General features: G+C 38.5%; 3 protein-coding genes across 11 annotated transcripts in view; all 3 read left to right on the forward strand.

Moving 5' to 3' along the window:
- Positions 1–19127, forward strand: part of snf (U1 small nuclear ribonucleoprotein A snf) — a 19492-nt gene extending 365 nt beyond the window's left edge. The window contains exons 2-6 of the mRNA XM_083134334.1: positions 3619–3695; positions 4761–4933; positions 12118–12349; positions 13965–14073; positions 17396–19127. Of these exons, the coding sequence (XP_082990460.1) occupies positions 3629–3695; positions 4761–4933; positions 12118–12349; positions 13965–14073; positions 17396–17555 (741 nt within the window). The 5' untranslated portion in view covers positions 3619–3628 and the 3' untranslated portion in view covers positions 17556–19127. The remainder of the gene's footprint in view (positions 1–3618; positions 3696–4760; positions 4934–12117; positions 12350–13964; positions 14074–17395) is intronic.
- Positions 19128–32796: 13669 nt separating this feature from the next.
- On the forward strand, positions 32797–191417 carry Vinc (vinculin). 9 transcript variants are annotated; one of them, XM_083134335.1, is made up of 24 exons: positions 32797–33050; positions 88557–88664; positions 92037–92182; positions 93369–93564; positions 100448–100592; positions 104466–104665; positions 105521–105709; positions 108258–108476; positions 116801–116937; positions 118184–118314; positions 120778–120929; positions 123377–123554; positions 128170–128367; positions 138116–138207; positions 142712–142802; positions 146446–146565; positions 152364–152432; positions 155859–155984; positions 160361–160450; positions 166891–167015; positions 174498–174737; positions 177109–177199; positions 177664–177687; positions 187914–191417. In XM_083134335.1, exons 1-24 carry the CDS (start codon positions 32994–32996, stop codon positions 188081–188083), a joined length of 3294 nt encoding a protein of 1097 aa, XP_082990461.1. In that variant the 5' UTR covers positions 32797–32993; the 3' UTR covers positions 188084–191417. The 9 variants fall into 9 exon arrangements, with proteins under 9 accessions (XP_082990461.1, XP_082990463.1, XP_082990462.1 ...); XM_083134337.1 differs by lacking the exon at positions 146446–146565 and adding an exon at positions 147907–147966; XM_083134336.1 differs by lacking the exon at positions 177664–177687.
- Positions 191418–200377: 8960 nt separating this feature from the next.
- On the forward strand, positions 200378–214041 carry LOC145996996 (small ribosomal subunit protein eS28-like). Its single transcript, XM_083133606.1, has 3 exons — positions 200378–200517; positions 207710–207757; positions 213842–214041. Exons 1-3 carry the CDS (start codon positions 200491–200493, stop codon positions 213962–213964), a joined length of 198 nt encoding a protein of 65 aa, XP_082989732.1. The 5' UTR covers positions 200378–200490; the 3' UTR covers positions 213965–214041.
- Positions 214042–216798: the final 2757 nt, after the last annotated feature.

Genomic DNA, 216798 nt, shown 5'->3' on the forward strand with positions numbered 1-216798 from the left:
TTATGAAGATTTTGTTGTTCATGAACGTTTTAAGTTGATTTTAGCTCTAGGAAATGTGTTCTTGTGAAGTAAAGTACGTCTGTTACCTTAGCGTGTTACTTCACCGTGTAGCAGAACAGCCCGAAGGCTTTGTGCAAGTGAATATAGCACCCAAAACGACTTTACACAAGAGCAGCTATAATTTTACGTACTTAGCTTAGGATTGGTACTGATAGTTATTTTCGACGTGTTCTTTCGCTACTTTAGTGTACATTCAAACAGTTTTTACTAACAAAAAGAGGTGAGAAAGATACTCTAAAATTGCAGGTTTTAACTTTCGTGGGCTATTATTTGGCATCAATTATCTCCGTTATTTGTGCTTTCGTAAAGCTGGAACGACTTACATTACGTAAAACATTGAAATCTGTCGATTAAAAGAAAAGGTACCAGTTTCATAGATCGGGGACACATTAAAATCTGATATTTTGTGTTTCGCATGGTTCGTACTTACCAATTGTGTATTGCCAAACATAGTTCAAGGTGCCATTATGCTTTTTACACGAAAAGAAACACTTTTTCAACTAAAATAACACATTTTTCTAAGTACTACCGAATGCTCGTAACTGTGCGATATTGCTTACTTTGCGAATGATATCGCGGTAATTATGCGATATCGCCCGAACACCTTTCACTCGTTTATTTCTTTAATTTTAGCATTGATACTTACCTATTCTGCATTGCGGTAGATTATTTAAGGTGAAGTTATGCCTTTTTCCATACAATAGTGTCAACGTTTCATATTACGAGTCATTATTTGTTTTCCTTGTTCCGCTTGGGTAACAGACAACATGGTGTACACTCGTCATTGATCATCGCTCGTCGTGCTTGAGTTTTGTCGATTTGGAGTGGGTATGCAGTGTTTCAACCTTCTTCACCGAAAAATACCTACTTTCGTTTTCATTATGTCATCACAAACCATTGATGGATAGCCCCAAAAAACCATTCACGGTAGCCCAAAAAAAACATTCACGATATTCCCAAAAAACATTGACGGATAGCCCCATGAACCATTGACGGATAGCCTCAAAAACCATTCACGATAGCCCCACAGACAATTTCCGGCAAGGTTAGGTAAGCTTAGTAAAAAAAAAATTCTCGTAAGAGAAAGGCACGTTTGGAAACACTGGGTAGACCGCGTGACTTACGACGCTCGCGCCTTCTGCAGGTACATAATGGAAACAACGGGATAATGTTGTCAGAAAATGCATGTTCCTTAAATAAGAAGTGATTTTTTCTTGTTCTGCAGCATTCTATGGTGAAGTTTTCAGTTTCCACGAAAGAAAATACCTCGAAGAACTTCGACAATGCTACAGAAACTGATTTCAGTAAGTAGTTTCTCCTGTAAATTTGAATAAATCCGTTCGGGCGATATCGCATATTTACCGATATCCCTTATTTTGTTTTCAAATATCAGTGTTTCCAACCTTCTTCAGTGAAAAATACCTACTATTGAGTTCGTCATGTGTGCAAATTGTACATTATGCACGGGTAGCTGACGGATATCCCCATGAACCATTCAGTTTGGTTAGGTTAGGCAAGCATAGTTAAAAAAAGGGTGGGTTGGAAACACTGACATGATTTCCCGGTCAAATAGATACCACTATGAAAGAAAATACCTCGACTAACGTTGGAAAACTTAGAGATACTCATTTCCGTAAGTAGTTTCTTCTGTAAAAATGAAGAAATGTGTCTCCGATGTATGAAATTGTTACCAAAGAAAATTCGACGTAATTCTCGAGGGTGTACAGTGGGTAAAGGGTCCCCATGTGACATTCAGTATGTCTACAAAAGAAGGTGTAGATGCTTTTTTTTTGCAATAATAATGATAATAATATAGGGATGTAATATGATAATAATTTAATTAATCTTGCACCAATTGTGGCTACGGCGGCTCAGTCGGTAATGCATCTGAGTACCATGATAAAGGTCCCGGGTTTGATCCCCGGCCAGTTCGAATCCAGGAACTTTTCTAACGTTGGAAGCGGCCCCGGTGCCCACCCAGCGTCAAATGACATGGGTACCTGGGGGAAACACTGGGGGGGGGGGGGGGTAGGGCCACTCTGGGGCGTGATGCTGATCACCCCCACTCACGACCAGATCAAGAAAGTGTGGGGTGTTACCCCCTATACGCCTTCATGGCATGGTGCTAAGCACAGGGGAGCTCTTTACTTTTACCACAAACAATTGGATGAATAATCTCGGAAACATGCGGTGCAATTTATTCTGTTCTGAGTATTTTAAAGTGTGTTCACTACTTTCGCATTCAGGTATTTTTCTAGGCCTGTTATAGTCATATTACAAATAGGCGCTCTTCACGTGCAAACTAGTGTCTTGCGATATTACTAGTACTAGGTTTGAATCCCGTATGAGGTATGGATATTTGCGTGGTGTAGCAGAGTATAATGATCTTCATGACACCATACATCAATTTTCGCAATCTGAAATTCTGGGTTCAAATATCATGAAGTGCATGCTGATTATTTATCGCTCATCCATTTCATCAAATCAACATAATTTCCCCTCTAGGTTCCGGCACTAGCGTAACTTGGAACCAAACTTTGGAAATGAGGGCAGAACATGAACATTAGGTTCCAGAAGGTTTTTAAAAAAAATTCTTCTACCATTGTACATTTTAATATGTGTTTGTGTATGCACCTTGTCCTGTCAAGTTATGCCTATGGGATCCAGCATCCCACCGCAGCACCATCTCGTAATATATGTGAAAATAGCAGGGGGTGTCTTGTAAATATCATCATCTCTAGCGCCTGATTTTTTTGAGTCAATGACTTTTTATTTTCCTTCTGGAAGTTGTTCGGAAGGAATTATTTTCTTCACCATAAATTCCCTCATTGCACTCAGGTCCACTACACGACACATGTCAATACATTGTTAATAGCACTGACTATGCATACCTTCCATAACAAGGTATGCCACACCAAAGACGAAAAATTCCTCCCAAACCCACGATTTATTTTCAACCACCTCAACCAAACAGTGATGTAAGATTTGCGCACGTCCGACTTGCCCAGACTGGTGCAAAACTTCCAAATGTTTGGAATGCCAGAATTTTGTGGAGAATGAAAGAATCTTGCAACCTGATCCATTCTCACATCTGGCTGGGACAGCAATAAACCATTCTCATGCCTGGCGTGAGGGTCAGCGACCTTGAGAAGGAGAGAGAAGTACACATGCTTCCTTGCATATACTTTATTCTCTAAATAACATGAAACGAACTGAAAAATTAAGCCTATGTTTTACTGAACAGGGATAAAATAGGCAAAAATCCGGGTCCTAGTAATCATTGTGAGGATTAAGTATGTGTGTGGACATGAACTGAAATTTAACGAAGAGTATGTGTGTTTGATGTGAAATGATTAGTTTGGAATTAAACCATGATAACTTGGGGAAATCTATGATGACTTGTAGTTAGATTCTAATTTTATTTTTAGTTAAATTGAAGCCTTGTGTGTTTATATGCATAGCTAATATGCATCTAAAGTTGTGCATATGGTGACTTAACTTTTTAATACTGTGGTGTATATGGCATCGTACAATACTGATTGTCTGCTTATCTTTCAGGTTTCTTAAGATGCTTGATATTCGACCTAACCACACTATATACATAAACAACTTAAATGAGAAGATTAAAAAGGATGGTAAGTAAATTGTCATAAAAGTAAATACAGGTAACTAGTAGAAATTTCTTGTAACACTTCTTACGAGAGGAGGATACTTTGCTTTTGTAACTTGTATTGGATCAGTGGCTCCCATCAAGCTCGAACTTTTCACTTGGCTGTATCAGTTATAGTTTAAATACAATGTAGTGGAAGAGAGGGGTGGGGTTACGTTGTGCATTGTTAAAATGTTCGCAAGTGGTTACCGTATGCTCTTCCAAGTCTTCCAATACCTTTCATGAGTAAAAAATTTGTATGACAAGCTCATTTCCTGATGCTTATGTTATTGTAAATATAAAGACTACCATATTGAAGCTGATTGATTTCACTTGAGTGTAAATGTGTTAATAAAGATTTAAGTTCAATATTACAGAATTAGAGTGTACGCAACAAATGCATATTACCATAAAAATTGCAACTCAAAAAGTGCTCTATTTACAGCCATGAGCTTGTATGCAACATTAATGACTGTGATCCCTCGCTACCCTACCCCTCCTAAAATACTATGCTTTCAAGTTCCCAGCACCACATTTTATTAGTTATTTCAGTGTGTGCAAGGGCATGTAAAGAATGAATACCACTAAATTGCATTGAAAATTTTGTAACATTTTAATATGTAAAACCTACCTCAACATAGGGAATTACATGTCGTAATTTTGCTTTCAAAAAGTATTATGGTTATCCTTTCACTAGGCCTACTAGTATATTATGAAATCCTAATGCAGTTGGGACAACCCTGATGGTGTAATGCTAATGTTGTGACCTTTTATTCAGGCAGTCCTAGGTTTGATGTCTGGTGGAGTCACACAGTGGTTTGGATCCTACTTTAAGCTGTAGATCCAGTCCCGATTAGCCTATCTGTACAGAACCTTTACTTAAACTTTGATAACGTAATTGTATTTTGACTACTAAAACATTTACTAATAAGTAATTACCAAAAGTGTTACTCAATACATGAAGTAATGCTGGACTAAACTAGTGACCGAAGCTTATTGTTTGAAATTTGTGTATTTACCATGATATATGTCCTTTTCACTTTTGTTTCAGAACTGAAGAAATCTCTCTATGCTATATTTTCCCAATTTGGCCAGATCCTGGACATTGTGGCATTGATGACGCTGAAGATGAGAGGCCAGGCCTTTGTTATTTTCAAAGAGATAAACAGCGCTACCAATGCTCTACGGTCTATGCAGGGGTTCCCATTCTACGACAAGCCAATGGTGAGTTTGACAACTTTTTTTTGCTACGGAATAACATAATTGCATTTTTTATTTATGCCACTTCTATGCTGACATACTTTCCACACATTTCATACAACCACGATACAAGCAATCATTATTTATTAAGGCTTGGCTGGACCTTTGACCAATGCCAGGGCAGCTTTTTTAGAATTTTCGTTTCCTTTGGAAAAACTGCTATGATATTCTAAAATCTGAAAAATTACAGCTTAGAATTCCTTCTAGAACAGGGGTTCCCAAACTTTTTCCTTTCACCGCACTCCTAGTGTTTCAAGATTTTCCTACGGCGCCGAAGTGAGAATGTAGGCATATCTAACACTTGCAATGCTCAGTGTGGTTAGGTTGCTTGCCTTAAGTTAGAAAAAAACACATATTTCAAATTCAGAAAAATTTTATGTGTAAAACGTACTAAATAAGCACATGTTTGGAACAATCATATCATTTCAGTGAAAATATTGGAACATTTCGCGGTGCCCACTGTTCTAGAACATTCACACATTCACGTAAATCTTCGTGTGGTTTGCTTTCGCTGTTGTCTAGATATTATCATAATATACAGGGTGTCTCATAAGTAATAGCGCAAACTGACACAGGTGAAAGTTCATGATAATAGAAGCAAAAAAGCCTCAGTAAACATGGGTCCGCAAAACAAGCCATTTTTGAGATAATTATAAATGTGTAGTTACAAACTGCCACTTACCTCATTGCTTGTAAATGTCATCCTAGTTGGTAAAATGCTAATAATGTGAGCGAATGTGTGGTTAGAAACCGTCACTGATTGCATTTTGTAAACACCGAGTGCTTTACTCCTTGCACATTCCGAGGTTTGCTCTTTCTTTACAAATCAGAGTATTTCCGAGAGGTGGCGTTGTAATCAAACAGGATGGATACAATCAGTACAGATAATTGTACATGCTTGTGACCAATTCCGAAATGAACCGGTTGTGTTCGAAAGCATTTTACCAACTAGGACGACGTTTACAATCACTGAAGTCAGTGGCAGCTTGTAATCACACATTCGCGATTATCTCGAAAACGGCTTGTTTACTGAGTTTTTTCTTCTATTATCGTGTACTTTCTCCTGTGTCAGTTTGTGCTATTACTTTTGAGACACCCTGTATATTATTATGTGCCTTCATGAAACCACTAATATGTTGTTATTGCGCCAATATGGAGTACATGTTGAGAAATGTTTTGAAATGTGTAAAATATGAGCCAAACCTAATACTTGTACAAATATGATAAATAGAAACTGAATATTTCGAATCTACATGCCGTGATGTGCAAAGGTAATAAAAAATATAACAGATTTAAACTTCATACATATGTATTTACATATAAATCCATTCTGCTCATTACATTATTGGTAGCAACTGGAACGAAGGTAATATTGCATCACTACACTGTTTACTCTCATCTGGTGGGGTTCTGGTTTCTATCATTTGGTGGGCCTCCCTGATGGCGTAGCGGTAACGTCGTCACCTTGTAATCAAGGGGTCCTGGGTTTGATACCCAGTGGAGGCACATGCCACATAGGTTTGGATCACACTTTAAACTGTAGGTCCATTCCTGATTAGCCTTTCTGTGCATAAAGTGGACTTAAAACAACAAATCAATTCTATTATTTTTTAACACTGGAGTGCTGGGCTGTGCCATCTGTTGTGTTGTTCTGCCCAGTGCATTGTGATTTTTAGCTTTTGCTGTCTGGGATCTTTTGAAGCCATTGGGTGCCAGGTGGAATGCACTTGTCTGGTATCTAAGTTTAGTTCTGCCTTCTGTCAGAGGATGACGTAAATTTTTTTAGGGCTGAAGCAGTACTGATGCCAATGTGTCTGGGCAGGTCGCTACAAGCGGGATCAGTATCAGAAAGTATCAGTTCGATTATATTCACTGATACTAGCCGATACTGTTGGTTGTTCATGAGGTCTGCAAAAATGCTGAATGACACTTTTGAGGAGTCCACTTATCCTGGAAGTGATGCAGAATTCAAAGTTTTCATTCATTTTGTACCAATATTATGTGGAAAAAAAAATGTATTTTGTGATTACATAACAGATATTTTTTATGTTCTGATGTAATTTTTTAAAGCAAAACTGAGATGAATTGATGCTTATAATTAGAGTGGAATTGAATACACACCCACTAACATTAATCAATATTTTGAACAATTTATAATTGTGACAATTTTCGAGCATCAATATCAGTATGAGTACGAGTTCAAAGTGGTATCAGTTCAGTCCTAGCACTGTGGTGGCAGAGATGGTATGGTACCTGAAAAGATGAGTAACAGACTAGAAAATGTGGTAACGTTGTTGATGTGCTAACCAGTGATCAGAACGCTACATTTTAAAAGTAGCTTCGCTACAGCTACTCTTCCAAGATGTAGCTTCAGTACAGCTACAACTACATTTACCAAAAAGTAGCTCACTACACTACTCCTGTTCGCTATTTTTGCTCTACTTCTCCATAAAAAACTTAAACCAACCATATGGATATTCAAAAGAAGCCACTAGTATACCACGTTTGGTAGAACCTGTCCCTCTTCCCGCGCTAGGGAGCGCTCAACAGTTTCCGTGCTGGGGAAAGTCAAAGCCAGGCAGCCAATTAAAATACGCAACGTCGCAACAGCGTCTACGTAAGCGCCTCTCTTCTGGCTTTCATTCGCTCCTCGCTGCCCAGCAGACGATTTTTTCCTCGTTTCTCATCGGCACCGAAACTGTTGAGCGCTCCCTAGCGCGGGAAGAGGGACAGGTTCTACCAAACGCGGTATAGACTGGGACAATTTTCGAGAAGTCTGACTGTAGGAAGCATTTTTGAGGAAAAGCGGGCAAACAACATTTTCTGAATGTATTTGATGTGCTGATTACAAATATTTTGTTTGCCACTCTCGATTTTGGTGTTATATGCTTCAAATCGCTAAAAAAAAAAAAAAAATGGCTGCCATACAAAATTGGTTCCTATTAACTTTTGAAGGAGCAGAGACAAAATAGTGATCTTGGTGTCAAACATTATGTCTTTGGGTATGCTGAATCCAAATATTATGTTTTCTAATCTGAAATTTTAAGCTATTTGCTCCAAATCGCTTAAAAACAAAATGGCGGCCATACGGAATGAGTTCCTAATAACTTTTGAGGGAGCAGAAACAAAATAATGATCTTTGTGTCAAACATTATGTTTTTGGGTATGCTGAATCCAAATATTATGTTTTCTAATCTGAAATTTTAAGCTATTTGCTCCAAATCGCTTAAAAACAAAATGGCGGCCATATGAAATGAATTCCTAATAACTTTTGAGGGAGCAGAAACAAAATAATGATCTTGGTGTCAAACATTATGTTTTTGGGTATGCTGAATCCAAATGTTATGTTTTCTAATCTGAAATTTTAAGTTATGTGCTCCAAATCGCTCAAAAACAAAATGGCGGTCATACGAAATGAGTTCCTATTAACTTTTGAAGGAGCATAAACAAAATCGTTATCTTTGTGTCAAACATTATGTTTTTGGGTATGCTGAATCCAAATATTATGTTTTCTAATCTGAAATTTTAAGCTGTTTGTTCCAAATCGCTAAAAAACAAAATGGCGGCTACGTGCATCCATGCAGTGTTTCGTATCCATACTTTTGAACTAGGAATAAAACAGTGTAACAGTAGGTTTTTAATACAGAAAAAAAGTAAAGAACATTGGTAAAGTAAAGATGCAAAATAATAATATTATTCAAAGCATAAGACCATATTGAAATATTAACAGTACCGGTGTAGGATAAATCCGCACGTTATCCTTATGCAACCTTATTTTGTCTACAAAAGTAGTATAAGATTTTTCTAGTCACAGATATTCATGCACTCCTTAGTGCCAGTATCTGCACATTTGCAAGCTGCAGTACATACAAGCTGGCCTTTCCTCCAGGAACGTTTAGCGGATATACAACCACCCAAACATCCACAGGTGACAATGTCGTAACAGTGTTGTGGAATTGGTGGCAGTGATTGAAGTTTTGGAACGAGCTGTCCTTCAACCATTTTCCATCCCAAGATAGTAGGTGCTGGTAACACAGGTTTTGGCATGACCGACTGCCTCCACACCATGGCTTGATAGTGGGCCTGTTGTACATGTAACCGTAGAGCATCGGTAGGTGAGGGGGGGGGGAGTGCTTGTGGTGTTTTTCCTTTGCTGAACAGCTTTACTCTGGCTCCATCACAGCTGCTTGCCTCTGGTACACCATACAACTTGCATATGAACTTCTCTGCCTTGTGTGCTGTTTCTTGTTTCAATTCGTCAACACCAAGATTTAGTATATCATTATTATTAGTGTTAAATATTTTCCATGCTGTCTTCTTACTGATCCCAGCAATGTAGGATACTGTGTCGCATCCTGTTATGGCGTGGAATGGGATGAGAGTTTCGAAGACAGGATCCGTAAATGAAAGCTTCTGCCTGACTTCATGTACTGGAATGTATTTTCTTTTCCTTTTTTTATGTTCCTGCTCGCAACCACAATTTCGTACATCTAATCTTGTGAAATAACGTTACCAATTGCACTAATACATCTGCATCACGTGCTGAGACAACAATGTTATCAGCTCCAGAATGAAGACAGTGAAGTAAAATGCGCGTGTTCGCCTCTTTGTGTTTGGCTGCAATACTTCAATAGACAAATCACGATTGTTTGTTCGTACGTCATCTACTTGTGAAATCCACCGGAAACCACAAATATTTTGTCTTCAGGAGCATTGTTGATCAAATGATTAGAGAGAAAACAGGCCAAATCTTTTTTATTCTCTGAGTTATCAAGAAAGTCGGTGAATTTGTTGGGGATTGGCACGGATCCATTTTCTATTACTCTCCTTACTAAATGAGCATGTTTCAAGCGCTTATCCCGTGTTCCAGCCTTGATTGAAGTTGCGATATACCGATCAAAGGTGACATCAATCCTCTTAAAGCTTCTTCCCATAGAAACATCAAGGTTAAGAAATGCATCTGCCAGTTGACCAAAGTTTAAAACTCCTGCAGGCTTTCCAAGTGCAACAACTAATGCTTGACCATCTATTATAAGGCTTGACGCAGGCGGAATTGATATATCAGGTGCACAAATTACATCCTTGGTCATCACATCAGCTAGAATGGCTTTGTTTCCTGTTCTCAGACTTCCGTTTGTGTTGGCAAGGGAGATTGGAATTGGCATTAGTTCATGACACAAAATGCGATTTAGATCCACATTACGACCTGCCTCATAGGCAGTTACGAGGTGCTGGAGAATATTCCTGTCAGTTTTCAAAATGGTTTCTTTGCCACTTACTACCAATTTAACTTCATAGAGGGACTTAAAGGTCTTTGCATTTGATTTATGTAGAGGATCACTTGACTTGTGTGTGACTTTTACCAGGGGCCATCATCCTTTCCTTCACGAAGGTGTCTAGCTTTACCTGGCCCAGTGTTTCAGCTTTGAGGAGAGTATGTTGAATATCTGAAGTAGGAAGTAGCTAAATCCTTTGTTTGTGGAAATGTTCTAGAGGAACTGATAAGAAACATCTTAAGATGATGGCTCACATGTGCAGGTCTTTTCAAATTTATAAGTGGATCCATGGTTCTATGTTTCTATCATTCTGAAATAAAGTAAGAAAAGAAAAATATATATATTATAGGTTTAGTCATTTTTGTGGTTCTTTTGTTTAAAAAAGAGGAAAGAAACTACAACGATTTTCAAAAATGTCAGATTAGAAAACGTAATATTCGGATTCAGCATACCTAAAAACATAATGTTTGACACCAAGATCACTATTTTCTTTCTGCTCCTTCAAAAGTTATTTGGAGCTCATTTTGTATGGCAGTCATTTTGTTTTTTAGCGATTTGAAGCACATAACATCAAAATCGAGAGTGGCAAACAAAATATTCGTAATCAGCACATCAATTACCTTCAGAAAATGTTGTTTGTTTGCTTTTACTCAAAAATGCTTCCTACACTTTTTTCAGTCACGTTTCTGAGAATTTGCACCAGGCTATAGTCTGATAGTTGTACTTGCTGGAAAATAGATTCTGTTATTTATTATCATGATTCCTGTCACTCGATAATTTTGATAGCAGTGTTACTTTAGGTACTTATTCTTCTATAGTGTTTGAGAATAACGTACCTATGCAAGTGGTATATCAATTCAAATTTCATATTTGAGTATTGTAATTAGGGTGTTACCCAAATTAATGATTACAACTGCACACAAATAAAATTCGGTAGGATTATTTATCTTATATAATTTTTTTTTTTTCTTGAGAATAAATATTTAATTTTTAATAGACTGATATTAAATCAGTATTTTGAACGAAAGATATATCTTACTGACTCTTTCAAGGTTGGTAATTCTCGTGAACGTGATGCATAAGGCTAGCACTATTGATTTGTCACCCTAGTGGATAATACATTGCTCGTTTTTGCACTGCAAGTAGTGTCCTACACAGTAATTAATGATATTTTGCTGTCTTACACCATGGATATCCACAGGATTTGTTCCGGGGTTTCCGCAAAGGAGGCATGTTTCTTTCCAAAATAGCGATGCGATACAGCTAAAAAAAAACATAGTTGTTAGCCGGAATATATTCATATATGTCAGTTAGTTCTCTGAATATTAGAATTTTTCAGATACTAATGAAATATATAAATTACACTGATATTTATAATCTATATTATCCATTTTCCATGCAATAGACTTTGTTTTTATGAACCTCCTGGCCTCCCTGATGCCATAGTGGTAACATCGTCTCCTTGTAATCAAGGGTTCCCGGGTTTGATACCCTGTGGAGGCACAAGTGGTTCGGATCCCACTTTAAACTCTAGTTCCAGTCCCGATTAGCTTTACTGTGCATAAAGTGGACTTAAAACACAAACTCAATCAATCAATTTATGAACCCCCTGGAAAAGTAAACTTTATTGTCGATTTTTTTCCTTTTTGGTGCTGTTGCAACATTGAAAATTTACCTAAGAAAGATGTAAATAAATGTAGCACCGCTACAGCCACTGGTGCTAACCATTGGTATCACACAATGAAAAGACCAATTAGCAGGCCTTGTCCTCCAAAATTCCCTTTCACCACAGAGTGTAGTGCCTAGTGATTATGAGTGGGACTTCTTGTTCTCTGCGATTTTTTTCTAAATATGCTTTATGCTTCCTTTCAGAGGATTCAGTATGCGAAGACAGACTCCGACGTGATAGCGAAGATGAAGGGCACATTTCAGGAGCGGCCGAAGAAGCCGAAGCGAGGGGTGGAGGATGTGGCTGTGGAGTCGAAGAAGTCCAAGAGGAAAGCAGCCAAGGAGCAGGCGAGGCAGCAGCAGCAGGTGGTGCCTGCGCCTGTGCAGCCGGGACCAATTCCTTCATTTGGTGGGCAACCTATGGTAGTGCCTCCAGGTAAGTCCAAGATAGATATGTAGTGTGTGTGTTCGATAAACTTTTATCATAAGCGAAGAAAAAGGGGAGAACCCCTGAAGATGCCCAACCTCCACCTGCATACATTCAAGGGTAGGTGCTTAGTGCCCTGTTGCCTTTTAAAATAAACCAGGGCATCAGATCCGCAGATTTTCGGTTCACCAATTTTTCCTTTCCTCCTTCTTTATTGATACTTATAACAGTTGGGCTGAAAAGTTCGTAGGCTAACATAGTAAAAAATATTTTTTTGACAAAATTCGATTTTATTATTCAATATAGTTGCCTTTGAGGGCGATACAACGATTATAGCAGTCATACAATTTTTCGATGCCATTTTTATAGTACGATTTCTTTTTAGCCTCAAAATAGGCCTCAGTTTCGGCGATTACCTCTTCATCAGTGCTAAATTTCTTTCCAGCGAGCATTCTTTTAAGGTCTGCAAACAGGAAAAAGTCACTGGGGGCCAGATCTGGAGAATATGGCGGATGGGGAAGCAATTCGTAGTCTAATTCATATAATTTTGCCATCGTTTTCATTGATTTGTGACACGGTGCATTGTCTTGATGAAACAGCACTTTTTTCTTCTTCAAATGGGGCCGTTTTTTCGTGATTTCATCCTTTAAACGCTCCAACAACGCTATGTAATAATCTCAGCTATGTCGATCAACTTCACTTTACGATCATTTAAAATTATTTTGTGGACTTTTTTTATGTTTTTGTCGGTAACAGCCTCTTTGGGGCGTCCACTGCGTGCATCGTCTTCGATGCTCATTTCGCCTCGTTTAAATTTAGCAAACCACTTCTCAATGGTTGATTTTCCTGGTGCAGAGTCCGAATAATGTTTATCAAGCCAAGCCTTGGCTTCAACAGTATTTTTTTTTCGCCAAAAAGCAATGCTTTATTAACACACGAAATTCTTTTTTATCCATTTTTTCACAATAACAAAAGCTGCTTCACTCACAATGCTATATCTCACAAACTAATTATCCGGCAGCTGTGAGATTTATACACGTATCTTTTGAAGGTTAGTACTAAGTAAAAATCACATGGATTTAATTCTAGTAACGCCATCTATGAGTTAGCCTACGAACTTTTCAGCCCAACTGTTACATGTTTGAGGCAATAACCCACATCTGGTTAACGTTTCATGGATATTGTGGACCTAGATTGTTTCGGAGTACCAGTACTAATCTGCAAAATGCAGTTTCAGGGTGTGCTACACAGAAGGGAGGTTGACATTTGGGTGCTTTTGGAAAGGGTTACCCCATCATACCTCGATGTGTTTTGTGAATGTCCCTTCTCCCACTCAATCTCATCATCATTTATTCCCATCGTTGCCCTGACGGTCTGTCATATTGCGATTAGTCAAAAATGACAGAAATGCAACATTAAATAAACTTAATCCATCAATTAGTTATCAGTACCAATAACCGATATTCTGCTGATTGAATATAGAATTGTAGATGTTCACTTTGATTTTACATGAAATATTTAACTTGGTTTGCATAATGACAACCAATTAGGCTATCCGTTCATAAACTAGACTCAAAACAAATGTTTTGCGAAATGATAATCTTATTTCTGTTTTTCTTTGCAGTTGGGGGAGGATCATCTACAGTACCTGAGCAGCCACCAAACCAAATCCTGTTCCTCACAAATCTCCCAGAAGAAACAAACGAAATGATGCTCTCCATGTTGTTTAACCAGTGAGTACTCACTTCCTTTCTGGTCCTGAAGCATTTTGCATTTCACTTCACTAAGTCACTAGTTTTTTTTTAGAGGTTGACATTTTTGGTAAATAAAAAAGCAAAATTTCAGTACAAAAACAGTCAATTTTGGGTTCAAAAGTGGTAAATAAAATAAAATTTTACTGTTATAGCGGTGAAATAATGGATCAAAAGCAGCATATAAAATGACATTTTGGTTTTAAAATTGTGAACATAATCCATATTTTTGATTTAATAACTGCACTTATTACAAAATGAACATAACCCTTCTAATAGCACATTTATGTAGTTACCAGAGTATTAAGTTTATTCCTTTATAAAGGGGCCCATTTTTGCTTCTCAAAATTTATAGCAGAATTAATAAATAATGACGTGAATAACACACAGTAACCGTATTGGGCGACTTTAATGCTCAGATAGGAAAGGACAAGAATCAACAAGGGGTTTCAGGGCGGCATACTCTCCATGCAGAAAACAATGAGAATGGGAACCTTCTTTGCCAGTTTGCTGTTAGGAACAACATGATCATAACAAGTACTTGTTTCGAACATAAAAGAATTCACTTAGGAACATGGAAGGCACCTAACGGAACAATAAGCCAGATTGATCATATACTGGTTAATGCACGTCATGCCTCATCAGTTATTGATGTGAGAAGCTGCAGAGGGCCCAATTGTGATAGCGACCACTACCTGGTAAAATTAGTAATGAGGGAAAACTTGATAGCGGTGCAAAGAAACGAGATGGCCAAGAGAAAGAAGTGGAATATGAAAAAAATGAAAGACTAAGAAGTTATTAGTGAATATGTAAGTAAGGTACAGAGTAAACTGAAGGAGAAAGAGAATAACAGACTTCGAGTGGTTGAGGAAGAATGGGAAATAATAGAAGGAGTGATAAAGGAGGCAGCACAAGAAACTTTTGGAGAAGAGAAAACTAAAAGGAATGAGTGGTTTGATGAAGAGTGCATACAGGTTATAGATGAGAAGAATAAAGCTAGAGAGAGAATGCTACAGAGGGAAACTCGAAGTAATACTGAGAGGTATAAAGAACTAAGAAGGAAAGCACATAGGGTATGCAAGGAAAAGAAGAAAATGATGTATAAAAAGAAGATGCAAGAAATAGAAGAACTAAATCAGCAAAGTGAAATAAGAAAATTCTCTAGAGCTATAAATGGAATGAGAATAGGATTTGAGCCAAGAATAGAAGTATGTAAGGATAAGAATGGGGAAGTAATTGTAGAAGAGAATCAGATACTCAATAGATGGGCAGAGCACTTTAAAGAGATTTTGAGTAAAGTGGAAGACCAAGAAGAAGAAGAGCAGTATAATAGGAATATACAAAATAGGGATGGTCATGAGGTACAAGTACCTAGTATTGAAGAAGTTGAATTTGTAATGAAGAAAATTAGTAATAATAGAGTTCCAGGCGAGGATGAGGTGATAATTGAACTTATCAAACTTGGTGGTAACGCATTGTTGGCAGCAATACATAGATTGATTGTAATGATATGGGAAAATGAAACAATGCCACATAAATGGAAATCTGGAATAATATGCCCAATTTATAAGAAAGGTGATAAATTGATATGCAGAAATTACAGAGGCATCACACTTCTTAGTGTGGTCTATAAGATCTTGTCAGGATTGATCAGTGAGAGAATAAAATGTTACACAGAAGATATACTGGGAGAGTACCAATGTGGATTTCGCCCTGGCAGAAGCACTACTGATCAGATTTTTATAATTAGGCAGATGATGGAAAAGTTTTATGAACATGATGTGGATTTGCATTTTTTATTTGTTGACTTCAGGCAGGCTTTTGACAGTGTTAATCGAAATGAACTGTTTAAGGTACTTGAAGAGTATAATATTCCCCTCAAAATAATAAGACTAAAGAATGACTATGAGTGGTACTAAGGCACGAGTGAAAGTTTGTAGTAAACTGAGTGAAGAGTTTAAATTCAATACAGGAGTGAAACAAGGGGATGGCCTTTCGGCAGTATTATTTAATCTAGCATTGCACAAAGTAATGAATGTAGTTGATCAAAAGGGAACCATATTTGGAAAATCCAGTCAAATATGTGCATATGCAGATGATGTTACAATCATTTCTAGAACAATAAGAACACTTAAGCAAATCTATGAGCAAATGGAAAGAGAAGCAATAAAAATAGGGCTCAATGTAAATGAAAAAAAGACAAAGTATATGAGAATGTCTAACTCTGAGATCAGAAGAGCACCTCAAGATCTGACAATTGGAGATGATAAGTTTGAGGGAGTTCCTTGTTTTAAATATCTGGGGACAATGGTATATAGTGATAATGATATGAGTAAAGTAATAAAGGAAAGAATACAGGCAGGCAATCGTGCATATTTTGCAAATATGCAGTTGTTTAGAAATAGACTGATCGCAAGAAATACAAAGCTTAAAATTTATAAGACACTGGTACGACCAGTTGTCACTTATGGATCAGATAATTGGACTTTGAAACTGTCAGATGAAAATGCCCTCAGAATATTTGAGAGAAGAATATTAAGAAAGATATATGGACCTGTGAAAGAAGATGACGACTGGAGAATACGATATAATGCAGAGCTAGATGATTTAATAAAAGGCCAAGATATAGTGAGATTTGTCAAAGCCCAGAGAATAAAGTGGTTGGGGCATGTGGAGAGAATGATGGACGATAGGATGCCAAGAAGAATGTTGAAAGAAAAGCTTCACCACGCAAGAAGAAAGGGCAGACCACGACTTCGATGGATAGATGACGTCGCTGCAAACTTGCGGACAATGAAAATTAAAGGATGGAGGAGAAGAATTGATGATAGATTGGAATGGAGGCTGATTGTGGAGGAGGCCAAGGCCCACCAAGGGCTGTAGAGCCAGAAAGAGAGAGAGAGAATAACACACAGGATAATTCACACTTCAGAAAGTGCTGCGTCTGTAAATAAACTCTGAATTTCGTGTTTGAGTCTATTTCGCATCATTTCGTGACAAAGCAGGGTAGGAAAATGCACCTCACACCTTTCAGAAACATTCAAAATGAACATTAGAATGTGTTATTTCACATTTAGCTTTTTCGTCAAAAAACGAAATATGCATTTCCCTACTTATCTTATCATTGCAATTAGCACACATGTAAAATAAGAAAATCACTTGTTCTCACCATACTATAGTGATATCCTCATAATTTTCATGGTCTGCTGTAAAGTCTGTAATATACAGCAGGATGCAGTTGAAGTAGAAAAGAAAGAGGTGAGAATGCATGATGTATCTAACATATACTACTTCTACTTTCTAGGTTTCCTGGCTTCAAAGAGGTGCGGCTTGTTCCAAATCGCCACGACATTGCCTTTGTTGAGTTCGACAATGAAATGCAGTCTGCAGCTGCAAAAGATGCTCTCCAGGGCTTCAAGATAACGCCTTCGCATGCCATGAAGATCTCATTTGCTAAGAAGTAGGCTTTTATGACAGGCATCTAAGTACAATGAAGATAATCCTATCTGTGCATTGGTCAGTTCTGCAAGTGGCAGTGATGAGTTTTAGTGGGAGAATGTGTATATATCACATCTTTTCATTATTTGTCATCCCAGCAGCCAATTCCCTGTACACAGTTTCCATCCTACTTGTGTTAAATCATTTTGTGATTGCATATCATGTCCACTTCAAGCAACACACAGTAATGGTCTAATTTTCATAAAACGCAATGCAATTCTGTGTATTGCTTGTTAAAGTAAGTATAAGGATTATAAAAACTAAGTTTAAAGAAAAATGATTGAGTATTTCTTCATTTTCATTACTATGGCTATTTGTAGAGGTTCTGATTGTAAGTACTGTGGAACCTTAATTACTTGTTTTTCAAGGTGCTTATTAGGAATGGACTGATATGAAATTTTGGCTGATACCAATCCGATATAAACCTCTTTAATAAATTCATGTTATCAGATAACGGGAATACAAAAGATACTACATTTTTAGTCATTTACTAAAAATTATGTGGGATTGGAGATTATATGTTTATATACATAAAAATTATAACAAATAGTCACTAAATTATGACATATTTATATGTAGATATATTGGGTCGGTAATATTATGGTAATTTTACCGATAAACTGATACATCGATATGCCTACAGTATATCAGTTGATATCAATGGAGGGCTGATAAATCTGTCCCATTCTTACTGCTTGTAATGCGGGAAAATGTAAAGTTGAGGTTCCATGGTATTACAATTCAATCTCATTATTTTAGTCTTACTTTAAGACATTTCTTATTTTCTTTAATTGACTAGTGTTCTAATGTTAATCACTATTTTTGTTTGCTCGCTGCAGCTCAATTTTATTATGGATTTTATCAGTGCTCTACCATGTCTCAAACCTTAAAGACACACAGGCTTTTAAAGCATTAGCCACTATTGAAGTAATATCCTGCCATACCACTTTTATATTGCTTTAGCCCTCATGTTATCAGATTGGACAATCAGCTGCAATAGAAATAACAATAATAAAGATACAGATATAATAGAATTTTAATTTTGTGAACTCTTCGTTATGAGAACTTTATTGTTTTTGAGGAAAACTGATAAGGGACCAAATTTTGAATTTTTCCCACTATTCTAATTTAATTCCAACTCATGTTACTTACGAGTCAATGTGTCCTGTACAACAAACATCACACACAGATGGAATTGATTATGATAGATAAGGTTATTTTTCTGCCGACATATTTCCCCCACTCTAATAAGGTATTACACTTACATTACAAGCCAAGTGTTGTTTTGTCAATTCGAATTCTGAAGAGTAATACTAGGAGAAAAGAAAAACTTGAACACTGAGGACATTATTTAAGTATTTCTCAAAAGATATAAAGATGTCATTAGTATTTGTATTCTGCAGAGGAAATAAAAGTTATTTTCTATAAAATAGTCTGTTTTAAGGCTGAAATTTATTTCTTATTGCGTGTGCTTAACTTACAATTACAATTTTGTATGTATTCTCTTATGTAAATAACTAAGTAAATAAATTCTACAGTTCAATCAGGTTATTGTGTACTTCTTACTGTGAAGAAAGAAAACTCAAATGTAGAGTAACACATTTTTATGACTGGCAGTAAACATTATTTTTTTGAAACAATTGATGCATAAGTGTTGTGGTGTTCTTGCACAGAATTTTTTTCTTACGCCATATGCTGGATAGAAATGTTCTTAACTGTCAGGAATAGAATAAAGTACATGCTGCGGTAATACAGTTGTGGGATGTCAGACTGCCACCTGTGAGACCCTGGATGCATGATCTCCAGCGGGAATTTTCCTGACATTGTCCCAGCATAGATCAAGTCTGGGGCCAAACCTCTAATCAGTGGAGACCTGATGTGGAGAGCCCCATTTTGGACAAGATCGATAATATGTGGCCACTGGTGCACAAGAGATAGATGTATCTTTTACCAGGCAGTAAATTACCAATGACTACCATATGTTTCACTTGTTTCTGAATGAAAATGGAAGCAAGTGAAATCGAGCATAAATAGATTGGGACTGTATAACTCTTCTCGTTTCTTGTCTGATAAGTAGGGAGACAAATTTATGGTAAATAAAAACTGAGGAGAGCGGTAAATAAAATGTTATATCAGCGGTATATACCAGCGGTGGAAAAAAAAAATTGGCACACACCTTTTAATCATGAGAGGAAACAACATACAAAAGAGCTATAAATTAATAAACTACTTCATTTTTATATACTGTACACATAAACAAGTACTTAGCTGTCCAACCAAAGAGAAAACATTAACATAGAATCACTTCATTTCTAAATTGCATATCTCAAGTGATTTATTCATTGTATGTATTTAAAGGATATCCTTGCTGTCCAACAAATAAAATAATCACTACTGCATATACACAAACACATGTTGAAAATCACATGATAAACAAAATTCATTCATGACTGAACACAAATGACATCATTGTCTCCCTTGATGTGCGGGAACAGACTACGTAATCTTATCGCTGCTACAGCTAGCACGTTCAATGAAACTGGAAGTTGAGTAGACATTCGGGGGAAGAAAGGAATGCAGCTTGACAGGGAGCGAAGTTTTCGAACTGAGATTATGTGCATGGGAAATCCCAATTTGCAGCATCTTTCTGATGTGATCGAAGATAAAACGTTCTTCAGCTGCAAGTGGTAGGAAACTTTAGGCAAACATTTCATTACAAATCGACAGTTTGCGCGCCCAACCTCAATTGCCGGTGTTTGCATGTTTTCTACTTAATTTGATGATATTTCACGGTTATTTCGCAAAAAGCGTTCAATTCGTGGAAAAGCACACATTTTACATTACTTTGTGAATAAAACTCATGCATATTTCATCATTGGTGGTGTAGTTTACATGCAGAATGTTCAAAATTGCATCTTTTTTGTCACATTTCGCTCATCGCGAAAATTCAATGTCCCTACTGATAAGAATATAGTGCAATAGTTCTTGTTATTCTCTGAATGTTAGTAACAGTGTTTCTACATTAGCATGCAATGTTAATTGGACATTATCCATTTTCTAGTGCTTTACCTGTACTTATTCTAACACTATGTTTCGAAAGATCACCTCTTCAGGTGAACAAATTAATTTTTGCAAACAGCAGAAGCAACCTTCATAGCAATCAATGCCTAAAAGAAAAATTTATCCTAGTGTAGATTTCAAGCAAGAATGGTCCCGTCTTCCCAGAAAATAGAAATGGTACCATCAAGTACTGTAGAACCGCTGAAAATAAGCGAACTACAGGCTTCCCTCTCCCCCTTTTTCACCCCTGATGTTTACCCTGGAGCTGGTAGGGCAAGAACCTTCCCACATCTGGTGATACAGTGTTGCTAATTTTACTGTCTTAAAGAATTCGATGAGTGTTGGTGGTGTGTAGATGTGTTTTTGAGTTAGTGAAAAATGTTGAAAGTTGTGCACAGCAGCAAGCGAAATTTGCTGCTACGAATCTTAGAGAAGTGTGAGGAAGAGAAAAGATACGGCTGGAAGTATCCTCACGATGCACTCCTAAAGAGAGCAGTATATCTTACAGGAAGGTCGGAGACGTTGCTTAAAAAACTGAAAAGGAGGTAAAAAGTTTTACAGACACCTGACAGAAATTGTCAACTCTTGGTAAATGGAGACGTGGACAGACAAAGATGGTTATTGACGATATGGATAAGTGCATATTACGAAGGACAATCCATGAACTGTATGTAGTGAGAAGAGAAGTTTCTACAATACTGAAACTTTTACCTATTGCTAAGGAAGAAATTAATTATCAGGGGGTTTAATATTTGGTATTTGACCTGCATATTTGTTTACAAACGTTGCCCACTTCTAGATTTGGTAACACAAGGGGTATCATTTGTTTCTGCCATCCCTTCCCTTGCACGAGCTTTCCTCCCCCCATGACCTAAATAGGTTGGTGGTTCTGTACTTTGGAATACGAGGGCCACTATTCATATTTTGAGCCTTGTCAACACTGATTGAAGTTATGCGCGATTTGACGTTTGCACGGAATCGTCTGGCATTATTAACCATAACGTACTTCAAATGTTTTGTCAATAGCTTGATTTGTGTTGTTTATGTGGCCTTGAAGATTGCGCGACAACAATAAAATGGAATTAACTCGTGAACATTTTCGTGCGATGATTTTTTACGATTTTCGACGAGGATTATCAAGACAAGAGTGCATCGATCAACTTACTTCCACATTTGGCGATGAAGCCCCATCCTTTGCCACTGTGAAACGCTGGTATAACGAATTTAATCGTGGCCGCCATTCGCTCACCGACGAGATTCGCGAAGGTCGTCCAAAATCAGTTGTTGTTCAAGAAAACATTGATGCTGTGCAAAACCTAATACGAGGGTCACTATTTATATTTTGAGCTTAACAATGAAAAAACAGGAATTTGGCATTGAAAACTGCTTTATTGTTTTTCGAAGTATTCTCCTTTATGGTCAATACACTTTTGCATTCGTTCGAACCATTTGTGAAAGCAGTTTTTCCAATCTTCTTGAGACACCTCCATAATATGGTTTTTGAACGCATCAACGGCGTCTTCCGCCGACGAAAATCGTTGTCAACGCTATTTATTCTTGACATTCGGGAACAAGAAGAAGTCATTGGGTGCCAAATCAGGACTGTACGGCGGATGACCCATCAATTCGATTTTTTGACTGTTCATAAAGTCGGTTGTTAGACGAGATGTGTGACAGCTGGCATTGTCTTGATGAAGAATGATCCGACGGCGTTTGTTTGTTTTCCGTATTTGACCGAAGACCTCTGGCAAACAAATTGTTGTGTACCATTCAGAGTTGACCGTTCTACGTTCCTCTAAAGGCACAGTTTCCACATGACCAGTTTTCCCGAAAAAACAGGCGACCATTTGTTTCGATGTGCTTCGAGCACGAACAACTTTTGTTGGATTGGGTTCATCTTGAAACACCAATACAGTCGACTGCTGTTTGCGTTCCGGCTCATATGCATATATCCATCATTCGTCACCTGTTACAATCTTATATACGTCTTTTGAAGCACCACGATTGCATTTATTGAGCATTTGTTTGCACCAATTGACGCGAGCGTCTTTTTGAGTTTTTGTCAATTTGTATGGGATCCAACGAGAACATACCTTTCTCACAGCTAAATGATCATGTAATATTTTATATATGCTGGTGGAACTAATGCCTATGGTGCCTCAATCTCACAGTATGTCACATGACGATCTTGCAGTATTAGGTTTTGCACAGCATCAATGTTTTCTTGAACAACAACTGATTTTGGATGACCTTCGCGAATCTCGTCGGTGAGCGAATGGCGGCCACGATTAAATTCGTTATACCAGCATTTCACAGTGGCAAAGGATGGGGCTTCATCGCCAAATGTGGAAGTAAGTTGATCGATGCACTCTTGTCTTGATAATCCTCGTCGAAAATCGTAAAAAATCATCGCACGAAAATGTTCACGAGTTAATTCCATTTTATTGTTGTCGCGCAATCTCCAAGGCAACATAAACAACACAAATCAAGCTATTGACAAAACATTTGAAGTACGTTATGGTTAATAATGCCAGACGATTCCGTGCAAACGTCAAATCGTGCCTAACTTCAATCAGTGTTGCCAAGGCTCAAAATATAAATAGTGGCCCTCGTACTGCAAGATCGTCATGTGACATACTGTGAGATTGTTCCACCAGCATATATAAAATATTACATGATCATTTAGCTGTGAGAATGGTATGTTCTCGTTGGATCCCATACAATTTGACAAAAACTCAAAAAGACGCTCGCGTCAATTGGTGCAAACAAATGCTCAATAAATACAATCGTGGTGCTTCAAAAGATGTATATAAGATTGTAACAGGTGACGAATGATGGATATATGCATATGAGCCGGAACGTAAACAGCAGTCGACTGTATTGGTGTTTCAAGATGAACCCAATCCAACAAAAGTTGTTCTCGCTCGAAGCACATCGAAACAAATGGTCGCCTGTTTTTTCGGGAAAACTGGTCATGTGGAAACTGTGCCTTTAGAGGAACGTAGAATGGTCAACTCTGAATGGTACACAACAATTTGTTTGCCAGAGGTCTTTGGTCAAATACGGAAAACAAACAAACGCCGTCGGATCATTCTTCATCAAGACAATGCCAGCTATCACACATCTCGTCTAACAACCGACTTTATGAACAGTCAAAAAATCGAATTGATGGGTCATCTGCCGTACAGTCCTGATTTGGCACCCAATGACTTCTTCTTGTTCCGGAATGTCAAGAATAAATAGCGTGGACAACGATTTTCGTCGGCGGAAGACGCCGTTGATGCGTTCAAAAACCATATTATGGAGGTGTCTCAAGAAGATTGGAAAAACTGCTTTGACAAATGGTTCGAACTAATGCAAAAATGTATTGACCATAAAGGAGAATACTTCGAAAAACAATAAAGCAGTTTTCAATGCCAAATTCCTGTTTTTTCATTGTTAGGCTCAAAATATAAATAGTGACCCTCGTAGATGGTTGGTGCATCAGATATTTAGTAGGTCTGTCGTAGGTTCTGTCTTCACCACTGACACAAATAAATTTGTTCACGGGAACAAAACGTAGTGTTAAACCTTCCCGGAACAAATCCTGGATTCATATCTGGTTCAAAAGTGAATAATAACGTTCATTATAGCATCTGAGGGCATGCTGAGTTTTGTATGGGATTCATCATCATCATCGTTCGCCGTTTCCTGCCTCTGGCTGGGTCGGCATTGAAGTCAAGCTTCGCCATTTTCTTCTTGTCTTTCACCACTCCGCTCCTTCCACAGTGTTTCAATCTTGTCCTCTTCTCCTAACATTCTCCACTGCTCATTCCACCAACATCTTGGTCTCCCCTTTGACCTAACTTCCACTCCTTGTGCATTGTAATCTCTTACTGGCAGTCTTTCTGCATCCATCCTCTTCATTTGTCCAAAACATTTCATCTGTGCCTGATCTATTCTGTCCTGAAACTTCATCACCCCCACTGTCTGTCGGATCTCCTCATTTCTTATTCTATAACTTCAAGTCGTCCCCAATATACTCCTTAAAAATTTCATCTCCACTGCCTGCATCTTTCTTTTGTTTCTTTCTGTCATTGTCGCCCAAGTCTCTGTTCCAATTATTGGCACATAGTATGTGTTATACAGGGAGTCCATCAAGTCCTGCAGGAAACTAAAACACTATAAACTTGAAAACTATTAAGTTTATTAACAAAAACCTCCAATTGTGCACCATTCACTTACAAACACTGTTGCAGTCTTTTTGCGAAACCGAGAATTGCGTGCTGACGGTGCTCGTCTGGGATATTCAGAATCACATCACTTATTTTGTCCTTCAGGTCGTCCAGATTATCTGGTTTCTGTGAATACACCTCGGTATTTACATGTCCCCACAGCCAGTAATCGCAAGGTGACAAGTCTGGTGATCTTGCAGGCCAAGGTGTGGGTTGTCTTCGGCCAATCCATCTCATGTCACAGTCTTCGACTATTAGTTCGTGTACAAATTTTAACTTGTAGGGTCGAGCCTTCATCATCTTGCGTACGATCTTGTGTAACGATTTCGGTATTCCCAGTTCCAAGGATCTTCGTTTATGCCATTTCATTCATTCCTGCACTGTCTGAATCACATCCTCACTCGTTCCTAGCCTTCCACTGTGTGGCAAATCTGACACACTTCCTTTCCTGGATAAACGCCCGTGATTACCATCATTGAGCAGTGTGGCCAGAACATAACTGTAAACTTCCCTTCTTCTCACCAAGAAAATTTTTTATTCTTAAACATAACAGTTAAGAAGTTATGGAGTTTTAGTTTCCTGCAGGACTTGATGGACTCCCTGTATATTACCTTCTTACATTTCATAGGTTCATCCCTGTTCCATTTTAATCTTCGAACATTTTGATAGAGTCTACCATCCATTTGTCCTCTTCTGTTTACCTCCTCATCTATTCTTCCACTTCTGTCAATTATGCTTCCTAGATATTTGAAACTCTCCACTACCCTCAACTCTTCCGTGTCTATCTTTATTCTTTGTACATTTGTGGCTCTGTTTCTTGTTGTTATTATTACTTTGCTCTTTTCTGCACTGAATTTCATTCCTGCTCTTCTGATTTCCTCATTACAACTATCAAGCTGTATCTGTACTACTTCTTCCCTGTTTCCCCATATGACGAAGTCATCAGCGAACAATCTCCTATCTTCTTTCCCACCTCTTTTGCATCTATTGTAATTATTTAGAGCAGTGGGGAGGGAAAGAGCACTTCCCTGTTTTAGTCCATTACTTAACACTGAACCACACTGTTCTTCCCACTGGTGTCTTCACACAGCTCTGGTTGGCTTTGTATGTGCTCTGCACTCTACAAACTATCTCTTCCTTGACTCCTTTTTCTCTTAGAGCCTTCCAAATCTTTGTTGTGTCCATGCTATCGTATAATCAAATCATTTCCATACTCATAATACCTTTCCTGTAATTGCCTTATGGTGAATATCATATCTACTGTTGATGTACCTCTTCCAAATCCATATTATTTCTCTCTCATGTTCAGCTCTGTTATTTCCCTTATTTTTTTCTCTAATATTTTCTCATACATCTTTGCTGAGTGGCACATTAGTGTTATTCCTCTGTAGTTTTTACATTCCTTTCTGTCCCACTTCTTGAGTATGGGAACTATTAGTCCCTTCTCTCTCTTGCCACACTGTTTTCATCACTCTCTACAGCCACTGCACACCAATCTCTCCTGTTCCTAGTATCATTTCCACTGGCACTTCATCTATTTCAGGTGCTCTACCTCTCTTCATTCTCTTCAGTGTTTCCTCCACTTGTTTCCATGCGAGATTCATTTTTTCCTTCCTGTTTCCTATTTCCTTCACTTCTTCGTGTTCATTTCCTTTTTTTCACGTTCAGCAATTTCTTGAAATGATTTCTTCATCCTCTTCTTTAACATTTCCCCTTTCATCCCTTAGCTTACAGCTGTCTCCTCTTTCTCTCACTAATCCATACAATACTTCCTTGTTCCCATCTACATCTTCTTCTAGCCCTTTGGCCCATTCTTCCATCCAATTTCTTCTTTCCTCCTTTACTACTGTTCTTGCATCTTTCTTCTTTTCCATGAACTCTTTTTGTCCATTTTGTGATTTAACTTTAAACCATTTTCTAAATGCATCATTTTTGTTTTTCACTGCCTCTCTAGTTCTTTCATTCAACCATGGTGTTTCTTTCTTTTTTCTTTTCTTGCTTGTCCTTCCACATACCTTTTCGGCTGCCTCGACTAATTCTGTTTTAAATCTTATCCATTCTGTTTCTACTCCTTTGGGTTCATCTCTTGGCACTTTAGTATGCAATATTTCTTGATATTTTTCTTTTATCATCTATCCTTCAATTTCCACACTCTTATCCTTCTGTCGTTCCTCCCTTCTACAATGGTATTATACGAGGGCTATTTTTTTTCAAGGTCCGATCGGTCGTGAAATAAAAACCACAGTGAAATCAAAAATGTTTTTATTTGCAACATTTAGCTACACCTTCCAGCTACTTCTCTACATAGTCGCCCCCCAGATTTAGACATTTGTCGTAGCGTGGTACCAACTTTCCAATACCCTCGTCATAGAAGGCAACCGCCTGTGCTTTCAGCCAATTCTCTACGCTGGTCTGCAGCTCGTTGTCTGTGCCAAAATGCTGTCCTCCTAGCCAGTGTTTCATGCACGTAAAGAGATGAAAATCTGAGGGAGCCAAGTCCAGGCTGTAAGGTGGGTGATCAAACACCTCCCATCAAAAATGCTGCAGGAGTGTCTGTGTTGCAGCTGCAGTGTGTGGCCGAGCATTGTCATGAAGAAGGACAATGCCTGATGACAACATTCCTCTTCGCTTGTTCTGAATTGCCCTTCGTAGACGTTGAAGCGTCATGCTGTATGAGGCTGCAGTGATGGTCGTGCCACGTTCCATGAATTCCACCATCAACACTCCTTTTCTGTCCCAGAACACAGTAGCCATACACTTTCTGATGGGAGAAATCGAATGACTGCACGCACTTCACACTTGGCATGCGACTAATGTTCTAGGCATGTTTCCGTGCGACGTGACGCGATCAGCGGGCATACTGGAGACACTGCGCAACACATCCGTGCACAGCTTCATCGGATTTTCAATGTGGTTTTTATTTCGCGACCAATCGGACCTTGATAAAAAAAATAGCCCTCGTAAATGTCTAATTGTAGAAGCAGCTTTAGCATGTATTTAAATGCACTAGACAATGGATAATGTCCAACTATTATTTCTTGTATCTGCAGAAAGAATTTGGTAACTGGCTTTGTAGCTTGTGCACTGCAAAAGGGAAGGTTGCTAGGTAGCTCTCTAGCATTGAACATACTCTTCACTATGATAAAAGGAGAAAGACTGCACTGTAGATTCTGGAATCTCGATGAAGTGCACATGCTGCAATCTAAAAAATTGTTACACGGGAGCATGCAATGCCTGATGCATAGGCAATCTTTCTTTTTTTAGAGCATGTTGTAGATATTCTTACATCCACACTAGAATTTGTCATGGTAAGAAACTATCATTAGCAACACCGAGAATTTTCTTTTCTGTTGTTCCAGTAAGGTATTCTAACATATCAATTTTGTTTCACATTCTCTTCCATGCTAATGGCAGTTTCCCATGATTTTAATCATGTTGTGAACTTGCAGCTACATGTTCTTTTCTTTGCATTGCATATATATCTAGTGGATAAAAGGAAGGAGGACCACAAGGGCCGAATAAGTAAGCAAGACACTGGAAAAATTCAAATTTTCGCAACTGTGAGCCATATCGCCAGTGGTAGAAAAATATTGTGGAAACGAGTTTTCGTTCTGCAGCAATATGATACAACCCTGGGGGTACATACTCGACTATACTATTTATACCATGGCTACAGAAAATATCTTAATCTCAGGGGATAGGTTCTTTATTCGAGAATCCCAAATAGGAAAGAGTTTTATAGCCAAGAGGATATAGTTAAATGCAGATCTATATTCTGAAAACTTTACACAATGCAAAGAAAATATATATATCAAAGCTTTTATGTACAATTATATACACTGGTCAAAACAATTAGGGGAGCAAGCAAGAAATCCCAAAACCAAAGTTGGAAAGTCAAAAGTAGCAATGTATTTTGATGAAGTGAGTGTGTCCTCAACCAGTACAATTCATCTATGATGAATCATCAGCATGACGAGCTCTCTAGTGACACCATAAGGCACGTGGCAGAATTTGTGATATGACGAGCAATCACGAGGTCACTTGGGAACACGGGTTGTTTGGTGCTGGCAGACCGTAAGTGCAGGTGGGATTCAGTTGAGTAGTGTTGAATAGGAATGATGGCAGAACAACACGATTTAGGGGAATCTAGCGCATGGAGAGCCATTGGGAGGATGGAAGCAGGGCAAACACAACATGAGGTGGCTGCAGCCCTTGGTGTGTCACGCAGTGTCATTTCCAGGTTGTGGACACGATTTCAACAGACAGGTACAGTACGAAGGAGGCCTGGGCAAGGTCGCCCACGGTCAACAACAGTTAGGGAAGACCGCTACTTAGCATTGTCGGCTCGCAGGAATAGGCAGCAAACTGCAACTGACTTGCAACGTGGCCTTGTTTTGGCAACAGGACGAAGAGTCTCGGGCCAAACTGTACGAAATCGCCTGCGGGCAAGGGGTCTTTATGCAAGAAGACCAATGGTGTGTGTCCCTCTGAATGCTCAACACCGTAGGGTCCGCAGACAGTGGGCTGTGGAACATCGTGAGTGGGGACATGGAGAGTGGAGTTCAGTTCTCTTCTCGGATGAGTCGCGTTTCAGTCTCCAGTCAGATAATCGACGCATTCTCATCTGGAGGGAACGTGGGACTCGCAATTATCCTGCACATGTGCGCGAAGTGTCTCAGTATGGTGGCGGTGGCTTAATGTTATGGGCAGGGATCAGTGTTGGTCAACGTACTCCGGAACGGTACTTTGACAGCCTTACGGTACCAGGATAAGATCCTCAGGCCTCATGTTGTCCCAATGGCTGCAGATATCGGTGATCGTTTCATTTTTATGGACGATAATGCCTGACCTCACCGAGCACGTCTGGTTGACGCCATGCTACGGGATGAGGGTATCAAACGAATGGTATGGTCAGCGTCCTCCCCAGACTTGAATTCCATTGTACATGTGTGGGACACACTCGGAAGACACATTTTCAGCTCGGCCAGCGCCGCCTACAACTCTGCAACAGTTGGAAATGGCCCTTCTGGAGGAATGGGTGAATATCCCGCAGGCTGTCATTGATAACCTTATTGGTTCCATGCAAAACAGATGTGCAGCTGTCATAGCAGTTCATGGCGACCACATGCCTTATTAGAGGTATGGACCTGTTGCGTATCTGTCCATTACCTGTACATTCATTCCCACCAATCATAAACTTGCATTTCTCTCGTCTCAATCTGTTCTTAAGATTTGTAATATCCTTTTAGCAGACGAATTACGTGGCAGGAGCAAATTTGAAGCTTATTCTTACTGCTGACACGTGCGTGGCAGCAGACTCGGCCTTTATTTTTGGAAAAAGGCTTCTTCTATTCTTCCCTCTATTCATTTATTAATGGAAAGCTTCTTCTAATTGGCTAATGAAAAGTTTCTTCTACTTTATACAATTGGATTACTGGAAACTTCTTCCAATCAGACTATGTACAAATCCCTTAATAGCAATGTCAATTTAAGCCTTCTTTCCTAATGCGGAAAGATCTTTCTTATCTTTGCTCCTTGGATCATCATTGTTACTTGGTTTGCAGTTCTCATAAATGTGTCGCAACGATGATGATTCTTCTATTGGCACCAGCTTAAATTAATTATTTCTCCTTCCTTGGTATATCGTGCTTCAGACCTAACGGGTCATGACTTATGACGGGAGGTTGTATTGTCTCTCCTCCTCCTTGTTTCCTTCTTTCAAGTATAAATTCTCGTACTCTTCTTCCTGCCCTCTTTCCCCTTTTCTTGGTCATATCGGCTTAAACAAGATATACAAAACAAATGTTTAGAGGTGTCTAACTATGGAAAGATAGCGCCACCTCGTAGGCAAATCGAGATAATAGAAGGAAAACCACAGATCGCTAACTGGAAGCGTTAGCTGTAGCCTAGTGTCGCTAACATGAAGCGCAACCAAGAATGTGCTTTGGTGCAATTAATTTATCACAGCACAACCATAGACAGAAACAAATGAAAAAAAATCTGACAACCTACTCCTTGCCAGTGGTAAGAAAAAATATTCCGATCCAAAGATCGCAAAAGGACACTTTCTTGTAATCGTTTCTTCGATTATAAACTTTCCTTAAATTCTCACATATGAACATATACTTTACATTAGTAATTTACCATTTACAATATGTCTCTTGTTCTATTTATGTTCTACAATATGCAACTTGTACCGAATTTAAATTGTGTGAGGAAAAAAAGGTTCCGGTCCTGTTGCAGAACCCATTAGAATTTATAGTTTTCTGGACCTTTAGCAACTCTGCCTGAATAATGCTTAAATATATGATGTGACAAAAATCAAAAGAGTGTTGTGCCCTACCCAGCATTGGTATCTAGACTATTGGTTTATGGAGAATTGTGTTAAATGCTTCAATCTCTATCGAAACAAAAATGATAAGCTGGAATGGATAAAATTTTAATTTTGTAACTTCATGTTACTCATCTTGCAATACAATATGGTTATAGCTCTTTTCAGTTCTTACGGCGGGCGCTCTAGAAGCTGGCAGGGGAAGTGGGGAGCGGGGAAGCAACCAATCCAGCACGATAAGAAACGTAGCGGCCAGTAGAACGAGTTTCACGTAGTACTTTTTCCGGCCGCGTCGTGTCTCTTGGCGCCACTGCTGTTGTCTGGTTGGTCTGTTGCTTAATCCCCGCTCCCCACTTTTCCTGCCAGCTTCTAGAGCGCCAGCCGTAAGAACTGAAAAGAGCTATAGTAGGATATCACAGATAAAGGTGAAAACAATCACATAATGAAGGAACCTGCAAATTGCTATTGTCTTACAAACTACAAGCAAAAAGTGCTACGCCTTGTTTATTTTTACCATATGTAATGTTTTAATTTGTCAGTTTTACAGTATGTTCGATTTATTTGTTTGCTTTAATATTATTAGTGTTGTTATTAAAGTTGTAATTTTGGCTAAATTGATTACACGCAATATTGGAAGCGGAAGTCATATCAGGCATGTCAAAAAAATAGAACTGTTTAATCTTTTACTGAATCCGTTGCCAGGACAACAGTGTGTTAAGACTGAAAGTATAGTTGGATTTTGTGTGAGGTGATGAAAATTTTTTGAAAGACACTGTTATAAAAGTCAACAGCAGCTCATTGTTTTGTATTTATGTAAGTAAGTATAGTGGAATTAGAATGCAGTGAACGTTTAAAGTGAAATGGCTTTAATGTACAAGGACAAGATGATAGTTATTTTTTCTAACTGCACACCCTGAGAATGCTCAGTGTAGCAATAACGTACAGGAGAGTCGCATAACTCTGCCGCAGAGGAAGATTGGGTAACTACCATGACATAAAACTTGCGTAAATATTTATATATTTGCCTGATTTATGAATTTTCATTCTCAGGCGGATGATAGTGCACCCCCAGAAAAAAAAGGCTCCTATTCTCTGTGTAAATTACACAGATTTGTATCTCTTGTCTGGAAGACCACCATATCCCTTTCCCCCTGCAGACGTCCACGCATTTATTTATCTAATTTCCCCTTTTTATCTGGGGGAGCACCGCCACTGTCTATAACACTTCCAAGTTTCAAAATGCCCTCGAAAATCTTGGATAGGTGCTTGGTTCAACTTCAACAATTTTCATTGGTTCATCTGAGGGCACGCCCACCCCAATCTGTATTTGATTGTAAACGTCGAATTCAAGAAACAGCTGTAACACATGTTTAGAGTTATCAAGACACGTATTATAATAATAGGTTTAGAGTATGATTATTATAATCGTTACTGGTATGTAATAAATGAAATAATGCGTAATAAAAATATTGTTAAAGGACAGTAAATTTCGTCTGCTTGAATATGTAATTGCGTCATGCTTCTACTTTGTTTTATGCGATTTGTCCTGTAGCCGAGAGATGGCTCTGGCGGACTTGTGTTTACCGTCAGTCAGTCAGTTTACGTTCCGACGAAGTAAGCTGCGGTGCGGCTAGTGTCTTGGGTTATTTTAGCACTTTAAGTTCGTTTGGTGTTCGTGTAACTTGTTTCGTTCATATAATTTAGAGTTCCTGTAAGTCGTACCAATTCAGAAGTTTTAAAATTGTGTCGCAAGAGGTTCATCTCTTGTGTGCTCGAAGCCGTCTAAGAAACGAACGAAGATGCCTGTGTTCCATACGAAGACTATAGAGAGTATTTTGGAACCTGTCGCACAGCAGGTTAGTGATATGATAGTATTAATACACGGGACACTTCCATTTTTGTCCAATGTCAGAAAAGAATCATTTACGTACTTGAAATTACGACATTTTGAGTTTACAAATTTGAAACATGACGTTGTAGTTGTTAAGGAATATAATTTTTGTTTCTGGACTTCATATCAAGACATTTGTTATAGCGGTTGTAGTAACTTAACAATTAACAATTACCTATGATATTACAAACAGATAGCAAGAAACTTGCAACAAAAAGTTTGAAATTTTTCATATATACGGAGGGGGAGAAAAATGTTGGTCGCTACTGCTAAGGTTATTATTTTCTTCACGTAAAAACGAATATCTGCGCGATGAGAACACGAATGCCTTATTTTTTCTATTTTTGACTTATGCAACAGCTTCATGTTTTTACGTGACCTAGAAATTACAGTATATACGTTATATATGCAAGAATTAATCAATTATTTGTAATTTAGTGGTTGGATTCTGCGACAGAAGACGAAGTGGCGGAATTTCATTAATTGTATTGATTCCGATAACTGCTGGAAGAAAATATGCTGTTAGTAATTTCTGCTATATCACAGCTATTGATAGTTCAGATGCTTCAAGCATCAGTAGCATATATTCTTTCAAATTCGTTGAAGTGTTCATGATTTGAATAGGCCTGTGCTGTACACAGGGATTCTGCTGTCAACATCAAAGCCAATGTTACATTCATTCCAACATGCTTGGCTCTAACAGAATAAGCCATAACAAAATAACAGCACTAGGGTATTTACCCCTTGTAATCTTCAAAAATCTATTTTTCCCTCCTAGCAAACCATTCACTGACATTTATTGGACTGCAATTGGCATTGATGTAAAAAGCAGCAGTCTAAGCTCTGTTTGTGTAATATGCTTGTTTGGTTTCTTGAGGATATTAAGTGGCTCAGGGTTGGTGCTCTTCATTTTCCTATTCGTACTCACTTTTGTCTACAATGTAATGTTTTGCATGGAAGAAGAAACTTCAGTCAGCAGTGTCTTATGTGTGCAGTCAGTGCTCGAAGTGAGGAGAGGATGGTATTCACCAGCTAGGAAATTTTACCCAACTCAAGCCCCCCCCCCCCCAATCCCAGCTAACTCCAAGAGGATGTCCAAACATCCCACTATCTAAGAATTCCCACTTCAAATGCTGTGATAGGGTTACTTACATGACCTAATTTAGCTTAGCTCTGTGGTAAATGTGATTCAAATTTAGTTGGCCTTGTATTTCATTTTGGTAGATTTCCCTGTTATTAGTTCAGCACAAGATCCAACACAGGAAGACACACACACATATGTATATTCAAATATAGCACTCGGTGTTCTCCCTTGCATAATTTCCCCCTTTAACGCACACTATGTGTGGGTCCACAGCCAGCAAGAATTCATTCTACATTTACACTGCAGGAAAGTGCTTGTGCTTGTTATACAGGGTTGTCCCAGGTGGGCCCGGCTCAGTTTTCCCATTGCAGGGAAAAATTCTGAAGAGTATGCCTAGCAGATCTTATAATATTTGTAGACAGTGATAAAAAAGGTACCCTTAACCATCTGTATCCCTCAAGAAAGTGAGTGAAATATTTTGCATGGTTCATGATAATTATGCTGTTTATGAACGTTTTCCATTGTTTTTAGCTCAGAGATGTGTTAGTGTGAAGTTAATTAAGTCTGTTACCTAGCATGAAGCAGAACAGCCCCAAGGCTTTGCGCAAGAGAATATAGCAAGCACCCTATATGACATTCCACAAGAGCTTCTATAATTTTACTTTGTTAGGTTTGGTGCTGATACCAAGCTTTGACATGTTCTTTCACTATTTGAGTGTGCATACAACCGGTTTTTACTGATAAAAAGCAGCGAAAGTACTCCGATATGGTTTTTACTTATGCAGGGCGTACTTTGGGATCAAATACGTATCTGCTGTTTGTGTTTTCCGCAAGCTGGAACCAATTTTATATTACGTATAACATTGATATGTGTTGATTTCAACCTAATTCTCGAGGGGGTACGGTGCATCAAGAGCCCCATGGAAAATACAAAAAAATACATCAAATGTGAAGGTTTTTTTGTGAACCAATGTCAGAGGTGCCACATGAAGTTAAAATTATTTCCTGTGGAGGTAGGGCACCACACATTATCATCCTTGATCACATGGCAGGTTTGTGATCAGCACCAGTGTTGATGTCTGCAAATACATGTCTTCTAGATTTGAGTCCTAGCTAGGCAAATGATGGGCATTGGTGCTCATAGTGGTGATTAACCTCATGAGATAAAAAAGGGATGCAAGGGAGATTTCACACTGTAGTTACAAGTGACATGTAAGGATTGCACAAATCAAATGGAGGCTTGTGCAGTATGTCATGCTGCTTCGGGGTGATTCATTACTGTTGATTGGTTCGTTCCACAGTTACATGTGTCACATCTGTGTGATGTCTCCTTTAACTAAAGAAGTAAAATCTCCCATGTAGAAATGATTATTTGCCTGAGTAAGTTTGAAGTTCTCTTCATACTTTGAGATACTGTGCAATGTACCTCCATCAGTGATCGAAACTGGAACTGCTGCAGTAGTGCAAACCACTAGTCTGTTTGGTGAAAAAGAAGAGAGTGCCAATATGTGCTTTAAAGCAGGGCTGGCATGCTTAAAACGAAAGTTTTTAAAACATTTTTGCAATTGAATAGTACTTAGATATACAGTTTTGTTCCGCACTATATTGTTCTTAATGTCAATGTATTTTGTTACATTCAAAATAAAATATGATATTTCGGAAAACAGACTAGCTACCATGTGGATAGAGTGGGGCCTGGCAACCGTGGATCGGTTGAACCTTCTCGGACAGTCTGCATGCGAGATTTACAAATAACGTATAGGTATTTTAAGAAGATATTCAATTGTTTATAATTAGAAACACTGTCCTTCAGTGTATGATCAAGAGATTCCTTACCAACCATTCTTCTTGGAAAACAAGTCTTCTGGGGCTCCCTGATGACATAGTGGTAACGTCGTAATCAAGGGGTCCTGGGTCCGATACCTGGTGGAGGCACATAGTGGTTGGGATCCCACTTTAAACCTGTAGGCCCAGTCCAGATTAGCCTTTCTGTGCATGGAGTGAACATAAAAGCAAACAATTCAAATTCAATAAGTCTTATTGACATTATGTTTTAAACATTTTTTTTTATTTTTAAATTCCTACCCTGCCTGACAGAATTAAGATACTTTGAGTATCTTGCGATTACTCACCGCCAATCAGTGGCGTGCCCAGAATTTTCGAAGTGGATAGGGTTATGTATACTTTTTTTTAGTAGCCAGCCTTCATTTTGCCATCTTTTCCTGCTTTTCACGTTTTTTTATAAATAAATACTAGACGAAGGTGGGGGGGGGGAGTTATAACTCCCACCAGTCCCCCTTGGGCACTCCACTGGCGACAATGTGCTTTTACTTATATATAAAATTAAGAGGGGCTTTACAGATCAAAAATGCCAGCATCTGCGCCATGCCTCGCCGTCTACAGTCACGCGCTATATCGACCCCGAGCTAAACTGAACGCACTGTGCGCGTATATCGTTTCGGCCAGAGCAGTGTGTGCTATGTAGGAAGAAGAGTTGCAGTGGCGCAGGTGGGAGTGTGCGTGGTCTCCTGTGATCGTGACAGAGGAGATTCATGAATAGACCCACTGACTGACCATACCTTGCTTCCGTAACGGCGAATGTAGTGATTACTTGTAAGGAAGTGATCGTGACGTAATCCGGCGTATGAGGCTTATCAGCTGCTTTCTTCGTAAGTCCGCGACAGTTATAACGATGGAATGAAAGTAACTAACTATTCATTACATCTGCCTGGGAAAGATAAAGGGAGCTTTTTTGCATTTCTTACATTAGCTGCCGTGAGGGGGAGGGGAGATATTGTCAGCCGCAGCCACTTTTCAATGTCAAGAACATTGTTTGAAGTGCACTTAATCTTTCTGTAACAGTTCTTAGAGAGGATAACTGTTCTGTTATCATGCCTGTATCTCGAGATAAGTAAAGCCCACAAATTTCCTGTATGTCATTTACAATCACGTTCTTCTGGGAACTTTCAAGTTTTTTTCCTCTGCGGAATATACTGTGGTATAACCCGTAAAGCAGTGGTGCAACCACGATTTTTTGTTGGGGGGGGGGACAATTACCAGGATAAACGTGCCAATAATAATAACGTTACTGTTATTATTGGTAGTAGTAGTATAAAAGAAGTTATTATCCTCGTAAATGACACAAAGAGTGGTAGAAGTCGGTGCTAGAGCATTTGTGTTTAATCAAACGATTTGAAATAACATATTTACCAAAACATTAAATTTCACATTAAAAACGAAAAACAAGCACACATACTGTATTTTTGAAAGACTGAAAATGCTTGATAAATGCATTCCGAATATAATTCTTCTTTTTACATAGGGTCTATAACATGTATAACTTTCATGCACGATATATGTTGAACACATATGCAACATGGTGCGACGTAAGAAAATGCATAAGCAGCATGCTAACACTAAATTGTGTACGTATTCAAATTTTCTTTAATACATATACATTACACAATCAATTCATTCACCTCATAATAATCCAACAGAAAAAAAATACATAAATTGTCATAAAATGTCCCACCCCCTTTGTGGCTGCGCCATTGCCGTAAATTGCCGATGTATTTATTTAAAGGCGGATTTAGGGGATAGGCGCATAGGGCACATCCTTCCCCTGAGTATGTCATTAGGAAATACGTATATACTGTATATATTATGCAGATTATTATACTAAGTTGAAAAAGCTAGGAACTGTCAAAACACTCTCTCCCTATACACTTTCTGTTTTGTAGTCTTCCTTAATTGCGATGCACTGACGCAGTGGACGCCAAAGCGGCACAAACAGGAAATGTTTGTCATAGTTGCAGTGGGTGGGTAAAGCTCCGGATTAATTGTTTTATGGTTCGACCAAGACATCTCCAAACTTTACAAATGGTAGTAAAATGTCGAAAACAGATGGACCAAAGAAACTGCTGTTTGTCTCTTTTCTTGCGGCGGGGTACCCAGATAATCAGGAAATGTCGTGCCGATCTCAATGGCGGAAGGCCCGTAGCCAGAATTGATCTCCAGGGGGGGGGGGCTTTGTAAATAAAGTCCATTTTTCAAAAGGTTAGCAATGTTAAATGAGGGTAAATTATGTGTGTGGGGGAGGGTGGTCATTAAGTTACATAAAGTTTAGAAATATCACACAAATGCTACATTTTTCTATATCTTTTAAAATATCACTTGAAGTGTTAATTGGCTGCTACTGAAATCATCCCTTACTACACACTTCATACTACGTTTGATGCTACAGATATTTATATTACACAAGAAAAAATGGACAATATTCAATCATAGTGCCTACCACTCCCCGGCCGAAACAATAAAACTCCCCTTCGTTCCCAAAACTTGGGACTTGTTAACCTTTGACGCAGATACGGAGCATAATGACATCAAAGTCACAGATTTCTGTATAAATGGGGGGTCGCAACAGGGGCAAGGAAGGTACAGATAAAGAAGCTCCTTTGTGAAGAAACTTTCTGACGTCTAGAGAAGAGAATCTCCTAAATTCTTGCCGCTACTTACACTTCTTATAAATAAGATGAACGAATGTAATAGCTGCTGTTCATGTTCCCTTAATTTATCCTTCACCAAAGTTGTGAGCAAAATAATATCTGCAGTGTACATTTTCACTTTTCACTGCAAACAAATTACACAAAATAGTTTTACCTAATGTCAAGGGGGCTGACCTCACCGCGCTACGACGCCATGGGTCCCGGGTTTGAATCTCAGCCTGGGCATGGGTGTTCTTTGTGAGTGTCCCTTCATGAATTGCATCACATCGTCACTCATCCTCATCTTTGCAGTCAGCCAAAAGTGGCAGAAAGGCGAAGTAAAACAACGTAAATCAATCAATCAAGGAAATTTCGCCTGCCAGTTATTTCAAATTTTCACACATAGGTGTAACTTGGCCGGTGCTTCTTTGTTTACGTGTTAGGGGGATTTTTAAGAAACCTTGTGGTACCTGAACTTTAGCCCCTCCCCCAAATTTAGGCACAAAACATGCTGTTTGCACACACCATAGGGGTTAGTTTCATGGCTTCTACTTGGGTATCCCTACGTCCCTCCAATGTAATTAACTTGGTTTTGCTTATATTTTTAGGCTGAGTTAAAGCAGTATGCCTATGTAACGTACGGACTTCACATCGCTTCTTGGTAGTTTTTGCGCACATTTTCATAGAAACCTCTCCAGCTCGCTTTTTATTCTACCGTCTGAACGATTGTTGACCGAGTGTGAATATCATCAGAGCGAATTCCGTGGTTAACTTCTGTAAAAACGAGAGAGTAGATTCGCGAAGTGTGCGCGATTTCGTTTTCGTACCGTGACTGAAACTTCGAGTGTGGAAACTGTCCGCATGTCACTGTGGGAACAATGTGTTGCGACTGACTGATTGACGATCAAGACACTTATTTTCCCTTGTGTACTTCGTAGTGAAAATGACCATAACTGCCGACGGACGTAATAAAAAAGGAACTCATTCATTCGCCAACGGTGACGTGAACATCTTTGCAAAGAGCGCAGATTCGATTCCCAGGTACACGGTGGAGGCCCTTGTGATCTCATTTTAGACTGTAGGTCCAGTCCCGATTAGACTTTCTGTGCATAAAGTGAACTTAAAAACAAATTCTACATCTTCTTGAGGTATACAGCCACTGACACGGACTTGAAAATATATGTAGATCAGCAATCGGTCTGTGCTAAAATGCAGCAAACTTGCCCAACCCTACATGCAGAAAGTACTGGTCAAAGAACAAATACAAATCAATGTTTTCATTTGACTCTCCCTCATAGCCCCTCCCCCCACAAAGTCCTAAACTGACAAGCAGAGGGGGGGATTCTGCATCCCCCTTCAAATACCACTCTTTGATGAAAGAACAAAGAATTCTGTGGCCGTAGAGACGCCGATATCCAGCACGGCATCAGAGGTCGCATTCCGTTGTGTTCGAGAAGAGAGTTATGGCACCGTAAAAAGCGAACGGCCGTCGGTAAACACCGGCCGTTCCCAATTCCCCGGCGTTGCCCAATTGAGGCCGCTTCCCCAGCTGTTGGCCTCCAATATTCGCTTTCAGGGCAGTTGTTAGCCCTCACGATAACTTTGAAGTCTGTGGGTTCTGATAGTTCATTTGATATAGAAATTCACACGTGCAGACTCAAACTCGGTGGTCAAGCGCGTCAAGTTGACTTTCGATCTCGACACCGAAGTTCCTGGGTTCGAATCAGGCAACGGTGTTCTTTGTAAGTGCCATTTCATCCAATCATCACTCATATTCATTGCCGCGGTAACCAAAGGTGGCAAATCTTTTATAGTACCTCTTCTGTTGGGTGCCAGGTTCGAATTCCGACTTGGGTATGAATGTTCTTTGCGAATGCTGCAACAGTTCTTTAATTCAAATACATTTTGGAATTATTTTTTACTATTTTCTGTTATGCATATTTCGAAGTGAATAAAAAATTTGTTATAAAACTTTATTCAATGTTCATTTTCTTTTCTCTTGTTATTCGTTCCACACCCCACCTCAAAAATATCCTCAACATCCCCCTACATTTTTTTACAAACATCCAATTTATCGTTATTTCGGCAGTAAATATACGTTTACACCTCTCTAGATGCGAACTTACACCCCCTTCTGAATAAATGCCTACGCTAGAATTACATTCCTTACACGCTGTTATCCCTAAAGTAACTTTTTCTTTTAATCACTAATAGTGGATCTAAACAAGAAAAATTATTAATTTAAGTGTAAAAATATTCTCGATAAGGCACGGAGCTATTATGAGTGAAATATTAACAACATGCTACCAATTATTTTCCAATTTTACCTAATACAGGGGTTCCCAAAGTCTTTCGTTTCACGGCGTCCTTAGTGTTTGAAGACATTTCCGCGGCGCCCAAGTCAGAATGTAGGCCTATCTAACATTTGCAACGTTCAGTTAGTGTGATTAGGTTGCTTGCCTGAAGTTAAAAAATAAACACACATTTCAAATTCAGAAACATTTTGTGTGTAAAATGTACTATATAAGCTTGGAAAAATTATATCATTTCACTGAAAATATTGGAACATTTCGCGGCGCCCCTGTAAACCAGCCGCGGCGCACACTTTGGGATTCACTGACGTAATATTTCGAATATTTTTATTGCCTACACATCTGTAACCTAATGATGATGTCATCAATTGGGCTTACTTGAATGTGAAATATTGGTCCACAAAGATGGAACTTCGAAAAAAAATTGTAACTATAAGTTTGTTCGCGTCATATAGGCAGTTGTGTTTCCACGTGGAGAAAGAAAGGAGTTGAGAAACAGTGGAATTCTTTGAGACGGGAAATGACGTGTAAATTTTTAAAACTGACTACCCAGCAGCAGGGAAATCTTTTCCAGAAGCTGACGCAGCGAAGTTGAGGAGAGAGAAAAGTCGGGGAGCTGACGTCACGACAGCGGCTGTCTGAAACACTTAACTAATGAAATACTGCATGGTTGTTGCCGTCTCTTCTGAGAGTCTCGTAGGGATTACAGACGAGAGGAAAGTTTCAGAGCGAATTTTTCCAAAACTTTTTCACGATGCTAAGCAGGACGAGATAATGAGATGTGACACACTCTGCCACTCTGTGGGGAAATTATTCCAGTCCAGCTTGTTACGGAGATGTGCCGTTGTTATTGACATGGGGGAATTTCTCCCTCGAGCTTGTGTAAACTTATGGAACTATATTTGGTTATGTTTATCTCATCATAGAACAAACAATTTCAGCGGTTTATCGATAAGAGATTTGTGTACCGAACCATTGTTCGAAATTTTAATTTGAGCGTTTCCTACCCCCCGAAACAATCTGTTTCTTCATCAAAGTGGCCACGCTGCTCCCCAGACCTCTTCCTCCCTCAGAGCTGTCAACAGCTTCAGGGAAGGAGTACCCTGACCAAGTGCAGGGATCTTTTGATATGAGATTCACTTGAAATCTCCTTCATTACTAAAGGGCCAGGTTCACCCTTCAGCTGTTCTGTCATCTAATCCTAATGGGTACATACATAGTGACATTCACACATTAAAGAACACCTCCTAGAAAAAAAAAAGACACAAAGTGAAGCGAGAACAAAACCACACGAGAAACTTACACAAATTGATACACATACGAATAAACACGATTTACCTTGGTGTCATTTACTTTCAATATAAATTAAGATGGTAATAAGAAGCGTTAAACATGTATTAGTTGTTTGAGTTTGTTTTTAAGTCCAACTTATGCACAGAAAGGCTAATCGGGACTGGAACTACAGTTTAATATTGGATCTGAACCACTGTATTTATCCATGGAGTATCGAAACAGGATCCCTTGATTTCAAAGCGACGAAGTTATAACTACGCATCCCGGAGGCCCCAAAACATGTATTAATTATACACGAGTAAGGATAAGATATAATCAAGCTTTGGCGAAATGTTGGGCTGGGGATAAAAACGCGAAGTAAGATTAGTTGTTATTATCAGGTTAGTTCAGGTGTGAGGATATGATGTGAGGTGTTGTTTTTGATAATTATAATGAAAGGAAAGAATATCGTCGTTAGCCTACGGTGCTTATCCTAGAATCACGTATTGGTAGGATATCGCAGCAGTTTTTAAGGGCATTGTGTTATATAACTGTGAAGCTATCAACATGCTACTTTCGCAAAAGCAGTGTTTATTTTCCTTGTATTGTATAACGTGACTGCTCGTTTTTACATCTTGAGGTTGAAGTTTCACTTTCAGCTTGGATTGGGTTTTGAAATGAAGAAAAGCGGCTCTCATATTATTTTGGGCTGGTGAGCCTGTTCAAAATACGGGAGGGAATTCATATTCTCTATGCATCGGTGAGTTGAGAGGTTTCTTCCATTGGGAGGTGAGGGAAGCCGAACCGTTCCTCAACCCCCCTGAAAAATGGCATTGTTAATTTGAAGTTACAAAAAATCAGAAAACTTGTTAGTTTTATTGTTAATAACACAAAGTTCGGTTAGTTAGTATTCGGGTAACCAAAGCACAAGCTGCGTTAGATCGGGAAAAAAATGAGTGTAGGATACATACAGGTTATATTTTTATATTCCATCATTTAATCCAAGCAATAAATAATTCAAAAGTTAGAGTTTTATGTGAGAGGTCAAAAACAACATATAGATTTATATGACTAAGATTTCCCCACGACTTGTAAAGCTTTTTTTTTAACGAGGCATGTGAAAACCAGTAACAGAGTAGAATAATTATGAGTTTCAGTACACTAACTGTGTGAAATTCATAAAAGAAATAAATGAAAAACAGATATTCACTCATCTGCTCTCTCTCTCTCGCTCTCTGGAAAGAAAGGAGAAAAGAAAGAAAGAATGGTGAATCTAGTAGAAAAATATACCCACGCAGTATTAATAATAATAGTAATGAATTTGGAATAAAATTGCTTTTCACTGGTTTATAATAGTTAATATTTTATTCTATGACTGAAGGGTAAGATACGAAATCTTCCTCTGCCCCCCCCCACTGAGGAAAAAGTCTATTGGTGCCCTTGATAATCGCAAATAGTGGTGGATCAATTATAACAAAAAGGAATGACTATATAAATAAAAAGTTATTCGTTATTTTCCTGTAGCCCAAACGAAATGTCTGATTAACATTCAAATATATCTCTCTCTCTCTCTGTATCTCATCTGGGTTGAGGGGAAAACAGAGCTTCCGAATATCTTGGCTGTGCCGCACTACTCAAGTTCTGTCATTGCCTGACCCCCTCCCCCAAAATTTCTGGTGACACCCATAACTTTTCATATTTTCTTATATCTTCAGTTTTTCCTATTGCTTCCGTTGATTGTTTGAAATTGCTTGGGTGAACGCTTCTTTCAAATTCGTACATTGCTCGCGAGTTTCTTTGTCTTTTTTTCCCCATTCGCGAGAGGCGCTGATGAGAAATGGCGTGATTCTTCCCCTGCTAATTGCTCAGCAGAAGGATGGCGTGACGGAGAGACGTGATGGGCGAAGAGACCGCACTGCGGGACAGCCAGGATATTCAGAAGCTCTTTCTCACTCATCCTAGATGGGATACAAATATCTTTATTGGAATATGTGTATTATTAATTAGATGTTTTGTTTGGGCGACTGGAAGATAACAAATAACTTTTTATTTTTATTTATACAGTTATTAATTGTTATATTTCATCCACTATATGCGATCATATGATTAAGTTACCTTCGTTATACCCTGGACTGCATTTTTCCGCACTAAGGTAGCTCTGGCGCCTTGACTCGCAACCAGTATAATCCTCTGCGGGGCTTGTCATTCCCATCGTCGCGATTAGCGAAAAAATTGAAGATATGCGACGTTAGATGAAATGAAGAATCGCTCAGTGTTTTTAATGCCCATTTAGAGCTGCGCGCGTTCACTTTTTGCATTGGGTCTAAACTTTGTAGCGAAGTTATCACATCGCTGTTGAGTTTGGCAACACACAACTTCATGCATTCTAGCGAGAGGATTTCATGATCTCAGTGCCCCCCTTTTTTTTTGCAGGTGGCTGTACATAATCTAGTGGTTCAGTTTCCAATTCCAACTAATATACAATTGCAGCACTCAGTTAAGGATTTTAGATAAGGGATTTTCCTCCGTATACAAAGAAGGGTGGAAATTAATACCTCTCACACATAATCTAGTTGTATGCATGCACCCAACAATTTTTAATGGATGATATTCAGTGAACAACTACTCCCACATTTCCGGCAAGCATACATCAGATCCTGCGTTGAAAACATGCCGGGTAAGCATTGTGTGTTGCCGAACTGATTCAAGGTATGATCATTGCTTTCTCGAAGCCATACAGAAACCGTGAAATGTTTGTAAAATGGTTGAATGGAAATTTTCTCGGTGTAAGAAGGCTTCTCATACGCTTTAATTAACACCCGCGAATCTGTTTGCCTGATTTTTTCCCCCCAGAGTACACTGCGTGGTGACCTCAAGTTTAATATAACCCATTAATTCATTCATTGGTATCACAATTTTAACCTTCTCCACTTCTTAAATAAATTTCAAGACGTTTATACTCAGTAACCAATAGAACTAATACTAATAAGTAGAGGCATGCACATTTCGTTTTTAACGAAAACACGAAATTTTAAATAACATGCTGTAATGTTCATGAGGTGTTTTGTCACGAAATGATGCGAAATGAACTTCTAAATGTGAAGTAGACTCCTAAACACGATTTTTTTTGTTTCTTTTCCGACTTGACACTTGAGGTTTGAATTATCCTGTGAGTTATGCAATTCACGGAAAATTGATTAATCTTGCTGTAAATATTTGAGAAGCAAAAATGGACCCCTTGATACAGGAATAAACTTAATACTCTGGTAACTACATATGTGCTATTAGAAGGGATATGTTTATTTTGTGTAATAAATACATTTTTAAAATCAAATTTAGTATTATATTCACAATCTTAAAACAAAATGTCATTTTATATACCGCTTTTGTTCCGATTTTTCACTGCTATAACACGGAAATTTAATTTTGTTTACCGCTTTTGAACCCGAAATTGACACATCAACTTATAGCATTTTTTTCCCAACTGCTTATACATATCAAAACCCGAAAAATGTCAAAATATCAAGAATATTTCTTTTAAGGTTACAATATACAGGGTAGGCGTTAACGATGTTTTCCTAAAAATACGTCATATCATTGAAGTATTTATGCTTCTTCCCTATAATTCTGATGGAGGAGGGAGGATCAAACTAGTTTATATTGAAATATTGTGAACATGTATCCGAGAGGAAACGCCGCCCATCCTTAGCAGAGGGAACGTCTTCAGTCTCACGTGCGAAGAGATTTCCCGAAGGGCGGTGTCTCCTTTGGCAGGGAACAAGATCACGTGACCGGGCTATAAATAGTCCTGGAACAGCTAAGTTACTTCGGAGGTGGATTTCTTGTGTGGGTATTGTTTCCACGGGAGAGGAAAGAGACTTTTTCCCCTTCCGAGGTTGATTCACGTCTGCGCCCTCCCCTTGGCGTGTGCTTCCCCTCCTCCCGACTGTAGTGCCCTGAGAAAACAAGATTAATCTCCCTCCTTTCCAAATTTTCACCATGCTAATTACAAAAGTTGCAAAAAGAACGCAACGTCCATTTCCCGTACAGGCATCTGATCCATATTTGAGCAAGATTCTTTCAAAGACTTAGGTGGGCATATTGGTGGATATGTCATAGATCTAAGATCGTATTTTGAATAAAAGAAACTTTCCATACTATTCAGGTATCTCACATACAGGGCGATTCATATAAAACTAACACATTTGTTTTTAGTTTTATTTAAGCAAGAATACATCGTAGTTCTCTGTGTTAGTTTAATATGAAGCGAGACATCTGGGAGATTTATATCGTAGTTGTGTAGGATTTGGTAGCTTTCGTCGCCATATTGTTGTGAAGATGTAGTACAAGCCACGAATTTTCATGGTGTATGTTTTTCATGGTTTGTTAAGCAATTGAAGCATAGAGCTGCTTCAAGCTATTTACAACAGGACGGCGCTGTTGAATGCCATTTGTCAAATGAGTCCTTGCTTTCTTGAGGACCGGATAACTTTCTGGAGCTCTTGGCCATCGGGATTACCTGATTTGACACCTCAAAACTTCTTTAAAAAACGTACGCTACACCACCTCTGACATTGCACGAATTGAAGGAGAACAATCCAATCATCGGTATTTGACAACAGCATAGAACAACGTCCAGGAGAGGGGGGATAGGACATTTTCAGCATGTAATGTTAAGGTTTTTAATCTCCCACATCTATGCTACATTTTAGATGTATAATAACTTGTTGCTAGCTGTATTCTTGTTCACATGCAGTGATAATCAAATGTGTCAGTTTTATATGAATCGCCCTATATAATGAAAGTACCAAGAAGTAAAAGGATGTGTAGAAATATGTATACAATATATCCGCATTCGTAAATATATCTACCTAGTCAGTGGCGAAGGAACATGTTTGATATTGGGAGAGGGGATACAATCCGAATTTGTAATCCCCCTCCAATTTAGAAACGGTTCCTTCGTCTCTGGCTGTTTACTGTTGTTGCCTTGAGAGCCGCGGTGGTCTAGTCTGACTGCCACGCGGGAAACCCAGGTTCGATTCCCGGGCTGGGTGATCTAAGGTCGGAATTTTTCTGGTCTTGTCCCCACATAAATCAGCTCTGGGCTCCCCACCCTCAAATCAATGGGTACCGGGGGAGGCAACCAGAGCGTGATGCTGATCACATCACCTCCAAAATGGCCGAGATCGAGAATGTGTGGGGACCTACCCCCCACACCCCCTGAATGTGCCTACATCGTACGGTGCTATATGCACGGGGAACTTTACCTTTACAGTGCAAAATAAAATCAGTGGTTTCAAAGTACATACAAAAATTTAACCATCGCGGGCTGTTTTCGTATGGTTGTATTGCGAACAGCAAAGATTGCAATAGGGAAAGTGTTCATCTCTATTTTCATCCTCGTTTAATTCTACATCCTGTGTTGTTTTAAGGAATAGAATTCTGTTGATGCGAAGTAGTTGTTCTCTGCTTATTGACGTTTCATTGCAACTCATGATCATCACATTGTGGACAACGGAATGAATGAAAACGATGGACAATTCGACTACCATTACTTTTGTCGTTGAGTGTACATTTAGAATTCTTGAGCTCAGTGCAAGGAGAAGGAAGCGTGGCCTGCAGTGCAACGCACTAGGAAGCTGAATCGCTGGAAATCTCTGAGTGAGTGTAAACTGCCTCGAATGGTAGCTTTGCGGGAAGACAAATTGCAGTCGGAGGAACAGTTGAGTCGATCCTCTCCAGCTGCAAACACCGGTGTTTGTTTTCAATTTGAGCCGTGACGTCACCGCATACCCGGCTTGTTAGCCCAGAGGCGGAAATAGGAACTGCAACGCTTTGGACATTGTGTGTGCAGAGAGAAGTAGCACTTGCAGTGGGATTTGTTACATCACCCCCTTCAGTCCATCGAAGGGCGCGTAGTCTCCCTTGGTAATTCCTCCATTCATTGTGGAACTTGACTACCAGTGGCAGTCATTGTATATTAGAAAAATAATTCTACTGCTAATATGATCTTGTAACAAGAGGTTACTATCACTAGAGCTAGGAATTTTAGGTGCAAAAATTTGCCAATAAAGGTGCAAAAAAGGTGCCAATTTTTGTACCAAAAAGGTGCTAAAATAGGTGCTAATTTTCAGGTGTAGAATTTATTGTGAGCAGTCCATACATATATGATTCAACTTGTCTGGATAAACACATAGAGTATTCTCTGGTTTTAAATTTTAATATAACTAAGCAAAGAAAATTCTCCGATACATTAGAAAGCGACATGAAAACATGCTTCTTCTTACTTGCTTAGAATTAGTCATCTAGAAAACTGTTAAAATAGATTACATTCAAAATTTCTGTTCTTCTGAGTGAGGCTACATCTGCGGTCACTAAGCAGATACTTGTAAGTTGAAAAAGAACGTTCAACGTCAACAGACACAAGAGGTGCGTATTTTGTTTTCAACCAGTAATCCACATCCTTGTTGGTTGCGACTTCTTGAACATCAGGGTTTTTGGCTAAACTTTGTTCTAACTTCTCTTTCCCGACCCCTTGCAGCTCTCGTTGCACATCCATCAAAACAGCCCACTGTGCTTCCATTTCAGGACACTGTTCCTCCAGTTTTGTGATTGCAGTAGTAAGGAAAGAGAAGCCATGTAATATATATAGTTCATCTTGCAATTCCTGTTTAAGTGCAAGTTTTTTCGCTTTTTCTACAGCTGAGGAATCACTAGGCAAAGCATCTAAAAATTTCGATATTGTATAGAAATGATTGCAAATAAACACTACAGCTTTTAACCATGTACCCCACCTAGTGAGGATGGGAGAGGGTGGTGGTGGAAGTTTCGTAATTTCTACGTACTTCTGTATTCTAGAAGGAGCCTTTTTGAGTATTTTCTTAATGCTAGAAACAAATTCATTCACATATGTATATTCATCTTTAGAGCTTCACAAACTCGATGCAAAGCATGAACAAAGCAGGTCACATGTTTTAAGTTAGGATACATCTTCTTCAGATTAGAAAATGCAGCTAATATGTAAGATGCTTGGTCTGTAAGAACTAACCACACTCTATCATATTTTACTCCGTCAGGCCACAATACAAAACATGCATCATTGAAACTTTGCATTACACTTGCATTATCTGTTTTGCCGAGAAAATACGTTTTTAAAAGCATGGGTTTTACTTGATGTCCATTGAGAGGTGCTACTAAAATGTTCAAAACGTACCTGTTTTGCCTATCTGTGGTTTCATCTAGTATGAAATAGACTGGATGGTCAGCTACTACTTGCCTGATCTGCGAGATTTTAGCTTCATAAAGAGGTTGAAGGTAAGATGTCCTTAAGGTGTTCCCATCTGGAACTGACTTCCCAGTATATTTTTGCAAATATGATTTCATGACAGGATTGTTAAGTTTCGAAAGAGGTATTCCACACGCTAAAAATGTCCTTGCTGTCCAACTGAAAAATTCATTTGTATTTCTGGAACTCGAAGATGCAAGCGCCTCACCAATAAATTGCTGTCGCTTCCCACCTTTACCATCTCGTAGTTCTTTATTCCTGACGTGCTTCCCACTTTGTATATGCTGCACAACCCGAGTGCGTTGGTGTTTGTCATCAAGAGCAATAGAAATATCACACACATCACACCTCAGTCAGAACAGATCCATCACTCTGAATGCCGTCACCGCTAAACTGTTTAACAATGTCCTGCAGTTTCCCAACATTTACTTTATGTTTTGGCATGGTGAACAAGCAAATCCGATGCATCGATCAGTCGATCACAGACTGCAGCAGTTACCTTGCTCGCTGAGACTGGAGAAGGAAACGAAAACAAAACAGCTTTCCTACAACAATTCGTAAACAATACAGCATAGGACAAAAAGAGCAAAACAACGCGTCATTGTTGGCAGTGTTTAAAGTCCGCGCGCTTACTATTACATTAACGTCCAAGAACTGAAGAAAGCCGATTCATTGTTGTGCGGTACACAAGAATAGCGTTCCAAGAAGCCGTGCCTCAAATGTGGGTGGGGTTAAACAGCGCGCGAGTTGTATTAAAAAAATGATAAAGATGCAAAAAGGGCGAAAAGATGCAAAAGGTTCTGAGATTGTGAAAAAGGTGCAACCGAAACACCATGGATAAAGTTCAATACGTGCTTATTTTGGGGAAGTCACTTTTTTACCCATTTTCACACCAAAAAATTTAAGGTGCAGCACCTGAAATTCCTAGCTCTAACTATCACACTATATTGTTGTTGTTCTGGTTTCATTTAAATAGAAAAATAAAATTCTGTACCAAGGTGTCATTCGGAAGACTTATTTGTGCTGAAATACCGAACGAGCCGGCCTTTTTCGGACACATTTTTGAATTTTTAATTATTTCATACCACTTTTAATGATATAAATATTTACAGTATGTCATTCAAGAAAAATGCACAATATTCATTCATAGTGCCTACACCCTCGGCCGAAGCAATAAAACTCCCCTTCGTTCCCAAAACTTGGGAGCTTTTGACCTTTGACGCAGATGTGGAAGGAATGTGGATGATGACGTCACATATTTCTATCTAAAGGGGAGGCCGCAACAGGTGCAGCAAAGAAGCTCCCTTATGAAATAACTGTCTAAAGTCTAAATAATCTTCTAAATGCTTGCAGCTACTTTGACTTCGGCTCATGAACGATAATATCTGCTGTCTACATTTTCACTCTTCACTGCAAACAAATTGTACAAAATAGTTTTACCTAGTGTCAAGGAAACTGACTGCAGTGCCATGGGGGTTCACTGGTTTAAGAGACCATTGCTTTCTTTTCAGTCATCTGATGATTCTTGTTTAATTTTTATTAATAAACTAGCTGATAACCGGCGTTGCCCGGGTATTTATTTATCCCAAATGAATTCTAACTATAGTGTAAAATGTAACTAATTTTAAATGTGATCGTGAATGTCACCAATTAGCTTAGCGACTTCGAAAACTATAGCTTAGCGACTTCGAAAACTATGGATTCGACACTAATCTAGGTCATTTGTGGCATTTTATTTTTCACCCCCTCTCACCCCCATGCTGATAGGTGATGAACTTGGAGTTGAACCGCATTGGGATTGTCACGAAAACTATGGAAGGTTGAAACGTTACGTTTAGTTTATGTTTTATAATAAAATAAATTTCCGCCTTGGTCAGCATATTGAGTTTTTCATCTCATGGAAACAAGGCTTAATGGTGTTATAATATGGATTCCATTCGCAACACAGCCTGAGTGTTAGGCAACCCGAGAAAGACTTTCGTTGTGCGGATTGCATAGAGTCACGGATGTCTGTCTGTGCAGAATTTAATATCGGTGGTTCTCGATTATTTTTACATGTCACCACTTCCCACCCCACCCCTAGGGGTGCCTTGTTCCCACAGTATTTATTTCCAGGTTGCAAGTAATACGTGTACCAAGTTTGGTTGAAATCACTCCAGGCGTTGGAGAGTTATTGCTGAACAAACATACACACATGCATACATACGCACATCCATTTATACAGTGCGTTCATTTCGATCTTCAGCCGAGAGATCGGAAGAAGCGTGGCGGGCGGCGCTGACGGAGATGCCGACATTTGCGGCCTGTAATGTCCGCTTATTTTTATGGACATATGCATACATTTATATAAATATTGCAAAACGAGCACTAATTTGTGTTATAATTCATCATCTGTAATTCATCCAAGTTCTGCCCTTATATACACAAAAAAATGCTCTTTAAAAACTATGTTAAGAGCCACAGATAATAAAACATTTTAATCATAGTTTTGACCAGTAAAGCCCTGCTTAAGTTTATATCCTTGAAAGAGTTTTGTGTCGATGGGGATCGTTTGGTGGTTTCGAATGTGCAAAACTGTATCAAGATTACGCTGCAGACGAAACCGTTAAAAGTCGATGGTTTTCGTGAGCTTCCTTAAAATCCGAAATCTTCGAGCTCGAGTTTTTTGTCCCTTCGCGACTAGATGGAGACAGAGCTGTAAATATCGTGGCGAGCAGATGTAAACCAAGAGCGTGTTAATTTCGTACTGTGCGCAAGAGTGTTATTCTTGGTTACTTAACGTTACTTGCTTGTGTTATTGCAGTGTGTATGTGTGTTGTGTCAGTGAGACGATTGGAATGCCAGCCGCAAGGTTCACGTTAGAACAAAGAATTTTTTATGCATGACACTTACGTGAAAACAGACTCGTGTCGAGACGTGTGTAGACAATTTGTACAGAAATTGCCAGGCGTTTCACCTCCACATAGAGATACGGTTAGACATCTTGTCCTTAAATTACGAGAAACTGGATCGTTAAATTTTAAAACACCTAAGCAAAAACGACGGATTCTAACCGAAGCAAAACTCGATGAAATTGGTGCAGCCTTAGAACGTTCTCCAAACAAACCTCTACGCCGTGTTTCACATGAGATGGGCGTGTCAAAATCATCAGCACATACAGCCACTAAGCTACTAAAATTAAAACCGTACTCTTATAACACAGGTTAGTGATCGTTTTGCAATATTTATATAAATGTCTGCATATGTCCATAAAAATAAGCGGGCATTACAGGCCGCAAATGTCGGCATCTCCGTCAGCGCCGCCCGCCACGCTTCTCCCGATTTCTCGGCTGAAGATCGAAATGAACGCACGGTATATATATATATTGTTGTAAGCCCGTTTTACCTGGGCTCTGAGAGGTCACAGGGAAGTTTCATTTAAACATTTAGGTAGAGCTTAATAATGTTTGATGGCTGAACCTGCTCCGTAGGAGGGTAGAGATATGGAAAGTCGGTGTAAAAGGTTATTCACGCTTGTTCATACCTGGTAGATGTGTGTGTTGTCTTGTCCTAATGCTTCTCGCAGACCGAATCGTGACAGTTCCAAGGTTCTATCCAGCGATCCTCAGTTCACCAAGCCAAGCGATCCCTTGCGCCTTGTTGCATGCTTAGGCAGCGGTAACTCCGTGTTCCATCGTCGTAGTTAGCAGTGTAACGTGTTGTAGAGTAATCGGACTAGTTATCCATGTAGCGTCGATGAGTGTCAGAATCAAAAGAGCGCTAGCTCCGGGTAGGAGCTTGCTTTTATCATTATAGGCGTCGAAAGGTTGTTAAACCTTTCGAACGCGGTAGATCCTGTTTAGATCCACGCGTTTGCCTTTCCAGTTCCTGGTTTTTACGGAAGTTACAAGTTAGCGCATTCTTGGGATCACTCGCTGGTCGGACAAGTTCAGGAAATAAACAAGTGTGAATATTAACATGACGAGGTTTTCTCGGTCTAATGGTCTCCATATCTCTACATTCCCCTTGTTGAAATAATCGAACCACTCTGTGATGGTCGACTACCTCGGCCGGAGTAGGTTATATTTAAAAATTAGGATTTATTAACAAATCATACTTGTAGAAAACCAATACAGTAAGTCAATCACTAGAAGAATCACATCACCGTAGAAAAAAAAAAATTGAAATCACCAGAATAGTCATATCATATCGTGGCACCAAACACCGTTGAGAAAAAAAATAGAAAAACACGTAGAATAATAAAAAAATTAAATTGTAGGTCATAGCCTCGTATAAACTCAAAAAGTACGAGCACAACAACTAAGTCTTGAGGCATGGATAAAATAATTGCTTAAGCGTAACACTGAACTAGTTTTGATTGAGTGATGACAGCACAATAATAAAAAAAAAACACATGTCAGCACAGTGTGAGGAAACGCCGGTAACCGCAAGCGGTTGTATTTACTGTTTGCTGAGTTCAAAGTACACTCGGCGGAACATACACAATGCTGGGTGGAGCCTTGAGGTATGTTATTATGGCAACACTGTAAACTGCATGCCGCCATAGGCTGGACGTGCTGTGCAGCTGACGATAAAAAAAAAACAAAAGAAAGAGACGTATCTCTAATCCAATATGGGTAGCATTCATGGGCACAAACTTTGGCACTGTAAATGACATATGTTTGTACTAATAGCGTGTGCCTTACGGTACTTGAAGTAGCTGAGCACCGGAACACTTGTAGCCGATGTAAGATAACAATAAGTATCATGTGTCGTCAGTAAACAAGAGCAGGATGCACGGAGTGGGCGGGGCCTGTCGATGAAGATCGCCGTGACGCAGCGAAGTTGAGTCTGGAAGTCAAATGTGCGATGGCGCTTTGGGTCAAGAGACGTCCTGGGGAAAGCGCTCCACATCTGGGTCGCGGCGTGGGAGATGGAAAAATCAGCCATGGGTCCAGACGGGAACGGGTCCTGGTTGGTGCTGGAACTCCACAAGATCGTTGTTGGTCTCTGCGATGAGCCTAGGTCTGTCGCTCGATGGTACAAGCAGGTCTCGTCATGGGTCCAGTAACATCCGTGGCGATGAGATAATGAAACAAGCGCAAAAAAAAAGAAAGGGAAAAAATTAGGAAAAAGCAAAAGGTAGTTTAGCAGATTTTACAATAAATGATGACGGGTTATAAAATCGATTGAAAAGGGACTTTCAGTTAAAACTGGTGAATTATTTTGGTGGGGAGGGGAGGTAATATCTGATTTGAATGACGGCGAAGGGGCGTTATTACTTGTATGATGTAGAGTTTTTAAGGGGACCTGTTTTTGATTAACAGGTTTACCTGAAGGAAAGTTCGCCGGGGCAACGGGGGGGGGGGGGATAAGTGGAATAATTCCATGTTGTAAGGAAAGTTCGCCGGGAATGAAATGAGAAAAGAAAGGAGAATTCAGCGATAATAGAACGAACTAAGTGATTACGAGACATTTCCTTCTGTAATATGTGTAAATGTCGTTTATAAAAGCAATTGCAAGAATTTTACGTGTATTGTGGACAAAGGTTTAAGCGCCTTCGATTCGCTGCTAATAAAAAGAAGTGAAAAAGAGTAAGTAATATTTTTGTGTAATAGTTCATTGAAAAATAGAGTAGGTTTGTAATTTCATGGGATATGAGCTATACCATGTTGTATGCTATCAATATCTGAACTATAAAATTAAAGGAGAGAGTGGGAACATTTGCCTATTTTATTATATGCTTTAATAACATATTTAGTGCATTGCAGCTTTCAAAGAAGCAGTTCGCGGTACACTTGAGCGTAAATAAAAAAAATTGCTATGGCCAAAAAGCCAATTGTTCAAGCAAGTTCTACGCAGTTCATTTGTTCTTTAAATCATTGATCTTGTTCTATCTTAGTTCATTCGTTCTTTATTTATTTGTACTTTTTTCTTCATTTGAGCGTATATGTACCAGCAAATGGGGAAAAAAAAATATTTGCTAGTTCGGATCATAAACACACTAAGTACTTATTAGTCAAATCAGCTAAGTGATATGTTCTGACTATTACTATGCGTTTAAACGCAAATTATAAAATAACATTAAAATATCTGTAAAAAAAAAATTAATTATTAGGCAAGAGATGTATTATAAATGTTCCGACGATTGAGATAGCATTCTGTAATCCTGATCTTGTTAAAAAATAAAAATAACCATGTTGTATTAAAAATAAAATGAGTTCGTTCTAACGCAGAAATGCAGTGCGTGCACGAGAAGTGAAAGGAGGGGGGGGGGGGGGGTGGATGAGCGTGAGAAAATGCTGGATCATGCATGTGCAATGTACGCAACGAGAAGCGAGGAGGCTAAAGCGAGTGACAACGGAATGGTGTGTTAATGAATGTTAGTGGGGTTATCATGGCACTAGTCGTAGCGGGCTTTAAGTCTAGAAATAGTAATAGTATCAGTCTTTTGTTTATTTCTGCCGGCGATGTAAGTTACTTCGTAGGAATTCTCATTAACTTTGCGAAGAATTGTTCCTTTATACTTATAAGAGGACGCAAAGGCTTTTGACACGCCTGGAGTTGGAGTGGCATCTAGAATCCATACATGTTGTCCTGGTGAGTACTGCATTTTCCTAGAAGTGCGGTCTACGTACTTTTTCTGCTGTTCGTAACGCTTGTTCAAGTTGTCATGTGCGGTCTTACGTATGGAGGTCAGGAGTTCAAGTCTCTGTGCGTTCGTCTGGGAAACATTGTCGGGGTTCGAAGGAAGGACAGCGTCAGCTAAGATCCTTGGGTTGTAGCCAAATAAAGTAAAATACGGGCTCTGGAGGGATCCAGAATGGATTGTAACGTTGTGGCTGAACGCTGCGCTACCTAAATAGTCACACCATGAAGCTTTCTTTTCTAACACAAAGACTCTCATAACTTTCTTTAAGTAACTAAATGAACTTTCAACTAATCCATTCGTGAAATGGGCACAAGTATCTACATATTTTAGTTGTACACCTGTAATATTGGCTAACTCTCGTAAGAGTAAACTAGAATTGGGTGTTGAACGATCTAAATAGATCGTCTCTGGGATGCCATGGACTAAAAAGACTTTCTCAACTAAAGCTGTTGCTATGTTTTGTGCATCGTGATTAGCCAAAGGAGCTGTAATTACATACCTTGTACAACTATCAACTACTGATAGGAAATATTTGTATTTGTGCGTTTTTGAAGAGACTAAAGGACCACATACGTCAATATGAATTCGTTGGAAAGGGATTTGGGCTGGTTGAAATGTTTGCAGCGTATGCGGTTTAGAACCTTGTGGTTTCTTTGAAATCTGACAAGGGATGCAATGTCGAACCTTATCGTACACAAATTTCTTCATATTAGGGAAGAAGTAGCGCATAAGCATTAAATTATATGTCTTTTGAGCACCTTGGTGACTTCCATTCATTTTGTGTGCATGAATAAGGTCGAAAACTTGATTTCTTAATGCATGAGGAATACAAAGTCTATCCCTATTACCAGTTTTGATTTTATTAGTCCTGTATAAGACTCCATTTTTGAGTACATAAGAATACGAAAGCTTTTCTAGTTTAGGGTGACTAGCTTTATCTTTGTTTTCTAATACATCAATAATGTCTCTGAAATAGGGGTCTTTACGTTGTTCTGAACTAATATCAAAATCTGCTGCTTGTGCATGAAATACTTGATGAAAGAATAGGTCATCATCATCATCATCATCATTTTTCTTGTCAAGATTAGTCTTTTCTATAGGGTTGTCTTTGGGAATGACAGGTGACTGAGTGTTTACTGTATCATTGGGAAGGACTACTAAATGCTGGCTCATAAGGGAAGCAGATGGTGTAAAAAGTACAGGCTTAGGGGTGTTAGGTGTCGTAGTGGTGATGTTCAAATTGACATAAGTTTCTGTTCGTGGACTTAACTGAACTGTGTTTGAAAGGGTAGCTTTTCCCTCATACACATTTACATTTTCAATCTGGGTAAATATGTCATGTGACAGCTGGTGAGTCTTGTACTTTGATCTTAAAATACTATAATTAGGAGTACGTCCTAAATGACAAAGAGTTATTGTGTTGTCTTTCAACGACATTTCGCACTTCTGCGTTCGTAAAAAGTCATTTCCTAAAAGGGGAGGGACGTTAGTTGAATCTACTATTCTAAATGGGTGCGAATATTTACGCTTTCCAATTATGATAGGAAGAACGACAATTTCAGACACACTCAGTTTCGATCCGGACACACCTTGGATTGTGGATTGTACTTTGTATGTTTTTCTTTCAGTAGGGAGAAGATGGGAAGGATAAATTGAGATTTGGGAACCCACGTCAATAAGTAAATCTACCTGTTTTCCTTGTATGCTACTATTAATAAAGTATAGGCCATTTCTCTCAATTATAGGAACTTTATCTAATCTGGTATTATCTTCGATTTCGTTCCTGCAAGTCGAAGACGATTTTAGTTTAAAACACTGTCTCGTTGTGGCTTGTAAAAGCAGTTGTCGCTCTCGTGATTATAACGACCACAAAACTTGCAGGCTGAGGTATTTGCATCGTCGCGATTAGCCTGATCTCGACGCTGAAACCTGTTGTTACTATTACTTCTGAACTGGCCTCGTGAGTTCGATCTATAATTACCTCTGTGATTAGCTCTAGAATTATTATTATTTCTGTAGGAAGAGGACTTATTATTCCCCTTGTTGAAACCTCTGTTATGTGCGTTTTGATTAGCCGTCTTCGCAAATTCCAGCACATTTGAGCAAAGATTGAAGAGAGAACTCGCATTCATCTCTTCGTTCGAAAAGAGAGACATGCTCGATATTTGTGACGAGAGTTTGTTTATTTCGTCACCAGAGGTAGCACTTGGAGCGTGTTCTACTCTGGGTACGGCTGGTGTCGCCGCGCAACGGGCACTATCAGAACTCGGTATATGATACATTCCTTGATACACTGTGTGGGAACTATTTACAGAAGCGGGATTGGACTGTAGACTTTGGACTTGATGTGTCAATGGTGGGAGAGAAGGAGATGGACATTGGTTGTATGGTACAAAGTGCTGAGTCAAGGTGTGAGAATTACTGGGGAGGGGGGAATAGACCTGTGCATGCGAACAGCTGTGAAGTGGTGACGGGGTGAATGTCTGGGACAAGCTCGCCTGAGCGATGGCCTGATCAATTTCCAATTTCTCTTCCAACATACGGGAATTAATTAATGACTGCTGGCGTTCGAAATTCTGTAGGTGGGCAATTAATTCTTCTGTTCTAGCAAAATGTTTGTTGGTTAAACAGCCAATGTACTTGGCTCGCAGTCCCGTGATGATATAAGAGAGAGTTTGTTCTTCAGTGGCGTTCGGGAAGTATTGCTGGACTAATGCCTTTTTAGCAATAACGTAGGTTACAACAGATTTGGCGGTTTAGCAACGGTCCGTTCCAGGATTCGGCCAGGGAAGCTAGGGGAATTTATGAGCCAAGAGCTCGACCTAACATTACCTGGTCTTGTTTACCCGTTGCATTTACCAATGATCAGATATTATTTTCTAAACCCTGCAGATAAGGGAAACAAACATTGATTTTAACATGTTTAATTAATAAAGACATAAACCTAACATACTTACACAAGAAAAAGGATACACTTGTTACACATGATTGGCACTTATCGCCACACACGATTGTACACTTATAACACAATACTGTCCCGGGTTCGAACTCTTATGCACACACTCTACCGTGTAAGTTACTCTATTCCAAGTTTCGTCACGCACTTTGGAGGATAATGTTCCTTTTCGAGCCTAGTCGCACACTGTTGGCGGGTACTCTGTATTTCCAGTCTCGTCACACACTGTCCTCTCCTCGAAACTATTTCCCCAAAACTGTAGGTTTTGGTGGATCAAGTGTCCCCCTGGCCCAATGAAATCGTTCGGCGTTGTTTTTACCAAACCGTGAGAACAGCATCTCCTGGTCATTCCCTGGATCCTACAGTTTCTGCCACATGTTACCTAAATTAGTTCGGTGGCGATGGACCGTGTCCAGTCGAAGGGATACAGGGCTGGCTCATTTGTCACTTCTCCCATTCCTTCGTCCTGGTCCCTTCTTGGCTGGGGAGGGAAGGAGCGTGGCCCACACAGGAAGAAACATAGTACCCAACTTTCCGAAGGAACGTATTCTCAACTTTGAGCAACATAGAATTGCTATATATTCCCGTTCCCCCGGGGAAAAATTTCTGAACTTGTGAAGAAATTTTTCATCATTTGTCCTTCACTAGTGGAACACCCTGTATATGATGAGATGAAACTGTCTTTCACTAGTCGAACACCCTGTATATAATCACACTAAACTTTGTTCATTCACTTGGTGGACACCCTGTATATAGTTCAGCTGGACTTTTGTCCATTAAGTTCTGTCACACCATGACATCTTCTTCTTTCTTCATAAGGTTGGGTAAATTTGACTTAATAAGGTTGAAGGGTATATTTGTCTTCTCGGTTAACAAGGATTAATAACTGCCGATGTCTTCGCAAGTCGTTGGGATGGGAAGGAAAGAAGGATGGGTTATTCTCTCTTCTTTCTATCTGGAATGCCAAACGTCACTGGGTTTGGACTTCATAAAGTTTTGGTGTTCTCAGGTGTCTACAGAGGAAACAACTCTTTTGTCACTTTGAGTCTATGGGGAACTTCTGGAAGCTTTTCACAAATTACACCACGGCATGTCGATTAACTGGATGTGTGGGTAAGGGACACGTGATTTCTTTCGCACCACTGATGAGAGTTCATCTCCTTGGCGAAATGTTCAGATTGTCTCCGATGAAATGTTCTATCACCATCACTTCACTTAGTGTTTGTTTAGAAAGCGCTTAATCGCATGTTATTTAATGTCAATAATTGTCTATCCTAAATACTTCATCACCATGCATTACGAATATACTCGTTTTCATTTACTTCATTTTTCCAAAAATTGCAGGATATATTATACACATACATCTCACTTCTACCGTTCACACATAGAGAGATAATGTTATTACACGTATCATGATTACACTTAGTAGAGAATTATCCACTCGAATATATTTATTGAAAATCAAAATATGAATGATATGACCATATCAAGTATATTAATAATATGATAATGTGAACTCTAATAACACTATATTAAATGTTCTTACTTTCTAATGGTCATTTTGGAACCTGAAAAGTACATGAATAAATGCTGAATAAAAGAAGTAATTATCTGACCATCATGATGATAAATTAGACAGATTTTCCTAACCCATTTTTATAATACCTCATACAAGTAAACATAAAAAATGGTCAATAAAATACACTACCAAGCAAATGAAATTTCAACCTTTATCTAATATCAGTAAATTCTAAGCATAACATATGGGACATTTGAATATACTAAAATGAAATTAAAACATTTTGAACTCCATTACCTCATGAACATAAGAACACAGGTGTTGATTCTCATATACATCCACCTATAATTGAAAATAAACAAACTTCTACTTAGGTTTCACTTTTGAAACTACCAGATAACATATTTATTTTGAAATTGATTAGAATTATGATATTGAACATAATAAACAGACAAGAGTTCAAGATGTCATTTTTTTTATGAGTTAAAAGTTGACTTAATACTCATATTTTCAAGACATAATCTATCAGTAAAATACTTTTTTTTTCTATCTGTTAATTAGATTTTTATATGATTCTTCATAGAAACTTAAGAACAAAATGCCAAAACATGACAATATGTAAATACTTTTTGCCGTAAGAATATCATCCGTATAAAATAGACTTATAAAGTATAAATACGTCAATGATATGACCTCATATTGGCCTATCAACATGTTAATAGTGATTCATTTTTATTCAGTAAGTTTGCGATCATCACTTCTATATGTATGGTTTTTCTTTTATACATAATAAACAAACAATATACGTAACAGACAAGTTTGGTCTTTGTAAATTATCGTGACCATCATTAATAATTTTTCTTTCTAAATTAATTTATTTCAGCACATACTTAACCCTTTACCTTCACTGTCATTTCAAAGTTATTAAACTACTACTGAAAAACATAAAATGTGCTAATAGCGGAATAAGTACATATTACCACATATATAAAATATCTCGGATATCATAATTGTTAATTGTTATTCATAGTGAAACAATTGTAATCTTTCTCAGGCAATAACCCAAAATCACACCTTAATATTATGTTGTTCATAAGTTTATCAAGAGTACTGGAAAAAGTATACATAACTTAGAACTAAAAACCTCTTTCTACCATCTATTACTTCGAAGCAAATACCTATTTTTTTTATATATATATACAAATTGACACATAACTAAATTTTCACAGATACGAGTACAATGGTATCTGTTAGAAAAATGTGAGTACACCTCACTCAGAATGCATTTATTAATCAATAAAAGTTACGTAAATCATCTTACGGACTAAATTTCCTAACATCCTCACACAAATTAAGTGTTATAAATATCAAGTGTAAACACACATCAACTCATTTTCTTATATATAAGAAATGGTACTTTGAAATGAATATGAAAACTAATATGCTAACTTCATTGTCATAAAACTCTATAAAATTCTCTTCATCATTTGATCATTCTATCATTCGACCTAAGAATAAATTTATCTTTCTTACTTCACCTTCTCTCTCTCACCAATTAGTAATTAATGACGTGCAGCTCATGCTTTAAGAAACGTGTTAGAAAGTGGATGCTCACTTGCAGCATAGGCAAAGTTAGTTTGAATACAAATGTCTAACATAATCTTATGATCAATTCCTATAACTACTTATACTTAGTAGCTTGTAATAAATGCAATGAATGCAATAGCTATTCTAATTCTAATAAAAATATTAAATAATACACAAGCAATAATACACTAAGCAATCCCTATCGATACTTGTTTATAAAGTAATGACTATAGCACTACTGAAATACATTCTTCTAGCTACTACTAACTATTTTCTAGAATAACCCTTATTATTTATATTCAAATCAAAATACTAAAATAATATGATTACCTACAAAATTAAATTACCTTGTATCCGACGTCTCCTCTCTCTTTTTTACTGACCGACTTATTAATTTACCTGTTTTCCTATTTTCCAAGTTTATATAACAAAATAACCTGGTCGCCAGTGAAGAACCTGTTCCTTTAACAAATCCTAGAAAATCGATCTGAATCCAAACAGAAACAAATCGCACTTGTTGCAACACTAAATGTAGTTATCTAGATTAGAAGAGCTGTTCTGACATAATTCCTTAAAATTAAAAATCTAAATATGAATATCCTTATATTGAAAAATTAAAATAATATGACACTTAAAATATACTTTGATTATATTTAACTATGACACTTGGCGCAAGAATGCTATCCTTCGAGCCAGATGTTCTTCAAGGAAACTGTGTCACTACGGTAGACATCCCTTTTTTCGTCGCTGTGACCTTCACTTCGGCCACCCCAGCTGACTGACCATTCCTACCCTTCAGGGGGAGGAGTAGTTACTAAACGGGACACTCTCTTTTGCCTGAAAAGCCATAAACCTGGCCTCCCAGGACCGTCCTATTTCTTTACGCACACAACAATAATAAAAATCACAAAATAAAAGAAAGTAACTAATTATGTGATAACTTCAAACATTTACTAGCGATATAGTACGTACCAACTGCGTTATATATATTTTTAACAACTAATTATCATTTCCTTTTCATGTGCTGTGAGTACGAGTGCGTTGTGAGAGAAAGAAAAACATTGACCTGCGAGGGATGGTTGCTAAAAGAGCCTCTCTTCTTCCTTTCCTTTTTCTTACCAATGTATCCAACACCTTTCTTCTACCGAATTTTTAAATAAATGAAACCTTTGCAAGGACTGACAAATTTATGGTGGACCCTAGACCTTCTTAATCTAATTTTTAATAGTAAATTTGCATTCATTGACGCTGCATATAAGTAACTATAAAATACTTCCAACTTTTAATTTTCACTGCCGAGCATACCTCAAGCAAAATAAAACAAATTACATTTATCTTATGACATTGTGCACTGTTCAAATTGACTAATAATATAATTTTCCATTTGTGACATTATAATTGAAGCACATTTCAGCATGTAACTCATTCATCCTGAAACAAAAATCGTCGTATATTCCCCATACTCTAGTAAAATATCCCTTCTACTTAGCATCGTTCCTACCAGCGGAACTCGCACACAAAATAAACTCATCGCCTTCCTGGCGGATACTATAATAATAATTACTCGCACTCTGGCGGTACTAATAAAACCAACTTCATCGCTCATTGGCGGACACAATAAACTCATCGCTCTCTGGCGGTACTAATAATAATAATTCTTCGCACTCTGGCGGTACTAATAAAACCAACTTCATCGCTCATTGGCGGACTTAATACAATAACCTCATCGCTCATTGGCGGACACAATATAAAAACTTCATCGCCCATTGGCGGATACAATTAAATAAATCTCATCGCTCTGTGGCGGATTCAATAAAATAAACTCATTGCCTTCCTGGCGGGCACAATTATATAACCCTCTTGCTTCTTAACTATGTCACATCACGTCGTACCACTTTAAACTTAAATTTTACTTCAATGTCACAGCATTAAATTTTTCACGTTAGTTCAGCTTCCAAAAATGAAAATGTGCATACATATCTTAACTCTTAATCGAAGTTCACTTATTTATGTACTGAATATTTCCTTTTTCACAGCGTTTAATTATCATACTGTTGGATTACGGGTCACCACTTTAATAGACTGTTATACGAATTTCTTTAGAATTAATTAAATCTTCACTCATCGTATAAACTGACGTATTTTAGATAATTTTTACTCATTAAACACATTACGACACTCTCACGTACACTCACTATCAATTGAACAAAACACACTAATCACTCGCTTAATATCACTTTAACGGAACACATAAAGCATTTAATTAATTTCACTGATGAAATAACACAATTGGCACAGAAAGAAAATTTACACTAAGCTTAATTATCATTTTATGACATATTTACATCTCAATCGTTGGCTCCTCCATTATGACTGAAATAGGCGGGTCCTTTGGTAGTTTAATAAAGGGCTATTTCTGGCGGGATCATGATCATGGACTGGCCCACCCGATGCGTTTTCAGATATGGGCGGTTTCTTAGGTGCACTCACTGTGGCTTGCCTATAGTTATAGCCACCACCGCGATCAGCCTCGTGATTTCTTTGTGGAGGGATGGGTCGCCGCTCTCTTGAGATGCCTTCGTACTGCAAATCGTCATATCTTCTTGGCAAAGTCCACCTATTCTGTCCATCGGTTCCTCCGAAATTTCTCCCCCACTGTCTACCATTGTTTTGTTCTCTCCCCTCTCTGCTGACCATGTTATATGGTGGAAAGCGTGAATTAACCCTAGGGGAGCTTGGAGGGCTACCTGCCACCGGGCCAGCGCCCCTTTGCGGTTTTGACGCTCTTATGTTTATTTGCCTGGTTCCCATCTCTTCATTGTCCATCAAGTTCCTATCCCTATCGTTTCCTTTGTAATAAACCATTTCATTAGTAACCGCTCCTAACTGGGGAACATCCCTGTTATTAATAGTATAATATTTACTTTCAATAGGACTTCTGCATCCACATGCTGACTTGTGAGCAGTGTTGTTATCCAATTCATACACATTTACTTGTGTGTTCATTAGCGGAGAATTTTCTGGCTCCTTTTGAGTTTCAATTTCGTTTATTAATTGAAAACATTCGCAGATCGACCCATCTATATGTTCAATTTCACTGGCAAGTTCCAATAAATGTTCACTTTGTTTGCTTTGGCATTCTTCCAATGTGGTTACTTTTGTTTGAACTTCCTCGTTGGTGTCCCCCTGCTTTGTTAATCCTAATTTTAATTCCTTCACCGAATCATCAATGATATCTAATTTCCGATTCAAGCCTGGATTATCATCCTTCCCTGTAATGTTCTCATGTATTTCATTTAGTTTAATTTCAATCTCTTTGATTTTTGTTTCCTGATTGTCAACTTGCTTTTGTACTCTACCCTCTAACTCTTGAATCCTTTCATCCTGTTCTACTCTAGAGCCCTCGACTGAACTGCGCAATTCGGAAATTTGCTGTTGGATAAAGTCTTTAAGTGGAGAGAGAGCAGCTTCAATTTGTTCCCTGATAAGTTTCGCAAGATCGGCGTCCATGGTGCGAGTTCTGGGCATAACTAAATAATCATCAAAATTTTTAAGTCTTCTCTAACCGTGAAAAAAAATCCTTTTTAAATTTGAAAATTTTACCACATCTTGCGAATTATTAATATTTAGAAATTTTAATTGGTATTGGGTCACTCCCTACTCGCATTTATTATTTATCTATCGCCTGTTTTATTCCTCCACATGCTGCGAGGATGACGCGCATGCAACACTCCCGAACAGACGGCAAATTAAGACCTGATCATGATGAATGCAACGGTCGAATTTTGATTAATTCGGGTCCCTGTTCAAGGGCATGGCCATATACAACAGATTTGGCGGTTTAGCAACGGTCCGTTCCAGGATTCGGCCAGGGAAGCTAGGGGAATTTATGAGCCAAGAGCTCGACCTAACATTACCTGGTCTTGTTTACCCGTTGCATTTACCAATGATCAGATATTATTTTCTAAACCCTGCAGATAAGGGAAACAAACATTGATTTTAACATGTTTAATTAATAAAGACATAAACCTAACATACTTACACAAGAAAAAGGATACACTTGTTACACATGATTGGCACTTATCGCCACACACGATTGTACACTTATAACACAATACTGTCCCGGGTTCGAACTCTTATGCACACACTCTACCGTGTAAGTTACTCTATTCCAAGTTTCGTCACGCACTTTGGAGGATAATGTTCCTTTTCGAGCCTAGTCGCACACTGTTGGCGGGTACTCTGTATTTCCAGTCTCGTCACACACTGTCCTCTCCTCGAAACTATTTCCCCAAAACTGTAGGTTTTGGTGGATCACGTGTCCCCCTGGCCCAATGAAATCGTTCGGCGTTGTTTTTACCAAACCGTGAGAACAGCATCTCCTGGTCATTCCCTGGATCCTACAGTTTCTGCCACATGTTACCTAAATTAGTTCGGTGGCGATGGACCGTGTCCAGTCGAAGGGATACAGGGCTGGCTCATTTGTCACTTCTCCCATTCCTTCGTCCTGGTCCCTTCTTGGCTGGGGAGGGAAGGAGCGTGGCCCACACAGGAAGAAACATAGTACCCAACTTTCCGAAGGAACGTATTCTCAACTTTGAGCAACATGGAATTGCTATAAGGTGTGAATGGGCTCGGTTACCACCTGTTTTCTCTGGAGAATTATCTGTACAGGATCTGCTGACAAGTATGATCCCTTAAATAGCGTACTTAGCTCGTCTTTGATATGGGTGTATGTCAAGTCTACAAAATTGGGTCGTTTCTGTATGTCATGAAAATAAGTTAAAGCGGTGTCCGTCAAAAATAAAGGTAACATCTCTTTACGCTTAGCTTCCGACCATCCTGCGGCGTGTGCTACATTTTGAAACTTAAGGAAAAATGAGTCAATGTGCTTAGGGTCATTTCCGCTAAATGGTGCCGGGTATAATGCAGTTGGAATTGGGGTAGCCATGTTAGTCGTGGGAATTTCTACAGTTACGTTACCAGAATTATTAACAGTGTTAGAGGAAGTTGAAACGGGAGCCGGGGTACTCGCTAAGGGTTGGGGTTGGTTTTTGTTGGGTGTTTGTAGTCCAAGGACAAATTGAGGGTAATTTCTATTAGCAGACCTTAACCGTGTTAGTGGAGGGGAGGGAATTGGGGTTAAAGGTCGTGAATTTATTGGATTTGCCGTGATTGCAGTTGCTAACTCTATGATTTGGTCGAGGGAGGAATCTAGGTGTTCGTGCAACGCTATCTGTGACGTATTCATAAACGAAGGTTCGTCGTGCTGACCAAAGAACAAATGAAAGTATGGTTATACAGTTATTTATGTCATTAATATATCGCTGGTCAAAGAAGTATAAGCAAGTGTTCTCATTCCTGTGTGAATGATGCTTGAATACATGTTATGCAGAAGAACTAGATTTTTGTTGAAAAAAAGGGGGGGCTCGGCATAAAAGAAAAAGAGGGGTTGTTTTCCATAGGGTAATACACAAATTTGTCACTGGGTCTGACGCATCTTAAGCGTTTTGTGGGAGTATGAATTGGAATTACTAAAAATTTACTTTAAAAATGCTCCCAAAGTGGGAGGGACGGGTGGGAGGGAATAATTTAATGTAAAGCAATTCGTACAGGAGGGTACTTAATTGCAAAAAAAAAGGGCCTGAAGCACCTCCACCATGTTGTAAGCCCGTTTTACCTGGGCTCTGAGAGGTCACAGGGAAGTTTCATTTAAACATTTAGGTAGAGCTTAATAATGTTTGATGGCTGAACCTGCTCCGTAGGAGGGTAGAGATATGGAAAGTCGGTGTAAAAGGTTATTCACGCTTGTTCATACCTGGTAGATGTGTGTGTTGTCTTGTCCTAATGCTTCTCGCAGACCGAATCGTGACAGTTCCAAGGTTCTATCCAGCGATCCTCAGTTCACCAAGCCAAGCGATCCCTTGCGCCTTGTTGCATGCTTAGGCAGCGGTAACTCCGTGTTCCATCGTCGTAGTTAGCAGTGTAACGTGTTGTAGAGTAATCGGACTAGTTATCCATGTAGCGTCGATGAGTGTCAGAATCAAAAGAGCGCTAGCTCCGGGTAGGAGCTTGCTTTTATCATTATAGGCGTCGAAAGGTTGTTAAACCTTTCGAACGCGGTAGATCCTGTTTAGATCCACGCGTTTGCCTTTCCAGTTCCTGGTTTTTACGGAAGTTACAAGTTAGCGCATTCTTGGGATCACTCGCTGGTCGGACAAGTTCAGGAAATAAACAAGTGTGAATATTAACATGACGAGGTTTTCTCGGTCTAATGGTCTCCATATCTCTACAATATAGAGAGAGAGAGATTAACAAAGTATTTGTGTGTTGTGGATTCAATAACAGCTGGTATAAATTTGTGATTTGCTCCATAGATTTCTGAACGTTGTCCAAAGAAGAGTCCAGTTCAAGTAACATTTACTCCTGCTTGATTTAGCCGTCCTGGGGTGGCATCTATCTTAATTCCTATTGATGGTATGGCCCATAAACATAAAACATCTGCAGATGTAGTTAAAATTGGAATATCTGTGAGGATTGGTAAAATTGTTCGATTATCAACATCTAATATTCGAAATGAATTTATTTTTATTTCATTTATAGGGATTATATATGAATCAAATTCTGCTGTTATGAAATCTGAATATTCATAACTTCAGTATCATTTTGGATTAAATTATTATTTGGTTGGAAAGCCTTACTGTGGTGGTCGGTGCATTTCATTTTTTTTTCGGATGTTGGAGGATGAGGAATATTTCTTGGCATGTTAGGTCTATTAATTTTGTCTTATAGGAGTATCATTTTTAGGATGATTAATTTTTTCATCTGTACTTATTATTATTATCCTTCCTTTATATTTAAGGACTGGGGCAGCCATTTCTATTTTGCTAGGATTATGATTAGGACATAATATTATAGTTTTTTTTCCATTTGGTAATTCTTCCTTTCTTATTTATAATATATTTGGATCAATATGATTCCTTCCTTACTTATCCTCTAGTGGATTGATTAAACGTCCATTTATCATAGGGAGGGCTACGGGCATGCAGTCCTGTATTAGGCCAGTCCAGCATTTGCCGTTTTTTAAAGGGTTTTCCGGTCAGAGCACGCCACTGTTTCCAAGTGAGCGTTGTTTTCAAGACCTTTAATCCGAATTCGGCTGCCGCTTGTGTCTTAGCCCGGATCCGCAGTTCGTTGCGGCCAAGAGGAGGCGGCGTCTAGCGTTTGGCTGTTGTTGCTGGCAAGGTCCCTGGCGCCGTGACTCAGGCGCTTACGAAAGAGAACGAACCTCTTCCGGTGAGGAAGTGGAGGAAAACTTGTGTCACGTCATCGCTGTCACCAGGGTGTTTTCGGCAACCATATTCGTCACTCCAGTTTGCAGATTCTCTGTTTGGCAGGCCTTCAACGCCAGTGTCGTCCTCCTCCCACAGACAGTGCAGCCAGCGTTCATGCTTCTAAATGGGAGCCTTGTTGCCCGCCCCCGTGGTCGGGGAAATAGGGCAGCTTCATCACTGCCAGCTTAGTCAACAGCCCACAGGACTGTTTGTGCAAAGGGTCTGGCGAAACGGTCGAATTACGGCGATCACTGCAGGGTGCGAAATCATGGATTTGCCCCCACCAACAATCTTGTCATAAAAAATCCATCAAAATTTTCCGAGAGCAGTGCTCGAAGAGAGGGGGATGCGGGGGATGGTATTCCCCCAGAGCCAAATTTTTGCAAAGCACCCCCCCCCCCCATTGATTGATTTGGTGTATTTTTTTATGCACAGTAAGGCTAATCGGGACTGGACTTACAGCTTAAAGTGGGATCCGAACCACTATGTTCATCTACCGGGTATTGCACCCGGGACCCCTTTGATTATAAGGCGACGACGCAACCACTGCGCCATCAGGGAGGCCCAGTTAAACCATAGGAGCATCCCGCCAGCTAACCCCAAGGCTCGAATAAACATTCCCCCAGCTAACATTTTTCACTTCAAGCGCTGGCCGGGAGGAAGAGTTTGTTATAGCAACAAAGATAAGCAATTAGTTTTGACTTCAAATATACTAAGGATAATATCGAATAGACGCAAAAGCACGAAGAATAATGTTTGTCTGTGTGTATCACATCCTTTTTTTCTTTCTCTCTCTCTCTCTCTCTCTCTCTCTCTCTCTCTCCCCCTGTCGCCCACTCTTTCAAGAGGCCAGTGATACATCCTCACCAATAACAATATATGCATAACAAATGCATTCCTTTATGTATTTATACAATATTATACTAATTTTCAAATAATATTTAGTAATTAACTTTCATATGTAATACCATAATAAATATGAATTCCATACAATAATATTAAAATATCCCCCCACCAGTGTTCAATGATTTCGCACCTTGGATCAGTCGTTAGCGCATTCACAGTCGGAGACAGTTATACCTGATTCGCTGTCCACAATTTTTTTTGATTAAATATATATATATATATATATATATATATATATATATATATATATATATATATATATATATATATATAGTGAGTTTTAGGACACTATTTAGCAACGGTTGACGCCATTTTTTTTCTGTGTTGGAGAATACGATAAGTACCGTTGAATTGTTTGTCGCAAGGACGGGCGTAATGAATCCCTTGGTCCCCTGCCAGCCGTCTGTGCTCACCCATCCTTCCCGTGACGCCAGAGTGGAGTTACTCGCATGCTCCACAAGGTCAATTGTGAGGACTTGATGAAAGTGTGAAGCTGGCGCCAAGTGTCCACGTGGGCGGACTGGTACTAAGGCGCATCGGATGAAACAGGACTCGAGGTTGTCGGCCTCTGGGGTAGAGGTTAATGTAGGGTCCCGAGTTCAAATTCCAAGCCGACGTCAGTGGCTAGCACAGACGATGCCAGGTGTCCTTGTTTCGAATCCCATCATGGGTGTTCTTTATGAGTGTCCCTTCATCAGCTTCATCCCATGATCATCATTCTCTTCCTCGCATTTAGCCAAAAGTGGAAGAAAAGCAATGCTAGATAAAATATCAAATCACGAGACAGATATCTGTTAATCTAGCCGCCCTCTGCGGCGGAGTGGTCACCGTTGCGAAGCCAGAGGCTCCAGATTCGAACACTAGGTGAAGAATTGTGTTTGTCCCGTCATTTCACCTGTTCGTCCTCACCGTGGCGTTTAACCCAAGAGATATAAAAGTGGCGTAAGGTAACCAACTTGTTTAATGTGCACAATCAATGGGTGTGACTTGCGGCCTATCTTTAGAGGAGTAGAATCAAACTTGGTACTTGACTTGGGGAAGATTCAAACTTAGGAGGCAGAATCGACAAGTTTTCCACCCCATAAAAAATAGCGTCCAGAACTATTTTGCCAAATAACTTACATTTTCACAATCCAAGAAAATACTCTTCAATGCTTTACTCCTCACGTCCCAAGAGGTTAACAAAAGTATCCTTAACTTTTAAATTTAGTAACATAGATATTTTGGGTGAGTGGGAGGGCAAGTGCCCCCGCCAAGTTACGCCTATGGCACAAACTATTTTTTGTACGCTGTTTTCAAAATTATATTGGACATTTTTCTATAATTTCGTTACTTTAAATGAGGCCGGGAGTTTAACTTCGAGGCTCTGACGAGAACAAATGCTTTTCAGCGCTATCAGTATCGACTCCAGAGCAAGAGAGGATTAAAGGGGGGCGTCATGGGCGATTTCCACTGAGGACGAATTTTATTTTTCATTCATTGATAAATACTTTACACAATTTGAAAGAAATATAACACACATAGTGTCAATTAAGGAACATACAAGAGCGGCAGCCAACTACCCGAGGACTTTAAAGGGGAAGGGCGACAGATCCTCAAGGGGCTTATTTCATTTCTACAATAATTTGCAGTTAAAATGCAATAAAGCAAATATTGTGGCATTTTACAAAGAACCACAGTTATGGGAAAACAGGAAGCTTAATGGTGAGTGCAACGATGTACTAAAATAGGGGCGACGAGAGATAGGGGGTGAAGAAAGATACGTGGTGATGAAAGATAGTAGGCGACGAATGATAAGGGATGACGAAAGATAAGGGGGCGGCGAAAGATAGGAGGCGACGAATGATAAGGGGACGACGAAACGTAATGGCAACGAATTATGAAGGACGATGAAAGATAGGAGGAGGCGAACGAAGTGGGCAATGAAATAGGAGATGAAAGGTGTGATAAATGATAAGGAGTCGAGAGGGAAAAAAATGTTAGGAAACAATGACTGTTAGGGGCGTCGAAAGATAGGAGGCGGCGAAAGAAAGGGGTCAGCGGAAGATTAGAGGGCGACAAAATATATGAGGTGACGAGGCAGGGAGCGAACAAAGATGAGAATGTCGAAGTATGGGGGCTACGAAAGATAGGAGGCAATGACTGACTGGGGTGAACAAAGATATGGATGCCGATGGATTTGGTGGGGCGACGAAACATACTTAACGTGAAGGACTAGTATAATATTACTAGGGTATATCAAATGATTCGTGAGGTGACCGCCTCTTCCCGGAGGATCTAGAATGTATTTCCACCACTTCTGCCGCCTCAATCATTTTATTCATTCGCAATCACTGTGGAAAGGCCATAGCCAGGGAGTGAGAGCAACTGACTCTAACATGTATTCCAGCGCCACTTGAGCAACGATGAAAAAAACCAACAAAAAACTAGGCAAGCTACAACTATCAATCTTATTAGCTTGCTGCAAGAGAGATTTAAAGGTTTGAGGGTGTGATCATTCTTCTCCTGCGCCCCTCACAAGGGCTCCATTTTTATTATTTTTAGTTATTTATAAATTTGCAAAAGCTTTAATGAAATACATCAAACATTGTGGCATTTTATGACTTACCCCAAGAGCTAAAAATTAGCAACCATGGGAGGTAACACAGCTGTGTTTTTCTTGCCTGTTGGGACAAGACATAGGTTAAGCTGCTCCATTCTGACATCGTCACTGTTCCCGACAGTCACATCGATTGTAATGAAAAATCAATTTATTGTGATTTTTTAGAAATCTGTTATAATCTTTATTTTATTGAAGTTAAACAACTTAGAATGACTGGTGTGTTCAACAAACGTTGTAGCATTTTATACAGCGCTCTAAGAACAGGAAGTGCAAGCGAGGCTTCAAGGTCTGGGGCCAAGCGCCTCCATCCAGCTTTTTATTTTCTTTTTAACTTAAGACCGAATCACACGGAACTGGATATCCAGTTACTTGGCGCTGAACTGGCTACCTACCCGGATGTGATGGCTGCGTGGGTGGCTGCTTGACTGGTTTGGAGGAATAGGGCATGTTCTAATTGCTACTGGCGTTCCTCGGCTGGATTCTGTGGAACAGTCAATCAGAGCAAAGTTTGGCCATGTGAAGATAATCTGTGAGTTTGCAAAGGGGAGTTTCTTGTCTGTGGTTTCCGAGTGTTGGCTGTTTTTGTTAGTTTCTCGATTTAAAAAAAAAAAAAGGAAAGAGATGACGTGCAGTGCATTCGTGTTCAGTTCATTAATATTTGGATATTTGCAAAGGGTCCCGGGTTCGATACCCGGTGGAGGCACATGGCACAGTGGTTCGGATCCCACTCTAAACCGTAGGTCCAGTCCCGATTAGCCTTACTGTGCATAAAGTGGACTTAAAACACCAACTCAAACCAAATCAAAATATTTAGGTATTTTTGCAAAGCGATGAGATGTATACGTAACAAATATCATTAGCCGAAAATGAAATTCCTTATTATTACGAGTGTATTAAATTAAATATTTTTTAAAAATTTGTTCGGTACGCATTGATTTCCATATTTTTTCGAGCCAATCTCTAGTCCATACTTTTCTTTTTTGATCTTTAATAAAAGCAGAAAGCAGTAATTCTCCTACAACATTCTTCAAACTGCTCTTTTATCTTTACAGATTGTCTGCTCTGCGCAATGTCTTATGGGAACAAAAGTCTATCGACAAGTACGGAAACAAGTATCGTGTGAGGCGAAAACTAGCAAATGGGTAGCCAGTCCAGCTCCAACTAGGGCATTCCTACTGGAAATCCAGTTCTTTGTGATTCAGGCTTTAGAATGAATATTCCTTTCTATTGTGCTACAGTTAAATAAAGATGAAATTGGAGAAAGTAATAATATATCACTTATTAAGTAACGAGGCCTCAAGGTAATAGATGCTTTGCGGGCTTTTAACAAAATCATTTCTTTTTGCTTTGGTGCTCCTTGATTTGTCAGAAGACGAACTTCAAAAGTGTACTAGCGACGTTAGTTATAATCTCGTAAGGGAGGGAGGGGGAGGGGGGGCAAAATCATGAAACTCATCTCTGGGCCTCCAACGTTTTAGTTATATCAATGCTTTTATGACATACATGGTAGGACCGTAGTTTGGGACGGAAGTATGCTAGGCGCCGAAAGTTCGGGGGAGAGGCGGCGTCGTAATGTGTGTCCGCCCCCTCCGAGAGAACGTCTTTAATCCGCCACTGTATTGCTTGCTGCTTGTTTGATTTTCCTCACTTTACGCGTAACTGTGGCCTCTGTAGAACGTGCACTTTCCAAACTTCAGGCAATAAAATATTATCTGCGGAATAGTGCAGTGCGTCCAGTTCCTTGCGAGGCCAAGAGATCGGGAGAAGTGAGGCGGGCGGCGCTAGTGGAGGTGCCGACATTTTCGATCAGTAACGTTTTGCTTCGCTCGGAATCGTTTGGAGGTTTTTAATGTGCAACACTGTGTCAAGATTACGTTGCAGACTAAACAGTTAAAGGTCAATGGTTTTCGTGAGCATTGTTTGCAATCTGAAAGCTCCGAGCTTGAGGTGTTCTTTCCTTCGCGGCTACAGGTGCCCTGGACAGAGCTGCGAATGGAGTGAGGAACAGACCTTGAACCAAGAGCGTGCTAATTTCGTACCGTGTGAAAGAGTGTGGTTTTTGGTTACTTGCCGTGCTACTTCTTTGTGTAATTGCAGTGTGTGTGTTGTGTGTAAGTGAGGCGATTGAAATGCCAGCCGCAAAGTTCACGTTAGAACAAATAATTTTTATGTATGACAGTTACGTGTGCGATTATTATTTGTGGGGAACCTTAAAAAATAATCTCCAGAAATAACCCTAATAGTATCGACGAACTAAAAGACAATATAAGGGCAGAACATTTGTAGAATTACGGAAGAAGAACTGGGGCAGAACTTGGAAGAACTTTTGCGTGTGAATCAAAATTTTATCAAACGATGCCAGGAATGTGTGAATGTAGCTGGACCTCACTTTGAACAACTCAACAAATTAGTGCTCGTTTTGCAATATTAATATAAATATCTGCATGCTAGAGATATGTCCATAAAAATAAGCGGGACGTTACTTGTCGAAAATGTCAGCATCTGCTTGCGCCGCCCGCCACACTTCTTCCGATCTCTCGGCCTTGAAAGGAACTGAGTACACGGTACTTCCTTGGCAAAGAAAAACAAATATATATACGTTTTGAACAATGAGCACAGGTAAACGGAACGGCTGAACATTGAACACGATGTGAAACACTTTGCTCATGCCAAAGCACTTAAGTGAATGTTCTAGTTTTTCAAATAATTATTTTACGCTGAATTTAATATCGTTACTTATTTCTTCTTTCTTGATTGTTCGATATGCGTTAAATACACATTCAACCTTGTTTTGTTGTTAAATGCAAACTTCTTTCAATAAAGGGGTGTAAGGGGTGCTTCTTCCACGTAGTGCACCCAATAGTCAACCTCACTTCCACGTAGTACACCCTGGACTGCAGACTAACGAGGCTCTGGCGACTGGCCCCATGGCCAGTATAATTTTGTTTGTGTTGTCCTGTGTTTTGTCCTTATTTGTGCTGAGTGCTCCTTTACAGCCTCAGCTTTTAACGAAAGTCAGAAGATTTTAATATTTTATGATTTTAGTACTACAACGTTAGAGTTGTTCTGTGAAACGATAAGGGGCTGGACCCGTATAATGTGACGGGTGCAAAATAGCCTTAGTGCTGACGCACCCAAAATTTTAAATTCAAATTCAAAAATTCAAATTCTTTCAATAAACAACAACCATGCTATGTGGATTATCTGAGTTAAACATGCAATTCATAATTGTAACCGTCAAATACCATGACTGCGGAGGGTTGGGGGGGAGGGGCAAAACATGATACACGTTTTACGTTTTAGTTACGACAGTGATTTTAGGACATATATGGTAGCATCGTAGTTTTGCCTGAAGTGTGCCGGACGCCAAAAGTTGGGAGTGGGGGCGCCGAAATGGGTGTCCGCCCCCTCCGAGATAAAGTCTTTAATCCGCCACTGCGGCAGAGAGAACTGAGTGGAGAACAGTCACATTCGTTATACGTAAAACAATGGGCTAAAAGTATTTTTTTTCGTTTGATCTGAGCCGTTACTAAATTCGAGACGAACGTTCTCATTCATAATATATCTCGGTGTCCGGGAGCCTGTAGCGATCTACTCAGTCCCTCAATGTCAATTCCAAAGGTTGGTTTGGTGTTATAAATGGTGTTTTATTTTGGTTTGAGTCCCTGCCAGAGCGTGGGTTTGTTCCTTCATGTGATCATGCATTCTCATCGTCGCTGTAGGCAAATACAAATACAGGGTTTCAGGAGTTGCGTAACCCTAACTTTGATTGTTTATAGAGTGAAAGCTACAGTAGATATATTGACAGCGCGTTTTCCGCTTAATGAGGCCTCGCTCATTAAGATATAATTTTAATATTTTTGGTGCCAAATCCATTCAATTCAAGAAATTCTTGAAAGTAATTAATGAGTTACCAGATCGCTATAAAGGAAAAGTAGGATATAATGTCCCAAAATGTAGGACTTTAAGTTAAAATGTAGTACACTTTAACATTCACAATAAATAATACACATATCTAGAACACGTTAGAAAGTAATGTAAAGTTTACACTTTGCAGCTTTTAAAAAACATGATTTCTCAATTAATTCTTAAATGCAGAATGTCCAAACCTGTAATCAATGCTAAACGATACTCTTCTCAGTACACATGTTTTAACTCGCACTTCTCAGAGGAGCCAATTTTTATCAAAATTTTAAGTTTAGTCAAAGTATATTTATGAGAGACTGAACAGTCGAACTCTTTGGAATTATACTGAACTCCAGTACCAAACTTTTTACAGACTTTTTGAAAATAATATTTCTATCATGACTGCGTTGTACTGAAAGTAGTACTCTCTCATTATGAACTGGAATGTCAAACAAATATTGAGCAATTACCGTAACTTGAAATGGTTTCAGAAATGTCATCTAGGGTAGTTTTTAGTTCAATAACTTTGTTCTCTATACCCCATGCTTTACAACCAAAATATTGAATAAGAATGGGAAACACCTTGTTCGATCAGTATAAACCCCAAGGCAAGAATTCCACTCAGGCACTGAAGAGTGACATCATCAGATTGTGGGCCCAAAACTACTTCCGTTTTTGTCCTAGCAGAAACTTTTTTTTTTTAAGCAATGACAGAATCAAAATAAATTTCACTATTGAGTTTGGGAGTGCAGTCCATAGACTTGTAAATTGCATAATTTCACTTTAACTGAATCACGTATTTTCCTAATTAATATTACGTGACCCTCAAAATGTAGGACATTTATGATATTTTTCAAATTCCTCCCGGACGCCGGACAAATGCAAGAATTTAGGACATGTCCGGGAAAATCCGGACGTCTGGTAACCCTGAGTCGCAGTGATTTTTTCACGTAATAGGCACCACCCGTGTGCACGCCTGCGGACATGCACCACCCTTTGTAATCGATCAGTGATTCTGGGATTGTCCACCGGGACACCACGTTGCGCACGGATTAGTCTCTCCAGAAGCAATGTTTGTCTACGCTCTCGCTGGGGAAATGTCCGTTCACAGGGAGGTCGGGAGGAGGCGATTCTCATGCTGGCAGTGGAGCGAGACGTTCCTTGGCAGAATGCTTAACGAGGCCCAGTTCCCCCAGAGGTTCATCGTTACACTTCCATTTCGGCGTGTTCTCTTCACGGGTTACTAAAGAACCCAGACGCCAACCCCCACCCCTCCCCCCACTTTTGGCCGAGAATTCGCCATGCTTTAGACGTGGGATTCCTGAAACTGAATGTATTCGCTTCGGGACGGAATTTTCTCCGTGCCGACCTTCCTGCCGAAGTGGTTACAACAGCGCGCCACGACGCCAGAGATCACGGGTTCTAATCCCGGCCTGGACATGGGTGTTCTTTTTGAGTGTTCCTTCATCACTCATCCTCATCTTCGCGATTAGCCAAAAGTGGCAGAAGGGCGAAGTACAATAAATGATTCAATCAACGGGATTTTCTCCAAACGCGTGCAAGATTTGAATTGACCACAAGTAATTGATTGTGATTTGGTTTATTTTGCTTGGCTTTTCTTCCGATTTTGGCTAATTGCGAAGATGAGTGAAGGATGGTAAGATAAAATTGATGAAAGGACACTCACAAAAATTTCCTTGTCCAGGCCGGAATTCGAACTCGTAGCGCACTGTGTTCACCACCCCTGGGTTTGTTTCTATTTCGTTATTTTACATCACTTTTCTATGTCTTTGGTTAATCGCGACGACGATGATGAGTGGTGAACCGATGAAATTGACGATTTGGTGAAGCTCATCGCCGTGATGAACGTAGTAGGGTAGAAAAGCGATGTAAAAAATCGAAATGTGAAAATGCAAATGATCAAGGATTTCCAGCTAAAACATCATTGAACGTCAGCAAGAGAATAGAATATTATGTAATCTTTATTCATCTTCATTAGCGTGATTATCCTATAGAGGCAGAAAAGCGACATAAAAGAAGAAAAATATAAATTCAAGTAATGTTGAGGGGAGGCAGTTGGAGAGAAAACCCGGAAGTGGCATATAAAGTGAATGTTACTTTTCTCCACAGTGGTTGCACACAGGTCGAGTCATGTGTTTTGCATAGGAGCAAGGGCTTGGCTCAGCTTGCGAGCAGGGGAGGGGGTTGCGATTGCAATGTGATGACAGTTGGTAAGTGTTCGCCCGTGTCAAATTGTGCTCACCACCTCGGATTTTAGGTTTTAACCTATTTTTTTCCTTTACAGGTATGTAAGAAATAATAAGTTATATCAGCGTTTCGTTAAAAAACGCAACAGCTGATGAAGTTTAATAGTGCCTAAGAAAACCTATTTTAGGTTTATGCGCCTAAATCAAGCCTTTTTTTAGGTTTTTATATATTTTTTAAGGTTTTACATGATTTTTATGTCTGACGGAGGCATTTGTTGTGTTTGGTCATGAAAAAGTCAATGACAAACGTGTTTGAAACGTACTCTCTGTCTATTTCCCTTCCTCGAAGTCCATGGTGATTTTTCAAAACTCTAAACAAAGCAAAATGTCTGGTGCCACTGTTACCTGTACGATCCAAAGTCGTCTGATCTGTGTGGTCTTGCTCACTTTCGGGTCACTTCGGTGCTTTGTGGCCTTCACGCCTTGCAAACTAACATTTCAGCATTGAAGTTTACACCAATGACTAGGTTTTTGTTGAAATATTATTTTCAGCATATAAGATGATCCTCACAGACAAGATTGCCGAGTTTGACTGTGGATAACATGAAAAACTATTCTTGCCTAACTAAACGGCGAAAAGTGGATTTTAATAGCAAATTTCCAATGGTAAGTGCTGCCATCACCGTAGGGTTAGGCAACACACATAACGTTATGCAAGATAGTGCATATTTCAGGATATAGGTGTCCCATTTTCATTGCCGGTGACTATACCTAATCAGCATTTTCAGGAATTTTGAATTATTTTAAGTTTTTTTTCGATCCCAACTTAAGATTTTTAGGACCTATTTTAGGATTTTAAGAACCTATTTTAAGGTTTTTAGGAACCTATTTTAAGGTTTTTAGAACCTTAAAGCACACTTTTTAGAACCTAAAAATCCCAGTTGTACTCATCACCCACAAAGTTTCCTTCCGCGCTTACTCATGTAGGGAAATAGCACGATTACTGTTTCGATCTTCAAGTGTGTAGAGTAATTGAGGTTTGTATAGTTGTACTATTTCAGTGTTTCTAGTTATTCGTATTTGATCTCTATGGATATCTTATTTGGTACTGTCATTCAAAGCTGGATCCCAATCTAATCCTTGCCTTCCAGTAAGTTCAGCGGAAATAATCCTAGATTATGCAACAAATTCTTAACGAGTATATTTTCATTATTTAATGTTAGTTACTTGCAAGGCTTTCGGAGGTGCTCCGGATTCCTCCTAAATAGTCCTTGATCTTAAAACCAGCGGTCAAGGAGTTGGAGCATTCGAGAATTCAAAACGTGGTGGAGTGGCCGTGGGCACACTCCCTCTTGGACGATGAAGCGGGAAGATCGCTGCCAACGCCTGATTCAAGCAACTTGCAATGGAGGTCAAGGACGGGCGTTGCGTTGCGACATCTTCTTTTGCAAACTCGAGTGATTTCTACCCACTTGGCAGTCAAGGGCGTATCCAGTCATCATAACCCAGTCATATTTTCTCGCACATATGGTTGTTAACATTAGCACTACCCCTGCCAGAAAGTGGAAATTTTTGCTTTTGACTTGCGGATATTTTATAGTGAAGTAATATGTGGTACCGTGTAATTCTAAAGAATGAGGGGATCTGAACCAGTTGTTTATGCAATTAATTGCTGGGGTGATGTAAACTGCTCATCATTCATCCTCTTGATGAGACCACTCGTCATTGGCATGACGAGTTAACGCTTGGCAATGCGAAAGGTACAAAATCACACCAAGGAACTAAACCACAGAAAAGACAATGGTCACTCGTTGGGCTTTGTGAACCGTTGAACCTGAATCAGGGCTGGATGTTAGGATAATTACCTGTCTATCTGAAGTATTTAGCTGAATCAAAATAAGCGAAGTCCTCTGTAAGCTTCTCCAATTCGTCGACCAGAGCGTCGTTCCACTTCTGACCTACTGCCTTGCTGACCACCTCTTCTCTCTCAACTCAATCCCAAAAGTCAGTCCCTTCTCAGCTTGTCTCACCTCTATATTACCAGGCCATCGAGCTCTTCCTCTATGCCGAATCGTGTTATTAAATTGCCACCATGCAAACCGCTGACTCTATAACCAGAAGTATTACCTGTTTCCTGAATGCTCAGGAGGTTTGCATGGTACAACACAATGCATTGTAAACATGCCTCAGAGGTTGAGACAACTGAGCAAAACAAGTGAATGCCCTGGTCAACGTGAAGCGTTCAGAGAGACTTTAATAAAAATAAACATACAATGTTAGGGATTGATACGGTACTATTGGGATGGAATATCTCTGTTATTTGTGGTTTCGCGGCATCCTCAAACAAATCTTAAATTACATAAAGCATAAAGTCATCTATTTAAAAAATGGATGTAATTTCTGATATGTGGTACTATTGGGATGGAATATCTCTGTTATTTGTGGTTTCGCTGCAGCCTCAAACAAATCTTAAATTACATAAAGCATAAAGTTATCAATTAAAAAATTGGATGTAATTCCTGGGGGTTATAGTCAGTCGAGCCCCCATGGATACGTGAGAGAATTGCAGCAGTGTTCGCACAGTACGAGGGCTGCTGGAAAAGTTTCTGCAAACTACCACCAACAGTGGCGCTAGTGTTCCGCTATTATAAAAATCGGAAGAATAGACCTTTTTATGTTAAAATTACACTGGGGAACAGTGAAATTGCGGCACAGTGTTTGAGAGCTAATTTAGGGCAATTTCATGCTGCTGAATAATGATATAATAATATATTTCCTGAATTGGCTCTAATTTATGAAATAAATGCAACTAAACCAAAATGGCGGAAACATAAGACATACATATAAATGAACTTCCAACAACAATTTAATATTTCTTTTTGTGATTACAATCATTATTATAAAAATAAATTTATATAGGCCTAGGCCTATGATCAAAATAATAAAGAAAATATGTACAAAATGAAGTAACAAACTATGTGAAACGTTTTCTATACGATTTCCTGCTGTATTGCTTTTTAGGACAATCCCTCTGTAAGCTCCAACAGTAGTCGGCCATCACGTGCCTATACCACCGTCCCTGGTACCTTTCTTCCATTATCCTTATATCCTGATGGAACCTTTCTCCCCGTTCTTCACTAAAATGACCAACGTTCTCAGGGAATCTGTCAATGTGGCTATGTAGAAAATGTATCTTCACACTCATATTAGCTCCCAATTTCTCAAAATTTTTCAACATATTTCCAACTATATCCGGGTACTTTTCTGCTCTGTGATTCCCCAAAAAGTTTTTGACGACGGACACAAAGCTCAGTCAGGCCTCAGATTCGATGTAAGACATGTAAGTTGTAAAATTGGCATCATTTATAAGTGTACGAATTTGTGGTGGTCCGTCAAAGATTCCTGCCTTCAATTTTTCAATACTTAGTCCTGGAAAAGTGTGGCATATATATTTGAAACAATCACCACTTGTATCTAAGGCCTTGACAAACTGTTTTATCAACCCAAGTTTAATATGCAGTGGCGGAAGGATGATTTTGTCCCTATCTATCAGCGGTTCATGAATGATATTAGCTTTTTCCACTAATATTTTCCCTTGGGGGCCAAACTTTTATCGTCCAATGCTTTTCTCTAGCACGACTATCCCACAAACATAGGAAACAGGGATACTTTGTGTACCCACTTTGCTGTCCTAGTAAAAAAAATCACCATCTTCAAATCCACACACACGAGCCACTTATGTTCAGCATATTCAATTTTTTTCTAAAACCATTTTTATGTTTTGGTATTCTTCCTTAAGGTTTGTTGAGTGTCCGATATATTGCTTAGCAATGCTTCATAAGTTGCCTAGCAACAATTTACAAATAAATAAATAAGTTTATTATGGGAATTTCAGCCATTATCAAATTTTGATATTACCGAGAAAAGCGTAGAGTAATTTTACCTCCTACATTATCCATGGTGTGTTTATTTTTATAACTGGAGTCAATTCAACTGAACCAATCATACAATTGGCTATAACAGCTGTTTTGTGTGCTGAAACTGTTATTAAACTTTATGCCGCAAAATAAAATCTTTTTTTTGTTCCCCAGTGTTATCTTTCATTGGTTGTTTAAGCCTATTCCTTTATTTTTCACAGCAGTTTGAAGAAGTAGTTTCGTGGGAGAAATGGAAATTTCTCGAACATTTTCGGGCAATGATTTTTTTATGATTTCAAATCTAGTTTAACACCAAAACAATGCATCGAGCGACTTCATTTGGCTTTTGGGGATGAAGCACCATCCAATAGGACTGTGTACAATTGGTTTTCAGAATTCCAGCGTGGTTGCACATTTGTCAGTGATGAATTTCTTGAAGGTCGTCCATCCACGTCTGTTGTTGCCAGTAATGTTGATGCTGTGAGTGAAATGATTGAGAGAGATCGGCATGTGACATACCGTGATATCAGGGTTCCTTGAACATTGACATGAAAGCAATACATACGATTTTGCATGGTCATCTGAACGTACGGAAACTTTCAAGCCGTTGTATCGCACACATCTTGACCGAAGCTCAAAAACAGGCTCGTGGAAATTAGTGTAAAGAAATGCTCGAAAAATTCAACCGAGGCAAGTGAAATTTGGTGTACTACATCGTTACAGGGGACGAAACTTGGATCTATTGATACGAACCCGAAACTAAACAGCATCCACTGTTTGGGTGTTTCAAAGTTTGCCGAAACCAACAAAAGTTGTTCGTTCGAGGAGTGCTGCCAAGCAAGTGGTTGCTTGTTTCTTCGGTTATACCGGACATGTGCCAACAATAGCTTTAGAAGATCGAATTACTGTAAATGCTGAGTGGTATACAACAGTTTGTTTGCCAGAGGTCATCAGTGAATTGCGTAAAACAAACCTAAATCGTCGCATTATTCTTCACCACGACAATGCCAGTTCCCACTCAGCAGAGCACACCAAACTGTTGATTTTTTGTCCAGTAAAAATGTCGAATTAATGACTCATTGTCCGTACTCGCCTGATTTGTCACCTAATGACTTCTTTTTGTTCCCACACATGAAAAATAAGATGCGTGGTGAGCGATTTGTGTCGCCTGAAGGATCGGCACGCATTCCGAACAGCGGTTTCTGAGGTATCAGCTTCAGAGTGGAAAAAATGCTTTCAAAATTGGTTTGAGCGTATGCAAAAGTGTATCGATCTTAAGGGTGAATACTTTGAAAAACAATAAAGCCATTCCCAGAATTTCACATGTCTTTTTTTCATATTGATTGCAGAAACTTTTCCAGCAGCCCTCGTATACGTGCACTCTGACTTTTGCATCATCTCGTGATTAATATACCCACTTTTTACTCAGCGCAGAGAGAGTTCAAGATTTTTTTTTTTATTATTATTATTATTATTATTATTATTATTTTTTTTTTTTTTTGCAGCCAGGTCTGTATATTACATGTTTCCTTGCATTTGAGTTAGTTTTCCAAGTAAGCTAGTGCAAAGGGAAGTTATGATCGCCACTCGCCCCCCCCCCCCCAACCCTCTTCGTGCCTGTTCTCTCACGACAAAGGGAGTGAGAAATCAGATTTAATTTTGCAGGCAGGTTCGATTACAAAAATAACAACACTAATTGTTTTCTCGTAGTGTTGTAAAATATCCTATTGTATCTCCTGCTCGGTGCCAGAGCTCATGAATTTTTTGGCTCTCGATCTTGCCATCGAAGGCCGAAGTTTCCAGGTTCGAGTCCTCGTCTTGGCGTTCTTTTCGAGTGTTCTTTCATCATTTTTCATCTAATCGCTTTTCGCTCATTGTCACGAATAGCCAAGAGTTGAAGAAACGTAAAATGAAAAATACAAATAAGACTGTTTGTGAAATTATTGTACTGATTTTTTAGTGAGTTTGTAGGTCTTTTTGTAGAATTTTTAGGTATTTGAGCCATAGCAACAAGTCTTTACGATTGGTCACAGTTTGGCATCAGTGCTTCGGTTCCATTTCCGCACGCAAGGATTTTTCAGTGCCTGTATTTTTGTAATGTAGCACCCTGTATAGAGTGGAAGCATGCGAATTCAAAGGATTCTTTAGGGTGTGGCGTGGGAGCGCCTTCGTAATTCTGAACGCCGGATAAAGATCGCTCTTCAAATATTTGCAATTCCAGAGCTGCTTTGTTTGTATTCGGCAAGCCGCTCAAACGCCATCCAAATGTGAACAGATATTGCTTCCCGCAACTGCAGACGGCCCTTGGCGTGGGCGGGCAACCACGCCAGGTGCATTCGCGTCGTTACAAATCGTCGGAGCGCGGTCCCCGACGCCTCCCGGCAATTTGACTGCTTTCAGGTGGAAGGTTGTCGGGCAGATGTTCTCGTTTCCTCAGGTTGACATTTCCTCTCCACGCCCCCTGGAACCGGCGTGCTCGCACCACGTGCTGGGTGACGTCGCGTGACGTAACGGCTGCCTGAGGTCCCCAAATATGGGTATTGAGTGCGCCACTCGGAATGCTGTCGCCCCGTTTTATGGAGTTTTTGTCCTTTCTTGGTGCATGCGCGCTGAGAAATGGCATTCCTTTCTCAGATTTTTTTTCAGAAGAAAGATTCTAGCCAGGACCGGCACAAGAAAGAAATTCTATCTTGTAGAGTTCCCTTTGATGTCAAAAAGCGTGCCAAGTTGAAAAGTTCCCTCATCCCCTTTTCCTGTAGCAGGCCAGATTTTTTTAAAGGAAATAAAACCCTTGGTTGAAAATTGCCAAATATAGTGCTGACTAGCAACAAAGGCCCCCTCCCCGAAGACAATTCAGGGAAATCCGTAAATTTTGACTTATTTGTCAGCTTACTTAACCATGTTAGAAACAGTGGAAGTGATATGATAAGCATAACATTCAGAAGCAACAATATGCTTATATTTTCAAGCATGTGAGGCCTCCCTCCATTTTGTTATAAAATGAAGTGAAGCACCTCGTACTTGAAGTTCACCTTTGAATTCAGAAAACAGGTCTTTGCCAGTGGCTTTAAGGCTACGAGATACAGTTTTGCATGAATGTCTTCCCATGTTGGAAATGGAAGCGGTTTTTTAAGTTGAATGTTATGCCAGATACGATGTGTGAAAAATATGAATAAGTATTTACAGGATCCCATATATTCCTTATGGAGAGGGAACTTCAAAATATGTCTAATCAAACGGGTATTTCGACTTTTCCAACCGGAAATTAAATCTTGAGCCTGCTGTATTTTCCATCGGAAGTTTGATACTCCCAAGAGAAGAAATAAAATAATACTCCCATAAGTGTAATGCTATGTTTTCTCCTCCTATGACCATCCAGCGCACAAACCTCTCTTTCCCCACATTGCCAGGGGAAAGGTCCGTGAGGTAGGAGAAGTTTAGGGTCCTAGCATGTGGCTGGACACAAACTGTTCTTCTGTTCCTCCTGTCCTTAAGCTATCAATTCTAACAAACTGAAATTATTGCTTTTCTACATATCTAATAGTAGGGATTATTACATTCACAGAATTTGGACAGATCTGAAATGAGGGTTTCTGCCTTTCTTGTATGGATGAGGGTTATAAGTTAACACCTATGGCAAACACCCCATGTAGCCAGGGAAAAGATGCCTGTGTCAAAAGGTTTGGGCATAGCTGGTGGGTCGAGGACCCAAGGCATTCACCTCAGAGCTCCCATGAAAAGTAGCAAATATTACATAAAATTATGTTGAAAATTATGGTGTGGGTGGGTGTCATATAATTTCTGCTACCCCTGTATGAAATGCAATGTTCACCACTGAGTTTGTGTTCGTCATGACTAATTGGAAAGGAATAATATCTTCGAGCTTCACACGTATTTCGGCTACTCTGCTGCATATGAATGTATCAAATTACAAATGCTGTAAATATTTTGTGTAGCCAAACGTTTATTTGAATGCTGTAAATGTCACTATACCTGTAGTTCACTTAATGAACAGGAAGTGTACTTTTTTTCACACGTGCAGTAAGTCCAAGTAGAATTTTATGTTATGTAGCATGAATCCTAAAGCTATATTCGGTACTGTATTAATACTATAAAAATTGTGGGAATCTGCTGATGGAGAACTCAATGAAATGTAGATTTTGAATTGAGAGGCTTCATCATGGTAAGCATTGATCGGTTGAAAATTTTTAGCAAATGAGAATGTCCCGTTGTTGCATTATTAACTTAGGAAGTATTTGTTCAAGCATTTCCATAGTTATTGTGCTTGTTGCCTAGCACAATTTCTAATCTGCAAGGAGCATGAGCTGGAAAAACTAGCATGGTCTCTTAGGAAAGAGTGAAATTTTGATACTTTCTATGGCTTTGCTGCTGGTAGTGTCGTTGCCTCTGAGTCAAGGAAATAGTCTGTATAGTATCATGTAAGTGTACACATGCAGTAATATTCATCTTTATTATGTAGTTGTCACCATTCATTTCTCTATCAGCATAGTTTCTCTGTCAATCCACGTGTTATGTTGAAATGTGGTATCTTTTATTCCTCACTAACGAAACTTTTAAGTTTGAAGTTTCAATAATTTTGATCAATAATTTTAAACCACATGCAAATAGTTGTTATACGTACATTTTGCAGGTAATTAGTAACAATTGAGCAGCAAGTTGATTTGTTAGTAATTATGAAAAGTTAAAAGTAGGACTGAGCCGATACCACTTTGAACTGGTACCGATGCTGATACTCGCACCGATTTTCACTGATACTGATATATAAATATTGAAATAATTGAAAGTTGTTCAAAATTTGGTTAATATTTGTGTGTAAGTATTCCACTCTAATTATATGCATCAATTTACCAACACCTTTGCTTAAAAATGTTCAAGAATTACATCTGATTATTAAATTACATGTTATGTTATTACAAAATTCAGTTTTTTCACACAAAACTGGTACAAAATAAAAAGAAATTTCGAATTTTGCATAATTTCCATAATAATTAAGACTCCGCAAAAGTATCGTGTGGCATTCTTGTGGAGTCCGTGAAAGTCCGAAAAAGTACCGGTAAATAAATTCCAACCGATACTTTCCAATACCGATACTTCTGGTATCGGCCGATATCGATACATCGGCATTGATATCGGCTCAGCCGTAGTTAAAAGTATTTGATCTTAGGTTGGAGTTGATTTTGAATGTTCAACCATCTTAATGTGAAAGCTTAACTGCATCCATTCAGATAGTATAGATTTATATTTATTGAAGTAGCACACCCAACACAATTTTATCAATTCCAGTATTGAACATTTGAACATATGAACAAAGTAATATTAAGTGTTAGTTCTCCTGAAACTTGTTCGTTGACCTCCCCCAGTAACGCAGTGAATGCTCATTGTAGAGTGAGTTATGCAGTTATAATTTTTTAGTAGAAATATTGCAGATTGAATTTTTGTACATTGCAGGTTTCCCGGCTGGTGATCCTCCATGAAGAAGCAGAAGATGGAAACGCAATGCCTGATCTCGAGAGGCCTTGCCAGGTTGTCAGCAGGGCTGTGGCAAATTTGGTCAAGGTAAGACCATTTTCTACTCTCTTAGTTCAAAGGTTAATGCAATGCCTTCATCTGGTTTATGAACTTGTGAATTATTTTCAAAGTTGTGTTTTGTGTACTAACTAAAATACAAATCCAACAATGGTAACTAAGCTTGCCAAGGTTTTAGGTATTTTCTGTAAACTCCTTCAGTCTGTCTCAGGGGTCATGTGGAGCAACTCCACACATAATGGTAGAGAAGGGGAGAAAGCAAGTCGGCAGAGCAAACAGTGTGCACTGCTGAAAACGACTAGTAGCGGTAGTTGCATTGCCACTCGTTGCAATCCTTTGCCTCTCACGCGTTTATTGGCCAAACCCGCTAGCGTCTTCACTTCACAGACGGCTTGCTTTTGTTTGCTTGCTTCAAGACTCTTGGAAAGTTCTGCTGGTAAATTTGTTTTATTTGCCAAGTTATTCAGCAGCAAGAATTTCTGGTGCAGAATAGGAGGTACTTCAAAGTAGATGTTCACTTTCAGTTGCACAATGTAATTTTTTTGGGACCGGATAAAGTTAGACAGTTTTGTAAGCAACATGATCTCTGCATCCTACACAACTTAAATCATATGGTGGAACCTTTATTTTTTATTTTTTGTTTTGAAAAGTCCAAATATAAAATTAGTATAAAATGAGGACTTAAATATAGGAAAATGTAAATTTTGTGAAAATTTTGTAGGATATTGCATTATTGTTCCTATGAGAATTGAATGTAAAATGTGGAAAATGTATAAACTGGGGACGTAAAATTGTAAAAGTTTGCTAAAGTTTAAGCCCCTTTTTTTTACTCAGTCTAATTGGGACTGGAATCTGAATCACTGTGCAGTGAGGCATGGTTCCACAGTGCAACACAAGATAATGCAATTCTTACCCGAAGAAACAAGTTATGCATATTCTATTCATTTATAAATAAAAATGAACACCTTACTTCTTGATCACTCCTTTTTACCTGTGGGGGAGAGATTGCCAACCAGGAGTAGTCGTAATTACCAATCTTCCTCCTCACTAGGATTCTCTTCCAAGGAAGAATGGCCAACTCCAATTGTGCATGAGTGCTCTTGGAATATGGCCTGCATGCCGGCTGTGAGGGAAGCCATGAATTTCTTGGCACAGTTTGACGTCTGGATGCAAAGTTGCCAAATGTTGCTTGTCCTGAAACATTGAAAGTGGGATTTGGAATGTCTGGTGCTTATTAAAAATTTGATGCAAGCAGTGCATTAGGACTAGCAGAGTTTGTTTTATGCTAAGATAATAAAAATTGGAAATAATTCTGTACTTTTAGTGGATAATAATTAGTGGGGAAAATTTAACACTGTCTTCCTCCAGTTATTAATTTATATAATTTTCTGTATGGAGTAAACTGATAATGTTAAACATTGAAAAAACACTGTAGTTACAGCGGCATTAAACATTTTTTTTTTTAGTTAAACCTGAATTTAGTCATACGTTGATTAGTTAGCCAATGATAATGCAGTTGATCAAATTTTGTAAAGGTTCTGTTACAGCCAAGACTTCTCAATGTATACTGAAAATTATTTGCTCAGTTCCTCACGGCTATCTTATTTTGTTAGAATAGAAGGGCCAAACATGTCCATGGAGCTAATAGGTATCTGGACAACAAGAAATGCAATACAGGTTTCTAATGAAATGCCAAGAATTACTGAATATATTCAATTTCTGAGAATTTTACATGCCCACCTTTACAAAAGTTTTTGCTGAAGCTGATTTAAGAACCTTATCAAGTAGCAGAGGTTTCCCTAAATAGCGTAGGGGTAACGCTGTTGCCTTGGAAGTAAGGGTTCCTGGGTTGGATACCTGTTGGAGGCACAGGTCCAGTCCCGATTAGCCTATCTGAGCATAAAGCGAACTTAAAAGCAAAAACTCAACTCGGCTTTAGCAAGTAGCAAGTTGAATAAGTGTTGGTTAAAAATCCAAACTTAATGATTGAGAACTAATCTGATTGTAAATTCTGGGATTTAGAGATGAAATGGAACGATGGAAGGATGTCTTAAATCCACAATAAACCTAAAGGTTTAGGAAAAGCCAGAGTTAGCAGGTGGTTATGTCTTGCAAGGCATACTGGGCAGGAAGGTTGAGATGTTTAAATCACTTCAGTATTAACTTTATTGGCATTACTAAGCGGTTATCATATTTGAAAGAAAAACAATGTAATTAGTAATTTGCTTGGCACAAAAATCACACGTAATTCAAGCGAGACTTGGCTAAGCAGCTGCTTCCATGGAATGTGACCTCTGTTGATCAGGGTCAACTGGGCCACTCTGCCAATGTGGTGGTCTTTGCACAAGTTCCATTGGAGGAACGTTTTTACTCTAACACTCGTATGTGAACTATGGCAGAGGAATTACAATGGCTTTTCTGTACTAGGTAAGTATGGATCAGTTAAATATCAATACACCATAGTTCCACACATGATGAAACATGTAAGGGGGCACAAAAGTAAATTCAGAAGTATCTGTCACTAGCTGAGATGTGTGAGATGTGTATCAAAATGTTCACCATTTCACTACAAGTGCAATTTGTTGAAAATGTGGTTTTGTCACATTACATTTTTTGTCTTACAGTGATGGACAAATATTTCTGGTTTTATTTTTGATAAGTGAATCACATGGAAAGTAATAGTTTTGTTGATATTGCCAAGAAAAGGGACGTGAAATAAACTTGTTTCAATGTGGGAAACTAGATTTTTAGATATGCAAGCAATCCTTACTTAGTGATCCTTTATGATTAATTGCTTCATGAACTGAACTGTAGATGTAAGAGCTTGTCTAAACCCACTGTATGAACAACTAGTCTAATCAGGACTCCCGGGTTCGAATCCCAGCCAGGGCATGTTATGTTGTTTGTGATGGGATGTTATTTGTGACCCTTCTTCAGTTTAATCATTCTCACCTTCGCAGTTAGCCAAAAGTGGCAGAAATGAAGTAAATGAAACCAAAATCAATCAATCTAATCAAAATCCAGTCTCAATTTATTTTGATTTTGTTTCATTTTACTTCACTTTTCTGCCACTTTTGGTTAATTGCGAAGGTGAGAATGATTAAACTGATGAATTGACATTCACAAATAACATCCATGCCCAGGCCAGGATTTGAATCTGGAACCCCTGGGGTTATAGCCTGTTGTGATAAACACACTGCAATGCAGTCCTGATGTAGCATACGTAACTGTGCATAAAGTGCACTTAAAATGGAGCTAATTAATTTGTCCAGGATGCTAACTCTGTGGTTCTCAAGTGTCATCAGAATTAATATTCAACCTCTATCAACCATAAACGACAAATTGTGTGTTCTTTGTAGCAGTGTTAAGCATCTGGCCTATAGAGTTACATTGCCATTGCAGGTGGGGAGGGAGACAATCAACAGCAGCGATGACCCCATCCTGAAGCAGGACATGCCATCAGCCCTGCACAGAGTGGAGGGATCATGCAAGCTCCTGGAGGAAGCTTCTGCCATGCTGAAGGCAGACCCGTTCTCAGGCCCTGCAAGGTACGTCTATTCTGGAACTCTTATTTTATTCTTCCAGCATTTTAATGTATCAACAGTGGCAGTATGTGCCAAGCATATTGTCATTGCTTGCCACAGTTTTCAGTGTGATGCAAGTCCAAGTAAAAAAATCACATCCTGGTAGCACTTTATTATAGGATTGAATTGATACAAATGCTGATGTGTTCAATTTTTAGAAAACCAGCCAATATGTTTCTGACCTTTTTGTCTTTCATGGGGTCTGTAAAAATGTCAGGCTACACTTTTGCGGAGACTAATTATCCTAGAAATTATACAAAGTTCGAAGTTTCCATTTATTTTGTTTGGTATTGTGTGAAATACTGTATTTTGTGGTTAGATTTCAGGTATGTTAATGTTAAGATGTAATTCCTGAATATTTTGAATCAATCTCCTGTAAGTGAATGTTTATAATTGGAGTGGAATACACACCCACTAATATTAATATCTTGACAAACTTAATTGCTTCAAATTTTCAAGCATTGGTGGAATTGTGTAACAGTATCACATGGGTTCTAATGGTATCAGCCCAGCCCTACTACAGACCATCACTTAAAACATTGTGAAATAAAGAACAAGATGAATGACACATACAAAAAATGTTTACAATGCTCTGTCGAGTTACATTTGGAACAAAGGTAAAGCTAATCTCTGTGCATTGCATTGTCATGAAATCACATAGGAGTTGTATGCGTGGGGAGGTGATGTGATCAGCACCATGCTTAGAAACTCTGGCAATCAAACCCATTCTTCCACGTGACAGTCCTCTGCCCTTCTGTCTGGATCACTGCAGCTCTTATTAAATCAGTGTACGGAATTTATCTTAAGTGTGTGTGCATTCCTTTTCACTTAAACCAATTACTTAAGGATATGAATTTGTTGGTATTACATACCATTTTGTACAGTTTCTCTAAATTCAAGAGTACTTTAAACAAACTCTTTCAAAATCAAGTACTGATGCAGTGCGAGCGAATGGTTAAAATGATTGTTGTAACTTTTTCATTTGTTAATAGTAAATAATTTTTTACATTAGGTTTTTATTCAGTCATAATTTCTAATATTTATGGAACTATATAAAGTTAGTTCTGGGTTTGATGCCCTGCATTTCATACAGAATTAGTAGCCAAGTTAAATAGCCAATCCACACTAAATATAATGCTTGTGTTGTTAGGAAAAAGCTGATTGATGGCTCCAGAGGAATCCTGCAGGGAACATCTGCCCTCCTGCTCTGCTTCGATGAGTCCGAAGTGAGGAAGATAATCCGGGAGTGCAAGAGAGTTCTGGATTACCTGGCGGTGGCTGAAGTTATCGAGACCATGGAGGACTTGGTGCAGTTCCTCAGGGATCTCAGTCCTTGCTTGAGTAAGGTATGCACTTGGTTACTTTCATACAATTTGTTAGTCTTGTGCCATGGCAGTGATTCTAAGGTTTGTCTCTAGAAGGCTTTACACAAGAGTGACATGTTGCTTGAATGAATAATAATATATCAACCGTTCATACTGCAGCAATGCAGTGAAGTCTTGCATTGGATTGGTTGGTCTTTCAATTGACATTTTACATGTGAAATCTCCCTTTGGGTAATTCTACATCCCAGGGGAGCTTGCGATGAGACTTAATTTATTATGGAATTTCCAGCAATTCAGTTGCTTTTTTATAGGTACTTTGTAATAGGCCTGACTAATTCGCTAGACCTTTTGACACTCTTTGCACTCATGTCTATTTGGTTACAAAGTACTGTTCTGGAGGGTGTACTGTGTGGTGTATTGTCATGTGGTGGTTACTAACCAATCAAATGAACATTTATAGTAGCAGACAGGCATGTGTTGAATCTACTCCAATTCTTGCTTACAGCATCTACTTGGTTGAATGCAATTTCCTTGCACCAGCATGAGACTTGAATACACATACGCTACAGGTCAAAGAGTTCAGCGAACTAGGTGGAGCCAGTAACAAGAGCTGTGTCATTTTTTATAAGGGGAAGGGTGAGGGATGACATTCCTCTTAAAGGTCCTGAATCTAAAAATGTTATCGTTATCACTTGGAAATTCTTTGACTTTTTTGGCAGCAGCGGTGCCATCATAGAGACTGCAGGTCAGTCATACAAGGGGTGACTTTTCAGAAGAAACTCAAATGTCAACCTCTGATGCACATAGTACATCCTAGAAAATGCATTCTTCTAGGCCTGAACCCTCACCTAGTATAATTTTCTGTGGGTCATGTGTCCGTATGTACTTATGATTTACCTTTGTAAGTTCCATCTAATCATTAATCTCATTGTCATGTTTAACAGAAAGTGTCAGAGAAGAGTTGAGACAAGTAGATACACTAATTAACAAGAGGAAAACATGGGCCTCCAAAATAGTAAATGAACCACTGAATAAGAGAGGGTTCAGAAGTTTTGAAATAAATTGAAAGAGAAGTTAATAATATAATGGCTAATTTATTGATGAACGGTGTTAAAAATGTGAGAGCTGTTGCATGAGAAACAATTCCCATTCAAATCCCCACATTTTTGTGAGTAGGAAATCTGGGGAAATTACACTGCAAAATGCAAAGATAACTGATGAGTAACTTATACACTTTTGACACAGCAATTGCACTGACAGTGTCCAGCTTGAGAGCAATTTACTTCTCTACTTCCTCTCCATTGAGTTTATTGTTACTGTAGCAGTCACAATGGAGATCTTTCAGTTCACTTCCAGTTACCAGAAAGGAATCTAACGAAGCTTAATTTACTTTTCCACTATGTGGATATCCAGGGTTTCATTGTAAGCATAGTACAGGAAATGTTGAGCAAACTAAGATCAAAGGATTAGGTTGAAATCATTTATGCAATTCCGAAATGGTAAAGTATGGTAGACGAAGAAGTATTTTACACAAAGCGCTGTTTGCATTAGATGTAAGATTTCCAATGACTTTACCAACTTCATTGTTTGAACCAGATTCTTCTGTGCGTTCGTAAAATAATTCTTCCTTTCCTAGTGGAGACATGTGTTGTTGCATTCCAAGGCTGGGTCTATCACGTAATGCCTATTGTAACAATATTCCAAACTTTTTTGAGAAATGTACTTCCAAGCTTTCCAGAGTCAATGCCATTCTTATTGTCAGAGATTGAAGTGCAGAGATTGTGTGCGAAACCAGTTTTTATGTACAAGGAACATTAAAAAAAGGGCCGATATTTTATAGCAAACAAGAAAGTGAGTGTAGCAACATTGTATTAGTGGTTACAAACATGTACATATCCACTTCATTTTTCAACATAATCACCATTATTCAATCACTTTCTGTACGGTGGAACAAGCTTTTTTTATACCCTCTGCATAGAAGTTCACCGCCTGGGAGTTCAGCCAATTCAACACCTCAGTTTCTTCAAATTGTTGTTGAGACGAAAATAATTTTTTTAGGTGCAGGAAGAGGTGAATGTCACTTGGTGCAAGGTCCAGACTGTATGGAGGCAGTGATGGTGCCAGCCTAAAATAAGTGGGGGGGGGGGGCTACAGATTTCAGAGTCAAATTCTAGGGGGGCTAACTAATATCGGCTAATAGGTAGTTACGTAATACTTTACTACGGCATAATTTTACCAGTGACATACTTTACAGTCAGATCCAAAGAAAAATCACTGAGATGTTATGTTGCATTTTGTTCCACAGGCACGAATCTCTTACGTCAAATAAAATGCAGTAATTGTATTGTTTTCTTTTCCTAAGCCATTATCGAGAGGAATAGTATCACATACTTACTATTCATATGAACAGTAAACAAAATACAGCATAAAAATACTCTCATTATCAACTCGCTGGATATTGCTATGTATAAGTACTACATGTAACACTCTTTCTATGTAAAGAATGCAAGTACTTTTGTTGTTAAAGTAAGAAAATAACCATAGCACGAAACTACGATAAGGTACGTCTGTTTTTATGAGCAGCTACAACCTTTTTTAAGTCCAAAGATTTTGCAAGCTCTTTCTTAAAGGACGGAATAGATATACGTAGCATTTAACCTCGCATTACCATTTTGATTATGAAGACAACACTTGATTTGCCGTAAACAGCCGTTGATGGAGGTGTGCACATTTCAATAACACAATGCTTATAAAGTTCGTAAAAGGCAATTTTAAATATTTCTACCATTGCAAGCAGCTGCTGAGAGGTCTTTATTTTGAGTTCCTTTCTGACTCAGTGTGCCATAACTCTAAACTGTTCAAATTACAACATAGGGAGCGGCGAAAGATTGTAGCTTTTCGTGCATCAGAAACTTAATAAAGTAGGCATCAAATAAGCAAACCACCCTTCCATAGAAAGTATGTTAATGATGCCATTTTCTCTGCCATGGTGAAATATCTTACTTTTTCTTGTTCAGTGACTAAAATTCAGAACTTAGGGCTTAAAATGGGGAGGATGTCGAAATGCTGTCCACTTAGGAGGTGCCACTCACAAGGAACAAGAATATTTTTACAACAAATTCACTTCCACAAGGAGACAAATACATTGACATAAAAGCAATGAATAGAGTTGCAACTCTTGGGCTCGGCCTTTTTATTATTAAAAATAATAATAAGATTTTAATTTATTTCAGAATATATTGTGCATAAATACTGCACAGAATTGGATCAATAGTTTTTGATTGATTCCTCTGCACAGAATCAGGTTTGTCCACTATAGTGGTACTGCAGAAATTATTTTCTAACTTCTCAAATTATAATTAATTAACATGTAGGACTAGGACTGCGAGCAAGAAAATTGCCCAAGCCTGCTGATATTACTTGATTGAATTTGTACATACATTAAGGTATGTTATATGCACAGAGGCTAATCGAGACAAGAGCTACAGCTTCTAGTGGAATTGAATTGAATTGTTTTTTGAAGTCTACTTTATGCACAGTAAGGGTAATCGGGACTGAATTTACAGTTTAAAGTGCGATCCGAATCACCATGTGCCTCCAACGAGTATTGAACTCGGGACCCCTTGATTACAAGGCGACATTGCCATTACGCCATAGGGAAGCCCTTCTAGTGGAATCTGAATGACTTAATGAAATGTTACCTCTACCGGGATCGAACCTGGGACCCCTTGATATCAAGTCAGCTTCAGCCCCCCTGTAGCACCGTCCCTGTATGGAGGGTGATCAAAAAGTTCCCATTCGAACTTCTGAATCGTCTGGACAGTGAGGCCAGCAGTTTGTGGTCTGGTGTTGTCATAGAGAAGCACAATTCCTGAACACAGCAGTCCATGTTGTCTGTTTTGTATAGCACATTTGAGTTTGTATAGTGTTTCACAATAAACTTGGGATGTGATTGTTTTCCCCTGTTCCGCGAAATTCACCAAAAGCACACCTCGTTGGTCCCAGAACACAGTTGCCATGATTTTTCGTGCAGACAGTTTTTCATTTTTGGTGAATTTGAATGATGCCACTGCATCGATTGTTGTCACCTGTAACAATGTGGGTAAGAAATTCATCACCCTCTCTGTTGTAGCGATCCAAAAACGCACGTGCCGATGTCTGTCGGTTTATTTTGTGAACATCTGTCAACATTGTGGGGACCCTTCTGACACAATTTCCGATATCGTAATGTGTCTGTAACAATGCGGAACAATGTTGATGGTAAAACCTCTGGAAATTCGATGCTGAGAGAGCTAATGGTGAAGCTCATTGGTTTGAATGCTTGGTCTTCCAATCCTCTCTTCACCGTGGATATTTGTACGTCCTTCTTTGAATGCACAACATCATTGCCGTACCTTTGCTTCACTCATTACACTGTCACCATATACTTCACACAATTCTTGGTGAATTTCAGCAGCATTTTGTCATTTGGCATGAAGAAATCAAATCACAAAAGGGACTTCGCACCTGGCAGGATTGTGTATGTGCCCACCCATTTTAACATACACACAATAACAAACAGCTGACTAGCGAAACTATGGTTGCTGGATCGCCAATGGACCAAGTGTTGTTATTGCGCAGGCACGATCCGATCACTGTTGCCAGTCGGTTCTTATAAAAACTCGGCCCTTTTTTTTTAAATGCTCCTCATATGTAGTGTGGGAGGAGTCTGATGTAGGTCACGGGTCAATGGATGATATTCAACTTGACATCATCATGCAGTGCACTTTTGGAAGAAACAGATTCGCATGTGTTAAGGAAAGCATATGAGCAAGAAATTTGCTATATTTTGTATGCACACATTCCTCATGTGATCATGATAATCGTACTTTGAATCACTTCGGCAAAGACCATACACACAATTCTTACCCGGCATGTTTTCAATGCAGGATCTGATCTGTTTCCCAAAATATGCCAGCGAAGCTCGATTTCACGCAATGAATTATGGATGCTGTATTCACGATCGCCATCCGGATCCAGTTAGTCCCATGTCCCTGTTGAGGTTTTAATGTTCCCTGTGGATGGCTACTGCTTCTTTGATGATACAGTTCCAGTAATTGGATGATTTGTTGATCTTGGATGTTGTAAAGTCAATTCTATCAACATCTCTGCATTTTAACTCATGAAAATGAGTGACATTAGCTCTTGGAAGCATATCAGAAACTCACCTGGCTATCTGGAGATAATCTCTTCATTTCTTGTAAAGTGTGTAATGAGTCAAAGGAGAATAAACATATGAGAAACAGGTCTAAAAAAATATAAACATAAATGACTAGAAAGTGAAGGAAGAAAAAATATTACCAAAATTTTCTACATATTACAGGACAAATTGAGCTCACTGTTGTAGTCAGTTTTATTGTTGATTTACATAGAAATGAATAACAAAATGTAGTAAAGCCATGGCAACTCAAATTGACTTACTCATATGTCTAAAGTGAATTGCTCTGTGCTGCTATTTAATTTCTTTGTAATGTTTGGTTGAAATGTAAGTAGTTTGAATGGAGCACTTTGCATATATATACATGTGAGTGTGTGTTAGTTCTTGTTTTCTTCATTGGCCTCAAAATGAAAAAAAAATTGTGTGGAAGAATTTCCCACCCCCTTTCTACACAGCCTACATCACATGTACACTTAATCTGTAATATGTTTTTGAGTCGGTGATGCCATAAATTGTAGTCGAGAACAGGTTCCAGTTTGTGCCATGTACAAAATATCTGATTTCTTACATGTGGATTCAAGATTTTTGGTTAGTTTTTCTTTGTAATATTTAACTTTCTGTGGAAAAGAGAAAATGGAGGGATAATAGCACCTTGAAGGCACAAAATATATGCTTGCATGATTAAAACTTTCATAAAAGAAATATTTTCTAGACATGTACCTTTGAATATTTCAATTTTTCGAACCTACCTAGAGGATAGTATTAAATGCATGGTCAAAAGACAAGGCCAAAAGTTTAGAATGCAAATACCTCATGACTGGAGCTTCCAGCACAGAGCGTTGCTTCCACAGTTTTTGGTCGACAAGTTCTATCCGTAATTCTCAACCTTGTTGTAACCCATGTGCATCCTTAACTTTTAACCCCCTTCCTTGATGATGAACCAAGGTGAGTTTGAAAAATTGGAATATTCAAAGGTAAGTGTTTCACAATCTTTTACATTTTTATGTTAAGGGCACATGGTGTGAGATTTTACCTTTTTTTTAATAAAACTTTCGAGAGCATTAAAACTGACTTATAAATATAAGTTTGAAAATATTTGAAATAAATCCAATTATGATGTAATAATGAAGAAAAATCAACGTGGTTATTAATTTTTTAAATTCAACCAGCTAAATTTAATAGAGAATAGTAAAGAAGTGGCATGTTAAATGACATTGTATCACATGTGGGTTTTCTCTACATTTGAAGGGTCAGGGGATAAAACAGGCAAGTCAATTTTCTGTCGTAGTGAGGTAGTGGTGTCATTTCCTGCCATTGTGATGCTGTGCTGGACTTTACAACAGGCTTTCTTTCTTTTCCTACACTTTTATTCATTACAGCTAATGTTTTTTCCCCTTTTCACTTGCACATCTAGTAAAGTTTTGCGATTAAAATCTAATTTTTCTGATTTTTGACAAATTGATTTACCTGTCCCCCCCCCCCCCTGACCCTTCATTTGAAAATGGTAGTTTTTTTAACCTTAAGACCCATGAAAACACAACATTTTCCACTTCCATTACAGCACATGCCACTTAAAACTTCTTTACAGAACTTTCATTTGATATGACAGGTCATTTTGGAACAAACAATTTCAATATGGTTATTACATTAAGTTTTTAATCTGGTGATATGGATAACAAAGTATTAACATGCTGTTGATTTTTGCAGGTGTCCCGTGAGGTAGGAGCCAGGGAGAAGGAGCTGACCCACCAGGTGCACAGGGAGATCCTCGTGAGGTGCCTGGAGCAGGTGAAGACTCTGGCACCGATTCTCATCTGCAGCATGAAGATCTTCATCCAGATCATTGCTCAAGGTGGGTGGTAGTACAGTGTAAACAGAGTTCTCTCTCACCTGGAAATGCTGTCAAGAAATCAGTGTTTTTGCACTTTCAATTTATTTCCTTGAACCAACTTCTTGATGAGAGATGTTCTATGTAAAAATGTGTACATAGGAATTAGCTGACACCACTTTGAATTGATACCCATACAGATTCCAATACTCTTCCACAGATACTGATGCTTGAAAATTGTAACAAAGTTGTTCCAAAATATTGATCATTAGCAGGCGAGCATTATATTCCAATTATACACATGAATTTACTAGCTTCATTTCAAAATTTTCAACAATTATATCAAAATACCTGTTATGTAATAACAAAATAGTTTATCACACAATGTTGGTGCAAAATAAATTAAAACTTTCTGCATCATTATCAGGATAATTGAAGGGTTCAGGAGTAAAACATGGTGATATTTTGGTCATTACTGAGTTACAAAGTTAAAGAGCCATCCTTGTATTTTCGCGTGTAATTGCCATGTCATGCAATTTGCAATGGACTCATTGAATCCTTCTGAAATTTGTAAACACAACGCAAAGACAATTTATCTACAGTAAAGCTTCTAATAACCTTTCTGCTTAATGAATTCAATAATGACCAAAATGTCACCATGTTTTACTCCTGATCCCTTTAATTAGTCTTCGTGAAAGTGTCATGCAGCATTTTGCAGTCCCCACAAAATAACAAAATTCCAGACAAAGTATCGCTTGGTATTGGTAAACGAGATTCAACCAATAGTTTGATACCAACACGACTGGTATTGGTAGATCGTGATGTTCCTGGTGCATGCCATTGCTCTGTCGAGTCAGCCCCGGTTTTGCCTGATTTTTTGCTTCTGTCTTACCTGTGAGATATTGTCTGTCAGTGACAACTGCAATGCGATCTCTTGCCTGTGAAATATCGATAACATCGATGGTGCCTAGAATTACCCAGCATGGATTTATATATTACCTTGTTAAGCTTGATTCACATCTACGCTCAAGTAATGCTCAGATCATCCTCTGCTCATGGTACGGTCAAATATTGTTGAATGATTTTTAAATAGAAGCATTCACACCTAGCGGTCCGGTCAAGGTTCACTTCGATCACGCTCAGCTCACACTTAGGTCACGATCAGGTGGAAAGAATTTTTGACTGGAGCGTGACGGGGCGGAGTTTGACTTTGCCGAAGCTTCATCGTTGATGTTAATGTATGCAACGCTCTACCCACGGTTCAGTAGCAGTCTTCAGCCCTGTTGCAGATGATATGTAACCCAGTTTTGTGCTGCAAAGAAACGTTTGCCGATTTCAAACAAAAAGTATATCAATAAATAGTATTATATTTTAATAGTGGACCTCTGTGGCTGATTGGTCCTGGGTTCAAATCCCAGCCTGGGCATGGGTATTTGTGAGTGTCCATTCATCAATTTCATGATATCATCACTCATTCTCATCTTTGCAAATTAGCCAAAAGTGGCACAAAAAGCGAAGTAAAATAAACTAAATCAAACATCCAATCAATCTGTGGCCGAGTGGTTAGCACAGCAGGCTACAATGCCAGGTGCTCTGATTTCGAATCCCGAACTGGGCATGGATGTTCTTTGTGATGTCTCATCATCCATTTCGTCATATTACATCGCATCCTCATCCTCGCAATTAGTCAAAACTGGCAGAAAAGCAAAGTGAAGCAACCATATCAATCAATCCCAGTTTTCACAATTCTGTTTCTTTTTTACTTTGTTCTAATGAATACCAGTGATGTAACAGACAAGTCCGTCGTTGAAAATCTGTTAAACATTGTACTCAGCACAATCGGTAGGCTTTTTATACAGAAAAATCGGTATACTCTGTGAAGAAACCTCATACCTTGACCGGAGGGAAGCTTGACCTCTAGTGTGGATACTCCCTGATGGTGAGTGGAGCATTAGAGGACAGCGACCAGTGTGTTGCTTGAGCGTAGATGTGAACCAATCCTTACTTGGTTGCTTAAATTTCTATGTAGTACATCTCCTGTGTGTGCCACATTCCAGGGTAAAAATGTTCGGTTCTTTTATTTTTCAAATGATGTTCATCAAATCGGATTCTCCTTAATGTAAAATGCAGGTTAACACTAAATACCAATAAGCATGTTAAAGCACCCCAGAATGGCTGAAATTTTATATAGAAATTTTCTAAGAAAAGTGTTTTTTCCCCAAAATCCGTCAGAATTTTGATAATGTTCTCTAACCTGGATTCTAGCAATTAGTTAATCTTTCGTAATGTTACTTGTATATGCAGTTCTATTGTTTAAGCTTGTGTTCAGTCTTAAAATATGGTTTTTCACACACTGATAGACTGACAACTTGTAAAACAACCACAAACCTGTTAATTTATAATCTTGCAATACTTGAAACTAAAGAAAACTCTGCATCATTCACTTACTGAACTTCTTTCTACGCTTCACTGATGCAATTGGAATTAAGTTCAAAAACTTAGTTTCATGATGTTACTGGTTATCCTTAGTACACAAGATTGATTTTTAATTAGGCACATGATATGAAGTACGTGGAATCTTGTTCTTTTGCAATGATTATTAATATTGATTTAGAAATAATACTGTTAACTTCTTCCTTTATGAGAAAAAATATTCCATTATGGGATAGAATACAGCACGACATAATGCAGCAAGCGTTAAGTGTAGTGTTGCATTCACACAAAAATTTACAATTGGGATTGTTGTAGAAGTACTTCAGAAACAATTATTAAACAATTTGCAAGATGAACTTTTGTAAATCAATATTCAGAAAAAAGAAATGCAGAGCTGAATAATGTTTATAGAATTGTAATCACAATTGAGATTCACTACTCACATCTTTGCCTGCAAGCAATTAACTGATGGAGGATAAATAACTGCCCGAGCTGTGGCAGCTCTCCTCTTGGCATGATTACAATTTTCTGAAGGGACTTGCCAAGAGCCAGGATTGAGTCTACCATTTACCTGTTACAAGATGGAGTGGTGCCATGTGCAGAAGGAGTACTCTCACCTACAGAGAGGATTATGCAAATATTTCAAGCAAAACTCATCACGTTCATTCATTTTACTAGGTATGTTCCAAAAGTAATGGGACTGGTAATTTTATGTTACCAGTTGGCAGCACTGATGAACGAGATTCCTTCAGTTTAGTGAGGTGTAAGAAGGTGTCAACCTCTGTTCCACATAGTATACCCTCCTGGAAGTACATTTTTATGCAAGCCAGTGAGGGTCTGGCACTTGTATTTGTAGCCAATGTAATCCTTTATGAAGTTGTGTGTTGGTCCTGCCCCTTGTTACTGTTTTGTACTGGTTGTCATTGTCAGCTTTTATAAGTGATTTTGGATTGAATTTCTGAAGTTTGTTCTTAAGATAAATATCAGCTTTTATCAGTTGAGTATGATTTTAGTTTTCCATTGTGTTTTTATTTGTTCCTGATAAGGAGTTCTCTCCATAATATTTGTTTTGATCTGCTTTATAGATATAGTTGTTTTCGCTAAAGGGGCTTATGTCCTTCTATTGCGGTAAGGTTTGCAAATAACCTCAGTGCTGATGCAACCATTACAATTTTTATTAAACAGTCTTCAGTGTATGCGTGTGTTTTGAGGTTACTACTTCTACAGAATATTTGTGTTCAAATGGACTGGCTTCCCAAATGACGTAATCACCTTGTAATCAAAGGGTTCCAGATATGATTCCTGGATTCCACTTTAAATTATAGTCGATCTGAGATAAAATGTTTAAGTGGAATATCATGGGTAATTAGCTTGTGCTTTTCGAGTAGATTCAGTATAATTTGAATGCGATTGTTGATTAGAGAACTTAATTGTTCCACAAGTAAGTAGTTTTCATTGTTGCAGGTGGCAAGGGTGCTGAGGAGGCAGCAGAGAACCGCAACTACCTCTCCCAAAGGATGACTGATGAGATCAATGAGATTATCAGAGTCCTTCAGCTTACGACATACGATGAGGACGAGTGGGATGCTGACAACCTGACTGTAATGAAGAAGGCCCAGAATGCCATTGAAAGTAAAATGCAGGCGGCACATGATTGGTTGGAGGTTAGTGGTATAGTTTCCGCATATTTCAATGAATATTTCTACAGGTAACTTTTAATCTGAATTATTCCTGAAGAAAGTTGTGTGAAATTCTTCAGCATTTTCACTACAGTTTTAGAAGTGCTGAAATATTGTCAAGGAGAAAGGATATTGCCTGTAAATATAACTTATACATTTTTATTTTTATTACTTTTAAGTGTTCACAATTTTTTGTCTTCTGTTCATAGTAAAAGTTAACCAGAACTCAGCGCTTGCCACGTGCCATATGATGACCAGTGTGTTTGAAACAGATAATTAACTATTATGCCAAACTGTCTAGAAAGAAATGCAAGTAGGTAAATATTTTATTTCCACAATGGAAATGGAATGTGGTTGCTTTTAGAAATTCATTCTAGTTCAACATTTATCATGGGGAAAAAACTAACACTCCACTTTAAGTTAAATAATTTTTATTCTTACATATATCCAATTGCATAATGAAATTCATACGAAGTTTCATTTATCTGTTTGCTGAAACTTAACAGTTCTATTGATTGTACAAGTTTCCTTGATTGGTGATATTGAGGTGATATTGACATTTCAGAATTTAGAACATTCGAAAAACCTATACATGACATTTCTTGCTGCATGTATTAAAATATCAATTGAAGATTTAGAATATTTGCCTTGCACAAATGTAATTCTTCGTATGTCTTCCAAGTTTTATACTATATTTTTTATATTTCAATTGCTTAGTGTCAGACCTCAAAAGTATTTTAAAAAATCACATCATCTCTAAACTGAAATGAACTTCTATATTTACTTCTTTCTCGGTATTTATTGTAGATTAATTTTATTAATATTTTCGCAATTGTACAGGACCCATTGGCTCTGAGAGGAGGAGTCGGAGAGAAGTCTGTACGTCAGATCCTGGAGTATGCAAACAAAGTTGGAGAAAGATCCCTGCCTCAGGATAGAGAGAGCATCAGAAAGCTCAGCGGCGACATCACTGCCATGACAGATGCCCTTTGTGAACTTCGGCAAGATGGAAAGGGAGCAACTCCTCAGGTAACTATTCTATCCTACTCACATCTCTGCCCTGGTCCCCTTCTTTCCTTTGTAGATAGGACTGATTCCACACCAGAACCTCTATTCCTCCCTGCCTGGACTTACGACTCTCCTGTTCCCGCCAGGACTTTTGATGCACCCCCCTGTCCCCACAAGGTCTTTGGACAACTTTGGATGCTCCTCCCTGTCCAAGCTAGGACTTTGGATGCTCCTCCTGTCTCTGCCAGGAGTTTGGATGTTCCCCCCTGTCCCTGCCAGGACTTCCTAGCACCCCCCAGTCCCCAAGAGGACTTTTGAAGCTCCCCACTGTCCCCACCAGGACTTTTGATGCTCCCCCACCCTTTCCCTGTCATAACTTTTGATGCTCCCCCTCCTGTCCCGTCCAGGACTTTTGTCACCCTCCTCCTGCCACCGCCAGGTCTTTGGATGACTTTGGATGCTCCCCCTCTCTGCTAGGACTTTGGATGCTCCTGTCTCCAACAGGACCGTATGGTCCCCTCTGTTCCCGCCAAGACTTCAGAGCATCCAAAGCCCTGTCACCACCAGGACTTTGGACACTCCCTCTGTCACCATCAGGACTTTGGACACTCCCTCCTGTCACCACCAGGACAACCCCTGTCACCACCTAGACTTTGGATGCTCCCCCTGTCACCATCAGGACTTTGGATGCTCCCCCTGTCACCACCTGGACTTTGGATGCTCCCCTCCTGTCCCTGCCAGGACTTTTGATGGTCCCCCTCCTGTCCCTGCCAGGACTTTTGATGCTCCCTCCTGTCCCTCCTTGGACTTTTGATGCTCCCCCTCCTATCCCCTCCTTGGACTTTTGATGCTCCCCCTCCTGTCCCCTCCAGGACATTGGATGCTCCCCCTCTCTCTGCTAGGACTTTGGATTCCCCTCCTGTCTCCTCCAGGACCGTATACTCCCCTCTGTCCCCGCCAAGACTTCGGAGCATTCAAAGCCCTGTCACCACCAGGACTTTGGACACTCCCTCTGTCACCATCAGGACTTTGGACACTCCCCCCTGTCACCACCAGGACTTTGGACACGCCCTCTGTTACCACCTAGACTTTGGATGCTCCCCCTGTCTCCACCAGGAGTTTGGATGCTCCCCCTGTCACCACCAGGACTTTAGATGCTACTTTGGATGCTCCCCCTCCTGTCCCTGCCAGGACTTTGGATGCTCCCCCTGCTGTCCACACCAGGACTTTTGATGGTCCCCCTCCTGTCCACACCAGGACTTTTGATGGTCCCCCTCCTGTCCCCACCAGGACTTTTGATGGTCCCCCTCCTGTCCCCACCAGGACTTTTGATGGTCCCCCTCCTGTCCCCACCAGGACTTTTGATGGTCCCCCTCCTGTCCACACCAGGACCTTTGATGGTCCCCCTCCTGTCCCCACCAGGACTTTTGATGGTCCCCCTCCTGTCCCCACCAGGACTTTTGATGGTCCCCCTCCTGTCCACACCAGGACCTTTGATGGTCCCCCTCCTGTCCCCACCAGGACTTTTGATGGTCCCCCTCCTGTCCACACCAGGAATTTTTATGGTCCCCCTCCTGTCCCCACCAGGACTTTTGATGCTCCCCCTCCTGTCCCCACCAGGACTTTTGATGCTCCCCCTCCTGTCCACACCAGGACCTTTGATGGTCCCCCTCCTGTCCCCACCAGGACTTTTGATGGTCCCCCTCCTGTCCCCACCAGGACTTTTGATGGTCCCCCTCCTGTCCCCACCAGGACTTTTGATGGTCCCCCTCCTGTCCCCACCAGGACTTTTGATGCTGCCCCTCCTGTCCCCACCAGGACTTTTGATGGTCCCCCTCCTGTCCCCACCAGGACTTTTGATGCTGCCCCTCCTGTCCCCACCAGGACTTTTGATGCTGCCCCTCCTGTCTACACCAGGACTTTTGATGCTGCCCCTCCTGTCCACACCAGGACTTTTGATGCTGCCCCTCCTGTCCACACCAGGACTTTTGATGCTCCCCTCCTGCTGTCTCCACCAGGACTTTTGATTCTCCCCTCCTGCTGTCTCCACCAGGACTTTTGATTCTCCCCTCCTGCTGTCTCCACCAGGACTTTTGATTCTCCCCTCCTGCTGTCTCCACCAGGACTTTTGATGCTCCCCCTCCTGCTGTCTCCACCAGGACTTTTGATGCTCCCCCTCCTGTCTCCACCAGGACTTTTGATGCTCCCCTCCTGTCTCCACCAGGACTTTGGATGCTCCCCTCCTGTCTCCACCAGGACTTTGGATGCTCCCCTCCTGTCTCCACCAGGACTTTGGATGCTCCCCTCCTGTCTCCACCAGGACTTTGGATGCTCCCCCTGTCCCTGCCAGGAATTTGAAAGCCCCTTTGTCCCTGCCAGGACTTTGGATGCTCTCCCTGTCTCCTTCCAGGACTTTGGATGCTCTCCCTGTCCCCTTCCTGGACTTTGGATGCTCCCTACTGTCCCCCGCCAGTACTTTGGATGCCTCCCCCTGTCCCTGCAAGAATATTTTATATATATATATATATATATATGGTGAGTTGTATAATTCCATTTGCTTCTTTTGCAGGCTGAAAGCTTGGCTCGCGGCATCCAGGATAAGCTGAGTGACCTGAGTCGCCTTGTGCTGAGAGCAGTCGTGAATGTGGAGAAGTCTGGTATGCAGCAGCCGGCACACACAGTTGCAGGTCGACTTGAGCAGGCTCGGCGGTGGTTGGCCAACCCTGATTTGGATGACAGGGGCCTTGGTCAGAGGGCCATTGCACTCATTGTTGATGAAGGGAAGAAGGTTGGTTGGTTCACTTGTTTTCTATCTTAAGTGCTATCATGTTTTGAATGTAAGATCTCTTAGCTGACACCTTACTCAATGTAAGATATTTGTTGTTCTTATTTGTTTGCCCTATAAATCATGTTCCACTTCGATTTTTCTCATTTTGTACTCCCAATTTTCATTTCTATAATTTCAAGAATTGAAGTTGGTGCAGATTTGAACAACATAGTCGACTTTAGTTGGTTTGCATGAAGATTCATTGCAAAGCATTAATAAGTTAAATTTCATCTGTCAACAGCAGCAACAGGAACTGATAATGCGAATGTGGTCTGACATTAATGTACAAATTTAGTTGGACATAATCAGTTTTCTATTCTATTTAGGTAGTTGTTTAAAGAGAGATTTGGGATGAGACTATGGGATTTGAAGCCAAGAACTTTTCTATCATTTACCTAGCAAGTGACCACCGCTGGGAAGGGCTAACAACTAATGTGTAGAATGATTGTTGCAATTCAAATTCATAACGTTAAAACTGAACTGATAAGCTGAACAAATAAGTGGAATTGATTGGTATCAAATATTAATCTTCTCTAATTGCTAATAATGGCTGAAGTATTTTTAGTCGAATCCCGTGAGATGAGCCTGAACAATTCTGTCAAAATAATTTTATTTTGTTGTTGCATTACTCAAAGGCCAATTCTTAACTTAATAGGTTCTGTTTTATCTCCTTTGCTTTGGTGAAAGTCATAGAAGTTTTAGTTGCTTAATACTAATGATTCACGAGAATAAACTCTGGTCATCTGCTGTATCAACAATGCAGATGCATTCCGCAACACTTAATAAAAGGTGACAGTGAAGGAGGAAATGTTTTATGCAGATACCATGGCACTTTGCCAATGATGTCATCCTGCCTCATCTTCTCACGGTCTTTAAACTTGGTTGCACCAATTTTGGAATTCGTGGTACTAGAGCTTCCACTGGGTTTAACTGTCACTTTGTTTTTGCATGTTTCATGGTGTTTTCAATTTTCTACATTTTTTCATCAGCTCTTGAGTGCCATTTAGGTTTGGTGTATAATATTGCTTAAACATACCAGGTGGTTGAGAAATAATTGAGGGGTTACAAAAATTTATTGCAAATAAGCTATTGAACTTAGATTAATGAAACCAGTCCTGATTGGTCGAGTAACGCAAACAGTTCATGTGTGTATGTTTAGTTAAGCTGAAAGTTCACATCCCTGTCGCTAGGTGACACTCAAATCACCCACATCGCTTGCATCACTCATAGTGTTTTGGGCAATGTTTTGGTCCCCAAGATCACTGGACCTTGCACAGTGTGACTTCTTTTTGTGGGGTTTCATCAAAGGCAGGGTATTCATCCCACTGATGCCTCGTGATATTGCAGACCTAAGGGAGCATATCATCGCAGTGATACACTATCTACAGGCCCATGTTGATGCAAGTGTGGCAAGAAGTAGACTATCGTGTTGATGTGTGCACACATTGAAAATTTGTAGGTGAGAAAAAAAAAAGTTTGCTTTCCTCATTTGTTCTGTACTGGTTTCATTAACCTTTTGAATCCCAAGGCCATTTTCACTGGTAAGCCTTTCGGTCCCGAGCCGATTTTGAGCAAAATGCAGAGTTTCAATTAAATGAGTGTAGATCGGAGACTAATTGCCCTAGAGAGATGAGTGATATACCGTTGTACGCAGAATGAACCAGAGATTCAGATTATATGAAATTTATGCAAATTTGGCGTATATGTGGCGGGAGAAGGGGGCTAACTCTCAAAATTCCAAAATTTCTGAAAAAAAAATTTGGTTCCCCCACCCTCCCCTCAAGAAAAAAGTACATGACAGTGTCGACATGCACATGGAAATGATCGCTGACATGTAAGGAACACAAAAATATTTGCATTATTATCATATGACCAATGTAACTTGAGTTGTACCCCCAAAAGGAATGGTCGGCATGCCACTGATTCAAGCTTCAAAATACAGCGGTACCTTGAAATGACTTTTGCTCAGAGACTATTTGCCCTGGAGATATGAACGATATACCGTTGTACGCAGAATGAATCACAGATTCAGACGATATATAATTTATGCACATTCGGCGTATATATGGAGGGGGAAAGGGGGAAATCCCCTGAAAATACTTTTTTTTAAAAATGGGGTTTCACCCCCACCCCCCGAAAAAAAGGATATGAAAAGTTCAAAATGCACATAGAAGTTATCGCTGGCATGTAAGAAACAGAAAAATATTTTCATTTTTGTCATGACCAATATTACGCGAGTTGTACCCCTGAAACGAAAGGCTTGTACGCCACTGTCTCAAGCTTCGGAATTGAGCAAACTGCAAAGTTACATTGAAATGACTATAGCTCAGAAACTAAATGCCCTAGAGATATGAAAGATATACGGTTGTACGCAGAATGAATCACAGATTCAGACGATATATAATTTATGCACATTCGGCGTACATATGGAGGGGGAAGGGGGAAAATCCCCTCAAAAAGACTTTTCTTAAAAAAATTGTGTTTACCCCGCCCCCCAAAAAAATGTCAAAATGCAAAATTTATGCAAATTTGGCATATATATGGAGGGGGAAGGGAGAAAACCCCCAAAAATTATTTTAAAAAATTTGTCACCACTCAAAAAATGTCCTCGCACTTGGGCACAAAACGACACCTATGCACAACATTCACGGACGAAAAGCTAGAACGCAGTGAAAAATGAGTGCCGATTCTTGCAGCTGCTTGAAATTCTATTTTTAGACAATGCCCTGTTGCAACTTGTTGACACTTGTGCTAGAAAAAACAAAGGTTTCCTTCAGTGCACTTCGAAATTCCATTCTCACAACGCAGATTCAACAACCAGTCTTCCCCCTCCCCCTGCTTGCACCCTCACGGAAAAATTTCATTTTAACATCGGATACTGATAAACAAGTTTCCTTCGAATGCAGTTAACAGGTGGGAGTGAAAAGCATTGCTTTAGAACAACAAAGCCAGTCTTCCTTTGCCGGCAATAATTTGACCTTGAAAAGAGATGCAAAAGAGAAGTCCCGTTTCCCTGCCTTTTCACCTCCATTTTCATGAAAAAAAAAAAAGGTGCAGGAAACATTTCTGTTAAATACATGTGTTAGGAACAATATATAAAAAAAAAATCGAAATTCTAGCCAAAAATAGAAAAGTTATAACGTAAAAACTACGACCTTGACACAGCGTCTCGATCAAGACGCTTAGGACCGTGAGGGTTACATTTGGGTATCTCGATCGAGATGCTTGGGAAACTAAAGGTTAATGTAAGTTCAATACTTTACTCAATTATTTCTGAAACACCCGGTATTGTAAAAGTATGTTTTAGTTCAGGTACATACTTTCAATTTCGTACTAGGACAGCTGAGCGGAAAAGTATTGGCTGGCATCAGATATCAATGGAATCGGCTCATCCTTACTGCAAATCTTAACATATTTTTTTTTGCTCTTAAATATATTTCAAAATGTGCAAGAGCATCAGACTTTCAATTTTTTTTGTCTACACTCGTCAGTTGCAGATTACATTACATTAGAATTTGCAGAATGTAAAATTCCTCACAATAATTATTGCAAATTGAATTTTCACTAATACTATGGTATCACTTCAGAGCAGTACCACTGATGTCAGCCAATACTGACTTCTGTGTATAAAATGAGCCCTTTTATAAAACTGTATTGTACTTGAATATAAAATTAGCCCTTTTGTAAAACTGTATTGTACTTGTATATAAGTAATTCACTAATTTTTTTGAAAGTATGGTTTTCCTTTGAAACTGAGAGTTAATATAATATCAGATGACATTTTATAAGCTTTCCACCCTTTAAGAATACAAATAAATTGGAGATTAGTAGTAGTAAGTGGGTAAGTAAGGCAGAGGGATATCGGAGAAAAAGTTACTTATTTATTGGTTAGTGGCAGAGCTCTAACAGCCATGTTTTATCACTGCAAACGCTAGGAAGAGAAAAAGGTCAGTGCGTTTGTCTGCAGCCATTTCTGTCTCCTTAGCTCTTCACTTCACCTGCAATAGGCACCACCACGAGATATGTAGAACACTTAGAATATTGTTGATATGGTGCATCCTGTACATACTGTGTGTTATTTTATAGCAGTAGTTGTGGGTCACGGGCCTTTTTCCTTCCTTTGAGGTATTTTTTTTTTTACTAGAAAGGTCAGATTATTCAGTACTCTTTATCAGCAGATAATTTTACTGCGCGAAATTTTGTGATTTTATTATTTTTAGGGAGTGTAAAGTGTCTGAAAAGACATTTTTTTATAGTCACTTGGTTACATACAACAAGGATGTGAATGAAACATTTCTTTATTGAGCATTTGTAATTTTGTATGGAATCCTCTGGTATTGATATGGTCAAATTTCATGTAGTACTTCATTGGCATTTGAAAATATTATAAAAATATACAAAATTGCCCACTTCATAAAAATATAATATCTTAGGGAATTACATTTATAATCGATACATGTTATATAAAAATATGCCGGGTGTTCCGTTCAAATCTCCCTAATTTCAATTAATTACTGTGAACGAAGTACGATGAATTGTGAAATAACTATAACACCAAATGAAAGGCCAGATCTTGAAGTTTTGTTTTCATGACATTAAGTTGTCAGTTTGCTCACTACGCAGCGCCACGGTCGCATAATGGCGACTGTTCAACAATGTGCGCAGGCAGTAGTGTGGTATGCTGAGACAAAATCTGTGATTGCTACGCAACGAAATTTCAGACGAGTATACGGAGGAGTTGCACCTGATGCTAAATCAATTAGGCTGCAGTTTAGTAAGTTTCTAACAACCAGCAGTGTCCTAAATCAATCTGGTGGAGCTCGCGTCGTGTGTCAGAAGAAAAGGTGGAAGACATTCGGGCGGGGTTTTAGAGAAGCCCAAGTAAATGCATCCGCCAGGCATCTAGGCAATTCAGTGTGCCTCCAACAACAAAGCATCTAGTTCTGCACAAGCGGCTTCGGTTGTATCCATATAAAGTGCAGTTTGTGCAACAATTGAAGCCAGATGATAAGCTGCGTTGCAAAGAATTTGGTATGGAAACCCCGCTTGAATTTCTTCCACCTTTTCCTCCGACACAGGACGACTAGCTCCACCAGATGTTTTAGGACACTGCCGGTTGTTAGAAACTTACTAAACCACAGCCTAATTGATCTAGTATCAGGTGCAACTTCTCCCTACACTCGTCTGAAATTTCGTTGCGCTGCAATCACAGATTTTGTCTCAGCATACCACACCACTGACTGCGTGCGTTGTTGAACAGTCGCCATTTTTATTTATGCGACCGTGGCGCTGCGTAGTGAGCAAACGGACAACTTCAAGTCATGAAAACAAAACTTGAAGATCTGGCATTTCATTTGGTGTTGCAGTTATATCACAATTCATCGTACTTCGTTCACAGTAATTAATTGAAATTAGGGAGAATTGAACGGAACACTCTGTATAATTGAATTACAAGTTGTTTCATAGTATGGGTAAAGGAATGTGAATGATAGGCTCGTGATCCCTTTTTAATTATTGTTTCACATGCACATTTAAATTTTTGATGCATGGGCATTTATTGTAGAAGTTAGTATGTTCAGTTTTTTTCTATTTATTGTTATCTTGCGTACCTCTGTGCTCTATTCATTGTTGAAATATTTGTGTAAACAGTGAGTAACTAGTTTGAAGCCCTGAGTGATATTGTGCTCTAAAAAGTCATAGCTCGAATTATCATAGTTTGTGGATGGACTGATATCGGGAAGGTACCAATGTAAAATTTACAACAAATATTCTCCTGGTCAGGTATAAATTGGCAAACTTGGAAATTTACTAAACAAAACCACATAAATATCATATTGGCATAAGTAATATGTGGTTCAGTATAGGTGACCCATGCCGTATTAAATTGGACTTTTAACCAGTGTTATAATTTTCTTTGTGGCATGTGAGACTTTCCTATATCAGCTATAATTCACTAGTTTTCTATTCTACCTTGATATGGTGTAGTAATAACACCGTTGACTTGTAATTAGGGGTTCTGGGTTAGATCCGCTGTGGTGGCACATTGCAGTGTGGTTGTTTGCACTTTAAACTGTACATCCAGTCCCAATTAGCCTATCTGAGCATAAAGTGGACTTAAAACAAACATCCTGAACTTGGGTGGTCTTTGTGATTGTCCCTTTATCATATCTTCACTCATCCTCATCATCGTGATTATTCAAAAGTACCAAAAAAGCAACTCCAAGTAACAAAAATCAAATCAAATATATACACAGTCACATCTGTATATTACGGATGATTATGAAACCATACTTAATCCCTAAAGACTGAAGAAGGAAGTTTCCAAAATATCAGTTAAAAACAAGTGGTTAAAGGACCATATCCATACAGTATGATTGTCAGTAATTTTACCATTTAACTTTATTGGCCAATACCTATATATTACAGCTAAATCTCTTTCTAAATAAAAAGACTTTCTTCTGTTCAAAACTCTTGCCCTCTGAGCACTGTTCCTCTTACGTTAAATAATTTACATGCTAGGGATGGCCGATACTGATCAAGTTCCAATATAAAATTTACAGATACTGATAACTAATATTCTACCGATCTGATATAAAATTACAAATGGTTCCTTGACCTCCTTAATAAGTGTATGTAACCAGATGAATGAAGCTCTTGCAATGCAAAAGAAACTGCATATTTAGATAATTACTTTGAAAAAAGATAGAGTGGAAATTATGTGTTTATGTCCATAAAAATTGTAGATAAATTGTATAATTCATAGATATATCGGATCAGTAATTTTACCAATAAATTGATATGCCTAATTGGCCGATACGGTGACAATTAATCTGTCCCATCCCTATTATATGCTATGGCTACAGATATGTGAAATGTAATGGTTATAAGGTGATTTTTTTTAGAGTAAAACGCATACATACAAGGGTCATTTGAAAATGTCTAAGAATGACTGACAGATGGCCGTAGTAGTTCAGAACTATGCATGCCAATGGAATTCTCCACCCTTCAAGTGAACACATTCACAATATCTTCCAAGTACCTTCCCTTGTTTTGTGTCGAGAGGCAGGAACAGCAGAGCAAGTGTGAGTGTAGTGCAAAATGGAGAAAATTGAGCACGGTGCAGTGATAAAGTACTTCATGAAAAAGGGAATGAAATTGACTGAAATTCTTGCCAAAATGAAGGACATTTTAGGGGACTCTCCTTCATTTGCCACCGTGTCAAAGTGGACTATCGAGTTTAAACATGGTCGTGAGAGCTTAGAAGATGACTCACGTAATGGAAGGCCAAAATCGGCAAGGATGGCAGAAAAGATTGAAAAGGTCCATGATATGATGTTGGAGGATGGTCGTCTGAAAGTGCGTGAAATTGCTGAAGTTATAGGCATCTCAGGTGAACGAGTGTTTCGTATTTTGACGGAACAATTGGAGGTGAGAAAAATGTCTACAAGACGGGTGCCGCATCTGCTAACAGTCGATCAGAAGTGAATGCAGATTCGAGTGTCCAATGAATGTCTGGCCAGTTTTAAGTACACAACCGATTTTGTGTGCAGATTCATTACTACAGCTACACTACTAGATGAGAGACAAAAGAACAATCAAAAAGTGGAAGCATCATGATTCACCACCACCAAAGAAGGCGAAGGCTGTCAAATCAGCAAGAAAGATCATGACGTCGATTTTTGGGGATGTGAAGGACGTCTTTTTGATAGAATCTCCAAACTGGATCCACCATCAATGGACAGTGCTATGCGAACCTTCTCGACAAACTGGGGACACAAATATTCATGCAAAAAGACCAGGATTGAAGAAGAAGAAAATCGTCATGCATCAGGACAATGCCAGCCCATGTACGCGTGTTGTTGCAATTGCAAAAAATCAACAAATTGAAGTATGATTTGCTGCCACAACCCCTTATTTGTCTTAACTGGCACCCTCAGACTCTCGTGTTTTCCCAAAGCTTAAAAAATTCCTCGGTGGAAAGTGGTTTTCATCAGATGAAGACGTGAAATTGGCAGTGGAGGACTATTTTGCAAACCTGAGGAATCTCTTTCGTGATGGGCTCATGGCGCTGGAACATCGCTGGATGAAGTGAATTGCTCTCAAGGTAGACTGTGTAGAAAAATAAAACCAAATTCAACAGGTAACTGTTTTTTTTCTTCCTCATTCGTAGAACTTTTCAAATGACTCTTGTAGCAGGATGTTTTTTGTACTTATTTAAGAAAATATGATATGAACCATGACCACTATGCAAAAAAGTTCATTTAATTTGGTCTTTTGTTACACAGGTAGCAGAAGGCCTTCCAGGTGTCCAAAAGGCAGAGATCCTTGGCTTGTGTGACGAAGTGGACATCCTGTCCCGTCAGCTGGGAGACTTCTGCCGCAGGGGACAGGGGAACTCTCCTCAGGCACAGACCATTGCCAGGTATTTACAACTTCCAATGTATCAGTAACAATAACAAAAATGTGAATTTTTAGATAAAAAAAATGTGTATTTTTAGTAGCCATTACAATATTTAAATACATAAGCATATTTTCAATAGAAAGTAAGACTACATCAGTAACAAATCCCATGTAACTGATATTTGCCATACATAACAACATGTGAAATATAGTATTACTTGAAGAGGTTTTCTCGGGCAATCAGCCAGGTGATTTCCGGAAGGCTTCCGAGCTTTCGAGAGCTAACGTCACTCTCATCTTCAGGGAATTAATTGCTCTTCAATATTCGCCGCCAGGAAAGCTTCAAGAATTATTATATTATTACTTGTTCCAAATACCAGTTGCATGGCTTAAGAAAAATACCATGCAAGTACTGAAATGTCAGTTCAAGAAATGTGGTGTTTGTTTCTGTAACCTATGTATGTTAGAATAACTACATGAAAACTAGTTGCACAGATATGATTATTTCAATATATTAATGCATGTGATTTTGTTTTGAAGTACACTTGAAACATGTGTGGAACAAAATGATAAAACAGGGTTGCAGTAAAAGTTTCACTATTACTGATGTTTATATTACATGAAGTTTTCAAAATCCTTAATTGTTTTATATTTTTTATGAGCGTGAGGTTCCAAATTTCAGATATTTGAATATTGATATCTCGGATTAGAATGAACAGAATTACCAAACATTCATCATTTAGATATTCAGTTAATCAGTTTCTTCATTTAAAAAAATCGATCATAGAGAGCATGCTTAATACAATAGCGTTGTACTGTTCTGGAAGGGGAAAACTGTACAGATGTAGTTTAGGGGTTTTATTTTGCAGGTTAAAAATAGCATCCATTGATTGTTACTTTGTACATGTTATCTGCATGTAATGAGTGATTTTATCATTCACTACATCATTTTTTTTTTGCATTTTCTACGTAGGTTTTCCAGTGTAGTTTATTCACTTTTTTTAAAATTCAAAGATGCAAGAAATATTAAAGATTAATGGCCACAGAAAAACAAACAAAAGTTCATATTGATAATATTAATAATGAAATGAATAGAACTACATGACATCACTGTTGTAATTGCAGTGTGTACTGTTTTAATCAGTAAAGCATACTATTAGAAATGAAGGGAGGAGAACTTGTTATACATTGGCCTTAGCACATTGAACATTATGCTTTGTTATCGTGTCGTTTGCACATGAAAAGTACGTTGCTATTTCCTTGTCCAGAAATCTATCCCAGAAGCTGTATGAACTGAAGAATAAGATTCAGAATGCAGTTGTGAATAGAGTTGTAGAGGACTTTGTTGACATCAGCACCCCCTTGAGGCAATTCACGGAAGCTGTCCTCACACCAGAAGGTAAGTGGAAGCTCTGTGCTTAGGATTGTGACGAGGTAATAAGGTTTTTATTCAAATCTCCAGTAGAAATCAATTTTTCTTTTACTTTACAATCATACATACACAACTTTTGTGTAAAATTTTGGGAGAACACACACTCCCTTCATCACTTATTTTTTGTTTCATTAATGTTGCAGTTATAAATAACATTAATCAAACTAAAAGTGAGTGTCTGATGAAGGGAGCGTGTGTACTGCTGAAATGTTGCAACAAGAATTACATGTAACAACTGTAAACTACAAGATAAATAATTCTACAATGCAAGCAATATGTACACAACTACAACCTCGGTGACAATGAAGTTCGACCAAAAAGGAATACGTGATTAAATGCACAGAGGCATAGTCGGTGGAATGGGTGACCCGCAGAAGTGACGCATGTGTGTAAGAGGAGGCGTGTGAGCAGGCAAGAATTGTGATCCCAGCATGTTGCACCCAAGGTCACGTAAAGAACGAAAACGGGGAACTATACGCGTGACATTGAACTTCGACCAGGCACCAGACCCATACGGAAAATTCCAGATAGTGGTGTATTTGACGGAAGCATGACGTCACGGACACGATAAGAGAGTCCGCCGTATATAAGCGCGTGCTGTGCACCGAGGAACCGCAATGCATCATCACCATGGCCAGGGGCAAACCTATTGACTACACCGTGAGGAGAAGAGTGGTGGAGTTGCAACGGGATGGACTCAGTGAACGGGAAATAGGGCGCCAACTGAACTTACCCAAGTCAACTGTCGAACGGGAAATAGGGCGCCAACTGAACTTACCCAAGTCAACTGTCCACTGCATCATCAAACACCACCAAAATACGGGTACTACAGAGCCAGGTAAGGCCCCCGGTCGAAAACGCCTGCTGAGCGTGCGTGACCTACAGATATTTAGGCGCTATATCCAGACCAACAATCATGTTTCTGTGGCCGAATTACGACTGTGGACTAGAGAACGCTTTCACATTGAAGTGTCAACCAGAACCATTCGCCGTTACCTACAGCGATGCGGTTACCGAGTGTACAAGGCGAAACGTAAACCCTTCCTTTCCATGTTGAACAAAGGCAATCGACTACGGTGGGCACGAATGTACCGGGGATGGACATTTCGGCAGTGCAACAGGGTTTTGTGGACGGACGAATCCATTTTCAATGTTGTGTACGGGAAAATACGGAAAACAGTCATTTGTCGGAAGGAGGAACAGAATGAAGCAAAATGTTATGCACGTCGGGTACAGAAACCTGCGTCAGTGATGGTATGGGGATGCATGACGGCATCTGGGGTTGGCCCACTACACGTCTATGAGGGCATTGTGAATGCACACGCCTATACACGCATACTGGAGCGGCATGTTCCCACAGTGCGAAGGCACCTGTTCCACAGGCGGCGTCTCATCTTTCAACACGACAATGCCAGGCCTCATACAGCGTGGCTGACAAGAGAATGGTTGACTCGCCATCACGTGCGAACTCTGCCATGGCCACCATCGAGTCCCGACCTCTCGCCCATTGAGAATGTGTGTCATGTTCTTAAGCGACGTGTGCAACAGAGGGGACCCACGACAGTGGCTGCTCTTATCGCCTGCCTGCAGGAGGAATGGCACCGCATCGATGTGGAATACCTTGAACGACTCGTCCGCAGCATGCCCCGACGCATTGCCACAGTTATTCGCCGACGGGGCAGCGTAACACCATGGTAAACAGGATCCCCTCTAACAGTGGTCGAACTTCAATGTCACGTGTAGATGGACGAAAATGTTTTATTTTGTGTGGACAACATACATTGCTGCGTTGCAGCGGAAATTTATGTTTTCCTTTGTTCCATGTAGCCTGCTGAATAAAATATGTTCAGCATATGCATGTGTTCTCCTTCTTTCACAACGCACTCCTATATTTGTGACTGGTCGAACTTCATTGTCACTAAGGTTGTATGGCATTCATTTCTAATGCCCAATTATCTGATAATTCTTTGGATTAGCAGTAAATGTATGCATAAAGGTCAGGCTGAGATTAGGGTGTAGAAGAGGGCTTGGGGAGGCTACAGCTCCAGGCCTCCATATCCAAAGGGACCCTTACCAAAATAAGAATGATGAGTCACTGAAACTGATGAATATTTTTTTCAAATGAATTTCAACCATGTTGTACTATGAATTTAAACAAAATGTGATGTTTGTATTTGTAATGAATGAATGTATCATCATTTTGATGCAGTTCACATCTTTCTCAAAAGTGAAATGCAATAATTGGAAACAGTCAGTTAAACAATGAAGTACCCAGCAATTAAACTATTGCTAGTAACCTGGTAACAGTGCTACGTTTCAAGATAATGTATTATATTTTTCACTGCAAGTGCAGTGTTTACTAATGCTATTTTCTTCTATAAATGTGACTAGGTGAATCTTCAAGGATTGAAGATGTTTCTGTACTTGCAGGAGCTCCCGGTCGTGACCAGAACTTTGCAGATAAGGCTCAGCAGCTGCAGCACTTCTCCTCCCGGGCTGCCAAGACAGCTCGGATGGTTGCAGCAGGAGGGAGCAGCGGCAACAAGAAACTAGCGGAGACTCTGCTTGCGTCAGCGAATCAGGTTTGTATTGTAAACTCTTATCACTACAAATGTTTGTTACCTCGTGGATGTTTGTCTTAAACTTAGTAAAAAGCACAGATTCCTATATCCTATGTACAGATGTTACATCTCAAGGTAAAATAAGCCGGGCCCTCATGGCGGAGTGGTTAGCACATTGCGCTATACTTGCCTCGTTCTTTGGATCCCCAAGTGGCATCAAAGCACGCTGGTTTCCTTTGGAAATCTGATCCTCCCACCCTCGAGAATATTGCAATCCTGCGACGTGTGCAGGGTGAGCATGCTGTCAACAGGCTGGACGTTGCCAAGTCACATCCTCCCCCAAGGCCTTCTCTTCGCCGCTTTTCACAAACTCCACAACAAGAGAGCAGTGTGAGATGTATATGCGAGTTCGTATTCTCGGGGATTGACAAAGTGTATTTTTTTTATCTAGTTTATTGTTATATCTTAGAAATATTACGGGAAAACAGAGTTTGTATCGACATGTGACGACCGTGGGACACAACCGAAGTTCCAGATCATTCAACAAACCAAGATAATCCTCAACCAAGCACTTCCGGAGCACCGAACAGAAAAGTATTCAAACCCAAAACGTTGAACAAAGTCAGTTATTTGTGTGCAATGTGCACAAATATGTCGAAAAGAAAAAGCTAGGAAAAGGAGCCATTGCAGAGACAGCCAAAATATTAAAGTTAGACAGAAAAACCGTGCGAAATGTGATTCGGAGAGGTCCAGTCACACCAAAGAAGTGTGGAAATAAGAAGGGAAAATTTTAACAAAGTGGACGAGTTTACTTGTGATTTCATTAGACGCGAGATTTACAAGTTCTATAGTAAAGGACAGTCACCGACAGTGAGTGAACTATTGAAACTTTTAAAAAGTGTGTCGGACTTCCCTTATGAAGAAACAACGCTTTGAGATCTAATAAAAAAACTTGGTTTTCGGTTTGGTCGCTTAAGGAAAAAGAATGTAATAATGGAATCGGCGAGAATTGTTGCTTGGAGATACCGGTTATCTACGGAGACTACAGGAGCTGCGTTCAGAAGGTTGCAAACTCATTTACTTGGACGAGACTTGGTCCACATTAAATTCTCTTATTAGCCTAAACGTTATAAAATGCTATGCAAGATTGGACGAATCAGATGATTATTATGATGTATTTTCGGGTCACAGAAATAATGAAACACCATAATTAATTATATGTGTCGATTTATTTATTTATGTCACATGCTTTGAGTGCAGCGTGTCGACTTCCCTCCGCCGCCCTCTTAAAGCATGGCAACAACGCGTTGCCTGGAGCTTTGTTGGGGTGATTTTGCTAAGGAGGTCTTGGCTCATTAGAAGAGGGGCGGGCAGGGTACGATTCCAAAGGCAGCTGCCTGGGGAACCAATGAACATGACAACTATACGATGCCAGGGGTCCCGGGTTCGAATCCTGGCCTGGGCATGGATGTTTGTGAGTGCTCATCCATCAATTTCATCATATCATCACTCATCCCTATGTACGTAAATATAGCCAAAAGGGCACAAAATGCGAAGTAAAATAAAGCAAATCAATCAAGGTAAAATAATGTACATCTGCCCAGGAAACATGTCACATGTAGAGACTGGATTTTCTGATGTAATTTCAAGTAGTAGGAAATTTCAGTTTTATGCCTTAATGTGCTTTAAATTATTCTTATGAATTTTTAATTGGAAAAAAGCTATTCCAGAATAGCATTGTCAAAATTTTGCAAGGCTCTCAAATCTATATTACATGAAAATTCCATAACATTATATTGCGAAATTCCACCTTAGTTACAGCTAATTTTGCAGTAATGTTAACACTGCTGAAAAATTATAAACATGACTGTCTTCAAGTACATTGAAGAAAGTACCAAACTATTCATAAAATAAAGCACTAAATCAATTAAATCAAGAAATTTGAAAAACGTTAATTCTGCAAATGTGATTGCAAACAGTTAATATATATGAGTGGCTTAAAGAAACTTGTCATTGTGTGTTTTCATTCTCAATCTTGAAACAACTTTATTTCACAAAACATATTGTTTGAAATATTTTGTCTATATATATTGCAATGATCCTTAACTGCTTGGATTCAATTATTACATTTTGTTAATATGCTACAGCTACGAGAACTATAGTGTTTGGAAAGTACAGTTACATTACAAGCATAAATAGTAACTATTGTCACTGTTTATGATTGTAAAAATATTTTTTTCAAGAATTATATGGTTGGTCTGATCTACTGGTCAATCTAAATTTTCTTCAGTCTTAAATTCACACCACTCTGGAAATGAATACAAAAGTAGAGTGGATAAATTATAAATAATGTTTAGGCATCAGATTTAAACATTCCTGCACATTGTATTAAGTATTTTAAATTAAACAAATGGAAGATGATTTTAATGTCTTCTCCAGATTTTATTAAATTGGTTGTATGTGTACAGGTGGAGAGCTTGACACCTCAGCTGGTGAACGCCGGCCGCATTCGTATGGCCTACCCAGAGAACAAGGCTGCAGACGAGCACTTCGAGAACCTCCGCTGCCAGTATGCAGACAGCATCCAGAAGGTCAGGGCCCTCTGCGATGATGCTACGGACTCTGCAGACTTCATCAAAATATCAGGTATGTCCAGTGTCTGAATAAGCAGGGACAGTGAGGATGTGTATTCGGTTTCGTGAGAAACCATTGAAGTCTTCTTTGAGCATTCACATTCCGTCTGTCCCTAGAGTCACCATGTTTTTCAATGGAGAAAGGCCCATATCCATACAGTATGATTATCAGGAAAAAAAAAATACCCACAATAATAACTCATATGGTCATGAAGGAACACAAAGATATCCACGGTAGTCCAATGTAACTTCACTTGACCTCCATGGTTCAATGTGGCACGAAAGTTAGAATGTTGGGATCTGCTGCTGCTGCTGTAAATATCGCCATGTGACTGGGATGCACAAGGGGAGCAAGATGGTCCAAACCACACCATCAAAATTTTGGGAGAGGGAGAATTTTTCCTTAAAATGATATAAAATTCAACATGTGTGTGTTTTTATAAAATATATGTAAATAATGGTGTACACCTTTGCACTATGCTGCAGTATGTAAGATGAGGCAGCGGAAGGGGAATCAGTATATTTCCTTGGTAATTACTTTAACTGGTTCCAAGTCACTTTTGCTACTAGTTGCACCAATTTTAATCTGTTCGATGAAGAAAAGGAAGAATGTATGGAGGACAGATCTAGTAAAGTGTTCATTAAAGCTCTTCAGTAATGAAGATAATTGTAGACATGCTGTGTCAGGCATGTATCCAATGGGGGCTTAGGGGGCTCGAGCTGATCTCCCCCCCCCCCCTCGAAAGTTTTCGGTTTACACTGGATAAAATGAGGTTTTTGATTTATTCCGGTGGTAAAAGAAAAAAATGTGACTAATTTAAGGAGAGGAATAATTATTGAGGCAAGACTGAGAATGTTCTGTAACCCTGTCATTGATAGCATCTATCCAAGGTGGAGTACAGGGGGTTCGACCCTCCCCCCCCAGGAAATATTTCAGTTTACACTAGATACAATTAAGATTTTTGGCTTCACAATAATTTAAGGAGATAAATAATTATCGAGGAAAGACGAAGAATGTTCTATAACCCTGTTATTGTTAATAGTCCGTATCCAAGGTGGGGATCAGGGGGCTTTAGCCCCCCCCCCCCCCCTAGGAAATTTTACACTTTATACATTAGATAAAATTAGGTTTTTGGCTTCTTGAATAATGTGACGATACTTAAGGAGATAAATAATTATCGAGGCAAGATGGAGAATTTTCTATAACCTTGTTATTGTTACTAGCACGTATCCAAGTTGGGGATCAGGCAGCTCTAGCCCCCTTCAGGAAATTTTTCTGTTTACGCTAGATAAAATTAGGTTTTTGGCTTCTTGAATAATGTGATGATAAGTTGAGAGAAATAATTATCGATACAAGATGGAGAATGTTCTATAACCTTGTTATTGTTAATAGCCCATATCCAAGGTGGGGCCCAGGAAATTTTTCACTTTACACTACATAAAATTAGATTTGTCTTCTAGAATAATGTGACGATAATTTAAGGAGATAAATAATTATCAAGGCAAGGTGGAGAATGTTCTGTAACCCTGTTGTTGATAATATTGCACGTAAACTTTCCTTGCGCTTTTGGGGTTGTTGCAGCAAACTTGAGCACTAGGTAAAGATTTGTCAGCATTTGGAAGCTGCACAAGCAGGATGATTCGTTGTAATTTTTTAATCTCTGGAAAGGGCGAGAGGGAACGTTCTTGAATAAGAGAAGGAGTCGGACTACTGGCAGTATTAACGAATCGTTTCATCTGCCGAGTGTTCTAGAATATAATGAGGTTATAAATACCTGGATTCAATTTCCCGGTTGATCTGTACAAAGAATCGGTTAAAAAGATTTCAGGATTATGTGTTGCAGCTCATACAGTTGATTAGTCAGTGTCCATTGGTAGCTTTATAAGATCAGGTAATTCGAAAATGAAAAGGACTAAATACCGTAAAGTAATGAAGTCTACTACTAGTTCCAGTTTTGGTCCAAAGCTGAAGACATGACGACAGCGGAACTTCGGACCCTCAGTGCAGTGCTAGTTTGGGTCAAGAGCCAAAGAGATCGAATGTCTCTCTCTGTGACTATTTCAGCAGTACCGGGTATTGGAGCAGTTTATTAAAAAAGAAATAAGCTGCACAGATCAACTGAAAATCAAAGTTTTGAATGATGATTTTGTTGTGCTCGAACCAAATTCTGTGTATTGTATGCAGTCCGAGAATTTCATGGCAAAAAAAACAAAAAAAAAAAAAAAAACTTTTGATTAAGCCTACTGAATTCAACATGCACTCAGACACTTAACTACCATAAAGGGACAGCCGAAAATTTTATGAATCTCGAGAAGAGAAAGCAAGAAGATGTTGCATATGGAGACATTTTGGCGGAAATTGCAGGCTCTACCAGAACCCAAATTAGGGCTTTTGCATACCGTGCCATTGCTCTACCAACTGAGCCACCGAGCCACCCATGACTTACTGATATTTTGCTAAAATATATACATAGTACTTGTCCTGTGTATGTCAAATCGTAAGATGTTGCCTGTATAATGAACAAGCACAGAAAATAAAGCAGAAAAAAGAAAAGTGAGGGCCATTCCCACCGGTTGAGAATACATTTTACTTCTGTAGTCAACACGAGCTGCCGCTTCGAGGTGACGATGACAGTGGCCTACTAAGGGAGATTTCACACCGTGCCACCTGAGGATTTCACAAATCGAACATAGGTTTGTGCAGCCTTTTGTGTCGCTACGGTGTGAAATGTTGCTGTTGGTTTGGTCATTCCAAATATGTATCGCGTGTCCGTTCGGTCTGAAATCTTCCAAAGTCTTGAAGATCCAAGTCACAAGGATGGAAAATTAGGGCTTTGTTAAGGTTAGGTGCAAAGTCATGCGACAACACCCTAAAGGATAATATCCAAACCAGCAGGAAGAACACATCTTACTTTAGTCTCCAATACGAAATGATAATAACTTCTGGTGTGTGGATTTTAAAAGATGTGTCCGAGATAAAGAGTGTCGTGGCCAGGAGTTTTAGAAGGCAGGGTGCGAAATCCTGGCAGGGGGTGGGGTCCCACCCTCAACACTTTTGGCCTCAAAAATCCCCCCCCCCACTAAAAATTTTCGGGGCAGGAGAGTTTTTGTTACAGCAAACAAAAAATCAGGAATTACTTTTAATTTAAAAAATTTACTTTGCTAAGAATAATATCAAATACACACACAAATTAGTGTAGTTGTGAGTGTTCAATGCTTCTCCTCTCAAGAGATCTATTCAATATCTATATCAGTATGCACAAAGAAAGTAAAACAAGAATGCAAGACAGTAATAACTATGAAATCTAATTGATTTACATTAACATGAAGCAAAACTAAATAAAAACTTACATATAATAAAACCACTTCAACTATTTCATAATTTATTAACATCTTTAACCAGTTAGTAAAGGAATTAGTTTGCCAGTTTATAATATCTGATATATATATAAAAGTAACAAATTGATTTCTTTATTTACAATTAATAACAATAACAATATATTTTTAATTTAGTAATTTTTTACTTTTAATAACATTATAAATATGTATATCGTATAATTTATACATATGTTTGTGTGGAGGGGTGTTGTAGATTAAGATCTTTCTCCCCCACCAGTCTTCAATGATTTCGCACCCTGTTGGAAGAGAGAGGGGTTATGCATACTATTTTTGGTGGTCACTCATTTTGCCATCTTTTCTGTCTTTAACGTTCTTTTCTTAAGGAGAAGATACTTGGTCAAATGGGGTTATGACCCCACCAACCCTCCCATGGTACGTCACTGGAGATAAATAATTGGTTGATTTGATGTTTTAAGTCCCCCTTATGCACAGTAAGGCTAATTGGGACTGGACATACAGTTTAAAGAGGGACCCGAACCACAATGTTCCTCCACCGGGTATCGACCCCAGGACCCCTTGATTACAAGGCGACGACGCTACCACTGCACCATCGGGGAGGCCCTGGAGATTAATGAGTAAGCATTTGATCATATTGGGAAACGAAACATTAGATGTGTTGGGAACGGAATGGTTTTCAATGTGCATTTATTGTTTCGCGATCAAGCTGTATTCAAGAAGACTTCCTTTGTTTCATGCCGATACATGACATGACTACTGTGACACAATTTTGAACACTTGCGAATGCTTAGGCCTGGATGTGAACAATTTGGGTGGGTTTCGACTTTTATAAGAACTCCAAACATGGGAGAACAAGACACGTTAGTGGTGTTCAGGCTCAAATCGGAGAGAAATATTCGAGAACTGTCTGCATCCAGTCTGCAGCCCACAGTTTGAATCTCGACTTGTCGAGTCTGTAGTAGATTGTCCATCCTGTGCCTTTCCATGTAAGATGTTCACATTTTTCAAGAATAGAACTAAGAAATAAATGCCAACATGTTCACTGAAATAGATGGGAACTTTAGGGACATGGTGTACATGTATAACACACACAATTTAATAGGAATAATAAATGTAAGAGGCACAGTAAAAGCAGAGCCATTCTAATACTAGAAATAAATATAGATTGAAAACATTTATTCATAATGATGGTAAGTACAAATTTGCTTAAGGAAAAAAATAAAATTCAAGTCCCTACTTATTACTAAATGATTGTTCCATTACGTTTCCAGAGGACCAAATCCAGAAGCACACCATTCTATGTGAAGAGGCTATCAGGAACCAACATCCACAGAAGATGGTGGACAACACATCCAGCATAGCAAGGTTGGCCAACCGGGTGCTGATGGTGGCCAAGCAGGAGTCTGACAACTCGGAGGATCCACAGTTCATTGCACGTGTTAATCAGGCTTCTGATGCGGTCCAAGGAAGTAAGTGGAATGCTCTCTGAAATTAGAATGTAATGTTGATTAGACGTTTCAGTTGCCTACAGCTAGCTTTGCGACCAGCAAGGTGCCTTCACTAAGAACACTAGCTACCATAAAAGTCTATTATAACTTTTGTGATACCTCTTGCTAGAAAATCCAAGTTGAAAAAATTGATGGGCCATGCTCCTGGCTTGGTCATGGTGTCTTTGCCTTCTTTTCCTTCATCAGTTTTATCGTATTGCTTGTCACAATTAACCAAAAGTGGCAGAAAAGAGACATAACCTCATTCAGTCAATCGTTAGGCTATGCTTTCGCAGTCCATGTGCTCATTGAAAATCAGGATCAATCCCTCTTTTGCCCTTTTACAATATGTGAAGTCTCTGTTCATGCTGGATGATACCTGCATTATTCCTTGACATGTTCCACCCTATATGTACTCTTGGCCTGGCAGTGTCCTTAGATGACCAAGGATTGAGTTGGTGTTTTAAGTCCACTTTATGGACAGTAAGGCTAATCGGGACTGGACCTACAGTTTAAAGTGGAATACGAACAACTATGTGCCTCCACTGGGTATCGAACCCTGGACCCCTTGATTACAAGGTGAGGATGCTACCACTGCACCATCGGGGAGGCTCTAGATGACCAAGGGTTTCATGTTTTAGTCCATATTCTGGTTCCTATTTTCAGGTGTTGTAAACATCTTTAATGGATTTGTTTATTCACATTTTTGTGGACTGTTTCTCTTCAGATTCTTGATTGCAAACTTGTCAAGACATGTTCTGAAGAACAGTGCCTTGCATATCCCACACCTTTGCCCTAATTTTTCTGATTTGTCCATGGTGGTGCTCTCTTTTCACGTAACACTAGTGATGCTTATGTCTTAAGTCAGACTGGCCTCGTATACACTGCTTGGATTATCTCTTTTTATGTGATGTTAGTGGTGTGGCATTAAGTAAATTGCCAATGAGTGGTTGGTCATCATTGGTATCCAACATATACAAGTTTCATGCCTAGGGGTACACAACTAATTGTCTTAAATTTTACTCCCAATCCTTACATAAAGTATACCCAGATGACATTGAAGGATACTTTACAGACCCACCTGTTTTTTGTTGTTTTTTTGCCATAATTACAAAGTCTCCTGCCTTGTTCATTCCCTTCTTCCATTCTCTTATGATGTACAGTACTGCTGTTCACTCTGCAGTCCATGCTGAATTATGTGTGTAAATGTGTGTAACCAATCTCTCCACCTCCTTCCTTTTTGAGGATGTCTACCTATGCTATCAGGTTCTCATCAAGGCCCGTGTTGACGTATATGTGTGTGACCAACCTCTCGCACATCCTTCGATTTGGAGTAAGGCTACCTTTGCCCTCTGATTCTCATCAAGGCCCATGTTGAAGTATATGTGTGTGAAGAACCTCTCCACCTCCTTCGATTTGTAGGAAGGCTACCTTTGCCCTCAATTTCTCATCAAGGATTGTATTGAAGTATATGTGTGTGATAAACCTCTCCACCTTCATCCATTTGTAGGAAGTACCTTAGCCCTCAGGTTCTCATCAAAGCCCTTGTTGATGTATATGTGTGTGACCAACCTGTCCAACATCTCTGATTTGGAGGAAGCTACATTTTCCCTCAGATTCTCATCAAAGTCGGTGTTGAAATATATGTGTGTGACTAACCTTTACACCTCCATCCATTTGAAGGAAGGCTACCTTTCCCTGAGATTCTCATCAAGGCCAGTGTTAAAGTATGTGTGTGACCAAACTCTCGACATCCTTCGATTTACACGGTTGCTACATGTCTGGAAAACCTAGAACTCTGGGAAATGTCAGGGAATTTTGTAAGTTCGTTTGGAATTTTTGTGCATTTTGGATTCTGCAAACAAAAAGTTGCAAAATGAACAAGCAGTTCACTTCCACATCTGGATTCGGTTGTTGTGATTCCACTCCCAAAAAAGATTAAGTTTAGAAACTTGTTTCTTTCATTCTTATGATTCTCAATCTTGTGCAAAATTATGGTTCCTTCAAATTTCTGTAATAAATTTTCACTTTTATAATACTAAATATTAGAAAGAATATCAAAGAAAAACTTGCAGTCCAGATATCTGATTGATACCAACATTGAATTTTCGCGATGCGCGAAATTGCGAAATGTGAAAAAAAGATGCAATTTTGAACATTCTGCACGTAACTACACCACCAATGATGTAATTATGCATGAGTTTTATTCGCGAAGTAATGCGAAATGTGTGCTTTTCCACGAAATGAACGCTTTTTTGTGAAATAACCGTGAAATATCATCAAATTAAGTAGAAAACACGCAAAAACCGGCAATCAAGGTTGTGCGCGCAAACTGTCGATTTGTAACTAAACGTTTGCCTAAAGTTTCCTACCACTTGCAGCTGAAGAACGTTTTATCTTCGATCACATCAGGAAGACGATGTAAATTGGGATTTCCCATACACATAATCTCAGTTCGAAAACTTCGCTCCCTGTCAAGCTGCATTCCTTTCTTCCCCCGAATGTCTACTCAACTTCCAGTTTTATTGAACTTGCTAGCTGTAGCAGCGATAAGATTAGTCTGTTCCTGCACATCAAGGGAAACAATGGTGTCATTTGTGTTCAGTCATGAATTAATTTTGTTTATCATCATGTGATTTTCAAAATGTGTTTGTGTATGTGCAGTAGTGATTATTTTATTTGTTGGACAGCAAAGATATCCTTTAAATACATACAATGAATAAATCACTTGAGATATGCAATTTAGAAATGAAGTGATTTTGTGTTGGTATTTTCTTGTTGGGACAGCTAAGTACTTGTGTATGTGTACAGTATAGAAAAAAGAAGTAGATTATCAATTTATAGCTTTTTTTGTATGTTGTTTCCTCTCATAATGAACAAGTGTGTGCCAATTTTTTTTTCCACCGCTGATCTAACCTTTTATTTACCGCTCCCCTCAGTTTTTATTTACCATAAATTTGTCTCCCTACTGATTGATAACTAAAGTACATTCACAATATGATCATAATTATTGGAAAGGTTGGTGAAGATGAGATTATTGTCTATTATTTTATAGATCTTAGTCTTGTTGGCATTTCCTATAGAATTCCTACATGCAACAAAAAATTCTCCAGATGCTGTGTACTTATAAGTAGGGGCATGCATATTTCGTTTTTGACGAAAAAACGAAATTTGAAAAAAAACATTGTAGTGTTAATTTTTCATGTTTTTGAAAGGTGTGAGGTGCATTTTGTGACCATATTTTGTCACGAAATATTGCAAAATGAACTGCAAAAAGCGAAATTAACTCTTAAACACAAAATTCAGGGTTTATTCATCGACGCGACACGACCTTCCGAGGTCTGAATTATCCTGAGAGTTATGCAATTCTCGGAAAATTGATTAATTCTGCTGTTAATATTGGAGAAGCAAAAATGGACTCCTTTACACAGAAATAAACTTAATACTCTGATAACTACATAAATGTGCTATTAGAAGTGAAATGTTAATTCTGTGGAATAAGTGTAGTTTTTAAATCAAATTTAGGATTATTTTCACAATTTTAAAACCAATATGTCTTTTTATATACCACTTTTCATCCATTTTTTCACTGATATAACACCGATATTTTATTTTATTTACCGCTTTTGAACCCGAAATTGACCCAGCTTTTGTACCGAAATTTTGCCTTTTTATTAACCAAAAATATGTTCCTCTACTTATAAGTGTAAGCAAAAAAGCATCATTTTCTACGACACTATATATCCACCACAGAATGGAAAATTGTGTATGGTTTATGAACTTTTTCTGTTGTTTTTATATTATGGAGATCTGTTATGGTGAAATAATGTACCTTTGTTACCTTAACCTGAAGGCTAGATGCACGTGATTGTAGCACTCAATACATTTTATGCCGTTTGTAATTTTATGTTTTACTCTTCAAATTTTCACGTGTTTTTGTGTGTGTAGAATGAAATTTGCTAAAAAAAGATGTGAAAGTGAATATTCATTATAATTAACGGCTTATATATTTAATTGGAAAAACAAGGTTCAAAAGCAAAAATCAAGATGATAAACATGTCTGGAAAGAAATCATTTTTGCAGTGGAAATCTGGAAATGTCAGGGAATTTCATATAAAAAAATCTTAGCAACCCTGATTTGGAAAAATGCTCCCTTTGTCCTGAGATTCTCATCAAGGCCCGTGTTGAAGTATATGTATGAGACCAACCTCTCCACCTACTTCGAATTGGAGGAAGACTGCCTTTGCCATCAGGTTCTCATCAAGGCCTCTGTTGAAGTATGTGTGTGTCACCAACCTCTCCACCTCCATCCATTTCCAGGATAGCTTCCTTTGCCCTCAGATTTTCATCAAGGCCCATGTTGAAGTCTAACTTTGTCCTCAGGTTCTCATCATGACCTGTGTTGAAGTATAATTGCATGACCAACCTCTTTACCTCCATCCATTTGGAGGAAGTCTACCTTTACCCTCAGGTTCTAATCAAGGCCTGTTATGAAGTATGTGTGTATAACCAATCTCTCGACATTTGGAGTAGGTTTATATTTTCCCTCAGATTATCATCAAGGTCAGTGTTGAAGTATATGTGTGTGACCAACTGCTCAACATCCTTCAATTTGGAGAAAGTCTACCTTTGCCCTCAATTTCTCATCAAGGCCTGTGTTGAAGTATATTTGCATGTTCAACCTCTTCATCTCCTTCCATTTGGAGGAAGCAACCTTTGCCCTCGGATTCTCATTAAAGCCCATGTTGAATTATATGTGTGTCACCAACCCCTCCACCTCCTTCGATTTGGAGGAAGCCTACCTTTGCACTCAGATTATCATCAAGGTCGGTGTTGAAGTATACGTGTGTGACCAACTGCTCAACCTCCTTCGATTTGGAGAAAGGCTACCTTTGCCCTTAATTTCCCATCAAGGCCTGTGTTGAAGTATATGTGTGTCAGCAATCTCTCCACATCCTTCGATTTGGAGGAAGACTATCTCTGCCCTCAGGTTCTCATGAAGGTGTGTTGTAGTATATGTGTGTCACCAACCTCTCCACCTCCATCCATGTGGAGGAAGGCTAAATTTGGTCGCAGGTTTTCATCAAGGCCCATGTTGATGAATGTGTGTGTGACCAACCTCTCCACATCCTTTGATTTGGAAGAAGCCTACCTTTGTCCTCAGGTTCTCATCAAGGTCTGTGGAGAAGTATATGTGTTTGTCCAACCTCTCCACCTCCATCCATTTGGAGGAAGCCTACCTTTGTCCTCAGGTTGTCGTCAAGGTATGTGAAGAAGTATATGTGTGTGACCAACCTCTCAACCTCTTTCGATTTGGAGAAAGGTTACCTTTGCCCTTAATTTCTCATCAAGGCCTGTGTTGAAGTATTTGTGTGTCACCAACAGGCGCGGTTGGCCCTATAGCGCACAGGATCAGTGAACCCCCAGTAATATACGATAATCACCTCGAGAATGAACAATAAACAATGTCTTTACATTTTCACATTATTTCGCTAAAAATTCTACACAATAAGTCATGTATTTGTGCCCGTAATACGGTGAACTCTTTTGCTGAGAAGAAGAAACCGCGATTCTGCCGCCCTGATACAGACCCTCAGTTGAACCCCCACAGGACAGCTCTTGCCATTGTGAAAGCTTCGTGCGGGAGCAGAAGCTCGAGGAGGGTATAGGACAAAATACATGGAAGATGAGATTTGCAGAACCTATGTTCAACCCAACGGTCATGCGCAGTTCGTTCTCTCGCAGAAGGTGCGGGACAAGGCTCCGATCTCGCTGCTTCCTCCCTTCCAGTGTTGCTGTGTGCAGTTCAAGTTTGAAGCGCACACATTACATATTCAATATTCTCTTTGTATCATTTTTGTACTGAACTTCTTGGAATAAATGCAAAATTGTGGCAGAGATGGATGAGTGGAAACAAATAAAAGCTGGAATTAGATGCGATGAATTAAAATAAAGGAGATACATTACCAAAATAGCTCGTGCATGCATTCAGAGGTTTTTCCTTAAAGGTGGAAACACTTCGGGTTCGCGAAAGAGAAAGAATGGCGCGAAGACGTGACTCGCTGTCGCTCGGTGTCAATCGTCTCAAGTTTGTTAGTTTTTGAAGTGCTTGGATACTTGTTGGAAAGTATTAAGTGATGCTGCGAGTGAAGCGAGGGATGGACTTTACCTAGGTTATGTCACATGATGCAGTGTAGGCGTTGCTGTCCGCGCAGGTAAGAAATGACCGATAAAAATGCACGTAATTAACGTAAACGAACTTCCTTGTCCACTGAAAAAAAGCGTGTGCTGGTCGACCAGCGTTGCCAACCCTTCAGCTATGAAAAGTGCTGTTCGAACTGTGAAATTATGCTAGAACGCCACCCAATTGTGCTAGGGCAGTATTATTATTATTAATAATAATAATAATTATTATTTTATTACTATTTTCAGATGTTATATTGTATCCCACCCTAAGATCTATTTATTTTATTTATGCCTTAGGGTCTCTGGGAGAGACAATGAGGGTGGATGAAGAACTGATGAAATGGTCTATGGACTATGGGATGGAATAAAAACATAATCACATGTCCATGCCTTACCGAGGGTCGAACTGGAGCATGTGGCTCAGTAAATTTGTAAAAATTCTTCACATATTTTTTCTAGCAGATGGGGAGAGGGAAGATGACATGACACAGTACAAACGTCGTTACCTTTCAATTACTGCAGGCGGGGGTGGGGGGGGGGGCGGTGTATAATCTATGGTATAATTTACAAATATCTTTCATATACTACTGCATTTTTGTTTTTTATATGGAAGGACGTATTAACCCATTTCCACCTCCAACAAATGCTCATACAATGCATTTCTATGTTTCTATGTAAACTAACAACATCCCCCCCCCCCAAAAGGGAAAGGAAAGGAGAACAGGTACTCGCCAAAGGAACACATAAAAACCGCCTCTTTCCTACTCCTTTCTATATTTCTGAGCATACGACTCCCATTTCTGGTTTCAATCTCCACGGCCTCTTTTTTTCTTTTCGGGAGTTTAACAGTTACTTCTTTTGCTATTAGTACCCATTTTTCAAAATTGTTCCAAATATATTTTACAAAAAAATTAAAATGCAGGAAAAAACACTCACAGATACACTCAAACACACGCTCAAAAATACACTGAAAGACGCACGCACCAAGAATTAAAATCATACACACGAACAAAGGTTTTTTCGCCCCGGGAGACTGCTTCCGAAATTTTAAGATGCCGACCGAACCAAACCGAACACAAGCTGAAGACAAAGATGATCAAAATTTGCCGACAAAGGAGAGCGGCACATGAGCTTCACTTGTCAATCCAACTTTCTGCTAAACATTCTTCTCGCGAAAATACAGGCACCGCATATGGCACCCCTTGTGTCGGTACTAAGAAAGGACAAACTTTTGAGGGTGGGCCTGCCCCAACCCTCCTCTTCGATTTTATGGCAGGAAGATGTAGAAGAGATGCAAGGCGTTGATGAGGGAAGGGATCCCTGGGCCGATTTACTCTATTTTGTTGGAAATATGTCCACTTCCTGAAATAGAGATGTGCAGTTACTTTTGTTTTTACTTCTTCAAAGCACTTTCCTTTGAGGTCAATATCTACCGACGGTTGCAGATTATGCCACAGACTAAGATTATGCTAGATTTGGCTGTTATGTCAAACACAGGGTGCTAGGTGCCAAAGATGGTTAAATTATGCTAGGTTTAGCACCATTATGCTAGGGTTGGCATCGCTGTGGTCGACCAGCCCCAAATTTGAACAAAGCTATCTTGTATCAATGAAAGGGTCTCAGGTTCGATTTCTAGTATGCACATGCCATTAGTTGCATTTCCCTTTAATAAATGTAGGACCAGTTCTGATTAGTCGGCATGGACGTCCGGAAGGGGAAAAGGGGGCAGCCCCCCATGGAAATTGAATGTAAACCAAAAATTATATATTACACGCATATAATTTAATTTCAGTCACAGTAATTTTTGGTAATTATTATAAAAGCATTGCAGTAACTTCAGACTGAAGGAGTGTTTTTTGCTCCTCCTGAGGAAAAAATATATTACTTGCCCCTACTTGAGGACATCCATTCCAACAAAACTCAACTTTTTTCATAAAGGCACAATTTATTGTAGTTTCAGCCCTAAATTTATTCGCACACCCCTAATACAAAACCTTATACTCCCATATAAAAAAATTCTGGACAAATCTTTTAAGCCCCCCCCCCCCCCCCCATCCTTTTGTTAGGCGAAGGAAGTTTATTTTGCGGAAACTGAATATATGTCACATGACTTCAGTGAACCCCCGGGTAAATAATGCACGAGCCGCGCCTGGTCACCAACCTCTCCACCTCCTTCGATTTGGAGAAAGGCTACCTTTGCACTCAGGTTCTTATCAAGGCCAGTTTTGAAATAAGTGTGTGTGACCAATCTCTGGACTTCCTTCAATTTGAAGTAGGTCTACCTTTGCTCTCAGATTATCACCAAGGTCGGTGTTGAAGTATACGTGTGTGACCAACTGCTCAACCTCCTTCAATTTGGAGAAAGGCTACCTTTGCCCTTAATTTCTCATCAAGGCCTGGGTTGAAGTATATGTGTGTGACCAAAGTTTCCACATTCTTTGATTTGGAAGGCTGCAACCTGTATCCTTATATGTTTTTGGTTTTCTTGCGTAGATTGATTGTTCTTTCTTTTGGCCTTGGTTTGATTTGTTGAGTTACTTCATTCCAATATTCCAGATAAGCCTTTCTCTGGTGTTGACTCAAGCCCAGCTGTTCCTTAAATAATTTTCCCCATTCCTCGGTGCTATTTGTAAATTTACTGTTAATTGCTCTGCATATAGGAGAATGTGTTTCTACTGAAAACAGTTCTTCACATTTGACACCCTGAGAAAGAATTGTATTCTTATACACTTCTGCAAAGTGTTCAGTTAACTTTTTTGCTCTAGTGAAAGGCAAGTTTTTGTGATAGTCACATTGGTAGATGCTGTCGTCGCCTTGTAATCAAGGGGTCCCGGATTCGATACTCGGTGGAGGCAATACTCCCCCCCCTTTTTTTGTCCTGTTTAGAGTAAATTTTTTCCCTTTAAAATCCGGTCTCTACTGATAACATTATTAGAATATGTTTCCTGTTCATTTGTTCCACTTTATTCCTCCTCCTGCTTTAATTTTTTTCCTTTGGAGAGGTGTCCATTCATTCCGCAGATGTGGGTAGTGTTAAGAGACTAGAAGGTATTCCATTGCAAATTCATCTTCATGCTTGCTGGCAAGCATAAATGACACATTCACAATAAATTAATTAGATCAAAACTTTCAAAAAATGTTGCATATAATCTATTTTGCGTAAAAATTTTCAGCAAAAAATGCAGGCTCTGCCAGGACTTGAATCGAAGTGTCTGACATACCATGTAATTGCTCTAACCACTGAGCTACCGAGCCAGCCTGGCCTCGCCTGATTTTTCGCTATCGCTGTTTTACCTGCGTGAAATCGTCTTTGGCAGTGCTACTGCAACGGGATATGTTGCCTTTGAAACACAGTAGACTTCGACATTGCCTGGTTCCTCCCAGATGTTAATTATTGTAGATTAGACACACACAGGAGATGTACTAAGTAATCCTGGTCGAGCCTGCATTTTTCGCTGAAAATTTCTACATAGTATATCTCCTGTGTGTGCCTAATCTACAATAACCTATTTTAGTTATTACATTCTTGTTTTCATTCCTCAAGGTGTGACACCAATGGTTCAAGATGCAAAGGCTGTGGCTATGAATATAACAGACCCTGTGTCTATTACACGCTGGAGGGATTCCAACAGAGCGGTAAGCAGATGTTGTTTCACTAATGCTTTCATAGTGTAATAGTGTGTGCGAATTAATGGGGGGGGAAATGCTAGGGATTTCCCCTCCACAAAAAGAGAATATCCTCAACAAAATAAATTTATTTGAATCCCTGCCAGGGATGTTTTTATCCCCCTCAAAGAAATGCAACTGAAAGCATCCATTTTTTAACTATGTAATAAACAACAGAAAATCATGCATGTCTATTAATGATTCAGTTATCAAGGACTTCCCCGTCGTGAGCTGAGACAACGGCAGGCTGTTTTCCATTAAGTTTTCATGGGATAGAGCTGATATTTTACATATATTAAATTGTTCACAAGTAACTTGTTGGTGGGTTAAATGCACTTTAAGTTTGAACTTGGCAATAGAAATTTGGTCACGTTTTTGGTGTTACTATATTCCTTTTCCAGAATGTCTGGTGTAAGAGAACACGAACATGTTCTTGGCGCACGTTGAAGGGTGCGTGCCTTGACCAATGAACGCACGGAGTGGAGGGGCATGCACGGGAGGGGCGACTCTACTGCGGTCCAGTAGTTTTGTGGTAAACATGTCAGCTCACATCAGGAGAGCACCGCATAGTGTTGACTGTGTTTGAGAACCTATTTGCACGAGGTAAAATAGTAAATGAATGTGTTTTGGAGACAGCTGCCCTAACGGGAAATGGGAAATCCACCGTTTATAATATCTGGAAGGAAGTGAAACAATCGCGAGAAAAGGATGGAACATCCCTGTTGGAAACACAGACTTCGATGAGTATGCGCTAGAGGCATTACGAAGGCTCATTCACAGGGAATTTTGGTTTTTAGGGTGCCAGTTGTGCAAAAAATAAAATACATGCGTAAACAAATAAGTTATGTACCATTTACAGACCAACTACTGGCGTTCTTGCATTGCATTGTTTTCTTAAAAGACAATAAACACGTGATATTATTTGTTATTTGTGTAAAACAACACTGGCCATTGTTGAGAATAAAAGAAGGAATTGGCAGCAGAAAGTGTTTTGCTTTACGGCACTTCGTTGCTTTCATCCTGCACCCTTCCCCACCTAGTCTGGCCCCACCCACAAGCTTTCCCCTTTGCGGGTCGCTACTCCAGACATTCCGGAAAAGTTGTATAGTTTGATAGCTCTTTTTGTGTATGAGTTCAGGCTTTCTTAGTGTGTAAATATACTAAGTGTTTCTAAATTATATGTAAATACCGGGTGGGCCATAAGTCAGTTGTCACTAGCAATCGTTAGACTTTGTTTTGCCTAGTGTAGTGGAAGTCAGTTGTGAACTTTGCTAGTGCATATTACCCAGCATTCTTATATTGGGTAATATGCACTAGTCAAGTTCACAACTGACTTTCACTACACTAGGCAAAACAAAGTCTAACGATTGCTAGTGACAACTGACTTATGGCCCACCCTGTATTATCATAAGATTTTATGACCTAGGTTAGAACTAATGTTCTAAGGTACTTAGAACCACACGGCAATAGTTTAGTGCACTGGTAACATATACGAATTTGCATGTCCAAAAAAAATTCCTCCCAAAATATCACAAATGTGCCACCGAGTAGGCATCCGGCCCAAAGCAAAAAGCTTAATTCGCACAGTGGTTCAGTAGTTGGTAACAAATTGTTTCCCAAGGCTAGTGATAATAGTGATGAACAATAAGTTATGCCTGCATCAGCCGATAACCAATTGAGTGCAGATTAATCTGTCCAATCTCTGTATCTCTACTTTCATAAATAGGAGTAATTATTTGACTGGAACACTGCGTATAAAGCACCAATACATAAAGTTAACTCAAGCGTCAGGTTTTCCCGTATCTTGAGATGGGTGCAAATAGCCTGCAGGGCTGCTATACCCATTTCAGTTTTAACAATCAAGTATCTCTTACATGCAGTACATGTACTAATGACGGTGCCTCTACCTGCCAGTCGCGGATCCAGAAGTTACAGTTTGGAAGGGCAAATTTCAGTTGGATACCTTACCTCACCGAAAACTAATTCTAACCTATACTAGCCCTGTTTTATGTAAACAATATATAATACTGTGGACAGGAACCAAGCAGACTTCGATGTTATAGAGGTTAGCATGTTTTTTTTTGTTTGTTTTTTTGGGCAAAAATTAGGATTGAGGGTTGGAATAAATGGTTATTGAGTTTGAGTTTTAATGCCACTTTAATGTCTTCATGAGTTACCGTACCCAGGAGCCCTTCATTACAAGGGGACAATATTACCAATAGGTAGAGGCACATATTTTTGGTAAATAAAAAAGCAAAATTTCGGTACAAAAACTGAGTCAATTTTGGGTTCAAAAGCGGTAAATAAAATAAAATATCGATGTTATAGCAGTGAAAAATTGGATGAAAAGTGGTATATAAAAATACATTTTGGTTTTAAAATTGTGAATATAATCCTAAATTTGATTTAAAAACTACACTTATTCCACAGAATTAACATTTCACTTCTAATAGCACATTTATGTTATCAGAGTATTAAGTTTATTTCTGTGTAAAGGAGTCAATTTTTGCTTCTCCAATATTAAGAACAGAATTAATCTATTTTCTGGTAATTGCATAACTCTCAGGATAATTCAGACCTCAGAAGGTGTTGCGTCGGTGAATAAACCCTAAATTTCGTGTTTGAGTTAATTTCGCTTTTTGCAGTTCATTTCGCATTATTTCGTGACAAAACATGGTCACAAAATGCATCTCTCACCTTTTAAAAACATGAAAAATTAACACTACAATGTGTTTTTTCAAATTTCGTTTTTTCGTCAAAAACGAAATATGCATGCCCCTACCAATACGCCATTGGGGAGACCTGAAATAGATGGTTATTATTGTATGTCATTTTCATAATTTCTCCCATTGCCACATTAAATTGAATGATCAAATATGAGGAGTAAAGTGAATAAGCAAAGAAAACATAAACCTGTTCTCTCAATGCATATTGGGCTCCATCCCCTTTTGAGACACATTGCACAGTGGTTTGGATCCAATATTAAACTGTAGGCTAATTGGAACTGGACCAATCAGGAGAGGTGACTCCCTCCCTTCCCCGATTGCCCTTCTATGAATCCAAGCCTGCTACCTGCAGGTGTCTGTTTCTTTAGTGAATCTCACCTTATCACAGTTCATTTAGCCAAGAGTTGCAGAAAAACAGAAAAAAACAACAAAAGAATAATAACCATAATTAGGTTCAAAACTTGAATAAGCTGCTTAATTAGGAAGCTTCTTTTGATGTTAGACCACCACATTTAACTTTTTTTTTTAATTTTAATTTTTTTTATTTTTTATAAACAGTGTTACTTCCTTGTTACTTAAGGTACTCACATTGTCCACGAAGCTGTTTTACATTATTTTGTATTAATTTCGGTAGCCATTGCCACCATCCTCATTGGCTACCAAAATTAATACAAAATAATGTCAAACAACTTCGCGGAAAATGTGAGTACCTTAATTATCTATTACCGCGTCTCTCATTCCCATAGTATGAATTCCTTGTTACCTTAACATTCTTGGGAATATGATTCCTTGAGGGATGTAAGGCACTCAAACGCAACCTCTCTTCCATGTAGACTGCATTTGTGCAGGCTAACAAGGCTCTGGCATCGGTGTACCCACAACCAGTATAATCCCTTGTGGGGTTGTGATTTGCCCTGTTATATTCTGAGTAGCCCCTCATCTTTTAACCTGGGTATGGTAAGGGTCTTGGTCCTGTATAATATGATGAATGCAAATAGCCTAGTTGCTGACAAACCCACAATTTAAATTTCAATCAATCAACACACTTGGTGGCATTTTTTTTACAATCTAATTAGGTTGTCAGGATTCAAACCCAGCACCTTTGCCATCGTAGCATCCTGAGATAACCAATTCACCATGGAGACTGGAATGAATGTTTGTAATTATCCTTCACCAATTTCATCTATCACCTTTCATCCCCATCTTTGTGATTAGCCCAATGATGCAGAAAAGTGATGTAAAATAAACTAACCAAATCCAAAATTTTTAAATGCTGTTGATGAAACTCCAGGATACAACCCTGGAAATGCATATTTGCTGGGGATGGGACCGATTAATCGGTACTCTATCGGTAAAATTACCGATTATTTTACTGATGCGATATATCAATAAATATGTGATAAATTAGTGCAAAATTCCACCATTTTGTTGTAACTTTTATGGATAACCTCCATGCTTCACTTTATAAAAAAGTAAATATCTAAATATGCAACTTATTTTGCACTGCAGTCACCTTGAAACAATTTATTAAGGAGGTAAATGAACCTTTCAGGTTCTTCAAGGACCATTTCTAATTTTATATCGGATCGGTAGAATATCGGTTATCGGTACTTTATCGGTATCAGTCAAAATTTCATATCAGCCCATCTCTAATATTTACCATATGAAACAGAAATGACTGATGCTTATTTTTTTATTTTTTTTGTAATGTTCTGTGCACTTATCTACATCCTCCTTTCCCTTTCTAGTTGCTGAATGCAGTCGGTCAGGTTCGCCATGCAGTGACAGTTGCACCCGAAATTCCTCCACCTCCAGACATGACAGAGCTTCATATCAACGGTAAGACAACTTATTTTATTCTTCACTTGTGTTTGCTGTTTATGTACCATCGCAACATAGAAATTGCATAGAATATTTTGTGTTGGAGCTACCATTGAAGGGACAGATCTTAGACTGACATGCATCTTCTAGGATTCACCATGTTATTTTTGTATATCCTACTAGGATGAGAAACTAGGGGGTGGGCTCTTGTGAACATCGAAAGCTCTTCATGATAAAGCATGAGAAATGTGGTTTAACATGCATTGCACAAGAGATTGCTTCCCCCTATGTTGCTTATTTAATCACTTGTTAATTTCAGAGAACTGCTGCCTCCAGTTCCATAAGACAATGGTTTCTCAAATGCACATTCCTCCACAATTAACAGGCGATTAAAGAAAAGTAACTTGGGGGAGAGGAAGTTCTCCATCAGGTATCACAATCGTTGTTAGGAGGAGGAGGTATGCGTTCAGAGCTTTCACTAAAGTTGTGGGCCGAGTGCCAGACTTTAGTCTTTGCATTCGGTGGCAGGTACTTTGATTCTAACTCTACCAGTGCTAATCAGTATGTTTTTATTATGCAGTCTCTTCTCCACTTGGTGGAAATAGCCAAATTGTAGACTTTCTCTTCAGATTTAACATTTTATTCTTTGGTCAGTTCTCATTCACTATTAAAGTTACTAATTTCTTATTGGAATGTTAGGTTGTGCATCAGGAACAAATTACTGTTGGCACACCTACATCATTTTCTGCAGTTGCCAACACAGAATTCTTTCATTTTACCATAATCCATAATACTTTTGCCAAGTTAGTTAGGGATGGGGACGGTTTGTACGTTCATTCCTTTATATATCTTTGTTTATATACGAGGACGTATCAAAAAGTTTGGAGACTAGTTCTGTAACAGGCCAACAGATGGCAGCTCAAGGCTGCACGCACAGGCACAGGGAGCACCAACCTTGATAAGGCAGTGTGCCAAGAGACATCGTCCTGTGTACATCATGAGCTGTGCAGCTGGTGCTCTTCTGACCACGTGCGTTACCACGTCTGCAATTTCATCATGGACAGCAAGTTAGAACAGAGAAAACGTGAAATTCTGTGTGAAACTGGGCAAGTCCACCACAGAGACACGCACGCTTCAAGAGTGGAAGAACATCACTGGAAGACGGCATGCTGACGGAGTTCTTGGCAGACTTGGACGAGATGTTCCTTCTGCTCCTGGGTCTGCAGCCTGGGGACGAACTTGGCAGCAACACGGCACATGTTCAAATCACACGTGACACACCGACAATGGCAGCAATGTTGTGGATTGTTCTCCGACGATCCTCATGCACAAGTTGCCGAATGGTTTCGACATTTTTCGGGTGTTGTGCTTGTTGATCTCTCGTCGTCTTCCAGTGATGTTCTTCCACTCTTGAAGCGCGCATGCCACTCAAAACACCTCGCACGACTCATCGCAGCATCGCCGTACACTTGCCGAATCATGTCAAGTGTCTCTGTGGCGGATTTGCCCAGTATCATACATAATTTCACGTTCGCTTGTTATTCTAACTTGCTGTCCATGATGAAATCGCAGATGTGGTAACACACGTGGTCAGAAGAGCACCAGCTGCCCAGCTTACGACGTACACAGGACGATGTCTCTTGGCACACTGACTTATGAAGGTTGGTACTCCCTGTGCCTGTGCATGCAGCCTTACGCTGCCATCTGTTGGCGTGTTACAGAACTAGTCTCGAAACTTTTTGATACGTCCTCATATATTTACATAAATTGTGATTTTTCACCAGCCAGCACAGCTCCATTTGCAATCCATGTACACAAATTCGAAAAACATTGCACTAACAGTTAATACTAGGGCCGAGCCGATACCACTTGCAACCAATACACACAGTGGCATGCCTAAGGGGGGAGTGGGCTCATTCTTTAGCTAAGTATTCTTAAAATAAAGAACATTAATGGCAGGAAAATATCCTGGGTACGCCACTGAATACCCTTGCTGATAACTCTTACAGATTTCCACTGATACTCTTGCAAATTTATGCATTTAACTGGAGTGGAATACGTACAAAATAATATTAATCAATAAATTGAACAATTAAAAGTTGTTCAATTTATTGATTAATATTATTTTGTATGTATTCCACTCCAGTTAAATGCATAAATTTGCTTTAAAATATTTGAGAATTACATATCAAAATATTAAAATGCCTGGCATGTAAACATTAAATTCATTTTTTCTCCCCACAATGCTGGTGGAAAGAAAACTTCAATTTTTTTTATTATTTACGCTATATTTAAACTACAAAAATGTCATGTCATGCCACATGTCACAAATGCCAGAAAAGTATCGGTAAATAAATTTCCACCGATACTTTGAAATACAAATACCACTGGTATCAGCCAATACTGATGTATTGGTGTCTGCTCAGTCTAAATTAATATGCATAATATGAATATTATGCATTGCAATACAAATTTTCGGTTTCCAATCTTGAATTCAAATTCGCATCAAGACAATACCAAATGTGGGAATGAACATAGTTATATCTTCAATAAACAAATAGCACTGAAGTTTTAAAATCTTGTCTAGTTTTTAATGAACATGACTCCTGTATCTTGAGTCACTGAAAAAATTTACATGCAAGAAAATTGATTTTAAAGTTGGAAACTAGGCAGCCAGTGAATACTTCTGATGTGGTGTTTGTGGAATTATGTAAAAGATTTTAAGTGTTTCAGTACTGCCTATTTATTGAAGATATAGTAAGAATGTTCAGTTCATAGCTTCACATAAAACAGAAGAATGTCAAAATGTAATATGTGCCTTGTAAAGAATTTACTACAAATTTTTCATATCGTTAGAAAGGGAAGTTGCATCTGCATATAGCGATGCACTTTGCCTTTTACTTCGTATATTTACAATCTGGTGGTGTTCCTAAATGACCATCTCTTGAGTACAATCAGAGCATACTCATGAAGCCAGGTTCAATACCTGGTGGAGGCACATGGCACAATGGTTTAGATCCCACATTAAACTGTAGGCCCAGTCCCGATTAGCCTATCTGTGCATGAAGTGGACTTAATACAACAATTCCATCATACTCATGAAGCTTGACTATTCACACTACAAGTATAACTTTACCATAAACACTTAAGCTTAACACTACACTTCACATCTTTCAATATCAGACGAACGGGCAAATTACATAAGAAATAATCATATGTACTGTTCGTACAAGAGTACTGCATATTTTATTATTGGCTTGGATGTATAGTGAAGAATGTATATATCCAGTGTATATATATGGGTTCTATATGTACATAATCCTTCACAAGTTCTTTTCCAGCAAATAACATAATAAGCTTTTTGTTTCTAATATATGTAACTTTCATTTCTTTACTAAATACTTTTGTTTGCTTTCATTTGTTTTGTCATGTCTTAATTTTCATTTTGCTACGAAATGAATGTTACTTTATTGCTTCAGATTTAACACTCTTGCCAAAGAGGAATCTTTTTTAACTTTTCCATGTTATACTTTATATAATTTTCAATTTAACAGCTAGCTAACAGATTACTTTGATAAATGTTAAGTAGAACTTTTTGTTTATGGTAAGAGGACTTGTTTGTCTTTTGTTTACGTTTGTATGTTTCTTTTTCTTTTGACAGCGAAACCACAACTAGATGCTGATTTCAATGCGATCTTTAACGTGGATTTTAATGAAATATTTGGCCTCACCTCTGCTCAACCTCATAGCTCGTATCGAGGCATAACCCTCCCAAGGAGAGGTAGTGTTTGATTTGGGATGTCTGGTTGTGATTTGGTCTTTGTCTTTTCCCCTTACATATCCAGCTTGTAAGATATCTCTAAAATTCTGTCCTTTTTTAAGGTGCCAGAAAGTATGGTAGCTTTCTTTTGGGTATGAAACTGTTCCACATAATAATAATAATAATAATAATAATAATAATAATAATAATAATAACAACCATGGTGCAACAGCCCGAGAGGACAAGGGCCTACCTACCGACTGCCAGCCTCACTCCTACTTGCCGAGGTTGGAGATTGTCCAACCAGTTACGGAGTGATGTACAGTCAGCATGACGAACCCCAGTTGTTGTTCTAGGTTTCCATGACTGGCTTACACTACTCATTCGTGGCTCCCAAATTCCCTCATGATCATGGGTGGCCGTCAGACCCATACATTGGCCGAAATCTCAGGAGATAAGTTGTTATGCTTTCCTCCAGGAGACTCGAACCTGTGCGCGTCCCAAAGCCGGAGCCCAAAGCCTGATGCCTTAGACCGAACGGCCACGGTGTGGGACAAAATACTTGTTACACGTAGACAAGGCATTAGTTTGATGCAGGAATGCCTTGGTTAAGAAGCCCATGACATGCAACCAGTTTTATTCTTGGGTTGAATTTTGATCTTGCACTCGGCTTAATAAATATCTGATTCTATCTGCAGTCTACATTGACACAAATGGAACCCACACGAATGAGAATCATGGATAGTTTTACAAAAATTGTGGCCTCACTGCCACATGCCTTAGCAGAGGTGGGTGATCATCGAACCAGTTACGGGATGACGTGTGGTCAGCATGATGAACCCCCAGTTGTTATTGTAGTTTCCAGGACCGGGTCATGCTACTCATTCATAGCTTCCCAATTTCCTAATGATGGTGTATGGCCACTGGTCCCATACACTGCCCGAAATCACAGGAGAAAAGTTGTTACACCCCCCCCCCCCCTTTACAGGAGAGACTAACGAGCGCACATGCCTTAGGCCAGAGTGCCACAGTGTGCCAGTGTGTTGTGCCTTTAAAACCTGACTGAAAGCTTCCGGACATTCTGACACCTTAATGCTTGCTACTTTCTTGTAAACCAAAGATACCAGTAACAGCAAGCTTCTGTGCACCTGTAATATCTCGGTCTTCTCGCGAAGCCTGGCCTACTGCTAGATCACCCTCCCGGTTCTTCCGTGCTTTCTTTGCAGTGCTCTTGTGTGAGAACCACTGGGTAGGGTGAGCCAATAGAACGAGTGCATGCCGTGACCCCTTTTGCAGTCTTTTGCTGAACACTTACTTTGAAGTTTCACCTGAGAATAATGTATGCGAGACCTTTTCTTTCAGCTAATTCTTCGTGGAATCCGGAAGCCATGAATCACAGTAGTGTGGATATAATTGACGAAGGTACATTTTCAGCAGTTGCAAGCATCCTCCTTCCGTTTTGCAGACTGCCAATGCATTCTATACCATTTTGTGCCTTGTTATGGTAGTTGTTCTTAGCCTGTCTTTAAGATTTTTCTTTTAGTTTTGCAAGCAGCACTCTTTTTTTTTCTTCTTTCAGGCAGTATGTATTTGTTGGTGTACACGGAAAAGTCAAGTATTATGTCTGTAGTTTATGGAGCACGTAGCATTGCCTGTCAGACTATGAAGTTATTTGTTTTTGTTGGTATTTTGGGGGAGAATACGGTCATGTTGTATTGTACCACGTAGCTCTAATTAGATTTGTTTGCACAAAAGTGTGAGTATCATGTGAGAAATGCATATTTTATTTTCTAGTCTGTCCCAGGAGTCTGTGGAGCAACATTGTGCATAATGGTGAGGAGGAGAAAATAAATGGGTGGAGAAAAGTAGTGTGCACTGTGGAAAATGGCTGGTACCTGCAGCTGCGTTGTCCACTCTTGCAATCTCTTACCCTCTCAAGTCAAAACTTGAGTAAAGGACTTCTTTTCATTCTCTTGCTCGGTAGAGTCCTGGGACAGAGTATACTGCCAAGGGTATTCTGGCTTTTCATTATACAGTTGAACCCGAGTTATACGTATGTCAAGGTGAAGAGAAAATAATACGTTTAGCTGAGAATTATGTACAAATCAGATTTAGATACCATGTCATATCATTATTAAAATACTGTAATTGCATCTATTTTGAGAAACAAGATATACGTAATACAGGGTATTTCTGTCATAAAGTGGTAAATTAACGAATCTAATAGTTTGATTCCTAGTCAGGCATGTATCTTTTCCTCTTTCTGTTCTCCATGGCTGACCAATAGCAACTGAAAACGTTCACTGAAAGAACCGCTGGAACACGGCAAACGTCAGGTATCGTACAAAAGAAAATGTGTCTCATGTTCTGAACAACTGCGGCAAATCTTTCTCCTGATTTCATTCCTTGCGTTGCCTCTCCTTGCCTTCTCCGTGACACCGTCACTGAACTTGAGACCAACCACCGGCATGCCTGCCTATCCTGTTTCATATTTGAAACTTGCCTTGTGTTTTTGTAACGATAAGACATGTATACTTCTGTCACATTGTTGTAGCTTCGTGACATCCAATTCAACTGTATTTTATGAAAATTGAAAACACTTCAACCCTGAAGATGAGAGTGACGTTAGCTCTCGAAAGCTTGGAATATTTTTCACAACTCACCTGGTCGATAGCCCGAGAGAATCTATTCATCGTTCGTCACCAGGAAAGCTTCAAGTCTTACTTCAAAATTTAGCAGTGTTTTCTTTCCCAGATACAGAATACATGAAAGCATAGACTTGAAGGAAGATTGTACTTGTCAGCATTGTTACTTGCCACTATAGAATTTTATCAATATGCAGATATTTTGTCCGCAATGACATGAATAGCAGTAGGCTTACAAATAGATGCTGTAACCTTCAGTTAGTTGCAGAATTTTGTCAATAATTTTCTGTAGTGCAAAAAGTTTAGATTTGAAACCTGTTTAAGGTTTTGGCAGAGACAGTGGTGTGCACAAGGGGGGTGAGGGTGGTGGGGGTCATAACCCACTCCCTTTTAGTCCAGGATTCCGAAAAAATAGAACATCAGAAGGCAGGAAAAAATGGCAAAATGAGGACCGACTACTAACAAAGGCATACATAACTCCTCCATTTCGAAAATCCTGGTCACCACCACTGGGCAGAGATGGTGGTGACTAGTAAAGAAAAGCTAGAATACCCTTCTTAGATGTGTATTGTATTAATTGTGTGTGTTTAAACTGTAGTTGTATTGTGTGAATTTTAATACACAGTAGGATTCTTTCGAAGATTGATTTACATTATCTACTGCACATTCATGATGGAATAACTGTTGATATGCCATTGTTACTCTTTGATCTTGGTCTATAGCCAGTTTTTTTTTATGTAACAATTAATGTGGGTAGTTATCTAGTCATGTAAGATGAGTAACATTGATATTCATTATTTTATCATTATTCTTTGTGCATGAATTTAGTCTTAATACTTCAGTTTTTGTCTGGTACATGTGAGTTATCAAATTATTGGGTGTAGTATTACTTATCCTAATATGGCTACAGCAACAAATTATTAATACATCAAAGAGAAAGAAGGATGCACATAACGGCCAGAATACTCATAGAAAAGTAGGCAGTCCATTGTTTAGAATATTGATCAGGAAAAACAGGACCTTACTTTAAATTGGGTGTAAACATTAGAGACTTTTCACTTAAGTTTACACTGCATGTGTAGAATGAATGTGTAAATTAGATTGCCGCAGATGTTGTAAGTCACTTACATTGATTCTGTGAACTAAAATTGCTTATTTAGTACAGTCAGCAGCAAAATATGATAGACAAATTGTCATTGATTACTTACAGTTTTAGGCCTCTTCAATAGTGTAGGTGCTAATGCTGTTTCCTTATAATCAAAGTGTTCCAGGTTCGAACCTCACTTTAAACTGTAGGTTGAGTGTCCTGAGTAGCCTTAGGGTAAAAAGGATTGTAAAAAACTTCTTTTTTTTTAAAGAATGTTTTGGTAGCTTCATACAATGCACCTTGCACCTGTAATGGCTCCTGAGCAGTCTGTGGCAAATAAATATATATTAGGTCGTGTCAAGTTGATATTGCAGCAGACTTTCAGTCCAGCAAATTACATTTGTACACTCCTGGTCACTTAAAGTGGCACATTTTATAAGGCTGGAAAGTTGAAGTATGTGCCATTTTATCTGAACAGGAGTGTACTTGGAAATGTTTCAAATATATCAAAATCTTAAAGTAACATCAGTTGTTCACAATAGAGGCAGACCAAACAATTGAAACAATTTTAATGACCCTCATATTTGCTCATGCATTAAGTTTTAAAAGTAGTTGCTTTTCTTCGTAGCTATGAGATGAGGTTAAGGATTTTTAACCACTGTTTTACTCTGTGTTTAGGAGACTTATTCTGCCTTTCTTCATAGATTGGATGTTATTTTGTACATCCATCCCTCGGCACTGAGATGAAACAAGTCTATGAAACACCAGTAAAAGCAGGAGACAGTGGTTAACATTCCAAGTCAATCAGTATGAGTCAACAACTTCTGATCACCAACAAAGAACATTTCTTCATGTAGCTTTCATAGTTCTTGAGATATCACTAAGGCACAGCTGGACCTTTGGCCAATGCCAGTGAGGCCATTTGCAAAATTTCCTCATCATAAACCGCTATGTTGTTCCAAATTCTGAAAAATTACACTGTTTAGAATTCCATCCAGAGCATTCACATGAATCTCTGTATGGTTTTCTTTCGCTGTTGTGTAGATATTCTCATTAGTTTCGGGACTACTTAAGCCCAGTGCTCGAAAAATCTTCTTCAGAGCTAGGTGCCAGCTCTGAAGATCAGGCGCCAGGAAACCACCTACTAGCAATTGTGCATACTATAAGAAGGTGAGCCGGCCCTAGTGGCAGAGTGGTTAGCACATCACGCTATGATGCCAAGGGTTCCAGGTTTGATTCCCGGCCTGAGCACGGATGTTTGTGAGTGTTCATTCATCATATCATCACTCATCCCCATCTTCACAAATAAGTCAAAAGTGGCAAAAAAAGAAAGCAAAGTAAAATAAAGCAAATCAATCTATAAGAAGCTGAGCATCACTGTATTCAAAACATCGCTAAATCATGTGAGAAAGCGGGAAATGGGGGGGAGGGGGTTGGAGACAAAGAGTAAGAAATTGTTATTTATTTTATGAAATGTTCACAACGTTGATAAAAAAAAAATATTTGCTAACTTACGCTGTACTGCAATTTTAACTTGGAGTTTTCAGAATTTCGTACATGCAAACTTGAAAAACGGCAATATCACAGCAAAAGATCAGTCGCCAGGCTGAAATGTTTAGTCACCATGGTGACCTGGTGACTGGGATTTTTCGAGCTCTGCTTAAGCCCATTAAACTAATACAAATATCTGGACAAAAGTGAAAGCAAACCACAGATTCATGTGAAATTCTAAACATATGTAATTTTTCTGAATTTTGAAATATCGTAGTGGTTTCTTGAAAGGAGAAAAAAATATCAAAAATGGCTTTGCTGGCATTGGCCAAAGGTTCAGCCAAGCTTTAAGGAACATACCGAGACAGGAGTGTCCCTTACCCATACATAAAGGTGTTTTTTTCAACAATAGAGTATTCCTATGAACTAAATGAAGGTGTCACTATTGTTACAAGGACCAAAGCTCAGAATATTTGACACTGTTTGCATGCATTACTGTACTTAAGTGGTATTACATGTTAAAACTGTAGCATACTCTCTTGGGGAAAGAAATGATTGTTGCCATCTGTGCATTTTAACCTGTGTATTACTTTCAGATGAAAAGAAAATAGACAGCCAGTGGAACTCTTCTGCTCCTCCCCAGTACCATTTCTTCACAGAGAAAGGTACAAGTAATAGAATGATTTGTCTGTTACAGGGTGTAATAACTATTTGACGTGCATTGGCATTCTAATCGCGTGCTGGTGTGTCTCTTTGTGGTTGTGTTGAAGAGGAATTCATTAACTTTAACAAATTAGCTTATTATGCAGTTACTTGTCCAGGACAGGACTACCACCTTGTTAAATTGATACCTTTAATAAATTAAGTTAAAACTTGAAAACTACATGTGTCTATAGTAAATATTTCCAGTTTTAGAAAATGTAATGTCCACTTGGTGTTATGTTATTGTAAAACCTGGTGCAATCAGCATCAGTATAATATTTTCAAGGTTTATGCTTTTCACCTCAGATATTGCGTATTTAATTTAAACAAACTTCTCTTGAATCTCACTAATTCTCAGATTGTTTTTTGAAAAAACATTTCTCTTGCTTATTGTGCGTCTCTGATGTAAAGGGGGTGGAGGGTGAATTTTTAGAAAGCATTCAACTGTTAACGTAGTTGTACACTCTGGCCGATTTTTCCCAGGCTAATGAGGCTCTGGTACCTGGACCCAAGAAAGGGGATAGTCCCGTTTGGGGCTTGTGTTATGTTTATTTCTGTTTGTGATTGTCCTTGCATCAATTTCATCGTATCACCTTTCATCTTTGTGATTAGCCAGAAGTGGCAGAGAAGCCAAGTAAAACATACAAACCAATCAATTAAACTTATTGCAAATCTCACCTTCATTCTTATGCAATCCAAGCTGTATTTAAATTCAGAATGAAGAAATGTGCATATACCCATACCAGCAAAGCACCAATATATTTTTTTGCAGTAAGCAAATTAATCTGACTTGATATGAAACAGCAAGCATGAAGTGAAGAAAGTTATTTATTGGCTTCATTAATTAATGGTGTCTTGCCTGAAGCGGACCTCTGTGGTGGAGTGGTTAGCACAGCACAGATTCAAATCCCAGTCTGGTGCAAGGATGTGTCTTTGTGAGTGTCCCTTCATCATATCATCACTCATCCTCATCTATGGGATTAGTTAAAAGTGAAGTAAACTAAACCAAATAAATCAATTTTGCTTTACAGCTGGCCTCCATGGTGGAGGTTGTCAGTGTTGCAAGCTACAAAGCCTGAGGCCCCAGGATTGAACTTGGGTGAAGGCAGTGTTTGTCCCATCTATTTCATCTCTTCATTATTCATGAAACACAATGTAAAATAACTGACATAGAGAAACATTATGCCTTAAAATGGGAATATAAGTATTGAGGAATTTTACAAAAGTATTAAACTCTTACATTCATAAAAAATGGCATAATTATGCACTCGATGGATAAGAGAAATTACCAATGTCAGTAAGATACCGATTATCCTAACATACCCTCCCTTGTTTAAATTCATTATATTAGCTCAAGTATAATAGTTTTTAACATTTTCTAAAAGTGTATGCCTTTAAAGTATTCTTGTCCTGGACATTTCTTCAGATAACCTTTTCTTGATACAAGACACATGTTAAGTTAAATGTAGTGTAATTTAATACATTCGTAACTGTGGTTGTCCTCTTTATTGTTTGAGTACAAGAAAAAAATGTAAGGTAGCTGCAGTGTGGCATTGTGTATCTCTCACATTTCCTGAACTGAAATGGATTCCACATTCATTTTAAAACTGATGCAGGTTTTAGCTAAGGGGATATTCCCCATATAATATGAAGGGTGCACATATCCTACAGGGATTAAATGTCCATATTAATTTTTGGCAAATATTGATGTTAACCATGGGGAATGGACTTTTCTCTTAACAGAAGCAATTACGGATCAGTTATTTTACTTCATGCCAGTGCTTTGATCACTGAACTACTCTTGTCAAGCAGCAATTTTCCAAGGACCTCTCAGTTTTAGTTCATGTGCACTACTAGCAAAAACGTAACAGATGTTCTTAAATCATTACTAATGTGGAAATCAATGGCTGAAATGCAGGAATTGCTTGTTAGTTATTAATGAAACCATAATGTTAATCTGTTGCACCTCAAAAAGGTGCAACAGTGGATATTTATTCAAATGAGAAAAGTTGCACAACCCATTGCATCTACCATCACCATGCGTTGTATGGTGGATTCATATAATGTAAAATTGGTTTATTGCCATGATGTAATGGAAGGTTTCTGGAGAACATCTACCACAATGAGTTATTGCTTTACAGTTTGGCATACACACAGATGTACAGTGTAGAAATTCAAGCGAAGGTTCGACCAGGACTCAAACCTTGTTCTCTTGCATACTGTGCTGTAGCTGTACCAACTGAGGTACTGAGTCAGCCCTGTATTCGCCAGATTCTTTGCTCTTTTACCTGTGTGAAATTCTGTCTCTATGCTTTGAGAAAATAGGCACTGTCTACGTCAACAGTGTTTCAAAGGCGTGGTAGCACTGACAAACAATTTCACACAGGTAATACATAACAGTGACTGAAGAATCAGGTGAAACCAGATTTGCCTAAGTGCCTCATTTGGTAGAGCTATGACACTGTATGCCAGGGGCCCAAGTTGAAGTCATGGGTGAGCCTACATTTTTCATTGGAATCTCTACATAATGAGTTCTTGCTTGTAGCAACAGTCTGATATTACAGTAGTTCTGAAGCTTGGCCAATAAAATAAGTTTTTCTTTGTGGAAAGTAAACCACGAAACCCATTTTGAATGTCTAGCATGACAGCAGACCAATCCAAAGTTGCAATGCTGAGCATGGCTTTATTTCTTAGAATGAGACTTTCTAGTGTCATTATCGACACATACATCATGCTTGAATAAGGGGAAGAAATGAAAATGCCATGCTTTCAAATTTGTATTATAATATTGTACACTCCTGTTCAGATAAAGTGGCACACAATTCAACTCTCCAACCTTATAGAATGCCTACTTAAGCAAGATGTTAGCAACTTTGTAGTGATGAACTGAAATCTTGCAAAGAGCATCAGGAACCGTTACAATATATCATGACATTATCATTCAATTATTGTACTTTTTTGTAGAAGTAAAACATGATTCTGTAATTCACATGTAATTGTTGTGCATGGTTGGATGTGAAGGCCTTTCATTGGATTCTGAGACTCGTGTGAATTTTAGGGGCCTCCCCGATGGTGCACTTGTAGCGTCATCGCCTTGTAATCAAGGGGTCCTGGGTTCGATTCCCGGTGGAGGCACATAGTGGTTTGGATCCCACTATAAACTGTAGGTCCGGTCCCGATTAGCCGTACTGTACATAAAGTGGACTTAAAACACCAATTCAATTAATCAATCAATCCTGTGAATTTGAAATCACATTTGCTCATTTTTTTTTCTCAAACCATAATTCTGTTTACGATCTTAAACACATACACTGTCTTAGGATCTGGTGAATGGTTTAGTCATTTTAAACTAATAATTGTTAGTGTAACACAGTTTCATTCTTCTTCAGTTGGATCAACAATGAAGCAACAGCCCCCTCCAGGCTACTCCCCCTCCCACTCCCCTGTACCCCACCTGGGGAGTAGCAAGTCCCCGACCATGGGAACAATAAGCCCGCTGCCAAAATGGGCAAGAGGTACTTCCTTCTTTTTGTAGGTTGGAAACTTCTGTTGTGTGTGTGTATGTATGTAGAATATATCTTCTCTCGTCCAAATTTTTCTGCAGTTTCTGTAAGCCAACTGTTACCTGTTTGTTCTTACAGTTCATAAATTATGTTCATACAAGTGTAAATTTTACTTGCAGTAGTTACATGGCACTTCAAACATGCATGCATGTTATTTGATATCTTCTGTTACTCCATCATGTGTAACCTTTTCACAAAACATTCTGTATATTTGTGTAATTATCTTTGAAAACTATTCACTCAGAAATTAATGTTGAGAAAATGAGAATTCTAAGTTGTAATACCATAAATTTGCAATGTATCTCATTGCAATCCTTTTGTTACGTCAGCGAAAAATGCAAGCTCGACCAGGACTCGAACCCAGGTCTCTGGCATTTCGTGCCATTGCTCTACCAATGAGCTACCGAGCAAGCCTGGCTTCGCCTGATTTTTCGCTTCCGCTGTTTTACCTGTGTGGAATTGTCTTTTCTCGCTAACAGTTCTACGTAATACATGTCCTATGTGTGCCTATTTTAATGAAGTAACATCTGTTCTCTGGGAGGAAAGAGGCAACTAAACATCTACTATGTTTCAAAGGCAACAGATCCCGTTGCAGTAGCACAAGAAGAGACTGATCCACACAGGTAAAACAGCGGAAGCGAAAAATCAGGCTAAGCCAGGCCGGCTTGGTAGCTCAGTGGTAGACCAATGGCATGGAATGCCAGAGACCCAGCTTCGAGTCTTGGTCGAGCCTGCATTTTTCGCTAACAGTTCTACGTAGTACATCTCCTGTGTGTGCCTTATTTAACGAAATGTATGTACAGATGGGGACAAAATAATACGAACACCTGTGAAAAAGTATGCCACATTTCACACCGGCAGTACAGCAGCACCACCTGGCACTGAAGTCTGCCACCTAGTGGCTGTGGAGGGGAAGGTATTAGTCTGTAAACAGCAGTCATTGGTGGTGCATTCGTCTATTGTGTGCTCTCAAGAGACGCTGCAATGTCAGACCTGACAGAGTTCCAAAGAGGCATGATTGTTGGAGCATGGTGACGGAAACCGCAAACCTTGTTGGGTGTGCAAGGAGCACAGTATCAGCCGTTTTGACAGCGTACACAACACAAGGTAAGATGGCATCTTCAAAGCACAACAGTGGACGAAAGACAAAGCTTGCTGCTCAGAATAGGAGGGTGTTGAAGCGCATAGTGGCCCGAAAGAACAAGCAATCGTTATCCGAGATAACATCTGAAATGAACAGGCGTCTCCAGGACCCCATTTCAACCAAAACTGTCAAAAGGGAACTCCATGCTGCAAACATTCATGGTAGAGTGGCAATTCGTAAGCTATTGGCGACATCACGTAATGCTGTCAAGCGACGCCAATGGTGCAGAGCTCACAGAAGTTGGTCCCCACAGCAGTGACAACAAGTCATCTGGTCTGATGAATCAACATTCACATTATTTCAGATCACCGGGCACGTTTATGAGTGGAGAATGCCCCGAGACTGCCTCATGCTGACTGTGAAGCTTGGAGGTGGGTCCATTATGATATAGAGTGCGATATCATGGCACGGTGTGGGACCACTTGTTTTTCTGCATGGGAAGATCAACGCCAATCACTATCAGAGTATTCTGGGGGATCATCTCCATCCTTTTGTCCAGACTTTATTTCTTGGGGAGCGGCTGCTTTTTCAAGATGACAACGCTCCTATCCACACTGCTGGGTCTGTTGGTTTGAAGAACATGACGATGAAGTAGGACATCTTGAATGGCCCCCACAGTCTCCTGACTTGAACATTATAGAACATTTTTGGGGATATTTGGAGTCCAAACTGCATGCTCGAAGTCTGCCTCCAGCCACACTTTCGGAATTGGAGACTGCTCTGGAGGAAGAATGGCTCCATATTCCCTTAAGCATTGTGCATGACCTCTATACGTCCATCCCACGTTGCATTCAAAGTGTACTTCAGTCACAGGGTGGTCCAACCCCATATTAATAAAGATTTTATCTAATTTCACAGGTGTTCATATTATTTTGTCCCCCATCTGTATATATGCACACACACACACACACACATTATGATGTAACAAGGATGGCATAATTTGAGGAGCTGTTAAATATTGGAAGTTCCGAAAAAATAAAAGTTGAACTGTCATTATCTAGAAGCTGATAATCTGAATCATCTCTTGCTGATATTTATTTTTTATATATTATGTGATGATTGTAGCAACACAGACAATTGTGAAGAATGTTAATTAGTATTTTGAACCTACAACTTCTTAATGAGAATTCTGTGTCTACAACTTCTCAATTCAAATCACATTGGCACACAATCCAGTTTCGAAGGCTTTTAATTGAATCTTTATCCAACTTTGTAGGACATTGATAATCTCTTCAATTGGTTCTCAAATCTTGCTTCATGAATACTACTTATTGTTCAGAAGAAATGGAGGGAAATCTGAAGTTTTTTTTTTCTGGCTGAAGGTGAAATGTCCCATCTTCATTGCAAGTTTGGCATTTAGTTATTCTCATTTTCCACTCAACAGACCTGTATTGAAATTCAATTCAGACAAGATATCTTCTGAATGCTGCATACATAAGATTATTTTTAAGACTATTTTTTTCTTCCATAAAGCAGATAACTAAAACAAAATGCTAGGAATTTAGACATAAGCTAACAATCCTGTATCAAAGATACTGTCCAAAAAGCATGGTAACCTCAGCTATTTCCTCTTGATCAAAGGATGGTTTTGTATACTTGGAAATTTGATCCAGTTCACCAAATTTATTTCAATCTTCGTTGCTTCTGTTTTGAAATTTTCCTGATAGAAACATTGTCCATTCTTTATCAGCTAATTTTCATAAATGTGCGACACCTTAACAGCATATTCCACGTCTCGCATTCTTCATATTCTTTACTGAAGTGTCACCGTTATTTTTGCCACTGCTTTCAAAACAGCTACTCTGTGATTTTTCAAATATTCGCTCACTTGTCAGAAGATTCTACCTACTGCTGCAAGTAAAATTTGCATTTGAGAAGTTCGAAATAAGCAGTAATTGCATAAGTTGAAGAATTTTGTACTCTATTTGTGCAATGTATTTTATTAAACATAGAGATACACTAAATAATAACAAGCATATATACAGTAGAGTTAAAGCATGATTTATTATTTTTTAAATTTTATTCAGATGTCCTAAATTTTCATTTCACATATTCTTAAAATATTGGAAACCCAGAATTACTATTTTACTTTTTTCTTCTTTTTTTTTTTAATTCCAGTTTGTAGTTATAAGATTTTACTTTGGCTATAACATTTGTGGATACAAGTATTCCATACATAAAATGTTTAATGTTAAAGATATTCTTATAATGAAATTAAGTTGCATTGAATTGATGGTTCTATTACTATAAAGTACTATTATAATTGTTAGATGTGAATCAAATTTCTATGGAATATTCTTCCTTAAGGAACTAAAGAAATTATAGTTCAGTTTAATAAAGTGGCCGCGGTGGCTCAGTCGGTAACGCATCTGACTACCATGCTCAATCCCCGGCCAGTTCAAATCCAGGAACTTTTCTAACGTTGGAAGTGGCCCCGGTGCCCACCCAGCGTCGAATGACATGGGTACCTGGGGGAAACCCTGGGGGGTAAAGGTGGTCAGGGGCCTGATGCTGATCACATCACCCCCACTCATGACCGGATCAAGAAAGTGTGGGGCGTTACCCCCACACCCCCTATACACCTTCATGGTGTGGTGCTAAGCACAGGGGAGCACTTTACCTTTACCTTTTAGTTCAGTTTAATAAACCAGATTGTGTGTGACAAATATTATTAATAAAGTTATGGTTTAGCATAGGGTTAGTACAGGATGATCACAAAGTATGAAAATTTTTAAACGAACAGAAACAGGTTTTATCTTAATTAGGCAATCAATGCAAATATAGTATAACTCATTGGAGCATTTACTTAATGGGATTATCTAATAGGATGTTTTATTCCCACGTTTCCAATATTTATCTTTCTGTTTAACTGACTGAAAATTTTCTGAATATGGAAAAAAATTAAACTAGTAACTTTATAAAAAAAACTGATACTGTATCAATATAAAAAAATTCCATAAATGTGTGAAAAAGAGAACCTACATTATATAAACAAAATTTTAATGAACCTAAACAATAAGGTGGTGGATTTTAAGTGCATGTTGTGTTCTGGGATAATCTTCCTATGAACGATATAACCAGTTAAGCAATTTTTCTAATATTGTACAGATGTAATACTTGTTTTTCAGTCCCCCCCCTTTCTCGGTGGAGATTGTATGAGCTAAACACATTTCTTCTTATTCAGGGGAGACCACAGATTTGTTGTATAACGAACTAACTTCCGAAGACGAGAGTGGCGTTCGTAGTCATTCCTATAATGATGTGGGCGGACGAGGTAATAACAGCATGATTTTTCTTCCAATTCCTTCCTCTCTAGGCAACCCTATTCTCACAAAAGCTTTTGGGGAAAATCTTGAAATGAAGAAGGGGGATGGTTGCTTGTGTTCGGAGTGGTTTCTATGTTCTTCCCTCCTTAGTCAGTCCCGACCCAATAGCTAGTTCTAGTACTAGAGAATTGGGGAAGTTATAGGGAGTTCCGCTGTAGTGTCTTGGCTTATTATTTTTTATTATTATTTCCAGGTTATTAACTGAATCATGTTTGTCACAAAATGTTTGTTGTGCACTACAATGTAATGTTACGTACTAAACATTCCTTTTTTCGTCTTCAGACCAGCACATGGATGTTATTAGGTACTCATTTCTGTATTGTTGGCAGGTAGAAGACATTGTATACATACACGGAATGATAAATAATTTAAATTCTCTTTTCCAGAATGGAATGAGCATGGATAGTGTGTGTTGGCATTCTATTATGTATTAATTGTTGTTGTTCTAAGTCTTGTATGATTTTCTTTCATCCAAGTACGAGGCACTATGTATGATTTTGTTTTTCTTTACATGTCTATAGACTTGTATTATGACGACGGTAAGTGATTGTAAACTGAACCTTAAGATGAGCTGCATGGGACATTTTTTGCATTGGAGCATGATTTGCTGCCTCATTTTTGCATTGTTGTAGTTTCATTTCTATTGTTGTGCATGGCGAAATTGCATATTCCATGATAAGTTTCAATATTGTTTTTTTTCTTCAGCATTTTTATAGTTTTGTATATTGAGTTGAATGTATTCCATTCTGTAGATATGTAAATGGCAACAATATCGCATTTGTTTGTGCTAAGCACCAAATGGGTATTTTGAGTACTCTATGGTAAATTTTATCAAATGAAGTTAAATTGGGTTTATTGTGTTCTACAAAGCATGTTATGGTTTTATAGTTGTATATAAGTGCTAGAAATGTGTGCTTCAGTTGAACATTCATTTCTTTGACAGTTTTTAGTGGTGTATAAAGTCACTGCTTTCGTACTGCTGTTTTGGTCCTAAGCCTCAACAATTCTGTCAACTGTCGCTACCTCAGAGCATTCTTCAGCATGCTGTCAATCTCTGATGCGACACCTTCCAGTTTTAACTTTTGGTAAACACTTTCCCTTATTGATTCATGTTTTAAGCCATTTTTTTAAAGGTGGAATATTATACAGCTAAATGGTTCTTTCCAAAATCGCAACATTTCAGCCCTGTTTCCAAGAAGTTTAATATGTGAAAGAAAAACTCAACGTGGATTGGTTAAATATTAAAATGTTGAAATAAGAATGTTACTTCCTCGTTTTGCTGCCAACCTTTGACCATCCTATTTTAAAGTTTTCAACATTTTGATGTTGAACCAACTAGTTGCAAGTTTTTAAAATCATTTTAGACATCTTTGAAACACTGTAGAAGGCCTTGGAAAATGGGCTGAATTGTCGGATTTTGAAAAGAGAACAACTTAGTCCGGCCCGTAGCCAGAATTTTATATCGGGGGTGGGGGCCTCATCCCTTTCAAGCACAGGTGTCACAAGAAATATTTGTAGAGGGGGGTCAGGCCATAGGTAGAATTTGATTAGTACAAATACTAATGACAATAGTAATTATTGTTATTTTACAATAATAACTATTATAAGTTATTAAAAATATACCAATTTCAATCTAAATTTATTGTAATTATTACATAAATGGAGAGACATTACTACTAGATCCACCATATCAGTGAATATAAAATTCAATTGTTGTCCATTGTTGTCCATTATATTTCTTATATTTTGTACAGTTAGTGTACTGAAAATCATAGTTATTGTATTTTGTTATTAACTTTTACACAATCATTAAAAAAATGCTTTAACAGTTAGTGGTAAATTTTACTCAGTTTTTATTCTGTGACCTCCCACAAAGAAAACTATACATTTTGAGAGCTGTGGATCCATTTATTCTTAGATTAAATGGTAGAATATAAAAATATAACCTGATTCCTCTATTATACACTAAACTTTTTTCGATGTAATGCAATTTTTACTTAGTTATAATTTTATTTCTGGTGTTAACAATAAAAATAACATTTAAATTAGATATTTGTAGAATTTCAGTGGGGGGGTCAACCCTTAGCCCTCCTCCTTTCTACGTGCCTGCACTTAGTGCTTTATTATTGTAATAATTTTTGTTGTGAAGCAATGGTTATGCAAACGTTCAAGAAACACAGCGTGGAATAAACTCCTGACACTTGGAAGTTTGCAGAAACAACTGAAACATTGAGGTTTAGGACAAAAACACCAAAATTAAATATTCTTCTGGTGGAATATTGGTTTATGCAGACATTTGTTTCCCATATTATATAAAGTGAGGTAAAGTTTCATGTGCACTTTCCATCATGCCATGAGGCATATATAGATGTGGGGCTAGGGCCCAACACATTCTGTCGATCTTGACCATTTTCAGGATGATATGATCAGCACCATGCTTTAGCTGCCTTTACCCCAGAGGGTTGCCCGCAGGTACCATTTAATTGAGGCTGGGTGAACCCGTGATCTGCTTTATGCAGTGACAAGGCCAGAAAATTTCAGACCTTAAATGACCCACCTCTGGAATCAAACCTAGTTCTCCGTGTGGCAGTCAGATGCCATACCGAGTAGACCGCCGTGGTTTCCTATATTATATCAGCACTGGTCTATTGTTGAGGAATATATTATGTACATTTTGAGGCCACATTCAGACTTAATTCGTGACAGCAGGGATAGGCATCATTGTAATTGGTTACTTCATTTTGAAGCAACATTAGTATGAAAGCATTCTCAGAGTGATGGAGAAGAAATAAGTTAGCAATAGTAAGAGAAAAAAAAATTGTCTAAATCCAAAATTCTCAAAATATATTTAGGAGCATATTATGGCCCCAAGCAATTGCATTTGTAAAATTTTGCTTTTACACATTATGCTTGAACAAGCGACACGCTTCTTTGTGGCAAGGTTATAGATATTATCTGTGCTTTCAGTCATGCTAAATACTTCTGTTATATGAGTGCGACATTCATTATAGTACACCCGTTTGATACTGCTTTTCTTGCTTCTGGCATGGTTATAACTGCTGAAATGTTTTTTAGGGGCAGTTGAAATTCAGTGCAATGCATTCCCATCCGTATGTTTAAAGCAACCTGTGTAGAGTGTAGTGTTTGTTGTATTTACATTACGCTTTGCTTTTAAAAGCTTTTATCGAGAAACTGAAGCAGACGAGAGAAACAGGGTGCAAATACACTGATGCCTAAAATACATTATTTACAGAGTCCATTTGAGCAGCAGGTGGTGCAATCTTCTACTGCACTGTTCTGATTAAGTCTGAAACAAACAGTTACAAAAATCAAATATCCTTCCTGGGAATGTTACCGTTACAAATTTTCCTCATTCTCACTTTAATATGTGTGCACTCAAGTTGAGAAATAATTTTTGTAACATTACAGCTTTTGTGGTATGCTACAAAAATTCATGGCATCATTGCATTTATAACCCTCTTTGCTTCTTAGCTCTTTAGAGGCATATTATACAATATAATTTCCATATATGTAATATTGTATAAAATGTATTGCTTTCTCACATATGCAGTTTGTATGTAGCTGTAGGTGAGAGAACAACAACATGCTCAACCTTGCCCACTGAATAAATATTATTATTATTACAATCAGTGGCGGATTAAGCTTCCTCGCCGCCCCTAGGCACAAACTTAATGTGCGCCCTTCTTCAATGTGTTCTGCAAGAAATTGATCAAACTCGGCAATAAGCTCTAGAGACATCATGTATTGCCCGTTGGGCAGGGAATGGAATTTTACTTCGTGACCACGTAAGGGAAGCCCGCGACTTGTCAACTTCTTTACGACAGCAAAAACTCTTCTTAAGACACTGACCCAGTACGTAAGTTCCGTCTGAATATGTGATTGAAAATGGTTCTCCAAGGTCCCAACAGATTTATGCCTTGTTAAGTGCCAACTCGCAGTTTTTTGCGTTCTTCAGAATTTTCGTGTGATGCTAGAATATTTGAAATGTTTTTCCAGTCTGAAATGCCGTGAGTTGCGATGTTTGTCTTGCCCTTGAACAACCTGCATGATGCACAATAAACAGCACCAGTGCTGCTCGAATATACCAAATAATTCCGCAAAAGTGATTCGCCATTTACAATTTTACGAAAAAAAACCCACTATTATTTAAAAATCTTGTCTTACCTGATATGAGCCCTTGCGATTTAGAAAAATCGTTTTCAGCATTCTGATTAATTCCACGTCTTAGAAGAATGTCAATTGTAAACTCATTCAGACACTACTCGGCAGGATCGTCACTAACGAAATTTCCACACTCACTGTCACAATCAGGAACTCCTACGAACTGAGGGGACACTACCTCAGCTGCACTTTCTTCCTCCACTAAACTCACAATATTTTCGACATTTTGCGTTTCACAGAGTTCACTCGATGTAGCCGCTTCCACTTCAATTTTTGAACTGCTTTCGGAAATCACTTGTCCCTTTCGCCTAAAAAACGTGTCCACTGTACCAAGCTTTTTCTGTAAGGTTGCTTCTATTTCACGCTTTTCGTTTGCAAGTTTACGATAAGTCGCCCCACTTAACTTTGTTGGCTTCATGCTGCCTGCTGCATAAAAAAAAAACACCAAATCGCAAACGCACTATCAACAAACTGAATGCACCAGAGAATACAGTAAGACAAAAACTAGTTGCGGTCCATGCCAAATCTGCACTCACTCACTCACTCACTTATCAGCAGTGTTTATGTGTTTATTTTTTTTTAAGACTGGCATTGTTACAGATGCAAGTTTCAAACAATCAGTCTTCTTTCCTGCCTGGCCATTAACAAAAGCTTAGTGGAAGATCGAGGGGTATGTATTTACAAAAACGAACCAACAAAGGCTGGGCGGCTTGCATTGTCATTGTAAGCGATAAAAGCTACAGCACGGGTTAAAAACAAATTGATTGGCTCCTGAAGGAGGCAGAGCAGACGAAACATTTCTTGATAACACATAAATCCGATACATCAAGGTTTCTTTCGTATGAAGCGAAAGTGTTGCAACCCGTTGATTTGAAACATTGGTTTCATAGGTCTAAATTGTCACTGTGTACGTAAGACACTTTTTATTATTCTTGATATTCTGGAAAAAAGATTTGCCGCCCCCAAGAGTTGCCGCCCCTAGGCACGTGCCTAGTGGGCCTATTTGGTAATCCGCCACTGATTACAATGCAGATAAGTCACATACTTGATCTATTTAGGTAACTCGTTTGTATTTTTAGAATCTATGTTTCAAAAATACTTTCAGCATTATCTTTGAACAAATTCTTTTGATCTATGATAGTCCAGAAAATTTTAGCTCTTGTTTAATTTCACATATGAAAGAACACACAATTTTTTCATCTTTTTTTACCAGTGTGAAGTGGTTTCCAAACCTTCACAATATATACATGTGTATGTATTTGTAAGATTAGATGATAATTCTGAGCATATTGTGAAGAATTGATAGGGCCTAAATGCTATAATTCGTCATGTATATTGCCCAACAGTGATTGATTGGGTGATATTCCAGCAACGAATTGATGCAGACCTGTTTTTATCCTCTGAGGATATGATACATTGAGATTCTTGTACATATGCTTCCTTGGTGATTTACTCACCATTGTGTGTCGTACAAAGCACCAATAAGCTACAAAAGTTTCCAAGGAATATCACCTCGCCAAGTCCAGTTCACAATTAGAAACACCTAGGGGTGACTGTTTCCTGATATGTCAAAACTAAACAAGTTGTTCTGTACTTATGTACTAACTTCTTTAGAATTTTCCACAGATATCTACACTTTAGTATGCTTTTACAGTTGTGTCAAGTACAGCATTGCTATGTGATTATTCAAACATACTGAAAATCCCACAATTTATAACTTTCTCTGAGATAACCTTGTATTATGGGTTACTCCTTCATTATGATAATTTTGGATGTTTGCTTGTGAAGGTTATAAATTGTGAAAATTTACTTGTTTTCATAAATTTTTAAATGTGTAGTTAAGGCTGAACTAACGCCACTTTCATTTTTATATCCCCCTGAAGCTTTTGCATAGGTAGTCTTTTTCTTCTGATTGAGTACATCAAATGTGTTCCATTTAGATATTAACAGACCAATTTATCATGTTTTTTTTTTTACCCATACTGTATTATAATCAAAATGTACATAGTTTTAAGGACAGGCATTTTGTACAAAATTCAAAACTTGCCCATTGTTCCGATATTGTTCACCTCACAATATGTCAGAACTTGATAATATTACTGGCCATATTGTAATTAGAATTGAAATATATACTTTTCCTTTAAACTTCTTGCATAGATGGTAATAGTGAGCAGAACTAAAAGGTATGTGTGAATGCTTCTTCCAGATTATGCACCTCCAAGACCACCTCTACCAGGCGGAGAACTCCCCCCACCACGACCACCTCCCCCAGAGACTGATGATGAGGACGACATGTTCATGCATGCACCCCAGCCTAATCAGCCTATTATGGTAAGTTCTCGTCACTGCAGCAGCTGCTTACAAGCTAATACCCCTGAAACGCCACTACTGGATGGTCACTAAGAAGCAAAATTTTTATTTACATCCATATTGTGCTACACACACACATTTATGTGCATGCATTAACTTGCCAACAAATAGTGTTGCAATATCCATATGTAAACTCCTAATTACATTAGAAATGCATCATATTTAAGGCGAAGAGCGACTGTTTTGCAGCAGTTGTTTCAATATCATAGGAATGATCACTTCTATTTCCTGAAAAGAAACCCAACTACACAAGTTGCATCTCATGTTGCAAGTGGAAGTAGTTTTTCAAGTTGATTAATAAGCTGGACACAATGTTTGAAAAATATGATAAATAAGAATTTTCAGATTCTCATGCATTCCTTATGAAGGGAAAAGAAAACACAACTACTGCAAAGGCCTCCCCTATGGTGCAGTGGTAGCGTCATTGCCCTGTAATCAAGGGGTCCTGGGTTCGATACCTGTTGGAGGCACATAGTTGTTCAGCACTTTTAACTGTAGGCCCAGTCCCAATTAGCCTTACTGTGCATAAAGTGGACTTAAAACACCAACTCAAATAGACAAACTACTACTTCAACTTCCTGTTACGGCTAATCAAATGGGAGTTTTCGACTTTTCGTATGACAAATCAAATCTTCAATGTGTCCTCTTTCCGTTCATATGCTTTTCTATGCCATTAGAAGTTTGGTATTCCCAAGAGAACAAGTAAAATAATACTCCCATAAGAGTAATGCTACATCTTCAACTATCCAGTGCACAGACCTCTTTTTCTGCAACTTGTCACAGGGAAAGGTTGGTGGGGAGGAGCAGTTTAGGGTCCTTGCATCTGGCTGGACACAAAAACTGTTCCTCCTGCCCTTAATACAAAAAATTAAGTATTTTAAGTGAAAAACTGCGCATTACACTAAGACGTAAGGTATATATATAGTATGGCCCCACACATTCTCGATTGTGGCCATAGTAGAAGTAATTTTATGTTTTTATTTTATCAATATTTAAAATTTTGTCACGGTCCATCCATCATTTTCTTAGTAAGTTCTGAACAAAATTATTTGCATCCATAAACACAATTCCTCCCTGATCCAAGAGAATACAGTGGAAGTCGTTGATTTTGTTCCTAAATTTTACATTTTTCTGCATCATACATTCAAAATTTGTGACCTCATTAAAGTTACATGTTACGTTTTGGTTTTTCATTGTGGTCCTCCTGAAAAATGTAAAATTGAGGTTCCACTGTGTTGTTTTTCAGTAAGAAAACATTATTCATTGCTTTGGGACTATGGCTATTTCAGGAATTATGAGGGTGGTTTTATTTTATTCTTTTGCTTTCTCTTTGACCACACCTCTGATGGTGGTTTGGGGAAGTTGGATCTGTCAGTATTTGAAGATACTGATCTAACAAGTGCTTCGGTTACATTGTGGATGGAGTCCAGTCTGGCCTGCAACTCCATACGAACAGCCTCCAGTTTCCATCTCTGCCGATGCCTGGATGACTTCATTTCCCTGACTGCCAAGCTTTTAGCCTTGACTGTCAATCTTTTGCCCCTGATTGTCAATCTTTTTGCCCCTGATTGTCAATCTTTTTGCCCCTGACTGTCGATCTTTTGCCCCTGACTGTCAATCTTTTGACCTTGATTGTCAATCTTTTGACCTTGATTGTCAATCTTTTGACCTTGATTGTCAATCTTTTGACCTTGATTGTCAATCTTTTGCCCTTGATTGTCAATCTTTTGCCCTTGATTGTCAATCTTTTGCCCTTGGTCCTTGAGCATGGCAATGATTAAGGCTAGTTGGGAGTCTCCACTACCACTGGGGGATGACATGTAGCCGGCTGGCCATTCTAGTGACTTTGACCTGGTATCCATTTTAGTGAACCTGCTACCTCTGAGTCTCATAATCTCGTATGACGGTTGTTTTATTTCATTCTTTTGCTTTCTCTTTGACTGCACCTCTGATGGTGGTTCGGGGAAGTTGGATTTGCTTAGTTGAAAAGAGACTTCTTTAAAAACTAATCAAGAACAACACTTAATCAGAAAGAGAAAATAGAGAGAGCCACGCTTTACGTGGCCACAAGCAGACCCTTTTCCACGTGTGGTGTTCAGTATAATAACCATATAATAACAGGTATCCCTTGAGAGACCTGTTAAGCAACTGACAAACTTTAGCCTAAATTTCAGAAACTGTAGCTAGTGGAGGCTTTGGTAGTCTTATGATTCACTGCAATGATAACAGCTCAGGCACCTTTGAACGACACATTTATTCACAAAGAACACCGCTTGTGGCATAGCCACCACCAAACATGAACATTTCACTGTACATAAAACACACAAAAGAGATATACAAAAGGATTCTGTACTTACATATTAGTCTATTGAACATTATATCTTTCATACCTGGGGACCACACACACTATTTCACACTCAATAGCCACATCCCGACACATGACCATTTCTGGGGTATACACCACTAAACATTATGAACTTCATACTTCCTTGGAGTGATAAAGGCAGTTGGGGAGTGATGGGTGAGCTTTCCTGGCTTTTCTTGTATGGATGGCTGAAAACAACGTGGATATTGACTGATGTTCCATGGATGCTGCTATGGCGTCAGTTTTGCCGCATGCGATCTGGACTTTCACTTTTGATGAGGGACACAAAACTCGATACATTGCCGAAATTTGCACTGGGATCCTTAGATGCTGTCTTGGACACAATATCCCACTTGGTCACTCACACTTAGGTCCATATTTAACTATATATGGACCTTAGATCCCTGTTTCCCATGTAAATCCTTTGTTGATGGCACACGCGGCCATTAACGCACTGGACTTTGCCAGCAACTTCACACATGACCTGCTCTCAGGTGGGTCTAGAACACAAGTGAGCTTGAACGGCAAGCTCAAATCATAATAGGCCATCTGTTTGCCCCTGTGTGATGTCACAGCCTTGAAAACTTCTCATTGGCTTGCTGTGGTCACCTGAGACTTTTCCTTGTCTGTGGAGGTTCAAATTCCTACCACCAGATGGCAGAGTTATCAATTGATTGAAAAGTGTAAACAAAGGTGTTTTTTCACCTTTTCTGGCTTAATTATGCCAGATAACTGCAAATGAGTTTACTTTTCATAAAATAGGCATTATTTTACCTATGGATAAATGTTATCTTTGGTTTTTAATAAAAGATAAGGGAATTAGCAAATATGTGATTTGGAGCACATAGTTTTTGGGATTCAAGATGGCTACTGTCTGCTTAAAAATTGTTGCTTCTTGATAAATAAGGCAATTCTATCCCTCCCATGAGTGTAACAAATGGTTTGTAAACATTACCCATGATGATAATTGGGGGAAGTATAAGCCTTTGGGAAAATAGCTCTCACAAGCTTTTTCTGATACTAACCTAATGGCCCTTGCACTTAGGTTAGGTCTGTGGTTATTTGTGTGTGGGCATGTATGCCCTATCTTGATTGGTCATAGAATAAATGTTGATCTAGTTAGTCTGGATAAAGTGGTTTCCAGTAGCAGATGTCTGTTGCGCAGCTCTTTAATTTGTGAATCTGAGAAACCACCACAGGAGTCCCAGGTTCAAGTTCCAGCCTGGACATTCTTTGCCAGGTCCCATCGTCCAACATGTAATCATCATTCATCCTCATAGTCATGATTAGGCAAAAGTGGCAGAGTAGCAATGCTACAAAGAAAAATAATGCAAATATTATTTGAAATACTGTATTAAACTTAGCAAAACTTCCATAAACTTTCATTCATTCACCATCATGTGATACTATGCTCTGCCATCATTATTTACCAATACATGGGAAATGAAGCAGTGCCAAAACTGATTGTGAAAATGTCATGAACAGGGAACATATTTATATTTACTAAATAAAGTGTTTTTGCATGTAAATGTATATATTTCAGCTATTTTAATCAACATATGGAATTAAATATAGACTTACAATTGTGAAAAATTGCAGTTTTTCATTAAGCAGCATTTTCATTAATTGTAATGCTTAATTCACACACTGAATGTGCTTTGTTTTGGGTTAAAACAAAATACAGTAAAACCTCGTTAATCCGGACCCGATAATCCGAACTTTGCTTCATCTGGACAGGCAAAAGGCATAAAAAAAGAAAGCAGAATGCAAGTTTTTAAATGTGGCTAGAAGTCAACAATCACATTTGTCATATTCCTCTGTAACTGACTCCACTTGCTTTAAGCCAACACACAAATTTTTGAAGTCTAACAACATTCAGCAACATGTTTGTAAAAGAACACAGCCCCGAGATGTACGTACTGCATTGTATGTGTATTTAGGCCTGTGCCCTTTAAATACACCATAATAAACATGTTTTGTTGCTATAAATGGAGTTTTAATGCACTTTCTACTGTTCTTTTAGGTTATTTCAGTTAGTCCAGACTTATCCCCCCATTAGTCTGGATTAACGAGGTTTTACTGTATTATCAAACTAGTCATAGACATGACATTAATTGTTTTTCTTGTATGTACGCATTGCTTGCATTATAGAATTATTTTCCTGTAGTTTACGGTTATTACAAGCATAAGAAAACAGTTTTTCTTTGTGACGTTTCAGGAGAACACACGCTCCTTTCATCAGACATTTATTTTCATTTTGACTAAAGATACAGTTATAACAATGGTTAGTAATTTTTAAACAAAAAGAATCTGTTATATAATGGATGTTGTCAATGTTACATTGTTGTAATATAGCAACTTAACTGTGAAAAAAACAGTCTGTTTATTTTTATTTAAATTATGAATCCAAAATATCATCAGGCAATTCAAATTCATCATTGTCCAAAATACACGGAACGGGAGAAAGAGCATATAAGGTTGGGGAAAAAAGTTCATAGTTTCAAGATCTGGTTGAAAGAAAACGACATTTTCTTAATAAAATCGGACAAGGAAAATAAACCTGTCCTTATCCGAATTAAGGACTATAAAGAAAAAATGGAAGAATGTTTCAAAGTAAACAATTTCACAGAAACCTCTCGAAACCCTATAACTAAAATAATAAATGAGGTAAAGAAAGTAATTGAAAGCAGTATCACGATACCAAGAGAAATGAAGAAAAAACTCATTGTCAAGAATTCAACCCTGCCGATTGCCTTTGGACTACCAAAAACTCACAAACCGGGAACTCCAATACGACCCATCATTGCAACTTTCACACATCCTGCATACAAACTATCCAAATATTTAGTTGAAAGACTTGCTATAATTAAACAACAAACACCATTCAGTGTTAAAAATGCATTTGAAGTGAAACAGAAACTAAAAAATATTGTTTGGAATAATGAGTTTCGTATTGCAAGTTTTGATGTTGAAAATTTATATCCTAGTGTCCCAATAGAAGGTGCCACAGATGCATTACACAGATGGCTTATTGAGATGAAGGTTAACCCAGTAGAATCATGGGAAATGGTTCGATGGTTTACTGTATGTGCAAATTACAATTACTTTCTATTTGATGGCAAAATATATCAGCAAAGTAATGGTCTATCAATGGGAAACCCATTATCCGGAATCATCTCCAGCATTTTCCTTCATTACATAGAATCTCCAATTATTAATGCGATAGGTGCGGATATCAAACTCTACATCAGATATGTAGATGATGTGCTAATTATCGCTAAAAATGAGAACACCATCATGGACGTATTTAAATTATTAAATGAATCACATCGTCGCATAAAATTCACTTGCGAACCCATGAATAACAATGTAATTTCTTTCCTTGATCTGCAAATTAAGACAACTGACTCAACAATTCAAACATCAGTCCATAAGAAAAAATTAGCGGGGGAAAAATATATCCATGCCAAATCAGAACATTCGCGTATAACAATGGATAACATATTTTTAAATTTTTTCCTGAGAGCACAAAGCTATGTTCTAATGATGAGGATATCAAAAATGAAGAAGAAAGGCTCTTTAATATAGCAAAAGAAAATGGTTTTCACACTAACAGAATAAACCAAATCAAAAAACAAGTTGCAAGAAAACTAAAGGAAAAGAGAAATACAGACAAAGATGAAAAATCTGTTGAAAAGAAATTTGTGTGCATTCCATTCCACAAGGGATTCTCACATAAAATTGCAAAAATTTTTAGAAGTTTTAATTTCAAAATTGTTTTTAAATCACCAAGAAGTTTGGAATGTACATTTAATGAATTCAAAATGAGAAACTCTCTACCAGATGTGGAAACCACAGGAATATATAATATAAGTTGTTCATGTTCAAAAGATTATGTGGGACAAACAGCAAGGAAAATGGCAATAAGATGGCACGAACACGATTTGGACATTATAAATCTAAACCCAAGAACAGGTTTGTCAACTCATATCATCGAAGAGAAGCATTTGATTAAAAAGAGAAGGGTTTTAAAAAGATTAACGGGAAACACAGAGTTGAATGTCTGGGAAGCTTCGTTCATTGCAGAAGAACACTGGAATAAATTAAATAATGAAAATGGTAACATAGATCCAGTATGGAGTTTTCTTTTTCACAAATGGAGTAAGTCACCATCTTTAAAATTTAATGTAACAGAAAACATCAAGAGACTTTGTGAAAACAATGATGAATTTGAATTGCCTGATGATATTTTGGATTCATAATTTAAATAAAAATAAAACAGACTGTTTTTTTCACAGTTAAGTTGCTATATTACAACAATGTAACATTGACAACATCCATTATATAACAGATTCTTTTTGTTTAAAAATTACTAACCATTGTTATAACTGTATCTTTAGTCAAAATGAAAATAAATGTCTGATGAAAGGAGCGTGTGTTCTCCTGAAACGTCACAAAGAAAAACTGTTTTCTTATGCTTGTAATAACCGTAAACTACAGGAAAATAATGACATTAATTGTAATACAAAATTCAAATTCAAAATATTTTTTTTTGGGAGGGAGTACTAAAACAATGCATTACCAAACTTTCTTCATGTGCTGAAACGACAACCTAGGTTGTCCCTACACAGAGGTATATTGGCTGAAACTGCATTCAGTATTGCATGAAGTAATGGGAGTATACTTCAAATGTGCAATTGAGTTTGCCTTCTCTGTTGTTGACAAGATTGTTAGAATAACAAGTGCATTTCTGTTGTCAAGATTTAAAATAAACAGAATACAAAATGAGCAGAATATGGCTGGTCAGAAAACCTTTGGTACTTAATGCAAGAATGAAAAATGTAGTAAGGGCATGGATACAAAATATTTGTTGAGAAATGTTTGCAAATACAGAAATTATATGTAAAAATAACTGCAATATGTAAAAAATGCACTAAAAATAAAAAAAGTGCACTTTTCAAGCTTACATGCCACGGTTCACAGAGATAATACAAAATAACCTTGATTTTAGTATCATATGTATTTACATATAAATCTGTTCACTGGTAATGATGCATGAATGGAATAACTACTTGCAGATGGCAGCACATGGTCTCCACCAGGAAGTGAGGCAGTGGTCGAGCAAAGACAATGACATCATTGCTGCTGCTAAGAAGATGGCTCTTCTGATGGCCCGCCTGTCCCAGTTGGTGCGAGGGGAGGGAGGCACCAAGAAGGACCTGATTGCCTGTGCCAAGGCCATCGCGGAGGCATCCGAAGAGGTCACCCACTTGGCCAAGGAGCTCGCCAGAGAGTGCACAGACAAGAGGATGAGGACAGTGAGTATTTTGTGTTTACTACCATCAATGAAGTGCTTAAGGGTTGCAGGGAACTTAGGGGAAGGTGGTTTTAGGAAGATAACGGAAGGTTATTAATTCTGTACAATATTTCTTTATCTTTTTAGCTGCTGCTTGTACAAAAATTATGCAATCTGTTCATCTACATATGAAGAAAATTTCTATTTAACCCTTTCCAATCCTATGTTTGACCTTGTCCAACATGATTTTCCTGTTCTGCTCTGCTGTTAGAAGACATCAGATACTTTTTTTAAATCTTATTTATTTTATGGATGGAACAGATTAATTGGTACCCTTATTGATATCTGCCCATATAGGAATATCAGTGTATCGGTTTATCGGTAAAATTACCGATTATTTTACCGATCCAATATATCTATAAATATCTTATAAGGTAGTGCAAAATTCTGCCATTTTGATGTTACAATTTTTATGGATAATCTCCATGGCCTACTTTTTAAAAAAGTAAATGTCTGAATGTGCAAGTTCTTTTGCACTGCAGTCACCTGGAAACACACAGTTATTAAGGTCTTCAGTGAACCATTCAGGCTCTTCAAGGACTACTTGGAATTTTATATCCGATTGGTAGAATATCGGTAATTTTTATATTGGAACTTTATCAATATTGACCAAAATTAATTTGTTAATTTTGGGCGATTGTTTGTCCACTCCACTGTTGGAGCCTCTCTGAAGGGTTTCCCTCATGTATGGTCTCCAACCAACAGCCTGTTTCTCGACAGGCCATGTGTTTTGATGTGAACAGATGATATGCATTGCATTTAAGCAGTAGTGCTTAAATTTTAAAAAAATACATATTTAATACCTCCAAAATTAAATGCTTAGAATAAAATCCAGCTAAAAATGTAGGAAAATGGAAGGTATTGTAAACAAAAAAAATCAAATATATTAATGTAACCTACAATAGAGTTCATTAGGTGAGTTCTTATGTTTTTCTCTTTTAAAACTGTGAGTTTTCCAAGTAACCCACCAACCTCTTTCTTGCCCAAAATAAATAAAAGCTGTGGAGTATGCGGGTGGCAGAAAAATTGGATTGGAAAGGGATTAAATGTGGTTCTTTTTATATTCATTTTTTAAGGCTAATTAGTACTAGACTACAGCTTGTTAGGTTATCAGACTACTTGTTAACGAAAACAAATATTCAGTTCATTCAAAATGGAAATTACACAATAACTCATGCAATTTAAGGTAAAAGGGATGACCTTTGTGAAGGCACCCAAATGTCAAGTTCCCTTCCACATAGTACACCCTAGACTGCATTTTGCTGACTAGCCAGGCTCTGGCAGTATAATCCTCTGTTGGACTCAAGTTATGTTCATCCATCTCCTCATTTTTGAGATAAGCCAAAAGTGGCAGAAGAGCTAAGTAAAATAAACTAATTTATGAAATTGTGTTCCATGTGAGACCTCCCATAGGTAATCATGTGATTAAGTCTACATTCAAAATTAGCCACTGCATAATCTCATCTGCTACACTTCCAGTTCATATGAACTTCAATATCAAATTGGCAATTGTTCAATGTGTTGGTCCCACTTTCACCACCATATACTTGGTGCATGATGCTCTTCCTGTCTTTTCCTAGTTGCTGTTGTGTTAGTAATATTTTTTCACCAGGAAGATCCTCTTGTGCACAACACACACTACTGCAATTTGAGAACCAATGAATATGCAGTTTTATTCCACAATATAATGATGTTCCTTGTGAAGTTTGGAGCTGATATGTAATATGTTAATTTGTTTTAGTTATTTTTTTTATTACTACAGTAAAACCTCGTTAATCCAGACTAATGGAGGGCATAAGTTGACCGGTTTAACAAAAGTCTGGATTAACTTAAATAACCTAAAAGAACAGTAGAAAGTGCATTAAAACTCCGTTTATAGCAACAAAACACGTTTATTATGGTGTATTTAAAGGGCATAGGGCTAAATACACTATACAGTACAGTATAAAGTCTGCGGGAAATCTAATTTCATTAGTAGTTGACTGCCTTTTCTTTGGGATGTTCTCTTGTTGACTTCTAGCCACATCTAAAACCTTGCATTCTGTTTTTTTTTTGTTTTTTTTTTTGCTGCTGGTCTGGAATAAGCAAAGTCCGACTTATCGGGGTCCGGATTAATGAGGTTTTACTCTATTATTATTATTATTATTATTATTATTACTTCTTCCACCATGAATAAACCTGAAAGAGTTTTTGGATACACACACAACATGTTTGTTTGCTTTTTCTTTGCTTTTGCTCAATTATTTCTTCACTCTTGTTCGAGTTTTTCCTGTACTTATTGACATTCCTTTGCTTCCTGACAAACTAAATTTAATATATTTTTTTTCAACTAGAACCTGCTCCAAGTGTGTGAACGTATTCCAACAATAGGAACGCAACTGAAGATTCTTTCAACAGTGAAAGCTACCATGCTGGGAGCTCAGGGTAAGTCTAGATGTCTATGTGGACTCCTTCCTGTAAATTAAGCAACAATCAATAGTAGAGCCAGGGTTTTTATTTCAGCTTGTGGCTCTGATGTTTCTGGCTGTGATTGTCTTCAGCTGAGTTTTTTTAATTGGATACTCAAGATAAGCACAGATGTATGCAAACAATGTTTAAAATATATGTCTTAAATCACATAACATTAATAGTTGTGAACATTCTTTCCACTTTTCATCTTGTTGACAATTTATACACATTACACTTTAACATGCACAGCTTTTTAAACTATTAACATTAAAGAAAAGTTGCAATATTTGATTGTGTTTTTATGCTTAAATAGCTTTTAAAACACAAATTATGTAAATTATTGTGAACTCATTGTTATTGTGGCTTTTAAATATTTCTGAATTATTATTATTAATATACATCTTAACTTGTTGTTAACTGTTACCTTCTCTCATTGACAGAGATGATCCCAAGAATTGAAGAGGGTGAGAATCGTAGGGTAACACTTTTCTCTCTTGTCCCCTCCTGTATGCCATTTCTAGTTCGTTTCCATCTGTCTCTCCCTGTAGCACATATGATGGCCGATAGCATGTTCGTTCACAGTTTGACCAGATAATGTAGGAGTCGTTCCTTGATCAGGGACCACAAGTGTGGTGCACTTTGTTGCTGCTTCCTACCTGTGGCTCGACTGCCCTTGAAGGGCCTAGGCTGATCTACTGCTCCTAGTTTGACAATTAAGCCCTTGTGTAGTGTAAAAGTTAGCGATCTCGCTATTGGTGCAAGCAGTCCTAGGTCCGATTCCTGCTGGTAGCCAGAAAAACAGCAGTGATGGGACACTATGTACTGACCACCCTTCACCCAATGTATAAGCTGCTCTGAAAGACCCTTGCCCATAAAGAGCTGTTGCACCATATTAGGGTGTAGTATAATACAATAAGATCCCCAAATATGCTCTGGGGTTCATACCACTGTCCTCATTCAATTCCCAGTCTTGTATCAATGAAGAAGTACATTGCATAGTAGCTGATTGACATGTTATTGGCATGAGTTGTCTTCATGTAACGGCTACATTTTTATGGTGGCTGCATTAACACTGGCCTCTACGGTAGAGTGGTAAGTGTAATGTGTTATCAAGCCAGTGTTGCCAGGTTTAAACCCTGGTTAATGCATTGATGTATCATTGTGGTACTCTCAACACTGTTCATCATTGATAATCATCATCGTGATTAACCAGAGAGGTAGAAAAGCAACGTAAAATAACCAAAATGGATAAGAATGGCTGCAATAACAAGATGCAATTACTAATGACAGAATTCGATAACTTAGTTTTGTAATCTATGGAAAAGAATGCTACATATTGGTACAACAAAGGAAATGGACACCCAATGTTTATCGTACCCTTCCATCACACTACAAGATCTAGCATTCTGTCCACATGCCTGTCATGACTTGTGTACATGTATCATTCACATGTACAAGTAAATACATTCCTATGTATGGGCTGGATAACTAGACAAACAGCTAATAGTGTATGAATTAACACACGAGAGAACAATAGGAGCATATATTTATGAATTTTACTGCATTTCAAGCAGCAACAAAGTGCAGCACTGTTATTTTGCAGCAATCCTTTGTCCACTGCATATGAAGACCAATTGGATTCTTGGCATGTTTCCTACAGAAGTTCATATTGAATGGAATAGAACCTTCCTTTGTGACAATATTTTGTATCATTACTTTTGCACTAGTACTATACATATTTGTGTAATACTTAAGTGCATGGTCTGCCTTCCCCATATTTTTTTTTTCAGTGACTGCAGTCAAAACCTGGTACTATTATAATAGTTTAATAGTTTTTAAGTGTATTTTACCATGTGTTGTTGTAGTATTGTGATATGGGAATGCCATTATTTGTCTGTATGTATAATTCACTCTAGTCTTGCTGACACAGATAGAATTGATGAACCTGATCACTACATTAAACCACACATCCAAATTTTCACAATTCTCACATTGACATTGCAGCTTCCTTAAACAATAAGAAAGAGAATATTTATTCGAACAAGTGTTCAGGCTAAATTGGCGTTAGCATCCAATGTTTCAATCACAAACATTGCTCTCATCATCAGGGAATGTTGATTAGAGACAAGGATAAGTTTAAATGTGTGTGTGTGTATTAAGAAATGGAGCGTAGGCTGAAGTCCCACTTTTCTGTTGAGATGTGTGCAATCTTGGCCAATAGCTTTGGCTTCCTTAGGAGAGTAAACAGGGTATCTACAATTCCGTAAAAATAAAATTCCCTCACTTTTCCATGCTACAGAACACAGGGATCCAGAGTGAAGCAATCTCAACACAGAGGCTAAGTTTCGCCTCATAATACACACGCATATAACCTCACCCTTGCTCTCCAATCAATGTTCCCTGATGATAGCAATGTATGCGCTCAAAGTGTTGGATGCTAATGCTGCATTTTCAAAGTCTATGTTTCGTGTTAGTCATTTCTACATATGAGCTCACCAACTTGTATTTTCTGTTCCTCTGTTGAAAATGTGAGGAGATTGGGAGGATTCATATCCAAATTTTTGCTTTGCCTGTACTGGTAAGTACATAAGAATTGTATGTTTGATAACAATGAAACTAAACTGTGGATCATCAATTCTAGCCTGTTTTAGGTATTATTCTAGCATGAGTTCTCTAAGTATGGTGTATAAGATATAGAATTTTGAATCTGTATTGATGCACCGATATTCCATACAGAGTAATGTGCACATTGTGTACATAGTAGTGATTTTTCCTTTCTTAGCAAAAAGTTCACATGTACCCTATGTTGATTGCACTTGAAGTAATTATTTGTCATGTTTTAGTGGACTTATGTAGTCTTTCAACCTAATGAAATTTCACAGGTAATTAACTGGTACATTCAACTAGTTAGTGACCTCAGAAATCTTTCTAGAAAGCCAACTGAGATAATTTCTACATTTTTGAACTGTTTACAGAATTTCTATGCCACAAAGTACGTAACAATGTAGCAATCAAACTTCAAACATCCTCAGTCCATTTATTAGCAGCATGAATAATAGTTAATCTACTTGTAATGTCCTTTAACTTCCATCAATAAATATCCCAATAGTACTGAGATGTTTCTGATAGATTGTGACTTGCTTCTCTAATTCTCTTTGCCAGCCTTCGTGGTTATCAGTGTGTGCTATGATGCCATTGATCCCAGGTTCAAAACCTAGCCTGGCCATGGGTGTTCTTTGCAAGCGTCACTTCATCAATTTCATCATACCATCACTCATCCTCATCTTTGCAATTAGCCAAAAGTGGCAGAAATGCGAAGTAAAATAAACCAAATCAATCGATCAATCTAATTCTCCTTTCTCATGGCTATAAAAAGGTAAAGCTGTCCCTTGTGCATTGCACTGTGCCATGAAGGCACACACCGGGTGTGGAAGTAAGCCCCATACATTCTTGATCTTGTCCATATTGGAAGTGATGTGACCAGCACCATATTCCATCTGCCTTTACCTCTCACGGATGACACCAGGTACTGACTGGTAAGAAGTTGGGTATTCCCAAGCCACTGCGTGCCGGGACATTGTCTGAGATCTCCAGGAATTTAACCCATGTCCCCTGCATGGCAGATGACCCTATCAACTGGAGATGAGATTTGTGTAGGTCCTTCGTTACTTATTAATTTCCTAAGGCATAACATCTCCGAACCATTTGATTATGCTAAGTACCCTCCTCATCTTTAATCACACAGATCTGGAGATAGAAACAGCTTCTACAGTACCACAATCCATTCGTCGTAGATCTTACCACCATGGGGAATCCCTTCACTATCTTTCAGTTCACGTAAATTTCAAGAGAGCAAGACTGAAATAAGCTGACAGCTCAGGAGTACAGTCACGGACACTTCTGGGTTATAATTATGCCATTGACTTTCAATGGAATTGTTACAACCCAGAAGTGTCCGTGACTGTACAACTTGATGACCCACACACACTGTTCAAAATGGAGTTAAAATTGAATCCGGTTAGTGCAATCACATGTGCCGCTGACTAGAAACAAACAGGAATATCTGAGTAACCCATAAGACACAACATGAAAGGTAAACATTATATTTTTCATGCAGTATCAAGTTTCTCCTGATGCAGTTAAGTAATGCTGCAACAATAAATTTACTTTCAAAATAAATTATCTGAGTGAATATCTGCTCTGTTTGCTAATTTTGTGAATTTCATGAGATGGAACAGTCCTCCTCCAATGATATTCCATGACATTAACCTCTGCTAAGTCAATTATTATTATTATTTTTTAATAGGGTTACAATTATTGCCACAAAATATTTCATTTAAAATAACATTAATACAAATAATGGCTTGATGCATACGTACTTAAAAGTAAAAAGTAACGTGTACCCATGTGCTATGCACCACACCATAAAGGTTCATAGGGGGTGTGGAGTTGGGGCCCCACACTTTCTTGATCACAGCCAAAGGTGGGGGGTGATGTGATCGGCACTGTGCCTCTGGCCGTCTTCACTCCCCAGAGTTTCCTCCAGGTACCCACTCTATACGATGCTGGTTAGGCGCCGGAGCTACTTGAACCGGTAGAAAAAATCCTGGTTCTCCACCAGTGGGGATCGAACCTAGGTCTCTTGCATGGTAGTCAGACGGCATATGTGCTTAGGAAAATAAAGCTAATGAATGATGAAATCTTTAAACTGATTGTGAGTATGAGGTTAGGGATGTACTCTACCCCTTTGAGGAATTCTAGGGGGGGTTGAAATTTCTTATCTGCTTCAAAGTCTGTGTTTACAGTGCCTTTGCAGGTCAGATTGCCATTCTCCATGAAAGTAGCTCCTTTCACTTCCTCCCCAGTTGTCACAACATAGAAGGTCAACACTGAAAATGCTGATGTGGTTAAAAGGCTACTTGTGTTGTAGGGTATTGCCCTAACTATTGTAGTACTGGTTAGTTTTCTACCCCATGTACCCAACCTTTATCAGATGCTTAGGTGATTTTTTTTTTAAAAAATGCACATCTTACCTGTGCATATGAATTCTGATATCTGAGATTGATAACAGGTTTGTGAGACAGTCTCTTACATTTCTGACGTGTTTCGTCTGTAATTCCAAAAATAATGATTTAATATACAAATATGTCTTGCAGAAACACTTCACAATCTTCTTTCGTCTCTTACGAGACGTACTCGTTGTGTGATTCATTTGTTGAAGTATTACTGGAATTCGCCGCTAGTCATCTCTGTAGTCGCTCTTCGTTTTGCAGCTGCCTTTCGTAACTGCTCTTACAGTAGTACAGCTGCAACGAGCATACACGTTGGTTTTACGTGCAATAGCAGCGTGACCAAATGCTTGGGGTATATATCGATGCGTAGTATCTTGTGAAGTGGAGTTAGTCATCGAGTGGAATGGGTTTCTAATAAGTATATTTCGACGAGGAAGTGCATCAAAAAATAACAACAAATTGGAAGCCTACCCATAAAGTGGTAATCGAAATAGCTAAGCCACTAAACTACCCGTCACCAAAGTCATACTTATTTGTGGAACCTTTGAACACGTAACGCTCCGTCCCAGTCTCTTACGAGATCCAACCTACCAGCAAGTACATGCGGTCAACTAAATCAACACAGGAAAAGTTACATAAACGTCATCTGTTTTCTCAGATCCCCAAATTAACTAGCAAACAATCTCCAAGGTTGCATCGTGGAACTCGCAGAAATAGCTTACGTACTAATAACCAGCGTATGCCTAGTTGAACTACAAAACAATAATACCAAATATAGATTAGCATCTCCCTCCGTTAATCAAGACTTGGAATTGAATTACGCAGTACTTACAATACTAAAGGATTGTATTTTTTCTCTCGTAAAGGCATGTCAAGATTGCAAGTCCAATTTATAATTTATCTTTCTTTATTACGATTAGCCAACACAACGTAGTACGACTATCGTGCAATAACAAATACATTCATGAGCAAATATAAATTACAACGCCGAGTGTTATGAATACAAGAATTGACCTTCAGGTCTCCTTTGGTACATAAATCATCAAATATGAACATTTAAATTGACCATTAGAATAGATTAAGATCTGTCAAAATTCCACAACTCGTTATCGTGCGACATATGCACGAATTCAATGTATCCAATCAAATTAAAGCTTGTATATTACTAAGATACTGTACACTTGCAAGGTTTTCTTAAAAATCACGTTATCTGATGCTCAATAACCTTTACAATAATCTTTGGAATACTTATTGCAATTTTTCGTAATTACAGTTTTCTCCAGATAACGCCGTATCGTGAACAATAGTTCTATTCTGACTGGATTAATTCGCACATTACACTACAAGGTTGACCGACAATCGAACATACGTAAATTCAACATGCATTCCACTACTCTTAGTATTGTCAAACGTTGTAACCGTTAAAAAGGGGCAAAGGGGCGAAAAGCACACTTTATGTACATATATTCCACTCGCGATCTATTTAGTCAAAAACAGCAATTATTGCTGACACTGTACATACGTTCTTTTCACACAATCATCTCCTATAATACGCAGTATTGGCATTCGTGGTACTTCCTTCCTTCGAATCGGGTACTACACCTAATGGAAACTTCCAGGAATGGTCACCTACTTGGTGTAACCTCTTCCCATTTAGTTACATTTCTTGACTCGAATTAAGATTGGCCTCTAACATCTGTAACCTCTTCCCATTGGTTACCTTTCTTGAATCGACGTATCTGGTCATTAACGGACTTCCTGGACGTGCAGCCAACTTGGTCGAAGATATGATGATGAAATGTTCGTAAGGTATATCACTTGATTAACTACGGCAGCAGTCAAATTTTCGCAAACAATAATTAACGTTCGAACTCAAATAGATCTGTGGACGGACGTTGAAACTCTTGTCTAAAGTTCTCTTGCGTTAACTAGTGCTGACTATTTTATGAAGCAAGTGTCAAAGTCAAAAGCTTAAAGATACTAATTTTACGTCATCTTATTTTCCCTCGCAAACAGTAATAGACCCTTAATTCAGCGAGAAACACAGTACTTACTTCACACACACTAATCGTCCACAACTTTTGACTGTTACACTTCCTCGTCGAAATATACTTATTAGAAATCCATTTCACTCGACGACTGACTCCACTTGACAAGATACTACACGTCGATATTCCCCCCAAGCGTTTGGTCACGCTGCTATTGCACGTAAAACCAACATGTATGCTTGTTGTGGCTGTACTACTGTACGAGCAGTTACGAAAGGCAGCTGCAAAACAAAGAGCAACTACAGAGACGACTATCGGCAAATTCCAGTACTACTTCAACAAATGAATGACGCACCGCATATGTCTCGTAAGAGACAAAAGAAGATTGTGAAGTGTTTCTGCAAGACATATTTGTATATTAAATCATTATTTTTGGAATTGCAGATGAAACACGTCACACATTAATATGCATGTTCAGCACAAGCTGTTCTCCAAATTGTCCAGTAACAATGCTTCTCATCAGTGTTGATATTAATCTTGCTCTTGCAGGAGTGCATCCAACATAAGTACTCTCTGCATAACACCTTCATGCACTTCTTTCACACTTACCTTGGTTGACCCACAACTGTATGAAGTACAGTTGCTGCACACACCATATGCTAGTGATGCACTGCTAATTACTAATTGTCACACCTATGCATTCTTGTAATTAAAATTATTGCACAGACTACAACAAAATGAATTTCGTGATCTACAGAGTAAAGTATAATTCTAACCAAAAATATGCTAGTTTTATAGTTGAAATTACAGGTCATGTTTTTTAAAACCAGCTGTGATGCACGTAATGAGAGAAGTAGCTCTTTGGGTAGATTGAAGGTGGAATTGTGTCCCAACAAGAGTTCCCTTGTCACAATCGGTGGTCAACATATTGACAGAAAATGTATGCATTGCTCTTTTTTTATCATTTCTTCCTCTACATTTATATATTTTTAAAGGAATGAAACTGCACTGACACTAGAGCAGACATTGCTCATTGATTTTTTGTTTCAATTGTTAGATGTCACATTTCGAAAAATTGTATGACTGCAGGTGTACTAAATTTCAAATTATAACCTATTGCTAGTAATTTAAAGTGGTTATGATTGAACCCAAAACAGTTACAATTGAACACCCATGATATTAAACTTTACTTTTAATAGTAACCAAAGTTGCAAGCATGTTGAGTGGTTAATCTTCCTACTGAGGATTTCAGATTCTTCTCTGGGCTTGGGAATGGAGTTCATTTGTGAATGTTCCTCCATCAGTTTCATCCAATTGTCATTCATGCTCATTAGTTACCCGAAAATGACATCAAAGCAAGAGAAAAATACAAATAGAAAAATGTGAACAACAGTCACTTCGAACATGAACACTGTGCGTGAACACAACACTTCCAGATGTGTTTAATCACGTAACATATTTGTCATGTAAAAAACCCTTGGTGTAGCAATGTGCAGTATTGCCTTCTATTTTATGTAAGCTTCCTCATTGATAATAGTGGATATATTGAAATATAAACAAAAACTAGTTTATTACTGTAATCTGGAAACTAATCTAATATGAATATTTGAGGCTTAGCATTGTGATAATGTTGAAAAATTATTTCAACTTGACAGATCCCTAGAATGTTAAATAATCATTTGTACTCCATTGATGAAGGAATTTGAAAAATCTAGGTCTCAAAAGCCAATTGCTGGGATTAACATCAACAAATTTATTTAAAAATGTATTCATGGTGAAGTGAAGATGTTTTGTACAATAATCCTATACTTAATGACTTTCCTTACTTAAGTGCAACCCAAGTGCGAATGCTGTAGTTAGTAACAATTGATTCACGGTACTTTGGAATGTTTTAATGTCTGTTTATTTTTCCTTTTTTGGTTTATGCATCAGGAAATTTGATAGGTTCCAGTAAGTAAGAGTGATTGTGCATGTTGCATGTTGTGTGCTTGTAGACTTTGCTTGTGAAATTGATTTTTTGAAGAACAAGCGCACTTGTTCTTGTAAGTAACCAATGATGAGTGTCGCTTTGAGCCATACTACGTCTGTTGTGCTCCGTGACAGTGAACTTGGTTGAGGAAATCAGGAACAGGTAATGATCAAGTGAAAGTTCGGTTCTAGGCACAATTATTTCACAAGATTTTGTGTTCAGTTTTAAATCTGAAATGCTCAAATGCTTCCAAACTTACATTCAAAAGCTTTGCTAGTGGAAGTTTTGGTTTTTAATTATTTTTGTGAATTTTGAGTAGTAGTAATCTAGATTCAGTAACTGTAAATAATCATCAGACTCTTAAATCCATCTGTTGTTAGTTAGTGTAATCTTCCTCACAAAAATGCCTTTTTAATATTGTTGCCAAGTTAGTATTTGAATCTTGGACACTTGCTTTATTTAAAGTCTGCATTACAGGTAGACAATCTTTGTGGATAGTTGATATTATAATGGCAAAAATATTTTTACGTACACATCCAGCATTAAATTGTAGGCCCAGTCATGATTGGTGTGTGAGATTTGTTATGCTCAAGGTTGCAGCAGTTTCATACTGTGGTTACTGGTATCTAATTCTTCTTCTTGAGAGTGTATTCATGTTTCGAAGAATGAAAGATGCAAATTAATACACTGGAAAGAAGTATTCATTTATGAGTGAAACTGTTTTCATTATTAATATTAATAATAATAATAATTTAGATGGTCACTGTCACTATTCTCGTCGAAAATTGTGCTATTGTTTGTCAAGTTTGTTGTGTATTGTTTTGTGGCACACTCCTAGATATGCTGTTTGTCCGCAGTATGCTGCAAAACAATACACAACAGCAGCTCCACAAACAATAGTAACAGTGTCCGAGAGGATAGTGACAGTGGTCACCTAAGTTAATAGAAAAAAGTTTTGTGGATAGGTGAATACTTACTATCAGTATATGTCATAAAGAGAGTTGAACATTTCAATAGGAGGCTTCTTTACAATTTCCCCCACACTTCTATTACTTACTTGACTTTAACTTTGTGTTGTATGTTGGTGAATTTAAGAAACAAAATTCATAAATGTTTGTGGGAGTTGGTTATGTAAGCATACCAGCACTTGAAGTGGAAACTGCTAAGGATGTTTGGTTGTGCCTTGGGGGCTAACTGGGGGATGCTTTGCAAAAATTTTGCTAGCTGCATCACCCTTAATTTCAAGAACTGGCATAGACCAATATTTGTGCCTAAAAATGACAGGATAAATATTAAACTAGGTATATTTGATAATATAATAGCATTTAATAATAAAGTAAGTAATAAGAGTAATACTGTGATGGTGCCATTTTTGTCATATTTTACTATTCCTGCCTGTGGCGCCTGGACCTACAGTCAGGATAATTTTCTGTAGTAATTGTGTTGTCCATATTGTTTGTGATTGTCCATTCTTCCATCATCATATCACCCATTCATCTTCATCATCACAATTATCCACAACTAGCGGAAGAGCGACTTAAATAACCTAATTCAATCAATTAATTTTACCGTTCCTGCATTCATTTCTAAATGGAAGGTGGTAAGGCTCGATGACGTACAATGTTCAGATATGAGATAACACTCAAGAGCACAAAAAAATCAGGATAGTATTTACAATATTTTGCTAAAGAAATGTACACTGATTTAATTATACTTTGCAGGCACGGAGGAGGATCAGGAGGCGACCGACATGTTGGTGGGCAATGCGCAGAACCTGATGCAGTCCGTGAAGGAAACCGTGAGAGCAGCAGAGTCTGCATCCATCAAGATTCGCACAGACGCTGGCATCAGGCTGCGGTGGGTGCGCAAGCAACCGTGGTACCAGTACTAGGAGGCGTAATTTCAATTTCCCTTACCAGACCCCGGCGACAGGCATTTATCTTCTAAGACTGGTCAGGAGAAAGATTCCCTTGTTGCTTCAAGCATTGTTGTGCAATAAATTATCATTGTCATCCAAGTAGGCTGACTGTTCTGATCGTACCTTCCATGGTACAGAGTATTCTTATAGTGGCATACATTGTTTCTGTTGCTTAGGCACTTGCAGAACAGGTTCCGAGTATCAAAAGCACTTTTCATGAACACCTAGTTTTTGGTACTGCTTGAGCTTTAAAATTGATTTCCCATGACAAGCTATAATGGGTTAATGTTTATGTTTTAATTTTGTAGAATTTTTCATACAGATGACATAAATCTATGCAATCAGATTGTGTTAAACCACTAAATGTGAAGAGTAATTTAAACATCTAATAGTGTGTATTTGCCAAAATAATGCTCAGAAGAAGATCTGATCCCAACAGTATAAACAACAGATATAAAATGCCTTTATGATTCACTATATTGTTTCAAGCTCTTAATTGTTGAATCTTCATGGAAGATTAAAACTTACTTGTCCAGTAAAAGATATTCAATGCAAAGGTGTTAAAAATTAGCCATACCTTTGTTAAACAGTAAATTTAACAAATAATTCATAAACAAACATTAGTGAGTGAGCATAATACATAAGAAATACATAATACATACATGCTAAGAATCATTTTTTGGAATATCTCCTGATCCTATACATACTTTTACACTGAGTTTGTTATAATTCAAAATAAGATAATCCAATTTTGTTAATGTTCTGTTAAGGTAAGCTGTTATGTAGATGGTAAAGCACCTATGTCAGTTTTTATACTTGTTTTTTAAACATTGTACTACAATGAATGATAATTATTGTGCAAGAATAATTACACAGCACTCCTTTTGCCTACGCGTTCAGAAGTTTCTGAAATATTTTTTTTGTGTTTACAAGTATTAATTTTAACACTGTCTAACCCTTCTGTAGGCTCTTCCAATGTTAATGTAGTTTCTGGAGAGTTTATCATAGAAATGCTTGTTTAATACGTGCCATTGTTTTGTATGGAGCAAATAGAGTAATTGTGAAGATTTTGTGTGGATGGTAGAGCTGTATATGTTTGTTATGTTCTAATGAAAGGTTTATATATATAAAAAACAATGAAATTTTATATATGTATAAATAAAGTATATATAGAGTAGTTTTACATGAAGTAACATAGAACTGATAATAGTGGTGCTCATTCTTGTTAATCTTGTAAGAGTAGGAAGCCTGCTGTCGAACAAATTTTCCTTGTCAATTGTACTGTGTGCGATGTGCTTGAAAGCTGTTTTGTACTGTTACTTTGCTTCAAGTGGTAATGTTTTGCATTTTTTAAAAAAGCTGAATATTTCAAAGTTGTATGTAATGAAAATATTAATTTAGAAGTTCTTGATAATTAGAGTGGACAGAAACTTAAATGGAAAAATTTAGTATCAGGGAAATGTGATTTTTTTTCCTGTCTGTGGCTACCCTCCTTGTGCATTGTGAAACTTGAATTCATGTATTTTCTATATTCCTTCTATCACGTTTATAGTAATTGTTTATTAATGAAAGCGTGTTACACCCCCATATGATTCAATAATGTGACGTTTAAAATGTTAAAGGCAATACTTTTGTCATAGTTTGTCAATTTTTTTTTTATGCAATTCTGTAATTCGATCCAATAGTTGAAAGTTCCTTTGCGGCTGCTAGGAGAAGTTATTTTATTAGGAGGATGATTTAAGCTCATGAAATTGTATGGTTTCGGTATTGTAACTGAAGGGAGGTTTTCAAGATTAATACTGCTCTTTCCTGAATTCGGGTTTTCTTTGCGAGTGTAGATTGTGTGAAACTAACATCGGTGGAATTTGTGTTGAGTGAGTCTGGACGCTTACTATAATTCATCAAAAGTCTTAGTTTATTCCACATCTGAGGTAGCCTCAGAATAAGCTTGAAACATCCCATTGTTCTCCGCGAAGGAGTGATGGTAAGTTTTTTACTGTGATAAAAACTGGGCAATGTAACAAGCTTTCTTTTAGCACACAATTCATTCTATTGATAAATTCTTACTAATTTATCATTGCCTGCAGTCATGATCTTGCTAGATACTTTCGCAAGATGAGACCATTGTCATTATTATTCATCTCAAGTAAAGGAGACACAAAAGCAATGTAAAGTAGGAAACTTCCAGTTTGTTCATTAATTTTGTTCAGTTTCTTCAGAAACCACTTGAAGCATTGTAAGCTCAGGTCTTTTCTATTTTTGTAAATCGCTTTGTGTGATGTGAAAAGTGTTCGGGCTTTATTAACAAGATAGCGATATAGCCCTCTGCTCAAGCATAGTTCCGTAGTGATTGCACTGCACACTACTTAGAACATCACTACACAAATTGCCTTCTCCCTAAGGAGTTCATTGTATTTCTCTTGTGTGAGGGTGGGATTTATAAGAAAAGAAGAAACAGTATTAGAATCCATACGCCTTCCAGGAATACTCCAGTGTGTGTCAAATGTTTCCACTGAGCTTTGGGAAGAATTGTTTTTCATGTGTGAAGTGTGTTGATGTACTCATCTGCTTATGCACAATACTTGCTATGGAGAAGTTAGTTCTTCAGATATGAAGTAAAGGCATGCATTTAACTTCCAATGGAGAAATCATGTTCTCAACTGGTATCATTCATGGCTCTTGTACTCACCTCAATACTGGATCATCTTCCCAAACAGAGGGTCATGTGCCAATATTTAGTTGATCTGTAAGCCCTCTTTTTAAACCGTGATATAATTTCCAAAAAGAATTAGGTATATTGTATTAATTCAATACATCTACAAGCTTTCAGAAGTTCCCATAAGCAGTTTTGCCTATCTTAATTCAACAACCTGACCATTAACTTCAGTGGTGGAGGCACATAGTGTTTAGGATCCCACTTTGAACTGTAGGTCCAGTCCCGATTAACTTGCCTGTACATGAAGTGGACTTAAAAACTCAACTCAACCTATTAACTTTAAACTTATGTACAAAAGTGCTTCCTAAATTTACTATTCTAAATATTGTGCCAGGATTCAAAAAGAAAATTTAAAGCAGCATTTTTTGTCAAATCTTAAAATTGAATCAAACAATCATCTTGTGATATCACATAGGAGTACGTACATATATTGAGATTTCCATGCTGTAGACTTTGATGGAATATTTTATTAATTGTAACATAAAGACAAATAAAAGTGATTTGTCTGGTTCATAATATTTTGAATTTCTAGCCAGTCAAACATAAAGACTGAAGAACTTCAAAATTTACAAAATAAAAGAAGAACGCAGTGCCCAAGATATACGGTAATAAAATTGTCGAACATAAAATTTTGGCTCTGGTGATATTTTACTAGTTTTTCTTAATATTTTCCATTTTTTCCTTGGATGTACCAGTTGGATATATGGTGGTACTAAAGTTTGTTTTATGCAACAAGTCATTTGTGTAGCAAGTACAATATGCAATTTCTCACTTAATACTTTTGTTACTGCCAGGCCTCGAAATTGTAAGTCATTACGAGGACGTGTGTGCATATGACATGTTTATAAAAGTTATGAGTGTGGATTTCTTCATTCCTGACACAATTTCCTACTGTTTTTTGTACGCTGTTATTTTATAACAATATGAACTCTAAAAACGTGTGTCGGTAGTCTATTAGAAGTGACTCAGTCCTAAAATGTATTGTAATAAATTAATCTTTTCATGTGAGGGTAGATGTTTGCATTCACACACAGATTGTTAAATTCCTAGTTGTTTATGCTAATAGTTTTACAATGAAAAATTGTCACTAGTATTACTAACTACTTGTTAGGTTGTGTCTAAATAGTTTTTTCTTAATTGTGTAGTGCAAGAATTGTTATAGCACATTTAATAGTTTACGAAAAAGATATTGTATATTGAATATAGAGAAACTTATTTATTTGTGCTTGTTTATTATCACTTATATTACATTGGCATTCAGGTTACTGTCAATTCTTTATTATAAAATTATATTGTTTGGGTTAAATTGGATGCATAACACAGAGATCAAATTGTACTTTGTGCACAATGAGAAAAACTCTGTCCATGCCTTCCACTTTTATTAATAAAATTAAAAGCAAAAATATATTTGTCTCGATGATGCAATAGAATTACTGTACCTGGAGCTGATGGAAGAGAGAAATGTATTTTTAAAAATGCATGACATTATTTAATGAGAGAATAATAATTATCTTAACACAAAGCCTATGGATATTTATTTGCTGCCTTGTACCCTGATTTCAAGTCTTGGTAACTGCAGTTCCCATTGATAGCAAATCCTTTTTATGGCCAAAACTGCAGCTCTGGAATTAAATATTAGGAATACGAAGATTGATAAATCATTTTACTATTTTCCGTTATAGGCATATTGTAATTTTAATCCACAGAGAAGTCTCAGCATTTACTTTCGTAGTAGTATCCAGTTTTTTGGAATGACCTCAATCTTCAGGGCTGGGAATATGATTGGCTAAAGTAAACTCGGTAGCAGAACAGCCCTTTGAGGGCCAGGGCCTTACTTTTACTTTGTATATATTTTGTTTCATGTCTTGCAACCTCTAGGGCTATCTTATTTGCAGGAATTATAATTTTAAAATTGTTGTTACCAAGAAAAAAAAAAAGGAAGAAAATACGAGGGTAGAATATCTGCTTAATACAATGAAAACATACGTTAATATTAAATTATCGGATAGGGCATAATATCAGTCATAGTGTATAATAATATATTACGCACATAGTACATTTTTTCTTTATAATTTTGGGAGTTCTTCGATCCCTACCCGCTGTTGAAATTACACTTGCTCGCAACCAGGAAAAAAGCAAAGCATAGTGTAAAAATCTAATTTTTTGAATTATTGACCCATGGCAGCTAGAGACGACTCAAATGACGTCAAGTTTAGTGTTCTTTGTGCATAAACGTACTATATTTAGCTCGGTTTAGCAATCATACCGTTGCGCTTTAATTCCTAGGATCAAGAGAATGTAATTTTCGGAAACCTTATGACTGGCTACATAATCTTAAAGCTTTACTAAACCCATTTTTATTACTCCCTCTGTCCCATAATTATAGTCCGGTATGCCAAAATGGTAGTACAGGAATTACAGACGAAGAGACAGATGGAAAGCACATGGATGAGGAGAGGCACAGTACATCAATCTTCAAGATTGTGAAGAGGAACAACGCGACCTTATCGCAACGAGCAAGAAATACCGCCCAGACGATTACCAAAAGGAGGCGTTAGGTTGCAACACACCGGTGTGCACTGTATGGCAACCGGTCTAGCAAGGTACGCTGCAAATCGTTAGTAGAGCACTCCTTCAGTGAGTATGTGTGAGAAGAACAGCCATAAACACACAACCCATGACAGGAAGCGACAGGGATAGCAAGAACCTCACGGACAGTAAACGACAAGCAGTGTACGATTTTTTCTTTGAAAACAGTACGGCTGGGGTAGTGAAGAATGGTCACCAAACCATTAACTGTTACCAAAGATGTTTACCGGGACATGCTCATCAGCAAGTTAATCCCAGCAATAGATGCACAATGGTCTCGTGGACTGCGCGCAGGGAGAATGCAGGTGTCCGTTCAGCAGGACAATGCGCGTCCGCATATCCTTTCCAATGACCGTGCCTGGATGGATGCTGCAGCGACCAGTGGAATCACTTTGGATCTCCTATGCCAACTGCCAAACAGTCCGGACATGAATGTTTTAGATCTGGGGTACTTCCGGGCAGTTCAGTCTCTCCAGCATCAGGCAGCTCCACAAACTATTGATGAGTTGATCGCCGCAGTTGAAAAATCTTTCTATGATCTGACACGCGACAAGCTCAACAACATCTTTTTCACTTTGCAGTCCTGTCTCATTGAAATTATGCGCCTCCAAAGGTGGGGACAACTACAGGATTCCCCATATGCAAAAAGCACACTTGAACCGCCGAATCGTCCTGCCATCTCGCTTGGAGTGTCCTCGAAACATTTACGACGTGACTAGAGCAGCACTGCAGCACTAGATCTAGCTCGTTGAGGGGATGACAACCTTCCTGGACCAACAATATCTTTCGTCTTGATGTTTTATTTTGTCGAACTTCTTGGTCACTTTGTATGGATTGATTACTTTTTATTTAGGTTCTTTTGGATACTTGATCGTCCAATTTGTACTGATCCTTGAGTTATAAAGTTGTATGACTCATTCCCGTGTTTCATTTTCTTCTTCTGTATACACCAATGTCACAGTTTGAATATCGGACAATTATTATGGGACAACAAACAAAGGTGTACCGGACAATAATTATGGGACAGAGGGAGTATCAATATACACGAGAAATTCTTACCTTCATTGAAAATTGCATTTGAATTGCCATCCTATCGCGCTCCAATGTAAAGCTTAGGGTAACCAAATGACGAACAAAATTATTTAGGGACAGAACAAGGGTGCCGCTGCCACCGGAAAAGTTTGGCAATGAACAGCCCCATTCAAGAGGAAATTTAATGAAAATGGTGCTGGACAGTTTGTCTAGTAATACTTGTGCATCCCACTGTACGGCTGTAGAAATTGAAAATTTTCTCATTGTCAGGAAATGGTGACCATTTAGAATCCTGAAAAAATTACAACTTTTTTAAGTAATGCATCCTGTGGCTCAGTCGGTAACGCGTCTGACTACCATGCTATAGGTCCCGGCCATAGGCGGAGTTCTGGAAGGGCCAGGGGGCCAGGGAAAGTAATCCTTATGCAATGTACGTTCATTGCTTGGCTCATAAAGTCAAATTAGTGCTTGTTACAGCATGCAAGGACAATGATTTAATGTCATGCAGTGTTTGTACCAATACTTTAGCTATTCTGACACCCATGTTGAATTCAAAGAAGTGCAAAAAGTGCTAAATATTATTAGCCCTGGACCTCATGAACTCCATAAGTTGAGCGACACTCGTTGGTCTTGCAGAGCTATTTCAATTTTAAGTGCCAAGAGAAATTATTCTTCGCTTGCTGCTGTACTCACTGCGACAGCGTCTGATTTAAGACATTCTAAAAAGCCTGGAGCCAAAGGCCTGCTTTCAGCTATAAAATCGTTGGATTTCATTGTATGTTTATCAGTATTTTCTGAATATCTCCCCTCATGAATGTTTTATCCCAGTCCCTTCAGAAAGCTGATACCTTAATAGCTCAAAGTTCCAGTGTAGCCAACGGAGTGATTAAGGAGCTTGTGTCCCAGCGAAACGAAAACACTTGGAACAGTAAATGGAATGGAATAAAGGGTGTTGACAAGGAATTAGGTCTAAACATTTTTGAAGGTGGAGGTGAGATAACAAAGGTACAAATCCAAAACGGCCTAGACTGATATCAAACAAATTAGATGCTTATCTGGTTTGTTCTTCAGTTGGCCAAAGAACCAGAGAAGAGACATCTGCTGAAACACTTTCTGTGAAGAAAAGTGGAAGGAAAAATACAAGTGTGATTTTTTTAATCAATTGCTGGATATTTTGATTGGCGAACTGAAAAGATTTAATGGTGAAACTTTGGAAGTTGCAGAAGCCAGTGAAAGATTTATTCGTCTGGATGAAGAAGGAGTTGCATGTTTCATTGAGATTTACTCCATTCAACACAACAATGTTGAAGGCAGAAATGACCATTTTAAGAAATGTAATGGAAAGTTCAGGTTTTAGTTTGATAAGAGTGCCTTTGAATAATGTTGCTCCAAAGATAGTGCACACAGTTTTGAGTAAACACAAAAAATTTAACATTCTTCTGAAAATTGCCCTTTGCCTGCAATTAAATAATGCCACTTGTGAGAGGACATTTTCTGCTATGAGGTGAATCCACAACTGGTTGCGTTACACAATGGGTATAGGGAGATTGAACAATTTAATGATTTTGTACTCTGAATCAGATGTTGTTAAAAAAAATAACAGACAATTTGATTGATGTGTACAGTTTGAAAAAAGACAAACGTAAAATGACTTTGTGTTGAGTCAACAATGGACATTTCCACTTTGACATGAAAAACGTTTTAAATCCATTCATTTTACAGATAATGACACAAACATGAGATGTGCAAAATATCTCGGCGATATTTGTTTGGGTTCTCGAGAAACACGCCTTCAAACACCGCTGAAATTGACGTACTACGTCACGGATTTGAAAACGTCCTCTCCACAGACAGGAGGTCCTCTGACGTCATCACTTAGAAATGCGTGCAGGCGGGGCTTCTGCTCGTCCCGTCAACTTAGCATGAGCCGCGGAAGCGACAGAAAATTCACTTGTTACTGTGTAAAACAAGTATCTTATACTTCCAGTGCAAAAATCTGTGCTCCATTTCTTGGAGATGAATTATGCCCTAGCAGTATAGTAGTATTTACTACAATTTAGCCACTCGGTAGAGGGTTTTCCCATTAGGGTGACAAAGCAAACCTTGTAACAGTCAATGGCTGAACACGTGAACAGCCTTGTTCATTGCGAATACATAGGTTAGTTCTGACTGGCAAGAACTTAATGTTATAGGAATGCCTCTTCTGGAATTACAGTTATTTTCGTCATAATATTTTCTTCACAAATTTTAAGATAATACTTTTAGAACACACTGGTTTACACGCCAATTTCTGCAATATAAGAGTTGATACGGTATAAATAGGTACGGTGAGTTTTTAAATTTCCTGCAGTAAATGACAGTTTTCTTCAGTTAATATATATATTGCAAATTTTTGTATTTAGCCTACTTTTACGTCGCTTTTCCGTTCACTTTGTTTAACCGCAACGATGAGAACGCATGGTTAATTTATTCTGTATCATCTCTAACATCACATTTCTTCCCACTTTTGGCTAATCGCTACAATGAAGATGAATAACTATAACCACAAGCTGTATTCGAAGTCGTGGTGCAAGAGTTCACCCCCCCCCCCCCCCACACACACACACTACCACCAACTGCACAATCTAAGTATCACCCAACCTGCCATGATAAGAGACGAACTTTTTCTTCTGTCCCATCTCATTCCAAAAACATTCACTTGTCCCATCTCCTTTTATGAGACGAGACGGAACATGCCTCGTCTCGTGTGCAACACTAACATTAACAATAGAAGCATCCCCCTAGCTGTCCCCAAAGTTCCAGTTCAATGAAATGTCACTCACAAGGAAACAGTCATGCCCAGGTCGAGAGTCAAACCTGAAACATGCGACTTCCTCAGATAAATCATGAATTTTGTGTATAATAATTACAACGCCAGTTCATTCCTGGTAATTCTGAATCTGCAGTTTGGTTTGCATATACGAGTATAAGCAGGATAATATTTAGTTTTCGAGGGCTCTACCGTCGAAACGAAGAGTCAAATAATAATAATAATAATAAATATTAAGAAAGGTTATTTTTGTATTTATAATGATAAGCCTCTGCATACGTTGTTAATTTTATATTTTTCTAAACTTGAGACGAAAACGAGAATTGCCCTCCCAAACCGAGACGGATGTTTATAAATTGAGACGAGACTGTCAATAAGACATTTACAAATAAACACGAGACAGACAATTACAACTCTCGACGAGAACGAGACCAAGGCTGCCATGTCTCGTCTCGATAGGATCCTTAGTGGTGAAGTTGTGTTTTCGCAGTACAAAATTCAAAATAATTATATCGTACCATTTCAGTATGGGATATTGTTATACACATGCGCGTATATATAGTTCACGGGGAGGGGGGGGGAGGGATGGATCAACTTTTGGTATGATTAGGGTTGCTTTATTTCGTAAGTGAAAATCCAGTACACACTGCTGGCCGGAAGCTTGTTGGGGAGCATGGGGGAGGGGATGTTGGACCCGACAAAGTTGTGTGTTTGTAGGCACGAAGTATTGATACTTTTCTGTTCATCTTGTGTCACTACGTTTTTAAGTACCAAATTTCTTTAATATGATTCGAGGGGGAAAAAATAACTTATTTGATAGTCTCAATGCAGTTTCTTATCGCAGAAATTCCGAAACTATCAGGAAATTGCAGATATTGGTCTGCAGTCCCATCTGGTGTGTGGAATTACGAAATTTCCTTCCCATCCGTATCCCGTGCTATACGTCTCTAATTTAAGAGAATGAAATAAGTCCGAAGGAATTTTGGCATGAGTTTACAATACCGGACCACTCTCCAATTTCTATAAAATTTCGCCTACTTACTAATTTCGATGTCCTGATGACGTATCTGTAGTTCATATTTGGCGGTCACTTGTTAAAACTGTACATTTACGTGTACAACTTGTAAAATAACCTTGCGATTTACCACGGTGATTGTCCATACACAGCAATTCGGAACCATCTTTCTTTCGCAATTAATTACCTAATGGTCTTCCTTTACGCACAACAATCTTGTTGACGACAGACGAGGAATGCCTACGAGGTTAGGTTAGGCCTGTTAGGTTAGGTTCCATTAGCATAAATAAAAAGAAAAATTAATATTTTAGCTCAGAGAACTATACCTTATCTTGCCTGTTGATTTCTTCATGTTGGGAAAATGGCGTCTTCCGTGGAGCTATTGTTCTTATGGTAGGGTTACGTTACGTTAAGAAAACATAGTTTATTTCATTTTTTTCTCGATTTCCATACTTGACCGCCAATTATTACATGCAGATTCGTGATTAGGAGTTCACAATTAGTGAGTAGGCGAAATTTCATAGAAATTGGAGAGTGGTCCGGTATTGTAAACTCGTTCCGGAATTTTTTATGAACAAGCGGATAGAACAAGGAAACTGGTAATTTTAGTGAACCAAAAAAAGAGGGGGGTTGGACCCGTTGAATCCCCCTTAAATACGCCCATGGTTTTACACATTATTTCCTTGTAATAATTATACATAAACTAAGTATAGATATGTACTGTGCAACTAATGTAATCTTCTCAGTGTATTTTCTCTTATCTGCACAAAAATATTTGATCATAATTTGCGCAACAGAAATGGAACACAAACTGAAATTGCTTTATGGAAAAGAAAGTTAAATAGGCTTTATAAATAAAGTGAAGAATGTGAAAATTCCTATTTTGAACTACATAGGTTACGGTAAATATCGATAAATATAAGTTTAAAAAATATTTTTGAGTGTCTGGTCAGCAACCAATTTTATAAGCAATATTTTTCGCATGGCCTGAGAACACACACGCAGCTGAACCCTTTCATTTATCTTGCACGTGAGCAGCACGGATATTTCATAGAAGAATGATCATTACAAAGCATAGCTTTCCTTTCTCCTATCGCTCCTTCTTCCATTATTTAAATCGGTACAGATTTGTAAAACTGCTGCACGTGTTCGCTCACCATGGACTACCCATCCGGAACTGACGAAGCAGACGACAAACGAGCTCTCTCTAAGGAGTGACGTAGTAACATGGCGGCGGCGTGTTTTCAGCGCAACGCTAGCCTCGCAACTTTTGAAGTCTCTTTTCTGCCTTAAACTGGACGCAGAGAAACGCGAGAACTTGCAGGGGTCATTTTTCCAGGGTATAGTTTTTAAAATTGTTGTAAAAAATATTGAGTGGAAATGTCCATTACTGTTGAGGCATCAAAAGAACTTTTCAATTTTTCTAAAATTTCTGAAGCTTACTATTGTACCGTAACTTTTTAAAAGTAATACGAGTATTGTATCAATAAAAATTAATGAAATACAAAATGCAATAATCGTACTGTTTTGCATCTTCTAGAACTGACAACCAATATACGAATTAATATTTGGTTACTTAAGCGAGGAAATTTAACATTTTCAAATCTAAGAGGTCTAAAATTCAGTGTTTTTAAGTTTTTTTTAATTTCCGGTGAAGGCCTCCGTGCCCCTTATAAACTAGGGGATATTCAATAACCCTCAGGTACATCATATGCTCCTCCCAGAGTCTGGCCCTCCCAAAGCAAAAACTCAAACTCCGCTCATGGTCCCGGGTTCGATCCCCGGCTGGTTCAAATCCGGGAACTTTTATAACGATGGAAGCGGCCCTGGCGCCCACCCAGCGTCGAATGACATGAGTACCTGTAGGAAACCCTGGGGGGGGGGTAAAGGCGGTCAGGGTCGTGATGCTGATCACATCACCCCCACTCACGACCGGATCAAGAAAGTGTGGGGCGTTACCCCCATACCCCCTATACGCCTTCATGGCGTGGTGCTAAGCAGAGGGGAGCACTTTACCTTTTTTTCTATACATGTGCATATGTAACCGCTCATTAATTTGTAATGTTGTTGAATTAACGTAGAAACATGTCATTCCATGTCCCTCACTCTTTTTCGGCTGTGCGCGTAGAATCTGTGCGGATGTCCATCCATCTTTTTTGAGTCTGTGTTTCTCGGCGTGTGTTCTCTTTGATTGCCCACGTTATTTACCTGGGACAAAGATGGAAAAACCAGTTGTACTAGCAAGGGTAAGAGTAGTTTTTAAATTGTATTAATGTACTAAATTTGAAAGTGGAATATAAAATAAAAACTCGTGACAGAAAGGAAAACGTGGTATGAAATATGTATGTTTACTATTAATTTCTATAGCCTACCTACATATTTTGTTTTGCATATGTTCTTTGCCCAAAGGTAAGACAAGGTACAAAATGTACTCGTAGCATCTGAAATTATAAATAACAGAATATCTTCGTAGTTCTACTTCATTATTATTGGACCAGACATAGTTCCCATTTATGTAAATGTTAATTGAATTATCTGATTGTATTTACAGATGCGTTTTAATGTTCCGTGAGGTACTACTTTACTATACCTGAGACACCTGGGAATCATTTCTTTCGCACTTTTTTACATTGCTAACGTACTATTCTGCATTCCGGAACACTTATTTAGGTGAAATAATTTAATTTGTTAGGAAAGTAATGTATATTTCTTACATTTACGAGTACTTACTGTTCTTGTTTATTTCCACACACAACATGGCGATAGCTTACCGTTGATCGTTCCTTGAGCCAGATAAACCATTGACGTTAGCCCAAAAATTCACGATAGCCCCACAAACCATCACGGGGACGAGGTATGCCTACTAGGTTAGGTTAGGCCTGTTAGGTTTGGTTCCATTAGCACTCCTTTCGTTCAATTAAGCATATACGGACAATACGAGAGCGTATTCTGCTGTCATGCAGGAAGCAAACGGCGGCAGCAGCAATAGCGCGTCGGAAATAGATTTTCGTACAAAACCACATTCAATCGCATTAAAATGAATCAAAATTACATTCCCGAACATCAACAACGCTACAGAAAATGATTTGCGTAAGTACTTTCTCCTGTAAATTTGAAGAAATCTGTCTCAGGTATAGTAAAGTGTTACCTTGCGGGATCCAAAATTGGGTACTTATCCGATAAGGCCCGAACACCGCTCACTCGTTTATTTCCTTAATTTTAGCATTGATACTTACCTATTCTGCAGTGTAGTTATGCCTTTTTCCATAAAATAGTGGCAACTTTTCTTATTACGAGTCATTATTTGTCTTCCTTGTTCTGCTTGGGTAACAGACAATATGGCGTGCACTCGTCATGGATCATCGCGAGTCATGCTTTTGTTTTGTCGATTTGGAGTGGGTATGCAGTGTTTCAACCTTCTTAACCAAAAAATACCTACTTTCGTGTTCATTATGTCATCACAAACCATTGACAGATAGCCCCCAAAAACCATCCACGATAGCCCCACGAACCATTGATGGATAGCCCCAAAAACCATTCACGATAGCCCCATGGACCATTTCAAGCAAGGTTAGGTTAGGTTAGTTAAGCATAGTAAAATTCTAAAAAAAAAAGGCACATTTGGAAACACTGGCGGGACCGCGGGACTTTCGACGCTCGTGCCATTTGCACGTACATAATGGAAACAACGGCCTAATGTTACAGAAGATGCAAGTTCCTTACGTAACAAGTGATTATTTCTTGTTCTACGGCATTCTATGGTGAAGTATTCAGTTTCCGCGAAAGAAAATACCTCCAAGAATGTCAACAATGCTACAGAAACTATTTTCAGTAAGTAGTTTCTCTTGTAAATTTGAAGAAATCTGTTCGGGCGATATCCGATAGTTACCCAAAATTGAAACAATCATGGGCTCTTGTTTCCATTTGTAACAAAGTGCGTTGAGTGCACATTAGCCCCATCTAGTTCGCTGCACTTTTTGACACTCGATGTAGTGCAGGTGTATTCCAGTGTCAGGCTGGTGCAAGGAAATTCGTTCAACCCAATAGACTGAAAGCTGTGTTCAAGTTCAGAAGATTCAACAAATGACTGTCTGCTGCTTTAAATGTTCATTTGATTAGTTAGCACTCACCACGTGACCATACACCACACATACACCGACCCAGAACATAGTTCAAACTGTGCAGGCACCAAATACACTACTTGACTCCAAATCAACGAACTAGATGACTCGTGTTTTACCGTGTAACCAACTAGATGCTTCGTGCAAACTGTTTGAAGAACCTATGGACAGTTGGGTCGGGTACTCTAGTCTACACCCTCAAATTTTCCAAAAATATTTTTTTCTTTATGAAGATTATTTGATCCTAATTGTGAATTAAAAAAAAATGAGCGCGGAAAGAAGTATTTACGACTGTAGAGCTGTTTAAAGTTTAGATTTTGTCGTTGGAAATTGTGGTGTCCAAATTTCCCACCGATTCCGGGCTCCACCCCTGGGGTTATTGACTTACCGCTACTCCACTCTGGCTACCCACCTTTATCTATAGAGTCCCTTTTTAAAGACATGTTAGAAATTGGCCGGAGTCACCAGCCCCCAAATGAGCCCCAAACTTTTAAATTTGAAGAAATCCGTTTCCGCATTGACACATGAAGAAACAAAAATTTAAGGCTAAAAGTAAAGCTAAGAAGGTAACTTACCTCTTTTCCCCAAGGCCAGGCATTGCAGGTCGAAGTAGAAAGTGAAGTCAGTCGTATGTAATAAGTCGTTTTTGTTGTCCTTTTGCACAGAATATTACCCTACCCCTTCGTTCCATCATAAAAATAAGAAGTGTCAAATTATCCCAATCTACAAGTCATTCAGAAAACGGCCTGCAGTTGCCGAAAAGAAATGTGCACGATGTTCTACAAGATAACATATTTACACATGCTGAGGATACCGTTCAACAATATGTTTGTTGAATGATATTCCTCATCGCGTCTCGTCGCTGTTTTCCATACCTGTCAAACAACATGAACTCATCCAGATATTCCTCCAAAAACTGGGACCACATGACATTCCTTTTCCTCATATGCCTTTTCGCAACAGACCAATATCCCTCAATCCTGTTAGTGCAAAACTCCTGTTACCGGATCAACGAAGTGTGCCTTATGTTTCACAGTCTTGTGAGTGTAAGGGGCAAAACCACCCAAGACGTGAAATACATTTGTAAGATGCCCATTCATCTGACCAGATTTCTATTCCTGGAAGAACATGCTTCTCGATCAACGAAACTAGGGTTTCGGATGTATGATCGTCAACAAGCAGAAGCAAGCTCCTTTCTGTGTTGCAATTGTACATGCCGAAAACCCACCATTCCGGAACTACCCTTCCTCTGTTATACTTCCTCCTGCAAAACACACACTCATCCATCTGTACAACAGAGCCCACACCACCTAAGCTGTCGTCTGACAGAAGTATCTTCCAGGAGCAAATATATCGCAGATACCGGTAAAACTGAATAACGTTCTTCTTTCGCAAACCACAAATATCACATCCCAATCGAACACTACTCCTGCAACACCAAAGAAACATCAACGAGAATATGTCGCGCCAAGGCAACTTCATATTCTCGAAGAATGTTCCGGGTGTCACGGAACGATCAAACCTACACTTTGGACAACACCACCAAGCCAACTCAGAATCATCTGTGCCATATCTTAATCTCAGGAACACATTCCTACGGTACCTTCTGGAACACAGTGCACATTTCCTCGAAGCAGCCAGCAGACCATCTCCCTGTAAGTCAAGTACAATCTCCCGTATGTCTCGTTGAACAAAGTCCTCTATGTCCATCCGTTGAACGTCTGTCAATCTCATATTTAGTCCTGTCTTAATTCGATTTCACACAAATCAATCCGAATGTCTGAAGTTGCACAAAACAATTGCAATGTCTCAAATGTCCAATCTGCCAATAAATTACATATATAATATATTGAAATCGCAAATTATCCCATTGCACAAGTCAGAGATAAGAAGAAAAAGAAAATGTTCAGATGTGTGCCTGTGACATGAATCCAAGATGCGCCATGATGAAATCCCTGCAAAACCGTTTTGACGTTACATAAGGAATCTAAATATTGAAAAACGTAAGTTTCCTAGCACATAGATCTAAAAAATTACTTTCCGCGCTATTTTGAAACATTGTTTCTTATGAAGAACTAATTTTTGTAACGAAAATATTTGAAATGTGCGGAAAATCGAGGGTGTAGAAAGGGGTACCAGAGCCGGACAGTTCTGGTGAAGCATATAAGTCATAGATCCATGTGAACTGGTAGAAAAATAGTTTTTAAAAAAATGCAACACTGTGGCCAAAGGTTGAAGTGCCTGACATTTGCATTTAATTTGTTTATGAAAAATTAAAGATACATATCCGATATCGCCCAAATGGATTTCTTCAAATTTACAGGAGAAACTACTTACTGAAATCAGTTTCTGTAGCATTTTCGAAGTTCTTGGAGGTATTTTTTTTCGCGGAAACTGAAAATTTCACCATAGAATGCTGCAGAACAAGAAATAATCACTTGTTATGTAAGGAACTTGCATTTTCTGGAACATTATGCCGTTGTTTCCATTATGTACGTGCAGATGGTGCGAGCGTCGAAAGTCACGCGGTCTCGCCAGTATTTCCAAACGTGTATTTTTTTACGAATTTTTTTTAACTGTCTACCTAACCTTGCTGAATATGGTCCATGGGGCTATCCATCAATGGTTCGTGGGGCTATCCGTCAATGGTTTGTGATGACATAATGAATACGAAAGTAGGTATTTTTAGTTTAAGAATGTTGAAACACTGCATACCCACTCCAAATCGACAAAAACACAAGCATGACTCGCGATGATCCATGACGAGTGCACACCATATTGTCTGTTACCCAAGCAGAACAAGGAAGACAAATAATGACTCTTAATATGAAAAGTTGACACTATTTTATTGGAAAGGCATAACTTCACCTTCAAGAATGTTCCGCAATGCAGAATAGGTAAGTATCAAAGCTAAAATTAACAAAATAAACGAGTGAGAGGTGTTCGGGCCTTATCGGATACTTACCAAATAAATCGCCCTCCTCCCATTGTAGGCCAAAAGGGCCACTTATTTCGGCGCAAACGTGGCAACAGGCCGACCTGCAAAGTGTCATTTTGGAGTGCAAGCAAAGATGTCTCCACCACCAGAACATTCACATCCTTGACAATGTGGCAACAATGGACACCGGAAGGAAGAGACAAGCCCTGGTAGGCACAGGACAAAGCACATGCTGTCTCCAAGGCTTATGCCAATGTTTGAAAGCATTCACGTGATGCCTGGGAAAGTCTGCTAGGAGAAGGAAATCTGTGGTTTGGCGCAAACTGTGCCAGGTTAAACCTTCTGCCCTTATAGCTGCAAGGTTACAACTGTTCAATTAAGGTTTTGAAGTGCTTGTAATCAGTATTGTATTGGCCAATGCAATGGACCCCCCCACCGAAACCCGTTTTCACTGGTAAGAATAACACTAATCGATCATCCTAATAAATGTCCATCCATAAGATATGTATGGATATGCCACAGCATTATTCAGCAACTCTTATTACAGACTGAACATCAATATTGTTCAAAATGTAAATCATAATTTACCCTGAAAGGGTTCTTTCTTGCATCTGTGTACCCTGTTTCAACTTCTCCATTCCAGCTGTACTGGTACATTCACAGACACTTCTGGGTTGTAACGATTCCATTGACTTTCAGTGATATTGTTACAACCCAGAAGTGTCTTATGACTACATGCAAGATTTTTTGTGGGTATGACTATCGCACCAAACTCAAACACTTTCTTGATCAAGTGCTGTATTTCATCTTCTGACTTAAGCATGGAATGCTTTTGTGATTAGGTTAGGCTTAAATCTCTTGGCATAAACACACTACATTTAGCCTGACGTCAGAAGATTAAGTATGTTGTTTCACCAAAAAGGGTTTTGAGTTTGGCGAGTCTCATGTTTAGCCCAGCTTGTTTGAGTGGTATGAGTAATGTTGCCAGGTGCAATGACGTTTAAGATTTACAAATATAAATGTTGCCTATGTATATCAACAAAATTGTGGACTACGAATGTTGCCAATGACAATTATAGGAGCATGTAGAATATAGAGAATGTCTCAAATTTCTTTAATATTTGGTAAACTAACTAAATTTGGCCTTCTAATCACAAATCTGTTGTTAAAATGCAGAGGTCACGTCTGGAAATCATGAAAAAAGCTGATCGCATTGTTTTATGAACAAAATTTTAACTATGCTTGCCTAACCTTACCGGAAATGGTTCGTGCAGCTACCCGTTCATAATGTACTGATCAGAAGGCCAAGTTAATCTACTACGAAATTCAAGACACTTTCTTACCATAACCTTACCGGAAAAAGTTTTTTTGGGATATCAGTTAAATCTTTTCCCAATGAGCACATGTTGTAACAAAGTATAAGTTTTGTAGCACTAGCTTCCTCACTGCCCAAAATGCCATTTTTCTAGAATAACGCTTGAACACCGTTGCCAAACCTACCTCTAATCAAAGGCCGCATTCCACATGCTCTTCTACCTTGTCCTTCTCACTGTCCAAGCAACAATTAATGCTCTGCAAGTAACGAAGAAACAGCGTGGCAACACTGTGGACAGCTCAACGAATGCCGAATGTCACTTGTTCATATCATCAAACATGGTTGTTATGTTTATGTATGGAAAATGATTGCGGTAATGAAGAACATAATTTTGCAACATATATAGACGTAAGTGTACAATTTTTACACATGACCCCCAAATCTTAACTCAGATACGTTACCAGGACTGCATATTTAGTGAGTATAAGAAATAGGAAAGTAATTGGAGACATCTCTATATTGTGCATTCATACCCAATTATATGACACTAAAATGTCATGTTTTTCTGATACAATGCTGTTTTAATAATGATTTATTTTTCTCCCTCGAAATTGACATTCTGGAAAACAAATTTCACAGACTTGAGTTATTCATTAATCTTTAGAATTTCGTGTGTGAAGTAAACTGACAGTCAAAAGTATCTAATCCTGTTTTAGGCATGCAGTTTTCTGTGACATACTTAGGCACGTGGGTGATGCACATTGCCCAATCCTTGTGTCTTTACAGCAACAAATTTTCTGCAAACTATACTGTGCAAGCATGCTAAATTATCATTCTTTTCACTTTTCATGTTAGAAGGAATCAATGTTAAGCTTGTGGAACATTTCAATCACTCTGTACCTGGTTATGGAATTTGACACCAGTTGAATTGTACAGCAAAATAAATTTGCCAAGGTATTTTTTTGTGGTGGTTGAACATTTTAAAGTTGCTTTATTGCTGTAGTATGTAGGCTTGATAGTAGTATTGCATTTCTAGTGTAGTTACATGTATAATTGTTTTGCAGGTAATAAAGGTGTTGGGCCGTACTGGATCCCAAGGACAATGTACACAGGTGAGTCCATGCTACTCTATGCTTATTGATGGTATCTGCTATTGGGTCATTCCATGCCAAATCACTCAAAAAAAATGGAATTTTTGACCTCACCATTTCTGAATTTTATGAAACGCTCAGAGTTAGTATTATTTGAGGAGCAAGGAATATTTGCACAATAACAGCCGACAGCGATTCATACTTTTCATGTAGCAGGGTTGCCAACTTAGGGAAAAAGTGAAATATTTGACACACGGGGCCGAAGAAAAAGATCATAACTGTTGTTGCAGGTAAGCTAGAATCTTCATGTTGGGCTATTTTGAAGCTAAAGGATTGTTCTTTTAATAGAAAATAAACTTCTTTACCTTCAATCAAATTTTCATGTCAAGGTCATATCATATGACCTTTGACCTTGAAATTCAAAACTTCATACATATGATGCATTAGGATGGTGTCTATAAGTGACAGAAATATCATCTTGGGATGGCATTGGGAACAAGAGCTATGATAGTTACTATCCACTGGTGCAGTGAACTTAGGCAGTTGTTGCACTGAAGGTTTTCAACAAGCAAGTTCAGATGCGCTCAGTCACTTCGCTCTCAGTGCAGCTACAGTCTTTCAAGCAGTGAGAGGTGTCCTGTGCCAGGAACATTTTGTTTTGTAAGTGTGTGTGTGGATCTGTTTGCAGTAGAATACAATGGATAAGAACTATTATGTACCTACACAGTGCTGTAACCCCTTTGATATTGAAGGACATACCAGTAGCAGAAAACAATTAAGATATGTTCTTCCACACCTATAGTTTGGATACAAGATATGTGATGCCTGTAGAAGTTCATGGTTTTGTGACATGTATTCATGATCATGCATGGTGGTTGGGATGTGTTGTTGATGTTTGTGAAAGTTATCAGTTTTCTTCATCCACATGGTCCTTCTCCATCATACGTATATCCCCAACACCCATACATAAGAAGATTTCCCATCCAGGATGTTCTGACTAGTGTAGATCCAAGAACTGAAACTGGACGGACCTATAAGATCCCAGCTTCAGACACTAAGACCTCAGAAGAGAAGATGAGGAATAGGAAACGCTATTAATCTGCACTATACGTAATGTTATTTGTTATTATTATTATATACTTTTCTAAAATGTAAACATCTGCATCGTTCCCAGTGTTTTCATCTCAATCAATGCCCAGTAACACTTTTTCGTTAAGTTTATAAAGTTTAGCAGCTCCTGTTCCCATTGCCATCCCAAGATGATATTTCTGTCACTTATAGACAACTAGTAGACATCATCTTAATTCACCATATGCATTAATTTCAAAAATACAGTTTTGAAAATTGATATGATATGACCTTGACATAAAAATTTGATTGATGAAGGTAAACAAGTTATTTTTTTATTAAAAGGGCAATCCTTTAGCTTCAAAATGAGCCCAATAAGAAGATTCTAGCTTACCTGCAACAACAGTTACAATTTTTTTTCTTCGGCCCCATGTGTCAAACTTTTTCACTTTTTCCCTAAGTTGGCAACCCTGCTACACAAAAAGTATGAATTGCTGTTATTGTGCAAATATTATTGTTTCCTCAAATAGTACTAACTCTCACATTTTCATGCAATTCGGGAATGGTGAGGTCGGAGGCTGTGTGATTTGGCATGGAATGGCCCCTATTAGTTGTAGTACCGAAGGAAGTCTAGTGGCATCAGTAGCATACGCAGGATTTCATCAGGGGGGTTATTTCTAAAGCTTTCTCCAAATTCACATTACCATTGTTTTATTATACTTTAATTAAATAATAATAATAATTAATTAATACTTATTGTTTATTAATTAGTTGAATTACTACTAATAATACTAATACCACTACTACTGTTAAGTAGTAGAAATCTACATATAGTATTTGTGAAAGCAGTAAAACAAAATTTCTTTCTAGTCATTCCATTTTGACATTCTAGGAGCATTTTTTTTTTGTTTCTTTGTTACAAAATAAGTGTCTACTCAACAAGGTGAGACATTTTAAGTGTGAAGAAAATCCATAAAAACAAGAAAATATATTAAAATACATTGAAATAATCAAAGTATGGAACTCATCCAAGGAGCTGCGGTGGTCTGGTCGGTAGTGTCTCTGACAACCACGCGGGAGATCAGGGTTCGATTCCTGGAATTGGTTGGAATTTTTCAGCTCTTGTCCCTGCATAAATGTCCCCGATAATTCATATCTGGATTGTCTCGCTGTTCTTACGAACAAAACATTTTACAGTAGTTAAGCTTATTGTCGTTTGAATTCAGAAATTTAAACGTGCCAGTGTAAACAATGGGAAGGTGGACTGGTGGCTTTATCCACCTAGCTTTTGTCTATACATTACCCGCTTACAACGAACCAAGAACTTCTTTAGTTAATGCTCATTGTTCACACACACAAAAAATACATGTTCATTGAACATTGATACAACTGAGATACAAAACAACTTTTCTCTTCTTTTAAATCATAGGTGCCCTCATATTTTATTATCAAGGCATTCATTCTGAATGTGTTTGGAATGCTCTGCTTTTCTCCATGTTGCATGGGAATATTATAATTATTATTAGTAGTAGCAGTAGTAGTAGTATCGTCGCAGATTTTTGACTGTGATAAATTGGCCATTTTTAATTTTCTCCAGCATTTTTCATAATATTTCAAAAGCCCAATGGGTGCGTTTAAACCCCCTGACCCCCCCCCTACCCCCTACCCCCCCCCTTTTGCATACGCCACTGAGTGGCATCAGGCCAGTGGTCCTGTAAATGTGTAGATGATTCCCCTGCATTTAAAAATATCTTTCTCTAGTTGTTATTTCTGGCATTTCTGTAAAACTAAGCACACACACACACCACCGATCCAGATCTAACCATAATCCTCCCACCCCTGTCTCATGCCTTGCACTTGAGAAGATATAACATTTAAAGGTTACGCAGGCTTTTTTGCGTCGCAGTTTCATTTACGCTAGAGTTAGAACAGATTTTTCCACCTTTGCACTTCTAATTTACATTTTAAATCTGCTAAGGAAAACCCAAGGATTCTTTACTGCTTTTTATTACAAACTTTCAATTTAAGGCAGTTAACAAATTTTTAATTTGCCCTAGCAAGCTTGAGGGTTTTGTTTTACTTAGTTAAAACTAATACAGAAATTAGATTAATCTTAGGCAAGAAACTAAAAATAACATAGGTTATTAAACAGAAAATAAACTCTTTAACCTCAAAAAGGAATATGGTCGACCTTTACATATGAGAACCAACTAGGTTTGCGAAGTACTCAGCGCTGCGCTTTTACTTCTACTCTGATGAACACTTCGATACGAAACTACACATCTTGAGAGCTCCTGACACTGTGGGGGAACACTTTTCGCAGAAGCTCCTTGATATCTTCTTTCCACCGAAGATCTTTGACATCTATCCCTCGAAGTCAGTCACTGCCAAATTTATGATTCAAAGGTCGAACTTGGTCACAACATCATGTCCCCCCTAGGTAATTCTTAGCCCTTAGACACCAAAGCTGATTTTCCAGGTATTTGCACTAACGCCGAGCGTGTTTTCAGCAGGAAATTTGAAATTCTGAATGCTTCTAAATGAAATTTTATATTTCCGGGACTAAGAACGTGTACAAATGATACCTTGTTTTGTTCAGTATACTTTGGGCTATAATCCTGATGGAAAGAAATAAATTTTCCAAAATCTGTTAGAAGAAGGAGAGAAAAGGGAAAGTAAGTTTTTTTTACACGAAATTTGAAATTCATCGGACCCCCACCCAAGCTATGCCAGGATGTGAATTTCCAAAAGGTACCTGTATAATGCCTTGTATGTTTGCCATTGATGTGGAATAATTTATGCACTTATCTCTAGACTCATGCAGAACTCAAAACATGTTTCTCCGATCATCATTATCCAAGTTACAGTAAGTTAAAGTAACAAACTATGAGAAAAAGCTGCTTGTGACACCAGGGCTAAGGCAGGAGTTTCCAATTTTTTTTCGTTTCAGTGTGCCCTTAGTGTTTTATGATTTTTCCGTGGTGCCAAGTCAGAATATAGGTCTATCCAACACTTGCAACACTTAGTATGGTTAGGTTACTTGCGTTAAGTTAAAAAATAAACACATATTTCAAATTCAGAAATATTTTATGTGTAAAAAGTACTAAATGAGCACATATTTGGAACAGTCATATTCATAACAATCACCGTCATTTCCGTGAAAATATTGGAACATTTCGTGATGCCCTTGTAATCCAGCCATGGTGCAACAGGGTGCTGCCCCATAAACTTTGGAAACCACTGTCTTAAGGGATAAAATAATGACAATGTGTAAGAAAAGCAGTTTTGCCATCATGTGGAAAAGTAAATCCAGAAAATTGCTTCTAGTTTTGGGCTTAGATGATCAAATGTCCAGGGAAGCAAGACAAAAGACCAGTCTTCAAAGACATGTAATCAATCCCCGTCCCCCAATAAAAAAAAACCCTGTCAAATTTGCAACTAATTTTGTCTCTGTAATTTTCTGGTAATTGTGAAAATTGGAGGCCTCCTACTGGACCCTTAATTGTCACACATTGTGAACAAGTTTTATTTATTTTTGTCATTATGTAAAAGCAAGACATATCATCAAGAAATGGTATGAAGAGTAATACCCCATTCATGTTACATCTCATGATTTTGTGGGGGAAATCACATTTTCAAAGTTGATTTGTTAAAAATAGTAACATTAAATACATTGTTATGTCATTCCTTCATGTGCATATAAATAAACAAAAAATATAGAACTGAATCATCTGTAGTTTTCAAGAAATGGCTTCTTGTGTGTTGTCCCATGATGGTAATTTCATTCGGAAGCAGCCATTTGAAAGTGTGTAATTTGGGTGCACCTATTCTCTAAAGGTTAACTGAATGTAGTGGGGTTGTTTGCTTCAGATATAGTCTGCAGGAAGGGGCAGCTGTGGTGAAGAATCAGTGGAGCTGGAAGTCCAAGGTATAACAGTAAACTCACAAATACACCTTTCCAACTATGAGATCAAACACTTGATACATCTTTCTCAAGAGAGCTGTAGCAAGAATGTCAACAGGACAGTCAGTGAAAAAATGCTGTGACATTAGACATAGTCTAAAATACAAGTATAATTTTTAATTGTGAGATTTGCACATGTGAATTTTTGAGACCCCTACATGTCAGAAATCAATCTATTGATGCCTTCGTTCTTAATCCCATGGGGTTTGTAGTGTACAAGGGTGTAATTTTCAGTGATGTAAGACTACAAGGTAGATCATTTACTGGTGATACTTTAGGCATTTTGTGTAAGTGCTTACAGAAATCACCTAACTGCTAACCATAGACAATGAACCATATTAGTGAGATATCACATACAGTCCAAACAATCCCATCACATGGCGTTTCCCTATGCAATAGCATTGGATTTGCCATATCCCGAGGAGCAGCTTTTAAAATTGACAGCAGTCATGAAACAAAAGTGTGATGTGTATTGTACCGACACTTCTGGCTTGTAACAACCTCATTGACTTAATGGTGTCATTACAACCCAGAATTGTCTGTGACTGTACATCAGTCTATAGATGAGATTTTGGACATGTCTACATATTACAAACACCTTACAAGAAATAATGACTAAGAAGTCAGATAAAGTGATTGTACCTAGCCACATCCTGTCTTGAACCATAGCCAATATGCAACGTCAGTGTAGTCACATGAAGTTGCTGGGCAGTAGAGTTTCGAACTGGAAAAAGATTTTTCTTTAAAAATGCATTATTTCCTTACTCCAGTTATTCTTTACCTCGTCCTCTGCAAGGTATGTGTAATATATCTCTGCATTCTCCGAAATTTCAGCTTTACATTCATGTATGACACACATCACAATTTTATTTTATAACTGCTGTCACAATTTTGAAAGTTACTCCTTACAATGGAAAATCCGATGCTATTGCATGTGGAAATACCACGTGACAAGTTTGTTTAAACTCAATCTTGCTCGGTTGTCTGCTGATGTCACCACTAATATGGTCCAGTGTGTCATTGATTAATAAATGGCCAGTTAAGTGATTTCTCCCCCCCATGTATATTCATAGGTGAAGGTTGAGTTCATCGGGGAGCAGAACAGGCAGATCATTCGCAACGTGAAGGGTCCCGTGAGAGAAGGAGACATCCTCACCCTGCTGGAATCTGAGAGAGAAGCAAGAAGGTTAAGATGAGTGTGGGCTGAAATGGAAGCAACATTTGTTTATGTAAAATAAAAACCAACAAGGAAAAAAAGTGTTTCATGTATGTATTCCCATACTCATTGTTATCCATATGTGTGTTTTATTCATTCAAGCAGTCTGTAAAGTTAATCATGGGGTAAATGGATTATTTCTGTGTGTTTGTTTGCTTCGTCTCCTGCAGTTTGAGGTTAGGTGCCGACAAAGCAGAGAGCAGGGTCAACATCCCATCCACATAGTTCACTGTGGAATGCATTCTTGCTTACTAATGAGCTTTTAGCAACAGCACCCACAGCCAGTATAATCCACTGTGAAGCTTGTATTGAGTCTTGTATGTGCAGGTTTGTGTTTGTTCTTTTATCTATTTCATCAGAATAAAGGAAACCACACAAAGGTTCGCATAAATACACTAGAAGGAATTTCTAAGCACACTTTTTTTTCCTTCAGATTTTGGAATATCATAGTGGGTTTTTGAAATAATAGGAAATTTTGAAAAATGGCATTGAGAGCCAAATCGTGCCAGTGTGTCAAGGTCCAGTTTTGAACAGTAGTTTTAACCAAATTATTATTTCTAGAAATTGTGAGCAGTGTCACCATTCACAAGTTTAATCAATCAAGTTAAAATACCAACGTTTTGTTTATTTCTTGCTGGCATTGTCAGGGGAAAATTCGAGGGGGGGGGGGTGAACCAACACCCAGTAGAGACTTCGTCCCACTGAGTTTTGTTGAGTACTTTGCTTAACTAAGGTCTAAATCACCATCCCTGAGACCTTCTGTAAACAAACGGTCTCACCGATTCGATGCATCACTCCGCGTCAGCTGATCCATGACCGCAATCATCTGCTGTTACACTCATAGTTCGCCGCACCTATTCATTTTATATAAGAGCCTCTGAATGTGAGAACCCGTTCTCAAAACATCAGACGAATATGCAGCCGCATACATTGTTACTCTCCCGGTCATTCTCTCTTTCATAACCCTTAAAACTGCAGACACTGACACACCACTGCACTGGGATACCAACTTAACCACTTCATTTACTGGTTTCTCAGGATACTACTGACAGAACGTTACATAAATATTGAGTAGAATCTGTTTCTCACCCCTTTTCAAAGGCTCTCCTTGCTGGTGTTTTGAAAACAAGCTCGGAGAACACGGATACTTTCTCTCACGCATAGAACTCGGCATGTTATTTTTCTAAGGCTAAGTCAGGCAATATTACTAAGTTGCACTACTTCCTTGCTGTTCACATGATTATTTTTAGAAAATAACCAATGTTATAAAATATCATTATGTACACAAATCTCTAAGCTCATTGAAAGTTACAATGCATATTACTACAAAATGTTCACACTTATCTTGCCTTGCCATGTCACCAAGTTATTTTACGAAGTGCACTATATTTGGCGGAACAAAAATCGTTATTAGGATGCTTGTCAAAGTTTCCAACTGCAATAAATTTACGAACTTTTTGTCTTGTTTTGATCATCATCAATATATTTATTGGACTTACAGCAATGCATATGGCTGTTTATGCCCATTATATATTTTATTTACATAAGATACAATTTACATAAAATGTACAAACAAATTTCAAATACACTCCTATCTATATCATACTTAGAAATATACATTACCATGTTATATCATTTTGTCTAAAAAATGCAAGTAAAATATATTCAAAGAAAGAAGCCAAATTTATGGGCAATGATTACTGGTTCAAAGAGTTAACCATAAAGGTGAAGCAATAAGTAAAAAAAGAAAGAGCATTGGGTTTAAAGTGAGACGTCATTTGCGGCAGCGTATCCCATACTACAAATTTGCCATTGTTTTACCTTACGTAATGAATCCTGTAACATCGCTGGATTTTCGTGTGGATTATTTTACTTCTATGAGTTTGCAATGCTTTCTGCATGCAGGTGGTTTTGTTTACAGAAGGTGTCAGGGTTGGTGATTTGATATATACTATCTTCTTGATGTCAGTTGACTCATATTTAGTAACTTTAATGTAATTTTTGCACCTAAATATTTATAGTTTCAAACCGTGGCACTGATGCACCAGCTAGTTATGCCCTCTAGTTATAAATGAATGAATTTCCAGGGTGTGGTGTCCTGGAAATGCATGCAAATTCGGGGATGGACAATGGTCAGTAATAGTTTAAATGAATGAAAGAATTGGTTGGTGAAGTGAGTATATTTTGCGTTCGTGATTGGACACTTCTGAGTAAGTTGCAGATTTTTTCAATTCAATTAAAGATTTTTTATAGTAATTTTTACTAATTAGTAATAACTGTTATTGTACTGATAGTGTATCACAGTTATAGAGGTACTAATTGAACATTAGTATTTCCTGAATACTGAAAAATGTAAATATTACAATTTGAGAACCATGTACAAATTTTAGCTCTCGATTCAGGAAAGTTGCATCTTTGATGTCACGACATCTGCAACTTTTCCTACAAGAACATATTTATTCTTGAGTAGGTACCAAAAGGAAATAGATACACCCGCCGCAAAATTACTTCGGACCTCATGTGAAATCTGCCGTAGTAAGCGGTCTATCACTTTGTAGCCTTGTATCAGGGAATTGTTTCTGCATGAACAGATTATTATACAGTTCTGATGCAATAAAGCTTATATATTCTCACATTTTGACATTTTGATCCTAACTTTGGTTTTTATGGAAAACTTCACATTTTCAACTTTTTGACAAAATTTCACATTTTCCCCAGTTTTGTAACCAATTTAAATGTATGTCATTTTCGATATTTTTATGCATAATTAGCCTCTGGAAACATTTAATCTGTTAAAATTTTGTATGATGATTA

Source organism: Lepisma saccharinum, chromosome 13, assembly GCF_977018435.1.
Source record: "Lepisma saccharinum chromosome 13, izLepSacc3.1, whole genome shotgun sequence".
NCBI lineage: Eukaryota > Metazoa > Arthropoda > Insecta > Zygentoma > Lepismatidae > Lepisma > Lepisma saccharinum.

Coding starts and splice junctions, on each gene's coding strand:
- LOC145996996 (XM_083133606.1), top strand. CDS start 200,491: ATGGAAAAACCAGTTGTACTAGCAAGG. Junction 200,518..207,709: donor AACCAGTTGTACTAGCAAGG/GTAAGAGTAGTT, acceptor ATTGTTTTGCAG/GTAATAAAGGTGTTGGGCCG. Junction 207,758..213,841: donor CCCAAGGACAATGTACACAG/GTGAGTCCATGC, acceptor GTATATTCATAG/GTGAAGGTTGAGTTCATCGG.
- Vinc (XM_083134335.1), top strand. CDS start 32,994: ATGCCTGTGTTCCATACGAAGACTATAGAGAGTATTTTGGAACCTGTC. Junction 152,433..155,858: donor CCATTTCTTCACAGAGAAAG/GTACAAGTAATA, acceptor ATTCTTCTTCAG/TTGGATCAACAATGAAGCAA. Junction 177,200..177,663: donor TACCATGCTGGGAGCTCAGG/GTAAGTCTAGAT, acceptor TCTCATTGACAG/AGATGATCCCAAGAATTGAA.